The sequence below is a fragment of the Manihot esculenta genome, chromosome 10, assembly GCF_001659605.2.
Source record: "Manihot esculenta cultivar AM560-2 chromosome 10, M.esculenta_v8, whole genome shotgun sequence".
Lineage (NCBI taxonomy): Eukaryota > Viridiplantae > Streptophyta > Magnoliopsida > Malpighiales > Euphorbiaceae > Manihot > Manihot esculenta.
The window spans coordinates 29,790,151-30,024,999 of NC_035170.2; the positions used below are offsets into that span (position 1 = coordinate 29,790,151).

Genomic DNA, 234,849 nt, shown 5'->3' on the forward strand with positions numbered 1-234,849 from the left:
TAAAAAAATTTAAATTTAATTTTTTTTTCAAAACTCAATCTCAACTTAAATATCATAGACTTATCATAGACTTAACGAGTAATAATCATTATATTTTAATTTATCAAAATTTAAAATAATATATATTATTTTTTAACATTAATAATGAAATAATCATAATATATATCATTTTAATATAGTTTGGAATGGAAAAAAATGTTTTTTTTTTTTTTTTGAAAAACACAAATATTAGGCATAATTGCCAATTATTAGGTATTAAATTTATAATATTAATTTATAATAAAATAAGTTAATCAAAGTAAAAGAAGAAACAAAAAAGAAAGCCTCCAGTGTCTTTACGACGGATCAGCTTTTTGTCTGTATACATTTGGAGCGACAATTGGATAGAGAAAATGAAGAGAACCAGGAAATTGGACGTGCTGCCACGTGGAGCCACAGGAGAGGATTGCTTACATGAGAAAAACAATGAAAATTCTCTCTGCAGATAGCTACGACGTGGTGGGGGGAAATTACTTAATACCACTTATAATTAGAGATAAAAATTAACGGATTAATATTTCATTTTACCTTTGTATTTCTTTAATAAATTTTCATTTAATTAGTTTGAAAATTAATTTTAACTATAACTAAAAATTTAATAATTAAAGCTCATAGTTTTATTTTTTTAAAATTAAATTAAATTAAATTTTTTAATAAATATAAATTAATACTAAAAGCATATTTAAAATATTAATAATAAATTATTATTTTATATATTTAACTGCAATCGTATATAATATTAATGAGTTGAAAACGGTTGGATGTGGTTTTATTATTAAATATAATATAATAAGTTTTTTTTTGTAACGGATAAATAATATTATTAAAATTATATTTTTATTAAATATAAAATAATTTTTTATTATAATATATTAGTACATAATATAATATATTTTTTCTATTTTTTTATATAATATATATATATATATATATATTAGTCAATTTTATTATTGTAAAATGTGATGGAAAATATGAAATTTTTTAAATTATGAAATAATATTTATAACTTAATAAAATTAGGATGTATTTTTTAAAATAAGTATAATATTAAAATTACGACATTGGTTAAAAAGATTATTATAATACAAATTTAAGAAAATCTATTATTTTATTCGTTTATTAATATAAATAAAATATTATAAATATTAGAGTGAAGTACAAAACTTTTATTTATCTAACAACAAAAAACTATTATATTATTCAAATCGAAAAAACTGATCAAATTGAATTGATTTAAAAATTTAATTCGATTTTTTATATATTTCGGTTCAGTTCGGTTTTTAATTTTAGAAATTTCGGTTTGGTTCGATTTTGATCAGAAAAAAATTGAAAAAATCGAATCAAACGGATTAGTGATAATAATATATTTTTTCAATAATATAGAGAAATTAAATCATATTAAGATTAAAATATTTTAATTAAAATTTAAAATATTAAAAATAAAATGTAATTATTAAAAATTAAAACCGATCAAATCGAACCGAATCAAACCAAATCAGATCGGTTCGGTTCAATTCGGTTTCTGATCAAAATCAGTTCGGTTCGGTTTTTACTTTTAGAAATTTCGGTTCGATTTGATTTTGATCAGAACAAAATTAAAAAAATCGAATCAAACTGATTAGTGATAATAATATATATTTTCAATAATATAGAGAAATTAAATCATATTAAGATTAAAATATTTTAATTAAAATTTAAAATATTAAAAATAAAATGTAAAAAATAAAAAAATTATTAAAAATCGAAACCGATCAAATCGAACTGAATCGAACCAAAACAGACCGGTTCAGTTCAATTCGGTTTCTGACCAAAATCGATTCGGTTTGATTTTTATAAACACTAAAATTTCAGTTTTCAATTTATTCAGTTCGGTTCAATTTTGAACCGAACCAACCGAATGCTCACTCCTAATAGCGCATTTAATTTACTTCATCTTAAAATAATAAAATTTTCAAAATCAATAATTTTATATTTTTATTTTACATAAAATGATTAATTTTAAATTCAAGTATTTATAATTTAAAAGATATAGCTAATTTTTTATCATTAATCACTCTATTTATAATTATTTTATTTTAATATGATTAAAGATTATTATTTGAAAAGTTTTGCTTTATTACAAAATGTTGAATTATGTCAAAATATTTGATTCCATATTTAAAAAATTAAATTATTAATTTTAGCTTAAATTATTCCATCCATTTTATTTCAATTGTTTTACATGTTTCTATATATTATAATTATTCTTAATTTTATTCATTAATTTTATTTTTTGTCTGAGAAATAAATATAAAAAAAATGAAAAATCTAGAAATAAATGGATAAATATGAGAAATGTAACTGTAACTATTTACAAAAGAGAGATATAATTATAAATAATTATAATATTATTTTCCATTTATTTTATATAAAATATTTTATATATTTTTTAATATTTAGAATATTCAATTCGTAAAATTTAATTAATGAAAAAATTTTTTTGATAAAAATAAATAAATCATTTTAAAGAAAGAATTTTCTCTTTTGAAAAAAATAAGACATTTTTTACATTTTAAATATTTATTAAAACTAAATTTTATATTTTAAATTAAAATTACACAATAAAAATATTTTTAATATAAATTATTTTTTATAAATAAATGAAATTTTAAATAATTAAATAATAATTTTGATGACCGCTGAATTTTTTTATCCCGATCTGGGTCAGGCCCATGATAATAGCCAATTATTCAGAGGCCCTCAGGTCCCCCACATAGACCCAGTCCGGCCACTCAGCCTTGAGACCGGGTTTCATTGAAGTTTCTCAATCAGGCTGGTTTGGCCTTCACGGTCCGTCGAGTAGATCCTCTTTGGGCTCAGTTTTAACTTTATCTTCCGGCCTGGTCTAGAACCATGAAGGGGTTCAGGCCATTCACCTTGTGGGACCATTCGCATGCGCACCCAAGAAAAATCAGGAGCTGTTACGTATGGGACAGAAATTTAATATTCTCGTACGATCATATCAGTATGGCAGAGACATGTGGCCCAATAAAAGTCAAGCCGTTACACGTCACGGACAGACAATGAAAACAGATAAAAGAAGGAATGCTCTACTTTAGTGAGGTATTTTTTTCAGGAGTGGAACCATTGTAAAACTCTATTTTTCTGAATATCATATCATCAAATTTAATTTTAAAATTAATAAAAATATAAATGAAAGTACTTAAGATATTTGATAAAAGCAAAATTAATAAATTAAATAGTTTAATTTCCAACTAAAGCCATATTAAGAAAGCCAACCCTTGCTAGTAAGCACATCCTAATCCCATGAATGAAGGCTAAAATTTTCTATCGGAATGTGCATATCAATTCAGCTTTCCACTTTGCCATATAGGGCCCTGCTTGGCAATAGTAGTAATCACCTGTAATTGTTTTAGTAGAAATAATTGTTGAATTAATAATTAATAAAATATTATAAAAATAATTTTTTTTATAATTTACTCTTAATTATTAAATATTAGTTGTTGTAATATCATTAAAATTCAGAATTAAAAAAATTGAATCGAAACTCGAAAGAATAAAATTTAGAATTCAAAAACATGAAATTTAAAACTCAAAAATTTTATATAAAATTTTTATTTTATCAAGATTCCATCATAAATTACTAAATTTTATGTGGAACAATATTTAATTAAAAATAATTGAATTAAATTAATTTAAAATTTTAATTAAAAATAATCAGAATAAATTAATTTAAAATTTTAATTTTTTATGAGTCCACAGTAAAAAGTGCTGAAAAAGCATGCCTTTACAAGGATTTGAGATGGATGACAACTACGCCTGCATGGGTCTCAAGTTTCAACACATCCACAAGCGTCTGCTCCAAGAAACAAGACCTTATTGTTTTGTACTGGTGGCGTACGTACAGTTCTTGTGGTGCAATTCAATTTTTTAAATTTTAAGACAAGGAAGTGGTTCTTAAGCTAATTGTACATTTTTTTGTTCACTTGAAAAAAAATTGCAAAAAAGGTAATTCTGAAAAATTACAAAAATAAATAAAAATTATATTTTTATACAAATAATAAAATAAAATATGTATTAATAATTATATTACTTATTTTAATAATAAAATAAATTGTATAATACTTTTCATCAATTTTCATATCAACAATTACCGTTACATAAAAATTTATTTAAATATTTAATATAAATCAATTCTTGCCATTATAACTATTGAATCTTATTAAATGTTAGTTTATAGCAATTGAATTAATTTAAATTTCAATAAATGAATAATTGAATATATTTTTAATTTTTTTAACAATACTTCTAATAATAGTTAAATAAACACTTAATCACAATTAAGGATCGAGTTTGATACATTATATAATAAATTAATAATTATAATAAGCTGCAAATTACGAGTCAAAGTTGGATTTCGATTAGAAATTAGATAATAGAACCGGTCCGTTGCAAGGGTAAAAACCAGACCGACTCGTACGATTGTGGCCTCGTCTTCGTGGCGGTTGTGCGTGCGCGTGTGCAAATAAGCGATTTTTTCAATTTTCAAAGGTAGATAAAAAGGAAAAAGATCAACGCCAAATAATAATAAAAATAAATTTAATTTCTAGTTTATATTTATTTCTTGCGTTTTTATAAAACCATTTTCATACACAACACACACAACACAAAGACACTTCCTCTCTAATCCCCTTCTCCTTCTCCGTCTCTTCTTCTCGGTCCAATCGCAGAGTCTCCTCCTTCATCCTCTCGCTCTGTGGAAATCGCTCTCTCTCTTAGAAGGATTCTTCTTCTACACTTCACACTTCTCTCTCTAGAACCTCGACATCTGAGCGTTGTTTCTGCTTTCGTTTCGCTCTACTGCTCTGGTTTTCGCTCTAATTGAATCGTCGCTGGATAATACAAATTGAGGATATACTTTAGCTAATTTCCCTTCAATGGTTGAGTTTTAGTTCACTTCTGATTCTTTTGATAATTAGATAACTTCTTCTGTTCCTCTTTCTTAGAGCTTGGGGCCTCAGTTTTTCCGGAGGACTTTTTGTTGTGTACAGACTCTAGGGTTTGGGTTTTTACCATTATGGGTCTGGGTTTTTCTCATATTGACATGTTAGGCATGTTTTTGTTGACGGGTTAGTTTTGTCATTTCATGGTCTTGGTTCTGGTGGGTAGTACCATAACAAGCCTTCTTTAGGAAGAAGAAACCTGAATTGACAATAGAAAATTTCGTGGTGAGAATTCTCTGAGGGTGTGATAAAAAGTTCTATTGAATTTATTGATTGGTTCATTGATTGGTGAAATTAGTTTTTGACTGAAGTGTTTGGTAACTTGAAGTGTATAGTGTACAGAGCACAGAGAGAAACATTACACAACTCTAATCGCAGTGAAGAATAGGGGTTTGTAAATTTTGGTTGATGAAAATAGTAAAAGGAAAATAAAAGTTAATTGATCTGAAATAGGAAACATGTCCTGAAATTTTGTTGCACAAGTGGTGATTGGATACGTCATTTGAGATTGATTGTAAAGGGAGGATTCAAGGTGAGTAAAGTGAATTGAAGTCAGATTCTGTTGGTTATGTGGACAGACAACTGTACAATAGCTCTTTTTCTGGGTGGATTTAGAAGCTTAACACGATAGGTTGGTTTTTTGGGGTTCTTTCATATGATCATGTTTGGTTATTGTCATGGATAGAAGCGAGCATGCATTGTTTCCAGAATGGTTGAAAAGTGGCAGTAGCGTCCCTGCTGGTGGCAGTGCAAACCACCTATCTGCATCAGCATCGTTGCACACTGGTAATATGGTTTACTTGAGATTTGTGTTTATATATATTACTTGTTTGGTTGCACAAAAGGGAAGAATATAAAAGAAGAACGAAAATCTAGAACTTTGCTTCAGTCTGTTTGAGTAACCCCATTTGCATTTATTTCTGTTTGGCAGCATCTTTGGGGATACTGAGTAAAGGTGTTTACCAGGAAAATATAATAGCTTATCTAGTTGCTGAATAGGAGAAATTGTGGACTTGATTTCTTATTAAATTTAACTAATGCATATATTCCTCCATATTCGAAGGTGAAACAGGTTTTCTGTTCATTTCTCTTAGGGTTTTCAGTTGAAGTAATCTCTCTGTGAAGATGCTTTCCAACTCCATGTACAAAACAATCAACTAATGTAAATAATTGCAACAAATTTATTGATGATGAGGAATGAGGAGTTTTTTTTTTTTTCCAAAGATAACTGCATTATTTGTTATTCCTTTTTGTTTTCAGCCCAAAAACCAAAGATATTCCCATATTTTTTCCCATTTCCATTTCAATTTAGTGCACATTCTTAGCAATAGGATAAAGTAGTGCGTGATCTAGGTTTAATTTGTCAATCTTACCATGTTCTGTTTTTAGATGATCATCTTGTATCAAAGCATGTGGGGAACAAGTCATCCATAAGCACTACCGATCGTGATATACGCCGATTATCAGTTCAGGAAAGAACCTCTTCTGCCTATTTTCCCCGGAGTTCTAATAGCAATGGTTCTGCTCAATTGCGTCCTACGAGTAGCTTTGGTAGAAGCATCCATGATAGGGATTGGAAAGATGAAAATGATTACCAGGAGAAGGATAAATTGGCCTTAGGTGAATTTAGGCACCATGAGCATTTTGATCGTCTGGATAACATTGTTCCAAGTAAATTTGACAAAGATAAGTTACGCCGTTCTCAGTCTATGATTACAGGAAAACAAGATAACACTTGGTCCAAGAAAGTATCTGGGGACCAAACTAACAATAAAAGTAAACTTAGCAACAGTAAAGATAATGGTCTGCTTGCTAGGGTTGGTGTTGGCTCTGTGCATGATAATGCATTTGAACAGGATTTCCCCTCGCTGGGAGCCGAGGAAAGGCAAGGTGGTATTGGAAGGGTTTCTTCTCCTGGCTTAAGTATGCCAACTCAAACTGGCACTTCAGCTATAGTTGTCAGTGAGAACTGGAAGTCAGCTCTAGCAGAGGTGCCCATTGTCATGGGAAGTGTTGCATCAGCTCAGCAAGCTGTTCCTTCACCCTCAGCTTCTGTGCTGCCAAACAATAATACAGGTCTCAATATGGCTGAAGCATTAGCACAGGGCCCTCCTCGTGCTCGTACACCTCCCCAGGTGGTTTCATCGTTTTCCTGAATGCATCTTATTTTTTTAGAATCAATTTTAATGCAATAAATTTATTTTTTTTCCTTTTTTTCAATTGTAGCCAACTTCTGGTATACAACGGTTTGAAGAGCTGGCCATCAGGCAGTCAAGATTGATTCCCATGACTCCATCCATGCCTAAAACCTTGGTAAGAGATGTTGCTGGTGTGCTTAAATTTGTTGGGTTTTGTTTTATAGATTTTTCCATTCTGGCAGGTTGTATCTATTATTAGTGATTAACAATTTAATTTTCAAAATTTTTCTCACAACTATTAATGGGTTATGAGCCTGACTTTCCTGTTCTGCTTTTTGGTTGGACCCTAGGATTACATGGGTTAAATTAAGCGGTTGATGAAATATTAGTCTTGTTGAGTGTTGGATCTTGTTATTGGCCTTGGGTAAATTTTGTACTTCATTATTTTGGTATGGTTCAAGAGGTTGCTTCATTGATGATCTTTTGCTATATGTTTACTCATGTGCATAAACGCTTAATGCAAATAATTGTGAGAACTTGAAATGCATTTGATTCGGGATTCACATTATAGACCCCCCATATGGATGACCCTCAAGCAAGTAAGGTATTGTGTTTATGTGAGACTGACTACCTGATTTCTAATGATTGTTAGCAACACTGAACTTTAGTTAAATCTAGAATCCATATCTTCTCTTATATATATATATTTGTTCTTTATATGTATTCCAGTGGTAATATTTATTACTTAATTTTTATCTAATTTAATTAGAAGCTGGTTTCAAACCAAGTTGAAGACAACAATTTCCTTTTTTCATCTCCATTCTGTTGCCTCCTATAAGAAAAAATAATATGAAGATCCGTATCTGGTTGAGCTCATGCATGTGATGTGTCTACTAGAGCTCAGACATATTACTTTAATATCGTCTGTTATCATGAAATATATACACACACATGCGCTCACACACACACACACACACAAGATAATTCCAAAAGACGTTTTATTATAATTATGGTGGGAGGCCAATATTGTTTAGTCATGATATTTAAAAGGTATTCATTTGCAAAGTTAACCCTCCATTTCTTTTAATGATTCTCTCTCTCTCTTTCATATTTTTTTCTTACACGATGTTGTATTCCTTCTGAAAGGCACTTGCTCCTTAATGAAATGAATATTAATATTTATCCCTTGATCTTTCCCCTTCTTGTCAATGGTTTAATGCTCTTGTTATTTTTATTTTTATTTCTTGCTGAGATTTGTTTAACTCATGCAATCATTCAAATGCTCTTTTTATTTCTATTTATCTAGTATTTGGATTTTTTTTTTTTTAGGGTTGGGGGGCGGGGCATGCATGAATGCTTGCAAATGTGTCCATGGGTGTGCGCTCAGGCATGTGTATATGTGTTTGGAATAAAAAATGGTTCACCAAAATGCAAATCTTAAGTTGAATGATAATGACTGATGGATAGATTTGGCAATTGGCATGGTAAATCAGTGGTACCCTGCATATTAGGAAAATTTGTCGTATAGATATCTCTTTACTATGTTGTGCCATGCACATGTGCACTTCTGTATTATGTATGAATATTACAGAAGCAACATTTGTGCTATTAAAAATTGATCCTTGTTATTAAGGACAAAATGTGTTAACATGTAGGATAGTCAGAAATGGCATTAGCGTCTTCTTAGATTGATGTGAAAGAAATTCTTTATATGCCTTGAACCACACAGGTTTTACACTTAGTAGTCCTGAATGGAAATATCATCACCTTTAAACGTCTGAAACTATTTGGCTCTGTGGGTTATGCATGAAAATATTTCAGAAAAATTGTAGGTAGTTCCTTATACATGCGTGCATATATTCAGGGGAAGATTATTTTGGGTATAATTCCTGATAGAAGTTCCTGGGTTTATTTCGGTTACGCAGCATTTGCAACAATATCCCTGCTCATTCTTCTATTTTGTGTATAGGAAGGATGAAAAAAAAAAAGAAGAAGAAAAGATCAGTTTTTAAATTGGCATGGCCTTATAATATTATTGATCCATGATCTCTTGTATCCGAGTCACATACATGCAAGTAACTATTGCTATCTTCTTTGCAGGTGGTCAGTCCTTCAGAGAAATCAAAACCCAAGATTGGTTCACTGCAACAGTCTGTGCACTTTGTTAATCATACACGTGTTCCTGCGAGACCTGATAGTACAAAAATATCTAGTGAGGGCAGGCTTCAGGTCCTCAAACCATCACGAGAACTGAATGGCATCTCTTCAGCTGCAAAAGATAACTCGAGTCCTACTATTGGAAGCAAGCCAGTGAATAGCTTACATGGAATCACTCCATTGGCTTCTACATCAGTTCCCCTGAGGACCTCGGGCAATCCAAACCATCCTACTGCTGAGCGCCAGCCTTCAGTTTTGCGGCCAAACATAGAGAAGAAACCATCGTTTCAAATCAAGAGTAGGAATGATTTTTTTAATGACCTAAAGAAGAAATCTTCCACAAACTCCACACCAGCAGTGTCAGATCCTAGTCCTGTTTCATTGTCATTCACATCAGAGAAGATGTCTTGTGAATCGGTCACTGGAGGTACTGCTGCTTCAGTTACTGAGCATGATGGAGATGATTCTTCATCAGAAATATCTGTGACTGGCTTGTCCAGTGATAATAGAGGTAAAACCCACAGTGGAGATGCTTACTATGGGGCTTACTATGGGACTCAATTTGACGATGGAGATAAGGATTCAAACTCTGACATAACTCCCAACCCAGATGAGGAAGAGGCTGCTTTTCTGCGGTCACTTGGTTGGGATGAAAATGCCGGAGAAGAAGGCCTTACAGAGGAGGAGATCAGTGCTTTCTTTGAGAAGGTACACATTATTCTAGAATCTAACCAGCAATTTCTTTGGTTACTTCTTTATAGTTACACTACAATATATTTGGGTTTATCTATTTGACAAATATTATCCTTCTTATTTGCCATGTGCAGTACATGAAATTAAGGCCTTCATCAAAATTTCTCCACGGAATACAAACAAGAGTGGCAGTCAATTCTGAGAGTAGTAGCTGCGGTATATCTTCATCTGCACTGAGTTCATCTGAGTCAGAGTCAGATTCTTGATTCACCAGACGTCTGGAATTGACTTGAAAATTGAAGTGATTGCTGAATGTGGTTTCTTTTGTTCTCTTTTTTTCTTTGGTTGATAATTGATATAAAAGATCTGATCCTAATGTGTGTTAAAAAGGGAGGTAAAGGTATAGGATGCATAGTGTCTGATTTTTATTGGAAATGGGATTGAGATGAAGAATGATTTTATCCAGTCTGAAGACAAATGATGTGGTGAGCTTGCTTTTTCCGCTTAAGAGTTCCTGAGGTGTAAAGGTTGAGAGAAGAGTAGGAATAGTTTTATTAAATGTAGGATGCTACTGGGGGAGAAAGGGTGAGAAATTTGTCTTCTCAGCGAGGAGAAAGAATTCAACAATATGTTTCTTTTGTCAATTGAAGAAGAGAAAAAGGCAAGAAATTTTAGATATTATTCTTTTTCTTTCACTTCTGCTCTTGATCTCCATATTATATTTGAAATGAGATGCTCATTCTTTTGCTTTAATAAGGGAAATTGCAAGGTAAATATAACTTGTTATATTTGTCCTGTTTATACATTAATTAGTAATTGTAGGAAGATTTAAATTTATCAATCGACATTTTCTTTTGCGAAGATGGAGGAATTCATTAAAGATAATCAAAGTGGCATAATCATAAAGCTAAACGCAAAAGTCCGACTGAGCTACCAAATTACAAAAAAATTTTGGGTCATGAAGGACCTTGGTAGCCATGGAATGAGCATCTCTATTGGTAGTAGCCCTCTTTACATGAGTGAAAGAAACAGATAGATACAAAGAGAGAGATAATATGTTTGAACAAGCCGCTAATGGAGACGGAAATATTTGTCCAGCTAGATTTTGGATCACCATAAAAGAATCTCTTATCGACTACAAGCAAGACAATTAAGAGAGCCAACAGTCTGCAATTCCAAGCTAACATAGAGTCTAGCTAAGGTGCACAGAGACCCCTGCATCGAAAGTTGCTCTCTATTTCTTGTTAATTAAAACTCAAGTTTCGAGTGTAATTAAATTTAACTTCACTTTTCAGTTGGGTTATAGGGGTTCACTCATTTTTTAATTATGAATTCTTACTTTTTTTTTCTTTTTGTGAAAAAACAGGAAGAGCAAGCAATCAAAAAGGGAGAAAAAAAAAAACCAAAAGAGATGAGCCGCTCCAACTCCCAACTCTAGAAACTTTGGAGAAGTCAAACGATGCGCTAAGACCATCTCCAACGCTGCGCTAATTTCTATTTTGGCGTTGGAGATGCCCTCCAACGCACGCCAAAATTCTATGGGATCGCTACAGTGTCACGCTAAATAGCGTGACACTGTAGCAGCGCTATTTTCTGTTTGTTTTTTTTTTTAATTTATAATATAATTTAAATTTTATTTTTTTTTTATTTTTTTAAATTATAATATAATTCAAAATTTATATATATTTTCAATTAAGTTTAATTTTTTTCACTTTTATAATTTTTTATATTTTTAATTTATTTTATATTTTTATAATTATTGAAAATTAATTTGAATTAATATATTCATAATTATAAATAATATTTATAATAAATTAATTTATTTATAATATATTATATAGAATAATATAAATAAATATGTATGAGTTTATTTGTGGGAGCAATATACAAATTCAAATGATCATATAAATTAGTTTGTAATTTTTTATTGATAATTTAATATGTATGAGTTTATTTTATTTTTAGTTTGCTAATTAATGTTTAATTAATGTATGTTTATAATTAATGTTTAAGTAATTTTTTTTATAATTATTATTTAATTAATATAATTTTATAATTAATATATTTTTATTTGTTTATTTATAAAATAATTAAATATTTAAATATTGGATGAAAATATAAAATATATAAATATTTAGAGTGAATATATAAAATTATATGAATTTTTTGAGTGAAATATATAAATAAAATTAAGGTAAAATAAATAATATAATATTAAAGAGAGAATAATATAAATAGAATATTTTTTTTGGTGTTAAAAATGGTGCAAAAGGTTGGAGATAATATTGCATCATTTTAGTGTAAAGCACCAAAATGGTGTAAAAAATGGTACAAAGGGTTGGAGATGGCCTAAGAGATACCCTTCAGCCAAAACAGGCATTTACCAATTACATTCTAGTCGAGGCCATCAAGATTTTTAAAAATATAGAAATTGATCCTGTGATATTTAAAATTAAATAATAATTTTTTTTATAATTTTTAAGTATTATTTTTAAATAATAATTTATTTATTAAAATTTTAATATATTCTTATTTAATTTATATTAAAAAATAAGATTTATTAATTTTAAAAATAATTTAATAATTTACTAATAAAAATAAATAATATATTGAGAAAGGTAATGAAAATTTTATAGCTCTAATTATATTAATTATATTTTATTAATCTATGTGAAAAACCAAGATTTATCTTTATAATATTGATGGATTATATATATTCCCTTATTATTACACTAGAGTAAAATAAAAAATATAATAGGAACTCAATTCCACTGCCCACTTCAAGAAAAAAAAAATGGAGCGAATATTTATATGGTATAATAAATAAATAAATAAAATATAAATATTTATATAAATTTTTTTAAAAAAAAAATTATTAGTTAATTATCACTTGTAAATTTTCACTCATCAATTTTTGAATTATATTAATATATTAATATAATTATTTAATTTTTATTAATTTATTCTACCACGTATTTGCTAGCCTGGAATTATTACCACAAGCTCCACCCATATTCACTTACACCAATTAAATTTTTACTTTTTTAATAGTAGGTAACTAATGAGGTTAAATTATTTTTTAAAAGCTATTTTAATTAATATTTAAAAAATAATTAAGATGTCAAATTTTTTTTTAATTGTATAAGCTAAAATTTCAAATTTATAGTGAATATTTTTAAACTACACTCTGAGAACAACTTTTAATAAATTGAGTATTTCTAAAATATTAATTAATTTTATTCTGTTTATATAAGCATTTAAATGGAAGAGTTATATTTTTTTTATATATTTTTGTTAAGATTTAATATATTTATTAATTTTCTTAATTTGTGTATAAAAATTTTAAAAAAGGAAATACAAAAGAGATAAATTATTTAGATACCCTTGGTAAGTTGCATTTGTGTAGTTAAAGTTAAAAAGAATTTTTTAATTTATTTTTTAATTTATTACACTTTAAATTATACTATAAATATTTTTTTTTTAATTTAAAACTCAATTTGATATATGATTGTCGGTTTCTTCCATCCGAAACGAGATCGGACCCAAAAGAAAAATATTAGCTCAAAATCCATCAAGTTCTCCTTAAGCAGACTGACTCAGCGTCTCGAGCCAGTCACTTCCGGATCCAACATGAAATAGTCCAGTCCGGTGATGTGACGTGAAGGAGAAAAGCTGGCCTAGTTACTTCGTAGCCCTGTCCGCATAAATGTCAAAAAGAATTAAATGATCGTATAGCATGGAGAGAGAACCAATATATATAAATGACAGAGACAAGTGGTACTATAATAAAGAGGCAATTAGACGTCCCTAGCGTATAGAAAAAAAAGAGATAAATAGAGAGAAACGTCTTTCTCTCCATTTAAACTCATATAACTACCGGAAATCCTATATTTTTTAATATCAAAATATGAATATATTTTGTTGAAATTATTTATTTTTTTAAAAAAAATAAAATGGTATTTATATAATTTCTATGTTGTTGAAAAATCTCGCTTAGCCCAAAAGATTTGGATAAAGGGGGGACCATGATTTTTCAAAGTAGGGTTTTGTCTCGTATGGGATGGAGATTTAAAGAATAATTAAGGAATTAATTTCATCACATTCCCATGTGCATTGCTTACCCAAATGCCCATATTTTTTGGGCAACCCCATCAAACTAAGTAAACAAAATCGGGTCAACATGCTCCGTTTTCAAATAATAATAATAATAATAATGTGTTTTTATATACTTTTCTTTTTTTTTTTCCTTGTGAATTATAGTAAAATATTTTAGATCAATCAAAAGAATTTGAATTTTTTTATTTTTTAATCATATTTTCACTTTCATATTCAAATAAAAAAATTAGAATAAATCAAAATTTTCTTTTTTTTTCAAAGAAAATTATGTTAAAGAAATTAATTAATTAATTAATGGGATATATACAGTGATCCCTAGGTCTAAACAAAGGCATTGACGTAGGTTTGGTAAGAAGACTAATTATATTTTTTTATTATTTATTAATTAGCTAATTAAATCAATTCAAAACCCTTGTTTGATTAAAAATTAGTAGTATAAAAAAAATAATAGAATATTTTTTATGTTTACGTCTTGTTATTCTAAATTAATTATTAATTAATTAATTAATTAAAGGAATTCCATATATAATAATTAATTGCATGTGTCTTCAACTGGACATTGGTCTAAAACTAGTACAAAAGAGGTAGTTGGCTATTCAGGTCATTAAGGTCTTAATTAATTAATTAATTAATTAATATACTTTTTTATTAATTAAATTAAAATTTATCTTAGCTAGACCGGCAATCAGACTGAAATCAGTCGAGTATTCAAATTAAGTCCTCGTAAAAGAATCAGATCTAAAATTAATCAGAATCCATTACGTAAGTGGATTTATCAGCACACCACCCAATCCGCGATTGAAACAAGTCTCGGACTCATTAAAAAGAAATCCAACTCATCTAATCTGACAGTGAATAGGAAAATAAATCCAACTATCCTCATCAGAATGAGCGCGGAAGGAAGTTAAATGATCGTCTGATGATAGTGATCAGACAGATATGTCTGTACGAGTAATTCTGTATGATAGAGACAGACAATATTATAGCAAAATGACGGTTATGCGTTATTAGATGACAAAAAAAAATAAAAAAGGAGAGTACAGTCACTAAATTTTCTCGTAAACGGTTCTAGATTTCATATTATCAAAAATAAACTGTTTTTATATTTTATATTTATATCTAGATTTATATAAAATTAATTAAAATATACATAATGGCTATATAAATATAAATATTTAATTTAATAATTGTCAAATTTATAAAAATTTAAACATTTTATTCTTTCCATCTATTTTTATATTTTGCTTAAGTTTTTTATACATTGATTAAAAAAATAATTAAATAATTTAAATTGTAATAAAATATTTTTCAATTTAACTATATTACAATCTCAATAATTTTAGAGAAAAATAAGATAAGTTTTAGAAAATTATATATATAGTTATTGTATTTAGTAATACAGGGTAAAATTTGAATTTGTTTTATTAATATTGCTTAATTTAAAAAAAAAAATAAATAGTTTTAAATAATATAATTTTTAAGAAGTGATATAATACAGCGGTGAGCTGCGTCAGCTGCCTGCTTATGGATTTGCGGCCCACATCGGCAGAAAATAAGAAATTAAAATTATATATAATAACTAGCACGAAACTATTAAATAATTTGGGTTAATTATTTTGGGCCAAGTGAAAAGTGGGTCTAAAAATCATTTGGGTCAGTTCGGGCCCGACTGTTTCAATTGGTATCAGAGCCACCCTGGGTCAGACAAATTGTGCGGAACTAGTGAGCCTACAAGAAAAAGGCTATCTGTGAGAGACGAGGTGGAGCCGCCCGAGGTACTAGCGAACCACAATACCCAAGGGTTCGGTCCTGACTAGCAATTGTAATGAATTCAGTTGCGACGAGGACGTCGCAAAAAATTTAGCGAGACTGAGTGTGATAGTCAACTGCTTTAGCGAGATTGAGTGTGATAGTCAGCAGCTTCAGCTGCTTGCTTGTGGATTTGCGGCGCAAATCCGTCCCACATCGAAAGATTTGAAGGAAATTGAATTGTATATAATAGCTAGCACGAAATTACTAAATAATTTGGGTTAATTATTTTCGGCCAAGTGGAAAGTGGGTTCAAAAGTTATTTGGGCCAGTTCGGACTCGGCTGCTTCAATTGGGATCAGAGCCATCTTGGATTAGACAAATTGTGCGGAGCTAGTGAGCCTGCGAGGAAAGGGCTATCCGTGAGAGACGAGATAGAGTCACCCGAGGTACTAGCGAACCACAATATCTAAGGGCCTGGTTCTGATTAGCAATTGTAACCAATTCAGTTGTGACGAGCACGTCGCAAATTTAGCGGTTAGCGGGATCGAGTGTAGTGGTGAGCTGCTTCAGCTGTCTGTTTGCGGATTTGCAGCGCAAATCCGTCCCACATCGACAGAAAATGTTAAAATTATATATAATAACTAGCACGAAACTACTAAATAACTTGGATTAACTATAAGTCCGGCTGTTTCATATAATAAAATAAGAAATAATTGGTTAATTTTCGTATATTTTTCGATTGAAATAAATATACATATCTATAAATTACTTTTAAAAATTATCTATTGATCAATTGGTTTATAATTATATAATTTTTTATTATTATATATTAATTATATTTAGTCGAGAATATTTTTATTAATTGTTATATATATTTATAAAAGTTATTATAAAGAAAGAATTAAATGTGGTCATTTACTAATGAAAATTTGCATGTGATGCAAGAGATTAAGAATAATAATAAAAAAATAATAATATAAAGCCGTTCCAAGCAATGCTATTTGCTTTGAACTATCCACATGTGATTCTAAAATCACTAATTAATTAATTAATGGATAGGCATAGGCAGGATGAGCCAGTATCGAATAATATTTTATTTAAATTTAAATTATTAATTAAATTAATTTAAAATTTTACTTTAATTTTTATAAATTATTTACTTTAATTTTAAAAAATTTTAAAAAATTTTAATTTATTTAATTTAATTCGAATTTAAATCATTTTACTAATATGCTACCTATAGACTATGTTTTCATTGAAATTAATTGAGTATGAAAGCGGCCAACATTTATTATTTATTTCTTTCAAGAAAAAGTCAATGGATTCTATTCTGTATATGTTATATTTAATTGGTTTTTGTTAAAAAAATTTTAAATGTTATCCTTTGTTAATTAAGAGATTTTATATTAATTTTTAAAAATTATTTACTTGTAATCTTAAAAAATCTTAATCTTATTTTAATTTATTTTAATAATAATTAAAATAGCATAATAGTAAAAAAAATACGAAATATATTTTTTTTCACTACTTAAATAATATGTTGTAGTTTCTGGGGTGAGCAATATTCGGTTCAAATTGAAAAATCGATCGAATCGAATTGATTTAAAAATTTGGTTCAGTTTTTTATATATTTCGGTTCGATTTTTAATTTAAAAAATTTTGATTATTTTGGTTCGATTCGATTTTAATCAGGAAAAAACTAAAAAAACCGAACCAAACCGATTAGTGATAATAATATGTTTTTTAAATAATATAGAGAAATTAAATCATATTAAAATTAAAATATTTTAATTAAAATTTAAAATATTAAAAATAAAGTTGCTTTATTAGCGAATCGAACCGAACCGAATCGAATCAGACCGGTTCGGTTCGGTTCGATTTCTGACTAAAATCGGTTCGGTTCGATTTTTATAAATACTAAAATTTCGATTTTTGGTTTATTCGGTTCGATTCGATTTTGAACCGAACCGACCGAATGCTGATCCTAGGACCACTAGTTTCGTTGTTGTTGCTTTATTAGCGGTTGGATAGATTTTACAGATTTGAAATTGTAATTTTACTTAAAAATTTTGGTTGGTCTGTCATTTTAGTTATTTTATTGTTGTGGTTTATTATAACAAAACCCTACGCAAGAAATGGCTGCGGCGTCGCTTCCTCCGAAGTTGGCCATTCTCTTTCATACATAAATGCATATTATAATTTATAATTAATATATCCAGTTGCTATTGCAATGGCCAGTGGATCTTAATTTATAATGCATATTATTTAATTTTAATTTACTAATTAATTTTTTAATTTTAAGAAATAAAATATATTAAGTAATTACTTGTGCAGATGGAGATGAGAGAGACATTGACTTTGGTTTAATGCAGAAATCCAAAAGCTTACATGAATGCTTTGAACATGGTGACAATATTTATTTATATTTGAGAGGTCTTCTCTTTCTTTCTCTTGGATAAAGTTGACAAATTCAAGATCTGATCCCAAGGTTCTCATGTTATGGGATTTCGTATAGGGCTCATTTTATCTTAATTATTTTTTAATTATTATTATTTTATTACCATTTCTGAGTTCAAAATCACCAAAATGAATCTGGGTTTTAATTACTCCTTTAAATTTTTTTATATGGGTGTGTCAACTTTTAGCCACATATATATCTACTAAGAAGGCTATGCAGTCAAATGACAATGTTGCCCCTCTCTAATTATTATTATTAGCCCACCCTAAATACTTATGTATGAGTATAATTTGGTCATTAACGATGTGAAATTGAAGAGGTTCATAACTGTACACATGGAAGCTTGCTTTGTGAGCTTATCAAACAGGCTGTTTTCAGGTTTAATTAATTGAGTAGGGTGCGACTACAAAAGCTACTTTGCTGTTAACATCAAGCAATTTTATTGGGCAAGTGATATTATTTTCTAATTAATAATGGAAATTCACATTTTAAATACCATAAAATATAGAATTTTTAATAAAAAAATTTAGAAATAATTTATCTTTAATTAAATTAAAACTATAAACTTAATTTACACTAAATAATTTTAAGATAGATTTGAATCGGATTTAATTTTTACTCAAAACGTCCGATGAAAATTCACGATAATTTTAAAAAAAAAAATTTCAAAACGCACGACTTTCAAAAATATGACGAGAGCGGCAGACCTATCACAAAGTTCGATATATAAATTTCATCATTTAGAGATCTATTTTATATTTTAATTATTTTTTTAAATATTTTTATAATTTTACATATTAGAGTTTTTTTCTATTATAAATAGATTTACCAAACATATTTTTTAATATTTAAAAATTTTTAATAAAATTTTTAATAAAATTTTTATCTTCTAATATAAATTTTCTCTTATATAGTTTTAATAAACGATATTAGTCAAAATTTATGACGAAATTCAAAATTTATGACGGAATTTAAATAATCCTTTATCATTAATAAAATGCTAAAAATCAATCTGCAAAGTCTCCCTTTAAAAGATTGATAAGCGCACACTAAATTCAAGAATCACTGAATTTCAAAATCATTGAATTTTGGGATATGACTCAACTATTATCATAATCATGATAATTTGATAATTTTGACAAAATTCTTGATTTTATATGAATTCTACACACTCTACAGCGACGGTAGAATATAAGAGGCTAATTTATACTCAAAAAAATTTTAAGATAAAGTATATGTCACATTACACATAAAATAATATTTAATTTATATTCACATATAATCTTAATATATATGATTAAAAGCCAAAGAAATAGTGAGTTTATCGATAGATTTTAACTCATTTCTAATAAAATTATCCTTAAGATCGAGATATTTTAAATTTAAATTTTAGTCGTGAGTCGTAAGAGTTGAATCGTTTTGTAGCATAGGGAGTAAACCTAAAAAATGAATGGGATGGGTAGCTGCCTAATTCACCGAAGTCTATTGAACTGTTAATTAGTAGTCTTAATTAATTAAGGTTAATAAATTAAATACCCAATTAAAGTCAAAGCTTAGATGCGCCCTAGTGTGTCTAATTATACTTCTTTGAGACGAGGGAATTGACTTTGGTGCCTCAAAAGCAGCATTCACAGAGAGAGAGAGAAGAAAAACAAAGAAGAGAAATTTATTGTATCCTGTGATCTCTCGAATGGGTAGAGAAGAAAAGAAAATGGAGATTGATCTTTCCCTGCAAATAGACACTGAAGACATAGAAGAAGAAGAGGAGGAAGAAGAAGAAGAAGTTCAAGAAGTTGAAGAAAATGGAGAAGAAGATGAGGAAGATTTGCAAGAAATAAATGAAAATGAAGCAACAGCAACAACAGCGACAACAGGAGGAGAAGTAGTAGATGATTCTTCTGTAGAATTATCCTTGCAAGATAACAACAAAACAGAAGAGGTATCACATCTTTCTCTTGAAATTATAGTTTCTGCTTATTGTCTGCATGCTCATAATTGCATTAATATGTCAAATCTTATAGCTATATGGCTATGTCTGCCAGTTATCTGCTTTACAAATGGAGATGAATAGAATGAAAGAAGAGAACAAAGTCTTGAGAAGAGTTGTAGAAAAAACCATGAAAGATTACCATGATCTTCAAATGAAATTTGCAGTTATCCAACAAAATACCCACAAGGTAATTAATCATAATCAAATTTCTTGAATCAGATCAAAGTTTACTTCTTTTTTCACATGAATTTACATTTTTTTTTTAAATTTAGGATCCACATATCTTTCTCCCACTTAATGGTGATGACAAGAGAGCTGTTCAAGAACCAATAGGATCAGTTCCAAAATTTTTGGATTCTAACAATCAAAGAAGTTTAGAACCTTTTCTACCAAAGGATAATGATAGGATTATTGAAGAAAAAGAATTAAGCCTGTCATTAAGGCTGCAAACTGATTACTCAGATCATCATCATCATCAGCAAGAAAGAGAGGAAGATCGTAAAGAAGAGAATAAGGAAGAAAATGGAAACTGTTCATGGGTGCCAAGTGATAATAATAAGCTTCAAAAAACTGATCATCACTTGGCTGGAATCACTACTCATGCTCCTACTCCACCCAACAGAAAAGCTAGGGTTTCAGTCAGAGCTAGATGCCAAACAGCAACAGTAAGTTGAATTAATTTACTGATATTATACCTTTTGCAAATTATATAATTAGATAATAATTTTAGCTTCTGTATTATTGTAGATGAATGATGGTTGCCAATGGAGAAAATATGGACAGAAAATTGCCAAAGGTAATCCTTGCCCCCGAGCTTACTACCGTTGCACAGTAGCTCCAGGATGTCCAGTCAGAAAACAGGTTCATAATTCACTCTTAAATTTTTTATATTTTCAAGTTTTAAAGTGAGTTTTAGCTTGATTGTTAATCATAAATTCTTCATTATTAATCTTTTTCTAGGTGCAAAGATGCCTAGAAGACATGTCAATCCTTATAACAACATATGAAGGAACCCATAATCACCCGCTACCTGTGGGAGCAACAGCCATGGCGTCAACTGCTTCAGCAGCCGCTTCCTTCATGTTATTGGATTCAAGCAACCCTCTATCTAATGGGTTTCATAATTTCACCCAATCATCATCACTTCCATATCAAGGTGGCAGCATGGGCCCTCACATGTTTTATCCTCATTCATCGCCTTTCAGAAGCATAAACCCTAATGATCCTTCTAAAGGAATTGTTCTTGATCTCACAAACGACACTCCAGAAAGATTCTCATTACCCATCTCATCTTCATCATCATCACCAGCGTTGCCCTTATTTTCTTGGATGCAAAACAAGTCGTCGTCATCATCGAGTCACCAAAATAATGGGAGTAATAATGAAAATGTTACAACTATTGCATCTGATCCAAATTTTAGGGTTGCTGTTGCTGCTGCTATCACATCTCTTATCAATAAAGAAAAGGGTACCCATCATGCTATGGAGTCTCCTTCGGTTCCTAATAAGGAGGGAGAAGGTGGTAGTTCAAGTAGCAGGAATTGGGTTCTTGAATCTCTCTCTGCTGCAGCTGGTAAGCCAATCAGAAATTCATCACCTTTAGAAAATTTGTAAAAGATCAATAATTTATTCAAAAACTCAATTAGGGTATACACAGATTCTGTAATATTAGCCTTGTTTAGGTTTTGTTATAATGTTCTTCCCAATAAAACTCATACTGGATTGTTCAACGTTCTTTTTCTTATTATCAAGATTTTTTTTTTCTGTATTTACTTGAATTTAATATGATTCAAGGAAGTTGACAACTACCCTTCTCTCCATTAGAAAAGAAACAAATTTACCAGTTTCTGTTGTCTGAACAAGGACTTTGGCAACAACATTTTGCAAATTATGGAGTACCAGAAAATTTATTATCCTAACCCAGCTGCCCAACCTTCTCAATCTCTCTCCCCTCAGATTAGGAAGGGATATTGCTTGGCCTCGAGCAATATATGATCACCAATCAATATTCAAAATCGTGTAAAAAAAATTTTAATCAGAACTCCAAATCGCGATTAGATTAACATGTCTGAAATAGACGCGACTCTCTGATAATAAATCTAAGAGCTAAATTGATAGGTAGCCCGTCACTAGACATCTCTATGATATAAAAGAAAGTTAGATGCGATTTTTGTTAGCTCTCAAAATTACATTCCCATAATGTAAAAGAGAGTTAAATTACATTCCCATAATGCAAAAGAGAGTTAGATGCGATTTTAAATCACATCTAGTTCTCAATTTTTTTTGATGTGTCAATTCAATTGCGATTTAAAATTTCATCTATTTATCTTTTATTAAAAAATTCTAATCGGCTATTTAGAGTTACAATTAATTATAAAACAACCTTTTTTGATAAAATAAGTTTCAACTTAATCCCTATTTATAAATAAGTTTTATATTAAAAGAATAAGTCACAGCTATATTTCAAGCATCTCTCCTTAATTTCTTATTCATTTTGTGTCAGACCAAATTAAGAATATATAAGCCTTAAGTGCATGCAGGATTTTAGGATCTTCAGAGAGTAAAATAAAAATATATAATATTAATTAGAAATGAACTTGATGATTAGAAGAAGCAGATTATTAAGTGGAGTTCTTCTGAGATCTGAATCTAATTCTGATTATTAAAGCAAGAACTAGAGGTCCTCGTCCTCCAAATTAAGGGTGTGAGTATTGAGGCTTTAAGTCAAAGTTCAACTTGTTTAATTAATGCACTAAAAAAATATATGTTTATACATATAAAAATGAAAAGTGTTGCGGTTAAGAAATACTGACGTGGCATGGAAATATTACGGTTAATTTAAAAAATTATAAAAAAATATTATATAATTTCACTTAAAAAATTATAAAAAATATTATGTAATTTTATTCATTTTTATTTTAAAATTTATATATTTTAGTATGATTTTATATCAATATTTTTAATCAAATTTAAAAATTATTGTTATTTATTAACGGTGTATTATAATTTAAATTATAAATTTTAAAATTAAAAATCAATAAAAGTATATGATACTTTTTTCAAATATATAAAATCTCAACTAAAGCTAAGTTAAGGCTCAACTCAATTTTGAAATCAATTCTATTACACTAGTTCGTTATGTATCGGTCGATATCGAATTAAAACAATTATTGATATATTTTAGAGTTTAGAGAATAATATTTTAATAGTAATTATAAAATTATAGTCTTAGTATTATTAAAATAATAATTTATCAATTATTTAAGATTGTTATAAAAAATTTAATTTTTTTACTAAATATAATAACATGTTTTAATAAATAATTTATTTTATATTTAATAAGGTTTTAATAATATTTTTCATTATTACAAAAAAATAAATAAAAATTATTATTTTATGCTATAATAATAAGAATGAATATGCTATTTTTGAACTGTTGTTATTACTTGTATTTATAATTTAAATATATAAAATAATATTTTATAACTTGAGTTTTTTATCTAGATTTTCTTTGAATAAAATTAAATTAGATAATTTCAGTAGTAAAATTCAAACAAATATTTTTTTATTTAAATAAAATTTTCAATCATTTGATTAGTTCAAACTAAACTAAATTGAAAATAAAATTGGCACTCACTATTTGATTTAGGACCCTTGAATTCACAAATCAAAATTGACCCATAGTTGGAAAAGTGGAAAAAAAATCATTAATCAAACATATAATATACTTAAATGCAGTAATTTTTGTTATAAGTTTCTTTATTGTTATTTGACTCAAACTCAGTTTAAATTTAAGAAATTATGAATAGCTCTAATATCATTCCTTATTTTCAAACCAAGATTTTGTCATAGTTTAGATAAGAATTTTTCTTTGGTAAAACAATACTGTAATTTGAATTAAACTATCTATAATCTTATTAATTGATAAGGTAGCTTTTTAACGAAGGAAATTATGGTCGCTAAAAATTAAATGTCCGAAAAAAACTAAATAGAGACCATAATTTTGTTGCATACCATCGTAATAGGTTCGGACGCTAAGAATTTAAAGAAACGGAAAAAAAAAAACCTGTCGCAATTAAATTTTAAAGAAAATATATAATGTTAGCCCACATGAACCGGGGAATAAAGAAAAAGAGCACCTCTTTCTAGCAGCATTCGGTCGATTCGATTCAAAACTAAACCGAATTGAATAAATTAAAAATCAAAATTTTAGTATTTATGAAATCCAAACCGAATATAACCGATTTTGATCAGAAACTGAATCGAACCGAACCGGTCTGATTCGGTTCGGTTTGATCGGTTTCGATTTTTAATAAATTTTTTATTTTTTACACTTTATTTTTAGTATTTTAAAATTTAATTAAAATATTTTAATCTTAATATGATTTAATTTTTCTATATTATTGAAAAAACATATTATTATCATTAATCAGTTCGGTTTGATTTTTTCAATTTTTCTCTAATCAAAATCAAATCAAATCGAAATAACTAAAATTTTTGAAATTAAAAACCGAACCGAACCGAAATGAAAAAAAAATCGAACTAAATTTTCAAATTTCAGTTCGATTTGATTGGTTTATTCAGTTTGAACCGAATACTCCTCACTCCTCACGCTGTCAACCTCATGAACTTGCTAGCAGTGCAATGCACTTTGCTGAATTGTGCAGTAAGTGCACCTGCACTTGTAGCAGAATGCACTTGCTGCACTTTCAGCAACTGCAGAAATGCACTTGTTGCATAGTGCAGCTGCCTTGTTGCACAGTGCAGCAAGTGCATTTGCTGCACAATAGCAATTGCACTTGCACTTGCTAGAAGTGCAATAAAAGAGAAAACCATTGGATAAGGTAAGGAGGCAGGCCCAATAGGTGATGAGCCCAAAATCTGATCTTTTAGCCTTGCCTAACAAACTTGTTTCTGCCCAAGTGCATTTCTGAACATTGCTTTTTTCATATTTCCCAGTCAGTCACAATTCAATTTCTGAATATCATTTCTGAAATTTATATTTAATCACTTTTATTTTAAAAAAATACGTTAGCTAGTTTATATATTTCTATTGCATTTACTCTATTTTTTTATATTAATTTAAATTTTATTTAGCTATAATTTTTTAAAAAATTACTTATATAATCATTCTATATTATAAATTTTGAAATTTTTAGTTTTTATAACATTAATCTAAAAAAAATTGAATTTAAAAGATAATATAAATAATAATATAATTATTAAATTTTTAGCTGTCATAAAATACTGTCCACTCTTTTTTTTAATATTATAATTAACATATAAATTAATTATTATAATTTTACTTTATTTTATTTTCAAATGAGAGTTATTAATAATGATTTTATTATCTAAAAATACTTAATATCTTCATTTTATATTAAAGTAATTTAATTATAAAATTGGTAGAAAAAAATTATCTTTTAATTAAAATAATTATTATATTTTAATTTATGTATTTAAAAATTATAGAAAAAAGAAGTAATAAATAATAATTTTGTTAACTTCCTTTCTTTTTTTTTTTGGAAACCTTACAGAATCCCCTTCATGGGCTTTTGTCTATTCAGCGGTTATCAATGGCGACAAAGTAAAATTTGGGCCACTCCCATTGAATTCTCCATTAAAACATCACAAATTTCCCAAACCCTCAAAAGGGTTTTCTCTCTCTAACGTGACCGCACCCCACGACTCTCACAGTCAGAGACATAGTTCTTTGTCTCTGTATTTTTTTAGGTCACTCAATTTCCTGAAGCAACCTACCGCAACCACCCGCGATATGGGTACCGCCACCGCTATCGACAAGACTGAGGAGGAGCTCCAGCGGGAGATCGATGAGCTCTTCCGCCAACAGCGCCAGGTCCCTTTAAGATTTTTGTTTGTACATAATATGTTTGCTAATTTTGTTGGGAGTATTAATCTGTTTGGTATATTCCTGTTACAGATTACTGAGCGGTTGCGTGATCCCCGGGGACTCCGAAGAGGTGGGTTATCTGGTGCTGGTCCTCGGAACTTTGCCGCCAATGGGGTTCGCTCGCGAGGCTTTGTTCGACCTGTAATTTCTTCTTGCTTTTCTCAACTGGTTACTCTTTGAAGCTTCATTATATTCCTTTTTTAGCCTCAAAGAAAATAATTTAAATGAATTCTTATAAAATTATGCACAACTCCACTGTCTTTAAAAATGAAAATTTTGTAAGTAAAAAGAAATGAATTCTTACACTCCAAACAAGAGCCTTTTGTTTGGCATGAATGATTTTGCAAGAAAATAATTCAAATGAAAATCATGCATAAATTCATCTTTATATATGATGAAAATTTTTTACCTTAAAAATGATTGAATTCTTTTATTTCAAACAAGATAGTCGAATTCTTGTGAAATTCTTGATTCCAAATGGAGGGGAAATGTGATATAAAAGAAATGAAATGAATTGAATTTTTGCAAAATCTATAAAGTTTTTGAAGTTTGTTTTCAGTTTTTGAATGAGGTTTTTTGGTTCGTTTCAGGCTGATAGGAATGATGCAGAAGATCAACAACCGGCAAAACGGCGGCTTTTGTCTGCCGTTGTGAAGGTAAAATGCTTTTTGTTTGACATAATGTGTTCATTAGTTTGTATTTGGAGGAACTAGTAGAATAAAGGGTTATAAAAGTTTACATTCCATGTTATATCTTGCTCTGAGTTTAAAGGAGTATTAGTTTTTGTCATATAAGTGAAACAAAAGAGCATGGTCGAGTTCACTTTGGGTGCTTGTTGAGAAATTGCATTACCTTTGTCATTATATTGTATAATTGAGCTTTTAGAAATTTGGGAATGAAGGTGGAGGATGGAGAGATTGTTGAGGATCCTGCAGTGTCAAAGGATTTGAAGAAGGGGCAATCAGTTGAGGAGGAAAATGCTGGTGTTGCCATAGAGGATCAAAACGACGGAAAGCCATATAGTCTACAGCAGAGCGGTTGGTCCAGGAGGGATGGCAATCAGAGGGCAGGAAGGAGGGTACATGTTAATCTTATATTGTTTTACTGGGTTGTTGTTTTTCCCCCTCCCAACATTAATAATAGTTTTTTATTGTAATTTTGTTGCTAGGAGGCTGAACTTCCTGTTGCTGAGCCTGTGCCAAGGGTGTTGCCAAAGAACGAGGATCCCAGTTTGGTTAGCAGAAATAAGAGAATGTTGGGGCAACTTTTAGGTACTTTGGAGGTATGCATAAGTGAATCCTTTGATTTCTTTTTCTTACTGGGAAAGTATGTTTTTACAAGAAAATTTCATTGCCTTCTAGTGTAATGTACAATTGTGCTGTGTCTTAGTATTTTTTATATCTCTGTTATTAATTTGTATCTTTTGCAGAAATTCCGGAAAGAAGATATGGAACTTTCTGGCACAGAGGCATTTAAACAAAGGTCCAATGCCTTGCTGAGGGTGAGTATATTATTCCTTATGAATCCATCTTTGGTATAGCATGCTTACATTTGAATGGTTCCTTGACTGCAATAAGCTTTAGCCATAAACTATCGGTTTTGCTGCAGAAATGTAACTCTATCCAATGTTTTTATCTCTGTGAATTTAAAGTCATAGTCTCCAACCTCCGAGGTGCTACTCTAAAGCTAATATTTTGTTTGGAATTTTGAGCTACAAGTAACTTGAGTGAGGATTATCATTTATACAGCTTGTCTTGGGGTTGCATATCTTCTGATTGTTGGCAGAGTTAGTAATTATTATTATTATTATTATTATTATTATTATTATTATGTTGCTGCAAAATTACATATTCTTGTTAATTAAGAAAATCCTTATAACCCTGCTAATATCATAAGTTTTAGAAACATGTCGAGTAATATGATATTCCAGTGTATGGCTAATGTCTTGAACTCTCCTTAGGCTGAGCAAAGAGCACGAGAAGAAAGTGAAAAGCTGAGGCAGCAAGAGCGTGAACAAATTGCAGAAAAGAGGAGGAGGGATTTGGTTAGTACTTGAATATACAAATTATGGTTGTGTTGACGAAACCTTGAATAGTTTCTTTTAACCCTATGCTATAGTAAAGTCAATGATCTTTATTCATTCTCTTTCGTTACTGGATTTCCTTTTACTGAAACAGATTCTTAGAGCACGGGTTGCTGCCAAAACAGAAGAAAAGAAGTTGGAATTGCTGTTTCTTCGGTGGAGTGAGCACCATAAAAAACTTTGCAATTTTATAAGGTATGTTGTTCTTCCAGTTTACATTAAACCTTTTACGCTTGCTAAACTGTGACATTTAATCAATGACATTAATTTTTTCTGTAACTGATATTCCGTTGCAGGTTATTTTTAACTTTGGTCCAAAGTGTCCATATTCACAGTTTAATTGAGACGAAGATAAGTTTCTGTTCATGTGCATAGTAGTGTTGAAGGAACCCAATGAGTGAATGTTCCTGCTGCTTTGCAGGATTTCAGATACAGTTACTAACTACTTTCTTCGGCATTTTTGACACTTTGTTAATTATTTATGGGATGTGTCTTTCAGGACTAATGCGGAGCCTCCAATCTATTATTTGCCTAACAAGCCACTAGAGGAAGATGCAACCTTACTTGAGCAACAAAAAGAGCAGGTTATTTTCCTGCTGTGTTTAGGCCTATTGGCTGATATGAAAGCGTTTTAGATATTATAGCAACTTCATTCTCTTTTTATTAATAAAACACTGAATACCTAGAGAGGTGGTCTATTTTTTATGCTCTATTAGCAACATTAATTTTCAAATCCCATTTTTATAGAATGGGCAGGGATTGTGTGTATCGGCATAGTGCTACAAATAAATGCGCTGTCACCGAAAGAGTTCCCTGCTAAAGAAAAATCAGCTGAGGGAGATGGGCAGTTGTGCTTCATCTGACTTGTTGGGAGTTTCAATAATCATCTTCCTCATATTACATTTTTATCCTACTCTATTGCTTAAGAGATGGATTTTTTTTTAAAGAATTCTTTTCTATTCCAATCTTCTCTTCTTTTCGGCCGTCCTCAGATGCATGAGGGAGTGGTGGTGGTCTGGAATGTTTTTGAACAGTCATATTCCATTAGGTTTGTGCAGAATGTATCATACAGTATGTTCATCACATTTCAGACATTGTCGGAATGGAAGGCTACTAGGAGAGAGGAACTGTCTGAATATCAGAAGCAGATTGCAGAACAGTACCTTGGTAATGTTGAAAAGGATTTAGAAAGGTGGCAAAATGCGAGGAAAGCAAGGAGACCAAACAATGACGCAAATTTACAAGAGACAATGGACAAAGAATTAGACACCCATAGGCTTGAGCACGGTCCCAAGACAAGAAAGATCCCCGGGGGAAGCAACAACGAAGATGAGGAGGATGTGGAGGATATCAATGTTGGGGAAGATGACATGATGGATGATGTGCTGGTAGTTGATGACAATGTTAGAAGGGACGATGAAGCAGCCAAGCCTGAAACTGGTAGCACTAGCGGCAGTGCACCTCCTGATAATCTTGATCAGTAATTGAAGGCATCCAATAAATCCTTCAGTCAGGTTATTCCCTTGCTAGGTTTATTTTGTATTCTGTATTTGCTTGCCTTTTTTGTAGGTTTTCTGTTTTGGTTTCTTTTATTTGTTTTCCGTTTAATTCCTACTTTGGTGTTTTTAAAGCATTTAGGATAGATTCGAAAACTGAATGATTTTATTTTAGGATGAATGAGTATAAGGTTACTGCTTGTTGATGTTAAGGAATGCTTGATTATCCCAAGACTTTATTCCTGGATGCCTTTCTCATCATTAAATTATTTTTTGGCTGAATTGCCTCGTAATTTGTCAGTGATGGTGTGGTTGCAGGCTTGTAGAATTTATGCACTAAACAAACCAGATGAATAATTTCATCATCTTTTGCTGAAATAAGAGTAATTACTATTCTTTCTTCTATTACTAGAACTTGCCCAAGGCAAATTGCTGGCAGAAAGGTCATGCTGTTGCTAATAATTAGGCACACACTGTTGCACTAAATTACATAACCTGAAAAAATAATAAATTACATTGCTAAAAATCATATGCTATTTATAGCTGTGACCACCTAGTCTATGTCAAGATGATTGGGAAAGTGTGAAAGGAAAGAAGATGATTGAAAATGCAAAGCTGCTTAGCTTGCAAAAGGCAAGAAAATGCACTTGTCCTGATGAACACCAGTTTTGGAAACATGAATAGTGCCAATTTGATAAATGTGATGTAGCTGTAAGCCACCATGTGCCTGAGCTGACATCAGGTTAATGGAAAGGCATGTTCACTCTGCTTGATTTAGGTTTGTTTCTTATTGTTTATACCCTGTGTTGTCTATAGGCTGATAACCATCATAATCATATATTAAGAGCAGTTTATATCTCTCAATTGATCAATATGATCAGCATTTTAAAAAAAAAACAAAAAAATGGAAAAAAAAATAAAGGCAAAGGAACGAGGTTTTGGGGCAGTAGCTCAGTAGCTATAAGGTTGTTTTTCTGGCAAGGCGTTTGTCCTTGTCTGCTTTTTTCTTTTGTTTTATGGAAAGCCACAAATACTGGATGCGTAAAAAGAGTAGCAAACAAATTATACAGCGCAAATGCCAGCCTCACCACCACTATTCCCTTTTCATGTTCAAAAATCCAATTTAATAGATATTTTTTAATGAAAAATAACTATTTAGATAAAGAAAATTATTAGTTGGTTTTTAATTTTAAAAAAATATTTTAAAATTTTATTAATAAATATTTTATTATTTAGTTTGTATCATTTAAAAAAATTTATTAATTAATGTTTTAAATTTATAAATGGTTTATTAATTAATTTTTTGACATTAAAAGTATTTTTAATTTTTTAATAATATTTAATGGTTAAATGTATTTTTTTAAAACAGATAAATTAATTAATAAGTTTTTTATATAATAATTTTATTATTATTATTATTATTTGAAATAAAAAATTAATTTTTTAATAATTTAAATAATTCATTTTATAAAACTCCATTTAAATTCTTATTTTATAAAAATAATTATTCTAATCAGAGATTATTAAAATAAAAAAATAAAATGTTATTGGGTTTATTATTAAAAATGGAAATTATACCATAGTGTTTCTGATTGAAATATCTTACTTTTAATTCTTCACACTTATTTCTTATTTGATTTGCTGTGTACAATTAAATTATAATAGATATTTCATATTAAATAATCATTTATAAATTTAATTTAAATTTAAATAACTTAAAAAAACTTTACAATTATAAATTTTCTTAAATTTTAAAATACAAATTTTCAATTATTGGATTATTAATTATTAATAATACTATCATTATTTAAAAAGAAAAACACTATTGTTAATTACTTCTATTTATTTAAAATAATTCAGAAATTAATATAATGTCCTGTAAAGCTTCCCTACTTAAGTAAGCAATCTCATTATTTAAAAATTATATTAATGAATTTTTTATATTAAATTTTTTTTATTTTTTTTAATATTTAACAGTTAAAAATAATTTTTTTTTTTTTTAAAAAAATGATGATTAAGTTTTTATTTTATTTATCTGTCTCATTCTCATTTTTTTCAGCTCGCCTGCTCTTCCGCTTTCCTTTTCTCTTCACTCCTGTCTCCTGCCTCCACCGTCTTGAAAAGCAGAGTAGAGTAGAGAGAGAAACCAAAGGACCAGAGAGACAAGAGAACAGAGGAAAAGAAGGAAAGAGACGAGAGGACTGGCGGCTTTAGGCGGAGGAAACTAATCCCTCGAAATGCCGCCACCTGCACAACCGAGCACTAGCCTGAACGGTGACCACAGACCATTACGCCCACCGCAGAGTTCAAACACGCACCACCACCACCATCCTTACTACCCAACGTCTTCGTCTTCCAAGTCAGCCTCCTTGAAAGGCTGCTGCTGTTGTCTCTTCCTTCTCTTCTCCTTCCTTGCTCTCCTTGTTCTCGCTATCTTCCTTATCATTATTCTCGCCGTCAAGCCTAAGAAACCTGAGTTCGATCTCCAACAAGTCGGGGTCCAGTACATGGGCATCTCCGCTTCTAATCTCAATTCACTTGACCCGACCACCGGCACAACCACCATGACCACTGGCGCCACCACCGCTTCACTCTCTTTAACTATCCACATGCTATTCACTGCCGTTAATCCCAACAAGGTAGGTATCAAGTACGGCGAGTCTAAATTCACTGTCATGTATCATGGGATTCCTTTGGGGAAGGCTTCGGTTCCTGGGTTTTATCAGGAAGCCCATAGCGAGCGGCAGGTGGAAGCCACCATCTCCGTTGATCGCTATAGCTTGATCCAGGCCAATGCTGCTGATTTAATCAGGGATGCTTCGCTGAATGATAGAGTGGAGCTTCGGGTTCTGGGTGAAGTTGGTGCTAAGATCCGTGTTGTAGACTTCGACTCACCTGGAGTCCAGGTCAGCCATTAGCCATCCTTCTTCTCTTTTCTATCTTCTATCTTTCTGCATCAGCTTTTCTTTTTTACTTCTAAGATTGGCTTTACCTTGCATTAAATTATCCAACATTGCTCATTTCTAATTTTGGCTTGTAATACCTCTTCCCTAAGTTAATTTTGGTTCTAGTTTCTGAAAATTGGATGTGGGTTCTTTTCTAGGCATGGATTTTCGGTTGCTAACTAAATTTTTGCTTCTGGGTTCTTCTCTACGATTAAGACGTTTGAGCATTACCTTACTGGGCTTAGTTTTTCCATTTCTTCAAATTCTATACATTAATTGTCAGCACTCTGTTTCCACATCTGGATTTCACACTACTCAGTGCTCACGGTTCTGATTTTAGCTTCTATTTCTTGTTATCTTTGCCTCTCTATTCATATCTTCTTGTATCAATGAAGTTTGGCTAAGCTTTCTCCAGAAATGGGTTTTTGGTCTCTGGTTAGTTTTACTGTTCTGTATCGGTGAAATCCACCAACTTCTGTCTCACTCTTGCTTAGGCCTTTCATTTTTGTTGCTAACAGACGCCGCCCTGTTCATTACTGTGGAAAAGCATGTGTTTTCGTGGTTACTTTCTTGGAACACATATTCTTGATATTCTTGCTAATCTGCCCTCTTAGCATGGAAATTTTATTTTATGCAATCAAAGGGGTTCCATTTCAATGGTTGTATAATAAAAAATTTTCCTTTGGTTCGGCCAATTTTATATGGGTGAATAACTATTAGGGGCTACTAATAATGAATTAAAAATAGAGACTAAATAATTAATCTTGAAAAAGAGACCTTATTTGACCCTTTTGGACTTTTTTTTTTTCTGTGCTACTAATGCCCTTTGCTTTGTTCTTTCTTTATGCCTTAATCCTGTCTTTTCAGTTCTTTAAAAAGCATCACAAAAGGTTGCGTTAAGAGTAATTCTTCAACTTTAATTTATTGTTAATGGCCGTTAATCTGTAATTTACCAGTTAATTTCTTTCTTTTTTCAAGCGTTTTCTTGTAACGCATCAATGGTCTGGAGGCAGACATGTGGATGAGATTTCTTAGCAATGATTTTTACCATGGCCGTCATGTGATTTTCACACTCTTAGAAACCTATCTCCCACTAGCCACTTGTCATTTATCCCTCTTGCCTAATCTGTCTGCTAGCCTGTATTTTGACTTGGGATGAGGTTGTTCTTGGTTCTTGCCAACTACTTTTGCAAGAAATATAAATCATTGAGTTGTAGCTACTGATGCATTTGTATTACTTGAATGTTTAATTGATTCATGTGTGTCTCATAATTTGATGCACTTAAGGACCATTTGAGACGTCGAAGGTTGGATTTCATGGTCTACCATTTCTTTGCCAATTACCCAGAAGGTTTTGGGAGTCACAGTTCATGATAACAAAATAACAAATGAGCATGGATTGGTTTTGTTTTGTAGTAAAAAATGTCAAACTGCATTCCTCACATTTAGCCTTAGGGAAGAAAAGATCTTCTTCAATTTCTTAGCATGTGAATTGATGACTCTTGGGGCCTTGTGGCCCTAGGGGAGAGATGTGATGGGATCCAAAGTTTGATTGGGCTGGAAGATGCAAGTTAGAATTTCTCTCTTATCTTTTGTAGGGGTGTTATAACAGGCAATTGGACATCATCCCTTAATTGTTTGCATTCTTACTAAAGCCTCTGTATGTGCCTTTCACATCAATGTTTCAGAAATTTTCTTCTTTGGTACACCAGAAAGAATTTAGTGTTTCAGATACACAGGAGGTGAGACTCTATTAGCTTCTATGGAGGTGTTTAGGGATGGTCCAGTAATGAAAACTGTGAAATATGTGGAATTAGCTCAAGGGAAATGTTAGATTTGCTCTTCTTTTATGAGCTGATCTTTGAGTTTGTTGCTTGCTTCAAATTGTGAGAATCTATGGGCATTTTGTTTTGTGTAGCTTCAGGACTGGGCAGAGTGGCTCTGCTCTGCTCAGCTCAGTGTTCATGCCAATCATTTCTGAGTAATGTCATTTTCCATGACAATGAACAGTAAAATAAAAATATAATGTCTCTGCAATGTTGTTTGCCAGCTTGGAATTGAGAATTTTCAACTGCATTATTCTAGTCTAATTAGCGCGTGCTTTCCACTCGCCATAAAGTTGCCTATTGCCAACTTCCTTTTTTGACAAAATAAACAAAGGCTAATAATTATGTCATTACTGCTGGAGTTAGTTCTTTATTATTCACTTTTTTTTTTTTCAAAAAGAAAATATTTTGTTATTTAATTAATATAACTTGCATTTTTAATATTCCATTCAGTCATTTCATGCAATTGTATTATTTTTAATAAAAAACTTATTATTACCATTTCCCATTAATGTTGATATATATTTTTTAAAAATATTTTCTCTTTCAGAAAAATCTAAATTGAGTTTGGATGAACAGGTATCAGTGAACTGTGCAATAGTGATAAGTCCAAGGAAGCAGTCTCTTACATACAAGCAATGTGGATTTGATGGACTGAGCGTCTGACTAGGCAGAACATGGCCAATAACAAAAAGGCAAATATTAAAAAAAAAAGAAAGAAGATTTTTTCTTTTTTTCTTTCGTTTTCTCTCTGCTCTTGACTGATTTTCCCACCTCCTCCTTAGAAACAGAGCATGGAGAAAAGCAAAAGAGAAGGGTAGAAAGTAGAAAGCATGTTAAGGTTGGAGATACATCAATGGAGTTGAATGAAAGGCAAAAGCATGGCAAGGAATTAGGTGGTAAGAAGGAGAAATGGGGTTAATTCTAAATGGGAAATCAAAGTGGTTTTTTCTCAAGATTTATCAGATTTTTATTCTTATTTACTTCACCTGGAAGAAAAAAAGAAATATTGATTGCTTGTAAAGTGTAATTCTCATGTAATGCTGCAATTCCACGCCAAATTGGCCTCTCTTTCTTTTTCTTTCTGTATCTCTTTGTAAATTGTGGTGTGTTGGAGTTAGGCCCTTTCTGGGCAGGTTTTGGTTCGAAACTGACGGTTTAATTTGATTTTCATATCAAATCGAAATCAGTCCCATTCTTGATGGTTTGAAACCAGTTTCAGGATTTTTTTAGTACCTTCCTGGCTCTGCATTCTTTTTCAGGATTTTTTTTTTCAGATTAGTGAAAGGATTTGTTTTTTTTTTTCAGCATTAAAAAGATAATAGGAGAAAATTTATTAAAATAGTAGAATATAAATTTAAATTTATAAAATACTTGAAAAAAAACCTCTGCCATCTAATTGATTTTTTATTAAATATTGAAGCAAATATTTTTAGCGTTTGAAAAATCTTAAGACTTTTAAGCATAACAGTTTTTCTTTTAAAGTTTAAACCTTGAAATAGTTTTTTGTTGTATATAACAATATATTTTAATAGTTAATTTATTTTATATTTAATAAAATTATAATTATAATTTATTTTTTGTTTATTATAAAATAAAATAAAATTTTAATTTATATAATAACAATGAAGATAAATTCACTATTAATTTTCATTATAATTTAAATATATAAAATAATAATTTCTAACTATTGTCTTAAATTCATTCTGTGTAGTATATTATTTCACATCAATTTTTAATTTAATTCATTCGTGTAGTAGTGTATTATTTCACATCAATTTTCAATTTTTTTCCCTTCCGAGGAGAGGGAAAGCGTGAATGTGAATTTAGGATTGAATAAACAATAAATTTATTCAAAATCGAATTAAATTATTAAAATTAAAAATTAAATTTTAATTAATAATTAAAATCGAATCAAATAAAATTATTTATATAATTAAACGAATTAAATTAAAATAAATCAGTTTAATTTATCTCGATAATCAATTTTCTTTTTCTTTTCCGATATTTCAATGAGATTAAATATATAATCCTAAAACAAAAATAATATTAACGCCAAATCAATTTCAAATCTCAATAATCTAAATCTATATTACAAATTAAAAAAATAATGTTTCAATTTTAAATAAAAAGGTAACGATCAAAATAACTCTTGTAGGATGGAAGGAAATTGATTGAGGTGTGGTGATATGGCAACGGTGTTTGCGTGACGGTTCTGCACAATATTGCTAGTGCTAGAGTGGTGGTGATGCGCGATGATTCTACGCGACAGTGCTGTTGCTGAAGTGGTGCCGGTGTGCGACGCGGCATGTTGATACTGTTGCTATGGATGACACGATGAAGTGGATATTATTGAGTGTTGTTGTAGACGACGCGATGAAGTGGCTGTTGTTGAGTACTGTGCCGGCGTTGGATTGATCAAAGTGGAAGAGAAATAGTGAACTAAAAATGAAGAGGAAGAGAAAAAAGAATAAAAGAAGAGAGAAGGCGAAGAAGAAGAGAGTGGCTACTGAGAAAAGCAAAAGTTAGAGTTTCTGATTGTAAAAATAAATACATAGTTAGGAATTGACGGTTGAAATTTATTTAGATGAATGATAGAAATTAAAAAAATTAAAAAATAGTAAACTGGAAAAGATAAAATTTAAATCCATAACCTCTTCTAGTTTCTCAAATAGTAAATAAAAGACCAATATAATAGAAAAACATGAAAATGTCGTAGGTTGGGTAATAAAGATGCAATTCGATCAACTTCCAGTGGAAACAGCCTTAAATTAGTCTTGGAAAATCTAATATAAAATCCAAATGGACCAGAGAACAACTAAGTAGTCCAATCTAGTGCTCTTCTAAAAATTGTTTAAAATGTATATTTTATTTGTGAACTTTTGGACCATTTCTTTCTAATTTTCAGCTAATTACTCATTATTTAATTGGAAAAGGAAGGCCCAGTATTAACTTTTTCCAAAGAAATACCATTGACCAACTCAAACCTTGTAATTTGTTCTATCAATTTTGATTTTGTTTCCCTCCATTGTGTTTGAGCTCTGCAGCTCTTACTTCTCGGCTCACATGCTAATGATGCTATAGACCCTAAGTGGGGCTGCTTGATACTCGATTTATCCCTCAAACGCTGCCTAACACCAAACCCTGTTGCCAATTCCTCAACTGAAAGACGCAATAGAAGTCAGAAGACCTCTCATCCAGAGTTGATGGCGTTGCCTTTCGGTGAAACTGAACCCATCCAACTATTCGTGAAAATGATGAATTCGGAAGCTCCACCTATAGAAATCAATGCGGATGCTAATAATCGTATACAGATTATCCACGAGAAAATTCTAGTGACCTGGAAAATTCCAGTTACGGGACAGAGATTATTTTATGAGAGGAAGCAGCTACTGCGCCAGGACAGGCTTATCGACTACTCAATTCAAAACAAAGCCTGCCTTGAGCTGATGGTTGGATGGGATGACAAGGACGACCCCTCGGACATCCTCCAAATGATTCATCAAATGAGTTCAAACATTTGTCGCATGTGCCAAGGTCAAGATGAATCTGCTTCCACATATAAAGATTGCTTTGATATCCTTAGGGAAGCGTTGAAGCGCGAGGCAGAAGTGGGGATTCTCTCTTTGTCTTCTGTCCCTGCAACTTTAGTTATGTTGTATAGCTCACCAATTGGAGGTAACAAATCCTATGGTAATAATTTGATAAGGCTTTCCTTGGATACCTTATTGATGACAGATAATGGGATTTCGGCTGGTAAAATAGCTTATTTAGGAGTAGAATTTTGTATTTTGCTCAGAGAAGTATCTTGTGAAGATCTTCTGTATAAGTCATGCCGAACTATGCTAGCAGATTATTTAGAACATAATTATGAGATCTTATACGATTATTATCCAGGGGCAGTGATCGAAATTCTATTCTTTGCTATCAAGTTATCAGAAGACTTATCCAATGGATTGTGTAATATCTTCTATCGAAGCGAATACATCGAGTCACTGAGAATTCAAGTTCGTGACTTGGGGAAATTTTTATGCGTACCACGTAAAGTAATCAATGTTCAGATAAATGAGGATGAGGATGATGACAAGAATATCATGATTGGCTATACAAATGCTGTAATTAATGTTCTTTTTAAAGATCACTTGAAGGATATGAAGCAGAATCTTACTCGTCTTCCGGATATGATAAAAATATTTGAAAGACTTCATACAACGCATTCTGTTTCACTTCTGTATTTGGCCATTCTGAATGAATTGAACAGCATTTCTCAACTTGTGAAGGATGGTGCGGATAAATTGCAGCGTGCATTAGAAGGCCAGAAGAATTCACTGCAAATAATGGTTAGAAACATTATGCGTAGTGATGATTATGATTGGTTTCTTAAGCACATTGTTGTGCTTGATTCTGAATCCAGGATGCATTTAGTAATGATGAAGATGTTCCCTGAGAAAAAGTTACGCGACGCACAGCTCCTCAACCCTCTCTTCTGCTGGTCTGAAAAGTTGGACAAAAAGCTGTTCAATGCATTCAAATATAAGGATCTTACAGATCCTAAAATATTGCATCCTTGGTTATGCAAGGTATGCCAAGTTTTATTCGAACCAAAAAATCTCTTATTCCGAGCATGCCCAGATAATCCTACAGATTTCTATCCTAATCCTGGTAAGATCACACCTTCTGATCCTTTATTTATTTTTTGCTTTTTTAGTGAGCCTTTCTTTGAATTAGCATGCTTGTATTTTTTTTTCCTTGAGAAATGATTGATCCATGTCTTTTTGTTGCAAATTTATCATATATTTACTTTCTGAGATATCATTAGGGCATAGAATATTGAACAGGCAGAAGATTTTTCATATTATTAAACATTGTTATCTCAACATTGATTGCAAATTGTACTACGGCTACGGTTGACAATAGGACATGAGAACATGAGAAGTCTAGAAATTAGTTGCCTAAAATAGGTAACTCAACGAAAGAACATGATATGCATTTGTTTAGTTCTATGGGTAGAGTTAGACCTCCAGGTTCTCTAAAAGTTCTGCATAACTAATAAACATTTCATTTCCGAGTTGGTTTTGGGTATAATTCAACATTACCCTTGGATTTGGATTACATTTTATCATGGTCATTTGCTCAAATCATAAGTTCATGATTGTAATATGCAGAATTGGAACCAGAACCCTTTCATCTTGACTGTTTCAAATTTGCTGGTCAAGTGATTGCACTAGCACTGATGCATGAAATACAAGTAGGTGTTGCCTTAGGTCGTGTGTTTCTTATGCAATTGGCTAGAAAGAATATTTCGTTAGAAGATGTAAAGGATGCAGATCCATGCTTCTACAATAGGTGCAAGGAGTTCATAAATAAGGATGACCTGTCAGCTTTGGAATCTCCTAAAGTGAAGTTTGGATTCAAGACTGGCAAGACCATGAAACTTTACCCAAGCCATGGTTATATTAAATCTCTTGTTCGGCATTGCTTTGTCCACTCAATCTCAAAACAGGTGTCCTTTTTCAGTAAAGGCTTTGAGATGATTTTTAAAACGTCAATAAGCCAGCTACTTGAAGATTTTAAAGGACTAAAGCTTGAAGATCTTAACCATGTGCTAAAAGGAAACGGAAATGCTGGGTCTAATTTTGGTAAGAAGAGAAAATCTCTGAATCATGAATGCAATGGAAGTGATCCTCTGATGTCCCAATTGCAAAAGGTATGTGCTTGTACAGTTTCCTTTACTTTTTCATTCATATCACAGCTCTGAAGCTTGCTTTGGGAATATTATCGCATGAGCTGCTTCCTTACTGGAATTCTTTTGAAATATAAGGGTTCCTTATAAACTTTTGAACTTCTATTCAAGAACTTCCGACAATTATATAAAACTGGAGGATGTTCAGCTAATGTTTTAGATGAAATATTCTTAGTTTTGGGAACTATTCATTAATACAACCATGCTTAATACTCAATCACTTCTTTTAAAGTGTAATACGTAAACTATGTTGAATACTTTACAGATTAGAAGAAGGAGAATTAATATTACGGATTGGCAATGGGGTGATTTCCTAGGCAGTGGCTCATTTGGACAAGTACATGAAGGTTATACTTCTGATGGTTTCTTCTTCGCAGTAAAGGTAGCTCCATTATTAGAAGGAAAAAAAGTTGACCAAATTGAGCAAGAGATTGCTTTGCTACGTCAGTTCAGTCATCCAAATATAGTGAAATATTTTGGCACTCATAAGGATGAAATGAATCTCTATATTTTTCTTGAGCTTGTAAGAGCAGGTTCCCTCGAAAAACTTTATCAGAAGTTTCAACTTCAAGATTCTCAAGTGTCTTTGTACACAAAGCAAATACTAAAAGGTTTAAAATACCTTCATGATCGAAATGTAGTCCACAGAGACATTAAATGTGCAAACATTTTAGTTAATGAGAATGGATGTGTGAAAATTGCAGATTTTGGATTGTCAAGGGTGACCAACTTAAAAACTCTAATGAAGTCTTGCTGGTGGAATCCTCGTTGGATGCCTCCTGAGGTTGTTAATGGGAAGGGAGGAGGGTATGGATTGAAAGCGGATATATGGAGTGTTGGCTGCGTAGTGTTGGAAATGTCCACGCGCCAAATTCCATACTCTCATTTGGAACCTGGAGCTGTAGATTACAGCATTGGAGAAGGTAAGCTACCTCGTCTTCCCGATTCTCTCACAGAGCATTCACGAGATTTCATCCTGCAATGCTTGCAAGTTAATCCAAATGACCGGCCGACTGCTGCTAAACTTTTAGAGCATCCATTTGTAAAAGGGCGTTGCTCTTAGCATGCTTGCTTCTCAATAAATTGTGCTTCTGCGTTTCTTGTAAGAACTATTGCAATGATGCTGTTGGTTTTTGACTTCTATATTGGAACATTCTGAATGAATTGAGTAGCTATGTCCAAACAAATGATTAAAAACAGTACAAGGAAATTAGAAGATTATAATTAAGAACACTAGAAGGAAGTGTTAGCTGTCGCATTTCTCTTCACACGCCCATCACCAACGTTGTGAATTTCCTTCCATTCAGTTAGAGATGGATGAATTGGGCAAACAAATACAATTGGCAAAGAGACATTTGATGGAGATGTAGCAGAGACATATAGAAGTCTTTAATGAAGGAAACAACATTGGGTACTCTGCTTTAAAAGCTAAGAGCTATTGTTTTGAGATGGATGAATGATCTTCTTCTTTTTTTTCCCATGCAATTGATGGAATGATTGCAGAAGGTGACACAAAGCAGAATTCAATATCTTGCTTCTGTTTATTGAAAGAAGCAAATGATAGACATATGAGATCTTTAGCTTTAGCTGTGTTGATATGGCAGAATGCTTTGCAATTCGATGAAGTGGTGAAAATTCTTTAACCAGTTCTTGAAGAAGAGCTGTTTGAACATGCTTACTAACTAGAAGTTTCTTGAAATTAATCAACTATACCTTGAAATTATGTATATATATATTTTTCACTGTTTACTTGTGAAATTAATCAACTATACCTTGAAAGCTGCAAAAATCCAGATATATGGTCTTATTACGCAGGCAATAGCAATGGTGTAGCAGAACACAGCAATGGGGGTTGGTTGGGAATGGTGGTCGAGTATATGCATATACTAAATTATGTTCTAATGGCAATTTTCAAAGACAGTTTCTGATTTTTGTAAAACATTTCTTGCTCTCTAATTCTTCAATCAGATGCATTACTGATCTTCAGGTTAGCCAAATATCCATATGCTAGATTTTATTGGCACCATGAAATTGGAAATATATAAACAATCCAGTGGTGTACAGACTATTCAGAGACATGATAGGTAATTACAAATTTCTTCCTAGGGGATTCTTGTCCTGACTATTCAGAATTTGCATCACTATTCCCTAGTGATGAGCTTTATCAAGTAACATTAGACTTTCAACATAAGGATGTATGAAAACACAGTCGTCTAGTTTCTTATGAATTCCAAGGTTCTTGTTCTGTTGGTTCTCTAAATCATATAAAACAATCTCCCCTTCACTGAAGCTCAACAGAAATTCTCCACTTTTCCTGAATTTTAATGCTCTAGGAATGAATCCCTCTTGAGTCTCAACATTTAACATCTTAGTCCACGATCCAAGCTCACCATACTCCTTCATTAACCATAGATGACACACATAATTTGAATTGATTGTGAAAACTCCAATGGTTGATTTCTTATACACCATTACTGATCGAATCTCCTCATCAAACCTTTCTGGTAAGAAATCGTCGCGGAAAATCTCATTATCCGTATCAAAACCTAAAACCAACATCTTATCTTCTGCATTCTTTGGTGAAGCAATAAAATGGAAAACTCCATTAACAAATGCTTTTGAAAAAGAATCCAGGATTTCATATTTTAGCACTAGTGTAGTACACTTCCAAGAACCTGAAAGAAGAGAATAAACCTCAACTGCAGACTGATCGTTCTCAATAAATGCAGCAATTCTCAACACTTTATAGTCATCTGTGTTCAAGTCATGCCCGAAACCGACGAAAGCTTGGTAACACCCATGGGTTTTGAAGGTGACATTTGGCTTGGGGAGAGTCAGGGTCTTCCTGATGCAGGGGTTCCATAAAGTGAAGATATTTCTAGGACTGGTTAAGTACTCTGCAAAACAAATCAATCCATTGCAAGAACCGATGATTTCGAAGTACTGCTTGAGTTTTGGAGGTTTTTCCAGATTCATATAGTCTGTAAATTCCTCATTGTCGAAATGGAGGGATAAATGCTCTTCTTGGTTATGGAAACTTCTGAGGAGGAATAGGGAGTTTTTAGTTGAGGAAAGGCTTTGATTGAGATGAGTGGAAATGAAAGTTGTGTTTTTAATGAGTAAGTACCAAGATTTGCATATGCATGTGCATCTTACAAGGGTTATAACAGGTAATTTCAGAAGAATTTCTACAATAATTTCTTGAGGCAAACTGGCTGATCTTTTCATTCTACCTTTGGAAGAGTTTGAGACTTTGAAAAGCTTCACAGTCACAGAGAAGAAGAATTCTTCCTTGGAGATTTTGATTTAGCCCATAAAAATCACCCTTCTGGATTGGAAAATCATGAAGAATGAGGCCGAAAAGAGAAATCTGAAGCATGCCACTTACACTAATTGTGATTTATTCTTTGTCCGAAAAGGTAAAAAAATAGCACTGCTGATATAATGCAAAACAAGAATGCAGACATTGAAGCCGGCCTGATTTCATACGCAACTCTTTAATTTATTTAATATTTTTTGTTGTCTTTTCTTGCAATCATGTATTGTAGACTCCTCTATCAATAAATAAAAATTAACCCAGAAGCTGAAATGACAGAGACTTGCTTAAGATTGAATCTAGTGAATGGAGTATATTCTTTTTGATGCCTGAATCGGATATGCATATACAACCTAGGGAAGAAAATTCTATCATTAACTTCTATGTCAGCTTTTATGTCTTGGGGCTTTTTGCTTTTTCAAATTAAAAAAAAAATAAATTTCTAAAAATCTTAATTCGGAAAAAACATTTTTCCAGATCAAGGTAAAAAGCTACCGCACTTCTTTAAAAATAAAATTAAATATATAATGCATGAATGCGTCAGAGCTGAACTCAATTAATTTAAATTATAAATTTAATTAATTAATATATTTTATTAATTTAATTTATTTAATTATATATTAAATTTATAAAATATAATTATAAAAATTATATTAATATTAATATTAATTGATTTAAATTATTTGTAATTTAATATTATATTTATTAATTTATATAATTTAATTAATTATATATTAAATTTATATAAATATAGTTTTAAAAATTATATTAATATTATTATAAATGTTAATTGTTTTAATTTATTTACAATAAAACATTATATTTTTTATATTTATCATTCTATTTTATTATTTTTATTATAATTAATTTATAAATAATTATAATTATAAAAACTATAAAAAAATTAAAACTTATTTTATTTCATATTTTTTTCATAATTTTTCTCTATTCTCACATATTTCTCTCAAAATATTATATAAATATTAATTTTTAATATTTATGTAATCTCCATAAATATTAATAATCGAAAGTGAGATATTAATAATTGAAAGTGAAAATACAAACTTTTAGTATTAGTTTTTAACTTAATCATTTATATATATATTAACTTATTTTATTACATTTCACTGTTTTTGAGTATTTAAATATTTTTTTATTTAATTTTTTATACTTTTTTATATTAGTAAATATGATTAATAAAATAAATTGTATATATCCTTACATTAATTAATACATTTGTAAAATAAATTATATTAATATATTTATATATATTCTTAGCATTAATTTATTTAATTATATATTAAATTTATAAAATATAATTATAAAAATTATATTAATATTAATTAATTTTTATTTAATTAATTATTTTATTTTATTTTATTAATTTTTTATTTTTTAATTATTTCTATCGCACTTCTAAAGTGCGGTAAACTCTACCGTAATTTTAAAATGCAATAGAGTCACTTTTCACTCTAATTTAGAAAAAAAAAAAATTTCAATAAAGATTTGAGAAATTTTTTTTTTTTTTAACTTGAAAAAGCAAAAAGCCCTTGTTTAAGAGTCTATGGCATGAAGAAGCAGGAATCTTTGTTTTTCTCTTCAGGAAAAAGAAAAACACTGGTTTAGGCCTTAAGGGTCTTCCACTCTAATCATCTCACTTATAATATTGACAGGTCGCTGAAAGGAACATGAATTCGTGGGCTTTAATTTCTGTTGGGTCCATAGTTACTTAAATCGGTTACGTTGTATGCAAATGAATGAATACATAGGGATAGGCTTGATAGGTATTAGTAAGTGCACCAATTTAATTTGCGACATGTAAATTATATCTCCTTGCCGTTCGAAGAAAATTATTAACTGGTTTTGCTAATAGGGTTAGTGTCTTTAGCCAAATTGAATCAAGTAGTGTTGAAAGATTTCTTACTAGTGGAACGTTGCTCTGAGCAGATTTCTCCTTAACTAGACATTGTTAATAGGCTATGGTTTATCCAGTAATGCTAAGCTTTCCACATAAGGAATCATATGAAACAATCTCTCCTCTATAAAAATCCAACAGTAACTCTCCACTTCTCCTGAATCCCAATGCTCTTGGTATTACTTCAACTTGTTTTGTGAACAGCTTGGTCCATGATTCTGTCTCACCATACTTCTTCATCGCCCACAGAGAACACTCAAAAGAGGAGTATGATTCTAAACAGAAAATAGCAATTGTTGACTCCTTAAATACAAGCACAGAAAGAATCTCTTCTCCAAAACCTTCTGGCAACATAAACTTGCAGAAAACCTCGTTGCTGAAACCGAAACTCAGAACATACATTTCTTCAGATTCACCATGTTCAACTTCCTCACAAGCTATAAAATGGACTACTCCATTAACAAATGCCTCTTTACATTTCTCAATGATATTGTATTTCTGTCCTGTTGTATGAATACACTTCCAAGAACCTGCAATAAGTGAATAAACTTCAATCACAGGCATTCATTATTATGAAATGCTGCAATCCTCAGGAGTTTGTGGTCATTGGTGCTCGAGTCGAATCCAAACCCAACATAAGGATGGTAGCTGCCAAGCCTGCCATGCGTTTCGAATGTCACATTCAGTACAGGGAGTCTTAAGGTCTTCCTGATGGATGGATTCCACAGAATGAAAGTTTTGCTGTGAAGGTAAAAACAATCTGCAAAGCAAATTAAGCCATTACAAGAGTTGATCAAATCAAAGTATCTATTGCCGTCCAAAGGGTAATCAAGATGCATGTACTTGTTTAGTTCCTTGTCGTCGAAATGGAGCGAAAAATACTCTTTAGGATCAGTGAAAAACTTTAGAAGAAATAAGGAGTGTTTAGTTGAGGAAATGGTTTGATTGAGATGAGTAGAAAAGAAGGTGCTGGTTTTGATGTGAGAGTGCTGAGACTTGCTAAGACACATGCATCTTACTATGGATTTAACAGGCAGTTTACTAAGAATTTCTAGCATGACTTCATCAGGAAAATAGCCTGACATGTGAATATCCTGATCCTTGTAGCCCAAAAAAAAAGCTCCTTATTCTGTTAACAAGAAGGTTTTGTTGGAGTTCATTCTACTAATCACATAGAAGGTATAAAAAATTCTGCTACTGAATGCAGGACAGAAAAAGAATGCAGACATTAAGTAATGGGTTTTGCTTACTCACTAGAAGTTTCTTGAAGAAGAGCTGCTTGTACATGTAAGTTTCTCGTTTGAATCACTAGGGTTTTCGGAGAGTTTTTACGTAGGCTAAGCTGCTAGCTTCTGGATTTATTTTTATTGGACAAGCTGAGTGAGTCTGCCATTATGTAATGGGTTTTGCTTGTACCTGATGGGCTAAGGCCCTTCATTGAAATCAACTTTATCTTCGAAAAAAAAAATACACACAAGAAATGTACATTTTAAACAATATATTTGCAAACATATATATGTATATATATATATATATATTTCACTGTTTACTTGTGAAATTAATCAACTATACCTTGAAAGCTGCAAAAATCCAGATATATGGTCTTATTATGCAGGCAATAGCAATGGTGTAGCAGAACACAGCAATGGGGGTTGGTTGGGGATGGTGGTCGAGGATATGCATATACTAAATTATGTTCTAATGGCAATTTTCAAAGACAGTTTCTGCTTTTTGTAAAACATTTCTTGCTCTCTAATTCTTCAATCAGATGCATTACTGATCTTCAGGTTAGCCAAATATCCATATGCTAGATTTTATTGGCACCATGAAATTGGAAATATATAAACAATCCAGTGGTGTACAGACTATTCAGAGACATGATAGGTAATTACAAGCATCTTCCTAGGGGATTCTTGTCCTGACTATTCAGAATTTGCATCACTATTCCCTAGTGATGAGCTTTATCAAGTAACATTAGACTTTCAACATAAGGATGTATGAAAACACAGTCGTCTAGTTTCTTATGAATCCCAAGGTTCTTGTTCTGTTGGTTCTCTAAATCATATAAAACAATCTCCCCTTCACTGAAGCTCAACAGAAATTCCCCACTTTTCCTGAATTTTAATGCTTTAGGAATGAATCCCTCTTGAGTCTCAACATTTAACATCTTAGTTCATGATCCAAGCTCACCATACTCCTTCATTAACCATAGATGACACACATAATTTGAATTGATTAGTGAAAACTCCAATGGTTGATTTCTTATACACCATTACTGATCAAATCTCCTCATCAAAACCTTTCTGGTAAGAAATCGTTGCGAAAAATCTCATTATCCACATCAAAACCTAAAACCAACATCTTATCTTCTGCATTCTTTGGAGAAGCAATAAAATGGAAAACTCCATTAACAAATGCTTTTGAAAAAGAATCCAGGATTTCATATTTTAGCACTAGTGTAGTACACTCCAAGAACCTGAAAGAAGAGAATAAACCTCAACTGCAGACTGATCGTTCTCAATAAATGCAGCAATTCTCAACACTTTAGTCATCTGTGTTCAAGTCAAGCCCGACACCGACGAAAGCTTGGTAACACCCATGGGTTTTGAAGGTGACATTTGGCTTGGGGAGAGTCAGGGTCTTCTTGATGCAGGGGTTCCATAAAGTGAAGATATTTCTAGGACTAGTCAAGTACTCTGCAAAACAAATCAATCCAATGCAGGAACCGATGACTTTGAAGTACTGCTTGAGACAAAAAAACTTCTCATTACAGAAAATGTATTTTTGCATTCTGAAATTTTTAAATTATGATGTCATGTGGTTTGGCTCCTATTTTGTTGATTGGTATTGAAATAAAATGTTTAGTAACCGACCATTGTTGTTTGTTTCTTTTTTTTTATTTGCAAGCTAAATACCTTGAAAAACCATATGTTGACGTGTCTGTTTCGGAAGTGGTAACAGCTACAGAATTGAGGATTCTGCTGCTGAAAGTGCCATTGTTGTGCTTTAATAAGTGCCCTCAACCGTGACTTGGACTCCCGGATAAAAGAAAGGGTTAAGGATTCTCGGATATTCAGGTTTTTAGATTTCATTGAACATTTTAGACTTTACTTGGGATTTATTTCTTAATTTCTCAATTCCTTTGAAGAAACTAAATCTTTATTTTTTATTTTCGATAAAAAATTGTACTTGGGTCTTAAGGACGTTCTGTATTTGACTGAATTTCCCATTATTGGAAAAGCAATAATATGTAATGGTACAAAAACGAATGGTAAGTTTTAGAACTTGGTGGGCATCTCAAAGCCCATAAACAAGAAGTATATTGACTTGCAAATTGTACAAAATTATGTGATGAGCATTCCAACGGATTGTCCGGATCTATCCACCTATATCCAGACATATTATTTGTGTGCATTAGACTGTGAAGTGTTTCCGGACTTTCCAAAAAAGACAATCTACTATGATATGGTTCAGTTTTAGAAAATCTGAACCAAATAAATGAATATGCATGGGGTGCCGCAATGTTGGGCCACACACTTTATGCGATGAAGCGTTTCAAGAAATATCAGTTGAAGTACTTTGCTGGCAACGAACTGCTATTGTAGATAAATTGTGAATTTGAATTTCTGTTTATGAAAAAAAATTGTTTCATTTTCTAACTCAATAAAAATTGCACATGTTTGTATTGTACAACTCTTTGCGGTGGTACATTTTCCAGAGCACGCCATTGCATTCTATTCAAAAGAATAAATAGCACTACCGACATCATTCTCCCTTTGAGTGGAATGGGTAAAAGCAATGACCGAAAAATCTAAGAATAATCATAATAAAAAAACTTCTCATTATAGAAGATGTACCTTCGCATTCTAAAATTTTTAAACTATGATGTCATGTGGTTTTAGCTCCTATTTTGTTGATTGGTGTTGAAAAAAAAATGTTTAGTAACTGACGGTTGTTATTTGTTTCTTTTTTTATTTCTAGGCTAAATACGTTGAAAAGCCATATGTTGGCGTGGCTGTTTCGCAAGTGGCAACAACTGCGGAATTGAGGATTCTACTGCTGAAAGTGTCATTGTTGTGCTTAAATAGAGCGGCTTGGTACAATTCATATAATTGCCGCAAGCAATTGGCTGAAAGACCTATTTAAGGGCTATGTTTGCCGTACAAAACAAAATAAGGGAGTTGATGATACTAATTGGTGTCGCTTCCATAAAAAATAAATTTCTGCATGGGATAAGGCTTGCAAGCAAGCTAGGATGTAGGGAGCTTTTGCTGATTAATTGCTGTCATAACAAGACCTAGGTGAAGACGAAGATATGCTTGAGGAATTGGAGAAACGTGACGGGTGATAAATCATGAGAACGTTGTGGATTCACCGATGCAGAACACTACACCATTGCAGGCCAATTCTGAGCAACAGATAGAGTTATCGCTGGGGTGAACACCAGTTTATTCATCTATAGACTGATAACCTGCATGACAGTGCATCACCAGAGGCCAATTCTGAGCCACAGATAGAGTCATCACCGGAGGGTGAAAACCAGTCTATTCATCTGGAGACAGACTGATAACCTGCAGGATAGTGCATCACCGGTGCGGGACAGTTTACTTCCGGTGCGGATACACAAAATAAGGCGGCAAATAAGTACTCAAAGCGCTGTTGATTACTATGAAATTGCCAGCGTGGTACAGAGGATCAAAATGTCGAGGAAGAATGGGGACGGGCAGGATTGATGCTTATAGTGGAGTCATGAAGAAGACCAATTGATTATTTATTCCTTCTCATAAGTTACTATAATGGAATTGGAATACAAAAAAAATACGGAGTCAGTTAGTCCTTTTCATGACTCCACTATAAGCATCAATCCTGCCCGTCCCCATTCTTCCTCGACATTTTGATCCTTTAAACCATGCTGGCAATTTCATAGTAATCAAAAGCCCTTTGAGTACCTATCTGCCGCCTTATTTTGTGTGTCCGCACCGGAAGTAAACTGTACTGCATCGGTGATGCATTATCATACAGGTTATCAATCTCCAGATGAATAGATTGGTGTTCACCCCAGTGATGACTTCATCTGTGACTCAGAATTGGCCCCCGGTGATGCACTGTAATGTAAGTTATGAGTCTCCAGATGAATAGACCTGTGTTCACTCCCCCGGGCGATAACTACATTTGTGGCTCAGAATTGGCCTGCAATGGTGTAGTGTCCTGCACCGGTGAATCCACAACGTTCTCATGATTCATCACCCGTCAGGTTTCTACAATTTCTCAGGCATATCTTCGTCTTCACCTAGATCATGTTGTGACAGCAGCTCATAAGCAAAAGCTCACTCCATCCTAGCTTGCTTGCAAGCCTTATCCAATGTAGGAATTTGTTTTTCATGGAAGCGACACCAATTAGTATCATCAACTCCATTATTTTGTTTTGTTTTGTACGGCAAACATTGACCTGAAATAGGTCTTTCAGCCAACTGCTTGCGGCAATTATATGTATTGTACCAAGCCGCTCTATTTAAGCATAATAATGGCACTTTCAACAGTGGCAACCTCAATTCCGCAGCTGTTACCACTTCCGAAACAGTCACGCCAACTTATAGTTTTTCAACGTATTTAGCATGTAAATAAAAAAAAGAAATAAACAATAATAGTCAATTACTAAACATTTATTTTCAACACCAATCAACAAAATAGGAGCTAAAACTACATGACATTATAGTTTAAAATTTTCAGAATGCGAAGGTAGAAATTCTGTAATGAAAAGTTTTTTATTATGATTATCCTTGGATTTTTCGGTCATTGCTTTTACCCATTCCAACACAAGGGGGAATGATGTTGGTAGTGCTATTTCTTCTTTGAAAAAGAGTGCAATGGCGTGCTCTGAAAAATGTACCACCGCAAAGAGGGTGTACAATACAAACATGTGCAATTTTTATTCAGTTAGAAAATGAAAGAATTTTTTTTCATAAACAGAAATTTAAATTTAGATTCAGATTCACAATTTACATGCAATAGCAGATATTTCTTGAAATATTTCATCGCATAAAATGTGTGGCCCAATATCACGGCACCCCACACATATTCATTTATTTGATCCAGATTCTCTAAAAACTAAACGGCACCCACACATATTCATTTATTTGATCCAGATTCTCTAAAAACTAAACTATATCACAGTATATTGTTTTTTTTGGAAAGTCCGGAAATAATATGTCCGGATGTAGGAGGATAGATCCGAGCAATCCGCTGGAATGATCATCACATACTTTTGTAAAATTTGCAAGTTATTATACTTCTTATTTATGGACTTTGGGATGCCCAATAAATCTTAAAACTTTTTTCCAATAATGGGATCTCTAGTTAAATAAAGAACATCCTACGGACCTAAGCACAATTTTTTATTGAAAATAAAGAACAGTGTCAAGTCTAAAATGTTTAGTGAAATTTAAATACCTGAATATCCGGAATCTTAAACACTTTATTTTATCCGGGGGTACAAGTCATGGTTGAGGGCACTTATTAAATCCGAACGATCACTACTTGATGTAATTTTAGTAGTCATACCTATATAATCAAGAAAGAAGAAATTAAAACTCAATACAGAGTGCAGAACAGCAACTCAGGATACATAAGAGATGCAAAAGCATAGGATAAATCAATAACAAAAGACAAAGATGCAAAGATCTCAAAAAAAGTCTACGTAAAATATAAACTTACACATAAAAATTCAAATTTAGCAGAAAATAAACCTCAGTTGCAGAAATAGAATTCAAAAAAACCATTAAAGAAAAAAAAAGAGAAATGGATACTCTATAGTACTAGCAAAATGAAGAATCGATAAACTGCCCCTAAATTTCTGCTTCAAAACGGAAAAGGCTCATTTATTTTCAATCTTTCGACAAAACCCACCAGAGATTTGTCAACTGCCCCTAAACGCAAAACCGATTATGAAAAATAGAACGGAAAACGGAAGGGAAAAAAGAGAACGGAAAACCGAAGAGGAAAGGGTGAGGCGAAGAGACAGAGTGAGAGAGCGCAAAGAGCGAGTACCTGATTACGGAGAACCGAAGAGGAAAGGGCCGAAGAGGAATGTGAGAGGGCGCGTCTGATTTAAGAAGAAGAGATTTGAAAAATACAACTTATATCCATAGGCTTTTTATATTTATATTTTAATTTTAAAATCTTAGAAAATAAAATAAATTTTTTTATATTTGTTAAAAATTATATAGGTTTAGATAAAATTATGTAGTTTAGATGAAAATAATATATATATATATATATATATATAAAGTAATTATAAATATTTTAATTTAATTTGTTTTTAATTTTATTACATTATATTTTATTAATATATAATAATTATATATTGAAATAATAATAATAATTATAAATATATATAGATATATATGTCATTAATTTTATTAATTTATATTTCATTCGCGTGAATTCTATTAAGATATGGAATATTATATAAATTATTTCGTTATAAATCTTTAATATTTTATTAAAATTATAAAATATATATTATTAAAATTATAATATTACTATAAATTATTTAAAAATATATATATAAAATCAGTTTTTTTCCATTCGATGCAATTTATCAAGAACTCAAAAACAGTAATTTTTTATCTGACGCTTTTATAATATAAGATTAAGTTACGGGGAGAAAATAAATTTTTAAGTAAAATGAATCTAAAAGTAAATTACTGTCCGGGGACTCACTGTGCATTCTAGTTGTATTTTTTTGAATAGAAAAGAAAATCCCGAGAAACACGGGGAGAAAATGAAATTTTAGGGAAAATAAATTTAAAAGTACATTAGTATCTTGGAACTTACTCTGCATTCTAGTTGCGATTTGTTTTGTGAATGGGCAGGTTTATCAATTAATTTTGAAACGGTGGAGTCTAAACCGATACATTTTGGATTTTCCCTACTTATTCAATGTGAGATTTTTTACTCTCCCCTATTAAATTTGTGACGTAACAGTATTTTGTTAATATTTCGGTCGATTCCATTTTATTTCACACAGATCGGCCTTCCTTTATAGTTCCACCAGCTCTAGTTTTGCATAATTTTTTTATTCAAATTGATTCAAATAATTTTTAAATTTATTTTTTATTTGGTCCAAAATAATTAATTCAAATTATTTAGTAATTTCATTCTAATTATTATATATAATTTAGATTTTTCATATTTTACCGATGTGAGATTATTTCCCACGAGCAGCTGAATCTGACAAATTTAATTTTTTACAACGTCATGCATAATTCTTAAGAAAATTCATTAGAGTAATTGCAAAATTTCCCAGCATGTATTGTAAGATGAATTTCGGTTACACTTTCATACTTTTTTCAAATAAACCTGAATCAAGATTTTACTCTCAATCAAAATTTTTCTAAATTTACTATATGTTGGTCATATGTTCAACTCTTATACATCATACTTCATATTTTTTCAATTTTATAAGGAAAAATATGAATTTAGTGAGTATAAAAAAGCAAAATTAACTCACTTTCCCTTTTCTAACCTCCACATAGCACTCTTCTTGGTCGATGAAAGGAACCTTCAAATTGTTCAGAATAGTTATACTTGAAATTCATTGTAGGTCCTGTCACATCCTCCGTTGCTTGAAGCTTCCTTATAAGATATAAGATGGTATTTTAGGATTCTCCACGGTTACATAATAACTGGGATTACCATAAGGAGATGTGCAAACAGACAGCCAATTATGGCAATACAAGTTAACTTCATTTGGAGCTATCACAGCTAGAATTAAATGTCATATTAGGACTCATCAAAATGAATTTTTCTATTGCATCTTCCTTAAGAAAATCCATTAGTGGAATGGAAAAATTGCCCTACATTTCTAATATATTGGTCATGGGTTTAACTCTCACACACTACTCTTCATATTTTTTTAATAAAAAAAAAATAAATTTTAAAGATAAGAATAAGGCTAAAAGTCACGAGCATATAATCGGTTGGCAAAATGAAATCCTTAATGATTAATGAGATAAGTGATCGTTCTTGAAAAATCGATAATTTTAGTTCGGTTTTACTCAAAAATTTTTTAGTTTAGCCAAACTGAATTCAAAATAGTATTATATGATTTTGATCATTATTCTGGACTATTAAACATTAGCTTTCTATGTTTTGCGATTTCATTTCTGTTAGATTTTTTCCTTTTTTATTTCATTTTATTTGCAATTTGTAAGTGTATTTAACAAGTGTAAACTTGTTAATTATAAAAATATTTTGTTGAAATAAATAATCAAATAATTATATATTTAATATCATGTAATTTGAGTATTGGATATTATAGAATATATTATATTGAATTAATGAATTTTTGGCATTAGAATAAGGGTATTTATGTCATTTTTATTATTATTTTTCATTCGGTAAGTATACTTTCTTAAAAATGAACTTTTTGATGTCAACGAAGCTTATTATTATTTGCAAGTGAAGTTGTATTAGTTAGCTTTATATATATATATATATATATATATATATATACCGATAATATTTTATTGATTATTATACCATTAGAGAATTATATGTTAATTTTTATTAAGTTGAAGTGTTGAACGTTAAAAAAATATTTTATATTGAATTAACGGCCGTTAATATTGAAGTAGTGACATTTATATTATTTGAACTATTAATTTTTATTAAAATAGTTTTACTTTTTAATAATTTAACGTATCAACCAATGAAATTATATTAAATTTATCATATCATAAAAATTAAATAATAATTATTTTAAAAAAAATTCCACACATCTAATTGATTTTTTATTAAATATTTAAGTAAATATTTTTAGTATTTGAAAAAACTTTAGACGTTTAAGCACAACAATATCTGTTAAAGATTTAAACCTTTAAATGAAATAATTTTAATTTAAAATCCTTTTAATTGTTACATATTTCAACAATTTTTATCATTGAATTTTAATGCAATATAATTCTTTAAAAATGTAACATACAAAAGTTCAGAAATTAATAAATTGATATATAAAAATCTTATTTCAAAAAAAAATAAAAATTTATTAACGAATATTTTCTTTTTACTATACAAGTGTAAAGTTGCATTTCAAAAATCTATAGGGTATAAATATAGAAGACTAAAAATACAGTAAAAGAAAAACCTAATTAAACTATCCAAATCAAAACAAATCAAATAAAATCAAAAATCAAGATCAAAAAACCAAAATCACCAGTCAAATAAACAATACCAAATAAATGAAAACAGAAATCGGCACCCAAACAAATCAAAACTAACATCTAAACAGGTGAAGTTAGACACCGACTCACTGACACTGACACCCATCGCCACATTGCTGCAACACTAGCTAGTACAATAAGTGCCAACAGAGACCAAAGAAGCTAAATTGATGCCAATTAACATAAAACCGCTGCAATAGCGAGAATAATTTACTTATAAAAGTAATCTAAGAGAGGAGATGCCGCAAAATCCAGTCGAAGAAAGCCATTGAATGTATCTGTGCGATTTTGAATTACTAATATTACATCTAAAACCATCATTCATATAGGAAGCTGAAGTGAAAGCCTCTAAAGACGGAGCTTTCCAAGTAAAATCCCTAGCCAGCACATCCATCCAGACGAGAGAAGGTTATGAAGTACAGCGATACCAAACAAAATCTCCTTGCCTGGAGAGGAAAATGACGTTAAAGAAATTGAAAAAAAATGAGATAAAAACAAAAATTAAGATGACTAAACTCTAAATACCCGAAAGAAAAAACCCTCGCCGCCGCTTTCTTTCTATCTACTTTCTACCCACCCTATTCTCTTTCTAAAATTATTGCCTTTTATTAACGAATATAAGAGGCACTAATTTTTTTTTCCTTAAAATAAACCTTTAAAAAAACAATTATATAAACTTTAAAATTATATATTTGTCAAAGATTGGATTTTATTTACTACAATTCTCTCTCTCTCTACCTCTCCTCCCCTCTCTGTACAGTAACCAGTGAGCGAAAGCTAGCAAACAACCATGGATTTCACTCCTCTCACCGACGCATTGTCCTCCAAATCCTATGATAAGATTTCTGATATTTGCGACGAACTCATGCTCAAGGTAATCTTTCTTCTTTCAAATTTTGATTTTGGAATCTATTATTCGATTTCTAACTCGTTCTAGTTTTTCTGTACGTATTCTACCTCGTCGTTGTAATTTTCTTCTTCAAATTCTCGTCAAGTTGCTGGTGCCCTTTTTGTTAATTGATTGTATACCTAGTCAAAACCCTAATTCTTTTTTCTGTGTCCAGTTCGCAGCAGAGGGGATTTCTTTTCAGGACGAATGGCCTTATGCGATTCATCTGCTTGGCCACATTTATGCTAATGATATGTAAGTTAACTTATATTTGTTTCTGTTATTTAACTTGTTTTTGTTCCTGTTATTCTTCTTTCCCCTCTCTGTAAGTTTGGGATGTGATATGGTGTGTTTGAAATTTGATGTATTTTTTTTTTCTGGTGATTGAGGGGTTCTGAAAGCTATTGGTTTTGCATTTAGAGATGTTGAAGGGATTGGATTTTTGCATTTGTTATAAATTTTTTTGGGTGGACTTAACTGTTGAATTGTTTGGTATTTCGGGGATTTTACTGTAGTTTAGGGATTTTACCTGTTGACTGATGATGATGATCATCATCATGATCATGATCATGCAGTAATAGTGCTCGATTTCTCTGGAAATCAATACCCTCAGCTGTCAAAGAAAACCAACCGGAAGTAGTTGCCGTTTGGAGAATTGGTCAGAAATTATGGACACGTGACTATGCAGGTGTTCATGAGGCTATTCGTAGTTTTGATTGGAGTCAAGAAACTCGCGCTCTTGTTGCTGCATTCTCAGGCGAGTTTTCCGTAACTCTTATAACACAATTATTAGAATGTTCATATAGTCTTAGTTGCTTGATAACTAATGAATATTACTTCTTTCTGAATGTCATGAATGATAGTGAATAATCAATGTCCATATATAAGCACAAGTTTGGATTGGGACCCTAAACTTGGGAAAGGCAGTGTGCATTTATTTCTCCCTGGAGCATGCAATTCGGGAAAGCTCATGTACTAGGATGGCTTTAATACAATGATTTTACTCCCTTTTTTGTGGTTTTTGAGGGGAAAGCAGAATTTTGTATAATTCACACCATTCTAATTGCTTCTTATCACTCCAAATATCTCATCCTTTACCTTGCTTCAAATTTAACTGAAAGAGTTCCTTTCTACCTTCGCCTTGAGAAAGTGAGACTCTTTTGATATCAGATAGACGCATGCAGAAAGTGGATCTATGAAGCTCATCAATGTCATCATCTATTAGAGATTTTTTTTTAATCGTACAATGTGATGAATTGATGGTGCTAATCAAACTCAGTTTTAGAGCACCATCTGTACCTTCCTGAAAATTCATCTCAGAACATAGACTTGAATTAAAAGGAAAATATATTTTTTAACTGTATATTGTTATAATTTGAACAACCTCTTGGATGTTTTGAGGAAATTATGTTAGCAATCAGATGTAGAGTTTTTGGAAGTGGCATGCAGCAAAACATGAGAAATGGTTCAACTTATAATTGAACATATATGCACTTGCTTTATAATTTTCAATATGATGGGGAGCTTCTATATGCTTTTTTTTTGTTCTCCCTTTTAAAATATGAAACCATCAGGTTTTGCTGTTACATGCTGAGATTGCTGGCATAACAACACTTCATATCATTCCATGCAGAGCTTTACACCAAGAGGATGTTTCAGCTGTTGCTTTCTGCTTATTCAACAATAAGCATTCAAGACACAGCTCACTTTCTGGGGATGAACGAGGATGATGCTACAAACTGTAAGATTCTATGCTCCTTTTTGCCATATTTGTTCGAATGAGCATCCAAGATGATACTATTATTTTGAAAATCAAGTAGGAGATACCTTTTTTTATTATCCAGTAATTTCTGGGCTCAGCATGTCATTTTGTTTTAAGGTTGAAGTCTTAGCCAATAACATGCTCACATGTATGTGAGCTCATATATACACCAAAAAAGAGGGAAGGAGATAGGTAGAACTTATGCAAACTACGCATACAAAGATGAGAAAGCATGCAAGAGAGATCACTGCTAGAAGCAACTGTCTTAACTTGATTTATTTAAATTATTTTTCTGCTTATGGTATTAATATATGGCTTAATCTGATTACCTGACGATTTTAAAGTCACCGATGTGGACTTGGCATCTGGCCCTTTCAAGGGACTGATAAAGATGCCCAACCTGACTTGCAAGGCTGTAACCACTTAAGATTTCTCTAGTTTTACTGGAATGCAAGCTGTGGGAGTGTGTGGTAATGTTTAGACAAGAGATCAGTCCAGTTTATGAACCCTGAAAGATATTTCATTCAGTTTTTGGCTTTATGCAAGCTTGAGGAACTCTGTTAACAGCACTCATAGCCTTTGTAATGATCAAAGGATGACTATAGAATTGTTTATCTTTCTGAAATTCCAAGTGATTCATTGAACTGAAATGTGGCCAGTGCTTTGGCAGGAAGCTTTTAGATTGAGTTACCTAATATTAAGGCTTTACGCTCTCACACACACATGTTTATATCTATGTAGAATGGTGGATTATTTAATTAAAGATTCTGAGGCTAATAAGACAGTATTTGATTTGTTCTACATGTTGCTAATGAAATTCCGGTTATCTTATGCAGATGTAATGCAGCAAGGTTGGATCGTTGATCCTGCATCTCGGATGCTAACCGTGAAGAAGCAGCAGACTGTGACAGAGCAGAAGCTGGATTCCAGTAAACTACAGCGATTGACAGAATATGTATTCCACCTTGAGCATTAGTTAAAGTTAAAAACTTTTTAAAACTTCTACTGAATACCCCATTTATTATAGTCGCTAGAGTCAATGAGTAAATGCCTTGAACATGTTAAGGACATGGATGTGCAGCCAGGTAAGTATCTTAGAGGTTCAGTTTTTTTCCTTATAGTTGGCTGCTTTTGCTAGAGCTGCCATTAACTTTTTATGGCTGGAAATTGATAGAAATCAATATTCTCTTCTGGAATCACTTTCCTGGGAAAGTAGGTCTTTCAGAAGTTAATACTGGAATGTAAAATTATCGAGTTTTGGTTCCAATTTCAATTTTCTTTGGACTGCACAATTGGTATTATTGTCTTTATTTTGATTTATATCATGGATTATCATAAGTAGAAAATTTGTTAATTTTTTAAAATATTTTTTTATTAAATAAATATATAACAAGTTTTTGAGAGAAGAAAATGACGATTTCTTGCATGCCTCATTATTGAAAGTAATTTAAAAACTATTCTATAAATTGTATATGCATATATAATTTAAAACTGTAATAGACTTTTTGTTAATTTAATTCTTAGCTTAGAGGCTTACGAACAAGCCATGTTTAAGAGTTTTTTATGATTAGTCTCATATCTATATAAAAAAATTATTTTGCTTAAAAAAAATTATTTAAAATTTGATTTTATGAATAGCGTTTGATTTTTGTTTATTAAAGATAATTGGAATTAATCACTTCTGAATTTCAATTATAACCTAATATTGCAAATACCTAATTATGAAAATATTGGTTCCAGTTTAGGGTGAAAATTAAATATTAGAGGAAAAATAAAGCTTCATTTTACTACAAAAAATTTAAGAACGCCTTATAAAAATATTTTTTAAAATCATTTTATTTTTTATGATATTAAAAAAATAAATAATATTAATTTAATTAACATATTTAAAATAATATATATAATATTAGGCATTAATATATAGTACTACAAAGCTTTATAATTTATGCAAATTACTGGCTATTTATAATAATAGTTATTTTGTTGTGTTTCTTGTCGAATAAATCTTTAATTTTTTTTTTAATTTCATTATATAAGGACATTAAAATCAACTGCTGGATATCTCAATAATATAATTAATTTCATAATATACTTAATTTTGTTGTAGATCGATCAGGAATTTCATAATATACTTAATATGAAAAAGCTAATATAAAATTTTTTAATTTCTTCTTCGTACAAAGTAAAACGAAACGACTCCGTTTATTTTATATATAAAAAAAAATTATAGATATATATACTTTTAAAAATTTTATGGTATTTATGACATTTCGAATCGACTAATAAAAAAAATATTTTTCTCTAAATTAATTTTATAAAATGACTTGTTTAAAGAGTTTTTTTATCTCCAATTTATTAATATATTTTATTATATGATGAATGGATAATAAAAATAATTTTTTTTATAAAAAATATTTTTTTTCATATAAATTATTTAAAAACACCTAGAATATTATATACCAAAACTGATAGAGGCTATTAAATTAGTTCGATATGATTTATTTTGTAAGAAAAAAAATTAAATAAATTTTTATAAAATTATGTAAAAATTTATTTTTTTTAAAAAATAAAATTTTTAAATTAAATAATTTTTTATTCTAAAAAATTATTAAAAAAGAAATTAACTAAATTTAAATTTTTACAAAATTCTTCCTACCAAATAAAGAGTTAAGAGAGTCATTGAATGATTGATATACAGAATAAGTAAAATATGCGTGTTTCACATCTGATTGATATAGTATTTTTTAATATCTAAGGTAAATTCTTCTCTCAAAGAAAAACACTTAGAAAGTCTCCTTTCATCAACTTCAGCTGTTTTAATACTTATTCATAGTACAATATTTTAGAAAAATTAGTGTTTTATTTATTTATCTTTATGATTTTTTTAATTGAGAAAATTTATTAAAATTAAATTATAGTGAGAAGGGACCGATAAATAAGGTTTAAAAATAGTAATAAAATTTACATAAAAATTAAAGAAATCTCTTTGTTTGTGTGTTGAATCTACTCTTTGCTAGATTGTAAAAGAAATTAAAGCCAATGATTTTTCTTATAATATAAAAAGTAAATTCACCATATCATCATTAGAAAAATACCTTTTTTTTTTATAACCATACCATAACTAATTTATATAAATAATAATTAATTTTTATAATATTATTTCACATTTTTATTTGTAAATAAACATCAAATTCATAATAGACGTGCAAATATTCCACCAACCCATCTCTCCTCTGCATGCATGCATATAAACACCAAGTGGCCAATGGTGACGCAAACATATATTTGCGTCACCAAACATAGGCCACTTGGTGTCCATGCTAGAGCTTGCCAAGTTCATACATGCCACCTAGCTTTCATTTACATTCACACACTCATTATCTCCGCTACTCACGGCGGCAGAGTCACTGCTTATCACGTTGTTAATGTCGCTGCCACCATTTTCACCTTTCCACCATAAATCAGCGGGGATTATAGTGAACACTTTTGAAATGCTCGAGCCCAGTGCTATCAAGGCAATTTCAGATGGACTCTGCACACCACACCTCTGGTTTACTGTATGCGTCTCGGCCATTGATAGTGACGAAGAATACTACTGATAGTGCAACGGATCATTGCTTAACCTGGCGACTCTCAATCATCAACTTGTGTTTATCTCTATTAGAGATATAACCTGTTGGTGTAACTACAAAAATTAAATTATCTCAATTCAAATTTAATTTATATTAGTGATATTCATTTTGAATTTAATAAAAAAATTATTTAAATTTAAAAAATTAATTTAAACTATTTGAATTTATTTTAAATCTAATTATTATTATTGGAATAAAATTCAAATTTATTTAATTTAATATTTTTAATAAATATTAAAATTTTAATGTTTAAATAAAAATATATAAAAAAATTTATAAATATTACTGTAAAAGTTCAACCTTTATGTTTTGTATGTCTAGAGTTATATTTTTGGAAAATTTTAAATTCTTGTAATTAATTGAAATAGGTTGAAAGGGGGTGATGAACTAAGAAGAACATCTTCACGAATTCAATTCTATTTAATTTTAAATTGAAAATCAGGAGAAACTGAGATTGAGTCTTTATTGTCAAATTGAAAATTTAACCCTTTATTTTTCCTCACGGTCTTTCATCCTTTTTTGAAGAAAGATTAATTAATTCCATTGCATGATGAAAAAACAAATAAGAAGATTAATAGTATTAGAAACTCAAGCTCATTTTAAATCCAAGTGCTAAAATTAGAGGGGTAACAGGTATTGCTGCTGATGTCGCTGCCACCATTCCCTCAATCTACTTCCACCATCTTCCCATAAAGACCCTCCTTTCAACCACCATCTTCACACAGCCATGAAACTCTCACTTTGGAGGTCATCCTTTTCAGCAATCCTCATGTCCACCAAGCGCTTCTCTCCATGTCCAAAACCCACAAAATTAACGTATTCATTATGGACTTTCCTGGCTACTTCTTCTGTTTTGCTTCTCTTTCCATTGCCTCCCAACTTAACATCCCTGGCTACTTCTTCTTTACTTCTGGTGCTGGTTGTATTGCTATGTTCATGCATCTTCCGACCCTTCATCAAAACACTACCAAAAGGTTCAAAGATATCAACTCCTTTCTTCACGTGCCAGGTTTACCGCTGATATTTTCCTCCGACATGCCTTTGCCACTGATTGATCGCAAGGATAAAGCCTATGGATACGGTCTGGACATGGCTTCCTGCTTTCTAAAATCACAAGGAATTATTATGAAGACCTTTGAATTTTAGCTCTCAAGGCAATATCAGACGGTCTCTAGGCACCCAATAGCACTGCCCCACCTGTTTACTCTATTGGCCCATTAATGGTGACCAAAAATCGCTGCCGAGTCAAAGTGTTATCTTTCTGTGCATGCTTTGGAAGCTGGGGCTATTCTCAAAGGAACAATTAAGAGAAATAGCTATAAAAGGTTCTTATGAGAAGATATGGTCTCCCCAAGTAGCAGTATTGAATCATATCTCGGTGAGTGGGTTTTGTAACTCGATCAATGTGGGTGGAACTGAGTGCTTGAAGCGGTGTGTGCTGGTGTTCCAATGGTAGCGTGGCCACTGTACGCAGAGCAAATGATCAACAGGGTGGTAATTGTAGAAGAAATGACAATTGCTTTGCCAATAGATGAGTCCAAGAATGGGTTAGCAACTGCGTCAGAGGTGGAGAAGCGAGTTAATGAGTTGGAGTCAGAACCAGGTAACTCGATAACAATTGCTATGAAAGGACGCAGTGAGTGAGGGTGGTTCCTCTTACGTTGGATTGTCCAAACTGGTCCAGATTTTCTACAGATCCATCATATTTCTGTTGAGCTTGAGTTATCATATCAAAATGTGATTGATCTTCAAGTGGTCGCGCGGTGAAAGGAGCACAGAGGTGGCTTGCACTAATTCATGCCCCCATTCATGACAATATCTTTGTAAACTGTTGTTGTGTTTCCACTCATTTGCTTCCCTTCTCTCATGTCCTCTTGATTTTCTTTTGTCCCATTTTCTTTCATTTGGTCTTATTTTCTATCATTTTAAGCTTAGATTGAGTATAGGAATTCATTCGGACTTAAAACTAAGTTGGGATGGGTTTTTGGAAAAAGAAAAAAAAGTTGGGATGGCTTTGTAATAAGACAAGAGTAACACAGGACCTAAAATTTTGAAAAGAAACAAAAGCATGTCCACTATTCCATTTAGAGCAAACTCACACGCTCGCAATTACTGTTGGCTTTTGTGTTAACACCCAAAATTAAATTACAATTTCATACGCAATGAGGTCCCACATTTTTGGTAATTTTACTTATCATCTTTGAATTTTAGTAGGTATTTCATTACCACCCCTGAAATTGAATTTCAATCATATAAATTTTCTAACTTTAATTTCAAAAATCATTTTAAAAATAATTTATCTCCTCACATGAAATATATTTTACTTTTTATTCACTATTTTATATTTAAATTGTATCTGTAGGTTAACAATATTTATTTGAGAACAATTGTATTTATATATGCTGTTGTGGTATAAAATAATAATTTATTTTTTTAAATGAATAACAATATAATTTTATTAAATATAAAATATTCAATTTATTAAAAAATGTTTTTATATACACTGAAAAATTAAAATTTTTTATAATAATTTTAAATTATTATTAACTATTATTTTATTGATAAAAATAATAATTTTATAGGAATTCCAAAATTTAGTAGCGATTTGTAACCCTTTATTATTATTATGTAATCCTAATTTCCTTTTGTTTTCCTTGAAAAACAAAAAGGATAAGAGCAAAATTCCAAAGATTGGACAACAATGGACTGAAGGTTAAAAGCATTTGCCGTTTGCCAGAGTCTGCCATGTCTCCATTCCACGTGTCTCTTTTTCAGTAAATTTAAGTTGCGGCCCCCAATGGAAACCACAGACTCGTTGTAGGATCACCAGAACAGAAAAAATTATAAAAATTATTGGGTTAAGGTATAAGATGTTCATAATGATTCAATAAATAAATAGAAGTGAAGCATATATATAAAAATAATTACTTTTTTTAGAAAAAAAACTCTCATAACTACAAAAATTCACTAATTTAATACTAAGAAAGCACACACTAAAAAAGTAATTTGAATTATAAAATTTCTCCAAAAATTAATCATGCAATTAGATCTATCAGAACCCATCATCATCCACCTGCAAATTTTCTCGATCTCCTTTCAGCCAGCCCGTCAAGGGACTACGTCAGTGTTCCATCTCCCATCTCTATCCATAACTTATCCACAACCTGGTTTACACAAAGCATCGTTTCGTTTCATCGAAGGAGCAGACGGAGAGCCCAGCTATGGATGATGCGGTGGTTATGTTTCCGTCACCGGCCATAGGCCACTTTATATCTATGGTAGAGCTTGGCAAGCTCATTCTTACCTTCCAACCTTCTCTTTCCATTCACATACTCATTGTCTCCGCCCCTTACAGTGCCGGTTCCACTGCCTCCTATGTTGCTGATGTCGCTGCCACCACTCCCTCAATCTCCTTCCACCGTCTTCCCACCATTACCCTCCCCTCCTCCACCAACACACACTATGAAACTCTCATCTTTGAAGTCCTCAGTCTCAGCAATCCTCATGTCCACCAAGCCCTTCTCTCCATCTCCAAAACCCACAAAATTAAAACCTTCATTATGGATTTCTTCTGCTTTTTTTCTCTATCCATTGCCTCTCAACTTAACATCCCCGGCTATTTCTTCTTCACTTCTGGTGCTGGGTGTCTTGCTGCTTCCATGTATTTTCCGACCCTTCATCAGACCACCACCAAAAGTTTCAAAGACATGAACACCTTTCTTAATTTGCCGGGTATCCCACCAATATCTTCCTCCAATTTTTCATCGGCAGTAAGTGATCGCAAAAATAAAGCCTACGAATATTTTCTAGACATGGCCTACTGCTTTCCAAAATCAGCAGGAGTTATAGTGAACACCTTTGCAGTGCTGGAAGCCAGAGCTCTTAAGGCAATATCAGATGGACTCTGCATACCTGATAGTACAACACCACCTGTTTATTGTACTGGCCCACTCATTGTGACCAACAATCAAACAGATGGTGACACTGAGTGTTTAAACTGGCTTGAGTCGCAACCGAGTCAAAGTGTTATCTTTCTGTGCTTTGGAAGCTTGGGGCTGTTCTCAATGGAACAGCTGAGAGAAATAGCTAGTGGGTTGGAGAGAAGTGGCCAAAGATTCTTGTGGGTAGTGCGTAATCCACCTTCTGACCAGAACCAGATTTGAACTCATTGCTTCCTGATGGTTTTTTGGATCGCACCAAGGAGAAGGGATTGGTGGTGAAATCATGGGCTCCCCAGGTAGCAGTGTTGAATCATAAGTCGGTAGGCGGGTTTGTGACTCACTGTGGATGGAACTCGGTGCTTGAAGCCGTGAGTGCTGGAGTTCCGATGGTGGCTTGGCCTCTATACGCAGAGCAAAAGTTCAATAGGTTGATGTTGGTTGAAGAAATGAAAATTGCTTTGCCCATGAAGGAGGACGAAAACGGGTTTGTAACTGGGTTGGAGGTGGAGAAGCGAGTTAATGAGTTGATGCAGTCGGATTCAGGTAAGTCGGTTAGGGAGCGAACCATTGCTATGAAAAACGCAGCAAAGGCAGCACTGAGTGAGGGTGGATCTTCGCGTGTTGCAATGTCTAGACTCGTCGAGTCATGGAAGCATTAACGAGTTGAGTCAGGTCGGACATCAACCATGAAATGTCCTAGTAGAACGTTCTATCAATAAAGATTATCTTGAGAAAATCATGGCCCCATTATTTATTCTTGAAGCTTAAACCCTAAGAGAAAATCATTATGCTTGAATCGATTTTGAGGCCCTACGAGTTTGAGAGCAACTTAATAAAACAACAATTTTTTTTAAAAAAAAAAGAAATTTCATGATTTATTCAATTAGACGTAATTAAAATAAATTAAAATTTAATAAATTAGTCATGATAAATTTTTATTTTATCCTCATCATGAAATTCAATTTTCTTTAGTAATCATTAAATTTAATTATTAGTTTGATAATCATTGGTATAATTCTTTTTTATTATACAATTTATATTACTTAATGATAGATAAATCAAAAAATAAAAATAAAAAATAAAAAATAAACTTGAAAAAAACATCAAAACGTAGACTATTACACAAGGAGTTTAGAGTCTCAAATTTCCTGATCCAACACAGATTAGTAATCTTAACATTTTCCAACTTTCATGATCATCATCAGTGCATCCCACCAAAATCTGCAGAGTTGTTGAGCTTAGTTTCTACCATTTCACTGCGACTGACATAATTCAATAAGTTTCAGTACCTGAAAGGGAGCAGCTAGATTCCTTTTTGTTCCCAAGAAGCTGAAATTTCCTGATCATGTATAGCAATAACATGGATGGTCACGAATTGAATAACGGATAAGTTAGATCAGAACAAAAGGAAAACACCCAATTTGTTCCTCTGCCATTAACATCGTGTTTAAGAGAAAATAAAGTGATAGAATTCAATTCAATCGTGCTAAAGATCCATGAATTCAGAATCCAATTAAATATGAGTATTTGAAATAATTGAAAGGTCAACTGAATTGAAAAAAAGATGCTTACATCTGTATAATGCTGCATTATTTCAGAATAAGTACTACAGGAATATTTACCTGATTGTTGGAGTGCTGCAAAGTCATCTTTAAATGGGAAGGAGTACAATGTCTTCTATACGAACACAGGGGATATCAGAAATGATAGGCCAGTAGTCACCTTTATCTTTTAAGCAACGGTCCCGCAGCAGAGGGCACCTGAGAATTTCTAGGCATTCAAGTGTAGCAGGAAGGCCCTCAGCTGGGAAGGACTGCAGTTTTGGGCACATCCCAATTGATAATTTTTCAAGAGAGGTGAGCTTTTGGATACCGCTGGATATGGATTTTAGATTCTTGAATCCAATAATGTATAGGTAGGTAAGAGAAGTGGGAAGCAGAAAGCCGTCGTTATCTGGAAAGGAAATAAAATCTCCAGTTGACGCCATGTCCATCAGAAACAAAGTTCTAAGAGAGGCGAGTCTGTGGAGTCCCCACTCTACCATTGGCTGTTTCATATTCAAGCACCACCGAATATCAAGGGAAGTGAGGTTTTGCATCTGATTGGGTAGAGACCTCAAATTTTCGCACCAGAAAATTTGAAATGACACAAGCTTGGGGTTGGGCAATCCCATCTCTGGGAACAACTCTAATCGAGGACAGTTCCATATTTGTAACTTTTGGAGACTCTGGAAGTCTTGCATATGATTGGATAGAGACCTCAATCCTTCACAGTCATCGATTCTTAAATAGATAAGAGAAGGGAGAGGCAATTCCTTCCCTGGAAACGACTCTAATTGAGGACACTTCTCTATGTGTAATTCTGTAAGATGAGAAAGCCCACAGGATAGCGAGTTTAAAAATTGTGGCGTCGAGTTGGGAATTCGAAGAGTCTTAAGGGAATATGGAAACTTTCCATTTGAAGAGCATCTGAGGGATTCACATTCAGAGATATACAATTTCTCTTGATGAGACGTCTCGCCACTGTAATTACAAGGACACACAATTCCCTCCGGCAGAGACTCCAAAGATTCACAGCTCATAATACGAAGATGTATCAAGTTGTGCGGCAAACCCCCTGCTGGGAAGGAGACTAAACTTGTACATCCGTATATAGTCAAATCTTGGAGAGATTTGAGGTCTTTCAGTCCACTTGGCAACTCCTTCAGATTTGGACACTCATATATATTCAAAACTTCAAGATTGCAAGGCAAAAGCCCTGGCTCTCCATCTACCAACGACACAAGCTCATCACATAACTTGATTTCCAAATACTTTAGACTAGTAAGAATGGTGGCATTAGTCACACTCCTGAGAATTGCCTCTTGACATTTTTCAAAATGAAGTCTTGTAAGTGATGGGAGAACTTTTGGTAATTCAACCAAAAGCGGGCAATCATCGATAACAAGATTTTCCAGGGAAGGAAGGAAGTTGGGCAGTTCTCCAACCAACTTGGGACAATTTCGTATTTGGAGTTGATGCAGCTTAGGAAATTTTGGCACAGAATCTTCACCCAGACCTTTAGACCAAGCCCACAGCTCCCACTCACCCATATTTCTAATCTCTAGTTCTTCCAAACAAGAAAAACATGAATCATCCTCATAAAACTCAACACCCACTTCTTTCACTCCACTCATATCTCCTATGCTCAACTTTTTTAATGACTTTAATCGTCCAAGTGGTGGCAACGATGTCATTTGGCGACACTTCCATAGCTGCACCTGCACCATGCCAGAGAATGAAGGCTCACCCAGCCATGATGGGAATTTCCTACCACCAAATGATGTAATTGATAGGCTTGAAAGACTTCGATATGGCTGAATTGAGTTGAGAACTTGTTCTTCATGACTTGGGTTTCTCAAATCATCGAAACGTTCATCAGCTTCAGCCCATTCCAAGTGCAACTCAGTGATACCAGGCTTATCCTTCAAATTGACAAAACCCGCATCTCGAATATCTGCTACTTCCACATTCTCTAAACTTGTAATATGAAGCTGCCCTCGAAGATCACAAAGTTTCTTTAGTTCTGTGATCCGACCATTGCTTTTCCCCACGATAAATTTGGTCAACACGCAGAGACTAGTCAAATTACCAATATGTGGTGGCATCTCTTTCAATTTCCTTGTGCCAATAATGTCAAGATGCTGCAAGTTGAGTAAATTGCATATGCCTTTAGGTAACTCAATAAGCTCATCACAATCACGCAACTTTAATGTCTGTAAGTTGAAGAGTTTATCCACTGATTCAGGCAATCCTTGGATTGGAGTATCAGATAGGTTAAGGTAGCGTAAGTGCTTCAAGTCACCAATAGAATTTGGCAACTCCTTAATCTCATAACGAGCTAGAGATAGTGACCTTAAGCATTTTAATTTTGGCACCAACTCATGCACCACCTTACTAGTTAAGTAGCATCTCACCAAATAACGACGACTCCAGGATAACAATGTCCGCAAGTTCTTCATTTCACAGAAGCTTTGAAATCTTTGAAAAGTGTTCATAAAATGAGGAATAAATGAAGAATGTCGAATCTTTGCAAATGATTTTGTACTCTCCAACTTATCAACCATATGTAAACATGTTTCCCTACTAACATAGCGAGCTAAATCAACAATTAGGTCATGCATTATATATTTCGATTTATTATCATTTGATTGTTGAAAAAACGATCTTGATAATAAATCATCAAAATATTTATGACCCAAACCTTCACTGTCTTTCATTTTCTTCTGGTCATACAAGAAACCCTCAGCCATCCACAGCAAAACCAATTCATTCCTATCAAACTCGCGATCCTTTGGTAGTATTGCGCTATAAGAGAAACATCGCTTCAAATGAGGTGGAAGATGAAGATAGCTCACTCTCAAGGCTGGAAGGATATTGCTCTTGTCGTCTGGTAACTCCCATATCTCATTCCTCAACACTTCCTTCCACAAATCAGGATTCGGTTTACCCCTTAAGATGCCTCCAAGAGCTTTTGCTGCCAAAGGTAATCCTCCACATCTTTCGACAATCTCGTCACCCATTTGTTTCAGCTCCAAGTGCGCGTCAAAATTATTTGCTCCCAAAGCATGCTGGGCAAACACAGACATGCATTCATTGTGCGACAGCTTCTTAAGAGCATATGCTTGAGTCGTACCCATCATTAATGAAACATCCTGAATTCGAGTCGTGACGATAACTCTGCTTTGAGGAGCCCCTGCTTCAAAAGGACCCCAAAACAGAGTCCATTCCTCATAGTTCTGGGTCCAGACATCATCTAGGACAAGTAAAAACTTCTTCCCAGACAACTTTTGCTTCAATTTTACCTGAAGCAGATTCAAATCTTTATCATCACCGCCATCGCCCAGTTGACGAAGAAATGTTTCTGTGACCCTGGAAACATCAAAATCTTCGCCAACAGAAACCCAGGCTTTCAAATCAAACTCCAACGTGGGATCATTGTAGACTAGCTGAGCTAGGGTTGTCTTGCCAAGCCCTCCCATCCCAACTATGGGAATCACAGAGACCTCCGCATCACTTGTCTGAGCATTCAACAATTTCAGCATCGCCTTCTTATCTTCCTCCCTACCATAAACCTTCGCTTCATTAACCAAAGAGGTTGCAGGCGGTCTTTCTGTCACATGGCTCACCCTCCTCGTAGTATATTCTGCTAAACGGAGTTCATCTTTCTGCTTTATGATCTCATCTAATCTTGCACTAGTTTCCTCTATTTTGGCAACCATCTCAACATTGAACTTAATAGTATTTAGATTTAGATTTCCCCCACGAAGCATAACAGAGATAAACTCGTGGACCTTATGCTTCTTCTCCGGATGAACAGGTTCCTCTTCCAACTTGCGTTGCTGAACCTCCGTGGCAAGTTCATCAATGATATCCTCCAGGTCGTAAGCCAAGTCTCTGAGATCGCATAACCAGATCTCCACCAATCGATTTGCCGTCTGCTTCTCCTCCGCATCTTCAAGCACCGCATAAATTCTCTTGAGAATCTTTTCCCACTTCATGAGTTGAGCCAAGACTTGACCTTGGCCTACGTATTTCTTCAAGTCAATGGAGTTCAACCTGTCGAGAAGCCCCTGAAACCAACCAGAGAGGATAGAGCCAGCAGCAGCTACCGCAAAATCCATAGCAAAGAATGAGTTGTAAGAGAAGAAAGAAGCTACGAACTCTGAAGAAATTTGGATGAAGAAATTTGTAAACAACTGAAAATGAATTAGATATTGCAATTGAATGAAGGGTGCAGAGCTCAACAGACATGGAGTCCCTACCAAATTAATGGACCACTGGTATGCGAATGACCTGAGAAATTAATTGGGTTATGGTGGGTCCCACCACCTTATCCTCTTGCAGAAGTTCTTGACTTTGTTTTCAAATAAATAAAGTATATTTTATTTTAATGTCTCAGTATATTAATTAATATTATGTATAAATGATGTTAAGGAAGTGTTGTGGAAACATACATTTGCTAATAGATTTTTTTAAAAAACGATGAAAAAAATATTTTATTTTTTTAAAAGTATAACTTATTTATTATTTAATTTTAATTTAAAAATAAAATATATTAATAAATTTACAGAAGCTTGTATAAAATTTTCAAAATATAATAAATGACTTTTTATTTTTTTATTAAAAAATATTTTTTTAATTATATTTATTTTTAATATAATATCTATACTTAAAATTTTAGGCGTTTGATTATACTATTAAAGAACAGCAGAAACTTAACAGCAGATCTATAAACAGTAATGATATAATTTTTATAATAAATATAATAAAATTTATTATAATAAAATATTTAAAAAATAAAAAATTAATAAATATAAAACTTATTATAATTTTTTTTAGTATTAATTATAAATAAAAAAGTTAAAATTACATCAAAGTAAAAATTCAGAAAAATAAATTTAAAAATTTTGGATTAAATTATATTAGTTTTAAAATTTTAAATTAAATTAAAAATTAAAAATTTAAATTTTTTATTAATATTATTTATTACGTAATATATAAATATAATAAAATAATTTATAATATTTTATTATTAAGAGACACTTTCTCCATTTAAGTTTTTATCTTAAATATAATATTAATAAAATTTATAATTTTATCAATTTTAAAATTTTAAAATTAAATTATTAATAGTAAAAAGTTTTAAATTTTAATTAATATATATTACATTTTTTTATTAATAAAGTCTACACAGCTAACATGTGTGGAAATTTTCATTGAATTTATTTGAGAGAGAGAAATGTTAGCAGTTGGGAAAATGAATGGTTGTAAGTAAGTCAAGGTCTATATTCAGCTTTTGCTTTGTAAAGGGAAATCATTCGAAAAGTCGTACAATGAATTATTTGAGAGAGAGAAGCCATGGCATAGTAGCCCTACTACTCACTTTTCGAGACACATGATACGTACTGTATATATAGGTATATTAAATTTTAAAATAATTTATAATTTAATTTCTTATTATTATTATTATTATTATTATTATTATTAATTCATTTTAAAAATTTATTAAAATATTTTTAACTATTATTTTCATTAACCAAATAATTTTCTCATCTGTTTATACCCTTAAAAATATAAAAAATTAAATTACCTTTTCTTCTCTCCTCCTCATTTTTCCTTCTCCACTCCTTCTTCTTCGATTTTTCCTGTCCTCTTTCTCTTTCTCCTTCTATTCTTCCTCTCATTTTCCTTTACTTTTTCTTCAATTTTTCTTTTTCTTTTTTTCTTTAAAAAAATATATATACTTTTTTTCATCATTATCATCATCTTAAAAAACGTTACTTATTAATAAATAAAAAAAAATTTTTTTTAACATCGTCTCAATAAAATATATATTAATAAAATTTTATTAAATAAAAAAAATATAATTTTAAATAAAACATATATTAATAAAATTTTATCAAATAAAAAAATATAATTTCAAGTAAATAGACGATTATATTTAATAAATTCTTTAATTTAAGTATAAACAATTATAATAGTATTACGATAAATTAATCTAACAGAAAAATCAGCTCTAGAGTCTAATAAAAATTTATAATCATTCAAAATTAAATTTCTCCATAAAATAATTTGATAAAAATACTTTTCAAGTACTTATCTAAACTCTAGTATAAGATAATTTAACAAAAATACACCTCCTTTTTTCTAATCTCTCAAGTTTAAATCATTAAAATCTTTCGAATAAAGGCACGAAAAAAAATTTCTACGAAATAAAATTTGAATAAAATTTCAAGATTGACACAATTCTGAAAATACATAATAACTAAAAAACTTTTATTAAACATTATCTTTCGAAACAAGTGAATCAATAAAATTTGAAAAAAAAGTCAATCATAAAAATAGATTTATGATTCTTTCATATTAACGAAAAGTCTTCTCCTAAGTCTTCTCCTAATTCTTATATCTGCTGATAATTGATAATTGTTACTGATATTTTTTTTTTTTTGAAAATGAAAGAAATATTATTAACTCAGAGCGATCAAGGAAACTATATGAGGAGGAGGGACATGAACCCAAACTCCTTGACCTGACTCAGAATGAGCCGATGTTGCTAGAACATGAGCGACATCATTCGCAGACCTGTGAACAAAAGCACATCTTGCTTCCTCATAACTGGATAGAAGCAATTTACAATCTTGAACCAAAAGACCAAAAGGTGATAAATCATCTAATGAAGCATTGTTAATGGACACAATAAGAACCTGAGCATCAGATTCGAAAAGAACTCGATCACATCCGCACTCTTTAATCCAGCTCAATGCCTCTCGAAAAGCCATTGTCTCAGCACAATTAACCTTCATCTGACTGCAAAAACAGCCTGCTTTAGCCGCTATAAATCTACCATTAGCATCTCGGACTACACAGTCGAAGCCTAGCGAACTTCGTTGCGAGTTTAAAGAGGCGTCAATATTAACCTTAATCCAACCCTGCGGTGGAGGAGACCAAACAGTCAAAGCCGACACAACATTGGTGCAGCTGGTAGAATCAGAACAGGCCCCCCTCCATTGCTGTAAAAAATTCAGTGCCATGAAGAACACACCACTCGCAGTTCGACCCTGAGCTTTCCAAACAACATTATTTCTGTTATGCCACAAAGCCCAACATATCATTAGAATAAGGGAAGCATTCTCCGCAGAAGCAGTAAGGAAGGCTAAAGAGAACCACTTCCTAAGAGAGGCAGCGGAGAATGCAGGCCAACCCAAAGGCGAACTCAACCAGCAACTGCGGGTAAAAGGACACTGAACAAGAATATGTAGAATAGTCTCAGGAGCCTCATGACACAACGGACACATCGAATCAACCGGAACTCTCCTGGACTGAAGCAAAGAGAGGCAAGGAACTACATTAACTAAAGCACGCCAGCAAAAATTAAGCACTTTAGGAGGCACCTTCGTCTTCCAAAAACGACTCCATATCTCACTACCTTCCCTATGTCGAAACCCAGCAACCAGAAATCTGTAAGAACTCTTAACAGAATAGTGACCCTTGGACGCAAACTTCCAGCACCACGCATCTGGATGCGAAGAAAGACTTAGAGGGATGTTCAAAATACAACTCCTGTCTCTATCATTGAACAACTGAGCTATTAAACTCTCATTCCATCTATGGCCGATCATAAGATCTGTAACAACAGAAAGAGTACAGTTCAGAGGAGGGAGTGTAGAAACCAATAAGTCGGGCGCCTCTTTCAAGCAAGGGTGAGTCCAAATAGAAACTAACATGCCATTCCCAATTCTCCAATAAGCACCAGCTTTAACCAGACTCTGAGTCGCCCATATACTACGCCACAAAAAGCTAGGATTGTGGCCCAAAGATGCTTCAAAAAAAGATGTTGTTGGAAAATAACAAGCCTTAAGAACGCGGGCCACTAAAGAATGAGGTCTGTTAATAATGTTCCAACCCTGCTTACCAAGCATGGCTAAGTTAAAATCATGGAGCGATTTAAAACCTAACCCGCCGTCCAGTCTGTACTTCACCATTCTATGCCAACCCAACCAGTGAATACCGCGATTTTGATCAACACCCTTACTCCACCAATACCGAGTCATCATACGCTGCAAATCAGCACATAAAGTCCGAGACAGTAAAAACAAACTCATAACATAGTTTGGCATAGCTTGGAGGACTGTTTTCAAGAGAACCTCCTTACCTGCTTGGGACAGCACATGATGCTTCCATGAATTCAGCCACTTCCACAAACGATCCTTAACAAAACTGAACACTTCCCTCTTGTTACTACCAACATGAGAAGGGAGTCCTCTTGTTACTGATAATTGATTGCTATTTACTATTGAAATATTTAAAATATTTAATAAATTAGGTATAATGGTTGTTTATATATATATATATATATATATATATATATAATTTATTTAATATTAAAGTATATGTAAAATTAATAATTTATTATAGAATAAATTATATTTTAATTTTAAAATTTTAATATAATTAACGGATTAAATATTTATATCCCTCTGTAATTAATATTTTAAATTTAACATAATTAATGAATAAATTATATTTGAATTCTTAAATTTTAATATAATTAATATATCAATTTTTAATATTTTTAAAATCGCATACTTATATTCCTTTATAATTAATCTGTCTTTATTTATTATAATTTAAATTTTTTGATCCTTTATTTTTTATTTGAAAGAACACTTAAATCCTCATTAATTATTGTCTATAATATCTTATTTAATTTATTTTAACTCTTTTTGTTATTTAATTTTTATTCGTTAAAATATTTTAATACTCATAACTTTAAATTTTTAAAAAAATACTTACAATTTCATTTATTTTTAAGTGGTACAAGTAATCTTTAAATAAATTGTAAACTTTTATAAAGAGTAGTATAAAAAAAATTATACTTTTAGAAAAAAAATTAATCATCTAATAGTTTTGAATTAATATCTGTAATGGATGAAAAATTTATAATTTTAGACAGATTAAATATAGAGAGATTTAAAGATTTATTTTTAAAAATACAACGATTGATCCGTTAATTATTTTAAAATTTAAAGATCAAAATATAATTTATATAATATAAAATTTCCACCTAAATTAAAAAAATTTTTAGTATTTATAAGGTATTTTAAATATCTAAAATATTTATTTTTTATTTGACCAATTAATTAATAAAATTATGAATGAAATGATATTCGAATAAAATTATTAAATAGAGATTTAAATGTTTGATTTTTAAAAAATAAAAATCGATCCATTAATTATTTTAAAATTTAAAGATTAAAATATAATTTACTCTTTGTTATATAATATATATAATAGGATTGGTGATAAAATATTTTATTTTATTTTATATATATACATTTTTATTATAAAAAAGAAAAAAATATTATAACTAATATAATTATTTGTATAATATTAATATTTATTTTATAAGTATAAATAATTTATTAATATATATTAAAATTTATATTTATATAGAAATTTTATAATTGATAAATACTAAAAAGATGATATAATCAAAATAAAATATAAAATTTTATCAGCTGATGATAAAAAATTTAAAATTACAGTTGATAGAAAAAAAAAATTAATAGAGTATCTATCAGCTATCAGGGAATTTTCTAAGGAGTTAATTAAACATTTAAATTAATTATATTGAAAAAAATAGTAAAGTGAACACCTTTTAAGGTATATTAATAAGAATTTCTTTTTATTTTAATAATATATTTTAAATTTCAAACAGTAAACACCGATAGTAAAAAAACATATCACTTATCATTGAAATTGAAAAAAATTAGCTCAAAAAATCTTAATAATGGTATAATTTTTTTAAAAAATTAAGCGAGTCCGTTTCAATGATAAAAATTATATTAGAGCTGATATTTAATAACTATCAATCGTATTCAATTACTAAACCAAACACCCCTTTATTTCTTTAATTTAATTAATTAATTTTTAATAAATTTATTAATTTTTAATATTTTAAAAAGTTTATTAATTAATTTTTTTTATTAATTTTAAAGGTTAAATATTATAAAAAAAATGTAAAACACCACTGATATAAAAGAATAATTAATAGAGTATTTTATAAATTTAAAAGATTTAATTAATAATTTTTTTTAAATTATAAAAATTAAATAATAAAATATTTAATGGGTAAAATTAATTAATAAATATTTTAAAATATCAAGAAAATTGTGATATATTTTTTAAATTCAAATAACAAACTATTATATATAGATTGATAACTTCATTGATTAGTGGAATATGAAGCACCTATTTATTTCTGATGACTCCATCATCTATACTAAAGAGGATATGGATCAAGCTAAGGCATATTCGAAATATCCTACATGCATATGTGAAGACTAGTGGTCAAACCATTAACTTTGCCAAATCTTCTTTATTCTTCAGCCCTAATATTCCAACACAGGTTAAGGGAGATATTGCATCATGTAGGCCTACCAACAGCTATCACTACATCTAAATCTCAATCATTTGCAAAAATTAGAGATCAAATCTAGAGAAAGGTTACCAATTGGAAAGGAAAGATGTTGTCACAAGGAGGTAGAGAAGTTTTAATTAAATTAGTAGCCTTAGCAATCCCAACTTATGCAATGAGTCGCTTTCGGCTGCATTCATCTTTTTGTCAATTAGTCAATAGCTTGTTAGCAAGGTTTTTATAGGGTAAAAAAGAAAATGAAAGGAAATCCACGAGATTTCATGGGTAAAAATGTGCAAACCAAATGCAGATATTTCTCATACTCAGATTTTATGCAAGCTATACAAGGTTCTAGACTATCTTGGACATGGCAAAGTATATTGTGGAGTCAACAAGTCCTAGAAAAAGGGATCCGGTGGAATGTCATTGATGGAAACTCTATTTTATGCAAGTAGGAAAATTGGATCCAAAAACCTTCCCTCAAATCTCTATAGTGAAGCAAGATTTGAAGCTATCAATACATTAGGTGTCCTAATTGTTAGACACTGCTTCTCACTCTTGGGACATCCAAAAATTGAAAGGAGTTTTTGAAGATGTTGAAATCAAAAACATTATGGCAATTCTGATCAATCCGTTTAGAGGAGAGGATGAATGTGTTTAGCACTTCTCGAAATTAGGAGAATATTTAGTCAAATCCGGATATCGAGTAGCTTATGATTTAAAGGACAGGCTTCTAGCTCAGAACAAATCACAGTGGATTAACACTGTCCAAATGATGATATTTAGACTTGGCAAGAGCTATGGAAGCTAAAACTCCCTCCAAAGCTTTCAGTTTTCATGTGGAAGTTCCTTCATGACCATCTACCAACAAGTGAGAGGCTGTACAGCCTAGGAATCTCTTCGTGCTCTAATTGTAAGCTTTATGGTATGACAGAATCATCAGGCTATATTTTCTTCCAATGTCCTCGAGCAGTACAAGTTTGATTGATCTCGCCTTTAATGTTGAGGGTAGTAAGTTTGAACAGCAAATCACCAAAAGAATATTGTAATGAAATTAAGTCATTCCTACGGAGCAATGACCACGATGCCAAGTGGGAGAGAATGATAGTCTTTCTATTGCGACAGTTATGGAAAGGGCAAAATGAATACAATTTTTAAGGATATCAACATTCAAGTAAATCATTCAATAAGTGCAGCGTTGAGATATTTGAATGAGTTGTTGTGTAGTATGCCAAATGTGTAATACCCGGCTAGACTCCGGTATCAGAATTCCTACCGTCCGGTGGAATTTCGGATGTCAGAAACCTCTAGAAGGGTAAAAGCATGTTTTCATAAATATTTTAATGTATTTTATGGTTTTAAGCAAAAAGAAAATTGAGTTTTTAATGAAAAGGACCAAGGAGACATTTCCAGGTTCGGCCGCCGAACATTGGATGGTTTAGGGGGGCAAGTTAGGCTTCCGAAAGTTTCAAAGGTTCGGCCGCCGAACCTCATGTTCGGCCGCCGAACTTGCATGAGATTTGGAGGCACTTTAGGCTGCCGAAAGGTGGTCTGGCAGCCCCTATATAAGAGCTCCATGGCCGAAACGGGCGAGTTTTCTCCCCATTTTCGGCCACGGTGAGTTCATACTCTTCTATGGTTGTTTTTTATGTTTTTCCTTCCGATCTTTCATGTTTTAACAAGCTTTATGTTGATTTGAAGAGATTTGAACAAAAAGAGCAAGTTTTGGAAACTTGGAGACCAAAGAGCGGATCTCTCCCATCTCCGAGTTGGATCGTCACTCCTCTCGTTTTACAAGAGGTAAGAGCATATCCATAGTTCCTTTCATGTTTTAAGTGAGTTTTATGAGGTTTTATGGGGTAGAAATGCATGTATAGGTTTATGTTAAGTTTTTGGTTTATATTGAATATATGAGCAATGTATGTTGGTTATGCATGTTTGATGTGTTGTAGTTGGGGTTTAGGATAGTTTGAAGCCCCTAGGAGCTTGTATGCTTGAGTATGCATGTTGTAGAATAAGAAAATGCATGATTGAATGAGTTGGGAGGCATTTATGCATGTTGAGCTGAGTTTCTGCCCTTTGGGAAGAACTCAGGTTCGGCAGCCGAAGGCTCTTTCGGCCGCCGAACCTGCCTGTGGTAGCATGTATCGGCTGCCGAACCCTGCTCCCGAAAGTGGACTTTCGGCTCTGGAAGGGAGTTTCGGCCGCCGAAAGTGCCGTCGAACATGCATGAGTCTCGTCTCTGGAGGGAACCTTCGGTCGCCGAAAGTGCCGCCGAAGGTGCATGACTTTCGGCTCTGGAGGGCCTTTCGGTCGCCGAAAGTGCCGCCGAAGGTGCATGACTTTCGGCTCTGGAGGGCCTTTCGGTCGCCGAACCTGCTGCCGAAAGTGCCCTGTTCAGCCCTCCTTTGCCTGATTTCTATGATGGTTTCAAGGTATTTTAGGGGGTTTTTGGGGAGTATCTTAGAGTCATGTTTATGTATGTTAGGTCCCTCATTTGAGTCCACCTGTGTAGGTTCGGACCCGAGGAACCGAGGACCCCAGCAGTGAGTTCAGCTGCTTCAGTGTCTGGTCCGAGCTAGTCAGAGGTGAGTGGAATGACTCTATATGTTTTGAAGTAAATAAATCAGTTTTTAAGCATGTTCATGCATCACGAATGCCATGAGATATATTAGGTTGTTGCATTAGAATTCACGAATATGTTGCATTGCATAATATGATGATGATGTGGATGGGTATTGGATGATCCTTTAGTCCTCGTATGATATGTTATGATGTGATGTGGTATGGTATGGAAGTCCAGGTCGAGGCCCATTCTACGCTCCTGGCACTATGTTAAGAGAAAGACCAGGTCGAGGCCCATTCTACGCCCCTGGCACTATTGGATATGTTGAGGACTACTGGTGACAAAACCATCCTTGATGTGATTAGCTGTGATGTGATGCATTCCATGATATCATATGTTTTAAATATAATGTTTTACTATTCTGCTCACTGGGCTCTAGTAGCTCACCCCACTCCCTTAACCTCAGGTTTGCAGGTACGGGATAGACTAGGAGTGTAATACCCGGCTCGAGTCCGGCATCGGAGTTCCTGTAGTCCGGTGGAATCTCGGGTGTCGGAACCCTCGAGAAGGGTAATACATATGTGGTCTAAGGTATTTTCACTTGTTTTCATGTTTTGAAGTGTTCAAAGCATTGAGTTTTGAAAGAAAAGCAACAAGGGAGAAATGCAAAGGTTCGGCCGCCGAAGGTCACTTTCGGCCGCCGAACATTGCATGGTTTCGGCTTCACGTTCGGCTGCCGAAGGTGGTCTGGCCAGCCACCTATAAAAGGGCCAAGGGTCGGTGGAAGGAGGTTATTTCTCCTCCACTTGCAGCCATAGGTGAGTTCCAGCCTCTCCCACGTTGACTTTCATGTTTTCCATGATTTTCATCAAATCTTTCAAGAGTTTTAAGAGTTTTGGTGACTTTTGAAGGTTTTGAGCAAAAGAACCAAGTTTTGAAGCTTGGAGCTTTGGAAGAGCTTTTCTTCATATCTCCACGTTAGGATCCTTCATCCTCAAGTTGTTTAAGAGGTAAGTGAAGATCCTGAGCTTCTTTGATGATTTTGAAAGGTTTTATGAAGTTTGTATGGGTAGTATGCATGTTTAGGTTTAGGTGAGGTTTTTGGTGATTTGTGGTGTTCAAGTATGTTTAAGTGTTATGTGCTATGTTTGTTTGGGGTTTTAGGGTAGTTTTAGACCCCTTTGTGCATATATATGTGTATATGCTAGTTGGGAGTAGTTGCTATGCATGTTTGTAGGTTTTTGGGCAAAGTTTGCATGAAACAGAGCAGGGTTCTGCCCTTCGGGCAAAACCAGGTTCGGCCGCCGAAGGAAGGTTCGGCCGCCGAAGGAAGGTTCGGCCGCCGAAGGAAGGTTCGGCCGCCGAACCCCTTGTGGAGGCAGTTTCGGCTGCCAAAGGTTGCCCCCGAAAGCTAGGCTTTCGGTTTAGAAAGGGACTTTCGGCCGCCGAAAGAGGGAGTTCGGCCGCCGAAAGTGTGTGAGTTTCGTCTCTGGACGAGACCTTCGGCCGCCGAAGGTGCCGCCGAACATGCATGAGTTTCGTCTCTGGAGTGGGGTTTCGGCCGTCTAACCTGCCGCCGAAAGTGCCCTGTCCAGCTTTCTTTTGCATGTTTTATGTGATGGTTTTAGGATCGTTTAGAGGGGTGTTGGGGAGTTTTTTAGAGATGTTCTTGAGTGAGTTTGGTCCCTCATTGGAGTCCACCTGTGTAGGTACGGACCAGAGGAATCAGGGAAGTCAGCAGTGAGTCCAGTGTCAGAACCTGCAGAGTCAGTTCAGAGATAACTAAAGGTGAGTGGAACTTAACTTAATGTTTTAATATGAGAACTGAATCTTTTATTATGCTTCATGCATCATGACTATGCTATAGGGTGAGTGCATTAGTGTACACGAATATGACGCATTGCATCTATCCTTGTACTTGGCATGGCTCCTTGTACATTGCTTATGTGAGACGGCACGGACTTCGTGAGGATGCATTAGCCCTCAGAGGAAAGACCTGGAACAGCCCTACGGGGACCAGGCACAAAGACCTGGAACAGCCCTACGGGGACCAGGCACATGGTACTCCGGTACCCCAGATGAGATAGAGGGAGTTTTGATCCGTCCGGCCGAGGTGATGTGATTACTTGTGATGTGATGCATTTCATGCGAGCATGTTTTATCACCTGTGATTTTATTACTATTCTACTCACTGGGCTATTGTAGCTCATCCCTCTCCCCTAACTCCAGTTGTGCAGGTTCAGAGGTCAGAGAGAAGTCCGCAGGGTACAGGAAGAGTGCATAGTATTGTAATAGCTAGTGTGGACATGTACATGTAAAGAAATAAGGGTTATGTATAGTGTATAGAATGGTGCTTGACTATAAGAGTTGTAATCCCTTGTTCTTTTCACATGATCAGTTTATGTTTACATATATGTGTTGTATATATGGAAGAACCAGGCTTAACATAGATGAGTTGAGTCGCCTTGAGCATAGAGGAGAGCTCTGGCTGGCGTTTTGTAGTACAGTGACAATATGTGCATAGGTTAAGCCTTGGTATGAGAAAAGTGTTCATGTTTACAGAAAATGTGTGATCATGTATGGGATTTCACAGGTACACATAGTTCATAGCAGGCTTACTACGGGTCCTGGTGACCTTAAGTCGATCTGGATCCTAGTGCCGGTAGCAGTTCGGTTTCCGGGCTGTTACAGATTGGTATCAGAGCCCTAGGTTCACATGGTCGGACCTATAGAGAGAGAGTTGGGCTCATAGAGAGGTTTAGCAGGTCAAGCATCATAGGAAAACATGTCCACGAGGATAGGATGTTAGTCCTGTCTATATGCTGATGTGCAATGCCATGATTTATGCATGTGCATTTTTTTGATGTGTTGCTTATGTGTTATGTGATTTGTTGTTTTTCCAGCGAGTGAAGATGCGAGGAACTCGTCGATCCGCGAGTTTGACTGGAGTCCCACCTGTAAGTGAGGGTACAGCTGCTCGTCCACCTGCCTTGCCAAGGGTAAGATCTCACAGGTCAAGCAGGGAAGGAACGTCCCGAGACCCTAGAAGGTCTTCTGACGAGAGCAGGAGAGGAGTAAGCAGAGGGGGAAGGTCAGTAGAAGAAAGAGGTGTGATGGAGGAGGATCAGAGTAGAGATGTAAGCATGGGTGTAGGAAGGTCAGAAGAAGGTATGGGGGAGTCCTAGGGAGGCGCACAGGCCTCGGGGTTTGGCTATCCACCCTTTCCTCAGGGCCCAGAGTATCCGATGGGAGGCACGTCGGATTACTCCAGCTTTGCCCCATATCCACCCTACATGCCATATATGCCCTATCCTTCCTTCTATCCACCTTATCACATGTATCCACCCCCACCTGTTCATCCAAGTCCAGTACAGCCTGAAGTGAGGGAACCAGTTCCTCCACCACCACCTCCTGAACCAGTAGCCCCTGTTGTGGAAGCACAGCAACCCAGTTCTTCAGGGGGAAGTAAGGTGAAGATGACCGAGTACTTAAAGTTGGATGCTCCTAAATTCAATACAGGAGATGATCCCTTTGAGTATCTCAGTGCAGTCAGAATGATAACAAGTGAGTTGGGAGCAGATGATGGTAGAGCCATTGAGATGGCAGGGTTCACTTTAAAGTGCAAGAAAGCTAGAGAATGGTTCAAGAACTATGTGGACCTGAGACTTGAGAGTATGACATGGGAAGAGTTCGCCAACGAATTTGCTGGATGGGCTTTTCCTGACAGTTCCAGGGAACTAAAGGTGGTGGAGTTTGAGCAGTTGAGACAGACGGAGGAGATGAGCGTTGAGGAATATACAGATAAGTTCCTGGAATTGTTGCCATATGTCGGTCAGGCATATGATACAGATCAGAAGAAGGCAAAGAGATATGCCACAAGGCTTCATCCCAGGTATTTCTCTTTGATTCTTCATGCGGAGAAGGAAAGTTTCCACTCTATTGTGGATGCTGCTAGAAAGATGGAGGCCAGTGCCATAAGTCAGGGAGTAGTCAAGCAAGCAAAGGCACAGGCTTCTGGTAAGGCAAGTGCGAGTAAGAAGAGATGGGAGAAATTCAGAGGAAAGAGAGGCAAGTTCTGGAACAGGCTTAAGTCGGGTCTGGGAATGAGTAGTGGCTCCAGTTCTGGCGCAGATTTTCCAGTGTGCAAGAGGTGTGGCAAACAGCATAGAGGAGCTTGTCAGTTGGGATCCACCGCCTACTATAGATGTGGGCAGGAGGGACATTATGCACAAGAATGTCCTCAGGCGACTTTGGTTGCACCATCCCAGCAGATGAGTGCGGGTAGTGTAGTACAGCCAGTAGCTTCAGCCATACCACCAAGCAGTGGCAGAGGAAGAGGAAGAGGGGCAGCCTCTTCATCAGGGATGGGTTCCCGAGGTGCAGGTCCGTCAGCCCCAGCACGGATTTTCACCCTAACTCAGCAGGAGGCAGACACTTCGAACACGGTGGTGTCAGGTAATCTCATCATTGGGTGTTCAGAGGTGTATGCTTTAATGGACCCCGGTGCTTCTCACTCTTTCATTTCTTCTAGAGCTGCAGAGAGGTTGGGTCTGATGGTGTCTGAGTTAGAGTGTCCTCTATGGGTCAGTGGACCCAAATGTGATCCATCTTTGGCAGAGTCCGTCTGTCGGTTCAGTCCAGTGTGCATAGAGGGTAGATACCTTCCAGCTGACCTGGTGGTTCTAGAGTTGACAGATTTTGATGTCATTCTAGGGATGGACTGGTTATCTACGTATGATGCTACCCTGAACTGTAGAGACAAGGTAGTCAGTGTCAGAGACCAGGATGGGTCAGAGTGTGTCTTCAGAGACAGGAGAGGGACACCTAGGGGTTTGATATCAGCCCTCCAGGCTCGTAGGAATTTAAGGAAGGGGTGTCAGGGGTTCCTAGCTTATGTGAGAGAGCTAGACAGGCAGGTTAAGGAACCATCCTCAGTACCAGTTGTTCGAGACTTCCCAGATGTGTTTCCTGAAGAGCTTCCAGGACTACCACCGGATAGGGAAATAGAGTTCGAGATTGAGTTGATGCCCAGTGCCAGACCGATCTCTATTCCTCCCTACAGGATGGCACCAGCAGAGTTGAGAGAGTTGAAAGAGCAGTTACAGGATTTGGTAGTTAAGGGTTTCATTCGCCCGAGTACCTCACCCTGGGGTGCTCCAGTATTATTTGTCAGAAAGAAGGATGGACCTCTTAGACTTTGTGTCGATTACAGACAGTTGAACAAAGTCACTATCAAAAATAAGTATCCTTTACCCAGGATCGATGATCTATTCGACCAGCTGGCAGGAGCAGGTTGTTTTTCTAAAATAGATCTGAGATCCGGATACCACCAGTTGAAGATCAGGGAAGGAGATGTATCCAAGACTGCTTTCCGAACCAGATATGGGCATTATGAGTTCCTTGTGATGACGTTCGGGTTGACTAACGCCCCTGCAGCATTCATGGATCTCATGAATAGGGTTTTCAGGGAGTACTTGGATTGTTTTGTGATCGTCTTTATTGATGATATCTTGGTGTACTCCAGGAATGCAGAGGAGCATGCCCAGCATCTGCGTCTAGTACTTCAAACCTTGAGAGAGCATGGCTTGTATGCCAAGTTCTCCAAGTGCGAGTTCTGGCTAAGGAGCATTTCCTTTTTGGGACATGTTGTATCAGAGGAAGGTATAGCAGTAGATCCCAAAAAGGTAGAGGCAGTAGCCAACTGGCCTACACCCACTACAGTGACTAAGATCAAGAGTTTTCTGGGTTTGGCAGGCTACTATCGGAGGTTTGTTCAGGACTTCTCGAAGATAGCTGCTCCTATGACCAGACTGACCAGAAAGAATCAGAAGTTTGTGTGGTCAGAGGAATGCGAGGAGAGTTTTGCAGAGTTGAAGAGACGGTTGACTTCAGCACCGGTGTTAACTCTGCCGATCAGTGAGGAAGATTTCACAGTGTTCTGTGATGCATCCCGAGTGGGATTAGGTTGTGTGTTAATGCAGAATGATAGAGTGATAGCTTATGCTTCTAGACAGCTGAACTACCCGACACACGATCTTGAGATGGCAGCTGTTATCTTTGCACTTAAGATGTGGAGGCATTACCTCTATGGGGTAAAGTGTGAGATCTATACGGATCATAAGAGCCTACAGCACATCTTAAGTCAGAGAGAGTTAAACTTGAGGCAGAGACGGTGGGTAGAATTACTCAGTGATTACGATTGTAAGATCCAGTATCATCCGGGCAAGGCTAATGTTGTCGCTGATGCCTTAAGCCGAAAGTCACTTGGCAGTTTATCCCACATTGCAGTAGAGAGAAGACCGGTGGTGAAGGATTTCTACAAGCTCGTGGAAGAAGGGTTACAGTTGCAGTTATCTGGTACAGGTGCTTTGATCGCACAGATGAAAGTGACACCAGTGTTTCTCGAGCAAGTGCCTCTGAAACAGCACGTGATCAAGCACAATTTAGCCACATTTTTATTATCTCTTTTATTGCTTATTTACACATTTTCTAGCTTAATTTATGGTTTTTATCTTGTTTTTACAGAAAAGGAAGAATCTGGAAAATGGGAGAAAAAGTGCAGAAAATTTGCAAAAGGATGATTTGCCCAGTGATTTGCCCAAAAATCTGCTCCAATCACTGCCCAGATCAAGCTAAAACAGATACCCAGAGGCAACAGACAGCAGTGACATGGGCAAGCGATTTGACCAAGACAATCGAGAATCACTGACCAAATCACTCGCAGAGGCATAGAGGACTGACTCACAGAGAAGCGATTTGCCCAGTGATTTGCCCAAGAAACTGGTCAAATCGCCGGGCAAATCACTTTGATAGCAGAAAATTACAGCAGAGCGGGAAAATGGATAGCAAACAGAAATCCGAATTTTCAGAAGTCCAAATCCAATCCAATCACTACCAACACTTATCCAAGAGCCACGAAAGAACTTCTCATCCAAGGAAATCCAATTGCAATCAAATTCAACATCAAAAGAGGAGTCCAACATCAAATCAAAAAGGGATTTCAAAACCCTAGACAATTCTTCAGCTATAAAAGGGTAGTCTCAAAACCAGCAAAGGCATCATCGAGATAGCAATTCAGCATACTCTCCCCTTCGCCAGAAGCTCTGCAACTGTTCCCTTTTCTCTTCTTTTAATCTTTTTGTGTATTTTAGTCACCATGAGTGGCTAAATTCATTATTTTCTAGTTGAAGTTGAGAATATTCAGATTTGTGATGAATTGGGAGGTTTAATACTCCATTGTTGAACTCTTGTTTGTTTCAATATTTATGCAAACTGATCTTTTCCATAATTATTACTTTGCTTTTAGAATCAATAAGGGCCCATTGCTTTTAAATTGCTTAAGTAATATTGTTTGAATGATTTAGGTCCGTAATTGCTTAGGTTGTTCAAATACACATTTAATCAAGTTGCATAATCTAAACTTGACCACGCGGTTGGCAAGGATAGAATTGGGTTTTTCTAAGTCTTAATGCAATCAACAGTTGTTCGATGCTACAATGTCCCAAGGACGTTCCTTGGCAACTTGTTGATTAGTGTTTGATTAGCGAACGTTTCCTAATCAAACTAGAACTAAGGAAGAATTTGGATTGTGAGAAGCGTCTTCCACAACCAAAACTGATTTATTGAAATCAAATAGGAGTCTTTAATAATCAATGATCAATTCTGAACAAACTGAATTAGACTCACACTTCAGCTAGAATCTCTTTCTCATTGAAATTCTCATCTATTTAAATTATTGCTTTCTTTTGCTATTTAATTTTAATCATCAAATCAAACCCCCATCTTTTAATTATTTATTATTTACTCATCTTGGTTATTATTAGGAAGATCTTTAGTGTCAATTCCCTGTGGTTCGACCCTATTGCCACTATCTACAAGTTTATTGTTGATTGTTTAATAGGTTTATTTTTGACGGCTTCGACAACCGCCTATCAAAAATTGGCGCCGTTGCCGGGGAACTGATTTAAACTAACGTATTTTCCCTTTATGACCAGGTCTGGCCGTAAAGACACTCTTCTTTACGACCCAGAGATTGAAAAGACTGCCAAGAGCTTAAGGAAGCAAGCAAATTTGAGGAACCAAGCCTCAAGACCATCTTCATCAACAACTCCACCTCACAGACCACCTACTGCCCCTGCTGAAGAAATTTCTGCACCAGCAGAAACTTCCACCACCGCACCAGCTACCATTGAGTTTGCACCAGAAACTGAATTTCTGGATATGGCAGAAAATCCAGCTATGGCAGCACCACCTGCTGCACCTGTAGAAGCTGAAAATCAAGCTAGAAACTTGCTTGTACAAGTACCCCAGCCACGGGAAAGAACTCTCGGAGAGCTAGATGAACCAGAAGGAGACCAAGCACCCTTGTGCATTGAGTATCCCCCATTGACAGCACCTTTTGAGCTTAAGACAGGTCTGATCCATCTCCTTCCCAAATTCAGAGGCTTAGAAAATGAAGATCCTCACAAGCATTTGAAGGCATTCCATGTGGTGTGTTCCACCTTGAGACCCCAAGGTATTCCAGAAGAGGATATCAAACTTAGAGCCTTCCCTTTTTCCCTTGACGACTATGCCAAGGATTGGCTATTTTACTTGCCACCCGGATCCATCACATCATGGACTGATATGGTGAGAGCATTCTTGAGAAAATTCTTCCCAACCTCAAAAGCCATAGGCATCCGTCGAGAAATAAGTGGCATAAGGCAAAAGCACTCTGAAGACTTGTATGAATACTGGGAAAGGTTCAAAAGGCTGTGCACAAGCTGCCCTCAACATGATATTTCTGACAAATCTCTCATTCATTACTTCTATGGAGGTTTGCTACCCTCAGAAAGAAAATTTATTGACGCAGCCTGTGGAGGATCAATTGAGAAAAAATCAGCTCGAGAGATGAGAGACTTAATTTCCACCATGGCTGCAGCTTCTCAACAATTTGGAGACCAAGAGCTGCCAACAAGGAATGTAAATGAGGTGAGTAACTCCATTTTATCATCCCAACTTTCTGAACTCACCAATGCTGTCCGAAGCCTTGTTGTGAGTCAAACCCAACAAGTCCAGCAGATTCAGCAGCCCAAGCCATGTGGAATATGTGCCAACAACCACCCTACTGATCTATGTCCTTCCCTTCAAGAGGAGGACCAGCAAGTCAATGCTATTGGAGGCTTTAATGGGCAAAGAAGGTATGATCCCTATGCAAATACTTATAATCCAGGTTGGAGGGACCATCCAAATTTCAGTTATGCAAGGGGACAGCAATATCCAAGCCACCAGCAAAGAAACCAAGCACAAGCTGCACCTCAGAATTCTAATGCATCTCTTGAAGAGATTGTGAAAAATTTGGCAAATACTGTGCAGAATCTTGAGAAACAAATGGGGCAAATGGCTTCATCCTTAAAAAAAATTGAATCACAAGGAAAGCTACCTTCCCAAACTGAGATAAATCCAAGGCAAAATGCTAGTGCCATCACATTGAGGAGTGGAAAGGAGTTGCAAGACAATAGGGCTGAAAAAGTGCAAAAACAGGGCATGGAAGAAATTCTGCCAGAAAGTAATCAGGGCAGTGATTTGCCCAGTTTGCTTGTAGAAACTGACCCGATCGCTGGGCAAACTAAGCTGTCCAGCAGTGATTTGCCCAATTCTCCAGAGAAGGCAGAAAGTGATTTGCCCAAATCAACAGACCAGGCAGAATCAAGTCAAAGGCAGAAACAGCAACCTATGGAGAAATTCAAGGTACCTCCTCCCTTCCCAAAGAGATTTGCAAGGTCCCAAAAGGAGAAAGAGGAAAAAGAGATATTGGAGACACTTCGCAAAGTGGAAATTAACATTCCCCTACTTGATGCTGTGAAGCAAATTCCAAGGTATGCCAAATTCCTCAAAGAGCTATGCACAAACCGAAGGAAACTTGCTGAACGTGAAAAGGTAAGTGTGGGGGAGTGTGTTTCAGCTGTCATCCAAAGAAAACTACCAGTCAAATGCAAGGATAGAGGAATGTTTGCGGTTTCATGCAAAATAGGCAATGTGGGAATAAAGAAGGCCATGTGTGACCTTGGAGCTTCAATAAATGTCATGCCTCTGTCTATTTTTAACTTGTTGAATGCAGGAACACTCAAGGGCACCAATATTGTGATCCAATTGGCTGACCGATCCATTGTCTACCCTAAAGGAGTGCTTGAAGATGTGTTGGTGCAAGTGGACCAATTAGTCTTTCCAGCAGATTTTTATGTTATTGACATGGAGGAAGACAAGAGCAACACCACCTCTGATATCCTACTTGGGAGACCATTCTTGAGTACAGCAAGAACAAAAATTGATGTGCATGATGGCACATTGACTATGGAGTTTGAAGGGGAAGTTATCAAATTTAATGTTTATGATGCCATGAAATTTCCCAATGATGTTTCTCATGTTTATGGACTTGATGTTATTGATAATTTAAGTCAAGAAGTTTTTGATTTTGATCAAGAAAACTTACTTTATGAAGATCTTTGCAGGAAAGGAAAAGTGGACAGCAACATCACTGAAGCAGAAAAAAACAGCAGATTGCTGTAACTTGCTGGATGTGGGTGATTTGCCCAGTGATTTGCCCAGAACACCAGAAAATCTGCCCAAATCACAGCTCAAATCGGACAGCAGGCAGACAGAAAACCAGCAGACAGAAAATGCACCAGAACTGAAACCCTTGCCTAACCACCTCAAATATGCCTACTTGGGAGCTGGAAATACACTTCCAGTAATCATCTCCAACCAGCTCAGCCAAGAAGAAGAGGAAAAGCTCCTGGATGTGTTGAGGAAACACAAGAAGGCAATTGGGTGGACATTGGAGGACATAAAGGGTATCTCACCATCAACATGCATGCATAGGATTCTCATGGAGGATGAATGCAAACCTGTTCGTGAGGCACAAAGAAGGCTGAATCCACCTATGATGGAGGTTGTAAAGAAGGAGATTGTGAAGCTCCTAGACATTGGGGTAATCTACCCCATTTCTGACAGTAAATGGGTGAGTCCCATCCATGTGGTACCAAAGAAGACCGGGATTACCATTGTCCCTAATTCTGAAGGAGAGCTAGTACCCACTCGTGTGCAAAATGGGTGGAGAGTTTGCATGGACTACAGGAAACTCAACACAGCCACAAGGAAGGATCACTTTCCCTTGCCCTTCATGGACCAAATGCTTGAGAGACTTGCTGGAAAAAGCCATTACTGCCTCCTTGATGGATATTCTGGATTTTATCAAATCCCCGTTGCACCAGAAGATCAAGAGAAGACCACTTTCACATGCCCATTTGGCACATTCGCATTTAGGAGGATGCCCTTCGGTCTTTGCAATGCACCAGCCACTTTCCAAAGGTGCATGATGAGCATTTTTTCTGATTATGTGGAGAAGATCATTGAAGTCTTCATGGATGACTTTACTGTGTATGGCAACTCATTTCATGAATGCCTAGCCAACTTGGAAAAGATACTTCAAAGGTGTTTGGAGACAAACTTGGTTCTCAACTATGAGAAGTGCCACTTTATGGTCAGCCATGGCTTAATCTTAGGCCATATTGTTTCAGCAAAAGGGATTGAGGTGGACAAAGCCAAAATCGACACCATTAAAAATCTGCCCTACCCAACCAGCATTAGGGAGATTCGATCATTCCTTGGACATGCTGGTTTTTACAGGAGGTTTATCAAGGATTTTTCTAAAATAACTCAGCCTCTTTGCAGATTGTTACAGCAGGATGTACCATTCAACTTTGATGACAGCTGCAAATCAGCCTTTGATTTGATCAAATCACTCCTAATTTCTGCCCCAGTCATCCAGCCACCTGATTGGACCATTCCATTTGAGATCATGTGTGATGCCAGCAACTTTGCTATAGGTGCAGTATTGGGACAGCGCATAGGTAACTCTCCTCATGTCATTCATTATGCCTCACGCACCCTAGATGCTGCACAATGCAATTATTCCACCACAGAAAAAGAGTTGCTGGCTGTTGTGTTTGCATTGGAGAAGTTTAGACCCTACCTACTTGGTACAAAGGTGATTATATACTCAGATCATGCTGCACTAAGGTATTTAATCAAGAAAAAAGAGTCCAAACCTAGGCTGGTGAGATGGATATTGCTGTTACAAGAGTTTGACTTGGAGATCCGTGACAAGAAAGGCAAGGAGAACCTTGTGGCTGATCACCTTAGCAGAATTCTGACCGAGATGGAGACATGCCCCATCAATGAGACCTTCCCTGATGAGCACCTCTTTGCTGTCCAAGAAGAGGAACCATGGTATGTTGATATTGTTAACTTCCTTGCCATAGGTGATTTGCCCACTGATTTGCCCAAACACATAAGAGACAAGATCAAGAAAGAGGCAAGGTATTATGTGTGGGATGAGCCTTACCTATGGAAGCATTGTGCAGACCAAGTCATAAGGAGATGCATCCCAAACCATGAGATCACATATGTCCTAACTTTCTGCCATTCTTACAGCTGTGGAGGTCACTTTGGGCCACGCAAGACAGCCTTGAAAGTCCTTGAAAGTGGATTATTTTGGCCTAACATATTTAGAGATGCTTATTTATTTTGTAGGTCATGTGCAAGATGCCAACAAACGGGAAACCTTGGCAAAAGAAGTGAAATGCCACAAGCACCCATTATGGTGTGTGAAATCTTTGACATATGGGGCATTGACTTCATGGGACCATTCCCACCTTCCTTTGGCAACACCTACATACTACTTGCTGTGGATTATGTGTCTAAGTGGATTGAGGCCAAAGCAACAAGAGCTGATGATGCAAAAACAGTGTGTGATTTTGTAAAATCCCACATTTTCTCAAGATTTGGACTGCCCAAAGCCATAATCAGTGACCGAGGCACCCATTTTTGCAACAAGGTAGTAGAAACTCTCCTCAAGAAGCACCATGTCATCCAAAGAACATCTACTGCCTATCATCCTCAAACAAATGGGCTGGCTGAAGTATCAAACAGGGAGATAAAGTCCATCTTGGAGAAAACGGTCTGCCCAAATCGAAAGGACTGGAGTACACGCCTCAATGATGCATTATGGGCATATAGAACAGCATATAAGACTCCAATTGGGATGTCTCCATATAGGCTGATTTATGGGAAAGCATGCCATCTACCTGTGGAACTTGAACATAAAGCCTATTGGGCTGTGAAGAGCTGTAATCTTGATGAAAAAGAAGCTGGAGTTAACAGAAAATTACAGATTCAAGAGCTTGAGGAGATTAGGCGTGATGCATATGAAGCTTCATGGGATTATAAAGCAAGGACCAAAGCTTTCCATGACAAGAACATCTCCAGAAAACACTTCCAGGTTGGTGATAAGGTTTTGCTCTTTGATTCCAGGTTCAAATTATTCCCTGGAAAGCTTCGGTCTAGGTGGATTGGGCCATTTTTGGTTGAGCATGTTTATCCACATGGAGCTGTTGACATACGGAGTCCACAAACAAGCAAAGTTTTCAAAGTTAATGGGCATCGTTTGAAGAGATTCTATGAAGGTTTTACTGTCCATGTTGTGGAGGAGGTTCCCTTGGATCCCCCTTCCCAAGACTGCTGAGCAAGACACTGAAGTCCAGCCCAAGACAGAAAACAGGGCGCTACTGGGAGGCAGCCCAGAGGCAGTGATTTGCCCAGTGATTTGCCCAATACTTGCCCAAATCGCTGGGCAAATTGACTGAATGTACCATAATCACAAGTGATCAGGGCAGTGATTTGCCCAATTGCCCAGATAATTTGACCAAGATCACCGGTCCAATCGCAAAATCAAGCACATCATCAGAAAAGGGCGTGAACAGTACCAGGCCAGCAACTGCAAAGGAGAAGCGGTCTGGCCAAGTGATTTGCCCACTGCTTACCCAAATCACTGGGCAAATCACCCTGTCATAAATCCAGAGGGCCAGCATTTAATGATCAGGGCAGATCACATTCCCTAATCACTTTAAGTAGTCTTTTCTTTTATTTTTAATCTTTACGCTAAACTACTGTTTATCTCTTCTTCTTCTTCAAGATTTCTCCTCTCCTCTCAGACCACCACTCACCCACCGGCAGACTCAAAGACCACCATGGTAAGAATCAAGATGAAGGCCACCGGCGGACCGTTCATGTGGAAGAAATTAGGGCTTCCGCGACCCGTCCCTTCCGACAGCGATGACGAGGCGCAAGATGCCCCTCCACCAGCCACCGCCAGCGCCGAAACACCACCGGCCACAAGCACAGGAACAGGACGCACCGATTCACCGGCCGTCCAGATATATCGCCGGCAAAAGAAACGGCCAAGAACGCCGCCATCCACATTAGCCCCGACGGCAGGCCCTGAGGGCAAAAAGTTCCCCGAAACCACCACTCCCACCGGCCACAGCCAGAAACGGCCAAGAACTCAGTCGCCACCGAGGTTCGAGCCAGAACCGGAACCTACCATCGCCAAAGACACTGATGCGCCAACTGATTCCACCAGCGATGTGCCCAACGCTGTGACCAACGCTGTGCCCAGCCATATGCCAAGCAATGTGCCTAGCGATGCGCCTACTGACTTCACCAGCGCTATGCCCAGCGATGCGCCCAGGGACTTACCAAGTGATGTGCCTAGCGATGTGCCCACAGACACACTCAGTGATATGCCCAGCAATTTGCCCAGCGATTTGCCCAGGCCAACACACCCAGATCACATCGTCAAAGCACTGACATTCAACAAAATTTCTGAACGCACCAGGCTGCTTAAAATTTCATCCTTACCATATCATCCAGGTAAGTATATCCATCATGCCACCCTTGGAGCACTAAAACTACATTCCCAGGTACGTTCTCTAATTTCTGCTATTGGCTGGGACACTTTCTTCCTCCTACGCATGCCATCCTTCCTGGAACTCACACAGGAGTTTTTCACCACATTTTATTTTGATAAACCTGCCATGCACAACATACACACACCTGGCACCATTGGATTTAGATTGTTGGGGAAGCGATTTCGCTTATCCCTGCAGGAGTTCGCCATAGCCATGGGCTGTGAATGCCCACAGTCAACCTGGGACTTCCCTGCTGAGTTTGATCAAAACTCTGCGTACTTGGAACTCAGTGATAATCCACCTGACTCATACTCACCCACTAGGTCCAAGGACCTATACCTCAGCAACCCCAGTCTGAAATACCTTCACAGATACCTGGCCTACACATTCTCTGGGAGGAAGGATGCCTCCAACATCCTGACCAGAACTGAGTTGTATTTCCTTTGGTGCATGCACAGGGGCAGGAAAATACATCTTGGATATTGGGTTGCCACCCAACTATCCAGCATTATACAATATAATAGGCCCTTGATTTTTGGTCCTTTGATCACTGCCATTGCAGTGAATCTCAAGCTATTGCACCCCGCATATACTGACCTCTCCCCCACCCCCAAAACAACCCCCTTGGACTTACGCACATTGGATGATATGGGGTTGCTTTGTAAGGTGGGGGATGTTTTTTCTATTGCACCTGCAGGTCCAGTAACGCCACGCCATGAGCGTGTTTTCAGAAGGAAGAAAGTCACCATAAGCACCAGCACACAGCAGCCAGCCTCCACCACAGAACCAGTAAATGAGGCAACCCAGGCAATAGGCCAAGGACCAGCAAATGAGCCACCACCAGCAGCCCCTCAGCAGGATGCTCCTCAGCCACACGAAGACGAAGCCCCCAACCAGACAGTCGAGGCTCGTCTCAGTAGGATTGAGGACCAAATGCAGAGGATGGAGCACTTGTTGAACCTGCTGGTGGACCACTTTCTGCCCCAGCACCGTCACTGATAGCGATCTGCCCAGTAATTTGCCCAGTACTTGCTCAAGTCACTGGTCAAATCACCCCCAGGCCAGGAAATATCTTTCCCTTTCCTTTTTCATTCTTTTATATATATACTTACACATTGAGGACAATATGTGGGATAGGTGTGGGGGTACTGGAGAGTCTTTATTCCATTCTTTTGATCTGTCAATCCTTTTGATTTCTTTTTGTTGTGCACACACCAGAATTTTTTTCACACTCCTAGCACACACACACAGAATTTTGTAGCTAGTTGCTTTACTCAACATAAATAACAAGGTTGAAAGAGTGCCCTTATCTCATGACCCCATTGATTGGCCACCCCTCTAAGCCTTAGTTGAATTACTCACAGTATGCTACCTTCACTTAGGAAGTTCTTTACTTGAATTGAACCCTTAAACTTGTTGTGGTCAAGGGAAATTAAAATACAAATACATGCAAACACAAAGTGAGTGTAACTCCCTATGAGCTGATTTGCCCAAATTATCATGAAAAACCAGCACAAAGCACAAATCACAAACTTGTTCCAATGGTCTAAGACTATGAACTGAGCCTAATAGCCACTTGGAGAAGTAACTGACTGAGTAACCGGGGGTGTATCACCCATGTACACAATCGCGTAAAAAGGTCAGTAATTTTTTCAAGCAAATAAGTTTCGATGGTCTAGACTATGAACAGAGCTAGTAGCCACTTGAACAAGTGACTAACTGAGTAACCGGGGGTGTATCACCCATGTACACAATCGCGTAAAAAGGTTAGTGACTTTTTCAGGCAAGAATAAGAATAAGTGCTGCTGAAAATAAAAATATAAAAAGGAGAAAGAGAGAAGGTGGCAGGTCACTCCTAGGGGTTGCATTAAAACTAACATAAAGGAATAAGCATGATTGATTCAAAAACCTTTCTCTTGACCATGGTAGGTGAAAGGAAACAAGGAAAGGAGAGGATGACCTTAGTGCATGTACTCTATACTGTGATAATTCAGATTAGGAGTCTAGGGGGAGCTGATTAAGTGGTACTTAGGCTCTAAGGAAAAGGGGCTTGATTGGCTAAGTTATTTGTTGCTTGAGGACAAGCAAAAAGCTAGGTGTGGGGGTATTTGATCAAGCACAATTTAGCCACATTTTTATTATCTCTTTTATTGCTTATTTACACATTTTCTAGCTTAATTTATGGTTTTTATGTTGTTTTTACAGAAAAGGAAGAATCTGGAAAATGGGAGAAAAAGTGCAGAAAATTTGCAAAAGGATGATTTGCCCAGTGATTTGCCCAAAAATCTGCTCCAATCACTGCCCAGATCAAGCTAAAACAGATACCCAGAGGCAACAGACAGCAGTGACATGGGCAAGCGATTTGACCAAGACAATCGAGAATCACTGACCAAATCACTCGCAGAGGCATAGAGGACTGACTCACAGAGAAGCGATTTGCCCAGTGATTTGCCCAAGAAACTGGTCAAATCGCCGGGCAAATCACTTTGATAGCAGAAAATTACAGCAGAGCGGGAAAATGGACAGCAAACAGAAATCCGAATTTTCAGAAGTCCAAATCCAATCCAATCACTACCAACACTTATCCAAGAGCCACGAAAGAACTTCTCATCCAAGGAAATCCAATTGCAATCAAATTCAACATCAAAAGAGGAGTCCAACATCAAATCAAAAAGGGATTTCAAAACCCTAGACAATTCTTCAGCTATAAAAGGGTAGTCTCAAAACCAGCAAAGGCATCATCGAGATAGCAATTCAGCATACTCTCCCCTTCGCCAGAAGCTCTGCAACTGTTCCCTTTTCTCTTCTTTTAATCTTTTTGTGTATTTTAGTCACCATGAGTGGCTAAATTCATTATTTTCTAGTTGAAGTTGAGAATATTCAGATTTGTGATGAATTGGGAGGTTTAATACTCCATTGTTGAACTCTTGTTTGTTTCAATATTTATGCAAACTGATCTTTTCCATAATTATTACTTTGCTTTTAGAATCAATAAGGGCCCATTGCTTTTAAATTGCTTAAGTAATATTGTTTGAATGATTTAGGTCCGTAATTGCTTAGGTTGTTCAAATACACATTTAATCAAGTTGCATAATCTAAACTTGACCACGCGGTTGGCAAGGATAGAATTGGGTTTTTCTAAGTCTTAATGCAATCAACAGTTGTTCGATGCTACAATGCCCCAAGGACGTTCCTTGGCAACTTGTTGATTAGTGTTTGATTAGCGAACGTTTCCTAATCAAACTAGAACTAAGGAAGAATTTGGATTGTGAGAAGCGTCTTCCACAACCAAAACTGATTTATTGAAATCAAATAGGAGTCTTTAATAATCAATGATCAATTCTGAACAAACTGAATTAGACTCACACTTCAGCTAGAATCTCTTTCTCATTGAAATTCTCATCTATTTAAATTATTGCTTTCTTTTGCTATTTAATTTTAATCATCAAATCAAACCCCCATCTTTTAATTATTTGTTATTTACTCATCTTGGTTATTATTAGGAAGATCTTTAGTGTCAATTCCCTGTGGTTCGACCCTATTGCCACTATCTACAAGTTTATTGTTGATTGTTTAATAGGTTTATTTTTGACGGCTTCGACAACCGCCTATCAGCACGAAGACCCTGAGTTAGTGAAGATTGCCAGGACTGTTCAGTCTGGCAACAGTGCAGAGTTCAGATTTGAAGTGAGGGGATTCTTCGGCACGGTAAGAGGTTATGTGTACCAGATGATAGCAGTTTGAAGGCAGACATTATGAGGGAAGCTCATAATGCGAGGTATAGCGTTCACCCTGGAGCCACCAAGATGTATCAAGATCTGAGAAGGGTGTATTGGTGGCCAGCAATGAAGAGAGAAGTGGCACAGTTCGTGTCAGCCTGCGAGACATGTCAAAGGGTGAAGCTAGAGCACCAGAAGCCGGCTGGAATGCTTAACCCACTGCCGATTCCAGAATGGAAATGGGAGAACATAGCTATGGATTTTGTAGTGGGGTTACCGGCGACGTCTAACAGACTAGACTCCATATGGGTGATTGTGGATAGACTCACTAAATCTGCTCACTTCATTCCAGTCAGGAGTAACTACTCTGTGGACAAGTTGGCGCAGGTGTATGTAGACGAAATAGTAAGGTTGCATGGAGTTCCAGTGTTGATAGTATCAGATCGAGGACCTCAGTTCACCTCCAGATTTTGGCGGAGTCTGCAGCAGGAAATGGGCACAAGGTTGGATTTCAGCATTGCTTTCCATCCACAGACAGACGGGCAGTCAGAGAGGACCATCCAGACCATTGAAGATATGCTGAGAATGTGTGTGTTAGACTTTGGCGGTTCTTGGAGGCAGCATCTACCTCTGGTGGAGTTTTCCTACAACAACAGCCATCATGCTAGCCTAGGGATGGCCCCTTATGAAGCTTTGTATGGGAGGAAGTGCCGAACACCTGTTTGCTGGGAAGAGGTAGGAGAGAAAACTCTTGCAGGGCCAGAGTTAGTTCAGATAACCAGCAAGTTAGTGCCTATCATCAGAGAGAGGATCAGAACAGCTGTAAGCAGACAGAAAAGCTATGCAGACATCCGTAGGAAGCAGATAGAGTTCCAGGAGGGGGATATGGTATTGCTCAAGGTGTCTCCGATGAAGGGAGTGGTTCGGTTTGGAAAGAAGGGTAAACTGGCCCCACGGTACATTGGTCCCTTTGAGATCTTGCAGAAGATCAGGCATGTGTCGTATAAGCTAGATTTACCGGCTTCTATGGAACGAATTCACCCGGTATTCCATGTTTCTATGTTGAGGAAGTTTGTGTCAGATCCAGAGAAGGTTCTTAGTGAACCTGAGGTGGAAATCTTAAGTGATCTCACCTATGTAGAGCAGCCAGTGCGGATCCTTGACACCCAGATCAGAAAGCTGAGAAACAAGGAGATACCAATGGTGAAAGTTCTGTGGAACCACCACAACCTAGAAGAGTGCACCTGGGAGACTCGGGAGTCCATGCTCCAGCAATTCCCATATCTGTTTTAAGGTGAGTTTTTCCCCTTTTCTATGTGTTTATGTTGTGTTAGGGACATTCGGGGACGAATGTTCTTAAGGGGGGGAGAATGTAATACCCGGCTCGAGTCCGGCATCGGAGTTCCTGTAGTCCGGTGGAATCTCGGGTGTCGGAACCCTCGAGAAGGGTAATACATATGTGGTCTAAGGTATTTTCACTTGTTTTCATGTTTTGAAGTGTTCAAAGCATTGAGTTTTGAAAGAAAAGCAACAAGGGAGAAATGCAAAGGTTCGGCCGCCGAAGGTCACTTTCGGCCGCCGAACATTGCATGGTTTCGGCTTCACGTTCGGCTGCCGAAGGTGGTCTGGCCAGCCACCTATAAAAGGGCTAAGGGTCGGTGGAAGGAGGTTATTTCTCCTCCACTTGCAGCCAGAGGTGAGTTTCAGCCTCTCCCACGTTGACTTTCATGTTTTCCATGATTTTCATCAACTCTTTCAAGAGTTTTAAGAGTTTTGGTGACTTTTGAAGGTTTTGAGCAAAAGAACCAAGTTTTGAAGCTTGGAGCTTTGGAAGAGCTTTTCTTCATATCTCCACGTTAGGATCCTTCATCCTCAAGTTGTTTAAGAGGTAAGTGAAGATCCTGAGCTTCTTTGATGATTTTGAAAGGTTTTATGAAGTTTGTATGGGTAGTATGCATGTTTAGGTTTAGGTGAGGTTTTTGGTGATTTGTGGTGTTCAAGCATGTTTAAGTGTTATGTGCTATGTTTGTTTGGGGTTTTAGGGTAGTTTTAGACCCCTTTGTGCATATATATGTGTATATGCTAGTTGGGAGTAGTTGCTATGCATGTTTGTAGGTTTTTGGGCAAAGTTTGCATGAAACAGAGCAGGGTTCTGCCCTTTGGGCAAAACCAGGTTCGGCCGCCGAAGGAAGGTTCGGCCGCCGAACCCCTTGTGGAGGCAGTTTCGGCTGCCAAAGGTTGCCCCCGAAAGCTAGGCTTTCGGTTTAGAAAGGGACTTTCGGCCGCCGAAAGAGGGAGTTCGGCCGCCGAAAGTGTGTGAGTTTCGTCTCTGGACGAGACCTTCGGCCGCCGAAGGTGCCGCCGAACATGCATGAGTTTTGTCTCTGGAGTGGGGTTTCGGCCGCCTAACCTGCCGCCGAAAGTGCCCTGTCCAGCTTTCTTTTGCATGTTTTATGTGATGGTTTTAGGATCGTTTAGAGGGGTGTTGGGGAGTTTCTTAGAGATGTTCTTGAGTGAGTTTGGTCCCTCATTGGAGTCCACCTGTGTAGGTACGGACCAGAGGAATCAGGGAAGTCAGCAGTGAGTCCAGTGTCAGAACCTGCAGAGTCAGTTCAGAGATAACTAAAGGTGAGTGGAACTTAACTTAATGTTTTAATATGAGAACTGAATCTTTTATCATGCTTCATGCATCATGACTATGCTATAGGGTGAGTGCATTAGTGTACACGAATATGACGCATTGCATCTATCCTTGTACTTGGCATGGCTCCTTGTACATTGCTTATGTGAGACGGCACGGACTTCGTGAGGATGCATTAGCCCTCAGAGGAAAGACCTGGAACAGCCCTACGGGGACCAGGCACATGGTACTCCGGTACCCCAGATGAGATAGAGGGAGTTTTGATCCGTCCGGCCGAAGTGATGTGATTACTTGTGATGTGATGCATTTCATGCGAGCATGTTTTATCACCTGTGATTTTATTACTATTCTACTCACTGGGCTATTGTAGCTCATCCCTCTCCCCTAACTCCAGTTGTGCAGGTTCAGAGGTCAGAGAGAAGTCCGCAGGGTACAGGAAGAGTGCAGAGTATTGTAATAGTTAGTGTGGACATGTACATGTAAAGAAATAAGGGTTATGTATAGTGTATAGAATGGTGCTTGACTATAAGAGTTGTAATCCCTTGTTCTTTTCACATGATCAGTTTATGTTTACATATATGTGTTGTATATATGGAAGAACCAGGCTTAACATAGATGAGTTGAGCCGCCTTGAGCATAGAGGAGAGCTCTGGCTGGCGTTTTGTAGTACAGTGACAGTATGTGTACAGGTTAAGCCTTGGTATGAGAAAAGTGTTCATGTTTACAGAAAATGTGTGATCATGTATGGGATTTCACAGGTACACAGAGTTCATAGCAGGCTTACTACGGGTCCCGGCGACCTTAAGTCGATCTGGATCCTAGTGCCGGTAGCAGTTCGGTTTCCGGGCTGTTACAAGGAGGTCAGCTAGAGTAAAGTTATGGTCATGTAATAGCTAGCGGTGGACATGATAAATATTGAAATGTAATAGGTAGTACAGTTATGTAATGAAATGATGATATTGATGATAGAGTTGTGCTTGACCCTAGTATGTTGTAATCCCTTTATGAGTACATGATCTTTTTATTGATGTTTATGTAAACCAAACTTAATGTATGTATGTTACCCCATTGGAGCATTGTTGAGGACTCCAGTGTGGGGTTAATGTTTATGATTATGTATAGTGCATGCACAGGTTGAGTTTGGTGATGGAATGAAAAAGAAAAGTTCAAAATTTTTATGTTTGTTGTTGATCATGTATGGGATTAAACAGGTTCACAGGATGTATGTTAGGCTTGCTACGGGTCCCGGCGGCCTTAAGCCGATCTGGATCCTAGCGCCGGTAGCGGTCCGATTTTCGGGTCGTTACAAAATGCATGTCAAATACAATCACGATTTGATCAAACTGACATGGAATGGGAAAGAAAATCAATTTTAATGGGGCGGTGAATAGCACAAAAAATAGAGGATTAATTACAGTACTTGTCTAAAATGAGGAAGGAACGGTCCTAAGCTGAAGGTGCAAGAGATTCATAAGAATAATTGACTCTTTAATTCTAGAAGTAATAGCAACAAGAAAGGTCGCTAGTGTAGCATCTAACTATAAGGTCCAAAGAGTTTATATTGAAGGAGATTTTATAAAAGTCGTTCAAATTTTTAAAAGAAACTAAACTTAGTCTAGCAATCAAGGGATAATAACACTCTAATTTTTTTATGATAAATTATTTAAATATTATTTTTAGTTATATCACTAGAAAGAAGAATAAAACAGCTTATTATTTAGAAAAAGACACTAATCAATGATTTTTTTTTATATAATTTTTGACTTAATTAAATTTTATATATTCTATTTTATGTTGGAATATAATTCTTAAAAAACAAAAAAAAAAGGTAGTTTTCAAAGGACATTAGTGGAGAAGGATTTTTTTTAAAATTAATTTATGAAGAAATTAAAATCAAATTAATTGAATACTTACATCGTTAACTTAATAAAATTTATATTTAAATAAATTTAAAAAATTTTAAATTTTATTTTACGATCTTCAATTCTTAATTATAAAAAGAAGTCAAATTAATTGGATGTGACATGCGGACATGCTTTTTCTGCCATTATATAAAGTTTTTTTCGAGACAAGTCTTATTTTGTATTTATTCTTAATTTACAAAATTTTTAAGTGTATTTTATTTGAATAAAAAAACAAAATTAATTATCCTAAAAAAGTTTAGTTTGCATGCATTATTTCTTTTTTTTTTTTTTTCATTCGCTCCATTAAATTCACCTTTTATTTTTTTTTTTCAACTCTGCATTCAATCAAACATAACAATATTTTTAATCCTTTAAAATATCAATTTAAACCTATAATTTTAAATACATGCTTCTAAAAAATAATATAATTTTATTGTACTTTTACAAATAATTAAAGGGAGAAATTTATAGATAATTAAAAATAATTTAGATTGTGAATCAATATTAAATTAAAATACTTAAATTTGTAAAGAGAAAAGAAAAATATAATGGGTGAATTAATTGTGAAAACTAAAAGAAAAAAGATTAAAAAAAAAAAGAAGAAAAAAGCATTCAAGTGAAATTTAATTGAAGTTCGTTTAGAAATATTCTATATATTGCTCTTACTCATAAGTGAATCACTTATTCCTAACTTCATTCAATTTCTCATTAAAAAAAAATAATAGATTTTGTAGACCGTGACAATACTCCACCAATTCTTTAGATTGTGACAACACTCCACCAATTTTAACTCCACAAGTATCATATTTAACCTCAAACAGTCTATTAAAATCGAATAGAGTAAGAATAGAGACAAAAATAAACTTATCTTTAATCTCTTTAAAACTCTAGTTGGCAGCGTCTGTCCACATAATTTTTTGCACTCTCTTTCTTTAAGCAATTTGTGATAGGGACAACAATACTACTGAAATTTCTAATAAACCGTCGATAAAAAATAGTAAGACCATAAAAGCTGCGAACTTTATAAATAGATTTGGGATGAGCCAATTCCGTATTGTTTTTACCTTCTTCTCATTAATATGTATTCCTTCTGTACTAACAACGAATTTCAAAAACAGAACGCGCTCCGTCATATAAATACACTTCTTAAGATTAATAACCAATTCATTTTCTTGTAACGCTGTCATGACTTGATAAAGATGCCATAAATGTTTTTCTTTGCTGTGATTAAAAATGAAAATGTCATCAAAATAAACAATAACAAATTTACGTAAAAAAGGACACAAAACCAGATTCATGAGTCACATAAAAGTGTTAGGTACATTCGTCAAATCAAATGACATAATCAGCCACTCATACAAGTCTTCATTAGCTTTGAAGGCGGTTTTTCATTCATCTCCCTACTTGATTCGTCCGATTAAATTCCTTTGCTTTGTACAATAAAAATTTAAGTCTAAAAATTAAAATAATAATAATAATTTAATACTAAGAAAGCACACAAAAAAAGTAATTTGAATTATAAAATTTCTCCAAAAATTAATCATGCAATTAGATCTATTGGAACCCATCATCATCCATCTGCAAACTTTCTCTATCTCCTTTCAGCTATCTAGGGGTGAGTACTATTCGGTTTAAACTGAAATAACCGACCGAACCAAACTGAACTAAAAATTTGGTTCGATTTTATTTTTAATTCGATTCGGTTCAGATTTAATTTTCTAAAAAATCGATGATTTCGATTCGATTCAATTTTATATTCAAAAATTTCGATTAGACCGAACCGAACCGAAATCACTAAACTACATCGTTTTGAAATGTACCCTTATATTTGCCCTAAATCTAAAAGCCTGATGCTCGGTCTAAAGTGTAACACCGAACCGAGGAGCGAGCCTCACCTCACTGTTGCTCTCTGGTCTCTCTCTCCACACAATCGTCGGTGTCGGTCGTCACTCTCTACGGAATCGTCGGCCATCGCTCTCCAGTCTATCGGCTCTCCGCACCGTCAACAACTTGGTTGCCCTCGGTCTTCCTCGGTCCTCCTCGCTCCTCCCTCCTCCCTCCTCCCTCCTCGTCCCCGTCCCCGTCCCCGTCCCCGTCCTCAGTATTGATTTTTTATTGTAAAAATTAAAATTAAAATATTTTAATTGGATTTTAGAATGAATGTGAAAAAAAAAGTTTAAAAATCGAATCGAACCGATCGAACTGATCAAACCGAACTGAACCAAATTGGTTCGGTTCAATTCGGTTATTCCTCTTATTCGATTCGATTCGACTTGTGTAAAATTCTGTAATTCGATTTTCGGTTATTTCAATTCAATTTGATTTTGAACCGAACCGACCGAATGATCACCCTACAGCTAGCCCGTTAAGGGACTACGTCAGTGTTCCATCTCCCATCTATAACCATAACTTATCCACAACCTGGTTTACACAAAGCATCATTCGTTTCATCGAAGGAGCAGATGGAGAGCCTAGCTATGGTTGATGCGGTGGTTATGTTTCCGTCACCGGCCATAGGCCACTTGATATCTATGGTAGAGTTTGGCAAGCTCATTCTTACCTTCCAACCTTCTCTTTCCATTCACATACCCATTGTCTCCGCCCCTTACAGTGCCGGCTCCATTGCCTCCTATGATGCTGATGTCGCTGCCACCACTCCCTCAATCTCCTTCCACCGTCTTCCCACCATTACCCTCCCTTCCTCCACCAACACACATTATGAAACTCTCATCTTTGAAGTCCTCCGTCTCAGCAATCCTCATGTCCACCAAGCCCTTCTCTCCATCTCCAAAACCCACAAAATTAAAGCCTTCATTATGGATTTCTTCTGCTTTTTTTCTCTATCCATTGCCTCTCAACTTAACATCCCCGGCTATTTCTTCTTCACTTCTGGTGCTGGGTGTCTTGCTGCTTCCATGTATTTTCCGACCCTTCATCAGACCACCACCAAAAGTTTCAAAGACATGAACACCTTTCTTAATTTGCCGGGTCTCCCACCAATATCTTCCTCCAATTTTTCATCGGTAGTAAGTGATCGCAACAACAAAGCCTACGAATATTTTCTAGACATGGCCTACTGCTTTCCAAAATCAACAGGAGTTATAGTGAACACCTTTGCAGTGCTGGAAGCCAGAGCTCTTAAGACTATATCAGATGGACTCTGCATACCTGATAGTACAACACCACCTGTTTATTGTACTGGCCCACTCATTGCGACCAACAATCAAACAGATGGTGACACCGAGTGTTTAAACTGGCTTGAGTCGCAACTGAGTCAAAGTGTTATCTTTCTGTGTTTTGGAAGCTTGGGGCTGTTTTCAATGGAACAACTGAGAGAAATAGCCAGTGGGTTGGAGAGAAGTGGCCAAAGATTCTTGTGGGTAGTGCGTAATCCACCTTCTGATAGCGAAAGTTTAGACATCTCAGCTCTGCCAGAACCAGATTTGAACTCATTGCTTCCTGATGGTTTTTTGGATCGCACCAAGGAGAAGGGATTGGTGGTGAAATCATGGGCTCCCCAGGTGGCAATATTGAATCATAAGTCGGTAGGCGGGTTTGTGACTCACTGTGGATGGAACTCGGTGCTTGAAGCCGTGAGTGCTGGAGTTCCGATGGTGGCTTGGCCTCTATACGCAGAGCAAAAGTTCAATAGGTTGAAGAAATGAAAATTGCTTTGCCAATGAAGGAAGACGAAAACGGGTTTGTAACTGGGTTGGAGGTGGAGAAGCGAGTTAATGAGTTGATGCAGTCGGATTCAGGTAAGTCGGTTAGGGAGCGAACCATTGCTATGAAAAACGCAGCAAAGGCAGCACTGAGTGAGGGTGGATCTTCGCGTGTTGCAATGTCTAGACTCGTCGAGTCATGGAAGCATTAACGAGTTGAGTCAGATCGGACATCAACCGTGAAATGTCATAGCCACCCTTTCCTATTTGGAGCAAACATGGCCCCATTATTTATTCTTGAAGCTTAAACCCTAAGAGAAAATCATTATGCTTGAATCGATTTTGAGGCCCTATGAGTTTGAGATCAACTTAATAAAACAACAATTTTTTTTAAAAAAAAAGGGAAATTTCATGATTTATTCAATTAGACGTAATTAAAATAAATTGAAATTTAATAAATTAGTCATGATAAAATTTTATTTTATCCTCATCATGAAATTCAATTTTCTTTAGTAATCATTAAATTTAATTATTAGTTTGATAATCATTGGTGTAATTCTTTATTTATTATACAATTTATATTACTTAATGAAAAGTTAGTTGCTCGGTTTCAATGTACAATTCTAATTAAGAATCAAAATTTGAATTCAAACTAAATATTTGATTCTTTAATTTTTAAGAATTATATTAAAAATTAAATTTCAATTTTAATTTAGAATTTTTAATTTTAATTTTTAAAAATAAAGTTGTAATATTTTTATATTTATTTTAAAATAGTAAATAATTAGCATTAAAATAATAATAATAATAATAATAATAATAATAATAAAATATTATATACAATTCTCTACTAATATATGATTCACCCATATTATTAAAAATTATAAAATAATTAATATATTTATAGATGAAATAGTAAATATATACATACAAACATCTTTATATAATCTATTAAATTATAATTAACAAATTAAATTATTTAAATCATATTTGTTAAAAATCTCTAATAACTAATTAAATTATATAATTATTTTATAATATTATTAATAACTAAATAATTAAAAGAGTGACTTATATAAATTACACAAATAATTTAATTTATAAAAACAAATCGATAATCTTAAATATAAAAATAAGCAAAAAAAAGTATACATATATATATAATGAATTAAATTTTTATTAAATTTTAAATAACTAAAAAATAACTATAGTTATTTATATTTTAACATATTTATAATTTTTTACGATATGTTATTTAATAATTTATAAAATTTAAATTCAAATTCTTTAAATAAAATTATATATTTTAATAATATAATTTATAAAATTATATTAAAATTATATAAAATATAAAACATATTATTAAAACTATATAAATTATAAATATTTTTATTTTATCAATATTATTAAGATTATATGCAAGATTTCAAATCAAATTAAAATTTTATATTAAAATTGAAAAAGAATCGATATTATAAAAATTAAACCATTTCAAACTTGAATTTATTTAATTTTTAATTCTAATTCTTCAAAAGAATCGAAACTGTATTAAATACGTACTGAAAATTAATTATATATATATTAATAATTTTTATAATTTAACCATTTTTCAAAGTTTTTGCTCCATTAAAAAATTTCCTGATCATGTATAGCAATAACATGGATGGTCACAAATTGAATAACGGATAAGTTGATCAGAACAAAAGGAAAACACCCAATTTGTTCCTCTGCCATTAACATCTTGTTTAGGAGAAAACAAAGTGATAGAATTCAATTCAATCGTGCTAAAAAGATCCATGAATTCACATGTTCGGATACTGAAATAATAGAATCCAATTAAATATCAGTCTTTGAAATAATTGAAATGTCAACTGAAATTGAAAAAAAGATGCTCACATCTGTATAATGCTGCATTATTTCAGAATAAGTACTACAGGAATATTTACCTGATTGTTGGACTGCTGCAAAGTCATCTTTAACTGGGAGGGACTGCAACACAGGGAATATCAGAAATGATAGGCCAGTAGTCTCCACCTTTATCTTTTAAGCAACGGTCCAGCAGCAGAGGGCAGCTGTGAATTGATAGGCCTTCAAGTGTAGCAGGAAGGCCCTCAGCTGGGAAGGACTGCAGTTTTGGGCACCGCCAAATTGATAAAGTTTTAAGAGAGGTGAGCTTTTGGATACCCCTGGATATGGATTTTAGATTCTCGAATCTAATAATGTATAGGTAGGTAAGAGCAGTGGGAAGCAGAAAGCCGTCGTTATCTGGAAAGGAAATAATATCTCCAGTTGAGTCCCCGTCCAGAGCCAAACTTCTAAGAGAGGCGAGTCTGTGGAGTCCCCACTCTAGCATTGGCTGTTTCATATTCAAGCACTGCCGAATATGAAGGGACGTTAGGTTAGGGGGTAAACAACCTTCTCCTAAGGTCTCCATACCTTCACATTCTGATATATCTATAGATTGAAGGGAAGTGAGGTTTTGCATCTGATTGGGTAGAGACCTCAAATTTTTGCACCAGGAAATTTGAAATGACACAAGATTGGGGTTGGGCAATCCCATCTTTGGGAACAACTCTAATTGATGACAGTTCCATATTTCTAACTTTTGGAGACTCTGAAAGTCTTGCATATGATTGGATAGAGACCTCAATCCTTCACAGTGAGCTATTGTTAAAGAGATAAGAGAAGGGAGAGGCAATTCCTTCCCTGGAAACGACTCTAATTGAGGACACTCCACTATGTGTAATTCTGTAAGATGAGAAAGCCCACAGTATAGCGAGTTTAAAAATTGTGGCGTCCAGTTGTGAATTCGAAGAGTCTTAAGGGAATATGGAAACTTTCCATTTGAAGAGCATCTGAGGGATTCACATCCAGAGATATACAATTCCTCGAGATGAGACGTCTCGCCACTGTAATTACTAGGACACACAATTCCTTCCGACATAGACTCCAAAGATTCACAGCTCGAAATAAGAAGACTTATCATGTTGTGCGGCAAACCCCTTGTTGGGAAGGAGACTAAACTTCTACATTCCCTTATACTCAAATATTTGAGAGATTTGAGGTCTTTCAGTCCACTTGGCAACTCCTTCAGATTTGGACACTCAAATATTTTCAAAACTTCAAGATTGCAAGGCAAAAGCCCTGGCTCTCCATCTACCAACGACACAAGCGCATCACATAACTTGATTTCCAAATACTTTAGACGAGTAAGACTGGTGGCATTAGTCACACTCCTGATTTTACATTTTGCAAAATGAAGTCTTGTAAGTGATGGGAGCACTTTTGGTAATTCAACCAAAAGCGGGCAATCAACGATAAAAAGATTTTCCAGTGAAGGAAGGGAGGTGGGCAATTTTCCAACCAACTTGGGACAATTTCGTATTTGGAGGTGATGGAGCTTAGGAAATTTTGGCACAGAATCTTCAACCAGACCATTAGACCAAGCCCACAGCTCCCACTCACCCATACTTCTAATCTCTAGTTCTTCCAAACAAGAAAAACATGAATCATCCTCATAAAACTCAACACCCACTTCTTTCATTCCACTCATATCTCCTATGCTCAACTTTTTTAATGACTTTAATCGTCCAAGTGGTGGCAATGATGTCATTTGGCGACACTTCCATAGCTCCACCTGCACCATGCCAGAGAATGAACGCTCACCTATCCATGATGGGAATTTCCTACCACCAAATGATGTAATTGATAGCCTTAACAGACTTTGATGTGGCTGAATTGAGTCGAGAACTTGTTCTTCATGACTTGACTTTCTCGAATCATCAAAATGTTCATCAGCTTCAGCCCATTCCAAGTGCAACTCAGTGATACCAGGGTTATCCTTCAAATTGGCAAAACCCGCATCTCGAATATCTTCAACTTCCACATTCTCTAAACTTGTAATATGAAGCTGCCCCCGCAGATCACAAAGTTTCTTCAGCTCTGTGATCCGTCCATTGCTTTTCCCCACGATAAATTTGGTCAACACGCAGAGACTAGTCAAATTACCAATATGTGGTGGCATCTCTTTCAATTTCCTTGTGCCAATAATGTCAAGATGCTGCAAGTTGAGTAAATTGCATATGCCTTTAGGTAACTCAATAAGCTCATCACAATCACGCAATATTAATGTCTGTAAGTTGAAGAGTTTATCCACTGATTCAGGCAATCTTCTGATTGGAGTACGAGATAGGTTAAGGTAGCGTAAGTGCTTTAAGTCACCAATAGAATTTGGCAACCCCTCAATGTAATAACCAGCTAGAGATAGTGACCTTAAGCATTTTAATTTTGGCACCAACTCATGCACCACCTTACTAGTAATGTAGCATCTAATCCAATCCTTCCGCATGGATAAAAATGTCCGCAAATTCTTCATTCCATAGAAGCTTTGAAATCTTTGAGCAGTGTCTGTATAATGAGGAATAAATGATGAATGTCGAATCTTTGCATATGGTTTTGTACTCTCCAACTTATCAACCATATGTAAACATGTTTCCCCACTAACATAGCAAGCTAACTCAATAATTAGGTCATGCATTAAATATTTGGATTTATCATCAATCGATTGTTGAAAAAAGGATCTTGATAATAAATCATCAAAATATTTACGACCCAAATCTTCACTATCCTTCATTTTCTTCTTGTCATACAAGAAACCCTCAGCCATCCACAGCAAAACCAATTCATTCCTATCAAACTCGCGATCCTTTGGTAATATTGCGCAATAAGAGAAACATCGCTTCAAATGAGGTGGAAGATGAAGATAACTCACTCTCAAGGCTGGAAGGATATTGCTCTTGTCGTCTGGTAACTCCCATATCTCATTCCTCAACACTTCCTTCCACAAATCAGGATTCGGTTTACCCCTTAAGATGCCTCCAAGAGCTTTTGCTGCCAAAGGTAATCCTCCACATCTTTTGACAATCTCCTCACCCATTTGTTTCAGCTCCAAGTGCGCGTCAAAATTATTTGCTCCCAAAGCATGCTGGGCAAACACAGACATGCATTCATTGTGCGACAGCTTCTTAAGAGCATATGCTTGAGTCGTACCCATCATTAATGAAACATCCTGACTTCGAGTCGTGACGATAACTCTGCTTTGAGGAGCCCCTGCTTCGAAAGGACCCCAAAACAGAGTCCATTCCTCATAGTTCTGGGTCCACACATCATCTAGGACAACTAAAAACTTATTTCCAGACAACTTTTGCTTCAATTTTACTTGAAGCACATTTAAATCTTTATCATCACCACCATCGCCCAGTTGAAGAAGAAATGTTTTTGTGACCCTGGAAACATCAAAATCTTCACCAACAGACACCCAGGCTTTTAAATCAAACTCCAACATGGGATCATTGTAGACTAGCTGAGCTAGAGTTGTCTTGCCAAGGCCTCCCATCCCAACTATGGAGATCACAGATACCTGGGCATCACTTGTCTCAGCATTCAACAATTTCAACATCGCCTTCTTATCTTCCTCCCTACCATAAACCTTTGCTTCATTAACCAAAGAGGTTGCGGGTGGTCTTTCTGTCACATGGCTTACCCTCCTCGTAGTATATTCTGCTAAACGGAGTTCATCTTTCTGCTTTATGATCTCATCTAATCTAGCACTAGTTTCCTCTATTTTGGCAACCATCTCAACATTGAACTTAATAGTATTTAGATTCAGATTTCCCCCACCACACATAACACAGAAAAACTTGTGGACCTTATTCTTCGGATGAACAGGTTCGTCTTCCAACTTGCGTTGCTGAACCTCCGTGGCAAGTTCATCAATGATATCCTCCAGGTCGTAAGCCAAGTCTCTGAGATCGCTTAACCAGATCTGCACCAATCGATTTGCCGTCTGCTTCTCCTCTGCATCTTCAAGCACCGCATAAATTCTTTTGAGAATCTTTTCCCACTTCATGAGTTGAGCCAAGACTTGACCTTGGCCTACGTATTTCATCAAGTCAATGGAGTTCAACCTGTCGAGAAGCCCCTGAAAGCAAACAGAAAGGATAGAGCCAGCAGCAGCTAACGCAAATTCCATAGCAAAGAATGAGTTGTAAGAGAAGAAAGAAGCTACGAACTCTCAAGATGGAAAGAAAGAGTTTCCAAACACAGTTTTAACTTTTGTGAATGATCTGAGAAACTAGGAAGCGAAAATGGGAGGCCAAATGATGGGGAAGAAGTTCACCTACCCTTAAAATAATTTATTTTGCTTTTTAATTATTTTCTAAAGTTGTATTATTAATAATTACAAAATTAATTATGTTTTTTATTATGCTATTATTTATTAATTAATTAACAAAATAAAAAAATTAATGAAAGACTTCTTTTAATTAAAAGAAAAAAAATAAAGATGTTTAATTTAATTTTTAATCTCATAAGAAACTACAAATTTTCTTGAAGTTTCTTGTATAATGGCTTCATTGGCTACTGAAGTGTTCGGAGGAAATTAGTGCAATTTTATATAAATTCATCAAAAATAAATTATGAGTTATTATCACAAAATAGAGATTACGTGCTAAAGATCTGATAACTGAAAAATATAATTTTTTTGATAAAAGAGATATTTAGGCACTTCAACATCCAGTTTACCGACAAGACTCAAATTCTCTCAACGGGTTGAATATTGGCATAGAGTTACCATTACTAGACACACTCTCATTTCGTCTGAAATTATGAGATTACTAACTCATTAGCTGATAATACCCCTCATCGAATAGCCGGCCACGTCATCACCGAATTCATAAGAAATACTATGTTTATCTCTATTTTTTTACGGTATAAAAAGAGAACTATCGCAGAAATAAAAATACGATATCTCTAATTCTACTCAAACTCTAAGTAGTCCATTACATTCTTTTTGTCCTTCAAGATACTAACTTGAGTATCAAAGTAGCTACCGTAGACACCTACCACCGCCTCATGTTTTCTTTCTTGTAGATTTCAGTCAATCACAATATAGTTTTATCACAGCCACATCATTAATCAAATTTTTACAATATCATTTAGTTCTGTTGGCGGGAACCCATTGGGTTCTCTCTGATCATTTAGGTTTACGTCAAGCTCTTGTTCTCTCTTTTTCTATAAAGAATGAGCTTTTCTTCCCTGTTTTTGAAAATAGCCGGAATTGTGCATGTCATTACCGGAGGACTTGATAAGGGTAAAGGGAAAAATAAGCGGGTAGTAGAGGATGTTCTATCTGTTCATCAAGAGTCGTGGACCAGGCAAGAGGTAAGATTCGACCCCGCAAACAAGGCGATCAGATTCTTTCAAAACTACCCGCTGATCATTAAGATTCTCCTAATCCAGTATGAGATAAGGAGGGTACTAATGGATACATTTAATTCTGTTAACATTCTTATCTTAAATGTTTTTAACAAGTTGAGCTTGGATAAAAACAGTATTGTTAGAATCTCCTACCCTTTAGTATGGTTAAGAGATAAGATAGTAGCAGTACTGGGCACCATTAACCTTCCCTTGGTACTTGAGGATGAAAAATATAAGCGAGAATTGTATGCAAAATTTGCAGTGGTAGACATTCCATTTGCATACAATGTGATACTTGGATGTCTGATCCTGAACTGCCACGGTATTGTTATTAACATGGGTGTTATGTGTCTTAAGCTTCCAGCTCCCGAGAGAATAGCAGTGGTCTGAGACAGTCCAAAATCAGCCAAAAAAGATTGCGAATACCCTACAAAAAGTCTCAAAAAAGCAACCATGTCCATCGGCTTGCTGGAGAAACTAGAATCTCACATAAAGCTAGAATCTGCAAATTCGATTGAGGAGATCCAAATAGTGAAGGAGCAGAAGGTGCAGTTTGGCACCACATTAACCAAAGAAACGAAGGTTCATTTAATAGAGTTGCTAAAGAACCGAGTAACCACTTTCACTTAGTCTCCAAGAGATGTAACGGGTATAGACCTAGCTCTCATCACTCATAAGTTATCCATCGATAAAACTGTCAAAGCGGTCCAACAAAAGAAAAAAAAATCTCACCAGAGAGGCAGTAGGTGATCAAAAAAGAGGTTGGTAAGCTTCTAAGTGCATGGTTGATAAAAGAGGTCAAGTATGCCATATGGTTGGCCAATGCAGTCCTAGTAAAGAAAGCTAACAGAAATTAGAGGATGTGTGTGGACTTTACTAACCTAAATAAAGTATGTTCGAAAGATCATTACCCGTTACTATCCATTAACAAATTAGTGGACTCGATCTCAGGATATATTTCGAGACACATACCATAGAAGTCAGAATAAACTATCCTTTGTGGAAAGTTCTATACAGGTCGAAGTTGTCAAGACAGTTATCCACCTAGGCGGTAATACTGTCGGCCTACGATATCAAGTATGTTCTAAGAAAGGCCATAAAAGCCCAGATGTTAGCTGATTTTATTTTAGATGTAACAGCCCGAAAATCGGACCGCTACCGACGCTAGGATCCAGATCGGCTTAAGGCCGCCGGGACCCGTAGCAAGCCTAACATACATCCTGAATACCTGTTAGATCCCATACATGATCATACATATACATAAAAATTTGAACTTTTCTTTCATTTACCAAGCCTAACCTGTGTATGCACAAAACCATAAACATAAACCCCACACTGGATCCCTCATCAAATGCTCCAATGGGGTAACATCATACATTAAGCTTGGTTTCCAAAAACATTATCTAAACATTTCATTAAACAGATCATGTACCAAAAAGGGATCAACCATACATACTAGGGTCAAGCACAAATTCTATACCTTAAAATACATCATTTCACTACATGACTAATCAATACTTTTTACATTACAATTTTTCTCATGTCCACTACTAGTCTAACACATACAAGACTTCTTTACTCTTGCTGACCTCCTGGTCTATCCCGTACCTGCAAATCTGGGGGTTAAGGGAAACATGGTGAGCTACAAGAGCCTAGTGAGCAGAATAATAAAACATTACATTAAAACTTATGCTTTCATGAAATGCATCACATCACAGACAAATCACATTAAGGATGAACTTGTCACCAATAGCCCTCTATGTTCCAAGGTGCCGAGACGTAGACTGGGTCAACCGGACTTTTCTCTTAAACATAACATATCATAACATTCCAAAGTGTCGGGACGTAGAATGAGTCAACCGGACTTTTCTCTTAAACATAGTGCCGGAACGTAGAATGGGTCAACCGGACTTCCACACCATATAATCATCATATCCTGACATACTGAGGGTTAGTGGATCATCCAACGTTCATCCACATCAACATCAAATTATGCAATGCAACATATTCGTGGATTCTAATGCAAACAACCTAATATATATGTATATCATGGCATTTGTGATGCATGAACATGCTCAAATTTTGATTTATTTACTTCAAAACATAAAGGTTTATTCTACTCACCTCAGGCTGACCTTGAAGCCACTAGCTCACTGCTGGGGTCCTCGGTTCCTCGGGTCCGAACCTACACAGGTGGACTCAAATGAGGGACCAACATACACTATCAAGACCCTTAAACAACTCCCCAAAAACCCCCTAAAACACCTTAGAACAATCATAGAAATCATGCAAAGGAAGGCTGAACAGGGCACTTTCGGCGGCAGGTTCGGCGGCCGAAAGTCCCTCCAGAGCCGAAACTCAACCACTTTCGGCGGCACCTTCGGCAGCTGAAAGTCCCTTCCAGAGACGAAACTCATGCATGTTCGGCGGCACCTTCGGCGGCCAAAACTCCCTTCCAGAGCCGAAAGTCCACTTTCGGGGGCAGGGTTCGGCAGCCAAAGGCTTGCCTCCACAGGCAGGTTCGGCGGCCGAAAGTCCCTTCGGCTGCCGAATCTGAGTTCTCCCTAAGTGGCAGAACTCAACCATTCAATGCACATTTGCCTTCCAAACCATTCCCACTCAAAACCAACACTTTCCAAATCATGCATACACCCATAATAAGCTTTTAGGGGCCTCAAACTATCCTAAACCCCAACTAAAACACATCAAATACACATATACAACTCACATTGTCCATAAACTCAATATTAACTCAAACATGCATTTCTACCCCAAAACTTTCATAAAACTTGTTTAAAACATGAAATGAGCTAAGGATCTACTCTTACCTCTTGGAGATCAAGAGGGGAGGCGATCCAACTCGGAGATGGGAGAGATCTCGCTCCTTGGGTCTCCAAGCTCCAAAAACTTGCTCTAAGCTCACAAATCTTTAAAAATCAAGAAACCACTTGTTAAATCTCGAAAGATTTGAAGAGAATCATTAAAATCAACCAGGGGAGAGCATGGACTCACCGTTGGCCGAAAATAGGGGAGAAAGCTCGCCCGTTTCGGCCATGGAGCCCTTTTATAGGGGCTGGCCAGACCACGTTCGGAAGCCTAAAGTGCCTCCAAAACTCATGCAAGTTCGGCGGCCGAACATGAGATTCGGCGGCCGAACCTGAGCCACTTTCGGAAGCCTAACTTGCCTCCCTAAACTATCCCATGTTCGGCGGCCGAACCTGGAAATGCCTCCAAGGTCTTTTCCTTTCAAAACTCAGTTTCTTTCTTACTTAAAGTCATAAAATACATTAAAAACATTTTATGAAAACATGTTTTTACCCTCCTAGAGGTTTTCGATATCCGAGATTCCACCGGACGGTAGGAATTCCGATACCGGAGTCTAGCCGGGTATTACATTAGAGATGACTCCACCGTTAGAACTTTTAGGGTCCTCGGAGGAAAGCACAGAGGAATGAAAAGTCTGGACAGATGGAGCTTGTGGAGCCAGAGATTCAAGACTCAGAATCCTATTACAATCTCAGACAGGAATAAAGCTTTGATATGCGGCCAAGCTCACCTTTAAGGCCACCAATAGCATAGCTGAATATGTGGCCATAATAATGGCCTTAAAAATCATCAAGGAAAGGTATACCAAAGTCCATTATTTTTAGTGACTCACAATTGGTTATTAATCAATACTAGAGACAATTCAGAGTCCGAGAATAGAATCTTGTCAGATACAAGGAGAAGGTTCGATCTTTTATGGGCAGGATCAAAGATGGATGAGGCAGCTGCGAACTTTGCCAAGTGACCAGAGGCAACAATGAAGAGGTGAAAACTTTAAAATCAATTAGATTATACAACCAATTGAATTGAAATTTTAATTAGCCTTCAATTAAAAGAAAAATTTAGCCGCAAATGTTCATGGCTTAAAAATAATAATAAGAAGAGTGTTTTCAGCCTTTTAAAATTAATTCAGAGCAAAAAGTGATGTTGTACATCAAAATATCATCTTTATATAATACTAAAAATTCTAATTCAACCTAAATACCAGTAACCAAAATAAGATGGGGAAGGTTCTCCTAAAAAAAATCGAGTTTGATATGTATTGACAGATGAGGATTTTTTGATCGCGTATCAGATTTAGAACTGAACTTTGATTCTTCTCGTCAATATGTTATGCCCATAACGTAATCCATAACACAGTACATATAAAAGTTATGTTTCTTATTCTCTTGTGAACTTAGTTATGCTAACGACTTTTTTTAATTTCAGAATGTAGAGTACAAACACAATTTTTCTTTTGTTATTCTTCAATCCATGTTTATCCTACCAATGTATCAAAACTCAAATAAATTAATCTATTTTACGTGGAATCAAATTCAAAATCTAAATGTTTTACAACATTAAAACTACACAAATATACAAATTATCATCAAGCATATCATCTACTAAGTGCAGTGTTGAGATATTTGGATGAGTTTCTGAGTAGTCTGCCAAATACATGTCCAATACAATCGCAAATGATCAAATTGACATGGAATGAGTAAGACGTGCTAGGGGAATAGTTAAAATCAATTTTGATGGGGCAGTGGATAGAACAGAAAATAGAGGATCAATTGCAGTGATTGTCGAGGAAGGAACGATGTTGAGCTTAAGGTGCAAGAGAATTATAGAGCTAACTGACCCTTTAACTCTAGAAGCGATAGCAGCCAGAGAGTCGGCTAATGCAGCAGCCAACTATAAAGTCAAAAGAGTTTATATAGGAGGAGATTCTATGAAAGTCAATTTAATTCTTAAAAGGAGTTAAGCCTAGTCTAATGATCAAAGGTCCGATTTTCTTATGGCAAAATCATGTCAATATGAAAAAGAACAAAGCAATTCATTGTCTAGCAAAAAAGACACTAATCTATAGTTCTTTTTTTCTGTAATCCTTTAACGCAATTAATTTTATACTTTTCATTTTATTCGTCAAGGGCCAGTTATTTTCTTCTTGTTTTTCCCATTCGCTCCATTGAATTCACCCTTTATTTTCTTTTTGTCAATTCTGCATTCAATCAAACATAACAATATCTTTAATCCTTTAAAATATCAATTTAAACCTATAATTTTGAATACATGCTTCTGAAAATAATATAATTTTATTGTACTGTTACAAGCAATTAAACGGAGAAATTTGTAGATAATTAAAAATAATTTAGATTGTGAATCAATATTAAATTAAAAATACTTTAGTTTGCAAAGAGAAAAGAAAAGAAAAATATAATGGGTGAATTAATTGTGAAAATGAAAAGAAAAAAGGCAAAAAATACAGAATGTCCAGAGGTGGAGAGTACAAAATCCAGAAATAACAGCAAGTCGCTCTTCGTAAGAGCAGAGATGAGGATGCATTCTGAGCTTTTGAGATTCAAAGCTTACAATCTGTTCAAAAAACATAGCCGGGATCTGCTCAGTGAATTCCATCCAAATCTGCAGAGTTCTGAGCTCACTTTCTTCCATTTTCCTGTTGATGACAACTGAAATCAGCATTAGCATAAGTTTCAAGACAGCCCATTGGATCCCATTTATTGCATTTCAACAGAAGAGCTAGGAAGCCCATTTATGATATTAGAAAACAACTGAAATGAATTGAAAACCATCCTCACATTTGTTGGAGTACTGTGAAGTCTTGTTTAATTGCGTATAACAACGCGGGGGATATGAGAAATGATAGGCCAGTAGTGTCCCCCTTTTTCTTTTAAGCAATGATCCCGAAGCAGAGGGCAGTTGTCAATACATAGGCATTCAAGTGTAGCAGGGAAGCCCTCAGCTGGGAAGGACTGCAGTTTTGTGCACCTCCAAATTTCCAATTTTTCAAGAGAGGTGAGCTTTTGGATACCCATGGATATGGATTTTAGATTCTTGAATCCAGCAATGAAGAGGTGGGTAAGAGAAGTGGGAAGCAGAAAGCCGTCATCATCTGGGAAGGAAATAATATCTCCACTTGACTTCATGCTGCCAATGCCCAATTTTCTGAGAGAGGTGAGCCTGTGGAGTCCCCACTCTAGCATTGGCTGTTTCAGATTCAAGCATGCACCCATGGAAAGCATAGTTAGGTTTGGAGGTAAACATTCTATTGAGCACTCTATAGCTGCTCCACAATCTGACATATTTATAGATTGGAGGGAAGTGAGGCTTTGCATCTGATTGGGCAGAGACTTCAAATTTTTGCACCGATGAATTTCGAAAGAGACATGCTTGGGATTGCGCAATCCCATCTCTGGGAACAACTCTAATCGAGGACAGTTGCCTATTTCTAACTGTTGCAGACTCTGGAGGTTCTGCATATGATTGGATAGAGACCTCAATGCTTCACAGCCAGCGATTTTTAAAGAGATAAGAGAAGGGATGGGCAATTCCTTCCCAGGAAAGGATTCTAATTGTGGACAGTTCCATATTTGCAAATCTGTAAGATGAGAAAGCCCATAATATAGCGAGTTTAATAATTGTGTTGTCCAGTTGTGGATTTCCAGGGTCTTCAGGAAATCAGGAAACTTTCCATTTGAAGAGGACCTCAGAGATTTACATCCAGAGATACGCAACTTCTCGAGATGAGACGTGTCGCTGCTGTATTTACTGTGAGACACAATCCCCTCCGGAAGAGACTCCAAAGCTCCACAGTTTTGCAGACTAAGACATATCAAGTTGTGCGGCAAACCCCCTGCTGGGAAGGAGACTAAACTTCTACATTGGCTTATTCTCAAATCTTTGAGAGATTTGAGGTCTTTCAGTCCACTTGGCAACTCCTTCAGATTTGGACACATATCTACCTCCAAAACTTCAAGACTGCATGGCAATAGCTCTTCTTCTCCATCTACCAATGATGCAAGCTCAAGACATTCTATAATTTGCAAATGCTTTAAACTAGTAAGAGAGGTGGAATTAATCAAACTCTTGAGAATTGGCCCTCGACAACTTCTAATAGAGAGTGCTGTAAGTGATGGGAGAACTTTTGGTAATTCAACCAAGAGCGGGCAATTATTAATAACAAGTTTTTCCAGGGAAGGAAGGAAGTTGGGCAATTTTCCAACCAACTTGGGACAATTATGTAGTCGAAGTTCATGCAGCTTAGGAAATTTTACCACAGAATCTTCACCCAGACCATTTGACCAAGCCCACTGCTTCCACTTACCCATATTAACAATCTCTAGCATTTCCAAACAAGAAAAACATGAATCATCCTCATAAAACTCAACACCCACTTCTTTTACTCTACTTGAACCTTTTATGCTCAACTTTTTTAATGACTTTAATCGTCCGAGTGGTGGCAGTGAAGTAATTTGATGACAGTTGCTTAGCTCCACCTGCACCATGCTAGAGAATGAAGGCTCACCTAGCCACGATGGGAATTTCCTACCACTAAATGATGTAATTGATAGGCTTGATAGACTATGATGTGGCTGCATTGAGTTGAGAACTTGTTCTTCATCACTTGGGTTTCTCAAATCATAAGAAAATTCATCAGTCCATTTCTTCATGACTTGGGTTTCTCAAATCATAAGAAAATTCATCAGTCCATTTCAAGTGTAACTCGGTGATACCAGGCTTATCCTTCAAATTGGCAAAACCCGCATCTCGAATATCTTCAACTTCCACATTCTCTAAACTTGTAATATGAAGCTGCCCCCGCAGATCACAAAGTTTCTTCAGCTCTGTGATCCGTCCATTTGATCCAGCAATGAAGAGGTGGGTAAGAGAAGTGGGAAGCAGAAAGCCATCATCATCTGGGAAGGAAAAACACTTAGAAAGTCTTATTTGATCAACTTCAGCTGTTTTAATACTTATTCATAGTACAATATTTTAGAAAAATTAGTGTTTTATTTATTTATCTTTATGATTTTTTTAATTGAGAAAATTTATTATTAAATTATAGTGAGAAGGAACCGATAAATAAGGTTTAAAAATAATAATAAAATTTGCATAAATATTAAAGAAATCTCTTTGTATGTGTGTTGAATCTACTCTTTGCTGGATTGTAAAAGAAATTAAAGCCAATGATTTTTCTTATAATATTAAAAGTAAGTTCACCATATCATCATTAGAAAAATACCTTTTTTTTTTATAACCATGCCATAACTAATTTATATGAATAATAATTAATTTTTATAATATTATTTCACGTGAATAAACATAAAATTAATTCCTAATAGACGTGCATAGTTTACCTCCACGTAAATATTCCACCAACCCATCTCTCCTCTGCATGCATGCATATAAACACCAAGTGGCCAATGGTGACGCAAACATATATTTGCGTCACCAAACATAGGCCACTTGGTGTCCATGCTAGAGCTTGCCAAGTTCATACATGCCACCTAGCTTTCATTTACATTCACACACTCATTATCTCTGCTACTCACGGCGGCAGAGTCACTGCTTATCACGTTGTTAATGTCGCTGACACCATTTTTCTCATTCCATTTCCACCACCTTTCCACCATAAATCAGTGGGGATTATAGTGAACACCTTTGAAATACTCGAGCCCAGTGCTATCAAGGCAATTTCAGATGGACTCTGCACACCACACCTCTGGTTTACTGTATGCGTCTCGGCCATTGATAGTGACGAAGAATACTACTGATAGTGCAACGGATCAATGCTTAACCTGGCGACTCTCAATCATCAACTTGTGTTTATCTCTATTAGAGATATAACCTGTTGGTGTAGCTGCAAAAATTAAATTATCTCAATTCAAATTTAATTTATATCAATAATATTCATCTCGAATTTAATAAAAAAATTATTTAAATTATTTAAATTTGAGAAATTAATTTAAACTATTTGAATTTATTTTAAATTTAATTATTATTATTCGAATAAAATTTAAATTTATTTAATTTAATGTTTTTAATAAATATTAAAATTTTAATTTTTAAATAAAAATATATAAAAAAATTTATAAATATTACTGTAAAATATATTTTAAATTAATTATTTATATAAATAGATTCAAATATTAAATATCCTATAAATAAAATTTAAATTCACAATGAATATTATTTTTTAAATTTAAATTTAATTTAATTAAATATTTAAAAATACCCTACCCATTGCCATTTTAATTTTGATGTCTAAATTTCAATTGTTCTTTAAGCTTCTGTACTAACCAATATCTTTCTGTTTGCTGGTCTACAAAAGCTTGGGTGGTACGATTTCGGTTTCTAAAGGAGCTTGGGTGTGGAATAATTGAATTTCGGTTTACGATGAAATCCTTTCATTTTTTAAAAAAAGGAAAAAACTGAGTAGTACCAAAAAGTTCAGCCTTTATGTTTTGTATGTCTAGAGTTATATTTTTGGAAAATTTTAAATTCTTGTAATTAATTGAAATAGGTTGAAAGGGGGTGATGAACTAAGAAGAACATCTTCACGAATTCAATTCTATTTAATTTTAAATTGAAAATTAGGAGAAACTGAGATTGAGTCTTTGTTGTCAAATTGAAAATTTAACCATTTATTTTTCCTCACGGTCTTTCATCCTTTTTTGAAGAAAGATTAATTAATTCCATTGCATGATGAAAAAACAAATAAGAAGATTAATAGTATTAGAAACTCAAGCTCATTTTAAATCCAAGTGCTAAAATTAGAGGGGTAACAGGTATTGCTGCTGATGTCGCTGCCACCATTCCCTCAATCTACTTCCACCATCTTCCCATAAAGACCCTCCTTTCAACCACCATCTTCACACGCCATGAAACTCTCACTTTGGAGGTCATCCTTTTCAGCAATCCTCATGTCCACCAAGCGCTTCTCTCCATGTCCAAAACCCACAAAATTAACGCATTCATTATGGACTTTCCTGGCTACTTCTTCTGTTTTGCTTCTCTTTCCATTGCCTCCCAACTTAACATCCCTGGCTACTTCTTCTTTACTTCTGGTGCTGGTTGTATTGCTATGTTCATGCATCTTCCGACCCTTCATCAAAACACTACCAAAAGGTTCAAAGATATCAACTCCTTTCTTCACGTTCCAGGTTTACCACTGATATTTTCCTCCGACATGCCTTTGCCACTGATTGATCGCAAGGATAAAGCCTATGGATACGGTCTGGACATGGCTTCCTGCTTTCTAAAATCACAAGGAATTATTATGAAGACCTTTGAATTTTAAGAGGCAAGAGCTCTGAAGGCAATATCAGACGGTCTCTGGGCACCCAATAGCACTGCCCCACCTGTTTACTCTATTGGCCCATTAATGGTGACCAAAAATCGCTGCCGAGTCAAAGTGTTATCTTTCTGTGCATGCTTTGGAAGCTGGGGCTATTCTCAAAGGAACAATTAAGAGAAATAGCTATAAAAGGTTCTTATGAGAAGATATGGTCTCCCCAAGTAGCAGTATTGAATCATATCTCGGTGAGTGGGTTTTGTAACTCAGTGTGGGTGGAACTGAGTGCTTGAAGCTGTGTGTGCTGGTGTTCCAATGGTAGCGTGGCCACTGTACGCAGAGCAAATGATCAACAGGGTGGTAATTGTAGAAGAAATGAAAATTGCTTTGCCAATAGATGAGTCCAAGAATGGGTTAGCAACTGCGTCAGAGGTGGAGAAGCGAGTTAATGAGTTGGAGTCAGAAACAGGTAACTCGATAACAATTGCTATGAAAGGAGGCAGTGAGTGAGGGTGGTTCCTGGTCCAGATTTTCTACAGATCCATCATATTTCTGTTGAGCTTGAGTTATCATATCAAAATGTGATTGATCTTCAAGTGGTCGCGCGGTGAAAGGAGCACAGAGGTGGCTTGCACTAATTCATGCCCCCATTCATGACAATATCTTTGTGAACTGTTGTTGTGTTTCCACTCATTTGCTTCCCTTCTCTCATGTCCTCTTGATTTTCTTTTGTCCCATTTTCTTTCATTTGGTCTTATTTTATATCATTTTAAGCTTAGATTGAGTACAGGAATTCATTTGGACTTAAAACTAAGTTGGGATGGGTTTTTGGAAAAGGAAAAAAAAGTTGGGATGGCTTTGTAATAAGACAAGAGTAACACAGGACCTAAAATTTTGAAAAGAAACAAAAGCATGTCCACTATTCCATTTAGAGCAAACTCACACGCTCGCAATTACTGTTGGCTTTTGTGTTAACACCCAAAATTAAATTACAATTTCATACGCCAATAAGGTCCCACATTTTTGGTAATTTTTACCTATCATCTTTAAATTTTAGTAGGTATTTCATTGCCATCCCTGAAATTCAATTTCAATCATATAAATTTTTAATTTTAATTTAAAAAATCATTTTAAAAATAGTTTCTCTCCTCACATGAAATGTATTTTACCTCACTTTATTACTTTCTCTCATATTTTACCTCATAGTAAATCTAAATTTTAAATTATTATTAACTATTATTTTATTGATAAAAATAATAATTTTATAGGAATCCCAAAATTTAGTAGCGATTTGTAACCCTTTATTATTATTATTATTTTAATCCTAATTTCCTTGAAAAACAAAAAGGATAAGAGCAAAATTCCAAAGATTTGACAACAATGGACTGAAGGATAAAAGCAATTGCCGTTTGCCCTTTATTATCATTATTATTTTAATCCTACTTTCCTTGAAAAACAAAAAGGATAAGGGCAAAATTCCAAAGAGTAGACAACAATGGACTGAAGGATACAAGCAATTGCCGTTTGCCAGAGTCTGTCATGTCCCCTTCCACGTGTCTCTTTTTCAGTAAATTTAGCCCTCAACGGAAACCACAGACTCGTCGTAGGATCACTAGAACAGAAAAAATAATAAAAATTATTGGGTTAAAGTATAAGATGTTCATAATGATTCAATAAATAAATAAGTAAAAGTGAAGCATTTATATAAAAATAATTATTTTTTTTAGAAAAGAAAATTCACTAATTTAATTATCGGTTTTAATTACCTATTTATGGCTCCATAAGATAATTTTTAGATAATTAAATTCTTTTGTATGTAACAGGTGCGGCCTATACAATAAAAATTTAAGAGTCTAAAAATTAAAAAATAATAATAATTTAATACTAAGAAAGCACACAAAAAAATGTAATTTGAATTATAAAATTTCTCCAAAAATTAATCATGCAATTAGATCTATCAGAACCCCCATCATCCACCTGCAAATTTTCTCTATCTCCTTTCAGCCAGCCCGTCGAGGGACTACGTCAGTGTTCCATCTCCCATCTCTATCCATAACTTATCCACAGCCTGGTTTACACAAAGCATCGTTTCGTTTCATCGATCGAGCAGATGGAGAGCCCAGCTATGGTTGATGCGGTGGTTATGTTTCCATCACCGGCCATAGGCCACTTCATATCTATGGTAGAGCTTGGCAAGCTCATTCTTACCTTCCAACCTTCTCTTTCCATTCACATACTCATTGTCTCCGCCCCTTACAGTGCAGGCTCCACTGCCTCCTATATTGCTGATGTCGCTGCCACCACTCCCTCAATCTCCTTCCACCGTCTTCCCACCATTACCCTCCCCTCCTCCACCAACACACACTATGAAACTCTCATCTTTGAAGTCCTCCGTCTCAGCAATCCTCATGTCCACCAAGCCCTTCTCTCCATCTCCAAAACCCACAAAATTAAAGCCTTCATTATGGATTTCTTCTGCTTTTTTTCTCTATCCATTGCCTCTCAACTTAACATCCCCGGCTATTTCTTCTTCACTTCTGGTGCTGGGTGTCTTGCTGCTTCCATGTATTTTCCGACCCTTCATCAGACCACCACCAAAAGTTTCAAAGACATGAACACCTTTCTTAAGTTGCCGGGTCTCCCACCAATATCTTCCTCCAATTTTTCATCGGCAGCAAGTGATCGCAACAATAAAGCCTACGAATATTTTCTAGACATGGCCTACTGCTTTCCAAAATCAGCAGGAGTTATAGTGAACACCTTTGCAGTGCTGGAAGCCAGAGCTCTCAAGGCAATATCAGATGGACTCTGCATACCTGATAGTACAACACCACCTGTCTATTGTACTGGCCCACTCATTGCGACCAACAATCAAACAGATGGTGACACCGAGTGTTTAAATTGGCTTGAGTCGCAACTAAGTCAAAGTGTTATCTTTCTGTGTTTTGGAAGCTTGGGGCTGTTCTCAATGGAACAACTGAGAGAAATAGCTAGTGGGTTGGAGAGAAGCGGCCAAAGATTCTTGTGGGTAGTGCGTAATCCACCTTCTGATAGCCAAAGTTTAGACATCTCAGCTCTGCCAGAACCAGATTTGAACTCATTGCTTCCTGATGGTTTTTTGGATCGCACCAAGGAGAAGGGATTGGTGGTGAAATCATGGGCTCCCCAGGTGGCAGTATTGAATCATAAGTCGGTAGGCGGGTTTGTGACTCACTGTGGATGGAACTCGGTGCTTGAAGCAGTGAGTGCTGGAGTTCCGATGGTGGCTTGGCCTCTATACGCAGAGCAAAAGTTCAATAGGTTGATGTTGGTTGAAGAAATGAAAATTGCTTTGCCCATGAAGGAAGACGAGAAGGGGTTTGTAACTGGGTTGGAGGTGGAGAAGCGAGTTAATGAGTTGATGCAGTCGGATTCAGGTAAGTCGGTTAGGGAGCGAACCATTGCTATGAAAAACGCAGCAAAGGCAGCACTGAGTGAGGGTGGATCTTCGCGTGCTGCAATGTCTAGACTCGTCGAGTCATGGAAGCATTAACGAGTTGAGTCAGGTCGGACATCAACCATGAAATGTCCTAGTAGAACTATCAGTAAAGATTATCTTGAGAATTATAGAATATTATAATGCGTGTCATAGCCACCCTTTCCTATTTGGAGCAAACATGACCCCTTTATTTATTCTCGAAGCTTAAACCCTAAGAGAAAACCATTATGCTTGAATCGATTTTGAGGCCCTATGAGTTTGAGATCAACTTAATAAAACAACATTTTTAAAAAAAAAGAAATTTCATGATTTATTCAATTAGACGTAATTAAAATAAATTATAATTTAATAAATTAGTCATGATAAATTTTTATTTTATCCTCATTATGAAATTCAATTTTCTGTAGTAATCATTAAATTTAATTATTAGTTTGAAATAATATTATAATTCCACCATTAAAAAATTGATGGAGCAGTGATTAAGAGTCTGTCCAGACTGCAGCACCAATATATACCGACTATTACCATCAGCGATATCAACCAAGGACGGTATGGGCATAAAATATATGATACTAGATAAATCAAAAAAGAAACATAAATAAAAAATAGAAGACACCACAACCAGTTCTCGAGGAAACCTCACTGTAACTCCTGCTATAGTGTGAACAATTTCTCCCCATACCATTACCTACCAAACCTAAAGGGGTGGAAAGCAAAAGAAAAACAATGACAAACTTAAATTAATTCAATTTTAACTAAATCAGTTATAATTAGTTTTATTTTAAACTGAAAGAAAATTGGTTAATTGACTTGGCTTAAATTTTTATATTTTTTAACTCAAAATTCTACCATGCAAAAACTTAACAAGTTAGGTCTAAACTAAACCAAATCAATTCTCTCCATTGCACTCCGATCCTAAGACCCAAAATATTAAGTTAAAAAACTTGAGGATAGACTATTACACAAGGAGTTTAGAGTCTCAAATTTCCTGATCCAAGACAGATTAGTAATCTTAACATTTTCCAACTTTCATGATCATCATCAGTGCATCCCACCAAAATCTGCAGAGTTGTTGAGCTTAGTTTCTACCATTTCACTGCGACAGACATAATTCAATAAGTTTCAGTACCTGAAAGGGAGCACCTAGATTCCTTTTTGTTCCCATGAAGCTGAAATTTCCTGATCATGTATAGCAATAACATGGATGGTCACAAATTGAATAACGGATAAGTTGATCAGAACAAAAGGAAAACACCCAATTTGTTCCTCTGCCATTAACATCTTGTTTAAGAGAAAATAAAGTAATAGAATTCAATTCAATCGTGCTAAAAAAATCCATGAATTCAGAATCCAATTAAATATGAGTATTTGAAATAATTGAAAGGTCAACTGAATTGAAAAAAAGATGCTCACATCTGTATAATGCTGCATTATTTCAGAATAAGTACTACAGGAATATTTACCTGATTGTTGGAGTGCTGCAAAGTCATCTTTAATTTTATACATCAACACAGGGGATATCAGAAATGATAGGCCAGTAGTCTCCACCTTTATCTTTTAAGCAACGGTCCCGCAGCAGAGGGCAGCTGTGAATTTCTAGGCATTCAAGTGTAGCAGGAAGGCCCTCAGCTGGGAAGGACTGCAGTTTTGGGCACCACCAAATTGATAATTTTTCAAGAGAGGTGAGCTTTTGGATACGCATGGATATGGATTTTAGATTCTTGAATCCAATAATGCATAGGTGGGTAAGAGAAGTGGGAAGCAGAAAGCCGTCGTCATCTGGAAAGGAAATAAAATCTCCAGTTGACTCCACGTTCAGAACCAAACTTCTAAGAGAGACGAGTCTGTGGAGTCCCCACTCTAGCATTGGCTGTTTCATATTCAAGCACTCTCGAATATGAAGGGAAGTTAGGTTAGGGGGTAAACAACCTTCTCCTAAGGACTCCATACCTTCACATACTGATATATCTATAGATTGAAGGGAAGTGAGGTTTTGCATCTGATTGGGTAGAGACCTCAAATTTTTGCACCAGGAAATTTGAAATGACACAAGCTTGGGGTTGGGCAATCCCATCTCTGGGAACAACTCTAATTGATGACAGCCCCCTATTTCTAACTGTTGGAGACTCTGAAAGTCTTGCATATGATTGGATAGAGACCTCAATCCTTCACAGTGAGCTATTGTTAAAGAGATAAGAGAAGGGAGAGGCAATTCCTTCCCTGGAAACGACTCTAATTGAGGACACTTCTCTATGTGTAATTCTGTAAGATGAGAAAGCCCACAGTATAGCGAGTTTAAAAATTGTGGCGTCCAATTGTGAATTCGAAGAGTCTTAAGGGAATATGGAAACTTTCCATTTGAAGAGCATCTCAGGGATTCACATCCAGAGATATACAATTTCTCGAGCTGAGACGTCTCGCCACTGTAATCACTAGGACACACAATTCCTTCCGGCATAGACTCCAATGATTCACAGCTCGTAATACGAAGACGTATCATGTTGTGCGGCAAACCCCCTGTTGGGAAGGAGACTAAACTTCTACATCGCCTTATAGTCAAATATTTGAGAGATTTGAGGTCTTTCAGTTCACTTGGCAACTCCTTCAGATTTGGACACTCATATATGTTCAAAACTTCAAGATTGCAAGGCAAAAGCCCTGGCTCTCCATCTACCAACGACACAAGCTCATCACATAACGCGATTTCCAAATACTTTAGACTAGTAAGACAGGTGGCATTAGTCACACTCCTGAGAATTGCCTCTTGACATCTTCTAATAGAGAGTGCTGTAAGTGATGGGAGAACTTTTGGTAATTCAACCAAAAGCGGGCAATCAACGATAAAAAGTTTTTCCAGTGAAGGAAGGAAGGTGGGCAATTTCCCAACCAACTTGGGACAATTTCGTATTTGGAGTTGATGCAGCTTAGGAAATTTTGGCACAGAATCTTCATCCAGACCATTAGACCAAGCCCACAGCTCCCACTCACCCATACTTCTAATCTCTAGTTCTTCCAAACAAGAAAAACATGAATCATCCTCATAAAACTCAACACCCACTTCTTTCACTCCTCTCATATCTCCTATGCTCAACTTTTTTAACGACTTTAATCGTCCAAGTGGTGGCAATGATGTCATTTGGCGACACTTCCGTAGCTGCACCTGCACCATGCCAGAGAATGAAGGCTCACCCAGCCATGATGGGAATTTCCTACCACCAAATGATGTAATTGATAGGCTTGACAGACTTTGATATGGCTGAATTGAGTTGAGAACTTGTTCTTCATGACTTGGGTTTCTCAAATCATCAAAACGTTCATCCGCTTCAGCCCATTCCAAGTGCAACTCAGTGATACCAGGCTTATCCTTCAAATTGACAAAACCCGCATCTCGAATATCTGCCACTTCCACATTCTCTAAACTTGTAATATGAAGCTTCCCTCGAAGATCACAAAGTTTCTTTAGCTCCGTGATCCGACCATTGCTTTTCCCCACGATAAATTTGGTCAACACGCAGAGACTAGTCAAATTACCAATATGTGGTGGCATCTCTTTCAAATTCCTTGTGCCAATAATGTCAAGATGCTGCAAGTTGAGTAAATTACATATGCCTTTAGGTAAATCAATAAGCTCATCACAATCACGCAACTTTAATGTCTGTAAGTTGAAGAGTTTATCCACTGATTCAGGCAATCCTTGGATTGGAGTATCAGATAGGTTAAGGTAGCGTAAGTGCTTTAAGTCACCAAAAGAATTTGGCAACTCCTCAATCTCATAACCAGCTAGAGATAGTGACCTTAAGCATTTTAATTTTGGCACCAACTCATGCACCACCTTACTAGTAATGTGGCATCTAATCCGATCCTCCCGCACGGATAAAAATGTGCGCAAATTCTTCATTTCACAGAAGCTTTGAAATCTTTGAAAAGTGTTCATAAAATGAGGAATAAATGAAGAATGTCTAATCTTTGCAAATGATTTTGCATTCTCCAACTTACCAACCATATGCAAACATATTTCTCTGCAAACAAAGCAAGCTAAATCAACAATTAGGTCATGCATTATATATTTTGATTTATTATCATTTGATTGTTGAAAAAACGATCTTGATAATAAATCATCAAAATATTTATGACCCAAACCTTCACTATCTTTCATTTTCTTCTGGTCATACAAGAAACCCTCAGCCATCCACAGCAAAACCAATTCATTCCTATCAAACTCGCGATCCTTTGGTAATATTGCGCAATAAGAGAAACATCGCTTTAAATGAGGTGGAAGATGAAAATAGCTCAACTTCAAGGCTGGAAGGATATTGCTCCTATTGTCTGGTAATTCCCACATCTCACTGCTCAACACTTCCTTCCACAAATCAGGATTTGGTTTACCCTTTAAGATGCCTCCAAGAGCTTTTGCTGCTAAAGGTAATCCTCCACATCTTTTGACAATCTCCTCACCCATTTGTTTCAGCTCCAAGTGCACGTCAAAATTATTTGCTCCCAAAGCATGCTGGGCAAACACAGACATGCATTCATTGTGTGACAGCTTCTTAAGAGCATATGCTTGAGTCGTACCCATCATTAATGAAACATCCTGACTTCGAGTCGTGACGATAACTCTGCTTTGAGGAGTCCCTGCTTCAAAAGGACCCCAAAACAGAGTCCATTCCTCATAGTTCTGGGTCCACACATCATCTAGGACAACTAAAAACTTATTTCCAGACAACTTTTGCTTCAATTTTACCTGAAGCACATTTAAATCTTTATCATCACCACCATCACCCAGTTGAAGAAGAAATGTTTTTGTGACCCTGGAAACATCAAAATCTTCACCAACAGACACCCAGGCTTTTAAATCAAACTCCAACATGGGATCATTGTAGACTAGCTGAGCTAGAGTTGTCTTGCCAAGGCCTCCCATCCCAACTATGGAGATCACAGATACCTGGGCATCACTTGTCTCAGCATTCAACAATTTCAACATCGCCTTCTTATCTTCCTCCCTACCATAAACCTTTGCTTCATTAACCAAAGAGGTTGCGGGTGGTCTTTCTGTCACATGGCTCACCCTCCTCGTAGTATATTCTGCTAAACGGAGTTCATCTTTCTGCTTTATGATCTCATCTAATCTAGCACTAGTTTCCACTATTTTGGCAACCATCTCAACATTGAACTTAATAGTATTTAGATTTAGATTTCCCCCACCACACATAACACAGAAAAACTCGTGTACCTTATTCTTCGGATGAACAGGTTCCTCTTCCAACTTTCGTTGCTGAACCTCCGTGGCAAGTTCATCAATGATATCCTCCAGGTCGTAAGCCAGGTCTCTGAGATCGCATAACCAGATCTCCACCAATCTATTTGCCGTCTGCTTCTCGTCTGCATCTTCAAGCACCGCATAAATTCTTTTGAGAATCTTTTCCCACTTCATGAGTTGAGCCAAGACTTGACCTTGGCCTACGTATTTCCTCAAGTCAATGGAGTTCAACCTGTCGAGAAGCCCCTGAAAGCAAACAGAAAGGATAGAGCCAGCAGCAGCTACCGCAAATTCCATAGCAAAGAATGAGTTGTAAGAGAAGAAAGAAGCTACGAACTCTGAAGATGGAAAGAAAGAGTTTGCAAACACAGTTTTAACTTTTGTGAATGATCTGAGAAACTAGGAGGCGAAAATGGGAGGCCAAGGTCTAGTGCTATTATTATTAATAATTATAAAATTAATTATGTTTTTTATTATGTTATTATTTATTAATGAATTAACAAAATAAAAAAAAATTAATGAAAGACTTCTTTTAATTAAAAGAAATTAGTGCAAGAGGTCCTTTCTCTGCCATTACATAATGTTTTCTTAGAGATAAGTCTTATTTTGTATTTATTCCTATTTTACAATATATTTTTGGTCTGTTTTGCTCCATTCTCTTTTCGATTTTGAAAGATTTGGTGGATGGAGGAGTGTAAAGTTCCTCGGTTATCAAAGTTGCCGATGGAAGATTATTGCTTTTAAAAAATAGATATTCAAAAAATATAGCTGCTGGCAATGTATCCTGAAGTAGAAATGAGTTTATTATTATTAATTTATTTTTTTACGTAAATCTGAAAACAAAAGATTTTTGTTCTTTATATTATTGAACTGTGAAGATCTTCTTATTGATTACAAATGTGTATCAAATTGTCATTCTAGCACTAACATCTCCTTATCAGCATTTGGAGAAGCCTATTGTATCCATCATATTGCCTAAATTGGCCAACAGTTGAAGATGCATTTGGGTTAAGAAAATAAAAAATTTTCTTGTATAATGACTTCATTGACTAGTGGAAGTTTTGGGAGGAAATTAGTGTATAGGTTATTTTCTCCGCTATTACATAAAGTTTCCTTGGAGATGAGTCATATTTTATATTTATTCTTATTTTTAAGTTTATTTGTTTTAAATAAAATATAAAATACTTTAATTATCCTAGAATTTTAACACTATACTGTTATCAGCAATTAAATAAATCATACATTGATGGTTAGATTATTTTATCCGATATCAGTAAGTTTCCAGGAAACTGTAAGAGTTGACAATAGTTTTATCACAAATCATACAGAACGACAATTCGTATAATGGAAAATTTAAACAAAAAGAAAAAAGTTGAACAACAGAGGAGCTTAGAGAACTAAAAATGAAAAATTCCCCAAAAACTTAAAAATTGTTATGATATTAGAAAACAACTGAAATGAATTGAAAACAATCCTCACATTTGTTGGACTACTGTGAAGTCTTGTTTAATTGCGTATAACAACGCGGGGGATATGAGAAATGATAGGCCAGTAGTCTCCCCCTTTTTCTTTTAAGCAACGATCCCGAAGCAGAGGGCAGTTGTCAATACATAGGCATTCAAGTGTAGCTGGGAAGCCCTCAGCTGGGAAGGACTGCAGTTTTGGGCACCTCCAAATTTCTAATTTTTCAAGAGAGGTGAGCTTTTGGATACCCATGGATATGGATTTTAGATTCTTGAATCCAGCAATGAAGAGGTGGGTAAGAGAAGTGGGAAGCAGAAAGCCGTCATCATCTGGGAAGGAAATAATATCTCCACTTGACTTCATGCTGCCAATGCCCAATTTTCTGAGAGAGGTGAGCCTGTGGAGTCCCCACTCTAGCATTGGCTGTTTCAGATTCAAGCATGCACCCATGGAAAGCATAGTTAGGTTTGGAGGTAAACATTCTATTGAGCACTCTATAGCTGCTCCACAATCTGACATATTTATAGATTGGAGGGAAGTGAGGCTTTGCATCTGATTGGGCAGAGACTTCAAATTTTTGCACCGATGAATTTCGAAAGAGACAAGCTTGGGATTGCGCAATCCCATCTCTGGGAACAACTCTAATCGAGGACAGTTGCCTATTTCTAACTGTTGCAGACTCTGGAGGTCCTGCATGTGATTGGATAGAGACCTCAATCCTTCACAGCCAGCGATTTTTAAAGAGATAAGAGAAGGGATGGGCAATTCCTTCCCAGGAAAGGATTCTAATTGAGGACAGTTCCATATTTGCAAATCTGTAAGATGAGAAAGCCCATAATATAGCGAGTTCAATAATTGTGTCGTCCAGTTGTGGATTTCCAAGGTCTTCAGGAAATCAGGAAACTTTCCATTTGAAGAGGAACCCAGAGATTTACATCCAGAGATACGCAACTTCTCGAGATGAGACGTGTCGCTGCTGTATTTACTGTGAGACACAATCCCCTCCGGAAGATACTCCAAAGCTCCACAGTTTTGCAGACTAAGACATATCAAGTTGTGCGGCAAACCCCCTGCTGGGAAGGAGACTAAACTTCTACATTGGCTTATTCTCAAATCTTTGAGAGATTTGAGGTCTTTCAGTCCACTTGGCAACTCCTTCAGATTTGGACACAGATCTACCTCCAAAACTTCAAGACTGCATGGCAATAGCTCTTCTTCTCCATCTACCAATGATGCAAGATCAAGACATTCTATAATTTGCAAACTAGTAAGAGAGGTGGCATTAGTCACACTCTTGAGAATTGCCTCTTGACATCTTCTAATAGAGAGTGCTGTAAGTGATGGGAGAACTTTTGGTAATTCAACCAAGCGCGGGCAATTATTAATAACAAGTTTTTCCATGGAAGGAAGGAAGTTGGGCAATTTTCCAACCAACTTGGGACAATTATGTAGTCGAAGTTCATGCAGCTTAGGAAATTTTACCACAGAATCTTCACCCAGACCATTTGACCAAGCCCACTGCTCCCACTTACCCATATTAACAATCTCTAGCATTTCCAAACAAGAAAAACATGAATCATCCTCATAAAACTCAACACCCACTTCTTTTACTCTACTTGAACCTTTTATGCTCAACTTTTTTAATGACTTTAATCGTCCAAGTGGTGGCAGTGAAGTAATTTGATGACAGTTGCTTAGCTGCACCTGCACCATGCTAGAGAATGAAGGCTCACCTAGCCACGATGGGAATTTCCTACCACTAAATGATGTAATTGATAGGCTTGACAGACTATGATGTGGCTGCATTGAGTTGAGAACTTGTTCTTCATGACTTGGGTTTCTCAAATCATAAGAAAATTCATCAGTCCATTTCAAGTGTAACTCGGTGATACCAGGCTTATCCTTCAAATTGGCAAAACCCGCATCTCGAATATCTTCAACTTCCACATTCTCTAAACTTGTAATATGAAGCTGCCCCCGCAGATCACAAAGTTTCTTCAGCTCTGTGATCCGTCCATTGCTTTTCCCCACGATAAATTTGGTTAACACGCAGAGACTAGTCAAATTACCAATATGTGGTGGCATCTCTTTCAATTTCCTTGTGCCAATAATGTCAAGATGCTGCAAGTTGAGTAAATTGCATATGCCTTTAGGTAACTCAATAAGCTCATAACAATGATGCAACTTTAATGTCTGTAAGTTTAAGAGTTTATCCACTGATTCAGGCAACCCTTTGATTAAAGTAATAGACAGGTTGAGGTAGCGCAAGTGCTTCAAGTCACCAATAGAATCCGGCAACTCCTCAATCACATGGTGAGTTAGAGAGAGCGACCTTAAGCATTTTAATTTTGGCACCAACTCATGCACCACCTTACTAGTTAAGTAGCATCTCCCCACATAACGACTCCAGGATAACAATGTCCGCAAGTTCTTCATTTCATAGAAGCTTTGAAATCTTTGAAAAGTGTTCATAAAATGAGGAATAAATGAAGAATGTCTAATCTTTGCAAATGATTTTGCATTCTGCAACTTACCAACCATATGGAAACATATTTCTCTGCTAACAAAGCAAGCTAAATCAACAATTAGGTCATGCATTATATATTTCGATTTATTATCATTGGATTGTTGAAAAAACGATCTTGATAATAAATCATCAAAATAATTTTGACCCAAACCTTCACTATCCTTCATTTTCTTCTTGTCATACAAGAAACCCTCAGCCATCCACAGCAAAACCAATTCATTCCTATCAAACTCGCGATCCTTTGGTAGTATTGCGCAATAAGAGAAACATCGCTTTAACAGAGGTGGAAGATGAAGATAGCTCAACTTCAAGGCTGGAAGGATATTGTTCCTATTGTCTGGTAATTCCCACATCTCACTGCTCATCACTTCCTTCCACAAATCAGGATTTGGTTTACCCTTTAAGATGCCTCCAAGAGCTTTTGCTGCCAAAGGTAATCCTCCACATCTTTTGACAATCTCCTCACCTATTTCTTTTAGCTCCAAATGGTCGTCAAAATTATTTGCTCCCAGAGCATGCTGGGCAAACACAGACATACATTCATTGTGTGAGAGCTTCTTAAGAGAATATGCTGGAGTGGCACCCATCATTAATGAAACATCTTGACTTCGAGTTGTGACGATAACTCTGCTTTGAGATGCCCCTGCTTCAAAAGGACCCCAAAACAGAGTCCATTGCTCATAGTTCTGGGTCCAAACATCATCTAGGACAACTAAAAACTTCTTCCAAGACAACTTTTGCTTCAATTTTACCTGAAGCAAATTTAAATCATTGTCATCACCACCATCTCCCAATTGATGAAGAACTGTTTTCGTGACCCTGAAAACATCAAAATCTTCACCAACAGACACCCAGGCTTTCAAATCAAACTCCAACATGGGATCATTGTAGACTAGCTGAGCTAGAGTTGTCTTGCCAAGGCCTCCCATTCCAACTATGGAAATCACAGACACCTGGGCATCACTTGTCTCAGCATTCAACAATTTCAACATCGCCTCCTTATCTTCCTCCCTACCATAAACCTTTGCTTCGTTAACCAAAGAGATTGAGGGTGGTCTTTCTGTCGCATGGCTGACCCTCCTATTAGACTCAGTTAAATGGAGTTCATCTTTCTGCTTTATGATCTCATCTAATCTAGCACTAGTTTCCTCTATTTTGGCAACCATCTCAGCATTGAACTTAATAGTATTTAAATTTAGATTCGCCCCACCACACATAGCAGAGAGAAGCTTGTGCACCTTATCATTTGGACGAACAGGCTTGTCTTCCAACTTGCGTCGTTGAACCTCCGTGGCAAGTTCATCCATGATATCCTCGAGGTCGTGAGCCAAGTCTCTGAGATCGCTTAGCCAGATCTCCACCGATTGGTCTGCTGTCTGCTTCTCCTCTGCATCTCCAAGCACCACATAAATTCGCTGGAGCATCTTTTCCCACTTCTTGAGTTGAGCCAAGACTTGACCTTGGCCTACGTATTTCTTTAAGTCAATGGAACTCAACCTGTCGAAAAGCCCCTGAAAACAAACAGAGAGGATAGAGCCTCCAACAGCAGTCACAATTTCCATGGCAAAGAGTGAGTTGTGAGAGCAGAAAGAAACTATGAAATCTCAAGATTCAAGGGAAGAGTTTGTAAACACATAGCATTGGAAGGCCAAAGGAAAGAAAAAGGGAAATGCAAGGCTTGTCTGATGCTCTATTGGTGTCCCGCCAAAATATTTGTTAATATTTTTAATATAAATATAATTAAAAAATTAATAAAAAATTATCTTTTTTAATAAACTAAAAATTTTTTTATAATGGTAAATTATACAAATGGTATATTTATAAATTATATATTTTAAGAATAAAGATTATATTTTATTTTTATTTTAAATGAGATATGTTATAATTTAAAAAAAATTAAATAGATTTAAAATTTTAGTAGCTTTTTTTGTTTTTAATAAGTTTTTATAAAAATTAATTTAAAAGGAAAAAAAATCTTTTTTATTTTATTTTTTATAAAAAATGTGTAATGTTACATCACATATTAAATTCATTATTTTGATTTTTCAGTTTTATAAGGTGAATGGAACTTTCCATATTTGTTTATTTTTTAAATCAATTTTAATGTAAATCAATTTAAAAATTAGTTTATTTTATTAAATATATATTTAATTTTACAGAATTGAAATCTTTTAGGAATTGATACTCATACTTTATACAAAACCAACTGTTTCTTTCATTATGTTCTCGAGAGCTAAGAGAATTATATGGACGAGAAAGATAATCCTAAACACGTGATTAGAGCTTCACAGAAAATAAATAAATAAAATTCTAAACATGTTATTCAAGTTTAATTGAAAATAAATAAATAAAGCACAAAATAAAGTAACAAAACGCAGCAAATAAAACAATGAAAACGAATACTCTCTAATTTACAGAAAAATAAGATTTATAATGGTTGATTAAGTTTAGATCAAGAGGATAGTGTTCATTTTCTTTTTACTCTTTTTCTTTTTCTTGTCAGTAGCATTTAACTGTCTTTCTGCTACAGGGACATTTGGCTACGAAAAGACCGAATCTGTTACCTATCCTTAAATCTCATCACGGGGCTGGTCAACCACAGGTTTTGAGCTCAAAAATTACCCAAATTAGTTGATGTCTTCAGGTCCGATCCATTGCTGTGTGCAGACTTTCCTTAAGTCGCTCTGAATTCTGAGCCGATTTAAGCTATAATAAACCTGGCTCAATTCGGCGGTTATCATATTATATTCTGTACGCATTTGGACTTGCAATATGATAGCTTTTGAGATTAGAATTTTACACTCAGAGTATAATATTAATATTGTATTATTATATTAATTTATTAAAATAATAAAATATTTTATTATTAAATAAATATATACGATATTATTAAATTATTTTTATACATTTAATTGTAATTAAATTATTTTTATATATTTAATTAGAATATAATATTAATTTTATAATTTTAAAATTATATAATATTAATAATTTTTTATTTAAATATTAATAATAAAATTTATTAAAATATTAATATATTAAATTTATAAAAAATATTTATTATTATATAAATATAATATAAATAATATTATTAAATTAATATAATATAAATATATTATTATAATATATTAATAATTAAAAAAATAAAACTATTAAGCGGTGGTATACCATAATTTTAAAAAGATGAAAAATAAAATAAATAATACTATGGCCCATACTATTATTTTTTTTAAAAAAAAAAATTAGCATTTTTATAAAACGTGTCCGGTTTATCGCCGGATCAAATTCAAATCCAAAAATATTTTGTTTTAATCTGCCAATTTTTTTTATTTTGAACCTAAATGGACAAAAACTCCTCTGTACCTCCTCCACAATCTGACACATAGATAGATTGAAGGGAAATGATGCTTTGCATCTGATTGGGTAGAGACCTCAAATTTTGCACCGGGAAATTTGAAATGACACCAGTTCGGGGTTGGGCAATCCCATCTCTGGGAACAACTCTAATTGATGACAGTTCCATATTTCTAACATTTGGAGACTCTTGAAGTTCTGCATGTGATTGGATAGAGACCTCAATCCTTCAGAGTCTGTGATTTTTAAAGAAACAAAACAATAGAAGGGATGGGCAAGTCCTTACCATGAAAGGATTCTAATTGACGATAAATCTGTAAGATGAGAAAGTCCATAATATAGCGTGTGTCGTCCAGTTGTAAATGTCAAGAGTCTCAAGGGAATCAGGAAACTTTCCATTTGAAGAAGAATTGAGGGATCCACATCCAAAGATATGCAATTCCTCGAGATGAGACATTTCACTACTGTAATTACTGTGACACACAATTCCCTCCGGCAAAGACTCCAAAGATCCACAGTTTTCCATGCGTGCGGCAAACCCCTACGGGAAAGGAGACTAAACTCCTACATTGGCTTATTTTCAAATCTTTGAGAGATTTGAGGTCTTTCAGTCCACTTGGCAACTCCTTCAGATTTGGACACAAATCTATTTCCAAAACTTCAAGGTTGCAAGGCAAAGGGCCTTCCTCTCCATCTACCAATGACACAAGCTCACGATATCCTCTAATATTAGAGCGTTTACTAGTCACACTCTAAACCGTCACCCGACATCTTCTAATATAGAGTCTTATACAAGAGTGTAATTGAATCCAGACAAACTAAATTTTGTAAAGTTCATACTCATTTATTAAAAAATTTTATAAGATCGAACTCGAACTCGACTCGAACTTTAATATTTAGTTCAAACTCAATTAAAAAATTAAACATTATAATCGAGCTCGACTTATGAGTCTAATTGAAACTCGAGGTCGAAAGCTCAATTAAAAAACTTATTTAAACTAAAAATGAGTTTAATTCAAACTCGAACTCGAAAATTCCATCTAAAAGCTTATTAACAAAATTTAATTATTTAAATTTTTAAATATTAACATTTTAAATTAAAAAGTCAAAAAAAACTTTAATAAAATTAAAATTAATTTAATTAAAATCTATTATAACTAAATCCTTAATTTAAGATATAATAAAAAATAAAATTTTTATTTATAGAGGAGTTTTACCCTCCATTTTTATAAAAGATATTGTTTTAATAACTTTTAATACCTCATATATAAAATAGCGCATAACTATTTTACAAAAGTAAGTCAGTCTAGTGGTCAATGTAATGTGATTTTTCAAAAGTTTTAAGTTATGTTCCATCAACAACAAATGATTAAATTTTTTTTTATTATTTAGATTTTAATATTTAAATATTTATTTATAACATCAAATAATATTTATTATTTAAATATTAATTATAAACTTTTAATTAATTATATAAAATATATTTAATATAAAATTAATGATATAATATTAAATTTAATAATTATTTATTTAAATATTTATATTACATAAAAAATTAATTAAAAAATATATAAATTTATATATAAACAGTCTATATAGAAAAATTTCTTTTCAAAATATATAATTTTAATTAAATTTATATAACTTTATTTTAGTATCAATAAACATTTTTATATAAAATTTATTAATATATTATCATTGATTATTCAAATGATATCATTTTATTATTCATATATTATCATTTATTTTTATTTAAATATATAATTTATATTAAATTATTTTATTGTATAAAAAATACTATACATATAATATAAATATAAAATATTATATAAAATAAATATATTAATATAAGTATAATCAATTTAAATTATATAATTATATATATACAATATACTCAAATTTTATCAATAGAATCATATTAATTTATATTTAAATTATATAAAAATTTTAATTTATAAAATTAAACGAATAATATTAAGTAGAAAAATAATCATACAAATACATATATAAACATATGAAAATAATAATAATAACAATAGTTTATTAAGAGATTTAATAGTTTAAAAAGAGTGTCTACTTAGAAAGATATATAGTGAAAAATAAATATATAAATTAATAATATAATTATATAATTAAAATAAAAATATAAAAATTAACAATATATATGGTAAATAGATTAAGTGGTGGGGTGTAATCGAATCGAGCCAAATTTCTTAACGAGCCTACTCCACGACCATTTTAACGAGTCTGTTTACGAGTCTCTTAACGAGTCTCTTAACGAGCCAACTCACGAGTCTTAACGTATCGAATACTACGGAGTTTAAATTTGACTCGTTTAATAAACGAGTCTAAAAATTAAGTTCGAGTTCAGTTCGTTTAGAAATCAAATTGAGTATGATTGAGTTTTTATAGAGTCGAGTTTCGAATAACTCACGAATAAGTTGATTGGTTTGAGGCCTAGTGTCATAAGTGATGGTAGCGCTTTTGGTAATTAACCCCGAGCGGGCAATTAGTAATAACAAGTTTTTCCAGGGAAGGAAGGAAGTTGGGCAATTTTTCAACCAACTTGGGACAATTTTGTATTTGGAGCTCATGCAGCTTAGGAAATTTTGCCACAGAATCTTCACCCAGCCCATTTGACCAAGCCCACAGCTCCCACTCACCCATGTCACTAACCTCTAGTTCTTCCAAACAAGGAAAAAATGAATCATCCGTTGAGGTAGCGCAACTGCTTCAAGTCTCCAATAGAATCCGGCAACTCCTCAATCACAAGGTGAGATAGAGATAGCGACCTTAAGCATTTTAATTTTGGCACCAAGTCATGCACCACCTTTCTAGTTAAGTAGCACCTCTCTACATAATGACTCCAGGATAACAATGTTCGTAAGTTCTTCATTTCACTAAAGCTTTGAAATCTTTGAAAAGTGTTCATAAATGAAGAATGTCTAATCTGTGCATATGATTTTGTATTCTCCAACTTATCAACCATATGCAAACATATTTCTCTGCTAACAAAGCAAGCTAAATCAACAATTAGGTCATACATTATATGAAACAGTCGAGTTTCCGAACTGACCCAAATAACTTTTAAATCTACTTTCCACTTGGTTCAAAATGGTTAACTTAAATTATTTAATAGTTTCTTGCTAGCTATTATATATAATTTTAATTTCTCATTTTCTGCCGATGTGGGACGGATTTGCGCCGCAAATCCGCAAGCAGGCAGCTGAAACAGCTGACCGCTACACTCGGTCACGCTAAATTTGCGACGTCCTCGTCGCAACTGAATTGATTATAATTGCTAACCAGAACCGGATCCTTGGGTACTGTGGTTCGCTAGTACCTCGGGTGGCTCCACCTCTTCTCTCACGGGTAGCCCTTTCCTCGCAGGCCCACTAGCTCCGCACAATTTGTCTGATCCAGGGTGGCTTTGATACCAATTGAAACAGTCGGGCCCGAACTGACCCAAATAACTTTTGGATCTACTTTTCACTTGGCCCAAAATACCCAAGTTATTTAGTAGTTTCGTGCTAGCTATTATATATAATTCTAATTTCTCATTTTCTGCCGATATGGAACGGATTTGCGCCGCAAATCCGCAAGCAGGCAGCTGAAACAGCTGACCGCTACACTACCCAACTGACCCAAATAACTTTTGGATCAAGTTATTTAGTAGTTTCGTGCTAGCTATTATTTCTCATTTTCTATCTATGTGGGACGGGTCAGCTGCCTGCATCAGCTATCGTTACACTCAGTCCTGCTAAATTTGCGTGTCCTCGTCACGATTCGATTACAATTGCTAACCAGGACCGGATCCTTGGGTATTGTGGTTTACTAGTACCTCGGGCGGCTCCACCTCGTCTCTCACGGGTAGCCCTTTCCTCGCAGGCCCACTAGCTCCGCACAATTTGTCTAACCCATGGTGGCTCTGATACCAATTGAAACAGTCGGACCCGAACTGACCCAAATAACTTTTGGACCTATTTTCCACTTGGTCCAAAATGGTTAATCCAAGTTATTTAGTAGTTTCATACTAGCTATTATATACAAATCACTTTTCTTTAAATCTACCGTTGTGGGACGGATCAGCTGCCGCAATTCCACAAGCAGGCAGCTGACCGTTACATTATATATTTTAATTTATTATCATTCGATTGTTGAAAAAATGATCGATAAAACTTAATTGAGGGAGATATTATTACCAGAAAATCAATAAAGTTTTATATATATACATGTATATTTCTACCTCCTCCTAAACCTCACAGATGATTTTATTTTGTCTGTATTTTAGAATGCTAATTTACAATCTATTATAATTACAAAATATTTACAGCAATGTTCTCAGGAAACACACTAATAATTGGAAAAAGCTCCATGCTTGATTCTCTAGATGGCTATGCCTTCATCTCATTTTAAATAACTCTTCAAAATGTCCCTTTAATAATATCACCAAAATGGAAGCATTCTCCTATTATCATCATCTTCAATAAATCCCACGACCTGAAGAAGTCTTGCGCTCACTTTGTAACATTTCTCTGTGACGACCTACTGAAATCAGCATTAGCATCATTACAACACATTGAAAAATCCGTTTAATATTGCAATTCAATAAAAAAGCCAGGAAGCCACAGTTTTCAATACCTGAAAGGGAGCAATTCTAGCAAGGCCACTTGAAAATTATTTTATGCAACTAGGTTGTCTGCCTCCTCAAGGAGCACGCATAAGCATACATTTCTCAAGTTGCCATCATTACCTTTCTCAAAGTTTAAAATTGATTTGAAACTTATACAGAAGATGAAAGTGTATGCAGCTTTGGGCAAATATCCTCGGACGGACTCAATTTTTTCATATATAAAAAATAATTAAATTTCACTCGAAATCAAAATATATACAGAAACTAAGAAAATAAAGATTTGAATAACAAATATTAACTATGTTATTTTGAATTTTAATTTCAACCTTACAAAAAAAATTCTTGTTATTCACCTCCATTTAAAATTAAAAATTGATATTTTTTTTATTAGCCAAACAAAATATTTGAAATTCTCAAAATTTTAGATTCTAAAATCTACTATTTAAAGTCCAAAATTGAAACTTAAATACATGAATCTGAACAAATATGAAGGGGAATTGAATTTATGCAATTTATATTATGTTTTGATTTTTATAATGAACACCTCATCACTACTAACCAAATGAATACAACTGTAAGATTTGATAGTCAATTCTTGCAAAATGCCTATCATTCAAAAGAGCTTTCCAAATATTAAGATGAAGCAAAATAGGGTTGGATTCTTTTGGAAATTGATAACAATAGTTCGATACTCACATTTGGACTAGCAAATTTGGATTAAGATGGACGGGAAAACAAGGACCAGGACAGATTCGAAAACTGATGCCCATATCAAAATTATGGTAAAGTTCGGGTAGAATAAGAAACAGGACATTCACTCGAGCGAAGTTTGCAAATGTTCCCTGCACTGCCAAATTTCAAAATCAGTTGCAAAAGATATTTCTTCTGCAAATTGACCAAATTATTACAGGAATTTAATACCTGACTTGCAGAACGATGCAGACCCTACCATTTGCGTAAGATATAATCTTTTGTTACTTCGTTCTGCATTGCAAAACTTCAGAATAAGTTGCAACAGAAATATATTTCTATGAACCATTGCAAGTAGAACAAGAGTATTACCTGATTGTTGATACAAACAATGGGGATATGAGAAATGATTGGCCAGTAATCTCCTCTATCTTTTAAGCAACGATCTTGCAGTAGAGGACAGCCATAAACAGATAGTTCTTCAAGTGTAGCAGGGAAGCCCACATCTGGGAAGGACTGAAGTTTCTCGCCACAAATATGTAAGCTTTTAAGAGAGGTCAGCTTTTGGATGCCCCTTGATATGGATCTCAGATTTTCGAAATAAGAGATTTTGACATAGGTTAGAGAACCGGGAAGTAGTAAGCCATCATCATCTGGAAAGGAAATCATATCTCTATTTGACTTTGTGTTACTGATACTCAATTTTGTAAGAGAGTTGAGTCTATGGAGTCCCCACTCTGGCATCGGCTGTTTTAGATTATCGCAAGCAATGATGGAAAGCTCAGATAGGTTTGGCGGTAAACACCCTTCAGTTAGGGACTCTATATAATCACAGCCATATACACGTAGAAATCGAAGGCAAGTAAGGTTTTGCATCTGATTGGGTAGAGACCTCAACTTTTTGCACCGAGCAAATGTTAAAGAGACAAGCTTGGGGGTGGGCAATCCCATTTCTGGGAACAACTCTAACTGATAACAGTCCTCTATTTGTAGATTTTCTAGACACCGGAGGTTTTGCATGTGATTGGATAGAGACCTTAATCTTCCACAGTCTGAAATTGTCAATGATACAATACTGGGGATGGACAATTCCTTCTCTGGAAATGACTCTAATTGAGGACAATCTGATATTCGTAATTCTGTGAGATGAGAAAGCCCATAATATAGCGAGTTTAAGGTTTGTGACGGACAGTTGTGAATCTCAAGGGTCTTTAGGGAATCAGGAAACCTGCAATTTGGATTTTGCCTGAGAGATTCACATCCCCTGATATACAATTTCTCAAGATGAGACGTCTCGCTAATGTAATAATGGTCTTGCATCATTCCCTCCGGCAGCGACTCCAAAGAATCACAGTTTTCGATTCTAAGACATACCAAGCTGTGTGGCAAACCCCTTACTGGGAAGGAGACTAAACTTCTACATGAGCTGATACTCAAAGAATTTAGAGACTTGAGGTTGCTCAGCCCATTTGGCAACACCTTCAGATTTAGGCATCCTTCTATGCTCAAAATCTCTAGATTGCCAGGCAAAAACCCTTCCTCCCCATCCACCAATGACACAAGCTCCGGACAATCCTTGATTTCCAAATGCTTTAGACTAGTAAGATAGTCTGAATTTGTTCCATCATTCCACAAGCATCTCAGATCAAAACAATAACTAATCTCAAAAACTTTTAGTGACCTCAAGGTCTTTATTACAGCTTCCTCTAATCTTACAAGCCCTGAAACGAAACTAATTTTTAAGGTAGTTAGAGAGGGGGAATTAGCCACACTTCTGAGAAATGCCCCTCGACATTGATCCCGACCAAGAGAGCCATCAATAGAGAATGTTAAAAGTGATGGAAGCATTTTTGGCAAATCAACTAACTTTTCAAATCCAAAAATATCAAGTTCTTCTAGGGAAGGAAGGAATGTAGGCAGTCTTCCAACAAAATCACGACAACTCACTATTCGAAGCTTACGTAGCTTAGGGAATTTTGGGACAGAATCTTCAACCAGATCAATAGACCAAGTCCACAGCTTCAATTGAACCATACTGATAATCTCGAGTGTCTCCAAACAAGGAAAACATGAATCATCCTCATAAAACTCTACTCCTACTTCTTTCACTTTATCCAGACATTTTATGCTTAACTTTTTCAGGGATTTTAGTCGCCCAAGTGGTGGCAATGATGTGATTTGGTCACAATAGCTCAACTTCACCTCTACCATGCTAGTGAACAAAGGATCTCCCAGCCACAATGGGACTTTCCTTCCACCAAATGATACAATTGAAAGGCTTGACAGACTTTGATGTGGCCGTAATGAGTTAAGAACTTGTTCTTCGTCACTTGAGTTTATCAAGTCATAGGAAAATTCACGAGGCCCAATCCGAGCACAGCTCCGATTCCATTCCAAGTTTAATTTACTGATATGCTTATCCTTCAAATTGGCCAAATCTGCGTCTTGAATATCTACTACCTTCCCTAAACTTTCAATGTGAAGTTGCCCTTGTAGGCCAGAAAGCTTCTTTAACTCTGTGACTCGTCCATTGCTTCCCCCAATTACAAACTTGGTCAACAGGCATAGACCAGTCAAGTTACCAATTTGTGGTGGCATTTCTTTCAATTTCCTTGTGCCCACAATATCAAGATGCCGCAAGTTGAGTAAATTGCATAGGCCACTAGGTAACCTCGTAAGGATATCACAACCACGCAACTTCAATGTCTGTAAATTGAAGAGTTTATCCACTGATTCAGGCAACCTTTTGATTCTAGTATAAGATAAGTCAAGGTAGCGTAAGTGCTTTAAGCCACCAATAGAATCTGGCAACTCCTCAATTGCATAATAAGTTAGAGATAGTGACCTTAAGCATTTCAATTTTGGCACCAAGTCATGCACCACCTTACCAGTTAAATGGCACCTCCAGTTATTGTCGTGATACATTGATAAAAATGTCCGCAAATTCTTCATTTCATAGAAGCTTTGAAATCTTTGGAAAGTGTTCCTATACTGAGCAATAAATGACGAATGTCGAATCTTTGCATATGATTTTGTACTCTCCAACTTATCAACCATATGTAAACATGTTTCCCCACTAACATAGCGAGCTAAATCAATAATTAGGTCATGCATTATATACATTGATTTATTATCATTAGATTGTTGAAAAAAAGATCTTGATAATAAATCATCAAAATATTTATGACCCAAATCTTCGTTGCCTTTCATTTCCTTCTTATCATACAAGAAACCCTCAGCCATCCACAACAAAACCAACTCATTTCTATCAAACTCGTGATCCTTTGGTAAAATTGCACAATAAGCAAAACACTGCTTTAAATGAGGTGGAAGATGAAGATAGCTCACTCTCAAGGCTGGAAGAACATTGCTCCTGTAGTCTGGTGATCTCCATATCCCACTGCTCAACACTTCCTCCCACACTTTAGGATTTGGTTTACCCCTTAAGATGCCTCCAAGAGCTTTTGCTGCCAAAGGTAATCCTCCACATCTTTTGACAATCTCCTCACCCATTTCTTTCAGCTCCAAGTGCCCGTCAAAACTTGTTGCTCCCAAAGCATGTTGGGCAAACACGCACATACAATCATCATACGATAGCTGCTTGAGAGGATAAGCTGAAGTAGTACTGATCAAGCATAAATTAGCCACATTTTTATTATTTTTTTATTGCTTATTTACACATTTTTTAGTTTAATTTATGGTTTTTATCTTGTTTTTACAGAAAAGGAAGAAATTGGAAAATTGGAGAAAAAGTGCAGAAAATTGACAGAAAAGTGATTGGGTCAGTGATTTGCCCAGTGATCCGCCCAGATCAAGCTGAAGCAGAAACCTGGAGGCAACAGGCAGAAGTGATAAGGTCAGTGATTTGCCCAGGACACTCGAAGACACTAGCCAAATCACTCGCAGAAGACAGAGAGAACTGACCCACAGAAACGTGATCGGGTCTGTGATTTTCCCAATCACTTGAAGAAACTGGTCAAATCACCGGGCAAATCACTTTCACAACAGAAACTGACAGCAGAGCGGGAATTTGGGCAGAAAACAGAAGTCCGAATTTTCAGAAGTCCAAATCCAACCCAATCACTACCAACATAAAACCAAGAGCCACGAAAGAGCTTCTCATCCAAGGAATTCCAATTGCAATTAAATTCAACATCAAAAGAGGAGTCAAACACCAAATCAACAAGGGATTTCAAAACCCTAGATAGATAGAATTCTTCAGCTATAAAAGGAGAGCCTCCAAACCAGCTAAGGCACCTTCTGATCAGGAACTCAGCACCCTCTCCCTCGCCAGAAACTCTGCAACTGCTCTTCTTTTCTTTCTTTTCATCTTTTTGTGTATTTAGTCCACCATGAGTGGCTAAATCCATTCTTTTCTAGTTGAAGTTGGTGAATTTCAGATTTGTGTGATGAATTGGGAGATTTAAATCTCCATTATTAAACTTCTATTTCTTTTCAATATTTATGCAATTTGAGCTTTCCATAATTATTACTTTGCTTTTAGAATCAATAAGGGCCCATTGTTTTTAAATTGCTTAAGTAATATTATTTGAATGATTTAGGTCCGTAATTGCTTAGGTTGTTCAAATACACATTTAATCAAATTGCATGATCTAGACTTGACCACGCGGTTGGCAAGGTTAGAATTAGGTTTCTCTAAGTCTTAATGCAGTTAACAGTTGTTCGATGCTATAATGCCCCAAAGACGTTCCTTGGCAACTTGTTAACTAGTGTTTGATTAGCGAACGTTTCCTAATCAAACTAGAACTAAGGAGGAATTTGGATTGTGAGAAGCGTCTTCCACATCCAAAACTAATTTATTGAGATAAATAGGAGTATTAAAGAATCAATGATCAATTCTAAACAATCTGAAATAGAACCATACTTCAACTAGAAGCTTTTCTCTTATTGATTTACTCATCTTTAAATTATTGCTTTCTTTTGCTATTTAGTTTTAATTCATCAACTCAAACCCCCCCCTCTTTTAATTAATTGTTATTTACTTATCTTGGTTATTATTAGGAAGATCTTTAGTGTCAATTCCCTGTGGTTCGACCCTATTGCCACTATCTACAAATTTATTTTGTTGGTTGATAATAGGTTTATTTTTGACGGCTTCGACAACCGCTTATCAAAAATTGGCGCCGTTGCCGGGGAATTGATTTAAACTAACGTATTTTCCCTTTATGACCAGGTCTGGCTGTAAGGACACTCTTCTTTACGACCCTGAGATTGAGAAAACTGCCAAACACTTAAGGAAGCAAGCAAATTTGAGGAACCAAGCCTCAAAAGCATCTTCATCAACAACACCATCTCACAGACCACCTACTGCCCCTGCTGCAGAAATTTTTGCACCAGCAGACTCTCCTACAGCCACTACTGCATTTGAACCTGATACCCGATTCCAGGTTATGGCAGAAAATCCAGCAATGGCAGCACCACCTGCTGCACATGTAGAAGCTGAAATACAAGCTGGAAATTTGCTTATTCATGTCCAAGCACCACAGCCACAGCCACGGGAAAGAACTCTCGGAGAGCTAGTTGAACCAGCAGGAGACCTAGCACCCTTATGCATTGATTACCCCCCATTGACAGCACCTTTTGAGCTTAAGATAGGTCTGATCCATCTCCTTCCTAAATTCAGAGGCCTAGAAAATGAAGATCCTCACAAGCATTTAAAGGCATTCCACGTTGTGTGCTCAACCATGAGACCCCAAGGCATTCCAGAAGACGATATCAAGCTTAGAGCCTTCCCTTTTTCCCTTGAAGACTATGCCAAAGAATGGCTATTCTACTTGCCACCCGGATCCATCACATCATGGGCTGATATGGTAAGAGCATTCTTGAGAAAATTCTTTCCAACCTCAAAAGCCATAGGCATCCGTCGAGAAATAAGTGGTATAAAGCAAAAGCACTCTGAAGGCTTGTATGAGTACTAGGAGAGGTTCAAAAAGTTGTGCACAAGCTGCCCTCGGCATGATATTTCTGACCAATCTCTCATTGAGTACTTCTATGGAGGTTTGCTACCCTCAGAGAGAAAATTTATTGACGCAGCCTGTGGAGGAACAATTGAAAAAAAATCACCTCGAGAGATGAGGGACTTGATTTCCTCCATGGCTGCAGCTTCTCAACAATTTGGAGACCAAGAGCTGCCAACAAGGAATGTAAATGAGGTGAGTAATTCCACTTTATCATCCCAACTTTCTGAACTCACCAATGTTGTCCGTAGCCTTGTTGTGAGTCAAACCCAACAAGTCCAGCAGATTCAGCAGCCCAAGACATGTGGAATATGTGCCAACAACCACCCAACTGATCTATGTCCTTCCCTTCAAGAGGAGGACCAGCAAATCAATGCTGTTGGAGGCTTCAATGGGCAAAGAAGGTATGATCCTTATGCAAATACTTATAATCCAGGTTGGAGGGACCATCCAAATTTCAGTTATGCAAGGGGAAATCAATATCCAAGCTACCAGCAAAGGAACCAAGCTCAAGCTGCACCTCAGAACTCCAATGCATCTCTTGAAGAGATTGTGAAGAATTTAGCAAGTACCGTGCAAAATCTTGAGAAACAAGTGAGCCAAATGGCCACTTCAATGAGCAAATATGAATCTCAAGGGAAGCTACCCTCCCAAACTGAGATTAATCCAAGACAAAATGTTAGCGCCGTCACATTAAGGAGTGGAAAGGAGTTGCAAGACAATAGGGCTGAAAAATTGCAAAAACAGGGCATGGAAGAGATTCTGCCAGAAAGTGATCAGGGCAGTGATTTGCCCAGTTCACTAGTAGAAACTGACCCGATCGCTGGTCAAACTGAGCTGTCCAGTAGTGATCTACCCAAACCACCAGAGAAGGCAGAAAGTGATTTGCCCAAATCACCAGAGAAGGCAGAATCCAGTCAAAGGCAGAAACAGCAACCAGCAGAAAAATTCAAGATACCTCCTCCCTTCCCAAAGAGATTTGCAAAGTCCCAAAAAGAGAAAGAGGAAAAAGAGATATTGGAGACACTCCGCAAGGTGGAAATCAACATTCCCCTACTTGATGCTGTAAAGCAAATTCCAAGGTATGCCAAGTTTCTCAAAGAGCTATGCACCAACCGAAGGAAACTTGCTGAACGTGAAAAGGTAAGTGTGGGGGAGTGTGTTTCAGCTGTAATCCAAAGGAAACTTCCAACCAAATGCAAGGATAGAGGAATGTTTGCGGTTTCATGCAAGATAGGCAATGTGGGAATAAAGAAGGCCATGTGTGACCTTGGAGCTTCAATAAATGTCATGCCACTTTCCATTTTTAACTTATTGAATGCAGGTACACTCAAGGGCACCAGTATTGTGATCCAATTGGCTGACCGATCTGTCGTCCATCCCAAGGGAGTGCTAGAAGATGTGTTGGTACAAGTTGACCAACTAGTCTTCCCAGCAGATTTTTATGTGATTGACATGGAGGAGGATAAGGGCAAAATCACCTCTGACATCTTACTTGGGAGACCATTCTTGAGCACAGCAAGAACAAAAATTGATGTGCATGATGGCACATTGACTATGGAGTTTGAAGGGGAAGTTATCAAATTTAATGTTTATGATGCCATGAAATTCCCCAATGATGTTTCTCCTGTTTATGGCCTTGATATTATTGATGATTTAAGTCAAGAAATTTTTTATTTTGATCAAGAAAACTTACTTTATGAAGGTCTTTGCAGGAAAGGAGAAGTGGACAGCAACATCACTGAAGCAGAAAAAACAGCAGACTGCTGTAACTTGCTGGATGTGGGTGATTTGCCCAGTGATTTGCCCAGACCACCAGATAATCTGCTCAAATCACAGACCAAATCACTGGAGCAGACAGACTTGACAGAAAGTGATTTGCCCAGACCACCAGATAATCTGCCCAAATCACAGCCCAAATCAGACAGCAAACAGCAGAAATCAGCACTAGAACTGAAACCATTGCCAAGTCACCTCAAATATGCCTACTTGGGAGCTGGAAATTCACTTCCAGTCATTATTTCTAACCAGCTCAGCCAAGAAGAAGAGAAAAAGCTCCTTGATGTGTTAAAGAAGCACAAAAAAGCAATTGGGTGGACCTTGGAGGACATAAAAGGCACCTCAAGACCATTCGGTAGAGGCTCATCTCACCAGAATCAGAGACAGGATACAGCACATGAAGCTATTGACATATGGAGTCCACAAACAAGCAAGGTTTTCAAGGTTAATGGGCATCGTTTGAAGAGATTCTATGAAGGTTTTATTGTCCATGTTGTGGAGGAGGTTCCCTTGGATCCCCCTTCCCAAGACTGCTAAGCAAGACACTGAAGTCCAGCCCAAGACAGAAAACAGGGCGCTACTGGGAGGCAGCCCAGATGTAGTGATTTGCCCACTGCTTGCCCAAATCGCCGAGCAAATCGACTGAATATACCATAGTCACAAGTGATCGGGGCAGTGATTTGCCCAATTGCCCAGATAATTTGACCAAGATCACCGGTCCAATCGCAAAATCAAGCACATCATCAGAAAAGGGCGTGAACAGTACCAGCCCAGCAACTGCAAAGGAGAAGCGGTCTGGCCAAGTGATTTGCCCACTGCTTATCCAAATCACTGATCAAATCACCCTGTCAAGAATCCAGAGGGCCAGCATTAAATGATCAGGGCAGTTCACATACTCAAATCACTTTAAGTAGTTCTTTTCTTTTACTCTTTTACTTTTTACGCTATCTACTATTTTTATCTCTTCTTCTTCAAGATTTCTCCTCTCCGACCCACCACTCACCCACCGGCAAACTCAAGACCACAATGGTAAGAATTAAGATGAAGGCCACCGACGGACCGTTCATGTGGAAGAAACTAGGGCTGCCGAGACCCATCCCCTCCGACAGTGATGACGAAGCGCGGGACACCCCTCCACAGCAGCCCCTGCAGATGGGACAACACAGGAAACAGGGCAAGAACCAGTAAATACACTTCCAGCAGACCCCAGCAGGATGCTCCTCAGCCACCAGAAGACGAAGCCCCCAACCAGACAGTAGAGGCTCGTCTCAGTAGGATTGAGGACCGAATGCAAAGGATGGAGCACTTGTTGGACCTGCTGGTGGACCATTTTCTGCCCCAGCACCGTGACAGATAGCGATCTGCCCAGTGATTTGCCCAGTGCTTGCCCAAGTCACTGGTCAAATCACCCACAGGCCAGGAAGTCCCTTTCCCTTTTCTCCTTCATTTCTCTATATATATATATTCAAACATTGAGGACAATATTTGGGATAGGTGTGGGGGTACTGGAGAGTATTTATTCACTGATCACACCATCTTTTAATTTCTATTTGTTTCTTATTGTTTCTTTTTGTTTCTTTTTGCATTATTCTTACCCCTTTTTGCACACACCAGAATTTTTTCACACTTTTTGTACACACACACAGAATTTTGTCTTGGTTTTTGCTCTACTCAACATAGATAACAAGGTTAAAAGAGTTTCCTTATCTCATGACCCCATTGATTTGCCACCCCTTTAAGCCTAAATTGAATCATTCACAGTATGTTACCTTCACTTAGAAAGTTCTTTACTTGAATTGAATCCTTAAATTTGTTGTGGTCAAGGGAAATAAAAATAAAAATACATGCAAACACAAAGTTAGTGTAACTCCCTATGAGCTGATTTGCCCAAACTATCATAAAAAACCAGCATAAAGCACAAATCATAAACTTGTTCCAATGGTTTAAGACTATGAACTGAGCCTAATAGCCACTTGGAGAAGTGACTGACTGAGTAACCGGGGGTGTATCACCCATGTACACAATCGCGTAAAAAGGTCAGTGACTTTTCCAAGCAAATAAGTTTCGATGGTCTAGACTATGAACAGAGCTAGTAGCCACTTGAACAAGTGACTAACTGAGTAACCGGGGGTGTATTACCCATGTACACAATCGCGTAAAAAGGTTAGTGACTTTTTCAGGCAAGGATAAGAATAAGTGCTGCTGAAAATAAAAATAAAAATAAAAAGGAAGAAAGAAGAAAAGGGGCAAGTCACTCCTAGGGGCTGCACTAAACCTAACATAAAAGAATAAGCATGATTGAGTAAAAAACCTTTCTCTTGACCATGGTAGGTGAAAGGAAACAAGGAAAGGAGAGGACGACCTTGGTGCATGTACTCTATACTGTGATACTTCAGCTTAGGAGTCTAGGGGGGCTGATTAAGTGGTACTTAGGCTCAAAAGAAAAAGGGGCTTGATTGGCTAAGTTATTTGTTGCTTGAGGACAAGCAAAAAGCTAGGTGTGGGGGTATTTGATCAAGCATAAATTAGCCACATTTTTATTATCTTTTTTATTGCTTATTTACACATTTTTTAGTTTAATTTATGGTTTTTATCTTGTTTTTACAGAAAAGGAAGAAATTGGAAAATTGGAGAAAAAGTGCAGAAAATTGACAGAAAAGTGATTGGGTCAGTGATTTGCCCAGTGATCCGCCCAGATCAAGCTGAAGCAGAAACCTGGAGGCAACAGGCAGAAGTGATAAGGTCAGTGATTTGCCCAGGACACTCGAAGACACTAGCCAAATCACTCGCAGAAGACAGAGAGAACTGACTCACAGAAACGTGATCGGGTCTGTGATTTTCCCAATCACTTGAAGAAACTGGTCAAATCACCGGGCAAATCACTTTCACAACAGAAACTGACAGCAGAGCGGGAATTTGGGCAGAAAACAGAAATCCGAATTTTCAGAAGTCCAAATCCAACCCAATCACTACCAACATAAAACCAAGAGCCACGAAAGAGCTTCTCATCCAAGGAATTCCAATTGCAATTAAATTCAACATCAAAAGAGGAGTCAAACACCAAATCAACAAGGGATTTCAAAACCCTAGATAGATAGAATTCTTCAGCTATAAAAGGAGAGCCTCCAAACCAGCAAAGGCACCTTCTGATCAGGAACTCAGCACCCTCTCCCTCGCCAGAAACTCTGCAACTGCTCTTCTTTTCTTTCTTTTCATCTTTTTGTGTATTTAGTCCACCATGAGTGGCTAAATCCATTCTTTTCTAGTTGAAGTTGGTGAATTTCAGATTTGTGTGATGAATTGGGAGATTTAAATCTCCATTGTTAAACTTCTATTTCTTTTCAATATTTATGCAATTTGAGCTTTCCATAATTATTACTTTGCTTTTAGAATCAATAAGGGCCCATTGTTTTTAAATTGCTTAAGTAATATTATTTGAATGATTTATGTCCGTAATTGCTTAGGTTGTTCAAATACACATTTAATCAAATTGCATGATCTAGACTTGACCACGCGGTTGGCAAGGTTAGAATTATGTTTCTCTAAGTCTTAATGCAGTTAACAGTTGTTCGATGCTATAATGCCCCAAGGACGTTCCTTGGCAACTTGTTAACTAGTGTTTGATTAGCGAACGTTTCCTAATCAAACTAGAACTAAGGAGGAATTTGGATTGTGAGAAGCGTCTTCCACATCCAAAACTAATTTATTGAGATAAATAGGAGTATTAAAGAATCAATGATCAATTCTAAACAATCTGAAATAGAACCATACTTCAACTAGAAGCTTTTCTCTTATTGATTTACTCATCTTTAAATTATTGATTTCTTTTGCTATTTAGTTTTAATTCATCAACTCAAACCCCCTCTTTTAATTAATTGTTATTTACTTATCTTGGTTATTATTAGGAATATCTTTAGTGTCAATTCCCTGTGGTTCGACCCTATTGTCATTATCTACAAATTTATTTTGTTGATTGATAATAGATTTATTTTTGACGGCTTCGACAACCGCTTATCAAGTACCCATCATCAATGAAACCTCCTAACTGCGAGTTGTGATGATAATTCTGCTCTGGTTCGACCCTGCTTCAAAAGGACTCCGAAACAGAGTCCATTGCTCATAGTTGTCTGTCCAGACGTCGTCCATGACCACCAAAAACTTTTTCTGGAAGAACTTTTGCTTCAATTTTACCTGGAGTAAATCCAAATCTTTATCATCACCACCGTCACCCAATTGAAGAAGAACTGTTTTGGTGATGGTCAAAACATCAAAATCTTCGCCAACAGAAACCCAGGCTTTCAAATCAAACTCCAACGTGGGATCATTGTAGACTAGCTGAGCTAGGGTTGTCTTGCCAAGTCCTCCCATCCCAACTATGGGAATCACAGAGACCTCCACATCACTTGTCTGAGCATTCAACAATTTCAGCATCGCCTTCTTATCTTCCTCCCTACCATAAACCTTTGCTTCATTAACCAAAGAGGTTGAGGGGGGTCTTTCTGTCACATGGCTGACCCTCTTTCTAGAATACTCTGCCAAACGGAGTTCATCTTTCTGCTTTATGATCTCATCTAATCTAGCACCAATTTCCTCTATTTTGGCAACCATTTCAGCATTGAACTTAATGGTATTTAGATTTAGATTCACCCCACCACACATAATAGAGAAAAAACTGTGCACCTTATTATTTGGACGAACAGGTTCGTCTTCCAACTTGCGTCGCTGAACCTCCGTGGCAAGTTCATCAATGATATCCTCCAGGTCGTAAGCCAAGTCTCTGAGATCGCATAACCAGATCCCCACCAATCGATTTGCCGTCTGCTTCTCCTCTGCATCTTCAAGCACCGCATGAATTCTCTTGAGCATCTTCTCCCACTTCTTGAGTTGAGCCAGGACTTGGCCTTGGCCAACGTATTTCATCAAGTCAACGGAACTCAACCTGTCGAGAAGCCCCTGAAAGCAAAAAGCGAGGATAGAGCCTCCAAAAGCAGTCACAATATCCATGGCGAAGAGTGAGCTGTGAAAGAATAAGCTATGAACTCTGAAGATTGAAGAAAGAGTTGGCAATGGTCAGTTGAGAAGGTCCTCCGAATATGGAGTGAGCCTTGGGGAAGAAGAAAGTAAGGATTAAGGAAAGTACGAAATTGGTTATGGATTGGTGGTCCCTACTTTCTATTTCCACGTGATTTGTAGAAAGGAAACAAATTGATTATCTGTCCATATTATTATATAGTATTAATTTAATTAATAATTTCTTTAAATTGTAAATTATTAATTTTTTTTTTCTCTCCAGTTATCTAAAACTATATCAATTAAGTTTCAACAGTGATAGAGTCAAACTGAATTAATAATTTAGTAAAAAAGATTAATAAAATTAAAACTAAACCGATTATTTATAATATTATATTATTTTAATAATATAATATTAATTTTAATTTTATTAGAGTGCTAAAAATATAATATAAAAAAATAAAATTTTATTAAAAAATTTTAATTTATAGAATCAAATTGAATTAAATTAATTTGATTCAAACGATTTTTATAAAAAATTAAATTAAATTTTTAATTTATCAAATTTAATTTAATTTAATTTTTAACCCAACAGATAAAAACTCTATTTACATTTAATTACTCTAATTTTAATAAATTTGCTTCCAATTAATCTAAACAAGATGGAATAATTAAAATAGGGAAAAAAGAAATTAATAAGATATATTGTATTAAATTGTGAAAATAGTTATTGAATTGAGTAACTGTAAGAATAAAAAATTATAATGACATATAATTTTAAATAAAAAAGTTAACGAAAAGGGTAAATAATAAAAACTTGAGTCCATTGATTTAATTTACAAATGAAATATAGTTCTGGGTCAGACATCATATAGGAAATATCAAATCTTTTTTAACATATGATTTTTCATTTTCAATTTTTTTAATATAAAATTCAGATTTATTTTTTAAAAAAAACAGAGAAAATAGCAAATTTTAAAAAATATTCATAATTTTCAAACTTATTTTTTTTTACAGAATTACATTATTTATTATAATAATACTAAATTATTAAGAATGTTATTGGTAATTTCAGTATTCATCATTGGTAATTTCAGTATTCACCATTCCCTCTCACTTTATATAAAGAAAAATTTAATATTTAGATTCATGATTGGATAAAATTAATTAATTTTTTAATTTTAAAAACTATATTCACATATTCTCAATATTTTAAAAAATCAACTAGTTAATTTTTACGTTAAATATTTTACTACTTAATTTTTATAATTTTAAAAAATTTATTAATTGAGCTTTTAAATTTTTAAAAAATTTATTAATTATTTTTCTGTATTAAGGATATTTTATATTTTTTTATAATATTTAACCATTAAAACTAACGAAACGACTCGCTATTAAATTTTTTAAAATATCAAAACTATTTTAATATATTTTTTAAAATTGAAATATTAATTTATGAATTTATTCATATTATAGAGATTAAATAATATTTATATATATATATATATATATATATATATATATTACATTATAAAAATAATAAGACTTCAAATGTACTTTTAAATTTATTTCAATATACTTATCCAGATTAAATTTATAATAACAGCCTTAAATTCACTTCCTAACATTTCAATATAACGAAATACTAAAATTAGTATTTGTGTCTACCGATAAAACACTAAGCAATGATGTCTTCTAAATTATTTTTTTGACTTTTCGATTAAAAAATAATATACAAAAAAGAAAACAAACGATATAGGTGGTAGATATCAATCAATAACTGCTCTTAATAAATAATTGAAATAGGTAAATTTAAAATGTAATTAAATGCTTAAAAATTATTATTTTAAATGTGATTTTATTTATTTTTATAAAATCCACGTAATCAGCTATTTAGGTCTGATCTAACCCATATTTAATCACAACTAAAATCTCTAATTATTTGAAATTCTTGTAGTTCCAGCGTTGAGCTACTGGAAGACGCCCGTGTGCTTGCATGCAAACCATCGCAACGTCTGCAGAGTTTCCAATAGCTGCACCGATGCCACTGGCTATGAGTCCGACACCAATCTTGCTTGTTAAATGCATGGTTTGGTTTGGGGATCTGTCCATTTTTGTTTCAAGATGTCGTAGAGTCTCATCTGGGTGGTGGAGTAGAGTGTCTGGCCGCAGAGCATGATGGCGGAAACAGTTAGAGAAAAGAGCGGTCACACCTTGCTGGATGATGCAAACACCGACAGCAATAGGACCCACACGAGGCGCTGGAATGGGTAATGATTGTTAGGCACATAAATGGCAGTCCTAGGGGTGGTGATGTGGAAAGCAAGAGCCGGGCGGAGCGTTTGGGCGGATCGGCGGCTGGATTCCTCGCATGAATTTCTCTTTGAAGTTCAATAGGGTGGGCGGATCGGCGGCAGGATTTCTCGCATGAATTTCTCTTTGAAGTTCACAAGCAAAGCAGCACACATACAAAATTCAATCGAGCAAAGCCAGTAAAACTATCGCTGAAAGGCACAAAGCATGCCTTTCCCTGCCATAAAGTCAGAGGAAGCCGATGTTGATTAGCACTCTATAATTAAACCATCTTAATGTCACAGAAAATAAAATTAATAATACATATATAAAAACTAATATACAAATTATACCAAAAATCAAAATTCATAAAAATTAAATTTAGCAATTATATTATAATTTATTGTTAACTTTTGTAATTCCAACTTAATTTTATTATAATAAAGTGAAAATATTTAATTTTATTATTTTAAATTTTAAATATAAATATGAATTAATATAAATTTTTTTTTTTTTCAATCAATAGGCTTTAGAAAATAAAAGGAGGGTATTGTGAACAATTTCCCCCTAGATGATCAGTTAAAGAAAAACAATGATATTTTATAGTTTACAAAGCATGACTTTAAGTTATTTTTTAATCTAATATAATTTTGATTTATATACCTTTTAAAGTTAGATTCAAAAAAATAATTTTAAGCTCAATTAAAATTGGATAATTAACTTAACTCAAACTTTTATATTTTTTAACTCAAAATTTTATTTTATTAAGTAAATTTAGAAAACACTTAACGATTTTATATATAAATATTTAATATATGATTATATATTACATTTTCACATAATTTGAAGTTTATAATTATTATTTTTTAAAAAATATTTTTTAGAGTTCATATGAATTATGTTATTACTTATTAATAAACTTAAATTATTTAAATTTTAACTAAATCAGTTAAAATTAGATTGAAAAATTAATTTTAAGTGAATGAAAATTGGTTAATTGACTTAGCTTAAATTTTTACATTTTTAACTCAAAATTCTATTTTTATTAAATAAATTCAAGAAAAATTTAATAAGTTAGGTCCAAATTAAATCCAAACCAAAATATCACCCATTACACTCAATCTAGAACCCAAAATATTAAATTAAAAAACCTGTAAAAACATCAAAAAAAATAAATTATATTATTTTCTTTATTTTATAATTTTTATTTATTTTTATTTATTATTTTAAAATTATTATTTAATAACCGCCGGGATTCCTCTACCCTGAGCGAAGCCGGGCTCAAGAGGAGAACAATAGCCTAAAGCCCATCAAGCCTTAAGCAAGATCGATCCAACGTTTTAAGCCTCGATCCGGACGCGCAGGGTAAGCTAGATCCACCGTGAGCCCGGAACCAATGAAAAGAAGTTCAGCTAAGTGAAGTGATGTAAGAAAGAACAGTAGACCCAATCACCTCGCAGTCCTGCCCACATGCGTACTGGAAAGAATTAAATGGCCGCCTCGTATGGAGAGGAGCCCTGACACATTTGTACGTACGGAGCTGAGTGACAGAGACGGCTAGTATTGTAATAGAGAGGCAGATATACATCACGAGGAGGAAAAAGGAAGCTCTCTTTTTCTCTTTTCTTCCTTCTTCTTCCTAGACTCCATTTTTTCTTTATTCTTCTCTCTGCAATTCTTGCCTATCCATACATACTACTCTAGTTCATAAAATCTGACTTCAACGTCGGAGAGTCTTCACAGGTGGCATCCCCAGTAGACCCCTGACCCTCTTTCTTCATTTTGCAGATTTTTTTCTCGAATCAAGTATTGAAAGACCCATATGATATATCAAAAAGAAAACCAGATCTATCAAATGGAGCAAGAAGAGAACTAGATTTATCATTATCTATTTCCTTTTTTCACACTATAATAATATATGAAATAATTATTATAATTTTATTTTATTTTTAAAAAAATTTTAAAATATTTTTTAGTATTTAATAAAATTTAATTTTTTAAAATGTATATAATTGAAAAATTAATAAAAAATTATTTTTCATAATATGTGTGAAAAATAGGGTGAATAAAATTTATAAAACGAAGAAAAAGATAATGAATAAATTGCTGAATTAACTTATCTCCTAATTTAAGACAAAGTTTAGTTAGATCTCGATCCTTGAATAAAAATAACATTACAATCAGGAATAAGCTGACGAAATTCTGAGAGAACGTTACCTAGGACTGGAAAGTGTTGACAACTATTAGAATCCATTTCAAGGTCCACGTCCGACCTATTTGAATCATACAGCCAAGAGTCTCCAAGAAACACCACTAACGAAAGCGCCTTGAGGATCTCAAATCACTGCCCCAAAACTCATTTTCCTGACTTGAATGGAAATCCCGAAGTCCAAATTACACTCATTTATTTATTTATTTAAAACCTTCTATTTTGCTTCCTTTTTATAGATTAAAAAATCTGTTTATGGTAAAAGAATCTCTTAATTTAAGAATCAGATTAGATTAATTTAAGAATCATTTTGAATCAAAGTTGATGATCGCTGGATTTCTTCACCCCGGTATAAAGGCCAGGCCCATGAAAACAGTCCATGATCCGAAGGTTTCAATATTCCCCTCGAGAGCCAGGTCCAGCCCGCTCAGTCACAGGGCCGGACTCCGCCTAGACTCCTCAATCAAACCGGCCCAAACCTCTCGGCCCAGTAATCAGGCCCTCACCCGACTCAACTTCAACCCTACCATTCAACCCAGCCCGGAAAGGGGAAAATGACCAAGATGCCCCGCTGGTAGGTCCTTCCGCATGCGTATCAGAGGAGAATCATACGTATCAGAGGATAATTAATGGCCGTTACGCATGGAGCAGGCGCCTGACACATCCGTACATACGGAGCTAGGCGATAGAAGACAGCTAGCATTGTGGCAGAGAGACAGATATATATATCACGGTAGAGGCCACGCAGAGGGGGGCTCTCATCTTCTTCTTCTTTCTCCTTCCTGGACACCATTTTTATTCTTTCTGTAACCCTTGCCTAAATATATTACTCTGAGCCATAAAATCTGACTTGAGCGTCGGAGGGCCTCTGCCGGGGCACACCCGGTAGGCCCCTGACCTTTCTTTCTTATTTTACAGGTCCCTTCACAAGGAAGAACATGGAGAGATCCACCAGGGAGCCCAGCAAGAAGGGACCCAGAAGAAAACCAGATCTATCATGGACCAGGAAGAGGAAAATATTTATCAAATGGCGCCGTCTGTGGGAACGAAGGGGACCTTTTCGTCACCGGAGTTCCTAAATCCACCCATTGAGATCCACATGGAGGTATGAAAGCTTATACGAAAAAGAAAGCTGGAGATTTACAGTAACCCAGCTGAAAAGAAAGACCCAGCTGGTTTAAGAATATCTTGACAGTCTCTTAATCTTCATTTTCCTACCCTCGTTGTTTATTTTAACATTTATTAAATATTATTACTACTAACTTTTTCTTTGAGATCTGACGAGATGAAACTTCAGATCGAAGTGCTTGCCTGTAAGTATAAATTTTAATTTTTTCTGTAAAAAGAAGAAAGAATGCATAATATACATATTTGTTGAAATTGTGAGGTCGGCCGTATATATATATTGTAAGGGTTAGATGGGCAGGTTGGCTGTAAGATTCCAAGTTAAAAAAAAATAAATAAATAAAAATAATATATTGATCAAGCACAATTTAGCCACATTTTTATTATCTCTTTTATTGCTTATTTACACATTTTCTAGCTTAATTTATAGTTTTTATATTGTTTTTACAGAAAAGGAAGAATCTGGAAAATGGGAGAAAAAGTGCAGAAAATTTGCAAAAGGATGATTTGCCCAGTGATTTGCCCAAAAATCTGCTCCAATCACTGCCCAGATCAAGCTAAAACAGATACCCAAATCAACAGACAGCAGTGACATGGGCAGGCGATTTGACCAAGACAATCGAGGATCACTGGCCAAATCACTCGCAGAGGCATAGAGGACTGACTCACAGAGAAGCGATTTGCCCAGTGATTTGCCCAAGAAACTGGTCAAATCGCCGGGCAAATCACTTTGACAGCAGAAAATTACAGCAGAGCGGGAAAATGGACAGCAAACAGAAATCCGAATTTTCAGAAGTCCAAATCCAATCCAATCACTTCCAGCACTTATCCAAGAGCCACGAAAGAGCTTCTCATCCAAGGAAATCCAATTGCAATTAAATTTAACATCAAAAGAGGAGTCCAACACCAAATCAAAAAGGGATTTCAAAACCCTAGATGAGAGAATTCTTCAGCTATAAAAGGAGGACTTCCAAACCAGAAAATCATCTTCTGATCAGCACCTTCTCCCTCGCCAGAAACTCTTCAGCTGTTCTTTCTTTTTCTTTCTTTTCATCTTTTGTGTATTTTAGTCACCATGAGTGGCTAAACTCATTATTTTCTAGTTGAAATTGAGAATATTCAGATTTGTGATGAATTGGGAGGTTTAATACTCCATTGTTGAACTCTTGTTTGTTTTAATATTTATGCAATCTGATCTTTTCTATAAATATTACTTTGCTTTTAGAATCAATAAGGGCCCATTGCTTTTAATTTGCTTAAGTAATATTGTTTGAATGATTTAGGTCCGTAATTGCTTAGGTTGTTCAAATACACATTTAATCAGGTTGCATAATCTAAACTTGACCACGCGGTTGGCAAGGATAGAATTGGGTTTCTCTAAGTCTTAATGCAATCAACAGTTGTTCGATGCTATAATGCCCCAAGGACGTTCATTGGCAACTTGTTGATTAGTGTTTGATTAGCGAACGTTTCCTAATCAAACTAGAACTAAGGAGGAATTTGGATTGTGAGAAGCGTCTTCCACAACCAAAACTAATTTATTGAAATCAAATAGGAGTCTTTAATAATCAATGATCAATTCTGAACAAACTGAATTAGACTCACACTTCAGCTAGAATCTCTTTCTCATTGGAATTCCTTTTCAATTAAATTATTGTTCTCTTTTGCTTTTAGATTTTAACTCATCAAAACAAACCCCCATCTTTTACTTATTTGTTATTACTTGCCTTAGTCATTATTAGGAAGATACTTGGTGTCAATTCCCTGTGGTTCGACCCTATTGCCACTATCTACAAATTTATTTGTTGATCGTTTAATAGGTTTATTTTTGACGGCTTCGACAACCGCCTATCAAAAATTGGCGCCGTTGCCGGGGAAATGATTAAAACTAACGTATTTTCCCTTTATGACCAGGTCTGGCCGCAAAGACACTCTTCTTTACGACCCTGAGATTGAGAAAACTGCCAAGCACTTAAGGAAGCAAGCAAATTTGAGGAACCAAGCCTCAAAGGCATCTTCATCAGCAACACCATCTCACAGAGCTGTTACTACACCTGCTGATTTTTCTGCACCAGCAAATTCACCTACTTCTGCACCAACTGAAGCACTTGCTGTCACATCTGCCCCTGCTGCAGAAATTTTTGCACCAGCAGACTCGCCTACAGCCACTACTGATTTTGCACCAGAAACTGAGTTCCAGGTTATGGCAGAAAATCCAGCTATGGCAGCACCACCTGCTGCACGTGTTGAAGCTGAAAATCAAGCCAGAAACTTGCTTATCCAAGTACCTCAGCCACGGGAAAGAACCCTCGGAGAGCTAGATGAACCAGAAGGAGACCAAGCGCCCTTATGCATTGAGTATCCCCCATTGACAGCACCTTTTGAGCTCAAGACAGGTCTGATCCATCTCCTGCCCAAATTCAGAGGCTTAGAAAATGAAGATCCTCACAAGCATTTGAAGGCATTCCATGTGGTGTGCTCCACCTTGAGACCCCAAGGTATTCCAGAAGAGGATATCAAGCTTAGAGCCTTCCCTTTTTCCCTTGACGACTATGCCAAGGAATGGCTATTTTACTTACCACCTGGATCCATCACATCATGGGCTGATATGGTAAGAACATTCTTGAGGAAATTCTTCCCAACTTCAAAAGCCATAGGCATCCGTCGAGAAATAAGTGGCATAAAGCAAAAGCACTCTGAAAACTTGTATGAATACTGGGAAAGGTTCAAAAGGCTGTGCACAAGCTGCCCTCAACATGATATTTCTGACAAATCTCTCATTCATTACTTCTATGGAGGTTTGCTACCCTCAGAAAGAAAATTTATTGACGCAGCCTGTGGAGGATCAATTGAGAAAAAATCAGCTCGAGAAATGAGAGACTTAATTTCTACCATGGCTGCAGCTTCTCAGCAGTTTGGAGATCAAGAGCAGCCATCAAGGAGAGTGAATGAGGTGAGTACATCTGATTTGGCATCCCAAATTTCTGATCTCACCAATGCTGTCCGCAGCCTTGTTGTGGGTCAAACCCAACAAGTCCAGCAAATTCAGCAGCCCAAGACATGTGGAATATGTGCCAACAACCACCCTACTGATCTATGTCCTTCCCTTCAAGAGGAGGACCAGCAAGTCAATGCTATTGGAGGCTTTAATGGGCAAAGAAGGTATGATCCCTATGCAAATACTTATAATCCAGGTTGGAGGGACCATCCAAATTTCAGTTATGCAAGGGGACAGCAATATCCAAGCCACCAGCAAAGAAACCAAGCACAAGCTGCACCTCAGAATTCTAATGCATCTCTTGAAGAGATTGTGAAAAATTTGGCAAATACTGTGCAGAATCTTGAGAAACAAATGGGGCAAATGGCTTCATCCTTAAACAAAATTGAATCACAAGGAAAGCTACCTTCCCAAACTGAGATAAATCCAAGGCAAAATGCTAGTGCCATCACATTGAGGAGTGGAAAGGAGTTGCAAGACAATAGGGCTGAAAAAATGCAAAAACAGGGCATGGAAGAAATTCTGCCAGAAAGTAATCAGGGCAGTGATTTGCCCAGTTTGCTTGTAGAAACAGACCCGATCGCTGGGCAAACTAAGCTGTCCAGCAGTGATTTGCCCAATTCTCCAGAGAAGGCAGAAAGTGATTTGCCCAAATCAACAGACCAGGCAGAATCAAGTCAAAGGCAGAAACAGCAACCTATGGAGAAATTCAAGGTACCTCCTCCCTTCCCAAAGAGATTTGCAAGGTCCCAAAAGGAGAAAGAGGAAAAAGAGATATTGGAGACACTTCGCAAAGTGGAAATTAACATTCCCCTACTTGATGCTGTGAAGCAAATTCCAAGGTATGCCAAATTCCTCAAAGAGCTATGCACAAACCGAAGGAAACTTGCTAAACGTGAGAAGGTAAGCGTGGGGGAGTGTGTTTCAGCTGTCATCCAAAGGAAACTACCAGTCAAATGCAAGGATAGAGGAATGTTTGCGGTTTCATGCAAAATAGGCAATGTGGGAATAAAGAAGGCCATGTGTGACCTTGGAGCTTCAATAAATGTCATGCCTCTGTCTATTTTTAACTTGTTAAATGCAGGTACACTCAAAAGCACCAGCATTGTGATCCAATTAGCTGACCGGTCCATTGTCTACCCCAAAGGAGTGCTTGAAGATGTGTTGGTGCAAGTGGACCAATTAGTCTTTCCAGCAGATTTTTATGTTATTGACATGGAGGAAGACAAGAGCAACACCACCTCTGATATCCTACTTGGGAGACCATTCTTGAGCACAGCAAGAACAAAAATTGATGTGCATGATGGCACATTGACTATGGAGTTTGAAGGGGAAGTTATCAAATTTAATGTTTATGATGCCATGAAATTCCCCAATGATGTTTCTCATGTTTATGGACTTGATGTTATTGATGATTTAAGCCAAGAAGTTTTTGATTTTGATCAAGAAAACTTACTTTATGAAGGTCTTTGCAGGAGAGAAGAAGTGGACAGCAACATCTCTGAAGCAGACAAAACAGCAGACTGCTGTAACTTGCTAGGTATGAGTGATTTGCCCAGTGATTTGCCCAAAAATCTGCTCAAATCACAGCTCAAATCGGACAGTATGCAGACAGAAAACCAGCAGACAGAGGATGCACCAGATCTGAAACCTTTGCCTAACCACCTCAAATATGCCTACTTGGGAGCTGGAAATACACTTCCAGTAATCATTTCCAACCAGCTCAGCCAAGAAGAAGAGAAAAAGCTCCTGGATGTGTTGATGAAACACAAGAAGGCAATTGGGTGGACATTGGAGGACATAAAGGGTATCTCACCATCAACATGCATGCATAGGATTCTCATGGAGGATGAATGCAAACCTGTTCGTGAGGCACAAAGAAGGCTGAATCCACCTATGATGGAGGTTGTAAAGAAGGAGATTGTGAAGCTCCTAGACATTGGGGTAATCTACCCCATTTCTGACAGTAAATGGGTGAGTCCCATCCATGTGGTACCAAAGAAGACCGGGATTACCATTGTCCCTAATTCTGAAGGAGAGCTAGTACCCACTCGTGTGCAAAATGGGTGGAGAGTTTGCATGGACTACAGGAAACTCAACACAGCCACAAGGAAGGATCACTTTCCCTTGCCCTTCATGGACCAAATGCTTGAGAGACTTGCTGGAAAAAGCCATTACTGCCTCCTTGATGGATATTCTGGATTTTATCAAATCCCCGTTGCACCAGAAGATCAAGAGAAGACCACTTTCACATGCCCATTTGGCACATTCGCATTTAGGAGGATGCCCTTCGGTCTTTGCAATGCACCAGCCACTTTCCAAAGGTGCATGATGAGCATTTTTTCTGATTATGTGGAGAAGATCATTGAAGTCTTCATGGATGACTTTACTGTGTATGGCAACTCATTTCATGAATGCCTAGCCAACTTGGAAAAGATACTTCAAAGGTGTTTGGAGACAAACTTGGTTCTCAACTATGAGAAGTGCCACTTTATGGTCAGCCATGGCTTAATCTTAGGCCATATTGTTTCAGCAAAAGGGATTGAGGTGGACAAAGCCAAAATCGACACCATCAAAAATCTGCCCTACCCAACCAGCATTAGGGAGATTCGATCATTCCTTGGACATGCTGGTTTTTACAGGAGGTTTATCAAGGATTTTTCTAAAATAACTCAGCCTCTTTGCAGATTGTTACAGCAGGATGTACCATTCAACTTTGATGACAGCTGCAAATCAGCCTTTGATTTGATCAAATCACTCCTAATTTCTGCCCCAGTCATCCAGCCACCTGATTGGACCATTCCATTTGAGATCATGTGTGATGCCAGCAACTTTGCTATAGGTGCAGTATTGGGACAGCGCATAGGTAACTCTCCTCATGTCATTCATTATGCCTCACGCACCCTAGATGCTGCACAATGCAACTATTCCACCACAGAAAAAGAATTGCTGGCTGTTGTGTTTGCATTGGAGAAGTTTAGACCCTACCTACTTGGGACAAAGGTGATTATATACTCAGATCATGCTGCACTAAGGTACTTAATCAAGAAAAAGGAGTCCAAACCTAGGCTGGTGAGATGGATACTGCTGTTACAAGAGTTTGATTTGGAGATCCGTGACAAGAAAGGCAAGGAGAACCTTGTAGCTGATCACCTCAGCAGAATTCTGACTGAGATGGAGACATGCCCCATCAATGAGACCTTCCCTGATGAGCACCTCTTTGCTGTCCAAGAAGAGGAACCATGGTATGCTGATATTGTCAATTTCCTTGCCATAGGTGATTTGCCTACTGATTTGCCCAAACACATAAGAGACAAGATCAAGAAAGAGGCAAGGTATTATGTGTGGGATGAGCCCTACCTATGGAAGCATTGTGCAGACCAAGTCATAAGGAGATGCATCCCAAACCATGAGATCACTTCTGTCCTAACTTTCTGCCACTCCTACAGCTGTGGAGGTCACTTTGGGCCACGCAAGACAGCCTTGAAAGTCCTTGAAAGTGGATTATTTTGGCCTAACATATTTAGAGATGCTTATTTATTTTGTAGGTCATGTGCAAGATGCCAACAAACAGGAAACCTTGGCAAAAGAAGTGAAATGCCTCAAGCACCCATCATGGTGTGTGAAATCTTTGACATATGGGGCATTGACTTCATGGGACCATTCCCACCTTCCTTTGGCAACACCTACATACTTCTTGCTGTGGATTATGTGTCCAAGTGGATTGAGGCCAAAGCAACAAGAGCTGATGATGCCAAAACAGTGTGTGAATTTGTAAAGTCCCACATTTTCTCAAGATTTGGACTGCCCAAGGCAATAATCAGCGACCGAGGCACCCATTTTTGCAACAAGGTGGTAGAAACTCTCCTAAAGAAGCACCATGTCATCCATAGAACCTCTACTGCCTATCATCCTCAAACAAATGGGCTAGCTGAAGTATCAAACAGGGAGATAAAGTCCATCTTGGAGAAAACGGTCTGCCCAAATCGAAAGGACTGGAGTACACGCCTCAATGATGCATTATGGGCATATAAAACAGCATATAAGACTCCAATTGGGATGTCTCCATATAGGCTGATTTATGGGAAAGCATGCCATCTACCTGTGGAACTTGAACATAAAGCCTATTGGGCTGTGAAGAGCTGTAATCTTGATGAAAAAGAAGCTGGAGTTAACAGAAAATTACAGATTCAAGAGCTTGAGGAGATTAGGCGTGATGCATATGAAGCTTCATGGGATTATAAAGCAAGGACCAAAGCTTTCCATGACAAGAACATCTCCAGAAAACACTTCCAGGTTGGTGATAAGGTTTTGCTCTTTGATTCCAGGTTCAAATTATTCCCTGGAAAGCTTCGGTCTAGGTGGATTGGGCCATTTTTGGTTGAGCATGTTTATCCACATGGAGCTGTTGACATACGGAGTCCACAAACAAGCAAAGTTTTCAAAGTTAATGGGCATCGTTTGAAGAGATTCTATGAAGGTTTTACTGTCCATGTTGTGGAGGAGGTTCCCTTGGATCCCCCTTCCCAAGACTGCTGAGCAAGACACTGAAGTCCAGCCCAAGACAGAAAACAGGGCGCTACTGGGAGGCAGCCCAGAGGCAGTGATTTGCCCAGTGATTTGCCCAATACTTGCCCAAATCGCTGGGCAAATCGACTGAATGTACCATAATCACAAGTGATTGGGGTAGTGATTTGCCCAATTGCCCAGATAAACTGACCAGATCACCGGTCCAATCGCAAGATCAAGCACGTCATCAGCAAAAGGCGTGAACAGTACCAGTACAGCAATTGCAAAAGAAGAGTGATCTGGCCCAGTGATTTGCCCACTGCTTGCCCAAATCACTGGGCAAACCACCATGTCAATAATCAAGAGGGCCAGCATTAAATGATCAGGGCAGATTCACATACCCAAATCACTTTAAGTAGTCTTTTCTTTTATATTTTATTCTTTTACTTTTTACGCTAACTACTGTTTCCTCTTCTTCTTCTTCGAGCTTTCTCTTCTCCGACCACCACTCAGCCACCGGCAAACCCAAGACCACCATGGTAAGAATCAAGATGAGGGCCACCGGCGGACCATTCATGTGGAAGAAATTAGGGCTACCCAAACCACCCACTCCCTCTGACAGTGACGATGAAGCGTGGGACGCACCTCCTCCGGCCACCATCAACACCGAGACACCACCGGCCACAAGCACAGGAACAGGACGCACCGATTCACCGGCCGTCCAGATATATCGCCGGCAAAAGAAACAACAAAGAACGCCGCCACCACCATCCACAACAGCCTCGACGGCCAACCCTGCCGGCGAAATACTGCCTGAATCCACCACTTCCTCCAGCCACGGCCAGAAACGGCCAAGAACTCAGTCGCCACCTCCACCGCCGAGATCAGAGCTAGAACCACAAACCGCCATTGCCACACATCCCACAGTTCACGAGGAAGGCGGTGCGCCCAGTAATTTGCCCACTGATGCCACCACTAATGAGCCCACTGATGCGCCCAGCAATCTGCCCACTGATACCACCAGCGCTTTGCCCAATGATACGCCCACTGGTGCGCCCACAGACTTACAAAGTGATGAGCCTAGCGATGTGCCCAGCGACACACTCAGTGATGTGCCCAGCAATTTGCCCAGCGATTTGCCCAGGCCAGCACACCCAGATCACATCGTCAAAGCACTGACATTCAATAAAATTTCTGAGCGCACCAGGCTGCTTAAAATCTCATCCCTACCATATCACCCAGGTAAGCAAATCCATCATGCCACCCTTGGAGCACTGAGACTCCATTCCCAGGTACGTTCTCTAATTTCTGCTATTGGCTGGGACTCCTTCTTTTTCCTGCGCATGCCCTCTTTCCTGGAACTCACACAGGAGTTCTTCACTACATTTTATTTTGATAAACCTGCCATGCACAACATACACACACCAGGAACTATTGGATTTAGGTTACTGGGGAAGCGATTTCGCTTATCCCTGCAGGAATTCGGCATAGCCATGGGCTGTGAATGCCCACAGTCCACCTGGGACTTCCCTGCTGAGTTTGATCCAAGCTCTGTGTACTTGGAGTTGAGTGATAATCCACCAGAACCATACTCACCCACTAGGTCCAAGGACCTATACCTCAGCAACCCCAGTCTGAAATACCTTCACAGGTTCCTGGCATACACATTCTCTGGGAGGAAGGATGCTTCCAACATCCTGACCAGAACTGAGTTATATATTCTTTGGTGCATGCACACACATAGGAAAATACATCTGGGATACTGGGTTGCCACCCAATTATCTAGCATCATTCAGTATAACAGGCCACTGATTTTTGGCCCCTTGATCACTGCCATTGCAGTGAATCTAAAACTTTTGCACCCAGCATATACTGACCTCTCCCCCACCCCCAAAACAACCCCCTTGGACCTACGCACATTGGATGATATGGGGTTGCTTTGTAAGGTGGGGGATGTTTTTTCCATTGCACCTGCAGGTCCAGTAACGCCACGCCATGAGCGTGTTTTCAGGAGGAAGAAAGCCACCATAAGCACCACCACCCAGCAGCCAGCCACTATAACAGCCCCTGCAGAAGAGACAACACAAGCAATAGGGCAGGAACCTGCAAATGAACCACATCCAGCAGCCCCCCAGCAGGATGCTCCTCAGCCACCTGAAGACGAAGCCCCCAACCAGACAGTAGAGGCTCGTCTCAGTAGGATTGAAGAACGAATGCAAAGGATGGAGCACTTGTTGGACCTGCTGGTGGACCATTTTCTGCCCCAGCACCATGACAGATAGCAATCTGCCCAGTGATTTGCCTAGTACTTGCTCAAGTCACTGGTCAAATCACCCCCAGGCCAGGAAATATCTTTCCCTTTTCTCCTTCATTTTTCTATATGTTTATTCACACATTGAGGACAATATGTGGGATAGGTGTGGGGGTACTGGAGAGTATTTATTCAATGATCACACCACATTTTTACCTTTTTGATTTCTTTTTGTTTCTTTTTGTTTCTTTTTGCATTATTTTTACCCTTTTTTTGCACACACACAGAATTTTGTAGCTAATTGCTTTACTCAACATAGTTAACAAGGTTGAAAGAGTGCCCTTATCTCATGACCCCATTGATTTGCCACCCCTTTAAGCCTAAATTGAATCATTCACAGTATGTTACCTTCACTTAGGGAGTTTTTCTCTTGAATTGAATCCTTAAATTTGCTAAGGTCAAGGGAAATAAAAATACAAATACATGCAAACACAAAGTTAGTGTAACTCCCTATGAGCTGATTTGCCCAAACTATCATGACAAACCAGCACAAATCACAAACTTGTTCCAATGGTCTAAGACTATGAACTGTGCCTAAAAGCCACTTGGACAAGTGACTGACTGAGTAACCGGGGGTGTATCACCCATGTACACAATCGCGTAAAAAGGTCAGTAACTTTTTCAAGCAAATAAGTTTCGATGGTCTAGACTATGAACAGAGCTAATAGCCACTTGAACAAGTGACTAACTGAGTAACCGGGGGTGTATCACCCATGTGCACAATCGCGTAAAAAGGTTAGTGACTTTTTCAGGCAAGGATAAGAATAAGTGCTGCTGAAAATAAAAACAAAAAGAAATAGAGAAGGAAAGGGGCAAGTCACTCCTAGGGGTTGCATTAAACCTAACATAAAAGAATAAGCATGATTGAATCAAAAACCTTTCCCTTGACCATGGTAGGTAAAAGGAAACAAGGAAAGGAGAGGATGACCTTAGTGCATGTACTCTATACTGTGATAATTCAGGTTAGGAGTCTAGGGGGGGCTGATTAAGTGGTGTTTAGGTTCTAAGGAAAAAGGGGGCTTGATTGGCTAAGTTATTTGTTGCTTGAGGACAAGCAAAAAGCTAGGTGTGGGGGTATTTGATCAAGCACAATTTAGCCACATTTTTATTATCTCTTTTATTGCTTATTTACACATTTTCTAGCTTAATTTATAGTTTTTATATTGTTTTTACAGAAAAGGAAGAATCTGGAAAATGGGAGAAAAAGTGCAGAAAATTTGCAAAAGGATGATTTGCCCAGTGATTTGCCCAAAAATCTGCTCCAATCACTGCCCAGATCAAGCTAAAACAGATACCCAAATCAACAGACAGCAGTGACATGGGCAGGCGATTTGACCAAGACAATCGAGGATCACTGGCCAAATCACTCGCAGAGGCATAGAGGACTGACTCACAGAGAAGCGATTTGCCCAGTGATTTGCCCAAGAAACTGGTCAAATCGCCGGGCAAATCACTTTGACAGCAGAAAATTACAGCAGAGCGGGAAAATGGACAGCAAACAGAAATCCGAATTTTCAGAAGTCCAAATCCAATCCAATCACTTCCAGCACTTATCCAAGAGCCACGAAAGAGCTTCTCATCCAAGGAAATCCAATTGCAATTAAATTTAACATCAAAAGAGGAGTCCAACACCAAATCAAAAAGGGATTTCAAAACCCTAGATGAGAGAATTCTTCAGCTATAAAAGGAGGACTTCCAAACCAGAAAATCATCTTCTGATCAGCACCTTCTCCCTCGCCAGAAACTCTTCAGCTGTTCTTTCTTTTTCTTTCTTTTCATCTTTTGTGTATTTTAGTCACCATGAGTGGCTAAACTCATTATTTTCTAGTTGAAATTGAGAATATTCAGATTTGTGATGAATTGGGAGGTTTAATACTCCATTGTTGAACTCTTGTTTGTTTTAATATTTATGCAATCTGATCTTTTCTATAAATATTACTTTGCTTTTAGAATCAATAAGGGCCCATTGCTTTTAATTTGCTTAAGTAATATTGTTTGAATGATTTAGGTCCGTAATTGCTTAGGTTGTTCAAATACACATTTAATCAGGTTGCATAATCTAAACTTGACCACGCGGTTGGCAAGGATAGAATTGGGTTTCTCTAAGTCTTAATGCAATCAACAGTTGTTCGATGCTATAATGCCCCAAGGACGTTCCTTGGCAACTTGTTGATTAGTGTTTGATTAGCGAACGTTTCCTAATCAAACTAGAACTAAGGAGGAATTTGGATTGTGAGAAGCGTCTTCCACAACCAAAACTAATTTATTGAAATCAAATAGGAGTCTTTAATAATCAATGATCAATTCTGAACAAACTGAATTAGACTCACACTTCAGCTAGAATCTCTTTCTCATTGGAATTCCTTTTCAATTAAATTATTGTTCTCTTTTGCTTTTAGATTTTAACTCATCAAAACAAACCCCCATCTTTTACTTATTTGTTATTACTTGCCTTAGTCATTATTAGGAAGATACTTGGTGTCAATTCCCTGTGGTTCGACCCTATTGCCACTATCTACAAATTTATTTGTTGATCGTTTAATAGGTTTATTTTTGACGGCTTCGACAACCGCCTATCATATATATATATATATATATATGTAGAAATAGCAGGAGTGGAAAGAGCTCGAGCTGCCAAAGACGCGCCGACCTGAGGAGGAAGCTGCTAGTCTGGTCAAGACCCGACAAATGAGGTCGGGGTGATGTGGAAATAGACCAGATAGACAGACATGATGGTGCTAAAGGCGCGCCGACCTGATGAAGAAGTCGCTGGTCTGGTCAAGCTCCAACAAGTGAGGTCGTCGCGATACCGAATTGGACCAGATATGAGGGCATGATGGAGCTGACACCACGTCTGCAAGGGAAGAAACCACAGCCTTCAAGAATTAAAGCAGACACCACCACCAGATAATCAACTTTTGAGTGGGAAGGCTCCAGCAGACCACGCTCAACAGGTCGGAGGAAAAGCTCAGGCAAGTCGGAAAAGCGAAATGGGAAAGAACGACTTCAACAAACCAACAAGAGATTCCCAATAAACATCGCGAACCCGACTGGGCATTGAACCACATGAATAAATCAGCTCATGCTTAATAGTTGACGGACCCAAGCTTGAGAGTGAAATCGTGAAGTCAGATAGATGTAAGCTTGGGGTCAAAGCTATGTTGGAGGATGATCCCGCATTCCTGGTCGGATGGCCAGACTGCCCTCATGATTTGAATCAGCAAGTTAGTGGGTCAGAATAGCAAGACAGGAAGGAGCTCGGCAAATCCGACGACCACAGCGATAGATTGCTCGTTCAGGTCGGATCCGTGCTCGAGCTCAGAATTGTGATCGAGCTCAAAGCCGTGTTTGTGGAAAGCTGGCGAAGCAAAAAGGTGGCTCTGTCATCGGCAAATTCGACGACCACAGCGATAGATTGCTCGTTCCGATCGGATCCCTGCTCGAGCTCAGATCTGTGATTGAGGTCGGAGCCGTATTTGAGATCGGGCTCACAATTCAGGTCGGATAAAAATGATCGTCGCGTCCAGCGCCGCTCTCTGCTGCGGTTCGCGTAATGCCGTCAGTCAGACCTTCCTAGATCCTTTAACTACGGCCTCCTTGACCAGTACTGGTCCTCCACTGTACTCGACTCCCACATTAGCTACGACCCAGATCACTCCCAGATTTATGGGTACAAAAGCTCCAAATTCCCTCCATATCCCGAGAACCCATTGATCAAGCAGTACAGTGCGGAGTACTGTATGACGGGGGACCTGATGACCCTCGAGCATTTGAGGACTTAATCGTTTGCGAAAAGGATAATTGATGTTGATCCGGCTGATGTCGTCCCTGTACCCTTTTTCGCGACACTGAGTGCGGAGATGGAGCTTGGGAGAGGAAAGAGCACGTTTCGGAGGAAGGCAGGCAATGAGAATTACAAAAGGCAGAAGGAGGAAATTGAATTTGTGAAGGGAAGTGGAGAATTTGACTCTGCATATAAGGTGTTCGATAAAATGAATAAGAAAATATTGTTGCTTGGACTCTGCTAATAGCTAGGCTTCAACAATTTGGCTATTCCAGAGATGCTATTCACCTTTTTATAACACTGGTTTTGGACGGATATTCAACAGATAGATATACAATGAGTGGGGTTGTTTCTGCATGTGCAGAATTGGGATTATTATCAGCTGGGCAACAGTTGCATTCTTGGGCCATAAAATCAGGCTTGGTTTTGGACGTTTGTGTTGGCTGTAGTTTGGTGGATATGTATGCAAAGTGCACAAGAGATGAATCTATGGGTGATTCTAAGAAGGTTTTCGATCGGATGTCAGATCATAATGTTATGTCTTGGACTGCAATTATTACGGGATTTGTGCAAAGTGGAGGGTGTGATAAGGAAGCTATTGAATTATTTCTTGAAATGATTGGGGGAAGAGACAGGGACACACCATTGCTGCTTAGGCTACTGATTGCTGTTTTCCCATTCTTGGACTGGGTTAAGTTACTATTTTGATTCTATTTTTCCCTGGCTTGTAAAAATTATACAACCTGTTCGCTTACAAATTTTTACAGAGAATCATGAGCAATCCTATGCATAGAAGGAAGCATAAATAACCCATGCTTGTGGTGCATAAGACACAACCAATGATCAACGAGCAGAAGAATACACCAGCTTGGTTCCTGGAAAGAACCTGTAAATGATACTGAATTTTTTAGCTGCAGGTTATTTAATTCTATTCCTTTGCAAGAAGGGCACCCGTGATGGTCTTGTTTCAACAATTAAACTCACGATCAGACGTAGGTATTCTATGGCATGATGGCGACCGCTGACAACCAAGGACAACGAAGCCCAATAGTTGTTTAAGCTGTCTCCGACCCAACATCAAAGCAGGGAGATTTTTCTAATGATGAAGATAGGACCATCTCTAACCTTTATCCCAACATTGGAAGGAGCTCTGAAAAAGCAAATAGACGAGGTCGGCGAACCATGATTAGAGGGCTCCAAAAGATTGTAAAGCCATGAATTACACAGAGCTGGTCACGCATGGCCTCAGAAAGAGGACAACAGATCGAACGATCCCAGTGAAGCTATAAGGCTGCAGTGGGACAAAACAACAGAAAAACACGAGTGAAGAGCTCGGACTACAGCAGGTCGACCAAACACTAAAATTATCAATCTTTCAAGATTGAGTTTGAGGGGACCGGAGTAAAATGACGCGTCAACACAACTCATACAAAAGTGGTCAACGTGGCTCTTAAATGCTGGGAGGTAGGTACCCAAATCCTTTATAAATATTACAACAATGCCATCGTAAATGATTTTCTAAAATTAGCTTACCCACAATCTACTCCTCCTGCAAATAATTAATTACTAATCATCGTCACAACCAGATATACTTTAAAATCAAGAATCTTCTACTTTACTTTCACTTTATGGTTTTGCAGTTATTATTAATTTTAGAACTATAAAGTGTAAATAATACTTAATCATTTTACAATAGTTTACATATTCCAACACAATATTTTATCAAAGTGAAAATTGAAAAATCCTGAAGAAATTTACACATGCAAAAATATTGTTCATTGCATCTCTAAAAATTGCATGAGTTAATACTTGCATGTACCTGAAAAATGAAACCAAGGGACATGTGTGACATATTATTTATTGATGGATATTATTGAATTAACAACGAGCATCCTCGTTATATGTGCTCTGTGCAAGTTATTATTTTGCAGAAAAATCCTGAATCTTTCAGAAGACCCTGAGACATAGAGAACTCAGAGGTACAAGACCGGGATCCCCAAGATCTCCCGGATAAACAAAAAGACCGGGATCCCCAAGATCTCCCGGGTAAACAAAAAGACCGGGATCCCCAAGATCTCCCGGATAAACAAAAAAACCGGGATCCCCAAGATCTCCCGGGTAAACAAAAAGACCGGAATCCCCAAGATCTCCCGGATAAACAAAAAAACTGGGATCCCCAAGATCTCCCGGATAAACAAAAAGACTGGGATCCCCAAGATCTCCCGGATAAACAAAAAGACCGGGATCCCCAAGATCTCCCGGGTAAACAAAAAGACCGGGATCCCCAAGATCTCCCGGATAAACAAAAAGACCGGGATCCCCAAGATCTCCCGGATAAACAAAAAGACCGGGATCCCAAGATCTCCCGGGTAAACAAAAAGACCGGGATCCCCAAGATCTCCCGGATAAACAAAAAGACCGGGATCCCCAAGATCTCCCGGGTAAACAAAAAGACCGGGATCCCCAAGATCTCCCGGATAAACAAAAAGACCGGGATCCCCAAGATCTCCCGGATAAACAAAAAGACCGGGATCCCCTAAGAACTCCCGGAAAAACAAAAGAAGACCTCAACGAGGTCTTGACAAAAGAAGACCTCACTGAGGTCCCACCAAGAGAAGACCTCAATAAGGTCTTGACAAGAGAAGACCTCAAAAAGGTCTTGACAAAAGAAGACCTCACTGAGGTCCTAGCAAATCCCGGGTAAACAAAAAGACCGGGATCCCCAAGATCTCCCGGATAAACAAAAAGACCGGGATCCCCAAGATCTCCCGGATAAACAAAAAGACCGGGATCCCCTAAGAACTCCCGGAAAAACAAAAGAAGACCTCAACGAGGTCTTGACAAAAGAAGACCTCACTGAGGTCCCACCAAGAGAAGACCTCAATAAGGTCTTGACAAGAGAAGACCTCAAAAAGGTCTTGACAAAAGAAGACCTCACTGAGGTCCTAGCAAAAGAAGACCTCAAATAAGGTCTTGACAAAAGAAGATCTCACTGAGGTCCTAGCAAAGGAAGACCTCAATAAGGTCTTGACAAAAGAAGACCTCACTGAGGTCCTAGCAAAGGAAGACCTCAATAAGGTCTTGACAAAAGAAGACCTCAAAGGAGGCAGAAGACCTCAACGAGGCAGAAGACCTCAAATGAGGCAGAAGACCTCAACGAGGCAGAAGACCTCAAATGAGGCAGAAGACCTCAACGAGGCAGAAGACCTCAACGAGGCAGAAGACCTCAACGAGGCAGAAGACCTCAACGAGGCAGAAGACCTCAAATGAGGCAGAAGACCTCAAATGAGGCAGAAGACCTCAATGAGGTAGAATACCTCACTGAGGCAGAATACCGGCGAAGACCTTAAAAGATCTCCCGGAGCGAAAATGGCCGGAATCCCCAAGATCATCCGGTGCTACAAGCAAAAATAACTCATAAGAACGTAGTTCCGATCTCACATGAAAGATTGGGGCACGGGACCATAAATGAGAAGTTAAAACTCCGATCTCCCAAAGGAACTCGAGTCTTCAGGTAGAGAGACTTGGATCTCACAACAGCCAAAAGTACCAAAGCATCATGCCGATCTCAAGAAAACGAGCGTAGTACTGGTAAACCCAATAGGCAGACCGAATTAAGGCAAGGCGATTATTAAGCAAACTACATACCAAAATACAAAGCCAAACAGAGAATCAGGGGCAATCATAAGAGGCACCGACCTCGGAAATTGACCGCTCACACTAAACCAATTCAGCTGGCCTAGAGAAAGGTCCAGGCAACAAAGAGCCCGCAAAACGCTCGAGAGAAGACAACCCATAAATACTCAGGGGCAAAAAACATACACGAGAGTCCAACGCTCAGACAAAAATAATAAAAAGGCAAGAAAGGGATACTTTCGACAAGAGCAGTTCTCAGACCGCACGGTCATGAATAGAGTTTAAAGATTTATCCCCTCACCAGTCATGGAATAACTGCTGAGGAAATAAAGGGGCAATTGATGATCGCTGGATTTCTTCACCCCGGTATAAAGGCCAGGCCCATGAAAACAGTCCATGATCCGAAGGCTTCAATATTCCCCTCGAGAGCCAGGTCCAGCCCGCTCAGTCACAGGGCCGGACTCCGCCTAGACTCCTCAATCAAACCGGCCCAAACCTCTCGGCCCAGTAATCAGGCCCTCACCCGGCTCAACTTCAGCCCTACCATTCAACCCAGCCCGGAAAGGGGAAAATGACCAAGATGCCCCGCTGGTAGGTCCTTCCGCATGCGTATCAGAGGAGAATCATACGTATCAGAGGATAATTAATGGCCGTTACGCATGGAGCAGGCGCCTGACACATCCGTACATACGGAGCTAGGCGACAGAAGACAGCTAGCATTGTGGCAGAGAGACAGATATATATATCACGGTAGAGGCCACGCAGAGGGGGGCTCTCATCTTCTTCTTCTTTCTCCTTCCTGGACACCATTTTTATTCTTTCTGTAACCCTTGCCTAAATATATTACTCTGAGCCATAAAATCTGACTTGAGCGTCGGAGGACCTCTGCCGGGGCACACCCGGTAGGCCCCTGACCTTTCTTTCTTATTTTACAGGTCCCTTCACAAGGAAGAACATGGAGAGATCCACCAGGGAGCCCAGCAAGAAGGGACCCAGAAGAAAACCAGATCTATCATGGACCAGGAAGAGGAAAATATTTATCAAAAGTCTTAATTATTATTAAGAAAAAAATTAAGAGCATAGATGAGGCGGCATTCAGAGGTTTTGAGATTAGAAGCTTACAATCAGGATCACAGGAAGAGCTCCTTGCTTGATCTTCAAAATGGCTATTAACTGATTCTCATTTGAAACAGCTCTTCAAATGTCTCTTTGATAACCCTAATGAAAGTGGAAGCATTTTCCAATTTTCATCATCCTCAGTGAATCCCACCAAACTCTGCAGAGTTCTTGAGCTCACTTTATACCATTTCACAGCCACAGATATAAATCAATAAAAGAGCTTGGAAGCACAGCTTTCAGTACCTGAAACGAAGCAGCTATGTAAGAGCAGCTGAAATTTCCTGATCATAAATAGCAATAACATGGATGGTCACAAATTGAATAATAGATAATTTGATCAGAACAAAACGAGAAAAAACGAAAAAAAAAAGAAGAGTAAAACACCCAATTTGTTCCTCTGCCATTTAACACCATGTTTAAGACAAAATCAAGTGATAGAATTCAATCCAATCGTACTAAAAAATCCATGAATTCACATGTTCGGATACTGAAATAATAGAATCCAATTAAATATGAGTATTTGAAATAATTGAAAGGTCAACTGAAATGAAAAAAAAAAAAATGCTCACATCTGTATAATGCTGCATTATTTCAGAAAAGTACTACAGGAATATTAGCTGATTGTAGGAGTGCTGCAAAGTCGTCTTTAATTTTCCATCACAACCATAGGGATATAAGAAATGATAGGCCAGTAGTATCCCCCTTTATCTTTTAAGCAACGGTCCAGCAGCAGAGGGCAGGTGACAATTTCTAGGCATTCAAGTGTAGCAGGGAGGCCCTCAGCTGGGAAGGACTGCAGTTTTGGGCACCACCAAATTGCTAATTCTTCTAGAGAGGTGAGCTTTTGGATTCCCATGGATATGGATTTTAGATTCTTCAATCCACCAATGAAGAGGTGGGTAAGAGAAGTGGGAAGCAGAAAGCCGTCGTCATCTGGAAAGGAAATAATATCTCCAGTTGACTCCACATTGAAAATTCTCAAACTTCTAAGAGAGGCGAGTCTGTGGAGTCCCCACTCTAGCATTGGCTGTTTCATATTCAAGCACTCTCCAATATGAAGGGAAGTTAGGTTAGGGGGTAAACAACCTTCTCCTAAGGACTCCATACCTTCACTCTATAGATTGAAGGGAAGTGAGGTTTTGCATCTGATTGGGTAGAGACCTCAAATTTTTGCACCAGGAAATTTGAAATGACACAAGCTTGGGGTTGGGTAATCCCATCTCTGGGAACAACTCTAATTGATGACAGCCCTCTATTTTTAACTTTTGGAGACTCTGAAAGTCTTGCATATGATTGGATAGAGACCTCAATCCTTCACAGTGAGCTATTGTTAAAGAGATAAGAGAAGGGAGAGGCAATTCCTTCCCTGGAAACGACTCTAATTGAGGACACTTGTCTATGCGTAATTCTGTAAGATGAGAAGGCCCACAGTATAGCGAGTTAAAAATTTGTGAAGTCCAGTTGTGAATTCGAAGAGTTTTAAGGGAATATGGAAACTTTCCATTTGAAGAGCATCTGAGGGATTCACATTCAGAGATATACAAATTCTTGAGATGAATTGAGTTGAGAACTTGTTCTTCATGACTTGGGTTTCTCAAATCATCGAAACGTTCATCCGCTTCAGCCCATTCCAAGTGGAGCATTTTTTCGATTCATGCACAATTTAAAAAATAATTATCAGTTCATGTAAAATCCGAAAATATTTTCGGATTCTGTGTGTCAACGGAGCGTGTTCGACAGTCATACTGTCGAACACGCTAGTTCGACACTCATAGTGTCGAACAATGGGGAGTTCGACACCATGAGTGTCGAACTGCCAGTTCATCAGCTTCTTCGGCACCCATGGTGTCGAACAAACTGTTCACTGCTCCCCTGGCCGATCCAGTGGCATGAACAGAAATTTGAAAAATAATTATTATTACCATTTAGTATTTACATAATTAAATTTTAAAAATAAAAAATATTATACTTAAATTTTTAATACATATAATAATTAAAATTATATTTATATATAAAATTATATTTTATAATTTTATTTTTATATATAAAAAAATATCTATATTTAAAAATAAATTTAACTAAAAAAAGAACCTGATGATAATGGAAATGTTGAAAGGTGAAGAAGGAAATCTGTTGAGGAAGGAGCTGGAAAGGGAGAAGAAATTGCTGAAGAAATTTGGAAAAAAAAATACTAAAAAATTTTGAAGAAGAAAATGCTGAGAAGAAAAAATTTGAGAGATAAAATAGAGAATGAGAAGATGAAAGCAGAAAGATGGTGTATGGAAGGAGACTTAAAGTCTCCTCCCCGCGTAGCTGTGCGTGGGTCTCCTTTACCCAGACAGTGGCTTGCATGCATGAACACATGTCATGCATGCAAGGCACCCCTTATGCATAACATGTTTCATGCATGCAGGCACTCCACCCAAAATGACCTGCATGCACAGCGCCCCATTCGACATTCAAAGTGACTTGCATGCACAGTACCACATGAGTCTCCTGAAAAGTGCCTTGCATGCATGACACATGTCATGCATGTAAGGCACCCTTTGCATGCATGAGACATGTCATGCATGCAAGGACATGTCCACATGTCCACTTTATTTATAGGCTGTTCGGCACTTTGGATGTCGAACACACCACATAAGACACGCCACATGGCAATTCGACACCCATGATGTCGAACTCCCCGTTGTTCGACACTATAAGTGTCGAACTAGCGTATTCGACAGTATGACTGTCGAACACGCTCCGTTGACACACAGAATCCGAAAATATTTTCGGATTTTGCATGAACTGATAATTATTTTTTAAATCGTGCATGAATCGAAAAAATGCTCTTCCAAGTGCAACTCAGTGATAACAGGCTTATCCTTCAAATTGACAAAACCAGCATCTCGAATATCTGACACTTCCACATTCTCTAAACTTGTAATATGAAGCTGCCCTCGAAGATCACTAAGTTTCTTTAGCTCTGTGATCCGACCATTGCTTTTCCCCACGACCATTGCATATGTCAAGACAGTGAAGGTTTGGGTCATAATGTCTGTAAGTTGAAGAGTTTATCCACTGATTCAGGCAATCCTTGGATTGGATTATCAGATAGGTTAAGGTAGCGTAAGTGCTTTAAGTCACCAATAGAATTTGGCAACTCCTCAATCTCATAACCAGCTAGAGATAGTGACCTTAAGCATTTTAATTTTGGCACCAACTCATGCACCACCTTACTAGTAATGTGGCATCTAATCCAATCCTTCCGCATGGATAAAAATGTCCGCAAATTCTTCATTCCATAGAAGCTTTGAAATCTTTGAGCAGTGTCTCCAAAATGAGGAATAAATGATGAATGTCGAATCTTTGCAAATGATTTTGTACTCTCCAACTTATCAACCATATGTAAACAATTAGGTCATGCATTATATATTTCGATTTATTATCATTTGATTGTTGAAAAAAAGGATCCTGATAATAAATCATCAAAATATTCATGACCCAAACCTTCACTGTCTTTCATTTTCTTCTGGTCATACAAGAAACCCTCAGCCATCAACAGCAAAACCAATTCATTCCTATCAAACTCGCGATCCTTTGGTAGTATTGCGCAATAAGAGAAACATCGCTTTAAATGAGGTGGAAGATGAAGATAGCTCAACTTCAAGGCTGGAAGGATATTGCTCCTATTGTCTGGTAATTCCCACATCTCACTGCTCAACACTTCCTTCCACAAATCAGGATTTGGTTTACCCTTTAAAAGAGTTCCTTTCTACCTTCGCCTCGAGAAAGTGAGACTCTTTTGATATCAGATAGACGCATGCAGAAAGTGGATCTATGAAGCTCATCAATGTCATCATCTATTAGAGATTTTTTTTTAATCGTACAATGTGATGAATTGATGGTGCTAATCAAACTCAGTTTTAGAGCACCATCTGTACCTTCCTGAAAATTCCATCTCAGAACATAGACTTGAATTAAAAGGAAAATATATTGTTTAACTGTATATTGTTATAATTTGAACAACCGCTTGGATGTTTTGAGGAAATTATGTTAGCAATCAGATGTGTAGAGTTGTTGGAAGTGGCATGCAGCAAAACATGAGAAATGGTTCAACTTATAACTGAACATATATGCACTTGCTTTATAATTTTCAATATGATGGGGAGCTTCTATACGCTTTTTTTTTGTTCTCCCTTTTAAAATATGAAACCATCAGGTTTTGCTGTTACATGCTGAGATTGCTGGCATAACAACACTTCATATCATTCCATGCAGAGCTTTACACCAAGAGGATGTTTCAGCTGTTGCTTTCTGCTTATTCAACAATAAGCATTCAAGACACAGCTCACTTTCTGGGAATGAACGAGGATGATGCTACAAACTGTAAGATTCTATTGCTCCTTTTTGCCATATTTGTTCGAATGAGCATCCAAGATGATACTATTATTTTGAAAATCAAGTAGGAGATACCTTTTTTTATTATCCAGTAATTTCTGGGCTCAGCATGTCATTTTGTTTTAAGGTTGAAGTCTTAGCCAATAACATGCTCACATGTATGTGAGCTCATATATACACCAAAAAAGAGGGAAGGAGATAGGTAGAACTTATGCAAACTAGGCATACAAAGATGAGAAAGCATGCAAGAGAGATCACTGCTAGAAGCAACTGTCTTAACTTGATTTATTTAATATACTTTTCTGCTTATGGTATTAATATATGGGTTAATCTGATTACCTGATGATTTTAAAGTCACCGATGTGGACTTGGCATCTGGCCCTTTCAAGGGACTGATAAAGATGCCCAACCTGACTTACAAGGCTGTAACCACTTAAGATTTCTCTCGTTTTACTGGAATGCAAGCTGTGGGAGTGTGTGGTAATGTTTAGACAAGAGATCAGTCCAGTTTATGAACCCTGAAAGATATTTCATTCAGTTTTTGGCTTTATGCAAGCTTGAGGAACTCTGTTAACAGCACTCATAGCCTTTGTAATGATCAAAGGATGACTATAGAATTGTTTATCTTTCTGAAATTCCAAGTGATTCATTGAACTGAAATGTGGCCAGTGCTTTGGCAGGAAGCTTTTAGATGATGCTAATAAGATAGTATTTGATTTGTTCTAGATGTTGCTAATGAAATTCTGGTTATCTTATGCAGATGTAATGCAGCAAAGTTGGATCGTTGATCCTGCATCTCGGATGCTAACCGTGAAGAAGCAGCAGACTGTGACAGAGCAGAAGCTGGATTCCAGTAAACTACAGCGATTGACAGAATATGTATTCCACCTTGAGCATTAGTTAAAGTTAAAAACTTTTTAAAACTTCTACTGAATACCCCATTTATTATAGTCGCTAGAGTCAATGAGTAAATGCCTTGAACATGTTAAGAACATGGATGTGCAGCCAGGCAAGTATCTTAGAGGTTCAGTTTGTTTCCTTATAGTTGGCTGCTTTTGCTAGACCTGCCATTAACTTTTTATGGCTGGAAATTGATAGAAATCAATCTTCTCTTCTGGAATCACTTTCCTGGGAAGGTAGGTCTCTCAGAAGTTAATACTGGAATGTAAAATTATCGAGTTTTGGTTCCAATTTCAGTTTTCTTTGGACTGCACAATTGGTATTATTGTCTTTATTTTGATATATATCATGGATTATAATAAGTAGAAAATTTGTTAATTTTTTAAAATAATTTTTTTCTCATATCTATATAAAAAAAATTACTTTGCTTTTGATTTTTGTTTATCCAAGAAAATTATAAATGTGATATTGCAAATTTTTACAATTACCTATTTTAAAGACGATTTCAGTATCGTTAAATTAGATTTCGTCCCTACTGATTAGGAAGCATTTTTGCTATTTATGTACTTGAGGCAAATATGTGTGTAATTCCCTTTGACAATTCTCACTTTTCCTAAAATTTCATGTGGTAGAGAATATATAATTAATATGAAAATTACAAAATTTTTATGAATTAAATATAATTTATTATATAATAAATAAAAAATTTTATTAACTATAAATACATGGGGAAATAATTTAACTTTAATTTTAAATTTACTATTGGCAATTCAATTAAGAAGATAATTGAAAATTGCAAGAATTAGTAATTAAATTCAATCATGTCATAATTGACATTATTTATTAAAAATAATTGGAATTAATCAATTCAGAATTTCAATTATAACCTAATATTGCAAATACCTAATTATGAAAATATTGGTTCCAGTTTAGGGTTAAAATTAAAGATTACAGGAAAAATAAAGCTTCATTTTACTACAAAAAATTTAATTACGCCTTATAACAATATTTTTAAAATCATTTTATTTTTTATGATATTAAAAAATAAATAATACTAATTTAATTAACATATTTAAAATAATATATATAATATTAGGCATTAATATATAGTACTACAAAGCTTTGTAATTTCTGCAAATTACTGGCTTTTTATAATAATAGTTATTTTGTTGTGTTTCTTGTCGAATAAATCTTTAATTTTTTTTAAAAAAATTTCATAATATAAGGACATTAAATCAACTGCTGGATATCTCAATAATATAATTAATTTGACAATATACTTAATTTTGTTGTAGATCGATCAGGAATTTTATAATATACTTAATACGAAAAAGCTAATATAAAATTTTTTAATTTATTCTTCGTAAAAAGTAAAACGAAACGACTCCGTTTATTTTATATATATAAAAAAAAATTATATATATATACTTTTAAAAATTTTATGTATTTATGACGTTCCATAGAATCGATTAATAAAAAAGTATTTCTCTAAATTAATTTTATAAAATGACTTGTTTAAATAATTTTCTTATCTCCAATTTATTAATATATTTTTTTATATGACGAATGGATAATAAAAATAATTTTTTTTTATAAAAAATATTTTTTTTTCATATGAATTATTTAAAAAACACCTAGAATATTATATACCAAAACTGAAAGACGCTATTAAATTAGTTCGAAATGATTTATTTTGATATAATTTATTTCGTAAGAAAAAAATTTAAATAAATTTTTATAAAATTATGTATGAATTTAATTTTTTTAAAAAATAATTTTTTAAATTAAATAATTTTTATTTAAAAAATTATTAAAAAAGAAATTAACTAAATTTAAATTTTTACAAAATTCTTCCTACCAAGTAAAGAGTTAGAGAGTCATTGAATGATTTGATATACAGAATGAGTACAATATGGCTGTTTCACATCTGATTGATATAGTAATTTTTAATATCTAAGGTAAATTCTTCTCTCAAAGAAAAACACTTAGAAAGTCTCATTTGATCAACTTCAGCTGTTTTAATACTTATTCATAGTACAATATTTTTGAAAAATTAGTGTTTTATTTATTTATCTTTATGATTTTTTTTAATTGAGAAAATTTATCAAAATTAAATTATAGTGAGAAGGAACCGATAAATAAGGTCAGTGTATAGATTTAAAAATAGTAATAAAATTTACATAAAAATTAAAAAAATCTCTTTGTATGTGTGTTGAATCTACTCTTTGCAGGATAGTAAAAGAAATTAAAGCCAATGATTTTTCTTATAATATAAAATAATTAATTTTTATAATATTATTACACGTGAATAAACTTAAAATTCCTAATAAAAGTACGTAGTTTACCTCCACGTAAATATTCCACCAACCCATCTCTCCTCTGCATGCATGCATATAAACACCAAGTGACCAATGGTGACGCATATATATGTTTGCGTCACCAAACATTGACCACTTGGTGTCCACGCTAGAGCTTGCCAAGTTCATACATGCCACCGAGCTTTCATTTACATTCACATACTCATTATCTCTGCTACTCACGGCGGCAGAGTCACAGCTTCTCACGTTGTCGTTGCCGCCATTCTCTCATTCCATTTCCACCACCTTTTCACCATAAATCAGCGACGATTATAGTGAACACCTTTGAAATGCTCGAGCCCAGTGCTATCAAGGCAATTTCAGATGGACTCTGCTCTGCACACCACACCTCTGGTTTACTGTGCATGCGTGGAGGCCATTGATAGGGACGAAGAATACTATAGATAGTGCAACAGATCAATGCTTAATCTGGCTCGAGTTTCAATCGAGTCAAATTTCAACCAACTTGTGTTTATGGATGTTTTCGGTTAGTTAAACCAGTTAAATTATTTGAATTCAAATCTTATGTTAGTAATATTTGAATTTATTTTAAATTTAATAAAAAATTAATTTAAATTATTTAAATTTATTTTAAATTTAATTATTATTATTTGAATAAAAATTAAATTTATATAATTTTATATATTTAATTAATAATTTATATAAAAAATATTTTTTATTAATAATTTTTATTTAAAAATTTTAATATTTTTAATAAATATTGAAATTTTAATTTTTAAATAAAAATATATAAAATAATTATAAATATTATTATAAAATATATTTTTATATTAAATTAATTATTTATATAAACCAATTTCGATACATAGTATGCTATAAATAAAATTTATATCCGTAATAAATATTATTTTTTAAATTTCAATTCATTTTAAATTTAATTATAATTATTTAAATTTTAATTTTTAAATAAAAATATATAAAAAATTATAAATATTATTATAAAATATATTTTAATTTTAATTTAAACCCCTTTCTTCACTTTTTTCTAATATTTTTTTAATACTGAAAAGCTAATTTTTTTTAAATTTTATTCAGATTTACAAAGAAATCCTTTCATTTTTAGAAAAAAGGGAAAAACTAGAGTAATACCAAAAAATCTAGCCTTTATGTTTTATATGTTTAGAGTTATATTTTTGGAAAATTTTAAATTCTTGTAATTAATTGAAATAGATATTTTCCAAAAAATTTTGTAATTAATTGAGATAGGTTGAAAGGGGTGATGAACTAAGAAGAACATCTTCACGTGATCTAAGGTGGATCCAGGTTGTTCTCCCAATTTTAGGGAGACCACACGTCTACTGTCTTCCTTTGTTAGAATATATTTTATTCCATTTAAATAGAAAAAAAATTAATTTAAAATTTTAATTTAACTTTTAAAAAAATTCAATTCAGAATTTGATTTTAAATTGAAAATTAAGAGAAACTGAGATTGAGCTTTGTTGTCAAATTGAAAATTTAACCCTTTATTTTTTCCTCAAGGTCTTTCATCCTTTTTTGAAGAAAGATTAATTAATTCTATTGCATGATGAAAAAAAATGAATACGGTCTAGACATGGCTTCCTGCTTTCTCAATTCAGTAGAAATTATTATGAAGACCTTTGAATTTTAAGAGACAATAGCTCTCTACGGCAATGTCAGACAGGCTCTAGGCACCCAATAGCACTGCGCCACCTGTTAACTCTATTGGCCCATTAATGGTGACCAAAGACCAAACAGATTGTGATACAGAATGTTTAACCTGGCTTGATTCGGTGCCGAGTCAAAGTGTTATCTTTCTGTGCATGCTTTGAAAACTGGGGCTATTCTCAAAGGGTTAAAAAATTCTTACGAGAAGATATGGGCTCCCCCCAAGTAGCAGTATTGAATCATATCTCGGTGAGTGGGTCCAATGGTAGCGTGGCCACTGTACGCACAGAGCAAATGATCAACAGGGTGGTAATTGTAGAAGAAATGAAAATTGCTTTGCCAATTTAGAGCAAACTCACATGCTCGCAATTACTGTTGGCTTTTGTGTTAACACCCAAAATTAAATTACAATTTCATACGCCAATAAGGTCCCACATTTTTGGTAAAAAACCTATCATCGTTGAATTTTAGTAGGTATTTCATTTCCATCCCTGAAATTCAATTTCAATCGTATAAATTTCTAACTTTAATTTTTAATTGATAAAAATAATAATTTTATAGTAATCCCAAAATTTAGTAGCTATTTGTAACCCTTTATTATTATTATTATTATTATTGTAATCCTAATTTCCTTGGAAAAACAAAAAGTATAAGAGCAAAATTCCAAAGATTAGCAACAGTGGACTGAAACTGAAGGATAAAAGCAATTGCCGTTTGCCAGAGTCTGTCATGTCTCCCTTCCACGTGTCTCTTTTTCAGTAAATTTAAGTTGCGGCCCTCAACGGAAACAGACTCGTCGTAGGATCACTAGAACAGAAAAAATTATAAAAATTATTGGGTTAAAGTATAAGATGTTCATAATGATTCAATTAATAAATAAAAGTGAAGCATTTATATAAAAATAATTATTTTTTTTAGAAAAAAAAAAACTCTCATAACTAAAAAAATTCACTAATTTAATACTAGGAAAGCACACACAAAAAAATAATTTGAATTATAAAATTTCTCTAAAAATTAATCATGCAATTAGATCTATCAGAACCCATCATCATCCACCTGCAAATTTTCTCCATCTCCTTTCAGCCAGCCCGTCAAGGGACTACGTCAGTGTTCCATCTCCCACCTCTATCCATAACTTATCCACAACCTGGTTTACACAAAGCATCGTTTCCTTTCATCGAAGGAGCAGATGGAGAGCCCAGCTATGGATGATGCGGTGGTTATGTTTCCGTCACCGGCCATAGGCCACTTCATATCTATGGTAGAGCTTGGCAAGCTCATTCTTACCTTCCAACCTTCTCTTTCCATTCACACACTCATTGTCTCCGCCCCTTACAGTGCAGGCTCCACTGCCTCCTATGTTGCTGATGTCGCTGCCACCACTCCCTCAGTCTCCTTCCACCGTCTTCCCACCATTACCCTCCCTTCCTCCACCAACACACACTATGAAACTCTCATCTTTGAAGTCCTCCGTCTCAGCAATCCTCATGTCCACCAAGCCCTTCTCTCCATCTCCAAAACCCACAAAATTAAAGCCTTCATTATGGATTTCTTCTACTTTTTTTCTCTATCCATTGCCTCTCAACTTAACATCCCCGGCTATTTCTTCTTCACTTCTGGTGCTGGGTCTCTTGCTGCTTCCATGTATTTTCCGACCCTTCATCAGACCACCACCAAAAGTTTCAAAGACATGAACACCTTTCTTAATTTGCCGGGTCTCCCACCAATATCTTCCTCCAATTTTTCCTCGGCAGTAAGTGATCGCAACAATAAAGCCTACGAATATTTTCTAGACATGGCCTACTGCTTTCCAAAATCAGCAGGAGTTATAGTGAACACCTTTGCAGTGCTGGAAGCCAGAGCTCTTAAGGCAATGTCAGATGGACTCTGCATACCGGATAGTACAACACCACCTGTTTATTGTACTGGCCCACTCGTTGTGACCAACAATCAAACAGATGGTGACACCGAGTGTTTAAACTGGCTTGAGTCGCAACTGAGTCAAAGTGTTATCTTTCTGTGTTTTGGAAGCTTGGGGCTGTTCTCAATGGAACAACTGAGAGAAATAGCTAGTGGGTTGGAGAGAAGTGGCCAAAGATTCTTGTGGGTAGTGCGTAATCCACCATCTGATAGCCAAAGTTTAGACATCTCAGCTCTGCCAGAACCAGATTTGAACTCATTGCTTCCTGATGGTTTTTTGGATCGCACCAAGGAGAAGGGATTGGTGGTGAAATCATGGGCTCCCCAGGTGGCAGTATTGAATCATAAGTAGGTAGGCGGGTTTGTGACTCACTGTGGATGGAACTCGGTGCTTGAAGCAGTGAGTGCTGGAGTTCCGATGGTGGCTTGGCCTCTATACGCAGAGCAAAAGTTCAATAGGTTGATGTTGGTTGAAGAAATGAAAATTGCTTTGCCCATGAAGGAAGACGAGAAGGGGTTTGTAACTGGGTTGGAGGTGGAGAAGCGAGTTAATGAGTTGATGCAGTCGGATTCAGGTAAGTCGGTTAGGGAGCGAACCATTGCTGTGAAAAACTCAGCAAAGGCAGCACTGAGTGAGGGTGGATCTTCGCGTGTTGCAATGTCTAGACTCGTCGAGTCATGGAAGCATTAACGAGTTGAGTCTGGTCGGACATCAACCATGAAATGTCCTAGTAGAACTAGGGATGGCAACGGATCGGGTATTTTCGGATACCCGATCTGACCGAATCCTAATAGTACGGATTTGAGTAGTTATCATTGAGTTTAAGACGAATTTGAGTTTTAAAAATAATATCCGTTGCGGGTTCGGATCGAATTTGGGTTTTATGTACAGAATACCCACCACCCGAACCCGTTTATATAAATAATTAATTTAATATAAAAAATATATTTTACAATAATATTTATAAATTTTTTTATATATTTTTATTTAAAAATTTAAATTTAAATATTTTTTAAAAATATTAGATTTTTTAAATGAAAATTATTAATGAAAAATATTTTTTATATAAATTATTAATTAAAATATATAAAATTAAACGGGTTCGAATTTTATTCGGTTAATAATAATCGGATTTGATACGGATTTGGATAGTTTAAATTAATTTTTAATCAGATTCAGAACGGATTCGAATATTACTAATATAAATCGGATTCGAATTCGGGTAGTTTAATTTTCGCAGATACCCTACCCGTTTACATCCCTAAGTAGAACTATCAATAAAGATTATCGTGAGAATTATAGAATATTATAATGCATGTCATAGCCACTCTTTCCTATTGGAGCAAACATGCACCCATTATTTATTCTTGAAGCTTAAACCCTTAAATAAAATTAAATATTTTTAACAATATAATTTATAAAATTATATTAAAATTATATAAAATATAAAACATATTATTAAAACTGTATAAATTATAAATATTTTTATTTTATCAATATTATTAAGATTACATGCGAGATTTCAAATCAAATTAAAAATTTATATTAAAATTGAAAAAAAATCCATATTATAAAAATTGGACCATTTCAAACTTGAATTTATTTAATTTTTAATTCTAATTCTTCATAAATAGAATTCCGAAACTGTATTAAATACGTACTGAAAATTAATTTTATATATATTAATAATTTTTATAATTTAACCATTTTTAAAAGTTTTTGCTCCATTAAAAAATTTCCTGATCATGTATAGCAATAACATGGATGGTCACAAATTGAATAACGGATAAGTTGATCAGAACAAAATGAAAAAAAAAAAAAAAAAATCCATGAATTCACATGTTCGGATTCTGAAATAATAGAATCCAATTAAATATCAGTCTTTGAAATAATTGAAATGTCAACTGAAATTGAAAAAAAGATGCTCACATCTGTATAATGCTGCATTATTTCAGAATAAGTACTACAGGAATATTTACCTGATTGTTGGACTGCTGCAAAGTCATCTTTAATTTTCTATATAAACATAGGGGATATCAGAAATGATGGGCCAGTAGTCTCCACCTTTATCTTTTAAGCAACGGTCCCGCAGCAGAGGGCAGCCGTCAATTGCTAGGAATTCAAGTGTAGCAGGAAGGCCCTCAGCTGGGAAGGACTGCAGTTTTGGGCACCCCGAAATTGATAATTTTTCAAGAGAGGTGAGCTTTTGGATACCCCTGGATATGGATTTTAGATTCTCGAATCCAGTAATGCATAGGTAGGTAAGAGAAGTGGGAAGCAGAAAGCCGTCGTCATCTGGAAAGGAAATAAAATCTCCAGTTGACTCCACGTTCGGAGCCAAAATTCTAAGAGAGGCGAGTCTGTGGAGTCCCCACTCTGGCATTGGCTGTTTCAGATTCAAGCACTCCCAAATATGAAGGGCAGTTAGGTATGGGGGTAAATAACCTTCTCCTAAGGATTCTATACCTTCACAATTTGATATACATATGGATTGAAGGGAAGTAAGGTTTTGCATCTGATTGGGTAGAGACCTCAAATTTTTGCACCAGGAAATTTCAAATGACACAAGCTTGGGGTTGGGCAATCCAATCTCTGGGAACAACTCTAATCGAAGACAGCCAAATATTTCCAACTTTTGGAGACTCTGGAAGTTTTGCATATGATTGGATAGAGACCTCAATCCTTCACAGTCAGCTATTCTTAAAGAAATAAGAGAAGGGAGAGGCAATTCCTTCCCTGGAAATGACTCTAATTGAGGACACGTCACTATGTGTAATTCTGTAAGATGAGAAAGCCCACAGTATAGCGAGTTTAAAAATTGTGGCGTCCAGTTGTGAATTCGAAGAGTCTTAAGGGAATATGGAAACTTTCCATTTGAAGAGCATCTGAGGGATTCACATACAGATATATACAATTTCTCGAGATGAGACGTCTCGCCACTGTAATTACTAGAACACACAATTCCTTCCGGCATAGACTCCAATGATTCACAGCTCGTAATACGAAGACGTATCATGTTGTGCGGCAAACCCCCTGTTGGGAAGGAGACTAAACTTCTACATCGCCTTATAGTCAAATATTTGAGAGATTTGAGGTCTTTCAGTCCACTTGGCAACTCCTTCAGATTTGGACACTCATATATCTTCAAATCTTCAAGATTGCAAGGCAAAAGCCCTGGCTCTCCATCTACCAACGACACAAGCTCATCACATAACGCGATTTCCAAATACTTTAGACTAGTAAGACAGGTGGCATTAGTCACACTCCTGAGAATTGCCTCTTGACATCTTGCAAAATGAAGTCTTGTAAGTGATGGGAGAACTTTTGGTAATTCAACCAAAAGCGGGCAATCATCGATAACAAGATATTCCAGGGAAGGAAGGAAGTTGGGCAGTTCTCCAACCAACTTGGGACACTTATATAGTTGAAGATCATGCAGCTTAGGAAATTTTGGCACAGAATCTTCACCCAGACCTTTAGACCAAGCCCACAGCTCCCACTCACCCATACTTCTAATCTCTAGTTCTTCCAAACAAGAAAAACATGAATCATCCTCATAAAACTCAACACCCACTTCTTTCACTCCACTCATATCTCCTATGCTCAACTTTTTTAATGACTTTAATCGTCCAAGTGGTGGCAATGATGTCATTTGGCGACAGTTCCATAGCTCCACCTGCACCATGCCAGAGAATGAAGGCTCACCCAGCCATGATGGGAATTTCCTACCACCAAATGATGTAATTGATAGCCTTGACAGACTTTGATGCGGCTGAATTGAGTCGAGAACTTGTTCTTCATGACATGAGTTTCTCAAATCATCAAAACGTTCATCCGCTTCAGCCCATTCCAAGTGCAACTCAGTGATACCATGCTTATCCTTCAAATTGACAAAACCCGCATCTCGAATATCTGCTACTTCCACATTCTCTAAACTTGTAATATGAAGCTGCCCTCGAAGATCACAAAGTTTCTTTAGTTCTGTGATCCGACCATTGCTTTTCCCCACGATAAATTTGGTCAACACGCAGAGACTAGTCAAATTACCAATATGTGGTGGCATCTCTTTCAATTTCCTTGTGCCAATAATGTCAAGATGCTGCAAGTTGAGTAAATTGCATATGCCTTTAGGTAACTTAATAAGCTCATCACAATCACGCAACTTTAATGTCTGTAAGTTGAGGAGTTTATCCACTGATTCAGGTAATCCTTGGATTGGATTATCAGATAGGTTAAGGTAGCGTAAGTGCTTTAAGTCACCAATAGAATTTGGCAACTCCTCAATCTTATAACCAGCTAGGGATAGTGACCTTAAGCATTTTAATTTTGGCACCAATTCATGCACCACCTTACTAGTTAAGTAGCATCTCCCCACAGAACGACTCCAGGATAACAATGTCCGCAAGTTCTTCATTTCACAGAAGCTTTGAAATCTTTGAAAAGTGTTCATAACATGAGGAATAAATGAAGAATGTCTAATCTTTGCAAATGATTTTGCATTCTCCAACTTACCAACCATATGCAAACATATTTCCCTGCTAACAAAGCAAGCTAAATCAACAATTAGGTCATGCATTATATATTTCGATTTATTATCATTTGATTGTTGAAAAAACGATCTTGATAATAAATCATCAAAATATTTATGACCCAAACCTTCACTGTCTTTCATTTTCTTCTGGTCATACAAGAAACCCTCAGCCATCCACAGCAAAACCAATTCATTCCTATCAAACTCGCGATCCTTTGGTAGTATTGCGCAATAAGAGAAACATCGCTTCAAATGAGGTGGAAGATGAAGATAGCTCACTCTCAAGGCTGGAAGGATATTGCTCTTGTCGTCTGGTAACTCCCATATCTCATTCCTCAACACTTCCTTCCACAAATCAGGATTCGGTTTACCCCTTAAGATGCCTCCAAGAGCTTTTGCTGCCAAAGGTAATCCTCCACATCTTTTGACAATCTCCCCACCCATTTGTTGCAGCTCCAAGTGCGCGTCAAAATTATTTGCGCCCAAAGCATGCTGGGCAAACACAGACATGCATTCATTGTGCGACAGCTTCTTAAGAGCATATGCTTGAGTCGTACCCATCATTAATGAAACATCCTGACTTCGAGTCGTGACGATAACTCTGCTTTGAGGAGCCCCTGCTTCAAAAGGACCCCAAAACAGAGTCCATTCCTCATAGTTCTGGGTCCACACGTCATCTAGGACAACTAAAAACTTATTTCCAGACAACTTTTGCTTCAATTTTACCTGAAGCACATTTAAATCTTTATCATCGCCACCATCACCCAGTTGAAGAAGAAATGTTTTTGTGACCCTGGAAACATCAAAATCTTCACCAACAGACACCCAGGCTTTTAAATCAAACTCCAACATGGGATCATTGTAGACTAGCTGAGCTAGAGTTGTCTTGCCAAGGCCTCCCATCCCAACTATGGAGATCACAGATACCTGGGCATCACTTGTCTCAGCATTCAACAATTTCAACATCGCCTTCTTATCTTCCTCCCTACCATAAACCTTTGCTTCATTAACCAAAGAGGTTGCAGGCGGTCTTTCTGTCACATGGCTCACCCTCCTCGTAGTATATTCTGCTAAACGGAGTTCATCTTTCTGCTTTATGATCTCATCTAATCTTGCACTAGTTTCCTCTATTTTAGCAACCATCTCAACATTGAACTTAATAGTATTTAGATTTAGATTTCCCCCACGAAGCATAACAGAGATAAACTCGTGGACCTTATGCTTCTTCTCCGGATGAACAGGTTCCTCTTCCAACTTGCGTTGCTGAACCTCCGTGGCAAGTTCATCAATGATATCCTCCAGGTCGTAAGCCAAGTCTCTGAGATCGCATAACCAGATCTCCACCAATCGATTTGCCGTCTGCTTCTCCTCCGCATCTTCAAGCACCGCATAAATTCTCTTGAGAATCTTTTCCCACTTCATGAGTTGAGCCAAGACTTGACCTTGGCCTACGTATTTCTTCAAGTCAATGGAGTTCAACCTGTCGAGAAGCCCCTGAAACCAACCAGAGAGGATAGAGCCAGCAGCAGCTACCGCAAAATCCATAGCAAAGAATGAGTTGTAAGAGAAGAAAGAAGCTACGAACTCTCAAGATTGAAAGAAAGAGTTTACAAACAACAGTTTTAACTTTTGTGAATGATCTGAGAAACTAGGAGGCGAAAATGGGAGGTCAAGTGATGGGGAAGTAGTTAATCAAGGAGCCATCACCTACCCATTAAAATAATTTATTTTTTAAATTATTTTCTAAAGTTATATTATTAATAATTATAAAATTAATTATGTTTTTTATTATGTTATTATTTATTAATGAATTAACAAAATAAAAAAAAAAGTTAATGAAAGACTTCTTTTAATTAAAAGAAATTAGTGCAAGAGGTCCTTTCACTGCCATTACATAATGTTTTCTTAGAGATAAGGAGAGAAAAATGGTACAATAATTGGGTTATGGTGGGTCCCACCACCTTATCCTCTTGCAGAAGTTCTTGACTTTATTTTCAAATAAATAAATTATATTTTATTTTAATGTCTGAATATATTATTTTTGCATTATTTATTAAATTAATATTATGTATAAATGATGTTGAGGAAGCCATGGCATAGTAGCCCTACTACTCACTTTTCGAGACACATGATACCTACTCTATATAGGTATATTAAATTTTAAAATAATTTATAATTTAATTTCTTTTTATTATTATTATTATTAATTCATTTTAAAAATTTATTAAAATATTTTTAACTATTATTTTCATTAACGAAATAATTTTCTCATCTGTTTATACCCTTAAAAATATAAAAAAATTAAATTACCTTTTCTTCTCTCCTCCTCATTTTTTCTTCTCCTCTCCTTTTTCTTCGATTTTTCCTGTCCTCTTTCTCTTTTCTCCTTCTATTCTTCCTCTCATTTTCCTTTACTTTTTCTTCAATTTTTCTTTTTCTTTTTTTCTTTTAAAAAAATATATTTTTTCATCATTATCATCATCTTAAAAAACAGCTACTTATTAAAAAATTAAAAAAACATTTTTTTAACATCATCTTAATAAAACAAATATTAATAAAATTTTATTAAATAAAAATAAATATAACATCAAATAGAGAATAATTATATTAAATAAATTTTTTAATTTAAATATGAATAATTAAAATAGTATTACGTTAAATCAATTTAATAAAAGAATCAATTTTAAAATTTAATAAAAATTTATAATCATTCAAAATTAAATTTCTTCATAAGATAATTTGATAAAAATATTTTTTAAATACTTGTCTAAACACTAATATAAAATAATTTGATAAAAATACTTCTCATTTTTTCTCATCTCTCAAGTTTAAATCATTAAAGTTTTTTTAAATAAAAATACGATATAAAATTCGAATAAAATTTTAAAATTGACGCGATTTCAAAAATACATAATAACTAGTAAATTTCTATTAAATATTATTTTCTGAAACAATTGAATCAATAAAATTTAAAAAAAAAATCAACCATAAAATAAATTTATAATTCTTTCATATTAATAAAAGGTTTTTCTTAATTTTTATCTATTAATTGAAAAGCAATCATTAAAATATAAAAAATTATAATAAAATTTTATATAAAAATTAAAAATTTTTATTTCTATAAAAAATAAAATGTCCGACCTAACTGGAAACCAAATCCTCCCATCCAAATCCTCCCATGGAATAACAGTTTAAAATGTAATAACAGCCACTTCTGGAAAGTGTGTGTCTTTAGTCCTCCTGAGTAATCTAAGGCTTGCTTGTCTTCAACAGTCTCTGGTAAGAGGATCGTATGTCTTTTGATCATCTTCCTCAGCTGTTGGCATTTTGACGTAGCCTACGGCGCTGTTGCGATCTTTGTGTTGGGTTTTTGTTATGGGTCAAGTACCCATTTTCTCTTTGGGCTGGTTGCTTGAATCGGTTTCTTTCTTTTTGGGCATGGGTTCTGTTTTCAGATTATTCGGAGCGTTTTTATTCAATGAATTGAATTCCTTTTCCTCTAGTTAAAAAAAAAAAAAAAAAAAAAGGTTAATGGAGAAAGAAGCCCAGTAAGTAGGTACCACACCCAACTCCATTGATTTTTATTTTTTTAATAATTAGAGCTGATTTAGTTTAACCGTAAATATATCTGCTCATAATTGATAATTGTTACTGATAATTGATTGCTATTTACTATTGAAATATTTAAAATATTTAATAAATTAGTATAATGGTTGTTTATATATATATATATATATATATATATATATATATATATATATATATATATATATATATATATATATATATATATATATAATTTATTTAATATTAAAATATATGTAAAATTAATAATTTATTATAAAATAAATTATATTTTAATTTTTAAATTTTAATATATTTAACGAATTAATTTTTATATTTTTAAAATTAAATATTTATATTCTTCTATAATTAATTCATTTAAATTAGAGGTCTCTCCATTCATTTTTACCATTAAAAATATGTAAATATTTTTAGTACCTTTTTAAATGTATAAATTATATTTAATAAATTAATCTTTAGTATTTTTAGAATTATATACTTATATCACTTTATAATTAGTTCGTCTTTATCTATTATAATTTAATTTTTTTATCCTTTATTTTTTTATTTAAAAAAATACTTAAATCTCCATTAATTATTGTTTATAATATCTTATTTAATTAATTTTTAATTTTTTATTATTTAATTTTTATTTATTAAAATATTTAAATATTTTTTTAAAAAATACATATTATTTCAGCTATTTTTAAGTGGTATAAGTATTGTCTATAATATTTTATTTAATTAATTTTTAATTTTTTTGTTATTTAATTTTTATTCATAAAATATTCTAATATTTTTAAAAAAATATTTATTATTTCAACTATTTTTAAGTGTTATAAATATTGTCTATAATATCTTATTTAATTAATTATCTATAATATTTTATTTAATTAATTCCCATTAATTATTGTTTATAATATCTTATTTAATTAATTTTTAATTCTTTTTATCATTTAATTTTTATTTATTATTTAATTTTAATTTAAAAATAAAATACATTAATAAATTTACAGAAGCTTTTATAAAATTTTCAAAATGACTTTTTATTTTTTATTAAAAAAATATTTTTTTAATTACATTTATTTTTAATATAATATCTATACTTATAGTTTTAAGCGTTTGATTATACTATTAAAGAACAGAAGAAACTTAATAGTAGATCTATAAACAATAATGATATGATTTTTATAATAAATATAATAAAATTTATTATAATAAAATATTTAAAAAATAAAAAATTAATAAATATAAAACTTATTATAATTTTTTAAAATTAATGATAAATAAAAAGTTAAAATTATAATTTTTTACATCAAGGTAAAAATTCAGAAAAATTAATTTAAAAATTTTGGATTAAATTATATTAGTTTTAAAATTTTGAATTAAATTAAAAATTAAAAATTTAAATTTTTTATTAATATTATTTATTTACGTAATATATAAATATAATAAAATATTAAGAGACTTTCTGTAACGATCCAAAAATCGGACCGCTATTGGCGCTAAGATTCAGATCGACTTAAGGCCGTCGAGACCCGTAGCAAGTCTACTATACTCTCTATGTACCTGTAAAATCTCATACATGATCATATATTTTCTGTAAAAATTAAAAACTTTGCTATATACCAAGACTCAACCTGTGCATGCACTATCTCTGTACTCAGTACTCTGTGCACAGACCCCTTACTAGAATTCTCATCAAATACTCTAATTAGGTCTACACAATATATTAAGCCTGATTTTTCATTTACATCAATAAAACATTTACATAAAACAGACCATGTATACTAAAGGGATTACAAACCATATGAGCCAAGCACAATACTATACAATACTCTGTACATTATAATACATTTTTAATATTATATGTCCACACTATGTTATTACATAACTCTTTACTCCTTCTATTCTTTACTGAACTTCCCTTGACTTCTGACCCTGCAAAACTGGGGTTAAGGGAGAGGGATGAGCTACTATAGCCCAGTGAGTAGAACAGTAAAAACATGTTAATAAACATGCTCTCATGAAATGCATCACACCACAGACAATTCACATCATCTTAGGTGAACATGTCCCCAATTAGTCTCGACCTCCTAAACTCGTGCCAGGGCGTAGAATGGGCACCTGGTCTTTCTGTACACATCATCTGTAACTTACCATATACCGTGCCAGGGCGTAGAATGGGCACCTGGTCTTACTCAGGGACTAATGGATCATCCACCATCACCCACACCAACAATATAAAATGCAATGCAACATATTCGTGAATCCTAATGCAATTAACCTATTGCATAATCATGATGTATGAAATATGCTAAAAGCATTTCATTTCTCAATTAAAAAGCTTGAGTTTAGTTCCACTCACCTCTGGCTATCTCTGAACTGCCCTAAAACAGTGCTCACTGCTGATCTCTTCGGTTTCTCTGATCCGTTCCTACACAGATGGACTCAAATGAGGGACCAAACTAGCTCAAAGACATCTCTATAAAACTCCCCAAAACCCCTCTAAACCATCCTAAAACTAGTACACAAAGCATGCAAAAAAGGGCTGGACAGAGCACTTTCCGAAAGTTCTTCATTTCACGGAAGCTTTGAAATCTTTGAAAAGTGTTCATAAAATGAGGAATAAATGAAGAATGTCTAATCTTTGCAAATGATTTTGCATTCTCCAACTTACCAACCATATGCAAACATATTTCTCTGCTAACAAAGCAAGCTAAATCAACAATTAGGTCATGCATTATATATTTCGATTTATTATCATTTGATTGTTGAAAAAACGATCTTGATAATAAATCATCAAAATAATTTTGACCCAAACCTTCACTATCCTTCATTTTCTTCTGGTCATACAAGAAACCCTCAGCCATCCACAGCAAAACCAATTCATTCCTATCAAACTCGAGATCCTTTGGTAGTATTGCGCAATAAGAGAAACATCGCTTTAAATGAGGTGGAAGATGAAGATAGCTCAACTTCAAGGCTGGAAGGATATTGCTCCTATTGTCTGGTAATTCCCACATCTCACTGCTCAACACTTCCTTCCACAAATCAGGATTTGGTTTACCCTTTAAGATGCCTCCAAGAGCTTTTGCTGCCAAAGGTAATCCTCCACATCTTTTGACAATCTCCTCACCCATTTGTTTCAGCTCCAAGTGCGAGTCAAAATTATTTGCTCCCAAAGCATGCTGGGCAAACACAGACATGCATTCATTGTGTGACAGCTTCTTAAGAGCATATGCTTGAGTCGTACCCATCATTAATGAAACATTCTGACTTCGAGTCGTGACGATAACTCTGCTTTGAGGAGCCCCTGCTTCAAAAGGACCCCAAAACAGAGTCCATTCCTCATGGTTCTGGGTCCAAACATCATCTAGGACAACTAAAAACTTATTTCCAGACAACTTTTGCTTCAATTTTACCTGAAGCACATTTAAATCTTTATCATCACCACCATCACCCAGTTGAAGAAGAAATGTTTTTGTGACCCTGGAAACATCAAAATCTTCACCAACAGACACCCAGGCTTTTAAATCAAACTCCAACATGGGATCATTGTACACTAGCTGAGCTAGAGTTGTCTTGCCAAGGCCTCCCATCCCAACTATGGAGATCACAGATACCTGGGCATCACTTGCCTCAGCATTCAACAATTTCAACATCGCCTTCTTATCTTCCTCCCTACCATAAACCTTTGCTTCATTAACCAAAGAGGTTGCGGGTGGTCTTTCTGTCACATGGCTCACCCTCCTCGTAGTATATTCTGCTAAACGGAGTTCATCTTTCTGCTTTATGATATCATCTAATCTAGCACTAGTTTCCTCTATTTTGGCAACCATCTCAACATTGAACTTAATAGTATTTAGATTTAGATTTCCCCCACCACACATAACACAGAAAAACTCTTGGACCTTATTCTTCGGATGAACAGGTTCCTCTTCCAACTTGCGTTGCTGAACCTCCGTGGCAAGTTCATCAATGATATCCTCCAGGTCGTAAGCCAAGACTCTGAGATCGCATAACCAGATCTCCACCAATCGATTTTCCGTCTGCTTCTCCTCTGCATCCTCAAGCACCGCATAAATTCTTTTGAGAATCTTTTCCCACTTCATGAGTTGAGCCAAGACTTGACCTTGGCCTACGTATTTCATCAAGTCAATGGAGTTCAACCTGTCGAGAAGCCCCTGAAAGCAAACAGAAAGGATAGAGCCAGCAGCAGCTACCGCAAATTCCATAGCAAAGAATGAGTGAGTTGTAAGAGAAGAAAGAAGCTACGAACTCTCAAGATGGAAAGAAAGAGTTTGCATACACAGTTTTAACTTTTGTGAATGATCTGAGAAACTAGGAAGCCAAAGTGGGAGGCCAAATGATGGGGAAGAAGTTCACCTACCCTTAAAGAGTTTGCCACACACACTCTTATTTCACTAGAGATTGCGAGATTATTGACTCATACAAAAAATGTGATGCTTATCTATATTTCTTGCAGTATAAAAAGAAAATTATTGCAGAGATAAAAGTATGCTATCTCTAGTACTACTTAAACTCTAAGTAGTTCATTACATTTTTTTTATTCTTCAAGATACTGACTTGAGCGTCGAAGTGACTGCCGTGAGCACCCACCACTGCCTCACGCTTTTTTTCTTGCAGATTCCAATCAATCACAACATAGTTCTATCCCAGCCACGTCATTAATCAAATTTTTGCAATATCACTTGCTTCTGTTGCTAGAAACACATTGGGTTCTGTCTGATCATTTGGGTTTACTTCAAGCTCTTGTTCTCTCTTTTTCTATAAAACATGAGCTTTTCTTCCTTATTTTTGGAAATAATCGGAATTGTGCATGTCGTTACTGGAGGACCTGATAAGGGTAAAGGGAAAAATAAGCGGGTAGTAGAGAATGTCGTATTTTTTCATCAAGAGCCATGGACCAGGCAAGAGGTAAGATTTGACCCTGCGAACAAGACGATCGGATTCTTTCAAAACGACCTGATGATCGTTAAGATTCTCCTAAACCAGTATGAGATAAGGAGGGTATCGGTGGATACATATAGTTCTGTTAACCTTCTTATCTTAAATGTTTTTAACAAGTTGAGTTTGGATAAAAACAACATTGTTAGAATCTCCTACCCTTTAGTAGGGTTAAGAGATAATATAGTAACAGTACTGGTCACCATTAACCTTCCCCTGGTACTCGAGGATGAAAAATATAGGCGGGAGTTGTATGCAAAAATTATGATAGTAGACATCTCATTTGCATACAACGTGATACTTGGACATTCGGTCCTGAACTGCCGCGATATTGTTATTAATATGGGTGTTATATGTCTTAAGCTTCCAGCTCCCAACAGAATAGCAATGGTCTGAGTCAATCCAAAATCAGCAGAAGAAGATTGCAAATACCCTACAAAAAGCCTAAAAAAAGCAACTATGTCCATCGACTTACTGAATAAACTAGAATCTCACATAAAGCTAGAATACGCGAATTCGATTGAGGAGATTCAAATAGTGAAGGAGTAGAAGGTACAGTTTGTTACCACATTAACCAAAAAAACGAAGGTTCATTTAATAGAGTTGCTAAAGAATCAAGTATCCACTCTCACTTGGTCTCCAACATTTTATGGTATTTATGACATTTCATAGAATCGATTAATAAAAAAATATTTTTCTCTAAATAAATTTTGACTTGTTTAAAGAATTTTCTCATCTCAAATTTATTAATATATTTTTTTATACGAGGAATGGATAATAAAAAATAAATTATTTTATTAATATTTGTTATAAAAAATATATTTTTTCATATGAATTATTTAAAAAGACGCCTAGAATATTATATATCAAAATTGATAGATGAGTATTAAATTAGTTATTATTTGTTTGACATGGTTTATTTTGTAGGAAAAAAATTTAAATAAATTTTTATAAAATTATTTAAGAATTTAAAATGTTTAAAAATAATTTTTTATTTTAAAAAAAAAGTATTAAAAAAGAAATTAACTAAATTTAAATTTTTACAAAATTCTTCCTACCAAACAAAGAGTTAGAGAGTCATTGAATGAATGATTGATATACAGAATAAGTAAAATATGGCTGTTTCACATCTAATTGATATAGTATTTTTAATATCTAAGGTAAATTCTTCTCTCAAAGAAAAACATTTGAAAGTCTCATTTACTATTCAGCTGTTACAATATTTTAGAAAAATTAGTGTTTTATTTATTTATCTTTATGATTTTTCATAATAGAGAAAATTTATTAAAATTAAATTATAGTATAAATAAGGTTTAAAAATAGTAATAAAATTTACATAAAAATTAAAGAAATCTCTGTTTGTGTGTTGAATCTACTCTTTGCTGGATAGTAAAAGAAATTAAAGCCAATGATTTTTCTTATAATATAAAAAGTAAATTCACTATATTATCATTAGAAAAATACCTTTTTTTATATGAATAATAATTAATTTTTATAATATTATTTCACGTGAATATATAAACATAAAATTCCTAATAAACGTACGTAGTTTACCTCCACGTAAATATTCCACCAACCCATCTCTTCTCTGCATGCATGCATATAAACACCAAGTGGCCAACGGTGACGCATGTATATGTTTGCGTCACCAAACATTGACCACTTGGTGTCCACGCTAGAGCTTGCCAAGTTCATACATGCCACCCAGTTTTCATTTACTTTCACATACTCATTATCTCTGCTAGTCACGGCGGCAGAGTCACAGCTTCTCATGTTGCCAATGTCGTTGCCGCCATTCTCTCATTCCATTTCCACCACCTTCTCACCATAAATCAGTGGGATTATAGTGAACACCTTTAAAATGCTTGAGCCCAGTAGTGCTATCAAGGCAATTTCAGATGGACTCTGCACACCACACCTCCGGTTTACTGCATGTGTCTGAGTCATTGATAGTGCATGCGTCAGAGCCATTGATATTGATAGTGACGAAGAATACTACTGATAGTGCAACAGATCAATGTCGGGGCATTGATAGCGACGAAGAATACTACTGATAGTGCAACAGATCGATCCTTAACCTGCCTCGAGTCTCAATCAAAATAAATCTCAACCAACTTGTGTTTATTTCTACTAGGGTGTAAATGGTCAGTGTAACTAGAAAAATTAAACTTTTTAAGTTTAAATCTGATTTATATTAGCAATTTTTGTCTTGAATTTAATAAAAAAATTAATTTAAATTACTTAAATTTAAATCTATTTTAAACTTAATAAAAAATTAATTTAAATTACTTAAATATGTTCAATTATATCCGAATAAAATTTAAACCCGTTTAATCTTATATTTTTAATTAATAATTTATCACTATAAAAAAAGGCTATCAGTGACGGATTTTTCCGTCGCTGAAAGTAAAAAATCCGTCGCTGAAAGTTTCAGCGACGGATTTGCGACGGACTCACCCATCGACCGCCCTACCAGAAGGACCTCCAAAACAACGTTCAGACTCCTTAGAGGTAACCTCAAATTCTCAAGAATTTTAAACTGACTCATCTTTGTCTCAGGTACTGCAAAAAAGTTTCAAAACAGGGATAAGCCAGAATTATTTTCTATCAAGATGATAAAAGCAAGATTAAAGCAAACCTCAGGGGCAACAAAGCAAGGCAAACTCAAGCTCACCTCCAGCCATTTGAAGAAGGCGTCAAATGGATCCTTTGCAGATAAAATAGAAGAACTCCGTGGGAAGAAGGAAACAGACAGAGAGCTGGAAAGAAAAGATCTCCTGCTCCAACAGAGGGTTCGAGAATAAAGAAGAACTAACGCTGATATATAAAGAGCCTGAGGCCCTAGCACAAGATAGAGTTATGCTAGACTCTAAGCTAACGATGTCAGATGTTCATGGGAAAGGAAAGAAAGGACATGTCCAGATAATGATGACAGGAAAGCAAAGATAGCAGAGAACACGGAGAATAGGTAAAAGCCAGAAAGGGGAAAGAGCAGATAGGATTCAGAAACTGCGCAACGACAGAAAGATGAAAGGGTGTTATGAAGGCATCTGAACCCAAACAGGCACGATCATAATGGTTCTTGATATTCACCCCCTCGGCAGTTGAAAGCAATAACTACCGAGAAGGTGAAGGGGCAATTGATGACTGCTGGATTTCTTCACCCCGGTCCAAGGCCTTGACCCCAGCCAAAGGCCCATAAAGTAGAGGCCCACGCACCTGATGCACAAAACAGGCCCAGTTCATTCATCCTTCAAGACCGAGCTCAACCAGGGTTCCTCACACAGATCGGTCCGGTCCGTGCAGAGCAGGCCCCCTCCTCTCAGGCTTAGCGTCCGGCCCAACTCTTGGCCCAACCCATGATCCAGAATGATACTCGCCCGACAACCTGGCAGATCCGCTCGAGCGTACGCACGAGGAGAATCAGAGGCCGTTACGCATGGAGCAGGCGGCTGATACCCCCGTACGCCCAAATCTGTATGTCAGAGACCCGTGTCCCAATCGTAGGGAGGCCTTTACACGTCACCAACATGCAAGACGAAATAGATAAAAGGGAGTCCCCTCCCCAGAAAGTTCAAGTGTTTTCTTCAATACAAAAACCCTTGTAAAATCCTATTCTATTGGATCTCAGATCATCATATTGTATTCCATTTAAATGGAAAAAAAAATTAATTTAAATTTTTAATTTAACTTTTAAAATATTTAATTCAAATTGATTTTAAATTGAAAATTTGGAGAAACTGAGATTGAGTTTTGCTGTCCAATTGAAATTTTAACCCTTTATTTTTCCTCAAGGTCTTCCATCCTTTTTTGAAGAAAGATTAATTAATTCTATTGCACGATGAAAAAACAAAACAGTGCTGCCTTAAAACTCATGAAGCCTTCTTAACATACTCCAACGTCTTCAATTCCGATTCAGGTCCACAGAACAGACTGAACCACTCACAATCCAAGTCTACTCAAAGAAATGAAAAAGGAGAAACATCTTTCTTTCTGTCCAAGTTTATACGGCTATTATAGACCCTATTTTCTGAATTTCAGAATAACAGGATAAGGGGTAAGAGGGGTATTTGCTGTATTGCTGATGTCGCTGCCACGAATCTCAATCTACTTCCACCTTCTTCCCACAATGACCTCCTTTCAACCACCATCTTCACACGCCATGAAACTCTCACTTTGGAGGTCATCCTTTTCAGCAATCCTCATGTCCACCAAGCCCTTCTCTCCATCTCCAAAACCCACGAATTAAGGCATTCATTATGGACTTGTTCTGTTTTGCTTCTCTTTCCGTTGCCTCCCAACTTAACATCCCTAGCTACTTCTTCTTTACTTGTTGTACTGCTATGTTCATGCATCTTCCCATCCTTCATCAAAACACTACCAAAAGGTTCAAAGCTATCAACACCTTTCTTCACGTGCCATGTTTAAGGCCAATATTTTCCTCCGACATGCCTTTGCCACTAATTGATTGCAAGGATAAAGCCTATGACTACGGTCTAGACATGGCTTCCTCTTTCTCAATTCAGTAGGAATTATTATGAAAACCTTTGAATTTTAAGAGACGATAGCTCTCAAGGCAATATCAGACAGGCTCTGGGCACCCAATAGCACTGCGCCACCTGTTTACTCTATTGGCCCATTAATGGTGACCCAAAAACAAACAGATCGCGATACATAATGTTTAACCTGGCTTGAGTCGGTGCCGAGTCAAAGTGTTATCTTTCTGTGCATGCTTTGGAAGCTGGGGCTATTCTCAAAGGGTTAAACGAGAAGATATGGGCTCCCCAAGTAGCAGTATTGAATAATTTCTCTCCTCACATGAAATACATTTTACCTCACTTTATTACTCTCTCTCATATTTTACCTCATAGTAAAATCTAAATTTTAAATTATTATTAACTATTATTTTATTGATAAAAATAATAATTTTATAGGAATCCCAAAATTTAGTTGCTATTTGTAACCTTTTATTATTATTATTATTATTATTATTATTGTATTCCTAATTTCCTTGAAAGACAAAAAGGATAAGAGCAAAATTCCAAAGATCAGACAATAATGGACTGAAGGTTAAAAGCATTTGCCGTTTGCCAGAGTCTGCCCTGTCTCCCTTCCACGTGTCTCTCTTTCAGTAAATTTAAGTTGCGGCCCTCAATGGAAACCACAGACTCGTCGTAGGATCACTAGAACAGAAAAAATTATAAAAATTATTGGGTTAAAGTATAAGATGTTCATAATGATTCAATAAATAAACAAAAGTGAAGCATTTATATAAAAATAATTATTTTTTTTAGAAAAAAAGCCTCTCATAACTAAAAAAATTCACTAAATTAATACTAAAAAATCACACACAAAAAAAATAATTTAAATTATAAAATTTCTCCAAAAATTAATCATGCAATTAGATCTATCAGAGCCCATCATCATCCACCTGCAAATTTTCTCTATCTCCTTTCAGCCAGCCCGTCAAGGGACTACGTCAGTGTTCCATCTCCCATCTCTATCCATAACTTATCCACAACCTGGTTTACACAAAGCATCGTTTCGTTTCATCGATCGAGCAGATGGAGAGCTCAGCTATGGATGATGCGGTGGTTATGTTTCCGTCACCGGCCATAGGCCACTTCATATCTATGGTAGAGCTTGGCAAGCTCATTCTTACCTTCCAACCTTCTCTTTCCATTCACATACTCATTGTCTCCGCCCCTTACAGTGCAGGCTCCACTGCCTCCTATATTGCTAATGTCGCTGCCACCACTCCCTCAATCTCCTTCCACCGTCTTCCCACCATTACCCTCCCTTCCTCCACCAACACACACTATGAAACTCTCATCTTTGAAGTCCTCCGTCTCAGCAATCCTCATGTCCACCAAGCCCTTCTCTCCATCTCCAAAACCTACAAAATTAAAGCCTTCATTATGGATTTCTTCTGCTTTTTTTCTCTATCCATTGCCTCTCAACTTAACATCCCGGGCTATTTCTTCTTCACTTCTGGTGCTGGGTGTCTTGCTGCTTCCATGTATTTTCCGACCCTTCATCAGACCACCACCAAAAGTTTCAAAGACATGAACACCTTTCTTAATTTGCCGGGTCTCCCACCAATATCTTCCTTCAATTTTTCCTCGGCAGTAAGTGATCGCAACAATAAAGCCTACGAATATTTTCTAGACATGGCCTACTGCTTTCCAAAATCAGCAGGAGTTATAGTGAACACCTTTGCATTGCTGGAAGCCAGAGCTCTTAAGGCAATATCAGATGGACTCTGCATACCTGATAGTGCAACACCACCTGTTTATTGTACTGGCCCACTCATTGTGACCAACAATCAAACAGATGGTGACACCGATTGTTTAAACTGGCTTGAGTCGCAACCGAGCCAAAGTGTTATCTTTCTGTGTTTTGGTGGGTTGGAGAGAAGTGGCCAAAGATTCTTGTGGGTAGTGCGTAATCCACCTTCTGATAGCCAAAGTTTAGACATCTCACCAGATTTGAACTCATTGCTTCCTGATGGTTTTTTGGATCGCACCAAGGAGAAGGGATTGGTGGTGAAATCATGGGCTCCCCAAGTGGCAGTCCCACCTTGACCGGCTCTACCACCTTGAACTACTCCCCTTCTACTTTCATCAAAAGACCTTCTAAGATACTCAACGGACATTTACCTGAGTACCTTCCAATTGATCCATCCTAAGCTCTGAACTGTCCCACCTTGTCTTTATAGACACAGGTAGTACTATGAGTAGCTAGCCAATCCGCCCTAGAATGACATCAAACAGTCAACTCTAGAACCATAAGGTCAGCTGGATCGCATCTACTCACTATAAACTCTGAACTGAACTAACTAACTAACTCTGCTTCAGATGGATCATACTCAGGTCTATTGACCCAACGAAACACTCTAAGCCCAGAAGTCATCAAACCCACTCTACCAACGGCTCACAAACAACAAGGAAAGCAAAACACTAGGGTCCAAAACAAACAGCGTACACATCTGAACACTTCCAAGTGAACGTACCTAACCTCACCGTATTCGATGTGTTAGCCTCCTACTATGTCAGGGTGAAGATCCAAGCTGAAGCTAACGGAACTTCCCTCGGGAACCTACTGAAGAAAAGGCTTACCCTTTCCTCTGCCTCAACCACCACTGAATCCCAGACTGGCTCTCTCTTTCTCTTCCTCTTACTCTGATCTGATTCACTTACTATTCTGCTTTTTCCTCTATTCTTTGTCTTATTTACTCTATCTTCCTTCCTCTTTCTTTTATCTTACACTCCTTTATATTCTACTCTGTTCTCATTCACTTACTTTTCTCTTTCTCTTGCTTTAATCTATCTCATAACAACTCTTTCTCTAACTCTTCTCTGATTCACTAACCTTTAGCTACTAATACTTCTCTTTATCTTTATCTCTCTATCTTTTGCTCTTTCTCTAGATCTCTATCTATTCACCTTTTACTTTTGCCATAAAATTGACATCCTATCAAGATCCACAAACACACACATATCAAAACTCTAAAAAATGAGCATACCTGACACCACTGGGTCTGATGTGGCTGCCTCCTGTTGAACAGGTCTATCTGAAAATGTCCGTTGGGACTGAACTATCCAGGGAACAGTAGGACACTCACGTGCTATGTGCCCTTCTTGTCCGCACCTATAACAAGCTGTGGTTCATGCTAGACAAACTCCCTTATGCAGCCTACCGCACCTCGGACATCTGGAGTTGTTCAACCCAAAGCTTGATCCTTTACCTATTCCCAGACCAAACTTCATCTGATTCCAGACCTTATTCTTCTTTGACCTTCTGAGGCCTCTGCCTCCCTTCTTTCTTTCTGTACTAGTCTCATGTAGAGGGGAGAGATTTACATCACTTGTCCCCACGAGTTTGGCACTAGCCTCTATCTTTCGTGCCATACCTACTATATCATGGAAACTCTCTCTTTCTGCTGACTGTATCAAGGAGGAATACCTCGAGTGAAGTCTCATGGTATACCTCTGAACTCTCTTCTGCTCTGTATCATATGTTTGCCCTACGTACTGAAGCAACTCAAGGAACTTATCTGTATATTCATCTACACTCATGTTGTCTGTCCGCCTTAGTTGCTCAAACTCAATCTCCTTTAACTTCCTTGACCTGTCTGAAAGAGCCCATCCTACAAACTCATTGGCAAACTGCTCCCAAGATAAACTTTCTACCCTCGGGTCCACACACTGTTTAAACCATTCTCTTGCCTTCTTACATTTCAATGTGAACCTAGCCATCTGTATGGCTCTACTCTCACTAGCTCCCAACTCATCAGTTATCATCTTTACTATTCTAAGATACTCGACAGGGTCATCATCTGTTTCAAACTTAGGAACATCTAACCTCAAATAATCCGTCATCTTTACCTTACTTCCTCTCGGTGAACTAGGCTCAGGTGGTTGCACAACTGGGGCTACTAGTTCTACTGGTGGTGGAAGAGGTGCAACATTCCTTGGGTTAGGGTTTGCTGAACCTGGGTAACAAAAGAAAGGTGGAAACATGGTATACTGTGGATATGGCGGGTAAAAGGAAGGATAGGGCATAAAGGTGGGATATGGGTTATAACTAGGGAACTCCGATGTACCACCCATCTGATACCTTAACCCCCACGGGTAGGGTGGATACTGAGGTGGAACAAATCCCGAGGCCTGAGTGCCTCCTTGGGACTCGCCCATATCTCCTCCTAACATACTCCTGCCCATGCTACTATCTCTTCTCTGTTCATCCTCCTCTACTGCTCTCATATCCACTGACATACCACCTTGAACTACTCCCCTTCTACTTTCATCAAAAGACCTTCTAGGGTCCCTTGATGTACCTTCTCTACTGAAACTTCCTGACATTACCCTTTGCAGAACAGGGAACTGGGCATCCATGCCTTCATTCTCTGGCGGAGCTCCTGTCAATCTTGCAGATCGACGAGTTCCTCTCATCCTGTTTCTGGTAAGCACAACATCACACAAAACATCAAATGATCCATGTGAAAACACATGAATCCATAACTCATATATAGCATATCAATAATGCACATGCATCTCATCATGGCATTCCACATCAGCATGCAAGACAAGACTCCACATCCTATCCTAGTGGACATGATTTTACCTGTTGTGCTTACCCTCCTATAACCTCTAAACCAACCTCTTTCTGATGTGAGTTCTCTCTAATCCTTGAGCAACTTGCTCCCCACACCGTACTTATGAGGCCCTATGCTCTGATACCAATCTGTAACGACCCGAAAACCAGTACCTCTCTGTAACGGCCCGAACCATCACTGGCACTAGGATCCAGATCGGCTTAAGGCTGCTGGGACCCGTAGCAAGCCGACTATACTCTCTGTGTACCTGAAAGATCCTGTACATGATCAAACATACTCAGTAGTCCTGTAAATCTACCAGGCTTAACTACTGCTACTCAGATATACAAATCTGAAATGGCCCTCAGGGCCTATACCAGCGACTACTGATCACTGTGGGTCAAGGGAATAAAACCCTTTCTTCCCAATACAACACACAGGTATCTCATCAAAGCTATACATTAAACCTGGTTTCATCCATTTCTCATCAAGAAACGTAAAATAGGATCCATGTACAAAGGGATAGATCATACACCACACTAAGACAAAACAAACACTAGGGTAAAGCACAATTCTATCCATAATCTGCTAGTACATCTCTATACATTACATTACAAACTAAACTTTAATTACATCATGTCCACTACTCTATTACAAGCATACATCCTTGTAGAACTGTACCCTTTACTCTTGCTGACTCTGACTTTCCTTAGCTACCTCGGAACCTGCAAAACTGGGGTTAAGGGAGTGGAATGAGCTACTACAGCCCAGTGAGTAGGAACAGTAAAACAGTTCATTAATTACATGCTTTTTATGAAATGCATCACATCACAAACAAAACATCTCAAGGATGAACTTGTCACCAATAACCCTCTACTATATACATATAATAATATGTCCAACTGTGCCAGGGGCGATTAGGCCTCACCTGGACTTCTTTTAACTATCTCATATCATAGCATAATCAACTATGCCTGGGGCGATTAGGCCTCACCAGGTCTCCTTTTATCTATCTGTCTCACAGTACCAGGAGCGACCTGATCTGTCCAGGAGCGACCTGGTACGGCTATCTCAAGCCATATCTCATCTCATCTTATATCAAGGGCTAAGGATCATTCAACGTTCATCCACACAATAATCATCTTATGCAGTGCATCATATTCGTGATTTCTAATGCAATATAACATAACCTAATACATAACATGGCATTTTATGATGCATGGATCATGCTAGAAATGTGTCATTTCACCAGTTAAAAACATTAGGTTAGTTCCACTCACCTGTAGCCACTGCTTGGCTAACTCTGGGCCACCTCTGACTCTGAAGCAGCTACTACTGCTCAACACCTCGGTTCCTCGATTCCAATCCTACAATAGAGGACTCAAATGAGGTACCAAACATACACTATCATATATCTAAACATCTCTTAAACAATTCCCCAAAAACCCCTCTAAAACACTTCAAAACATGCATGCAAAACAAGCAAAAGAAGGCTGGACAGGGCACCTTCGGCAGCACCTTCGGCGGCCGAATGCTCCCTCCAGAGCCGAACCTCAGGCATGTTCGGCGGCCGAATCGTCTTTCGGCTGCCGAACCTGAGTTCATCCAGAACTCAGTTTCGGGCACTAATAGCCTCCCAACTCTCCAAACCCTTACCACATGCTTCCAACCTCTCTCAAAACATGCATAACTCATACAACAAGCATAAAGGAGCTTAAAACAACTTAAACTCCAACACACAAGCTCTTCAAACCAACATAAAGCATAAAGAGTCCATAAACCCTGTTATGCACAACCATGCAAACTCATGCATAAACTCCCTTTTCCCTTCATCAATCTTATGTAAAACATCATAAAAACTAAGGATCTCCACTTACCTCTTGAAGAACAAAGGCTGGTGTGATCCAAACTCAAAGCTATGGAGGATCTAAACTCCAAAGTCTCCAAAACCTTACTCAAAGTACAAAGCCTTCAAAAACAATGATAAAACTCACTTAACTTTGAAAGATTTAATGAAAAACCATGAAAACCATCCAAGGAGATCAAGAACTCACCTCTGGTCGTGAAAGGGAAGCAATCTGATCCATTTCACCGACTGAGGACTCTTTAAAGATGAACAACCGCCTCAGCTTCGGCAGCCAAAACTGCATGCGAAACCATGCAACATTCGGCGGCCGAACTTAGAGTTTCGGGGGCCGAATCTAAGGCACTTTCGGCGGCCGAACTTTACTTTCGGCGGCCGAACCTGCTCTTGGCCTCCTTGGTCTTTTCTCTTCAAAACTCAAGTCTTTTACAATCTAACCCTTTAAAACACTTTAAAAATCATTAAAACATTTAAAAGTCTTTTGAAAACCTTCACTCTACCCTTCTAGCAACCTCTGACATCTTTGAATCCCACCGGACGGTAAGAATTCCGATACCTAATCTAGCCGGGTATTACAAAAAAAAAAAAAAAGAAAACATAATCAACATTTCATGCACCATTCACAATTAATGATAACATAACAAATAGAAAAATAATGTGATAATGATAAATAAGCAAAAAGTAACTTACATCAACTCATTGTGATTTTCCATCAATGAAATATAAACAAATATATAAACAAATTCAACTCTAATTATATACTAATTTAACAAATCAAACACACTAATCAATTTAACAATACATATCAAACTAGAGTTGAATGAAGGCACGTAAAGTAAACCGACCAAGCCAAACTATGCATGCTAAGCGCAGTCTCAAAAAAACAATTTTTTTAAAAGAAATTATGTTTTTAAAAATTAAAAATCTTAATATTCAATTTTACTCTAAAGTTTATGAGGAAAGTTTAATCTAATTAATTTTTAATTTTTATCTAAATTATCTTATAAATTTTAATTTAACCTAAATATCAAGAAAAAAAAATTAAGCACAGCAGCATCACAAAATTTTGTAAAAGAAATTATGTTTTTAAAAATTAAAAAGCTTAATATTCAATTTTACTCTTAAGTTTATGAGGAAAGTTTAATCTAATTAATTTTTAATTTTTATCTAAATTATCTTATAAATTTTAATTTAACCTAAACATCAAGAAAAAAACAAAAAGAAATTGAGCACAGCAGCATCACAAAATTTTGTAAAAGAAATTATATTTTTAAAAATTAAAAGGCTTAATATTCAATTTTACTCTTAAGTTTATGAGGAAAGTTTAATCTAATTAATTTTTAATTTTTATCTAAATTATTTTATAAATTTTAATTTAACCTAAACATCAAAGAAAAAAAAAGAAATTGAGCACAGCAGCATCACAAAATTTAAAAATTAAAAAGCTTGATATTCAATTTTACTCTAAAGTTTATGAGGAAAGTTTAATGTAATTAATTTTTAATTTTTATCTAAATTATCTTATAAATTTTAATTTAACCTAAACATCAAGAAAAAAAAAAGAAATTGAGCACAGCAGCATCACAAAATTTTGTAAAAGAAATTATGTCTTTAAAAATTGAAAAGCTTAATATTCAATTTTACTCTTAAGTTTATGAGGAAAGTTTAATCTAATTAATTTTTAATTTTTATCTAAATTATCTTATAAATTTTAATTTAACCTAAACATCAAGAAAAAAAAAAAGAAATTGAGCACAGCAGCATCACAAAATTTTTAAAAAAAATTATATTTTTAAAAATTAAAAAAACTTAATATTCAATTTTACTCTTAAGTTTATGATGAAAGTTTAATCTAATTAATTTTTAATTTTTATCTAAATTATCTTATAAATTTTAATTTAACCTAAACATGAAGAAAAAAAAAAGAAATTAAGCACATGAGCATCACAAAATTTTTTAAAAGAAATTATGTTTTTAAAAATTAAAAAGCTTAATATTCAATTTTACTCTTAATTTTACAGCTAATATTACCATATTCAAGTGTTTCAAATATTTCTAGATTATCCATAGCTTCTCCAAATTAGCCTCATTATCCATTTAGGGAAACAGAAGGTTTAGAAAGTAGAAATGCAAAGAAAAAAAAAAAGACAGTAATTAAATAGAAGTATGGCACATGACATTGGCATTACTTTTCTTTTCCACAAATTTCAGCAAGAATTAATCTGTTCTGAAACAAATCCCAAACTAAGTCACATAGCTCCATGTGCATTAGCCTCCAAGTATTCAGAACCACAGAACAAGCAAAATGAGACTTACTAATAACAAATCTCATTATATTTATACATGCATCTTGAACATCAACAACCATGTTAACAAAGGAAGACGATCACAACTAAAAGATACATGAACTCTAATCTATTTTGTGACCTACCATTGGCTTTGGAAATGTGATCTCTAATCTATTTCCAAATCACATATCAAGAATTTTGCATTAAACCAGATGAAACTTGGTTTCTAATCTCTCTCTGATCTATGATATTTTCCAAGGAATAATAACTGATGCATATCAAAAACTTGACAGTAGAAGTTAATAAAACATCCCAAGTTATTAGTCATCTTGTAGCGTAGTAAGGGGTAGCTGAATTAATAGACAATCACATGAAAATGGGAGAAATTTTTCTTTAAATGGATGAATAAATTATAAAATCATAGAAATCTTTGGGCATAACAAGAATAATATCCAAAGGAAAAGCTGCAATGAGACACATGCTCAAGCTTTTAACACAATTCAGTATATTAACATCAAGCATTGCCCAAAACAGAATTAATAGCTAAACTCAATTTTCAACAACACTCTCATACTAATCCACAAATAAAACAAGAATGCAACTTTAGACTACCTTCAATAGAATTGTTTCCACCATATCAAAGTACTAACATCAAACACGAAAAACTATAACAGCAATACTGATATCCATATCAGATGCATTCTGAATTCCAGACTTAGGCTCTTTCAGAAAAATGACATTCAATTTTGTAAGTGTGATTTTTCTTTATTGACGTCAATGAAGTAAAACTCAACTTGAATAGAATTAGAACTGCAACTATTTCTGGTGAAACCAATGCAAGTAGGCAGAGATGGTACCAGTTAAGGTAACCACGGAATTTTAAGTTCCCACACCCAAAATCTGAAGCTGTTTATAAATACACCGTCGGAACCTGTCTCAAACCGTTTAAAAAATTAAAATTCACTACTCTTAACAGTCCCAGATGCGCTTGCCATTATCCATTCACTACCCGATTAACTCATAAACCAAAAATTTCAGTGATTCATGCAAAATCTCACATTTCAACAAAATTAAGAAACAATCTCAATCTCACAATAATCTTACTAAATACAAACTTCACAATAATCTTTATTAAGAAGAATTTTCCATAAACCTCACAAATACAACATTCACATAAATCATGAAATTCATCAAGAATTTCGGAACCCACATCAATAGATCTCACAAGCACACATCTGAAACCATAATTTCAAGAAACACATCCAAACCTGCAGTGATGGAAGATACGGCGATAAGCAGCACCAGACGGCAGGACTGGATCAGCGGAGGGAGAACGTGGAGAACCAAGGAAGCGGAGGAAGAGAGCAAAGAAACAACCTGTAACAGTGAACACTAATTGGCGGAAGAGAATAACAATCGGAGTATGTAGAGTGACAGAGAACAAAATGATAGCCGATGCCGACGGGAGAGAGATGTCAGTGAAGTGGGGGAGAGAAGTGTCAATTGGAAAGAGTAGATGTACTCGAGAGAGAGAAGGAGATGTCGCCGATGCCGACGGGAGATAGACGCATCGATTGGGAATTATGAGAAGGGAAGCGAGGGAGAGAGGTGCCGAATAGAGGGAGAGAGGGAAGCAGTATGTGTATGACTCGAGTAAATGAAAAAAGAAATTAGGGATTAGGGTTTATATATATATATATATATATATTATTCGCATTTTTTTACGGATTAGCGACGGAATTTATTCCGTCGCTAATATTTTAAAAATCCGTCGCTAAAATTTTTTTTCTGATGGTCCGTCGCTAAATCCGTCGCTGATAGCCTGTTTTTTTGTGGTGTATATAAAAAATATTTTTCATTAATAATTTTTATTTAAAAAATTTAATATTTATAACAAATATTAAAATTTTAATTTTTAAATAAAAATATATAAAAAATTTTATAAATATTATTATAAAATATATTTTTATATTAAATTAATTATTTATATAAATAAATTCAAATAATGAATATCCTATAAATAAAATCTAAACCCAAAATAAGTATTATTTTTTAAATTTAAATTCATTTTAAATTCAATTATAACTATTTAAATTTATCATATTAAAATTTAATTAAATTAAATATCTAAAAATAATCCTAACCATTATTATCCTTTTTATCTCTACATCTCAATCGTTTTCTAAGCCTCATTATTATCTTTTTTATCTCTACATCTCAATCGTTTTTAAGCTTATCTCAATCGTTTTGTGGGGTTTGATAAATATTTTTTTCCTCTTTTTTTTAAATATTTTTTTAGCAATAAAAAACTAAAAATTCTTTTCTAATTTTATCCAGATTTACAATGAAATCCTTTCATTTTTAGATAAAAGGAAAAAACACTAGTAGTACCAAAAAAATCCAGCCTTCATGTTTTATATGTTTAGAGTTATATTTTTAGAAAATTTTAAATCATTGTAATTAATTGAAATAGGTATTTTCCAAAAATTCTTGTAATTAATTGAAACAGGTTGAAAGGTGTGATGAACTAAGAAGAACATCTTCACGTGATCTAAGGTGGATCCAGGTTGTTCTCCCTATTTTAGGGAGACCACACGTCTACTGTCTTCCTTTGTTAGAATATATTGTGATGACTGCTGGATTTCTTCACCCCGGTCCAAGGTCTTGACCCCAGCCAAAGGCCCATAAAGTAGAGGCCCACGCACCTGATGCACAAAACAGGCCCAGTTCATTCATCCTTCAAGACCGAGCTCGACCAGGGTTCCTCACACAGATCGGTCCGGTCCGTGCAGAGCAGGCCCCCTCCTCTCAGGCTTAGCGTCCAGCCCAACTCGTGGCCCAACCCATGATCCAGAATGATACTCGCCCGACAACCTGGCAGATCCGCTCGAGCGTACGCATGAGGAGAATCAGAGGCCGTTACGCATGGAGCAGGCGGCTGATACCCCCGTACGCCCAAATCTGTATGTCAGAGACGCGTGTCCCAATCGTAGGGAGGCCTTTACACGTCACCAACATGCAAGACGAAATAGATAAAAGGGAGTCCCCTCCCCAGAAAGTTCAAGTTTTTTCTTCATACAAAAACCCTTGTAAAACCCTATTCTATTGGATCTCAGATCATCAATTGGCGCCGTCTGTGGGAAAACGAAGGAGATCTTTTCATCACTGGAGTTTTCACTTTCAAAAACCCATTGAGATCCACGATGGCAAACCACCAAGAAAGTAACCTTAACGTTCCAAATGACCTGAGCTCTGCCCAAGAGGGGCAGCAGTTCTCCTTTTCTAGCCCTACAACGTTGAATAACCAAACGCCTGTTCTTCTTAATCCCTCGCTAAGTTTGGCAGGGACTACTCCCACCATGACCCTATCTAACCAGGACATTCAAACTATGGCTCTCCAACTACAGACTACTGCTCACTGGTTGGGGCAGATAATGCAACAGAGGGGCCTTAGCACCCCAGTAAATGCACTCCCAGTGGTAGAGAAACCAAGAACCAATGAGCCCCAACCTGTTTCTGACCGCCTCCAAACTAGCAGCCGCGACACCGGGGAAAGAGGAAGAGGAGCCGGAGCAGGGGAAGAACTGAAGGCCCGAATCCATGGGAGGAGGGCGAAAGAGATGATAGAAAATGAGGAGGCGGATAACTTTTCCGCCGAAACAACCAGGGAGACGGGAACTGAAGCAGAGGAGGAGGAATACAGCTTGGAGAAAAAATCTAGTCCAGAAGACGAGAAGGTGGACCAAAAGTTGAAAAAGTGGAGAGAGCAGCTCTTAGCCGAGCTAGGTAAGAAAGACCAGAGCCTAACCTCCTTGCCTACTTCTTCCCCTTTCTCAAAGTTGGTGCAGCAGGAGACTGTCCCTAAGAAGTTCATGATGCCGTCGATGGCGGCCTATGACGGAGCTGGTAACCCGAGGGAGCATGTCATGAACTATAAGACTTTCATGGAGTTGCAAACTCTGTCAGATGCCTTAATGTGTAAGGTGTTCCCAACGACGCTCTCGGGACCAGCACGGGCGTGGTTCAACAGCCTGGAGGCCGAAAGCATTAGAAGTTTTGGAGATCTTGCCACCCGCTTCATTAGTCGGTTCATAGCCGGGGTACCAGCAGATAGAAAGACGAGCTATCTGGAAACAGTGAGACAGAAAGGGGGTGAATCACTCAGAGAGTATGTCGCTCGTTTCAATACGGAAGCCCTGCAGATTCCCGATCTTGATGAAGGGAGGGCGGTAGAGGCCATGCAAAAGGGAAAAACCTCTGCCGAGTTCTTTGGTTCTTTAAGCAGGAAACCACCGACCTCACTGGCCGAGTTGATGAAGAGGGCGGAGAAGTATATAAGGTAGGATGACGCCTTAGTAACGAGTAGATTTGCCAAAGGGATGGCAGGAAAAGAGAAAGCCCCGGAGGAGAGGAGGCCGGAGAGACACGAGAAGAAACATGGGAAGAGGCCTGAGCCGTACAAGCAGGCCTGGGAGAGAAGGGATCAAAGGCCTCCCCTTCCTCCTCGGGCTCTCGAACCAAGAGTGCTCCCTCCTTGGGTTCCTGAGAAGCCAACTCCCCTCAATGCCTCTAGAGCAGAAGTGCTCATGGCAGTCCAGGACAAGGAATTTCTCCAGTGGCCAATACCCATGAAGTCGGAGGCAGATCAAAGAAACCCTGACAAATATTGTCAGTACCACCGGACGCATGACCACGATACGAATAATTGTTTCAAGTTAATCGCGGAGATTGAGAGGTTGATAAAGAGGGGGCATCTCAAGAATTTTGTGAAGAAACCGGAAGGACAGAGGCCTCAGCCCGGCCCGACAGCTCAGGCGCCTAGGAGAACTGGAGCTGGACCAGTGAATGATGGGTCCAGTGGGACCATCAACATGATTGTTGGAGGAACGGGAGGACGGATGAGCCGTCGAGGAAAGAAGAGAAACCGGGAAGGGGAGACCAGCAATGGTGAAGTCATGCAGATCATTGAACACTCCCCCATGACCATCGCCTTCTCTTCGGAAGATGCATAAGGCATTCAGATGCCCCATGATGATGCGCTCGTTATTGAGGCCGTCATTCATAATTATCGAGTGAAGAAGGTTCTGGTGGACGACGGGAGTAAAGTCAACTTACTGCCATATCGGGTTTTCCAGCAGATGGGAATTCCAGAAGAACAGCTGGTTCGGGACCAGTCGCCAATTAAAGGGATCGGAGGAGCACCGGTACTCGTAGAAGGAAAGGTGAAGCTGGCTCTTACCTTGGGAGAAGCGCCCAGAGCTCGCACCCATCATGAGGTGTTTTTGGTGGTCAAACTCCCGTTAAGCTATAATGCGATCTTGGGGAGGCTGGCGCTATTTAACTTTGAAGCTGTCACTAGCATCAGGTATTTGGCACTTAAGTTCTCAACAGAAGAGGGGGTGGGAATAGTCCGGGGCAGCCAGGAAGAAGCAAGGGCGGTATACTTGGCCACAGTAACAGAACCGAGCTCAACTGGAGAAGCACTTGACTCGGAAGTTCTGGAGGTCAGGGATGAAACAAAAGAAGCCCGGACAGAGCCAGTTGGAGAGTTGGAGACTTTCTCCTTATCAGAAACAGAGGCAAGCAAGGTCTTCAGTCTCAATGCCGGCCTCACCAAAGAACAAAAAGGTGAAGTCATGGACCTGATCCAAAGTCACGTGCCGACCTTCGCATGGAAGCCCTCAGACATGCCGGGAATTGACCCCAAGGTGATGACACACCGACTGAATGTCCTCCCCGAGGCCAGGCCAGTAAAGCAGAAGAAGAGAGTAATGGGAAGAGAGAAGCAGCAGGCTACCCGGGAAGAAGTGCAGAAGCTAGAGGAGGCAGGCTTTATTAGGGAAGTTATGTACCCACAGTGGTTGGCAAATCCTGTGCTAGTCAAAAAAGCCAATGGCAAATACAGGATGTGCATAGATTTTACCGACCTAAATAAGGCCTGCCCTAAAGACTGTTACCCCCTCCCTGATATTAATAAAATGGTCGACTCAACGACCAGTTTTGATTATATGTCTTCTTTGGATGCTATGTCTGGTTATCATCAAATCCCAATGGAAAAGTCGGATGAGGAGAAGACCTCATTTATAACTGAAGACGGGACTTACTGCTACAGAGTTATGCCCTTCGGGTTGAGAAACGCCGGGACAACTTATCAAAGATTGATGAATAAAATCTTTAAAAACCAGATCGGCAGAAATGTAGAAGTATACGTGGATGACATGGTGGTCAAGAGTTTAACCTTTCAACAACACATAGCAGATTTAAGGGAGGTATTTGGGGTGTTAGATCAATACAGGATGAAATTGAACCCAGCAAAGTGTGCCTTCTTCATCTGGGGAGGAAAGTTCTTACGATACATGGTGAGCGGAAAAGGCATTGAGCTCAATCCGGAGAAGGTAGAAGCCATATTGAATATGCTAGAGCTGACCTGTGTAAGGGACGTCCAGAGATTAACCGGGAGAGTAGTGGCGCTTAACCGATTCATGTCGAGGTCGGCAGAAAAATGCTTGCCATTCTTCAAAAAGTTGAGAAAGGTACCGAACTTCGAATGGACAGAAGACTGTCAAAAAGCCTTCATAGAGCTTAAGAAATATCTTAGCTCGCCTCATGTGCTCAGCAGTCCCATAAAAGGCGAAGAACTTCTGATATACTTGGCGGCCTCAGAACAAGCAATCAGCACAGTGCTAGTAAGGGTGGAAGAAGGGGAGCAGAAACATGTTTTCTACGTCAGCAAGGTACTCAGAGATACTGAGGTCAGATACTCGAACATTGAAAAATTAGCCTATGCCCTATTGCTGGCAGTCCGAAAATTCAAAGTTTATTTAGAAGACCACCAAGGAGTTGTGATGACAGATCAACCATTAAAGAAGATTCTACGCAGGCCAGAAACTTCGGGGCGGATGCTGGCATGGTCCGTAGAAATCAGCCCTTACTGTCTAGAATACTGATCTCGGACGGCTATAAAATCTCGAGCGCTGGCTGACTTCATAGCAGAGTGCACATTCAATGAGGAGAAGGGAGGATCATCCTCCGAGGTATTAAGAAGGGAGGGAGAAGGAGAGCCTTCCCAAGAATTTAGCTGGAAGCTGTATGTAGACGGAGCATCAGGAGCTGAGGGCAGCGGCGCTAGGATAATGCTTAAGGGGCCAGAGGATTTTAAAGTGTGCTACGCTTTACGTTTGGAATTCAAGGCTTCTAATAATGTGGCCGAGTATGAAGCCCTGGTGAATGGGATGTTGGTAGCTTTGGAGATAGGGGTAACCGACCTCGAGGTAAATAGTGACTCTCAGCTGGTGATCAACCAGGTGACGGGAGTATATCAGGCCAGAGACCCCATTATGCAGAATTATCTCGATAAAGTAAAAACTTTGAAAGCCGAACTCACGAGTCGAGGAGTCATTATCAGATTTCAGAAGATACCTCGAGATGAAAACGAGGAGGCAGACCTGCTTAGTCGGTTGTCTAAAGAAGAGCTAGAGCAGCTTCCCGATGAAGTATATATACAGCATGTCCATACACCTGCTTTCAAAAAGACAAACACGATACTGCAGGTGGAATAGAGCCCAATTTGGATGAGTCCCTATCTAAAATACTTGGAGAAGGGCGAGCTCCCTGAAGATAAAGACGAAGCCAGAAAGATAGCAGCTCGAGCCGCCAATTACCAAGTAATAAGGGGAACCTTATACAGAAAAGGGAAGTCCAGCCCATGGCTCCGATGTGTGAGTCCGGAAGAAGCTACAAAGGTAATGGAAGAGATACATAGAGGCCTGTGTGGAGCTCACGAGGGAGCAGGGACATTAGCCAACAAAATATTCAGGCAAGGATACTATTGGCCCACTGTTAAAAAAGAAGCAGAAGAGTTTGTCCGGAGGTGCGACGTATGTCAGAGGTTTGCTAATGCCATCAGGACCCCTGCCACTCCTCAAGCAAGCATATCCAGTCCATGGCCTTTCTCACAATGGGGAATCGACATCCTGGGACCTTTCCCCAAGACTACGGGGCAAAGGAAATTCGTAGTGGTGGCTGTGGAATACTTCTCGAAATGGCCAGAGGCAGAAGCAATAGCCACAATCACAGCTCGCAAGATGATAGATTTCGTATGGGGACATATCATCTGCAGATTTGGCATACCTAGAATGCTTATCTCAGACAACGGCAGACAATTTGACTGCAGCACTTTCAGAGCCTTCACGACGAACATGGGCATATGGCATAAGTTCTCCTCCGTGGCTCATCCTCAGACTAATGGCCAGACAGAAGTCACTAACAGAGCTATCCTCCAAGGATTAAAGAAACGGCTGGATGGCGCAAAAGAGAATTGGGCAGAAGAACTCAATAGCATCCTATGGGCACTCCGAACCACTCCCAGAGCACCCACTAAAGAAACACCATTTGCACTTGCTTATGGCACAGAAGCCGTAGTCCCAGTTGAATTGCAGATCCCCACTCATCGAGTCCAATTCGTTAGTGAGAATACTAATGGGGATAAGTTAAGAAGCAACCTGGATGCTCTTGAGGAAGTCAGGGAAGAAGCCCAAGTCCGAACTGCCGCTTATCAACAACGAGCAGCGAGATATTACAACCAAAGGGTCAGAGAAAGAAGCTTAAAGGTGGGAGACCTGATCTTAAGAAATGTGGAAGCTACAGGAAAAAGAGCGGCCGCGGGCAAGTTGGCACCGACCTGGGAAGGTCCTTTCAAGGTGACAAAAGTGGTCAAGCCAGGGGTATACCGAATCGAAGATATGCAAGGAAACCCTGAGCCCCACGCTTGGAACATCCAGCACCTAAAAAGGTATTTCCCTTGAAATATTTGTAAGGCAAAACATTGTATTTTGACAAATATGAGTAAATAAAAATTGTTTACAAAGTGATTATCTTTATGAATAACATTCCTCCTTGAAAAAGAAAGAACAGGGCTCAGAAAGACCCCTTGAAAAAAGACCTCAGTTAGGCACAAAACCAGCTGAGATGACGAAGCGACAGTAAGGCCAATGAGCCTGAACCTTGGGCAAAACCTCAAGAAGGTACAAAAAACTGTCGGCGGGCCCCGAGGTCACCCCGGAACGGCCGGTGAGGATCTTAAAAGACCTCCCGGAGCATGAAGACCGGGATCCCCTAGAACTCCCGGGAAAACAAAATAAAAAACAGCCGGCGGGGCCCCGAGGTCACCCCGGAAAGGTCGGTGAGGATCTTAAAAGACCTCCCGGAGCATGAAGACCGGGATCCCCTAGAACTCCCGGGAAAACAAAATAAAAAACAGCTGGCGGGGCCCCGAGGTCACCCCGGAACGGCCGGTGAGGATCTTAAAAGAACTCCCGGAGCATGAAGACCGGGATCCCCTAGAACTCCTGGGAAAACAAAACAAAAAACAGCCGGCGGGGCCCCGAGGTCACCCCGGAACGGCCGGCGAGGATCTTAAAGATGCCTCCCGGAGCATGAAGACCGGGATCCCTTAGAACTCCCGGGAAAACAAAGAAGACCGGGATCCCCTAGAACTCCCGGGAAAACAAAACAAAAAACAGCCGGCGGGGCCCCGAGGTCACCCCAGAACGGCCGGCGAGGATCTTAAAGATGCCTCCCGGAGCATAAAGACCGGGATCCCCTAGAACTCCCGAGAAAACAAAGAAGACCGGGATCCCCTAGAACTCTCGGGAAAATAAAACAAAAAACAGCCGGCGGGGCCCCGAGATCACCCCGGAACAAAAAACAGCCAGGATCCCGTAAGATCTCCTGGAAACAAAAATGGTCGGTGAAGGACGCAAAATTCTTAATATCACCTCACAAAAAAGAAGGGCTCAAAGCTACCAAGGAAAAATCAGATTCCGACCTCCTGAAGAGGTTCGGGGCATAATAGCTAAAAAGTGCCGACCTTGAAATAAACTGCCAAAAGATGGGGTAAGGAGCAAAAGGCCGAGCTCCCAGCTCGGATAGACCTGTACCCTGAAGCACTCAAAGTATAAAGGATAAGCAAAAGGCCGAGCTCCCAGCTCGGATAGGTTTATATCCTCAAAAACTCAAGGTATGAAGGCCAAAGAAAAAGGCCGAACTCCCTCCACAAAAAGGCTTATAAATAAAGAAACCTTCAGAAGAAATATCCGGAGTCACAACCAAGAAGAAAGGGCTAAAAGCAGAAAAACAGATATGCTAATCACCATCACAAGGTATGAAATTTGATCTCTCAGATGAAAAGCTTATGAATAAAATTACAAGTACGAAAAACAGAGATAAAATTCCAAGACATATGAGAAACAGGAGTAGTACAAGAGAAAAGAAATCAAAGTTTCATTCAAATGAATAGCTATTACAATCTATTTTTCGGGCGAGGTGGAAGGAAAAATAGTCCTTAAAGGACTTACATCAGTAAGAACATCCTCGCCCACATTATTTCTATTTACAGCCACATCTGAAGGAAGCTCGGTATCCTTTGGATCAGAGCTGTCAACATTAACAGCAGGAGCAACCTCTGACCCAAGGGGGAGGTCCTCCTTCTCAGAATCAGAGTCATCTTCCTCGGACCCAAGGGCTTCTACGTCCTCCCCCTCTAGCTCAGATTCCTCTGAGGAAGACACAGCTGGCCGGCTTCTAACATGGCAATCTCCTCGGGGCATAGGGAAATCATCCTCCCCATATAACACTGGCTCGCCATCTGAGTCCACTTCGGGCTTGCGAAGCTCGGCCAAAGGAGTATCAGGAGCGTGTCTAGCTTCTCTTAAACCGCGATTGTAGCCGGTTACATACATACGGAAGGCTTTCTTAAGAATAGCCGATCCCATTTCACCAGAAGCTTTATATTCATTAAGATGTGTTTCACAGGCCTCAGCTACAAATTCCTTAAATTCAGAAGAATCCTTGTAGTCCTGAAGGTGAATCTCACAGGCCTGCTCGATCTTCCCCTTCAGCTCATCAGACTGCTGATACTCCGCTATACATTGCTCGCGCTCTAGCTGAGCCTTATCTTCAACATGCTTTACCACCTCGAGCAGGGCTGAACACTTACGTTCCAAGGTCCTGACTTCATGATTGAGCTGTTGATGGCGAAGGTTGAACTCTTCAGCCGATGAAGCCAGATCTTTGATACGGTCAGAGCTTGTACTCAACTCCTGCTCAAGGACCTTCACCCGAGCTAGGGCCATTTCCTTTTGAGCTTTCACCTCCTTCAGGTGAACCTGAAGTCCTTCAAAATTAGCCTTCAAGGCCTCATATTGATGCTGGACCTCAGTCTTTTGGCTCACAGCCTCATCCCTTTCTCGAAGGGCCTCTGTCATAGAAGACAGCTATTTCAAAACCTCTGTACAGCGAACCTCCACGACAGCAGCCCTCTCATTAGATTCCTGGAGGACCCTGCGAGTGTGAGGCAGCTCTGCTTCTAAAGACTTGTTATGCTCTGCTGTCTCGACCGCCTTCTCCTCGGCTTTTTTAAGAGCCTCCAGCGCAGAATGCAACTCCGCCTGGAGAGACTGGATATGCTCCCGAGCTGCCGCAAGGTTGCCTCGCGCGTCACTGGTGGCAGATAAGTTTTCATCCAGACGCGCCTCCTCAATCCGGCGGTCTACAGACTCCCGAAAAGAGCGGTCGCGAACATCCACCTCCATGAAGAGGCCCGTTACCTAACAATGAAGAACAAACGTCAGAAGAAAGAGGTAAAAGAAACCAAAAGAGAAATTGAAAAGTAATTTACCATCAGAAGCATCTCCCTGATTGTAGACACAAGTTCCTCACGAGAGCGAGATCGGAAGGATGCTTGCTCCTTGGTAGAGCTGGCTAAGAGACCAGTCAGGGCAAGAAGGCGAGGATCCGAGGCCTCTGTGATTCCCCCAAACATTTGCTCCCGGAGAAGTTCAGCAACAGCACTGGCCAGAGACTCGGAGGTAATGCCTGACGCGTCCAGAACGTTGTCAGTAGAAGACAACGAGGGCACAGCAGAAACACCTTTCTCCTTCCCAATGGGAGGAAGAGCTGGAGAAGATCCTGCGGCAGCCCTGGACTTCTTCCGAACAGGAGATGGGGCAGATGTTCCAGAAGGGGCTGGGCGCTTGTCCCCGGTCTTTGATGGAATACCCTCAGATCCCTCAGGCTCAGTCCTCACAGGGGCAGGGGCGTCTTGAGCAGAAACCTCTGGGATTTGGTCCTCTAGGAGGATGATCTCCATCCCTATCCCAGAGGCCTCCTTGTCTTCAGTAACAGGGGACTTAGACTTTCCCCCTGATACCCTTTCAGGAGAATGGGCAAGACCCAGCTCCACTTGTTCAACAACGGGGGTCTGCTCCACAATAGTTAAGGAAGCTCCCCTCACGACCTCTGAGGAGGCTGGAGCAGATCTAGACCCTTCAGCAGGCTTCGAAGTTGAGCTTGATCCCCCACGGCTAGATGGCCGAGATGACTTGGTGCTGCGAGAGCTCGGCTTTGAAGCTCGAGAAGGAGCTTTGGCGGGAGGTCGGCTAACCTTCTTGGAGGAAGCAGCTTGAACCACCTCCGCAGCAACCTCAGATACTGAACGCCCAGTTGAAAAGGCGTCGAAAATTGCATGCATATTGTCCCGAGATAGGACAAAGTTCTTGGGAAACTTGATGTCGTCCATTTTAACTTCGGAAGCTGCAAAAATACAAAATTATGAAGAGTCAGCATACTTTCTGATATTACGAGCAAAGAAGAAACAGAATAACTGGACAAAGCACTATACCCGTGTCCCGGATATCCCTAAGATTGGACGCGAACATACACATCTCGAAGTCATACTTCCTCTCAACGGAAGTCAGTCGAAGCAGCCCCACTTGCTCAATAAGATTCAATTGGGGCAGCTCGTTGCAACCCGGATAGATCTCTCCCCAACTTAAATCCACCTCCCACGTTCGGGCGGACCCTAATTTCAGCTCCGCCACAAGAAAATTCTCTACCCATCCCTTTATAGAATCCTTGTAGCCCGTGAGAAGAGATAACCCCCTACGGGGGGAAAAGTAATAGAAGTTTTGAACTGCCCTAACTAGGCGGAAAAAAGTAACGAACAGACAGGCCGTGGGAGTAAAACCCCAACTCAGGCAGATAGACTCAAAACAGGACATGAACAAAATGGAGTTTGGGGATAACATCCGAGGAGTCACCCCGAAGTATTCAAAGACCTCAATAAAGAAAGGGGTAAAAGGAAACGTAAAAGGAAACGGTAGACAGAATTCTCTCTGCTTCAAGAAAAACACTATACGACGACCCTCTTGGGGATCCACCAAACCCGGAGGGGGAGGGTAAGGAAGGACTATCCTTTCGTTTGAAAGAGGCGCTCGAATCAGATACAGAGGAGTATCTAAGAGCCTCCGGGAAATGTACTTAGTTATGTTGGAGGGAGTAATATGCGACTCAATGTTAACAACATCAGGAAGCTCTGAACTTGCCATGGAAGAACAAGGAAGCGTACCTGAAAATGCAATAAGGTGAAAAAAGCAGAAGGAGTTGCAGGAAGACAGAGAGCAGAAAAGAGCTAGTTTCTTCAGAAGACAGAAGGAATTCGAAATGAAAGGCAATAATGAGATGGAACGTTGATCTGAACAGTTTTGTCTTGGAGCGGCGCGATCATTAATTACTCTCGAAGTTTACCCTCTCAACGGTTAGATAATAACCGGCGAGAAGGTAAAGGGGCAAAAGGATGATCACTGGGCTTCTCTACATCCATCAAGGGCCAGGTCCACGGTGACAGCCCATCATTCAAAAGCCCAACTCATCAGTCAGAGCAACTTAGCTTACAAGGTTTATCACTTCACCACTTCCACGGTAAATACCAAGGAAATAGAGGGGCGAAAAGACTTAAAAGTACAAACAGATGGGAGCACGATAAAGGTCAGACCTGCTTATCACTTAAAAAGTTATAAGATTTGACTCGATTGTTATTGAACAAATGCTGCGAGATCGGAGGCAACAAGGGCACCTCGGAATTATACAGAGCTAAGGGCTCAGAGTTCAACTTATGAAATAAAAGCAGAGCTCACATGTCGGTATTCTAGCTCGGAAAAAGTAAACTGAAATAGAGCTCACAGGTCGGTATTCTAGCTCGGAAAAAGTAAACTGAAATAGAGCTCACAGGTCGGTCAGTCCAGTTCGGAAAACATAACTTAAGAGCTCAGCTGACTAAAGAGATTCAAAGCTCAATCCATCGAGTAAAGACAGAGCTCACAGGTCTGTTAGTCCAGCTCGGAAAGAGTAACGCGAAAGCTCAGTTGGCTAAATGGATCCGGAGTTCAGATCATTGATCAAAAGCAAGAGCTCACAAATACGGTCAGTTCAGCTCGGAAAAAACAAAGTTTAGTTGGCTGAGGCTATGAAGAAAGCAGTATCAGTACTTCATCCATGACAGAGAAAAGAACAAGCTCAAGTATGAACGAAAAACAAGAATTTCATTAAAAAAAAAGTACATTACAGCACGTTATAAAGGCCTAGGCCTATATTACAGAATGCAAGACTATCCTTAAAGGATTTACATGTCCGGATATTTCACCATCTACGATTACATCGTTATCACCTACCCCACTACTCTAGTCTTCA

General features: G+C 36.2%; 22 protein-coding genes, 1 non-coding gene and 3 pseudogenes across 32 annotated transcripts; 15 read left to right on the forward strand and 11 right to left on the reverse strand.

Annotated features, from left to right (window-relative positions):
- Nucleotides 1-4,678: 4,678 nt before the first annotated feature.
- On the forward strand, nt 4,679-10,725 carry LOC110624774. Its single transcript, XM_021770088.2, has 5 exons — nt 4,679-5,828; nt 6,432-7,177; nt 7,269-7,355; nt 9,281-10,045; nt 10,165-10,725. Exons 1-5 carry the CDS (start codon nt 5,720-5,722, stop codon nt 10,294-10,296), a joined length of 1,839 nt encoding a protein of 612 aa, XP_021625780.1. The 5' UTR covers nt 4,679-5,719; the 3' UTR covers nt 10,297-10,725.
- Nucleotides 10,726-19,965: 9,240 nt separating this feature from the next.
- Nucleotides 19,966-22,161, forward strand: LOC110625299 (probable WRKY transcription factor 9). The gene is made up of 5 exons (XM_021770912.2): nt 19,966-20,295; nt 20,399-20,533; nt 20,619-21,011; nt 21,094-21,207; nt 21,307-22,161. Exons 1-5 carry the CDS (start codon nt 20,047-20,049, stop codon nt 21,958-21,960), a joined length of 1,545 nt encoding a protein of 514 aa, XP_021626604.1. The 5' UTR covers nt 19,966-20,046; the 3' UTR covers nt 21,961-22,161.
- Nucleotides 22,162-25,982: 3,821 nt separating this feature from the next.
- On the forward strand, nt 25,983-35,614 carry LOC110625029 (pinin). Of its 3 annotated transcripts, none has more exons than XM_043960983.1 (11): nt 25,983-26,203; nt 26,288-26,398; nt 26,848-26,913; nt 27,159-27,335; nt 27,426-27,539; nt 27,687-27,758; nt 28,218-28,301; nt 28,435-28,535; nt 28,840-28,924; nt 29,432-29,854; nt 35,187-35,614. In XM_043960983.1, the coding sequence occupies exons 1-10, from the start codon at nt 26,123-26,125 to the stop codon at nt 29,822-29,824; spliced, it is 1,284 nt and encodes a 427-aa protein (XP_043816918.1). In that variant the 5' UTR covers nt 25,983-26,122; the 3' UTR covers nt 29,825-29,854; nt 35,187-35,614. The 3 variants fall into 3 exon arrangements, with proteins under 3 accessions (XP_043816918.1, XP_043816919.1, XP_021626209.1); XM_043960984.1 differs by lacking the exon at nt 35,187-35,614 and adding an exon at nt 30,155-30,214; XM_021770517.2 differs by lacking the exon at nt 35,187-35,614 and having other exon boundaries at nt 29,432-30,048.
- LOC122724961 lies at nt 29,090-29,240 on the forward strand. Its single transcript, XR_006352411.1, has one exon. It is a non-coding gene; the product is annotated as a small nucleolar RNA snoR135 (small nucleolar RNA).
- LOC110624146 lies at nt 31,897-35,614 on the forward strand. 3 transcript variants are annotated; one of them, XM_021769260.2, is made up of 3 exons: nt 31,897-32,742; nt 35,187-35,302; nt 35,393-35,614. In XM_021769260.2, the coding sequence occupies exons 1-2, from the start codon at nt 32,074-32,076 to the stop codon at nt 35,271-35,273; spliced, it is 756 nt and encodes a 251-aa protein (XP_021624952.1). In that variant the 5' UTR covers nt 31,897-32,073; the 3' UTR covers nt 35,274-35,302; nt 35,393-35,614. The 3 variants fall into 3 exon arrangements, with proteins under 3 accessions (XP_021624952.1, XP_021624951.1, XP_021624950.1); XM_021769259.2 differs by having other exon boundaries at nt 35,399-35,614; XM_021769258.2 differs by having other exon boundaries at nt 35,187-35,614.
- Nucleotides 35,615-37,561: 1,947 nt separating this feature from the next.
- Nucleotides 37,562-41,485, forward strand: LOC110623966 (E3 ubiquitin-protein ligase UPL5). 3 transcript variants are annotated; one of them, XM_021769006.2, is made up of 4 exons: nt 37,562-39,269; nt 39,773-40,314; nt 40,616-40,961; nt 41,055-41,485. In XM_021769006.2, exons 1-4 carry the CDS (start codon nt 37,814-37,816, stop codon nt 41,411-41,413), a joined length of 2,703 nt encoding a protein of 900 aa, XP_021624698.1. In that variant the 5' UTR covers nt 37,562-37,813; the 3' UTR covers nt 41,414-41,485. The 3 variants fall into 3 exon arrangements, with proteins under 3 accessions (XP_021624698.1, XP_043817161.1, XP_021624697.1); XM_043961226.1 differs by having other exon boundaries at nt 37,563-38,285; nt 38,505-39,269; nt 40,616-41,485; XM_021769005.2 differs by having other exon boundaries at nt 37,563-39,269; nt 40,616-41,485.
- A 799-nt stretch (nt 41,486-42,284) lies between these two features.
- LOC110623968 (F-box/kelch-repeat protein At3g23880) lies at nt 42,285-43,877 on the reverse strand. The gene has a single exon (XM_021769007.2). It carries the CDS (start codon nt 43,576-43,578, stop codon nt 42,499-42,501), a length of 1,080 nt encoding a protein of 359 aa, XP_021624699.1. The 5' UTR covers nt 43,579-43,877; the 3' UTR covers nt 42,285-42,498.
- A 1,343-nt stretch (nt 43,878-45,220) lies between these two features.
- LOC110624336 (F-box protein At3g07870) lies at nt 45,221-46,826 on the reverse strand. The gene is given in 2 exon segments (XM_043961227.1): nt 45,221-46,133; nt 46,136-46,826. Coding segments are annotated over 2 exon segments (1,014 nt in total). The 5' UTR covers nt 46,667-46,826; the 3' UTR covers nt 45,221-45,650.
- Nucleotides 46,827-56,500: 9,674 nt separating this feature from the next.
- LOC110624112 (COP9 signalosome complex subunit 8) lies at nt 56,501-59,744 on the forward strand. Its single transcript, XM_021769211.2, has 5 exons — nt 56,501-56,678; nt 56,869-56,948; nt 57,269-57,450; nt 58,327-58,434; nt 59,292-59,744. Exons 1-5 carry the CDS (start codon nt 56,595-56,597, stop codon nt 59,429-59,431), a joined length of 594 nt encoding a protein of 197 aa, XP_021624903.1. The 5' UTR covers nt 56,501-56,594; the 3' UTR covers nt 59,432-59,744.
- Nucleotides 59,495-63,828, forward strand: LOC110624337 (annotated as a pseudogene).
- A 1,265-nt stretch (nt 63,829-65,093) lies between these two features.
- LOC122724787 (UDP-glycosyltransferase 88A1-like) lies at nt 65,094-66,729 on the forward strand. The gene is given in 2 exon segments (XM_043960542.1): nt 65,094-66,230; nt 66,233-66,729. Coding segments are annotated over 2 exon segments (1,377 nt in total). The 5' UTR covers nt 65,094-65,308; the 3' UTR covers nt 66,688-66,729.
- Nucleotides 66,730-67,119: 390 nt separating this feature from the next.
- On the reverse strand, nt 67,120-75,620 carry LOC110624777 (putative disease resistance RPP13-like protein 1). Its single transcript, XM_043960734.1, has 3 exons — nt 74,152-75,620; nt 67,651-71,862; nt 67,120-67,367 (listed from the first exon to the last, which is right to left on the reverse strand). Exons 1-2 carry the CDS (start codon nt 75,618-75,620, stop codon nt 67,680-67,682), a joined length of 5,652 nt encoding a protein of 1,883 aa, XP_043816669.1. The 3' UTR covers nt 67,120-67,367; nt 67,651-67,679.
- Nucleotides 75,621-94,621: 19,001 nt separating this feature from the next.
- On the forward strand, nt 94,622-95,565 carry LOC122724844 (cell surface glycoprotein 1-like). The gene is made up of 2 exons (XM_043960735.1): nt 94,622-95,303; nt 95,540-95,565. The coding sequence occupies exons 1-2, from the start codon at nt 94,622-94,624 to the stop codon at nt 95,563-95,565; spliced, it is 708 nt and encodes a 235-aa protein (XP_043816670.1).
- A 10,217-nt stretch (nt 95,566-105,782) lies between these two features.
- Nucleotides 105,783-107,657, forward strand: LOC110607996 (annotated as a pseudogene).
- A 1,212-nt stretch (nt 107,658-108,869) lies between these two features.
- LOC110624687 (putative disease resistance RPP13-like protein 1) lies at nt 108,870-200,259 on the reverse strand. Its single transcript, XM_043960803.1, has 2 exons — nt 195,988-200,259; nt 108,870-109,084 (listed from the first exon to the last, which is right to left on the reverse strand). Exon 1 carries the CDS (start codon nt 200,082-200,084, stop codon nt 196,017-196,019), a length of 4,068 nt encoding a protein of 1,355 aa, XP_043816738.1. The 5' UTR covers nt 200,085-200,259; the 3' UTR covers nt 108,870-109,084; nt 195,988-196,016.
- Nucleotides 109,061-113,454, reverse strand: LOC110607998 (putative disease resistance RPP13-like protein 1). The gene has a single exon (XM_043960805.1). The coding sequence runs from the start codon at nt 113,296-113,298 to the stop codon at nt 109,243-109,245; it is 4,056 nt and encodes a 1,351-aa protein (XP_043816740.1). The 5' UTR covers nt 113,299-113,454; the 3' UTR covers nt 109,061-109,242.
- Nucleotides 120,176-121,855, reverse strand: LOC110607997 (putative disease resistance protein At3g14460). Its single transcript, XM_021747191.2, has one exon. The coding sequence runs from the start codon at nt 121,853-121,855 to the stop codon at nt 120,176-120,178; it is 1,680 nt and encodes a 559-aa protein (XP_021602883.2).
- LOC110608399 lies at nt 123,140-125,203 on the forward strand (annotated as a pseudogene).
- LOC110608165 (putative disease resistance RPP13-like protein 1) lies at nt 126,031-133,801 on the reverse strand. 4 transcript variants are annotated; one of them, XR_006352272.1, is made up of 3 exons: nt 129,586-133,801; nt 129,252-129,301; nt 126,031-126,256 (listed from the first exon to the last, which is right to left on the reverse strand). XR_006352272.1 is itself a non-coding variant. In XM_043960804.1 (2 exons), the coding sequence occupies exon 1, from the start codon at nt 133,674-133,676 to the stop codon at nt 129,621-129,623; it is 4,056 nt and encodes a 1,351-aa protein (XP_043816739.1). In that variant the 5' UTR covers nt 133,677-133,801; the 3' UTR covers nt 128,545-129,301; nt 129,586-129,620. The 4 variants fall into 4 exon arrangements, 1 of the variants encoding a protein (XP_043816739.1); XR_006352273.1 differs by lacking the exon at nt 126,031-126,256 and adding an exon at nt 128,545-129,183; XR_006352271.1 differs by having other exon boundaries at nt 129,252-133,801.
- LOC110608398 (UDP-glycosyltransferase 88A1) lies at nt 126,579-128,715 on the forward strand. The gene has a single exon (XM_021747617.2). It carries the CDS (start codon nt 126,755-126,757, stop codon nt 128,174-128,176), a length of 1,422 nt encoding a protein of 473 aa, XP_021603309.2. The 5' UTR covers nt 126,579-126,754; the 3' UTR covers nt 128,177-128,715.
- LOC110608251 (putative disease resistance protein At3g14460) lies at nt 134,626-139,081 on the reverse strand. The gene has a single exon (XM_021747466.2). The coding sequence runs from the start codon at nt 138,930-138,932 to the stop codon at nt 134,886-134,888; it is 4,047 nt and encodes a 1,348-aa protein (XP_021603158.2). The 5' UTR covers nt 138,933-139,081; the 3' UTR covers nt 134,626-134,885.
- On the reverse strand, nt 145,761-157,945 carry LOC122724845 (putative disease resistance protein At3g14460). Its single transcript, XM_043960736.1, has 4 exons — nt 157,823-157,945; nt 146,420-149,669; nt 146,279-146,341; nt 145,761-146,199 (listed from the first exon to the last, which is right to left on the reverse strand). The coding sequence occupies exons 1-3, from the start codon at nt 157,831-157,833 to the stop codon at nt 146,303-146,305; spliced, it is 3,300 nt and encodes a 1,099-aa protein (XP_043816671.1). The 5' UTR covers nt 157,834-157,945; the 3' UTR covers nt 145,761-146,199; nt 146,279-146,302.
- LOC110608302 (putative disease resistance RPP13-like protein 1) lies at nt 157,846-158,808 on the reverse strand. Its single transcript, XM_021747523.1, has one exon. The coding sequence runs from the start codon at nt 158,806-158,808 to the stop codon at nt 157,846-157,848; it is 963 nt and encodes a 320-aa protein (XP_021603215.1).
- On the reverse strand, nt 186,231-206,374 carry LOC122724846 (putative disease resistance RPP13-like protein 1). Its single transcript, XM_043960737.1, has 2 exons — nt 205,174-206,374; nt 186,231-186,538 (listed from the first exon to the last, which is right to left on the reverse strand). The coding sequence occupies exons 1-2, from the start codon at nt 206,339-206,341 to the stop codon at nt 186,231-186,233; spliced, it is 1,476 nt and encodes a 491-aa protein (XP_043816672.1). The 5' UTR covers nt 206,342-206,374.
- Nucleotides 193,277-194,735, forward strand: LOC110607602 (UDP-glycosyltransferase 88A1). The gene is given in 1 exon segment (XM_021746746.2): nt 193,277-194,735. A coding segment is annotated over 1 exon segment (1,422 nt). The 3' UTR covers nt 194,699-194,735.
- A 6,074-nt stretch (nt 206,375-212,448) lies between the features above and the next one.
- On the forward strand, nt 212,449-213,658 carry LOC110608433 (UDP-glycosyltransferase 88B1-like). The gene has a single exon (XM_021747647.2). It carries the CDS (start codon nt 212,639-212,641, stop codon nt 213,656-213,658), a length of 1,020 nt encoding a protein of 339 aa, XP_021603339.2. The 5' UTR covers nt 212,449-212,638.
- Nucleotides 213,659-234,849: the final 21,191 nt, after the last annotated feature.

What these genes read in the sequence shown, in the direction of transcription:
- LOC122724845 (XM_043960736.1), bottom strand. An exon ending in TTGTTTGTATCAACAATCAG is followed by an intron (nt 146,342 to 146,419) that starts GTAATACTCTTG and finishes TTTGCAATGCAG; the next exon opens with AACGAAGTAACAAAAGATTA.
- LOC110624112 (XM_021769211.2), top strand. Translation starts at nt 56,595, where the DNA reads ATGGATTTCACTCCTCTCACCGACGCATTGTCCTCCAAATCCTATGAT. An exon ending in CACATTTATGCTAATGATAT is followed by an intron (nt 56,949 to 57,268) that starts GTAAGTTAACTT and finishes ATGATCATGCAG; the next exon opens with TAATAGTGCTCGATTTCTCT. An exon ending in TCTTGTTGCTGCATTCTCAG is followed by an intron (nt 57,451 to 58,326) that starts GCGAGTTTTCCG and finishes CATTCCATGCAG; the next exon opens with AGCTTTACACCAAGAGGATG.
- LOC110608398 (XM_021747617.2), top strand. Translation starts at nt 126,755, where the DNA reads ATGGAGAGCCCAGCTATGGTTGATGCGGTGGTTATGTTTCCATCACCG.
- LOC110607997 (XM_021747191.2), bottom strand. Translation starts at nt 121,855, where the DNA reads ATGGTGCAGGTGGAGCTAAGCAACTGTCATCAAATTACTTCACTGCCA.
- LOC110624777 (XM_043960734.1), bottom strand. Translation starts at nt 75,620, where the DNA reads ATGACTCGGTATTGGTGGAGTAAGGGTGTTGATCAAAATCGCGGTATT. An exon ending in AGATGTGCTTTTGTTCACAG is followed by an intron (nt 71,863 to 74,151) that starts GTCTGCGAATGA and finishes TTAATTTCTCAG; the next exon opens with GTCATTCGCATACCAGTGGT.
- LOC110624774 (XM_021770088.2), top strand. Translation starts at nt 5,720, where the DNA reads ATGGATAGAAGCGAGCATGCATTGTTTCCAGAATGGTTGAAAAGTGGC. An exon ending in ATCAGCATCGTTGCACACTG is followed by an intron (nt 5,829 to 6,431) that starts GTAATATGGTTT and finishes TTCTGTTTTTAG; the next exon opens with ATGATCATCTTGTATCAAAG. An exon ending in GTGCTCGTACACCTCCCCAG is followed by an intron (nt 7,178 to 7,268) that starts GTGGTTTCATCG and finishes TTTCAATTGTAG; the next exon opens with CCAACTTCTGGTATACAACG.
- LOC110624687 (XM_043960803.1), bottom strand. Translation starts at nt 200,084, where the DNA reads ATGGATTTTGCGGTAGCTGCTGCTGGCTCTATCCTCTCTGGTTGGTTT.
- LOC110625029 (XM_043960983.1), top strand. Translation starts at nt 26,123, where the DNA reads ATGGGTACCGCCACCGCTATCGACAAGACTGAGGAGGAGCTCCAGCGG. An exon ending in CGCGAGGCTTTGTTCGACCT is followed by an intron (nt 26,399 to 26,847) that starts GTAATTTCTTCT and finishes GGTTCGTTTCAG; the next exon opens with GCTGATAGGAATGATGCAGA. An exon ending in ATCAGAGGGCAGGAAGGAGG is followed by an intron (nt 27,336 to 27,425) that starts GTACATGTTAAT and finishes TTTTGTTGCTAG; the next exon opens with GAGGCTGAACTTCCTGTTGC.
- LOC110625299 (XM_021770912.2), top strand. Translation starts at nt 20,047, where the DNA reads ATGGGTAGAGAAGAAAAGAAAATGGAGATTGATCTTTCCCTGCAAATA. An exon ending in TCCAACAAAATACCCACAAG is followed by an intron (nt 20,534 to 20,618) that starts GTAATTAATCAT and finishes TTTTAAATTTAG; the next exon opens with GATCCACATATCTTTCTCCC. An exon ending in CTAGATGCCAAACAGCAACA is followed by an intron (nt 21,012 to 21,093) that starts GTAAGTTGAATT and finishes GTATTATTGTAG; the next exon opens with ATGAATGATGGTTGCCAATG.
- LOC110623966 (XM_021769005.2), top strand. Translation starts at nt 37,814, where the DNA reads ATGGCGTTGCCTTTCGGTGAAACTGAACCCATCCAACTATTCGTGAAA. An exon ending in AGATTTCTATCCTAATCCTG is followed by an intron (nt 39,270 to 39,772) that starts GTAAGATCACAC and finishes TGTAATATGCAG; the next exon opens with AATTGGAACCAGAACCCTTT. An exon ending in TGATGTCCCAATTGCAAAAG is followed by an intron (nt 40,315 to 40,615) that starts GTATGTGCTTGT and finishes AATACTTTACAG; the next exon opens with ATTAGAAGAAGGAGAATTAA.
- LOC110608433 (XM_021747647.2), top strand. Translation starts at nt 212,639, where the DNA reads ATGGAGAGCTCAGCTATGGATGATGCGGTGGTTATGTTTCCGTCACCG.
- LOC110623968 (XM_021769007.2), bottom strand. Translation starts at nt 43,578, where the DNA reads ATGAAAAGATCAGCCAGTTTGCCTCAAGAAATTATTGTAGAAATTCTT.
- LOC110608251 (XM_021747466.2), bottom strand. Translation starts at nt 138,932, where the DNA reads ATGGAAATTGTGACTGCTGTTGGAGGCTCTATCCTCTCTGTTTGTTTT.
- LOC110608302 (XM_021747523.1), bottom strand. Translation starts at nt 158,808, where the DNA reads ATGGATATTGTGACTGCTTTTGGAGGCTCTATCCTCGCTTTTTGCTTT.
- LOC122724844 (XM_043960735.1), top strand. Translation starts at nt 94,622, where the DNA reads ATGGTAAGAATCAAGATGAAGGCCACCGGCGGACCGTTCATGTGGAAG. An exon ending in ATCCTTACCATATCATCCAG is followed by an intron (nt 95,304 to 95,539) that starts GTAAGTATATCC and finishes TTATCCCTGCAG; the next exon opens with GAGTTCGCCATAGCCATGGG.
- LOC110608165 (XM_043960804.1), bottom strand. Translation starts at nt 133,676, where the DNA reads ATGGAATTTGCGGTAGCTGCTGCTGGCTCTATCCTTTCTGTTTGCTTT.
- LOC122724846 (XM_043960737.1), bottom strand. Translation starts at nt 206,341, where the DNA reads ATGGAATTTGCGGTAGCTGCTGCTGGCTCTATCCTTTCTGTTTGCTTT. An exon ending in TCTTGGAGGCATCTTAAAGG is followed by an intron (nt 186,539 to 205,173) that starts GTAAACCAAATC and finishes CTCTTTTAAAGG; the next exon opens with GTAAACCAAATCCTGATTTG.
- LOC110624146 (XM_021769258.2), top strand. Translation starts at nt 32,074, where the DNA reads ATGCCGCCACCTGCACAACCGAGCACTAGCCTGAACGGTGACCACAGA. An exon ending in TCGACTCACCTGGAGTCCAG is followed by an intron (nt 32,743 to 35,186) that starts GTCAGCCATTAG and finishes TTGGATGAACAG; the next exon opens with GTATCAGTGAACTGTGCAAT.
- LOC110607998 (XM_043960805.1), bottom strand. Translation starts at nt 113,298, where the DNA reads ATGGAATTTGCGTTAGCTGCTGCTGGCTCTATCCTTTCTGTTTGCTTT.